Source organism: Pleurodeles waltl, chromosome 7 (assembly GCF_031143425.1).
Source record: "Pleurodeles waltl isolate 20211129_DDA chromosome 7, aPleWal1.hap1.20221129, whole genome shotgun sequence".
Taxonomy (NCBI): Eukaryota; Metazoa; Chordata; class Amphibia; order Caudata; family Salamandridae; genus Pleurodeles; species Pleurodeles waltl.
In genome coordinates, this window is record NC_090446.1 from 488,574,779 (window position 1) to 488,863,136 (window position 288,358).

The 288,358-nt window shown below is 44.9% G+C and overlaps 2 protein-coding genes across 4 annotated transcripts; both read left to right on the forward strand.

Moving 5' to 3' along the window:
* Positions 1 to 962: 962 nt before the first annotated feature.
* LOC138304239 (selection and upkeep of intraepithelial T-cells protein 2-like) lies at positions 963 to 186,724 on the forward strand. Of its 3 annotated transcripts, none has more exons than XM_069244131.1 (9): positions 963 to 1,098; positions 39,762 to 39,815; positions 39,946 to 40,314; positions 43,365 to 43,646; positions 80,848 to 80,958; positions 119,469 to 119,564; positions 120,045 to 120,336; positions 148,171 to 148,244; positions 184,504 to 186,724. In XM_069244131.1, exons 2-9 carry the CDS (start codon positions 39,770 to 39,772, stop codon positions 184,731 to 184,733), a joined length of 1,500 nt encoding a protein of 499 aa, XP_069100232.1. In that variant the 5' UTR covers positions 963 to 1,098; positions 39,762 to 39,769; the 3' UTR covers positions 184,734 to 186,724. The 3 variants fall into 3 exon arrangements, with proteins under 3 accessions (XP_069100232.1, XP_069100234.1, XP_069100233.1); XM_069244133.1 differs by having other exon boundaries at positions 184,493 to 184,658; XM_069244132.1 differs by lacking the exon at positions 963 to 1,098 and having other exon boundaries at positions 39,762 to 39,840.
* A 71,607-nt stretch (positions 186,725 to 258,331) lies between these two features.
* On the forward strand, positions 258,332 to 269,114 carry C7H16orf54 (chromosome 7 C16orf54 homolog). The gene is made up of 2 exons (XM_069244134.1): positions 258,332 to 258,522; positions 267,849 to 269,114. The coding sequence occupies exon 2, from the start codon at positions 267,880 to 267,882 to the stop codon at positions 268,927 to 268,929; it is 1,050 nt and encodes a 349-aa protein (XP_069100235.1). The 5' UTR covers positions 258,332 to 258,522; positions 267,849 to 267,879; the 3' UTR covers positions 268,930 to 269,114.
* Positions 269,115 to 288,358: the final 19,244 nt, after the last annotated feature.

The window sequence follows — 288,358 nt, forward strand, 5'->3', positions numbered from 1 at the left end:
AAATGTGATGTTATTATTTGCAATCCTGTCCTAATAAATGGCTTTTTAGTCTATTCAGGAGTGTGTTCATAATTGTGTCTCGGTGAAGGGCCAAGTGGTGAGCAGAGACACAGTATAGTCTCTCCACGGGATCCTTTGTAACGAAGAAGGCCTCACAGGACAGGAATTGGAGGGAGGGAAGCAAGGGAGGGCTTTAGGGGTGGGTACATATAGTTAGGTTGGGGAGGTGTCAGTCTCTTCTGTGCAAAAGCTGAATGCGCTGTCGGACGTTTGGCCACCAACCCACCCTACATAGGTTGAGCACTTAGACAGAGGTTAAGGTTGGGGGGGGAGATTTTGGGTTCGGGTTCTAGTTGCCAGTGAGTGGACAGTAGCTGGGGGAGGGTTGAGAGTCAGATGCAGGCATGGACACCCTTCCAGGAGGGGGAAGAAGAAGCAGGTGAAGGATGACAGTGTGGGGAATGCCCTAATGAGGCAGGGTATGAAAGGAGAGTATGGATGGTAGGTGAATAGAGGTGGAGGCTGGGTGAACTGAGGCAAAAGTGGGGGAAAGAAATGGAAAGTGAAAGGTGGGGTGTTTCAAAAAGGAGCAGTACGGAAAGTAAGCTGGAAAGTTGGAATATTCAAAGTTAATCAAATGTTTTGTTATTAATTGCAATTCTGTCCTAATAAATGGCCTTTTACACTATTTGAGAGTGTGGTGGTGATTGTGTCCTGCATGGCTCTGACTTGTTTATCTGCATGCAATCAGTGTTAGGGGAACATTCAGGTGAGAGGAAGTCAATGTAATTCATAATAATGTTTCAGTCATCTGAAGCAGTGCACGCGTGCACATACAGTATTCAACACAGGCAGAAAGCTGCCTTTTCCTAGTGGTGCAGCATTGGAGGGGCCCCGCCTATTTCCTGACTATTCACTTCATGAACTGGGCCTGGGCTTCAGGCTATAGGTGTGAATGAAAAAGAGCGAGACTGCAGAGAAGACGTCTTTCGAATCAGACGCTGTTCACTCACCCTACTTTGTCCTCAAGAGACTGTCGCGAATATAAAAGAGTTCTGTCTGACAGCCACATCTGGAGACCTCTGGGAGAGACATCCAAGTTAAGTCTGTGAAGGGTTCTTGGGCTTTTAATGTTTGTTACGATTTAAGTGTCTTTAGGTTTTTACGCGCTTTTCCCGCACCATTCCTTAAAAACTCATCTCATCACTTGATGCCCCATTGACAGCGACTGTAGAGAGTCCAGAGACTGTATGGTCACGGAGTTTGAACTATCTGCTTGAGCTAGTCTGATGTGCCCTGGATGGTAGTGGGAGAACCAGGCATTGGGGGGCTGTGTGAAAAGGTTTGATCGATGGATAGTGGAAGACTGACACTGGTGGGCAGTGAGAGGCACTGGAAGGTAATGTGAGGAGTTTGCTGAGGAAGCGGAGAGGGGGTTATTGGTTTGTACTGGGGCGCGTGAGAGGTGCTACTGGTAAGTAGTGTGAGGGAGGGACATGGGGATGGAGGTGAGCAGCATGAGAGGCTGGCTGTGGCGGGCAGTGTGAGGTGCAAGTATTTGGCAGTGTAACGAAAGCCGGCTCGGGTGAGCTGTATGGGGAGCAGTGTTGTAAATGGGCCGGTTCTGTCCGTACTGAGTATACTTTTAATTGGAGAGTACCGCCACTTCTCAGAAACAAGCAGGTACTCTGCCACAGAGTACCTGCACTTACATTTTTCCATTTCAAGCACTGGCGGGGAGCAAGCGTCAGTGGTATAACAGAAGCCCCCTAGACCCCCGCGGTGGGAGCTGAACTCCAGGGGGCCCTGGAGGACAAGTGGCAGGGGATGGGCCGGGCGGGGACCCCCTCCCCTTACTTTACTGGGCCCCCTCAAGTTTCGCTACGCCATATATACCAATTAACCCGCTTCAGGCGGAGCACCCCGTTTTTTTTAGGCCAAAATAGGCTTCGTTTTGGTTGTCTCCCGCTTGAAACTCCCTCTGCTACAATAGACTTCAAATGGGGAAATACAGTCTATCGATCTTTTTTTTTTAACACCCCCACAAACTTTCCTGAGATAAAATGTTGCCATGTATGCGCAAGTATTAGGCAGTGGCGATCTGTGAAGCTGGGGTTGGTGGAGACAGGGTCGAAAAACCCACATTTGGGTGAAACCAGTGGCGTAGCGTGGGTTGTCAGCACCCGGGGCAAGGCAAGTAATTTGCGCCCCCTAACCCGTGGATTTTAGCACTCGAGTCTCTTCCAAGATGTTGCGCCCGGTGCGGCCGGCCCCCCCTGCACCCCCCACGCTACGCCACTGGGTGAAACGACAAGTATACTTGCTGCTTTTTATCACATATGTAATCCGAGCTTTGTTTTTTTTTAATGGAATTCCTGGTATGAGCTTCAAACTAGTTTTACTGGATATGAGCTTTGTTACAGAAGCGTACTTCTTGAAGCAGACCATGCTTGAGAGAAGGGGTGCGTAGTAGCCGGTTTGCGAGAGCCCGTACCTACCTTCCTTTGGGCAACTTTTCATTAAATTGTACCACAATGCACAGATATTAATAGTCCTTGGGCTGAGTAGGGTCCCCAGAAGGGTTTGGGGGTGGGTGCGAGCGTTGAGGGAGGGCTGCATGGGCTTGCGTAGCGCTCCCACCAGAGCTACCAGGGCCGGGTCTCGGACTTTTGTGACTCCTGCCAGAAAGGGAATGTGTCATGCCAGTCTAATTTGCACCCAGGGTGGAATGACAGGGAATGGCGTCAGAGGACATGCCATTTATTGAGTATTGGTGAAGTGACTTTGCAAGAAGCAACTTTCTTTCTTGGTGCGGATATCTGTAAAACAATTAAAAGATAAATATTAACGCTAATAAAGTAGGTACATATATTTAACATTTATATTGAATGGAAATTAGTTACATTAGTCACACTGGATGGAAAGGTTTGGCCTAGTCTCTCCAAATCGTTTATCTTAATCAAATGTTAGCAATTTATTTCGAGATTACAGCATTAGGCATTTATATATGTGTGAGATATTAATATGGGGTAAACCTAGCAGAAACGTTGCAAAGCACTGTGAAAACGCTGCAAAGTGCTGTAAAAACGCCGAAAGCGCCATAAAGTGCCAAAGACACAATCATCATGTGATAGGTGGAGTATATGGTTTGTGGACTATAAAGACATCATGATGTGGTTTTTTCTTTAAAGAGTATTCAGCTGTTTGCTAAATTGCAGCTAGGTTCAGACTATCCAGGTGGATATGGGGATATCGTTCCAGATCCTTGGTGCATAGATGGGAAAGGCCTTTTGTGTTTTTGTGTTTTCAGCACTTCTTCTATCGGAAGGTTTCCTTGCTGTGGGTATGTGGTGAGCCACTGGAAATCACAAGCTTGTCACCCAACAAGGCAGGGGTGTCAGTTGTGTGTATGTGGTATTTCTATAGTGCAAACCTAGCCAAAAGGCAGCTGAGCCCTGAACAGGGTAAATGATAGCACAAAGTCAAGGAGTGATCAGAAAGGTAGCTGGGCTGTGGACTGTTAATGGGCTGATACCTGGGAGGAGAGAGGTGCCCAGCCACATGGTATAGTCACCTAAATAGAGGACAGTGGTAAATAACCTTTGCATCAAATAGCATTGCGCTGTAGTTCTGGGTGTATTAATCTGTTTGATCCCAGGCAAATAGTCTCCATGCGCCTTATCCACTGATCTGACAATATGGTACCACTCTGAAACAGGTTTAATATAAGAAATAGACACCAAAGGCGTACTCCTTAGGCAGGTCCTGGTCATGGAAAGAAGAGGGGAGAGGATGTGGCTTTACAGCAATAGCTGCTGACCTTGAAACAGGGGGACAAGGCTGTGTCTCATTGTCAGATCAACCTCCTGTGATTCAGGGCTAATCACTTAATCTCTCCATGCTGAAGAAGGGAATGAGTCCTTGTGTAAGGTAACTGGTGCTCAAGTAAGTGCTCCAATTCCTTTGGGTTGTGTTCTTGATATGTAAACCTGCAAAACAAAAATGGCTTTTACTCACTTATTCAAGGTTGTCTGTATCATAATACCTGAAGGTGCTCTTGAACCTGTATGGTGCAGGACCCCTTCTGTGCTAAAATATCCCCCTACCAGTACCTGATAAGCAGCTCTTTCATGGCTTATAAAGGGCTGAAAGAGAGTTGCTTGTCCTCTGAAATGGTTAAAAGTGCCTTGGAAGGGAGGAGGGGCGAGGCACCAAAATGCAAGACTATGGGTGTAAGGTAGCACCTTTGAGTGGGCAGCAGGGTAGGTTCCCCAATCACAGGCCCCACCTGCCAAAGGCTGATGGGCCTCACAGCTATGGTGTCGGGTTGCACGGCCAAGCGTAGGAGGGGTCCTTTTCTGGGCCTCGCAGCTATTGTCCAGTACTACAAGGCCTAACAGAGGTTGGCCCCATTCCCTAATTCTCACACTACACATGCCTGTGAGGCCCCAAAGAGAGAGGGCCATCCCCTAGCCCTCGCAGTGCTGCACCACAAGAACACTCGTGCGAAGCCCTATGTTGGTGGGCTGAGAGTGGGGCCCAGAAGAGCTGCCCGTGGCTTCCAAGCAAGTAAAGAAGCATAAGGTCTAGAATAAAAACACAACCTTGTTTTTTACAAGGAATTAAGGGGATCGTGTATTTATTGCAACATGATAATTACAACAAAGTATCTGTTGTCAATATATCTTAGGGAAAGTATGTTTCCGTACGGACTGTCAATACCACAGGCACAGGCGAAGGTCTATTTACTTTTTACTGGGGGCCAAAATAAGTCCTGCTTGCTGATACAATGATGCACTTCCCCCCCTCTCTCATCTGCTGAGTGTCCTGATGCATTCATCCCCCAACCTGTGACTAGTTCTGGTGTCTCCTATTAAATGCTGAGCTCCCTAAGTCCATTCTTAATATGTAAACAAACAAACTAATTACATAAATAAAATAAATGGCGGGGCACACAGATTTTTTTACTAGCCTGCCACAATGCTGCCCAATGCTGACTTGCTAAATACAAAGACTGCCTTGTCTTACTTCCATCTTATGCCACTTCTTGACCCTGCCTCCCTCTTGCAGGTTCTCTTTTATTCCTTCTTTCTCCCTTTGTCACATTTTTTTTCTCTTCCTCCATCTTGCTCCTGGTTACCCCCTTCTCTCTCTTTCTTCGGGCAAAGCCCTTGTCCCCAAAAATGAGTGTTTTGTAGTGGGATTGCCAGAAGGACCACCAGGGTGATGTCCACTGAGTTCAAGATCTTTTTATGTACAAATAAGTATGTCCTAAAAAAAGGAGCTACAAAGGCCATCATCCCATTAGGTTCCGTGCACTCACTCCTTCCATTCTAACATTTCACATTGGAAAAACCTGAGTGCTTACCAGACATTTTCCCCTCCTAATTTCACTGAAAAGAAATTAACAGCCCACAAGTAAAAAAACAGAAAAGGCAACTGCCTTGAGACATTAACACAATGTCCTTAAACTTCTTTGGTATCCTGAGTTTATAATTAGATCCATAACATTCTTGTCACTGGTTGCATAGGACACCAACCTTTGATCTATCCTTCTGCCTCCCTCCACATGAAAATATACAATTCTCTCCTCTTCCTGGCTCATCAGCCTCTGATTAACACCCACTGAATCACACCCATCAAGAACTAACTCAACTGTAGTCCTCTTATGGCAAAAGGACTCAATTCTCTATTCGTCCATCTTTTGAAAATGTATATCACTCTTATACGATTGAACCAACACACCCTTATTAACCAACTCTGATTTCTAAATCCTCTACCTTTGTCCCAATCGAACCACATGCTATATTGAGCAAATATTACCCACTGATTACTGACATACTTCATCCTTTCATCTTGCTATATACATTTTCACTCTTTTTTCATGTCTTCATTGTCACCTTCCTTGTCTAACTTCTTAGGTCTCTTTATATTCATCAAACAACTAGTCTAGTGAGACTGGTTTCCTTCTCCACAGCAACTCGAACAATGATTTCCCAGAAAGGTGCTGCGTTACTCTATAATCCTATAATCTATCCTACAATGCCTTTGTCTAACTAATTTTGGACTGGATAGACTCCTTCATTAATGTTTTGAAATGTCACACCTGGCCATTGCAATCAGAAACTACAGCGCTACACAAGAAATGCCACAACTCATCAGAAAGGCCTGTGTCTAGGTCAGTGTGAAATATGTTACATTGTCAATCACAGTATCCTTAGGAATACTTTCTCACAGCATGCATCCTTGAGAAAAGTGATTATGTCGTCTCTGATAATGCTCTGTACCATACATATGTTGGGCCATTTAGAAAAACACTCAATTAATACAATAGCATATTATTCTTTTGTAGAAACACCCCAAAAATTCCCAGGATATCTATTTGCTAATTTCTTCCAAGGAGCATTGAGGAGGTCAACTGTGGACATGGGGCATTTAATGACTTGGCTATATTGTCAATCCTGCTGCATGTAACAGAATCTCTCACCCATCAGTCCAATACAGCATTGATCCAAGACCACTAATATTATTCCTTAGCCCTCATTTTCAGACATCTCACGATTATCTTTATGTCATAAAGCCAAAATCTCTTTCTGCAACCCTTCCAGAGTTATGATCTTTTCCCCTCTCACCACAATACCATTATTCCACATTAACGCATCTTTAGATTTCAGAGAAGCTTGGCCCTCACTGACAAGATACCTCTCTTCTGACCTCCCTTTAACCAAACATTTATTCACAACTCCAAGTGACATATCCTTCTTCAGTTCCTGGAAACTCTTATTTTCTATCAAAGCAGCAGGTTTCACTATTCTTTTAAGAACATCTTCATAAGGAATAGGTCCCTTACACTCATATTCACCCGAATCTTCTTCAGCCTCTTCTATCCCGAAGGGTTACCTAGGTAATTCGTTTGATTGTTCATTCAGACTTCCCATCTTATAGTCAATAGTGTGGTAAAAAGCTTGCAATTTAGATGTCAACCTGCCTAACCTATATGTTAAAGTACAACTTTGCCAAGGCACCCACATAATAACTAGTGATTTGTGATCTATTTCTATGGTAAATCCAGTGCTCTACAGATATGTGCCAAAATTCTCAATTGACCATGTACATGCCATTCACCAAATGTTTGGCCTCAGAGTTTGAGACCCATACAAGTCTATTCTTTCATCATCTGTATCTTTTAGCACCAAAACTTCTCCTAGACTATAACCACTAGTATTCACCATGCCCACATCTCTTATCCCCAACAGAAAGGGTTTCAATCACATTGCAAAACATTTTAATTTTTAATCATTTCAAACAACTGTCTTGTTACTGTCCCCAAAATACTGTAAATTTTTAACATCAACTGGTAAAGTTGTTTGAACTGCGATGTATATTTTGCAAGTAACCATGGGTAAAATTTCGCAAGCACCATTAATTGTTATTTTGTCTATGGGCTGCGTGCATTTACACTTACTTTTGCATGGTACTCTTCAGGTTGCAACCCACACTTAGAAATATTGTTCCTTACATATTCCACATCATCTCTAAGAGTGCTTGCATTGATGTCACCTCAATGAAAAGCTCACCTTCTGTGATGCTGTCAATACTTGCCTTAGATTGATGGCATGTTCCTCCTTATCTTGACTAAAAACCAAAATACCAGCATGGAAGGCTTTGGCAGCTTTCAACTCCTCCAAGACTCAACTCATCAACCATTGGAATACAGCAGCTGCACTGGCCAACCCAAACATCATCCTTTTTAATTGATAAGACCTCTTGCATGTATTAAACCCAGTATTAAACGCAGTACAGTCTTTGGACTCATCTGCCAGTTTGACCTGATGGTAAAGACTAGTGGGATAAATTGTGGAATTTACTGTAGTTCCTGAAACAGTAGAGTAGCAAGCATTTCCTTTAGATTCAGTAATGAAAAACTGTTAATCTAAATGTATTTGTTCAGGCACCATAAATCACAACAAAGTCTCAGTTCACCAAAACCTTTTATAACTATTCTACTTCCAAAACAAATTAAGATAGCTTTAGCACACAACTTGCATAACATATCTTTGAGTTTCACCCTATATGCCAAGGAAACATTTATCATGTATTGCCTTTCATGAATAAGATATTTAAAATAGATTTATATTTGAACCCTTGGAATTTCCTCATACTCTAACACTTCCTGGAACTCACTCTTCGAAGTGCACCAAGAGAGTCTCAGAGATACAGCGTGCTTTACAAGACAGTATACCTTAACATTATGGACCACAGTCTCTCCAAGTTACTTCTAATGCCCTAGCTTATGCTTTTAAGAAAACTCTCCACAGGAGGCAGCTATTTAGTGTCCTGGTCTGCTTTCCATCATATACATACACTATACCTTCCACCCCAGTGAAAGACAAACAAACCTGCCAGGGGCAAATAACTTGCTATCACAAAATCCCCAAGTAGATATGGATGAGTGGAAAACTTGCCTTGGGTCTAAAATGTGGCAGTGGCTTATCTGAATTGGCCCCCATTTCATAAGTATTACAACATTGGCATGCTGCGAGCTCCATTGGAGACAACAGAGTGCTCCGGGCTTTTATTGGCTGGTAAAAGCCCGGAGCTTCATCATTCCAATGTTCTATGTTCGTAGGAACAGCTGTGAACAATGGGCTCACGGAGCTCGAGTGGATTTCAGTCCCCTCGGGCTCTGTGAGGACTTTGTTTTATTTATTAGAACATGGTGCCCTCTAGTGACGGAATGTTCTAATAGGCTTATAGCCCTTCGTAGTAGGGCTATACCAGCAATTAAAGTCCTGCTCTCTTGTTAAAGGCCCTCTCCTTCGGTTCGGGCATTTAATGACAGAGCAGGCCTTTAATGGCTGGTATTGCCCGCTACAGTGGGCTCGAAGGCTATATTAGAATGTTTGAATGTTGAGTACTCCATTAAAGACAGTGGTGTAGCTCTGGACTTCTAATGGCTGGTAAAAGCCTGGAGCTTCAACATTCCAATGTTTGTCTTTCACAGCTGTTGCTGTGAACAAAGGCCTCATGGAGCCAGAGGGGATTTCAACCCCCTTCGGTTCTGTTAGGCCTCTGTTTTACTAATTAGAGCACTCATCTATCTAGGGGCAGAGTGTTCTACTAGCCTTCTAGGCTGCCGTAGCTGGGCTATACCCGCCATTAAAGGCCCACTTCCTTGTTAAAGTCACTTGCCTTTGGCCTAGGTCCTTAACGCTGAAGTGGGCCTTTAATGACCGGTTTAGCCCGCTACGATGGGTTATACGGATATAACAGTCCTTGGGGATCCCTCTAGAAACAACTATATATTACAGGGTCTCTTGTTCCAGCACCTTGATGTATTCTAATTTCTGCTGGCGTTAATTACTCTTTACACTATAGTTCTGGGAAACCAAGGTGCTGGAATCGAATCTGCAACCGCTAGGCTGCATTGTAGGCAGCCTAAACAATGTGCACTCTAAAGGCAGTCCACAGATACGTGCCAACCACAAACACATATTGCCAATGAGTACAACTGTCCTGCAGTCTCCTGCTTCTCTTCAAGGTTCTGTAGTCTCCTTTTTCTTAGTTTAGGATTCCCTTTGCTAGTTGGGCACAGTACTTGAATCACCACGATCTCCAGCTTAAGATCTTCAGGAACACCTTCTAGGACTATTCTGTAGCAGCTGTAGTGGATGCTGTCTCACTTCTTAAAGAGTGAGGAGAATATTGCCTGGACTGAGTTCATGCAGTGCCATCTCATTACTTCATTATGCCGCTAAACTGAAAGGCATCATGGACCCCATTTTGTGTTCCAGGATTCTAAATTTGTATGTAACCTTCACCTTCAAGGAGGACATGGCTGCCCCCCTGGGCTGTGTGTGTCCTCTTGGTGTTTGATGTTAGGACTACCAATCCAGTTCTCCTTTATCAGACTGTTTAGACTTGGATATCCTAACACTGATTGTAGAATCATCTTTTTTATTTCATGTTGGAAAATGGGTTATTGGTAAGGGCAGGTAGGTACCTACACCTATCAACAAGCCACTAACCTCCACTTAGGTCCAGTTAGGTCTCAGTAAATTAACCCCAGCTCAACCCTTGGTAGCTTGGCAACGAGCGTCAAGGCTTAACTTAGGAGACAGTGTGTAAAGCATTAAAATATCACAAAACAGTAATCAAATAAAACACAGGAAACAGTTTAAAAATCCAAAACCAATTTATAAAAATAGTTTATATTTTTATCTTTAAAATGACACAAAAACGAATAAAATCGGATAAGGGGAACCGGAGATATGAATTTTTAAAGAATTATTATTTTTCTAGCGCTTAGAAACAAAAAGCGCCAATCGGGTCATCTGGTTGCACCTCGACCGGGGCAAAGTCAAAGTTTCAGGCCGACCGCGATGGAGCCCTGCTCGGCTACAAGTCGCGGGAGGCCTCGGTTAAAAAGTTACCTTCTGACTTAGTCTTTATTTTGAAGATTTTCTTCAGCGGGACGAACCTGCCAGTCGAATCCGACCTCCTGGAGCCCTTGTCCGGATACGCGATGCTGGATTCCTCGGTGGAGATTTTTACCTTCGGACTTAGTCGTTTTTTCGAGGTGAAAATCCTTTGACCGGGGTAAACCTGGATCTTGATCCGACGTCCGTGGAGCCCTTCTCGGATACGATGGCTGGGAGGTCCCGGTCAACTTTTTACCTTCGGACTTAGGGGGTCATTCTGACCCCGGCGGTCTCTGACCGCCGGGGCCAGGGTCGGCGGGAGCACCGCCGACAGACCGGCGGTGCCCCACAGGGCATTCTGACCGCGGTGGTTCGGCCGCGGTCAGATGCGGGAAACCGGCGGTCTCCCACCGGTTTCCCGCTGCCCTGCAGAATCCTCCATGGCGGCGGAGCGCGCTCCACCGCCATGGGGATTCTGACACCCCCTACCGCCATCCTGTTCCTGGCGGGTCTCCCGCCAGGAACAGGATGGCGGTAGGGGGTGCCGCGGGGCCCCTGGGGGCCCCTGCAATGCCCATGCCAATGGCATTGGCACTGCAGGGGCCCCCGTAAGAGGGCCCCACAAAGTATTTCAGTGTCTGCTATGCAGACACTGAAATACGCGACGGGTGCCACTGCACCCGTCGCACCCCTGCAACTCCGCCGGCTCCATTCGGAGCCGGCATCCTCGTTGCAGGGGCATTTCCGCTGGGCCGGCGGGCGCTCTTTTGGAGAGCGCCCGCCGGCCCAGCGGAAATGTATGAATGGCCGCCGCGGTCTTTTGACCGCGGTGCGGTCACGAGGCCGCCCGCCAAGGTCTGAATCAGGCCCTGAGTCTCTTTTTCTGAGATTTTTCTTTACCGGGACGAACCACCAAGTCAGGCCGGGTCGCGGTTGAGGCAAGCCGGCTAGAATTTCCGCGGCGGGTCGGTCCCTCTCTGGAGCTTTTTTACAAAAATTCTCAAATCTTCTCCAAACTTCTGGGGCTTCACCCAGATGTTCTTTTAAGGTTCTTTTGGGGTCCACAGCTCACCCCAAGGGTCCAGAAGTTCTCAGATGGTCCTTGGGGGGTGCGGACTTCAACTCCCAGAATGCACCTGGCGCAAACTCCTTTTTGGCCACTGGACAGTGGTCACTTTCCTCAGGAGTTGGTGCAGGGGACTCTGGATAGCAATTTTTCACCTGTAGCAAACAGGGAGTCCCTCCTTGAACCAGTTGAAGCCAGGCAAAGTCCTTCTTGTGGTGAAGCCCAATTGTGCAGCTGGTGCAGTCCTTCTGAGTGCAGGTTCCAGGTGCAGGCCAGGGGTCCAGCAGGTCAGTCCTTCTTCTCCTTTAGTTCTTTTCTTGTTGAAATCTGGTGGGGATCTGAGGTGTGGGTGCAGGTCTGCCAGTTTTATCCTTGCTCCTGGGTGAAAAGCAGGGGGGTCCTGGTTCTCCAATCAGGTACAGGGTCGTCCCCCTGTGATGACCACTTCCTGGGAAGTGTGGCAAAAATCCATCCCAGAGGGCAACATTCTCTAAAAATCCAACATGGCTGAATCTGATTTTTGGAGGTTACATCTGGCTGAGCCCACCCACTGGTGTGGCTAAAAATCATAAACACACCCCTCTCCTGCCCTCTCCTAATCTAATCAAGGGGGCACCTAGTTGTCTGGGGTTGCAGGATGTGGGGGTGTTGCTGGGTGCTCCAAATGTCCTTCTCTGCCTTTGAAGACCAGTTTGGCAGCCCTCCCCCTTCCTGCCTCACCATCTGCTGAGGGGAGATTCTCTCCCACAAGCACATTCCTTTGTGTGAAGCCAGGCCACTTCACACCTCATCAAGGCAGCTTGGCTAAGCTGCTGCAGGCTGGCGAACACCACCGCATCCCTCTACCTCCTCACCGCCGCTGGGGAAAAATCACCCAAGACCAACTAACCAGCACCCTCGTCAAAAACCCACCACCCGACTCAACCGACCCGAGCACTGCCGCCATCAACCTCCATCAATGAATCCTCGACTGCGCCAACACCTTAGCCCCACTCAAGAAACCCACCGCCAACCCAGGAAAGAAAAAACCAGCCTGGTTCACAGATGAACTGACCGCCTCCAAAAGCCTCTTCCAGAAGCTCAAGAAGAAGTGGATCTTAGAGCGCACACCCGACAACCTCGCCTCCCTCAAAGACGCCAACCGTGAACACCACCAATGGATCCGAGTCGCCAAGCGCGCCCACTTCACTGAACGCATCAACAACAACGCCCACGACTGCAAAGAACTCTTCGACATCGTGAAGGAACTCTCAAACCCCAACGCCAACTCCAACGACATCCCGCCCTCCCAGAAACTCTGCGACGACCTCTCCACCTTCTTCCACCAGAAAATCACAACCATCCACGACAGCTTCAACGCCACTCCGCCGCCAGACCCCACCCCTGACATCTCCACAGACGCCTGCCGCCTCACCGCCTGGACCCACGTGGACGACACCGAAACAATAACAACCATGAACACCATCCACTCAGGCTCCCCCACGGACCCATGCCCACATCACGTGTTCAACAAAGCCAACGCCATCATCGCCCCCAAACTCCCAAGATCATCAACCTCTCCTTCGACTCCGCCACCTTCCCAGACAGCTGGAAACACGCAGAAATCCAACCCCTCCTCAAGAAACCCAAGGCTGACCCCAACGACCTCAAAAACTTCCGACCGATCTCTCTCCTCCCTTTTCCAGCAAAAGTAATTGAGAAGATCGTCAACACCCAGCTCGCCCACTTCCTCGAAGACAACTCCATCCTAGACCCCTCTCAATCCGGTTTCAGACGAAACCACAGCACCGAGACTGCACTCCTCGCCGCCACATATGACATCAGAACTCAAATGGACAACGGCGAAACCTCGGCCCTCATCCTCCTCGTCCTATCAGCCGCTTTTGACACAGTCTGCCACTGCACCCTACTGACCCGCCTCCATGAAGCCGGCATCCAAGATAAAGCCCTCAACTGGATCTCATCCTTCCTCTCCGACAGAACCCAGAGAGTCCGACTCTCCCCTTTCCGCTCCAAAGCCACCAACCTCATCTGCGGTGTCCCCCAAGGCTCCTCCCTCAGCCCTACGTTGTTCAACGTCTACATGGCCCCCCTCGCTAAACTGGCCCGCCAACATCACCTCAGCATCATCTCCTACGCCGACGACACCCAGCTCGTCCTCTCCCTGACCAAAGACCCACTCACCGCCAAAACCAACCTCCACGAGGGACTAAAAGCCATCGCCGAGTGGATGAACGACAGCCGCCTGAAGCTCAACTCCGACAAGACGGAAGTCCTCATCCTCGGGCGCACCCCTTGGGCCTGGAACGACTCCTGGTGGCCCACCGACTTCGGACCCCCACCCACCCCAGCCAGCCACGCAAGAAACCTCGGTTTCATCCTGGACTCCGCCCTCACCATGTCCAAACAGGTCAGCGCCATCCCCTCTTCCTGCTTCAACACCCTTCGAATGCTCCGCAGAATTTTCAAGTGGATCCCAACAGGAACCAGAAAGACGGTAACCCAAGCCCTCGTCAGTAGCAGACTTGACTACGGCAACGCACTCTACACAGGCATCCCAACAAAAGACATCAAACGACTCCAGCGTATCCAAAATGCATCCGCCCGCCTGATCCTCGACATACCCCGCCGATGTCACATCTCCCCTCACCTGAAGGACCTCCACTGGCTCCCCGTGGACAAGAGGATCACCTTTAAACTCCTCACCCACGCTCACAAGGCTCTACACAACACCGGACCTACCTACCTCAACTCCAGACTCAACTTTTACGCCCCCACTCGTCAACTCCGCTCTGCCAATCTCGCCCTCGCCATCGTCCCCAGGATCCAGCGCAAGACCTCCGGCGGCAGATCCTTCTCCTTCCTCGCCGCCAAGACCTGGAACTCTCTCCCCACCTCACTACGCCAGACCCAGGACCTCCTCACCTTCAGGAGACTCCTCAAGACCTGGCTCTTCGACCGCTAACAGCTCACACCCCCCCCCCGCGCCACGAAACCCTGACGGGTACATAGTGCGCTTTACAAATGAAATGATTGATTGATTGATTGGCCAATCAGAGCACAGCAGCAAAAACAATGCAGGGCTGAAATTGGCAACTTTTTAGGTAAAGTCTAAAACCTTTTACCTGAACAAGTTATATTAAATCCCACAACTGGAAGTTGTGGGATTTATTACAACAATTAATTTGATACCAAATTCTTGGTATGCAACATTTAAGGAGACTTTAAAATTTTAAATAAAGTCTCCCCATTCTAGCCTATGAAGGCCATTTACTTCAATGAGGGAAAAACAAATTTGGCTGTTTTTACCTCACCAGGGTTTATAAATCTATTTTTATAAAGTCCCTGCTTATAGTTACATGTCACCCAGCCCTAGGGGCACATAGGGCACACCTTAGGGGTGACTTATATGTAAAAATAAGGTTGTTTAATACTTTGGAACTACTTTTAATTCCAAAGTCGAATTTGCATATAACTTTAATTTAAAAGCAGCCAGCAAGGCTGGCCTGCCTTTAAAATGACACTGGGCACCTCAGCAGTGCACCTAGGTGTGCACCACCTATGCTGTGGTCCCTAAACCTACATGCCCTACCATATACTAGGGACTTATAGGTAGGTTAACTTAGCCAATTATAATTAGCCTAATTTGCATATCCATTTTACACAGAGCACTGGCCCTGGGACTGGTAAGCAGTACCCAGGGCACAGCCAAGAGTCAGTAACCACCAGTACCTGTCCAAAAAGTGTGGGAGTGATCAGGGCAAAAAAGGAGGACTTTCCTACATTTCAGCCTTACGTTTAAATTAAAAACCCGTACAAGGATACTTACATAAACTAATTAACTAATTTGATTCCATCTGGCAGCACTAAAAACAGATCACTCTGCTTTCAATCCTTTTCTTTGTATAGCACGTGTCAGTTTACGGGCACTTAACACTTAATGCCCGATGGAAGAGCAAACAATATGCAGATGAACAAAGCCTCTGCTGATAAGTAGAACAATGCTCCTCCTTTTACCTCTCTACAGTGACACCTAGTTAGATTCTCTCAGGAATTCATTTTACACCTGAAGGTACAAATGAGTTCATGAAAACGATAGTGAATTTCAAATCCCTGTAACTTTGGTTGAAGACCTACAAAAGGAGCCTGTGAGGAAGTTGACAAATTCAACTCAGCCTTTATGGATTGCAGCTGTTTCAAAGTCACTTTCTTCAACTGAAGGAAACATCTAACTGCCATTTGGAAAGCTGTTACATTTTGAGCCAACAACCTTGTCTCTTTCCTCATCATGTCAATCTCCGTCCTAAGCAAAGAAAGTTGTATCTTAAGCCCAACCTTCTTCTCAAAACCAAAAGCACTTACCATCTCTCTGTTCTATCAATCTCTTTCCTATCATAACCGTGACACTGTCTCATTTCCTTGTCCACACCCACCTCGTCTTCTGTCCTGATTTAATTCTTATTTGGCCTCTACAGGGAAGTCCTGAAACATTCAATGAGCATAAACTATGCAGAAGAACTCGAACAAAGGCACTTGCTATAGCAGAATGTATCTTCAGCATCAAAATCAAGCAGGGGGATTACCACAGGGTACTGGTAGGCTGTAGAAGGCCAACCTAATGTGTGCATTTGCCATATAAAGTATTTGACATGCGTCTTCCATCTAGATTATTAATTAGAGAATTGTCTTCAGGGATGTGTTAATAGATGCACCCTCCACACCCTCTCGTACAAAGCTCTGTTTCTCTCAGCAAACAAGAGCGCCCTCTAAAAATTATTGACCATTGTGTACAAAGTGGTCCATGGTTCAACTTCACAGTATCTAACGAGAACACTGAACTCAATATGTGTTGTGCACCAGACCCAAGGGTGCCAATTTAAAATGCAGGTAAACCTTCAAGTTAAACGAGCATGAGATTCTTCACAAACTCGTTTCCATTTCAGTCTTTTCTACCAATAATTGAGGCTGCTCACTCTCTGATTTCAAACTCACAGCAAGAATGTTTTCAAATGAAAACAGAGGCCATCATTATTTATGTTGACATAATAACATATTTAACATTATTAGCCAAGTTTATGACCCTGTTGATTTTATGACCTGCTTACAGATTGCAGATTAAGCAATCTTTATCTCGGTTTAATAATTTGAATAGAATACGTGCAATTTGTTTGCCTCGTTCCTAGAAATATCTTCAGTTGTCCTTAAATAGAGCTTCAGGCATTCGGAAGCTTGATTAAGCAGGTGCCTGCCAGTGTTTTTTATAAAACTATCATTACTTTTATCAAGGGTGAAGAGATTTTGACTCACTCTTGAAGTGAATAGACAGTTTACCAACGGAACAGCCAATTATTTTGAAACATCTTATGGGATCGAGCAGACGAACATTCATGGCTGGTGTAGGAGGCTGGCCTGGTTTGTAGTGTGTCCCGAAGGTACTTGCACCATATACCAGGTCCAGTTATCCCTAATTAGTGAAATGTAGACAGTGTCTAGAAGCAAGGCTCTCTAGGGGTAGTGTGGAGAAGCAGCCAAGGCCAAACTAAGAGACATGCAAAGCTCATGCAATACCACTGTAATCACACAGTACTCATACATATGAAAGAAAATACTCAGTGTTTCAAAAATAAAGGTACTTTGTTTTGGTTACACAAATGTCAAAAATAGCGTAGAGACTATACTCCCTTAGGAGATAAGTAATACACAAATTATATACACTAGTATGCAGAAATAGCTGTGAAAACAGTGCAAATAGTGAAAATCACAATAGTTAGAAATGGGCCTGAGGGGACACAAACCATATACTAAGAAAGTGGAATAAGAAAGTCGGTTTCCCACCTAGGCAAGTGTATTGTGTAGAGGGGCGCTGGGAGTATTAGAAAACACCAAAGGTAAGTAATAGAACCCATCCCAGAGCCCAGGAAGGCAGGAGTAAATCACAATAACTTTCCTAGAACACACAAGAACATGAGAAAGAAGATATTGCAAGAACCAGAAGAGACTGTAAGAGACCAAAGATGGATTCCTGGACCGGAAGACCTGTGAAAGAAGGGGACCAAGTCCAAGAAGCACTGAGAACAGGCGCCCCTGCTAACCCGGATGAAGGTGCAAAAGAAGAACCACCGTTGAAGAACAACAGTCAGTACTGCACCCAAGAAGACAGATGCGGGTTCTTGGTTGGTGAAGAAGATGTCCTACGCCGGGTGGATGATTGTAATCTGGTTTGTGTTGCTGTATTCCCCCAACAAGCCTTGGCACACGCATAGCTTGCTGTTAGTGGAAAATGGCGCTGCGGGGACTAGGAGGGACCTGATGGACTCTACCCAAAGGGGGAGTAGGAGGGGACTCTCAGCAACTCAGGGAGCCCTCAGAAGACCAGGCAGCATGCACAAAAGTCCCACAGCCCGGTGACAAAGAAGGTGCAAAAGGAAGCCCATGCAGCAGTACACAAAGGGATCCCACGCTGCCAGAGTACCACTCAGGAAGCTGCGCGTCGGAGGGAGGAGTGTTGGGGGCCGGAGCTGCATGGTGCAGGAAAAGCTTCATGGAAGAATGCCAACAAGCCTTGACAAATGCAAAACACGTGTTGCATAGGGTACTGTCTTGTGTGGAAAGGCAAGCTCTTACCTCCAGGACGTCAGGACCGTCGGGACCACTTCAGTCTACCACTCGTGTTGCTGGATCCATGCACTTCATCAGGATAGGGGACCCACGCCCCTGGTCGTCACTCCTGAGGGGCGCCTGCTTGAGCAGGGGAGTGACTCCTTCACTCCAAGGAAGATTCCTTCATTCTGGTGCAGGTTGAAGACAGGCTGTCCTTGAAGGATGCACGACCTGTAAACAGTTGCAGTTTCTGGCAGGAGCTGAAGATGCAATGTTGCAGAAGTGGTCTTTGCTTCTTTGTCGCAGTTTGTAGAGTTCCTGGAGGGTCCAGATGCAGTTTCTTCAGTGTAGAAGGTGAAGTAAAGGATGCATAGGATTCCTGCTGGAGACTTGCAATCTGAATCTGAAGGACCACCCAAGAGAGAGACCCTAAAAAGCCCTGAAAGCTAAACAGATAAGCACCTATCAGGAGAGGGCTCTGACTTCACCTGCTCACTCTGGCCACTCAGATGCTCCCAGAGAACCCTGCCAACTTGGAATCCAAGATGGCAAAACCTAGGGGCTCTGAGCACCACTCCTGGGGTGGTGATGGAAAGGGGAGTGGTCACTCCCCTTTCCTTTGTCCTGATTCTCGCCAGAGCAGGGACTAGGGGGTCCCTAAACTGGTTTAGACTGGATTATGCAAGGAGGGCACCATCTGTGCCCTTCAAAGCATTTCCAGAGGCCAGGGGAGGCTACCCCTCCAAAGCCTGCAACATCTATTTACAAAGGGAGAGGGTGTAAGACCCCTCTCCCAAAGGAAATCCTTTGTTCTGCCTTTCTGGGCTTGAGCTGCTCAAGCAACAGGAGGGAAGAAACCTGCCTGAGAGGTGGCAGCAGTTGGGGCTGCCTGGAAAACCTCAGAAGGCTGCATTGGCTATACTAGGGGTCCTCTAAGGATCCCCCAGAGTGCATGGAATCATACAACCAATGCTTTCAAAAGCAATGGGGTAGGATTCCAACATGTTTGATACCAAACATGCCTATGTTCGGAGTTACCATTATGTAGCTGGACATAGGTAGTTACCTATGTCCAGTACACACGTAAAATGGCATCCCCTCACTCACAAAGTCCGTGAAAATGGTCCTGGAGGTCATGGGGCACCTCTGGTATTGCAGGGGTGTCCTCACACACAGGTACTCTGCACCCTTCCCCCACAGCTAAAGGGCCTGCTCTAGGGGTGATTTATAAGTGACGATGCAGTGTAAATGGAAGTGAAAGGGTGCATGCACTATTTCACACAGGCTGCAATGGCAGTCCTACAGAAGCCTTTGCATGGTATTCCTATGGGTGGCAAAAGAAATGCCGCAGCCCATAGGGATCCCCTGGAACCCCAATGTCCTTGGTACCTAAGTACCATATACACTGGACTTATAAGGGAGCACCAGTATGCCAATTGTGGGTGAAATACTGGGTTACCAGTATGAATGACAAAATGTAGAGGAGAGAGTGCATAATCACCGGGGTCCTGGTTAGCTGGATCCCAGTGAACACCGTCAAACACACTGACATCAGGCAGAAAATGGGAAACCATGCCAAAAAGAGGGTACTTTACTACAGCTGGGAGCTATGATGTTATTAAAATATTGAATAGTGAGCTCAACTTCATCAAATGGGATAAGCTTTTTAGCAAACATTTACATCTACAGATAGTTATGGAACACAATTTGTATCTACGTAGTCCTTCGCTTTAGTTTCTATATCATCTCCAAAGAATGCAATTTATCATAATTTACCACATTGATCAAGATTATTTCAGCCATGTGAACCTTTATATTGTTTAGTGTGGTTTTGTCTCTCATTATTATCACAAGTGTGAGTGCAGGCATCAGTTGATTTTGTGACAGTATAGCCTGGAGCACCACATTTACGAGAAGGAGAATGAGTGTCTAAGAAAAAACAGTTTTCATGTTTCGGTTGAGTCTGCAAATGTATTTATTAAAACTAAAATGTGAATCAGTGGGTGAAGGATCCCCCAACATTTACTTAGGAGTTGAACTCCCAGGGGTGAGAAGAAGCACACATTTATACTCCAACACCGAAGTTTCCGCATTCAGTTGCATGTCTAAAAGGTTTTACTGCTAAAGTGCACAGTTGTAGATATAAGCTCATTAGAGGAGCATGTGACCTTCCAAGTATCAACAATAAAGCACTGTGTCTAGAGAGCACCATTTTGAAAATATCCCCTTAGTTGCCCGGGACTCCCCGTGTCTCAGCTCAGAAATGGGCACCACTATGCAACAGAGTTTAGGATCGAGAAGGAAACTTGGCAGTTACAGTTTACTTCAGTCAAGAAGTTACATAAGGGAACACATTTAATGTGACAATACACCCTTATGCGCTCCTTTACAGTGTAACCCAAAACATCAGCACACAATTGAGTACTCGGTAAATGGAAAACATCTTGTCTCTCCCCTTCTTGTGTAAGTGATTTCCACCAAAATCATCATCAGAAAGCATAAAGGTGTAAATAGAAGAGGTTTCACTGCCCCGAGTGAAACTATTGAGGCTGTGCAACTTTGAAAATATACATAAATGAAAAGAAATATGAAAAAAATGATGAGAATTACTTTTAAAATTGTCATGCCCCATCCCCAAACATGCATTTCAGTCAAGACCAGGAGCTCTGATTTACAGTTCGATGGAAGGGTTACGCCGCCGTCACAAACATGACAGATTTCCCGCCCTCCGTATTACAAGTGCCATTCAAATCAAATCAAATCAAATCATTAGCATTTGTAAAGCGCGCTACTCACCCGTGCGGGTCTCAAGGCGCTAGGGGGGAAAGGGGGGGTTATCGCTGCTCGAACAGCCAAGTCTTTAGGAGTCTCCGGAAAGCGGAGTGGTCCTGGGTGGTCCTGAGGCTGGTGGGGAGGGAGTTCCAGGTCTTGGCCGCCAGGAAGGAGAAAGATCTCCCACCCGCCGTGGAGCGGCGGGTGCGAGGGACGGCAGCAAGTGCGAGGCCAGCGGAGCGGAGGGGGCGGGTGGGGACGTAGAAGCTGAGGCGTCTGTTGAGGTATTCCGGTCCCTTGTTGTGGAGGGCTTTGTGTGCGTGGGTGAGAAGACGGAAGGTGATCCTTTTGCTGACTGGGAGCCAATGCAGGTGTCTCAGGTGTGCGGAGATGTGGCTGTTGCGGGGTACGTCGAGGATGAGGCGGGCCGAGGCGTTTTGGATGCGTTGCAGGCGGTTTTGGAGTTTGGCGGTGGTCCCGGCGTAGAGGGTGTTGCCGTAGTCCAGGCGACTCGTGACAAGGGCGTGGGTCACGGTTTTTCTGGTGTCGGCGGGGATCCAGCGGAAGATCTTGCGGAGCATGCGGAGAGTGAGGAAGCAGGCGGAGGACACGGCGTTGACTTGCTTGGTCATGGTGAGAAGAGGGTCCAAGATGAAGCCGAGGTTGCGGGCGTGGTCTGCGGGGGTCGGTGCGGTGCCGAGGGCCGTGGGCCACCAGGAGTCGTCCCAGGTGGACGGGGTGTTGCCGAGGATGAGGACTTCCGTTTTTTCAGAGTTCAGCTTTAGGCGGCTGAGCCTCATCCAATCTGCGACGTCCTTCATACCCTCTTGTAGGTTGGTCTTGGCGCTGGCGGGGTCCTTGGTGAGGGAGAGTACAAGTTGGGTGTCGTCGGCGTAGGAGGTGATGATGATGTCGTGCTTGCGTACGATGTCGGCGAGGGGGCTCATGTAGACATTGAAGAGTGTCGGGCTGAGCGATGAGCCTTGAGGTACGCCGCAGATGATCTTGGTGGGTTCTGAGCGAAACGGAGGGAGGTAAACTCTTTGGGAGCGGTTAGCGAGGAAGGAGGCGATCCAGTCCAGGGCCTGGCCTTGGATCCCGGTGGAGCGTAGGCGGGTGATTAGGGTGCGGTGACAGACGGTGTCAAAGGCAGCCGAGAGGTCGAGGAGAATGAGGGCGACTGTTTCACCGTTGTCCATCAGGGTTCTGATGTCGTCTGTGACTGAGATGAGGGCGGTTTCCGTGCTGTGGTTGGTTCGGAATCCGGTTTGTGAAGGGTCGAGCAGGTTGTTGTCTTCCAGGAAGGTGGTCAGCTGTTTGTTGACGGTCTTTTCTATTACCTTGGCTGGGAAAGGTAGAAGAGAGATGGGGCGGAAGTTTTTCAGGTCGCTTGGGTCAGCCGTAGGTTTCTTTAGTAGGGCGTTGACTTCAGCGTGCTTCCAGCATTCGGGGAAGGTAGCAGAAGAAAAAGAAGAGTTGATGACGGTCTGGAGGTGCGGGGCGATGATGTCGTCGGCTTTGTTAAAGATGAAGTGCGGGCAGGGGTCCGAAGGGGCGCCGGAGTGGATAGAGTTCATGATGGATTTGGTTTCTTCCGTGTTGATGTGGGTCCAGTTGTTGAGGGTGATGTCCGGGGAAGCGGGTTCAGTGGTGTATGGTTGGGTCTGGTGTCCGAAGCTGTCGTGGAGGTCGCTGATCTTGCGATGGAAGAAAGTGGCGAGGGATTCGCACAAATCCTGTGAGGGCGTGACGGCGTTGGCGCTGGCGCTGGGGTTGGAGAACTCTTTGACGATGCTGAAGAGTTCTCTGCTGTTGTGGCTGTTTTTGTCTAGTCTGTCGGTGAAAAAGTTCCTTTTGGCAGTGCGGATCAGGTGGTGGTGTTCGCGTGTAGCGTTCTTGAGGGCGGTCATGTTGGCAGCGGTGTGGTCCTTGCGCCAGGCCTTCTCAAGGGCACGACAAGTTTTCTTTGATTCTTTGAGGGTGTCAGAGAACCAGAGAGGTTTTTTGGTGTTGGTCTGTCGATGCGTGCGTTTGAGGGGAGCAAGGTTGTCAGCGCAGTTGGAGATCCAGTTTGTGAGGTTGAGAGCTGCGTCGTTGGGGTCGGTGGTGAGGGTGGGTTGGTTGGCGGCGAGAGCGGAGAAGAGTTGCTCTTCAGGGATCTTGTTCCACTGTCGACGAGGGATGGGTTGAGTGCGGAGGTGGGAGGTCTCGCGTCGGAATGTGAAGTGGACGCAGCTGTGGTCGGTCCAGTGCAGGGCAGAGGTGTGGCTGAAGAAGACGTGTTTGCTGGCGGAGAAGATAGGGTCGAGCGTGTGTCCGGCGATGTGGGTGGCGGTGTTCACCAGTTGTTTGAGGCCGAGGTTGGCGAGGTTGTCGAGCAGGGTGGTGGTGTTGGGGTCGTTGTTTTGTTCCAGATGGAAGTTGAGGTCGCCTAGGAGGATGTAGTCCGGTGAGGCGAGGGCGTGCGGGGAGATGAAGTCGGCGATGGCGTCGCTGAAAGAGGCGCGAGGTCCGGGAGGACGGTAGACGAGGGATCCTCTGAGGGTGGTCCTTGGGTCGGTGCGAATCTGAAAATGCAGGTGTTCAGCGGCGAGGGGGGGGTCTTCGGTGGAGGTGGTGACGCTGATGGAGTCTTTGAAGATGATGGCGACACCTCCTCCTACTTGGTTGGTGCGGTCTTTTCTGGAGATCTTGTAGCCTTCGGGGATGGCGGTAGCGATGTCTGGAGCAGAGGAGGCGTTCATCCATGTCTCCGTGATGAAGGCGACGTCCGGGGCTGTGGAGTCCAGGAGGTCCCAAAGTTCAACGGCGTGCTTGTGGACGGAACGAGCGTTGACCAGGATGCACTTGAGGTGGTTGATGGCGCGTGGGCTTGTGGTCGTGGTAGTTGCGTGGAAGATGCGTTTGCAGGAGTTGCAGGCGAAGGGTCCATGGGTGCGTTTGGGGTGAGCTAGGAAGCAGGTTTTGGAGCGCCCTGGGTTGAGGGCGTGGAGGGTGGTGGGGTCGTAGCGGATCAGCGGGGCTTGGGGGAGCTGGGGACCAGGGGTCGTGGCGCTGGGCGCGGGCCAGGCGCGGACGGGCGCAATAAGAGGTAGGAGGGGGGGGGGAGGGGTCAGCTGGGGGCGAATGGGAGCTGGGGGGCGGGGGCGTGCAGGAGGTCGCGGCGGGAAAGCGCGAGGGAGGGGGGGGGACAGGTAGAGTGAGAGGAGCTGGGGGAGGGGGTTTAGGGTGGAGGAGGGTGAGTGTTAGGAGGTTTGGAGATTAGGGAGAGAGATAGGAGTAGGGTTGTGAAGATAGGGGAGGGGGGGTTGTAGAGGTGGGTGAGGGAGAGAGGTAGAGTGAGAGGATAGGGAGATAGGTAGTAGAGGGGGTGGCGGGAGGGGGGGAGAGATAGAGAAATAGATAGAGAAAATAGATAGAGAAGTCGATAGATAGGGAAATAGATAGATAGACAGATAGGTAGGTAGGAGGAGGTGGAGAGTGGGGGAGTTAGATAGTGAGATAGGGAGCTAGAGAGATAGGAAGATAGGAGGAGTGAGGGAGGTAGATAGCGAACGGGTTAGCTAGGGGTGAGAGAGGGGGAGGCGAGTGAGGGAGGGGGATGAGGAAGGAGCAGGAGGGCAGGCTCGGGGGAAGAAGACGGAGGATGTAGAAGAGCCGAAGACAGGAGAACAGAAGACAGGAGAACAGAAGACAGGAGAACAGAAGACAGAAGAACAGAAGACCGGAAGAGCAGAAGACAGAAGAACAGAAGACAGAAGAACAGAAGATCGGAAGAGCAGAAGAACAGAGAAGAACAGAGAAGAACAGAGAAGAACACAGAAGAACACAGAAGAACACAGAAGAACACAGAAGAACCGAGAAGAAGAACACAGAAGCACAGAGAAGAACAGAGAAGAAGAACACAGAAGACCGGAAGAACACAGACGAACAGAAGGGAAGAACAGAAGAACAGAAGGGAAGAACAGAAGAACACAGAAGAAGATTGCAGAGGGGGAGCGAGGAGGAAGAGACAGAGAGGAGGAAAAGAAGCAGGAGCAGAAGAGAAGGTGAGTGGCGCGGGGCAGGGCGAGGGGCTGGGAGGAGGGGGGTACTTACAGTTAGGTGGGTCTCAGGAACACAGGAACTCGGGAACTTGGAGGAGCTGCAGCGGCAGGGGGAGCGACCTACCCTTGGGTCAAGGGTCGCTACCACTGTCGCGCAGCGGCCGCCATAAGAGGTAGGAGGGGGGGGGAGGGGTCAGCTGGGGGCGAATGGGAGCTGGGGGGCGGGGGCGTGCAGGAGGTCGCGGCGGGAAAGCGCGAGGGAGGGGGGGGGACAGGTAGAGTGGGAGGAGCTGGGGGAGGGGGTTTAGGGTGGAGGAGGGTGAGTGTTAGGAGGTTTGGAGATTAGGGAGAGAGATAGGAGTAGGGTTGTGAAGATAGGGGAGGGGGGGTTGTAGAGGTGGGTGAGGGAGAGAGGTAGAGTGAGAGGATAGGGAGATAGGTAGTAGAGGGGGTGGCGGGAGGGGGGGAGAGATAGAGAAATAGATAGAGAAAATAGATAGAGAAGTCGATAGATAGGGAAATAGATAGATAGACAGATAGGTAGGTAGGAGGAGGTGGAGAGTGGGGGAGTTAGATAGTGAGATAGGGAGCTAGAGAGATAGGAAGATAGGAGGAGTGAGGGAGGTAGATAGCGAACGGGTTAGCTAGGGGTGAGAGAGGGGGAGGCGAGTGAGGGAGGGGGATGAGGAAGGAGCAGGAGGGCAGGCTCGGGGGAAGAAGACGGAGGATGTAGAAGAGCCGAAGACAGGAGAACAGAAGACAGAAGAACAGAAGACAGAAGAACAGAAGACCGGAAGAGCAGAAGACAGAAGAACAGAAGACAGAAGAACAGAAGACAGAAGAACAGAAGACAGAAGATCGGAAGACAGAAGATCGGAAGAGCAGAAGAGCAGAGAAGAACACAGAAGAACACAGAAGAACACAGAAGAACACAGAAGAACACAGAAGAACACAGAAGAACACAGAAGAACACAGAGGAACCGAGAAGAAGAACACAGAAGCACAGAGAAGAACAGAGAAGAAGAACACAGAAGACCGGAAGAACACAGAAGAACAGAAGGGAAGAACAGAAGAACAGAAGGGAAGAACAGAAGAACAGAAGGGAAGAACAGAAGAACACAGAAGAAGATTGCAGAGGGGGAGCGAGGAGGAAGAGACAGAGAGGAGGAAAAGAAGCAGGAGCAGAAGAGAAGGTGAGTGGCGCGGGGCAGGGCGAGGGGCTGGGAGGAGGGGGGTACTTACAGTTAGGTGGGTCTCAGGAACACAGGAACTCGGGAACTTGGAGGAGCTGCAGCGGCAGGGGGAGCGACCTACCCTTGGGTCAAGGGTCGCTACCCTTTGGCTGTAGTGCACTTTTAATACAGCAGAGAGAATATCCGTCATGCTTCTGACGGAGTAATTAATCCACCAAACTGTAAATAAGGCTGCTAGTGTCCATCTACCAGCACTCTTGTAATCCTTCAATTTTCTTTGTTAGACAGAGCCATCCCGTAGTTGGAAACATGATAGAAAATTAGTGTGCAGTTGCTAAAATTGTGATTTTCTTTGTCCTGTGTAAAGTAGGAAGAGGTATGGATAAGTGTGTATTAACTGGTGAGTTGTAATTGAGGATTCCTTCTTGGTAAATAGGTGTCAGGGAGAAGGTACACATAGAATAGAGGTTGTAGATTTATTTAAAAGATTAGAGGATAAGTTACAAGTTACTTAATGAGGCAACCCCACCAGGAGTAGCATCCTCTCCAGTGCTTAATTTGTAAATAAAAACGTGCCGGTGCCCAAAGCACTCCTCTTAAAGTCGCGGCTGCTGCATTTAAATGTGCCAGCACGGAATACCGAGGCAGCGTAATTCTGAAGTTATCTCGGGCCTCTTCAATCCATTTAAAGCCACTCCCTGACCCTTCAGCTCACTCTGGCAGCTTTCTGCTTTCTACCTTTGTGACGCTTTTTCGTGTTTCTTTCCCTGCGTCTTTCCCATATGTGTTTTTTGCTCTTAACAAATGTTTGAGGTAGAAGAATAAGCGCCGGCCCTCAAAAATAAGTCCCGGTGCTCAGCACCGGAAACACTAAGCACAAATTAAGCACTGATCCTCTCTGATCAGCTCGCTCTCTCTGACTGTCACACTCCTCCAGTCACTCACCAGCATTCCTTGACATCACACATTGGCTAAGCAGAGCAGAGAACAATGGAGTTGTGCACAGAATGCATTACAGTCTTAGCAGATTATAACTTGTTGCTATCAAGAAAGCAGGAACCTGACCAGTGTTTTGTAGTGTTGGCGTGCCTAACCTTGGTAAGTAAACTTACAAGGGGACACAAATAGGTCGATGAATCTTTTGACTCGTAATTAATATGTTCCTCGGTAAATGGAAAACATCTTGTCCCTCGCCTTCTTGACACAATTTTCGACTCCAGCAACCACGTCACCTTTACCCACACCACTGGACTGCACTGGACTGACCACCACTGCATCCACTTCTCCTTCATGAACACCCCACCCACCACGGCAACACACCAGACCCTAACGAATGTGGGACAAGGTCCCCACAGAACAGCTGAACACCAAACTCACAAAAGCTCCACCGTCCATCCCCAACGACCCCAACACTGATGCCCACAACCACACTCAATGGTTAACAACTTGCACAGACTCGTACGCTGACAACACCTAGCTCATCATCTCCCTCACCAGGAACCCTTCCACCGCCAAGACAAACCTCCATGCCGGACTCCTCGAAATCGCCAAATGGATGACAGCAAGCCACCTCAAACTCAACTCCAACAAAACAGAAATCATCCGCCGGCCCCAACAAGACAGTATGGGACGACTCCTGCTGGCCCACCACCCTAGGACCTCCCCCAACACCCTCCACCCACGCACGCAACCTCGGCATCATGTTAGACTCATCTCTCACCATGGCCCAGCAAATCAACAGCATCTCGTCTTCCTGTGTCAACACCCTTCGCATGCTACGGAAGACCTTCAAATGAATTCCCTCACAAACCAGAAAAACAGTCAACCATGCACTCATCATCAGCAGACTGGACTACGGCAACGCCCTCTACGCCGGTACCACCGCCAAAATTCTGCAAAAACTCCAGCAAATCCAGAACGCAGCCACATGTCTCATCCTCAACCTCCCCTGCCACGAGCACCTCTCCACTCACCTCAGATCCCTTCACTGGCTGCTCATCGGCAAAAGGATCATCTTCAAAGTCCTGATCCATGCTCACAAACCCTCCACAACACGGGGCCAGCCTACCTCAATGAACGAGTAAACTTCCACGCACCTATTGGACCTCTCCGCTCCGGGAACCTCACCCTCGCCACAGTCCCCTACATCCAACGCACCACCTCCGGCAGCAGATCCTTCTCCCACCTCGCATCCAAGACGTGGAACTCCCTCCCCACCAACCTACGCCAGACCCAGGACCTCCTAACCTTCAGGAAGCACCTCAAGACATGGCTTTTTGAGCAGTAATCGGCACCCCTTACTCCCCCCTCCACCCCCCCCCCCCACAGCACCTTGAGACCCTAACGGGTGAGTAGTGAGCTTAATACTTTTTTTTGATTGATTGATTCCCACCATAGGACCGGTATGGGCAGTTCAATAATCAATGACAATCAATAACATTAATAATCAATAATTAATAAGAAGTCAGTAATTGTCACACAACATGACCTCTCAGTAACAAATAACCACACCTTTATGTAAAAGTTCAAATATTTATTTCCCTGTATCAACAATGCTAAGGTCACGTAAATCAATCTCAATATCAAATGATAAACATACAAGAACAGCACTATCAGTTCGAACCTGTGAAAGAAACGCAATCTAATCAAAGCTTGTATTATTACACATTATAGAGTTACGGTGCAAATCAACAGCAAGAACAGTTGTTCAAATGTTATCACATACATTGAGCAAAATAAAGCATGAAAAATTATTCAAAAGGATGATTTTATGAGTGAAGTTTCTATCTAACCCCAGATTAGAATTGGCATGTTGGGCTTCATGCTAAAAAATTTAGACACACAAATTTGGAAAACATCTAGCTATGGCTCTACAAAAATAATGCGGTTGGTACCTAGAAAGAAAATCAAGCATTAATCGGAAACAGTCACAGTAACAGTCTTCGTGTTCAGGACATCAGTTAGTCACCTGGCCATCTGGTCTCAGCATCAAGCTTAAGAATATGACAAAGTCTTTAGCATTTTGCTTAAGTATCTCAAAACTCTCAATAAGTCAACGATCTTTCAGTCAAGAAGTAAATGGGCAAAATCGCTGTCATCCTTTGGTGCAGTCCGGTTAAGTTAGATCTCTAGAATTTACTTCCCAATTCCTCATTGGTTGTGGGATTGTACATTTTTTACTTTATCCAATAAAATGATTAGTTCAGATCAGCAGTTTCTACAAGATCAGGGTGTGTGTGTTTATGATTGGTTCTTCATTTAATGTCCTCATCCATCTGGATCGTCAGGTAACAGCATTGTTGCAGCTTATACTCCAGTCCAGTCAGTATCTTCATTGATTTGAGCCTGAGAAAGTCAGTCTATCATATGTTACGATTACATTGTTACACCTAGCAGGAACAGCATCATCTAGTAAGCGGTTCTCACGGAAAAAGACTTCAGTTATGAATGCATTAGGTCAGCACAATGGAAATTCACAATTCAGCTCTTTACAGACATTTTATTAAATGTTTAGAAATACAGCTTGACATGAGGCTGTGCAACTAGGCCAAGACCTCCGGTAAGTTAAGGCTTTTAATTAATAAAACTAATACATAATGCATAACCCTAATTATGGTGTATTACTACATTTTCAAACATAAGCTCGTCATTTTCATTTAATAAAGCATTAATAAGTATAGTTTGTGAACATTGGCAGCCACTTCACATGGGTAAATTTTCAAATGCGTGCATTATTTTTCTCTAGATTACTACATTTGCTACTCAAATCCATTACTCAAATACATGTATGTTCATTAATACGTTTATGAAACTCCTGTGCTATACAAGCTCTGTTGCCACAAATATTTGAACATGACAATACTTTTGGCAGCCAAATATAAGCACTGTTGCTACAAATATCGTATGTCTTGCAGGGGCAGCTTCCCCATAAGGGGGAAGTAGTGTCGCCCCCCCCCGCCAGCAGCAGAAACTGCAACACTTTCACCACAAAGGAATAATAAACCTTTGTGGTGAAAGGGCAGGGCATAGGGGATGACAGCTTTAGAGGGGAGTGCACAGCGCACTCCCCTCAGAGCTCATGTGTGTTTGGCCAGCTGTCTCGGGCACGCCAAACACACATGCGCAGTAGGCTCTCTCCACTCCAGCAACACAGGTTTTGCGATGACTTATATTCACATTACACTCCTGGTGCCCCATATATATGCTGCCATTTTCATGACAAGGGCAACTAGTAGACTGCCAGGAGTAGTATTTCCTTATCACCTGTGGCCACAATTATATCATCAAGCATCACTCGTGTTTTGTATTTTTCACATTCAGGAATGAAGGGTCTGCCATTTTGTGTTTTTAAAGCCTGCATATTACAAAATCAGAAGTTCTATGACTGCAGTATGGCTTTTTGGTATGCATCTAACCTGTCAGAAAAGCATTTCCAACCCACAAAGCGGATAGGAAGGGCACTCTTTCCTAATTGTAATTTGGTATTGTACATCTAAAGGGCTTTTGACAGCAGTTACAGTAAATGGAATCAGCAGGACTCAACGGAATTGTGCAGATGAATGTAGCTGGGGCGGTCGCACATTGTTTTCATATGTATCATTCCATGCAGTGGTGAGGTAGACCGAATTCTTTGCAGTTGATGTTATTGTGGTTGAACTCCGTTGAAAGTTTCAGGAAGACATAATTAAAGTTATATTTAGCACAATTTAAATTAGCAATGTACACGTAATGAGGTGATAAGGTTGCACATAAAGCTATTAAGATAGCCATAGTTTGTGGTATTGAATAGATTTGAGGACTGTAAATGTGCTTGCATGCACTCACCATAAGGGTGACTGTGTATACTCAGTTGTGCATGCTCACAGTTACTGCACCATGCATATGCTCACATGTAATGCCGTTGCCTGCTGTCACATTTAACACAGGTGCACCTGGTTGCAGTTAATGTAGGTGCACACATGTGAAACGCACCCCCTGGGGTACAGTGTTCACAGCCGAAGTGAGTTCTATGCAGGTTTACGTGTACTCCATTAACAGAGGAGCACGCAGCTCCAGTTCACGTGCTTGCACATTCTTACCATGAATGTAGTTGTAGGTTATTACAGTAAACGCAACTGGATGTGCACACTCTTCTGCATGCAGCAGAAGCGAATGTAATTAAGTATGACTGCTGGTAATTGTAGTCTGGGGCCCAGCTGAGTAGGTGAGATTCAGAGTGTGATTCTGAAATTTTCCAAATAAAAAGTGGCGGACTGTAGTGTCACTCCAGTGACGGTACTGGGCCGCGAGCACTACCATGTATTGGGAGGAGGTTTCAGTCTGACGCCCCTCCGTGCAAGGTTGTAATAAAAATGACCTCGTTGCTACGTGAGTCGTGGGTAATTAATAATGGGGGTTGGCAGGCTTAGTGAGACACGGCGAGGAACCCACCCTCCCAGCCTGCCGGTGCAAAATCACATTTTGGTGTCCTTCTCAGTCATTGCTGCAGTATGCATAGGCCAGCAACATTGTTATCCTTAACAACATAACAGTGGGCCACAGGGTGGAGGGGTGAGATGACCAAGGGACTGGATGAATGGGATAAGGAGAAGCAGGGTCAGTACTGACTTACATCAGGTGGGCCTCTGTCTACAGTGGCACAGTGGGCAAAAAACGATGGGTTGGAATGCTGTGCATAACGACTAGATCGACTACTTGCAAGTATTCATCCCATCACCTTTTGAGTGCTCAGTTGCTATTTGTTTGCCTGGAAACATAAGACTGGTTCAGCTTTCCAAGTCTATTACTGCAATGCTTATGAATTCCAAAACGTAGTAAATTTGCACCCATTTAAGCAGTACTTTGATTAGTGCAGCTGTGCTACTTTTTTGGCAAACAAGTTAAGATTTGTAAATGAACAGGTTAATAGCTCTGGAATGAGAATGATGAGAAAAACAACAGTTATAGCAGCCCTGAGTCAGGGCCCCCACACCCAACTATCGAGCCAAGAATGCTTGTGGGAGGGGGATGTCACACCCCAAACACCACCCTGAAGTCACAACCCTGCATGTCCTACCTGGGCCTGGTAGTTCTTTGTAGGACTTCATGACTATGGTCACATACAACACAATGGCCTGGAGTTCCTGCCCTGGGATTAAATGTTTTCACTGCATGTACCCTTTGTCATCTCTTCTAAAAGATTACTTTATGGCAGAGCTGTCAATTCGGTGCATGTAGGCAGAGCTCAATGTTTCCAATCCACGCCTTTTACACATCATTTTACCAGATCATTTAACAGACCTATGTACCAAGTCTGTATTGTAAATAGAGGTGGATGTGCCAGCTAATTAATAGGGCAAGCCGAGCCAAGAGTCTCGCTTTGACTCCGAGTCTATCCATGATCCACGCTATCAAACAAATTACCATACATATCCTGCAACAAACATAATGTAAAAATCTGATACAGTCTCTTCAAAAGTAAAAAAAGTGTATTCCTTTAACATGCCGAAGAGTTTCACCTTAGTACATCCGGATGCATAACTGCATAGACAGACAATTAATTAAAAGTGATAGTTTTTAAACATCAGCTCTTTCCTGTCTTACAACAAAGATCTCTGTTTGGGCCTTTATACTTGGACTATGACAGTAAAAACTGAAGAGGCATAGCAGACCTGACTCAGGGCCCCCAGACCCAACTACCAAGCCAAGTATGCATTTATTTGGGGGGTGTCCTACACCAAATACCCCCTAGAAGCTACAACCATTTTTAGTTGTATGTGTTTGCCGTTAATGCAATTGCACTTACTTTCAATCAGCTGTTGCATATGCACCGTTCATTGCTTTCTTATTAAAATGAGTTGGCTACACAAACATCAATTGAACATACATGATTTTACCTAGGATCACCATGCTGACTTCCTTATTTTAATGGACACATAGTTGAATCAATACTCTGGTCTGAACATTCTTATTGCAATCCTGCAAGGTTATTTACACTTTAGAGAATATTGCATGACTAGACCAGGAGACGCAGGATTGCTCCTATTAGAATGGGCACAGAATCGCCTTCCGCTACTAGTTTTCTATCCTCCTGTATATGACAGTTAAGAAAAAAGGTAAGCCACTTGAAAGAGTGTAGAGAAACAAATATTGCCTGAAAGGAAAAACCATCTATAAGAAAACATTAAAAGATTATCACAAATTCCATTAGCATTCTGCACTTCAAATTTGGCTCTAAAATTGAACAGGCTAACAGTTCTTGGAAGGATTTTTTTTGGGTTGCCAAACACATTTTGTTTCACTTGGCCCTTTCTGCAGCGTTATCCCCAAACTTTTTGCCATAAAACTCCTGTTTTCAGAACCCATTTTTGTTGGCCTTTAGTACTCTGTATTTTACTATTGCTAACCAGTGCTAAAGTGCTTGCGCTCACTCCTCCAAACATGGTAAAATCGGCTTGGTACTACAGATACGCAGGCTGGTAATTAAATGCTACTAGTGGGCCTGTAGCACGTATTGTGCCACCCACAAAAATAGTAGCCCTTTAAACATGCCCCAGGCCTGCCATCGCAGCCTGTGTGTGAAATTTCAAACTGACATCTTGGCCTGGCAAAATAAACCATTTGGTTATTGAGAATATGGATCCATCTGATCAGTGAGACCACTGTATCTGGCGACCATCTTAATTATGATTAGATAATTTGGTTGGCTCCAGCTCTTTAGCAAGCCCTGTTTTAATTGAGGGTTATGTTCCAAATTGGAGCCTACGACAGGCTATGTGTATTTTTGAATACATGTTTGTGACATTGAGTCGGGCTATTTTCACTATGGTTGAATTTTGAACTTATTTCATCACAAATAATTCAATATGCAAATGATTTTTTATCACAGCATTGATGTGGGTCAACAAGACCACTCCAATATGGTGACCACTTCAACGTTGTGATTATGTTTTCTGATCCATTCGTACCCCCCAGCGAGCTTTGTCTCCATTGGGTGTGTTTTCTGTTCCATAGTGAGGTCTACAAAAGGTTGCCTAAAGTTGAACATATGTCATGAACACTGCGTCGGGCGAAGTTTAAACGTTGATTGAGAACAGCAAAGTTAACATGTTTGTGGACTTAGGTACCAAGCTTTGTAGAGGTACTCGTTGTGTTACTTTAATAGTTTACCTAATAGCTACCAATAAGTGGCTATAGCCATGGCGTTAATACTGTTTCAGATTGCTTGGCAAAGGTTCAGAACAAGTATATATTATATAAAGGTAACATAGGTACACAAACCCATTATAAAATGGCGACTGATTTTGATGTCTGGTCACCTATTTCGTTATGATTCTAAATTTTTAAGAGAACCTGGATGTAATTGGCTATTCCGTTCCTTAAATTGTGATTGATGGAGACGTTTCTTGTTTGCCAGCAAACAGAATAGATGCCAATATGGTATTTCTTTTCTTGTGTTGCTGAAAAACTGCAGGTAAGATTATCTCTACGAAGGGCTATAAGCCACTTTTCCAACAGTATGATCTTTAGTATAGAGCGTGGAAGTACGGGACCGACTGTAAAATGCTTTTTGTTACAACACATTTTCCACCTTCCTAAACGATACAGAAGGGTTGCCGTCATTCATTGTGGATGCTGCTTCGGTCCGATGCCACATGTCGGTAAAACAAGGATGAACATAAGTTTAATGGGGGCGTATGTCCCCTTTTACTTGAGGAGAGTACTTGCGTTGCCGCATTATTAAATGCAGAAGACTTCTATATTACCACGTTGATGTGTCTGAAAATATACGTGCAACATTTTATGACTGTGGGCAACCAGGCACTAAAATAGATACGATCTTAGACATGGAGGTGTGGACACGCAATAGTCTTTATCTCAATCGAACAATGGTACATAATACATTTGGCATGTTGCTATCAAATTTACGTGGATTTTGTAGTATGAATTTGGAGCCTTTTCTATATACTTTGGAGAAATCAGTTGAATAATGAGTCGAGAATGGCTAAATGGAGAGATTGGATGAAAGTAGAATAGCTATTTTCCTTTTTATGTGGATATGTAGGGGGAGCTAGTGGCCGGTCGAAATTTTGGGACGATATCAATCAGGTGTTACTAGAAGCACTGACAATGAAGAGCGGTTTTTCACCTCTGGCAGAGGAACTCATAGATCTGTAAGAGACCTATCATGTTCTGGAAAAGTATGGAGATGTTAAAGTTCGTGAATTAAAATTAATGTATAACATGTGTAGGTTGGATAGTGTTCTATTATATAAGTTATGGGGCATCTATGGAGGTTAGGTATAATGTATTTTCCAACTTTCACACTATTATGGATATGGATTCTTATACACATTCAATTTGTTGGGCATAAATGAAGTTGGAAAATAGGTCAGATTACATGTGGTACCTAGGTTCTTGTTAGCTGTAGAAACAGTTTTAAATGTAGAGTCTTTATTTGGTGTTTTTTTCTTCTTAAGTGGTTGTTTTCTCCACTAAGAAGTAGTTAATACCAGGAGCAAGGTAAAAAAGTAATACAATCAACTGTGCCTTTAAACCGTTCTTACACAGCCAGATAACCGCGAGCAGCACTTTGTGTTTTTAAGTGGTATACTTACCTGAAATCTTTGAAATTTCATATCTCTGGTTCTCCTGATAGTATTTTTGTCATATTGGTGTCAAATAATTCTTTAAAATTCACGCTTTTTTCTACATTAGTGTGATATTTTTCTTGTGTTTTGTTTTCACTTTATTACTGCTTAAGTGCTCTATAAATACTTGACGCATTGCCTCTAGGGTAAGCCTGACTGCTTTCACACCAAGCTATCGGAGGGCTAAGCCCAGGTTAATTTAGTGACTTTTGTGGTTCATCCTGACAATCTATCGCTTGATAAAGGCTTTACTCCCCACCCAGCAGCCCATTTCTTGGACATGTTATATCCAGAGTTGCGTCTCATGGGTCTTCTCATATTCTTTGAAATTATATTTTTTCATGCCAAGGTAAGAAATCCACAACCTAACTTTGACACCCAGCCTTCTTTGGACTTTCTTAACACACAATTGCTTTCATCCAGAGAGACTATCTCCGATTTACAGACCTTTGCGTCCTTTACACTTGGCAATTTCTTCATCTCTCTCTACTATCAAATCTGGGTCACCCCTTGACCTCTCACTGCCTCATATTCTCACACTAGGCTCAGAAGTAGTTACACCTGCATTTTGTGATTTGGTTACTATGCTTCTTTCTTCTGCTACTGTTCTATTGAACTGAAAACATGCTGGAGTTTTCCCTCAGCTGAAAAAAACAGACGCAGATACAAAAGTTCTGAGCAACTACAGCCCCATCTCTGTGTTTTCTATGTCAGTTAAGATCTTGGAGAAGGTGGTTAACATCCAGCTGTCTTCATTTCTGTAAACTTATTTCTTGCTGAATGCTTCTCAGTCATGTTTTAGACTCTTACAAAGTGCAGAGTATGTGACTTGCTTTGGAGGATGTCCTTTGTATCATCTTAGATCAGAGGAAATCTGCCATCATGCTTGCTTGATTTCCCAACAGCATTTGATATTGTTGTGTTAATAGAGTCCCTGACGCAGCTCTACAAGGTTTGCTTTTCCACACACATGTGCCACGAATGAACTTGGTTCAATGCACCAATACTGAATGTGAAAGAGAGGTGTTTGTAACCCGGCTGAACATGACACAACACATAGTTGAAGTGGGGTCAATAGTTTTTGGTTACTGAAAGTCACTAAACATGCATCAGGGACATTGTGGTAATCAGAAACAACACTTATTGGTTATTCTGGATCTTATACACAGAAGATGTGCTAAGGAAAAGACACTTTAGCTAAAAAGTGTATTTATTTCAACAGATGAGCCCTGTTGATCAACACATCTAAAATAACAACATCGAATATGATTAAAACAGCACAAATGCACATTGCAAGCAACAAGAATAAAACAAACATCTCTAACATGGTTACAATGTCATTCAAAAACCTAACACCCTAAAACCTACTTCTGTGCGCTACGTTAGGAGAGCATGGAGAGTGGAATAACTCACATCTAGATTTTCATAGGGAGTACTGCATTAGTTATTTACAGCAAAACTTTGTAAATATCAGCTGTTGAGGCGGCTGTGTTCTTTGTGAAAGGCAAACATGTTCCTCATCAGCATCAACTCCTCCCGGGTTCAGGCTCCATATCAGCTTTCAGTAGAAAGTGTGATACAGCAGCAGCAACTCTGGCAGGCAGGATCGTCTTCTTGTATGACTGTATCATGTTTGCTGTAAAATGGGATGAAGGCCCTCTTATTGGAGGTGATCAAGTGGCAGTCCTTGCATACTGTATTTTGTCTGATAGAAAATTTGGAATATCGCCTTTGGATATAAGGTGAAGAAAAAACAATTTAAATTGCACTGTTATGGCTATTGTTTTTTGTTTGACCTTGAAATTGAGAGAACAAGACACTTACTCAAGACTTATGTTGCAATAGATGTTTTGTTTTTGTCTGTATCAAAATGACTTGACACCTTCACAGTTCTTGGAAAGCTGAGGACAGACAATACTTGCATCAACAGCAGGATTGTTGATTTTGAAGAAATACAGAAAATGGAATGGAGCCTTAAATCTTTAAATCAATATGATCTTTATCTCTAGCCTAAATAACCGTCTGCTTGAAAATGGAATTTGTGGACCAAGGTGGGATCAGTTGAAATCTTGTCATACCACGCTTTCATTCATGATGTCTCCTGATTGCTCATACAGAGGTTAATAAAATGTGTGGAGTTCCCCCGGGCTCTTTGTTCAGGCCTAATTTTTTCAATCTTTGTTTCCTGTTTAGCCTCGCTAATTAGAATGCTCGTGTCTAAGGTAATGTCGTATGCAAATGACACTCAAATTGTGGTGTTTTCAGATTTCTTTGCACTACAGGGGAATGCTTTACTTCTTGTATCTCCACTGTTGCAAGATGGATGCATAATAATTGGTTATAGAGGACAAAACCGAGGTACGTCTTTTCTACCTGTCTGGTAAAGGGGCTCCACCAGAATCATCTTAAGGATTTTGGGGACCCCAGGCAAGACATATTTGGGGGTCATGAAGGGTACAAACCTAAATGGTATTACCATTTTTTCTGCTCATTTAAGCCTGCATGATGCCAAAGAATACTAAGTCATGTGTTCAACTTTAAGAGGGTCAACTTAAAAAAAAAAAAAAATGTCTTGCCCAGGACCACAGCCACTGGTAGAGGTAGAGGTAAGCGGAGAGTTGTTTAGACAGAGCAATAGAATACAAAGAGGTCAGATCAAATGAAAGTGTACTTTCCAAGTAGGCCCCTTGGAGAGTGGGGACCCACATTGCTCATGCCATAAAACATCTCTGGGCTTTACCCTGTTATGTTCTACTCAATCTGGCAATCTTAGAATCTTTCTTTATCACATACCGTCCTTCTCTACTGAGGTATGTCAGGTAGTAGCTACCTTTTTTTAAATGCTTAGACATAAGGACATGTGTCTTTGCTCTTACTGGCTCTGTTTGAATACTGGCCATTCAATCATTATTGCTTTACACACAGACCAGGGAAACTCAGTTAACTTAGGGTTACCTGAATTTCTTATTAAGCATCTCTAGGTCATCCACAAAGCAGTCACTCGCACCGTAGTAAGACTTTCTTCTCGCCAATCATAGGTTCCTTTTCTCAGAGATCTGCATTGACTCCCACTTTGTAAACAAATGTTCAGGACTTTGTTTATGACTTTTCACACACTCAGAAAATTTGGTCCTCTCTGTTTGAGATGCAAATTAATTTCAGTTTAAATTCATCATTGGAAAAGAAAGTGCTAATCTGCTGGTCTTGCCGCAGATTCAAATGTGTACGATGTTCTCTCTCCTACGTGCGGTGAAGTGGTGGAATTCCCTTCCAATTGACCTGAGATTCATTGAATCTTTAACCATTATTAGGAAGTGAATAAAAAACCTGGCTTTTCTAGTTTCCCTGAATTTCAGGCTCAACATTACTATAATCCTTGTGCAGCATCAGGAAAACATTTTGGGTAGCAGGGTGCTTTAAGCACTTAATAATGTAATGTTTGCCATTGAGACAGTTGCACTATAATTGCTGCTCGGACAGTTAGACACCCTTGTCATTGAAGCAGAACTAAACACCAATCTGTGGTGCAGTTCCACCTGCTTCCAGCTCGATACACTTGGTATTGAAGCAGCCCCATGTACTCACCGTTGACACAGTTACATGCGTTAGCTATTGCTGTAGGTCTAAGTGCTAGACATTGATGTAGTGTCATGGATCTGCCATTAATACAGTTTTAAAGGCACATAACACTATTGCTTGCAGTCATATACAACTTAGTTGTAAATGCTTAAATTCAGCTTTACTGTAGGTTCTCTTACTTAATGTACTTACACCTAATTGCATTTATGCAGCTGGAAGCATTTACAAGTATTTACTTTGCATGCATTATTAAGTCACCTGCGGTATTGTTAACTCAACTGAAGCTAAAGCACTTTCTCATGATCTTTGCACAAAGATTGTCCGTCTGCATTTGATCACAGTTAATACAGTAGGGTGTTGTCTTTATTCACATAGTTGTACTTATAGTTGTACATGCATGGCTGAAGGATTTTTTTTGGTTGCTTTAGAAGATTTATTTTATTTTTCTTTCTTCTAGGTGGAGATGCTCTTTTGGGCTCTTATCTTCCATGGTGGACATCTTCTAGCAGGTGTGAAAAGCTCCTTTTATAAATGGCAAGGATTTTCCTCTTTCCTTCTCCCCTTCTTTGGTCCCAATCCTTCTCGTACTGTGTTCTTCACTCTGCATACTCACATCTCGGTTTTCTTTTTCTCTTTTAGCAACCCCCTTGGTATCCGTCTCAGCCCCCATCTTTCGTGCCCGGCTTGAGGGTGATGTCCTACTCGGCTGCACTTTCATGCCCAGGTCTCCAGTCCAAACCTCCAGGCTGAACATCCTCTGGTACCACTACAGTGACGATGAGACACATGTTGTTCACCATTACAGTGCCAGCGAGGAGGGCAATGTTTCAGTTGAACCGCAGCACCCTTTGTACCATGGACGAGCCTTGATGCAACTCAGCCAGATCCACCATGGCAATGTCTCACTAGAGCTCACCAAAGTAACGGTGCAAGATGCCGGGCTGTACCGCTGCATTGTCAATGAGGCCAGCGGCATGGCTTATGCTGAGACTGTCTTGGAAGTGTACGGTACGTCTTGCCAACAGCAGAGCTTTTTAATGCTCTGCTTTTTTTTTTGTTCTGGCCTAGGTATAGTTGTATAACTGTTCCACCACCCTTGTGGTTTCCATAAAGAAAAAAATCCTAATGGAAAAATATGCTTGTGTGCCTCCACCAACCCAGCAAACCAGATCCACACTGGCTTCCAGCCACCAACATTTACCCACTCTAGACAGTGGTAATGACCCTCTAAATCCTCCTTCTAAAACTACAGGCGTACACCTAACCAGTGGACTACTGCAGGGCCTGTTCTGGGCTGGGATTTTAGACTTATAACTTTAAATGCAAAACTACAAGTCCGAGAACCCAACATACATTTGATTTAAGAGCCACATTACACTAAAGTATGACATATAGTATGGAGGCACATTGCACTTCTGCCAAAAGCTCTGCATGCCTGCATCTTGAAAGGACTGCCTGCACTTCATACTATCCACAACATCCTTTGCTAGCACCAATAATAGACATAGGACTCATAGGAATGCACTTGACAAGTCTTCCCGGTAGGGCCATTCACAATCGCTTTCTCACCTACACAGAGCTGCCAAAATGATTGTCATCATACTTATTGCTCTTTAAGGATATGCATACCAAAACCGAGGAAAATGACAAATTATGTCAACGGTAGTCCAACAACAATAAGATAGATTCATATGTCAACCACTTCCTGTGCTAGGAAACTCTATCCCTCAACCTCCTTCACAGGAACCGCCCACCTCCAACCCAACACTCATGTTGCTATTAGAGAAAAAAAGACCAGAAAACAAGCTCCCCTTAAAGTTCGATGCAAGCCTCTTGCTTTGAGTGGTCTTTTCACCTGACATGCCAGCTGCTCGTCCACTGACAATTTCCTTCTCTTACCCATCTTCTCTCTACTGCCTTCTGGAGTTGACCACACTGCACCATTCTCACTTCTACTTTTCCCTGGATATTAGAATCATTCTCTGCCTACCCTTTCCATATACCCTCTCTAGTGAATATCCAATCAGAAGCCATCTCATCTTCCACCAACTCTGTACTACCAACCTCTCCTAATTGCCATACTGTCACCCCTTCTTCCACATCTCTGGCCTTACCTCCTCTGTCCTACCATCCAAAACTCTTCAACATTCACAGCCTACCTCCTTTTTTCTCATTTTTTGATTCTTTCTGAACCCCTTCTAGCTCTCTTCTTCTTTCTAGTACCTATCTACCACTGATACTATTACCTCTTTTCCTCAACCCCCTCTCTGTTGCTCTTATTTTCCTTCTCTCATTGTCCTTACATTCCTAAAGCTCACTCCCTCCACCTCCACCACCTTCGCCCCCGCTCTCTCTCTCGTTATCTGTCTCCCTCCCCCCACAAATTCTTTCTACTCTCATCTCGACTGACACCAGATCCCTCACATGGGTAATCTCTGCCCACATGTGAAATCCTACTACAGACATACACTTGCCCGCCAGCAAGAACAGAAACACACATCAGCTCAGACTCCACTGAATCACACATCCCCTTAACAAAAACCAATAGAAAATACATAGGCACACACCACTCCATGCTATAAGCCTCTAATAACACCTCTTCACTATAACATACCCATCCAGAACAGAAATCTTCGCATGTTTTCAGTCTGTAATAAAGTACTCTGGGTCATATTTGCACGCCCCTTGCACCACCTTGCATTGCCTTAGCATTATATTTTCTTATGCTAAGACAGCACTAAGGTGACCTTTTCCACTCGCCGTAATTACAAAGTGGTGCAATGCCTGCATCGTGCCACTTTGTAAACCCTTGTGCCACATTATGCCAGTACCAGGCATAATGTATGGAAGGGAGTGTTCACGTGCAGGGAGGCCTGATTTCATTGAGCCATTTTTTCTGTCATTTTTAACGCCTGCCCAAGCAGGTGTTAAAATTATGCTCCCATAATAACCTATGGGCCTTCCTGTACTTTGCTTCATTAGCGTCAAAAGTTTTGATGCTAGTGCAGCAAAGCACCACAATAGCGTTGAAAATGTTAATGCTATTGTGCTAATAACCGCCATGGTGCGCCACATTATAAATACGGCGCTACCATGATGTCGCTAGTGGTAGTATTGGGATGCAAGAAAAGTGGAGCATTGGGAGCGATGTGCCACTTTCTTGTAAATCTGTTCCTTTGTGAGGGTGTTCTGCACTGAAAAAGTATATGTTGCATATAAAGAACCTCTATTTGACAGCCTGATTTAGGGTCCTGTAAAATGTCAAAAATAATGTATGATTCCAACATTGTACTCAGTTTATCAGCTAAGTACGCCTTCAACATACAGAATTTTCATATGCTGATAAAGGGACACAAATCTGTTTTATGTGTGTACCAGGAAACATATTTATTCCTGTTAGTGTTCTAATCCACAATTATTAAAACTCTAAACAAATTAAAAGGACAGCCTTGTTCATGAAACAAAAACTCCTAAATAAATGTGATCATTCCAGTTTACAATTAAACTAAGATTAAATCACAATATTAAAATTACATTGCAACAAACCATCCCAAAATAAGAGAAACAAAATTAAGAAAAAAGATTTCAGTTTGCATTTTAAGAAACAACAGATTTGTTTCACTAAACCCCAAGCAAAGGCAATTGGTTTGAAAATCCTGGCCTTTAGAACCTCTCAAAAAGAGAAAATATCCTTTGTTTTTAAGAGAAGTGAAGTATGCCCTAAAATAAATTGACCCCAGCTCTCCCACCCCTGATATTACCTCAAATAAAGCTTTTTAAGATCTTGGAGGTGAAAACCGGTTCATATTTAGTGACATGACTTTCATGCACCCCTTTTTACCTTAGTTTTGCAGCAGGTGGAAACCAAGAAAGACATTGATTGGAATATACTAGATAACAGCAAGTGGCACTACATTTACTGAAGCCAGATACTTCATTTCATTCATGTCCTATATGTCACCCTCTTATCTCTCTCTTGCTGTTTTAATTTAGCACATCCTTCATCTAGCTTGTTCAGCCATTCTGTGTTGTTTTCTCCCCCCATCCTCCACCATCAGCTCCATACCAGATTGGAAGGCTCTTGCTTTCTCGCCGGAAGGAGACCATTTATGGTGCCTGTGAGTTCTCTCAGGGTTACCCACAAGCCGAACTGGAGTGGCACTATAATGACGGAAGCCCTATTGATGGTGACAGCACACAGGAGGTGGCCAAGGGCTCAGAGGGGCTATTTCGTATTACCGGAACAGTGCAGCTTTTCCATAGAAGCCGGGCTACTCTCTGCTGCTCCTGGAAAAACAGCTTCACGTGGCACAATAACACGCTTTGCCAGTCCATAGAAGGTAGGACTTTTTTTTACATTGTGTTTGAGATGCAGTGCAGGTTGTGATTGCAAGTTGTTCAGTTAATTGTTGTAACAGTCAATTGGTCATAGTTATGTAAGCTCATTTTCTGTTTATTAATCAAAGGAGCTGAATTAAATGCAGGCACATATTAAAAAACAAGCATTTGCACTTACAATAGTTTGGGATTGTAAATGAAAAATCCACATCTGCTACTGAGGGTGTTAGACACTGAATAAGTCATCCTAAATGCACTATTTCACTCATCCTTGCTTTCATGCTTCCTTTCATCCACCCACTGATTTTTCCTCGCATGGTGAACCATAAAACATCACTAAATTAACCTGTGCGTGACCCAGGGTAGCTAAGTACAAAAAGCAATCAGGCTTAACGTAAAGTCCTTTCTGGAGTCCTGAGTGTAGATGGTGATGCACGGCTGGTTTCTGAAGGTCCCAAGCAGGCTCCAGGCAGCAAAGTAGTCCTTCCATGTACAGCAGCAATCTGCAGGGTGCACAGCCATTCACAGCAGCAGGCAGTCCTCTGAGAGTCCTTCCACAGGTCCAGTAGTGAACTGAGAAGCAGGTCTCAAAGCGTTCTTTTTGTACCCTTGTGCCCTGCTCCTAGAAGCTGGGAGAAGTTTCCAGAAGGGTTCTCTGAAGCTGCAGGAATTTCCTGCCTCCCCTGCCCTGGCTCCTAGCTGGCTGCACTGACAATACAGGGTTGTTAAGCCTATTGTGTGGTGGATGAGCCCAGCCTATTCAGTTGCAAGTGGGGCTGTGCTTAGCTCCGCCCCACCATCAAGTCAATTAATTGACCATTTAGGTTCTGTCAATCCCCCTATTGTGTTTCTGTCTGGGGTGAATTCACAAAGTCCCAACTGTCAGTTGCACCCAGTCATGTGACCTAAGGTAGGTTACAGGCACAGAGGGCTAAATACATGAAAATGCCAACTTTTTAAAAGTGGCATTTTCAGAATTGTGATGGTAATTCCTAGCATACCATTAAAGAGTGTTTATCACCACCTCTGGTTTAGCAATTAGAACTATTTAATGTTAATAAGGAAGCCCCAGTGTCACCCTATGGGAGGGGTAGGCCTCAGTAGTGAGAAAACAGATTTAGGATTTTTTCACTACTATAACATGTAAATCTAAAAAGTACTTGTCCTACCTTTTAAATGCACAGCACCCTTACCTATTTGCTACTTCAAGCCTGCCTTAGGTGTGACTTATATGTAACAAAAGGAGAGTTTAAGGCTTGGAAAGAGGTTGTAAATGACAAGTTGATATGGCAATGGGACACTGTCTTCAGGCTGCAATGGCAGACCTGGGACACGTTTTAAGGTCCCTCATACATGGGTGGCACAATAGGCCCACTGGTAATTATTAATTTACAGGCCTTGGGTATATGGTATACCACTCTACAAGGGTCCACACTTTCCTCCAATAGTTACAAGAAGAAGCAGCACTCCAGAGCGAGTATTCATCAATTTAATGTACGATCCCAACAGGAACGTGTTTCGGCACAACTGCCTTCATCGGCCTGTTGGCCGCCATCTTAAATTTCTATTTATACACATTAGATCGTCTTTCTTCACTTTACAACAGCGTCATGATCAAATCTTAAAGATGCTTAAATTATAACTATTAAATTGATTATTACACATGAATGTCAATACGTTATTTAACTAACAAAATTATACTCAAATAGCCATACCTTGCACATAATGCCGTACATTCGCCCAAAGTGATCAACATAACGATGCTGAGAGTTCTACAATAATCTAATTGGTTTGTTGCACTATTGGGTTTCCTATGATAATTTAACACACTTAAATAGCGTATAATTCTTGCTGCTGTATAATATATAATGTTAAATACATTTGCACTACCTGTTGTCCCTGACAATCTGTACAATCTTAAAAATAGGACCATCCCCATTAATGCTGGTTCAATGCAATGGAATCGTCACTCCGTAATATCCAGATTATAAAGGCTTATGTGCGAAAAGTGTATGAAAAAATATATAAAATCTATATTTTTACTAATATTACTCTGCACCATTAATTAATCTTGACCATGACCTAGACCACCTTTCCACGATTTCCATGAGAGCAGAAAAATAAAAGTTAAAATGTAACCTTACCACATTAACCATTACTGCGTCATTATTACACAATCTATTACCTTTACATGTCATTACAGTACAATATGTGCAGAATTATTTTCCCATTGTGATAAAAAACAACTGCGGAGACTACAAAACTGTTGCTCTATAATTACAATCCCTAATTTAAGTCTTCAAATGCATGTGTAAATCTTCACTTTTATTCAATCCATTAGGTTCTTTAGTATCAAACATCAAAATATATCTAGACTCCAGTGTTCCCTAGCTTTTTTCTCTATCACCCCCTCTGGGATCCATAGGTATCCCATCTATCACACTATATTTTAAATTAGTGATATCTCCTCCATGAACTTCCCGGATGTGTCTAGCTACCGGGTATGAATCGTCCTGATTTTGCACCGCTCTAAGATGTTGTAAAATACGTTTATGTGCCTGTAATTTTGTGCTGCCTATATACATCTTAAGACAGCTACATTTAAGTACATAGATGACAAATTCACTTTTGCATGTATACAATCCCTTAATTTTATGTATGATTTTGGCATTAATTACTACCGATTTAATACTCTCTCCATTTTTACAGGCCTTGCATTTAGTACATCTAACAAAGCCATCAATTGGTGTTAACCACATTGATTTGTTCCCACCTTGTCTGATATCACTTCTCACTAGTGCATCTCGCATAGATTTCCCTCGTCTGAATGTTATCTGAGGATTTTTCCTGATGTCCTTACCTATAACAGGATCACTTCTTAATAAATGCCAGTGTTTCTGTAAAATCATTCGAATTCTTGAATGAGCCTCATTATATGTAGTTATAAATCTCACCACACCTTGCTTCTCACACTGCGTACTATTGTTGTTATTCTTATTTTTAGATATATCAAATAGAATGCTGTCTCTAGTACGCTTATCCACTTTCTTCTTAGCCTTAGTAATAGTATTGATGGAGTACCCCCTTTCTCTAAACCGTGATACCATTTCCTTTTCAATTTCATCAAATTTGTTCTCAGTACTGCAAATCCGTTTTGCTCGTAACAGTTCTCCATAGGGAATGCTCTCTTTTAAAGGTATAAGATGATGACTTCTTGCATGCAGTAAACTATTGCCTGCCGTTGGTTTCCTAAATAGTGTAGTTTGCAACCTAGCATTTTTTATAGAAATCTTCACACCTAAAAATTCTATTTCTCTAGTGTTTATATTTGCTGTGAATCTAAGGTACAAATCATTATCATTGATTTCTTTTGCAAACCTTTCCACACTTGAGACATCACCTTTCCATATTACGAATATGTCATCAATAAACCGTAACCATAGAATAATATGGTCATTCCATCTATCCAAGGGTGTATTGTTAAGAACCTGTTCTTCCCACCAACCCATATATAAGTTGGCATAACTGGGGGCAAAATATATACCCATCGCCGTACCGCGTATCTGTTCAAAGATTTCATTATTAAAGAAAAAGATGTTCTGTTTGAGGCACCATTCCATCATACTAACTAACATTACACTATGTTTATAGAATCTAATTGGTCTTACACGTAAAAAATTTCTGTTGATCTAATCCATCCTCATGTGGGATGCAAGTATATAATGAGGAAACATCCAACGTAATAAGGAGCATGTCTGAATCCCAACTTACATCAAACACTCTCTTCAAAATATCCATAGTGTCTTTAAGATAAGATGGTAAATTACACACTAAAGGTTTTAAAAAATGATCTATATATTGTGATACAAATTCAAACAAACTGCCTTGCACAGCTATTATCGGTCTGCCAGGTGGTTTGGTAACATCTTTATGAATTTTGGGAATAAGATAAAACACAGGTAGCTTAGGATAATCAACTTGCATGTATCTATATTCCTGATCACTTATCAATTTTTGTTCTTTCCATGACATCAATTCCTTTGCAAACTCTCTTTCAATATTATGTACATATTCCATATCTACTCTTTTATAACAGCTTTCATCATTTAATTGTTTATATGCTTCCTCCATATATTCGTCAATTCAATATTATGTACATATTTCATATCTACTCTTTTATAACAGCTTTCATCATTTAATTGTTTATATGCTTCCTCCATATATTCGTCAATCAGCCAAATTACTATATTACCACCTTTATCTGAACTTCTGATCACTAATTCTGCATCTGTTGAAAGTTTTTTAATCATTTGACGAAAGCTTTTCATTTGTTTGTAATCTCTACCCCATTTGCTATCTCTTACATTCATCTCTCTTAAATTTTTCAAATCTGGAATAACTGTCTCAGCAAACTGATCTATCAAATCTCAACAATATGGCCGTGAGACCATAGAATTTGGTTTGAATTTAGAACCTCCTTCTTCCCTCATTAGTACTCCTTCCGCTTCTAATCTACCATCCACCTCTGCTTCATCTAAGGGTTGCATCGCATCCTCTTGCAACTCCCATAGTTCTTTCATCAAAAAAACAAATTAAAAGATTGCCATATTCCTTAGTTTTCTCCACAATTGGCTTTTCAGTCCCATAATTGCTTTTAATCTTGTGTATCTTCATCAGTTTTAACAAGTCAATCCTCACTTGTGCATAATCAAAATTACTGGCTTCACAATACGAGAGACCTAGTTGGAAGTTTTTCATGTCCTCCTCATTCAACTCAACTTTGGACAAATCACAAATCGTCTTGCAGTCATTTAATATCGCCTCTTGCTGCGTGTCATTTTCTCCTGTGTTTCTCTTCAATCTTCTTGCTCACTTGCCCCCTCATCTCTTCTTCCTCTGCCTCTTCCTCTTAGCCTGTTCCCCCCTTGCCAAGGCCTGTGATTCGTTTGTCGATCCCTCTGTAAAAAATCAAATTCATCTTGTAACAATGTGTGTGCGACCACACGTGAAAGGGTGTGCACTTAAATTAAATATGCCAATCAAACCATGTTGAGGGGAGTTAGCACATGCACTTTAGCACTGGTTAGCAGTGGTAAAGAGCACAGGGTCCTAAGGCCAACAGAGCAAAAATCCAGACAAATTGGAGGCAAGCAGGCAAAAGGTTTGGGGGAAAACCACCCTAAGGCTGACAGGTCTAACACTCCTCCAAAGGCTTCACTTGTACATTTCTGTCTTGCTTACGATAAAAAATATTGCAGACCTACTCTCTAACTGTTGGCCATCTTAATCTCCCCTATCTCACAATCAAGTCAAGCAAATGAAGGAGATGATATGATTGCCAAAGAGATTGTACTCATTTTCAATTATTCCTTGGAAAATTAGCTGGCTCCCCAAGTTTGGAAGGAAGCTGTGGTAATGCCAATTCTAAAAAACTATAATTGGATCCTTCCGTTCTAAGTAGCTTTAAATCCATTTCTCTTCTTTCTTACTTGTCAAAGATCCTGGAAATTGTTTTTTCAACAGTTATTGAACATTTTTTAATCCAGTGATCTCGTGGACACCTACTAAACTGGCTTTCATTAAAGCATGACCACCGATGGTGGTGAAAGTGCTTTCTAACCTGAACAGACTAAAGAATGCTGAGGGTCCAGGTGCCTTAGTGCTCCTTGTTAAGTGGCTATTTAAATAGGTAAATTCTCTAATATTGCCTTGCTACACACGCAATAACCTAGAGGTTTTTATAAAGTTGTGAAAACTAGCTTTTGAAATCTTCATAAAAACAAATTGCGTTAATACAGTATAGGCCATAAACATTTTCATTTACCCTGTTTAAAGTTTTCTCACCATAAACCCAAATCACGTCAATTTCTTCAACTCTTTATTGAACTCCACTGAAAAAACTATGGCTGCATTTATGAGCTTCATAGTGCTATGATCTGGTATGGAACTGTGCCTTTCCGGCATATTCAGCATCTCCTTTGTGCTCTAATGGCTCTGCAACAAAAGTTGCAAATATTTTGCCAATTAATTTTGGAAGATCTTAAAGATGTTTTTATCGTTTTTTGTTTTTAAGAAAAAAAGATGAAGGACTATTCCCTCCCTCAGAAATCTTTTGTTGTGCCAGAGTCCATATTTATTGTAATACTTTCTATACATTTAAAAAAAAATTACAGCCATGCACCCGATTTATAACCAGAATGGAAATGGATGGCACCTGCTTTTTTAACATGCTTACTGAATTGAAATTGATGTAGGTAAAGGTGAATTTGTGTAGTAGTCATGAATGTAAACAAATACTACTCTACAAATGTTGCATACTAGGGACAGTCTAATGTAACTGGTGCGTGAACCTAATAATTGATCAGCAGTATTTTGGTTCTTGAATTTACATACATTTATAGAGACCGATGTATCAATGAAAATCGTTTTAATACATATATTGATTTTGGAATTAAGAATAGTGAGTTAACTTTTGTAATTATCTGTCACCTATACATATACCCAGCGCTTATGTTATTACTGTAGCTTTGAAGCACTTTGAAATGTTTGGAGGGTGCATTTCTGAGAGGTTGTGAGTTTACTAATAACGTAAGTCTGATTTATGAAGTAGATCCTCTTTCATCATTGTCATCTTCTAGCTGTCCTGTGGCTGTGCGTTCCTGTTCCTGAGTCTGTGCATCCCTGTCCCAGGACTAATGTTCCCCTGTCTCAGTATCTGTGTCTCTGTGCCCTAGTGTCCTTGCATCCCTGCCCCATATTATGGTTGTCCCCTCTCTCTTTCAGTGTTTATGCCTTCCTCTCTGCCCGGACCCCATGACCTGCTGCTGTTTCCCAGAGTGTGTTCCTCCCTGTCCCCATGTCCCTACCTCGATATTCATGTCTCCGTTGTCCTACATGTCTGGCTTCCTATCCCAGTGCCCGTACCTTCCTGACCAGTGCTTTGTGTCCCCCCACCAATCTTGTATTGAGGAAACCAATTCTGATATTGTGATTTGGAGAACTTGTAAGCCAGTAAAACAATTCACCTTTTATGTGGCAAAAGGTCCAAGTTTTACAAACTTGCATCCTTGGAGGGGAGTTAAGGGCCTAGTAGGATCACACCTGTCGAATTCCTGTAGTCCCTATAGGATTCTTACCTTGAAGCAGTGGTGCATGCTGTGTTGTTATACTTGCTAGCTATCTGTGGGCACAGTGTGCAAAGGTAATGGTGTCCTATGATGGAAACCATGAGTGATCCTCACTACTTAAAATGGTGTGTAGTATGTACCACACAAAGTGATAATTCTCCTTCAGTTTGTGAATATAGTTTTGATTCTTTGTGGACATGACCACCTAATTTTCCTGTCCCAGGGCATCAGTGCTGGATGCCCCATAGATGTTGATCTGGCTAGGGGAATATAGATCCAATCCTTGCCACATGCCTAGTAACAGTTGCTGTGCTCCTATTTCCTTTGTTCTGTACTTGACATTTCCAAGCAATCTAAGGGCCTTGGATGAGAGCGTTTGAATGTAAACCATAATCCATTACCATTGATGCCCTTCCCTTCCCACTGGTCTTCAAAACCCCAAAGAAGGCAGAAAATCCCTGGGACAATGCACTTTGTTTACTTCGGAACTGTAGTTGAATTTGGAAGAACATGAACTTTGGTTCCCTGCTGCATCCTGCCTGTGACCTCAAATAAAGATAAATAATGTCCTTCATGAGCAGTAGCTATTTATTTAGACTATGTAGAGCAGCCTGGAGAGACCCTGTATGTCACTGTTCACTGCCCACCCCTAATGTAAGAAATGAATCTTGTAACTGAAGAGGCCTTGCTGCTGTGACTTGCCGTAGAAGAGAAGTATGTAGTCTACAGTTTTAGAGCAAATAGACTCAGACTACGAGAAAAAAGACCCAGGTCCAGCTCATTAAATTATTTGCTCCAGGATTGTAAGTGTGGTGAGGCAGCATCATCACTGACCAACTATCCTTGACTTTGTGAATGTTTGCATGTACCCCTTTCTAGTCATAGTGTTTTTTTGCTTTAACCTACATCTAAGCTACTATCCTGTTGGCTAGGACCAATCTCCGGGTTATCAAACTATTGGAATTGTCACGCTAGCCTTTATGGTTCCACATTTCTCTTTTTTTGTAGTTGTGGTAGACCCCATCCCTGTGTACAAATCCTATAAGATGAAAATGTGCATTTCATTGCATTGATGCCCCAACGTCTGAACAACTTGACCACAACCAAACCTTTTTTAGATGTGGTCCAGAGATGTCTGGTACCTATGGAATGTGTGATAGGTGCTAGCGCAGCTCTAGCACCTTTAGAACTCTGTATTGAACTGTGACTTTGCACCCACTTTGGACCCCAGGTACCCCCTCAATTCTGCCCTGTTCTTTTGCCCTGGTGTCTGGATGCCTGATATCTTAACTAAGTAGACACCAAGTCTATATGATCTAGACCTTTTGAACCCTAAAATTTCTAAACATAAATATTGTTTTGGAGGGGGCACATGTTACTCTTGAGTAGTGGAGTTTGGGATACATTGATTTTTTAAGTATATATAGTGGATTCCCACCACCAGGCTCAAACTCACTCATTTATCTTGCCTCACACGCAAGGTCAAACTTTTTTAAACAGATTTTCAAAAAATAAAACTACAGTCTCCTCATAGCAACTAAATCACATGAGTTGATAAAGATGAGGGCAGTATAAGTAATGCCCTGTGTGTAATTCACAGAGGCTCGAAGTGCATGGAGGAGTGGCCACAGAACTCCACAGACAAGGGACACTGCAGATAACAAAAATAATGGGTATGCTCCACTGGCCCTACCTGCCTTCAGGAAGCTGCAGTAAATACTTCAGTTGGACCCATACACAAAGTGTGCGTCCTATGGTGTGGTGGGACAGAGATAAAATGAAATGTGAACTTGGAGGTATCCTAGAGGGAACACATAGCTCCACTCCTCAATTATCTAAGCTTCTCAGAAAATATTTTGCAGCATTAGGCTGGCTAAACATATACCTCTTGACACTATGGTGAACTATCAGTCAGACAGGTAAGCCCACAGAAGCCTGAAAGCTTTCAAACATAAAGGAGATCTGACTTTCAGCACTTCTTTCTTCCATGCTAGGGTTGCAGAACACAGTTCTGGAAAGAAGAGCAGACGACCACCCATCCTTTTGACTCTTGCCTTTTTGTCCAGTGTTTGCAGTACTACATATCTTTGGTCAGCAGAATTTAACACAATCATAATGGTCCTACCTCCTGTCTCTCCTCTTCTGCTCCCACCTGTAGGCAGTATATAGGCTTAAGTGAGTGTTGATATGACTGTTCCATGCCATTGTTGGCTAGTGTGTCTCGAGGATGTTCTGGTGTGGCTGCCTGGATTGAATGAACAACCAAAACTACAGGGCAAAGAGGGTTTAGCTGGTGCTGGACTTGACTAAAGTTACTAGGTCAGTTATTGGCCATGACTGAGGGCTGAGCTGTTGCTTGAACCTGAGCAAGGGAAGCCTGCCTTGGGCTAAGTCCAATTTGCTGTTTGCCTTGAAATTTCTTTTAGATGTTATAAGGAGGCGCCTTGCTCTGGTCCTTTAAGTTTGAGTCATTGGGTGCTAAGGGTGCTGTGCCTGCTGGCCAGGCTACGCTGTCTGGGGATGCTTGAACAGTATCTCTCTTTTCCAATTGAGTAGGCTCTGGTGATATTGACTCTTTAGATTGTAAGAGTTGGTGTGGTTCTTTTTGTTGGAAGAGTGGTACAGTGGCTGTAACCTCTACTAATCTTTGTCCTCCTTTGAGAGTTGCAAACATCCTGGAGGCATTAGTTTTGAGTCTGTTTATTCAGGTAGTTGTTCCTGGCCTTCCTAAGATGTTTACACCCTCTTTTAGTCATGGGTGCTTTGCTTTTTGAAGAACTCCATACTGAGACCTCATGGAAGAGCTCTGTGGTGGACTACGGTCCAGGTGCTCCAGTGGAACCTCAGTATTTCTTCTCTCGTGGGTCACCTTCATGTCTTTTCAGTATCTGACAGAGCACCATGATTGGGCTCGGGTACTGGTTTCTTGTCGAGGACGTCCTTCACCCTCCTGGGCTGGCTTACTTCGTGGGTAGCCTGCTGAGAGTTTTCGCTATTAAATTTTGGAGCAGCTTTGGGTGCCAGGGAAGATTTTGAAAGCTTGACAACTGCCAAAATATCTGCGAGAATAGACAGCATTGTTTTTAAATGATCCATAAATGAAGAGCATTGACACGAAGATACACTGTATCACGATCTTTCTGCATTCGCTTGATAAGAGTGTTTAGATCTTTACTTAAGGTCAATGCCAACAACTGGACTGGAAGAGAGTTTAGAAGGTCGACTTGAAGGTAGAGATTTTTGGAGTGAAAAGAAAGAGCCGAGGCAATCACTTCCATTGTGTTTAAGAGCGAGGCCTACAGAGGCAGCGGCACACGTGCACTGTGGGCCATGTCGTTTGTGGGTCCCTGATCATAGGCCTTCATCCCTGCGTGCTTATAAAAATCCTGCTTAGGGAATGAGGCTTGGCATTGTTCCCTAGCTTATTACTAAGCTCAAAGAGGATTGCCTCATTGCTGTGGCCCTTGGAGTGAGGTGAATCTGTGTCATACTCTAAGCTGTCCCCAAGGTTTGCTCTCACTGGCAGGCAAGAATCCATTTGAGCTGGTTCCTTAGACCATTGGATCTTTATTGGGGAAAGCAGGATGTTGTTATCATTTTTGGGGCCTGAAATTGTGGTTGCGTCCTGCTGCTCAATAAGGCTGCCTTGGATGATGAATTTATGTGGCCTGGCACAAGTAGTGGTGAATTAACAATGAATTTTTGTGGTCTGACGCATGGGGTCTTGATATTTCACTGGTGGGCTGGTCGCGGGTGACTGGATAAGTGATGTATCGTGGCTCTCTGACCACTCAAACGTGCAATAGATAAGCCAGTCAGAAGTAATTGAGTGATTAATGTAACTTGGCTCTCCAGCCACTCTGATTGTTGCTAGCAGCCGATGAAGGCACCGCCACACCCCACCTGACACCTTTAGTTGGGGGCACGAGTGCGTCTCAAATATTGTTACAAGTGCCGCCACACCTCACCTTTCATCTAAGATTGTGGGCACCAGCACACTCCGAGAGATGTTGCAGGTGCCGCCACATCCCACCTTTCACCTAGGATGAACGGCATGCCCCAGAAAACGTGCAGGTGACACCTGGGTGGTGGTTAAACTGGAGGAAAATAGCAAGCGGGGCACAACAGACCACCCACAAGCTGCACCCGAACTAAGCGGGCCACTTCTGCAGGAGCCCTGAGTACGCACTCTGCAGAGTCAGCTGCGACCTCTGCACTCCTTCCTCAACAATGGCTTTGGAGCTCACAATGGGCAGCAGGCAGGAGAAACAGAAGGGAACCCAGAAACTCAGTAAACTGGCCTCCAAACTGCGCCATGCTGCAGGTGCAGGTGGCAGACAACAAAAACGAGGCAGCCTGGGGGCGGGTTATGGGGTCGACTGCTGGGCCACGGCGTGATCGACTGGCTCTGCTCTGACTCCGCTTCAGGCCAATTGGATGTTGAGTCGCGGTTAGGAGCAGGAGTACGCCGGACTCAAGGCTTGGACTAAAGGCTTGGCAGGCAATGCCACAGTGAAAGCATCGGCCCGGGAGAGGAACAAACCCTCCCCGGTCTGGCAGCCACTCGAGAGTCTCTTTACCCCTGCTGCTGTTTGCACTTGCACTGCACCCCTGCTGCTCAGCTACTCAGCTGCGGTCGCTTGCAGTCGTGAACTCGAGGCTGCTCAGCATTTTCCCGGCATCCTCTGATCTATTTTCCTGATCTAATCTGAGGACAATGGAGATGGAGCTCCAGCTGGTATTTGGCACTAGGAAGCAACCTGCTGGACCTCCACAGACAGGTGCTCACAGACCCCTCCCCTCCCTCGGGGACGGTGAAGATGATAATCTGAGGCCCGAGGTGATGTCTGGGATCAGAAGATGAAGGTCACTGCACAGACAGGATCCTTCCACCCCTTCAGCTGCTGTCAGTTAGGTAGTTCTATATTTTTCCATTTCTCAGGCAGTCCAGTCCTTTGTTTTGATCAAAATGGTCCCTGTAATTTGTTAAAGGATTCTACAATGGATCATGGTGAGACTCGCATGCAACGGAGACTCAGTAAATATCCCCACACTATAAGTGTGGTACATGTCCAGCCTCTATAATAAGATAGGTGATGGAGCCCAAACAGATCTTTCACAGTATCAGTCTGGCATGGATAATGATATTATTTTTTCCACTCAATTCATAATCAAACATGGGGCTGTTGTACAGGATGGAGAAGCATCGCCCGGGTCTTTGACTTACTGAAATTTCAAGCACTGGATGGGAGACAGGTCTGCATTTGATGCTCTTGGTAGCAGGAGACAGGTACTTTTTCTTAAAAGTCTCTGTACCATTACTCATGAATGTAGGCCGTAGCTGCCTAAGCGTAGGTCTCCAAACTGCAGTGTCTCTTTCCAAGGGCTATGTCTAACAGCAAGTCGGGACGTGGGCTGCTGCTTTATTGCAGACACAGGAATCATGGTTTGCTTGACTCCAGACAGCGGCCTTTTTCGTGAACTTGGATTAGCCGACTGCAACAGTTAATGGCAGGAAAGCAGTTGCACGACTGCACAGTTAATAAGGCTCCAAAGAGGAGGGGCTTTGCTGACCATTGATTGAGGTTCCTTACCAGCCAGGCTTGATCTCTTGGGTTAAAGCTGGGGCACCCAGGACCCACATGGCAATAAGCTTCTGGCTTTCAAGTGCCTCCACCATGGTGTCCAACCCAGTGGTGTAACACAAAATGATGTCCTCCCTGTAGAAGGTGATGAGAGGCCCCCAAGTCTCCTGTAGCTCACAGATATTTAATTAGCCGTGTGCTGAATGGGGCCCACCTTACAAGGTTGGGGGCACCCCTGTACTGCAGGGGCCTGTGTTACACCTCTGGTCCTACCTCAAAACAATGCAAACCTTAAAATCCATAAACAACATGGATTTTTCAAGGGAGTTCTTCTAATCTCAGATACAGCACCAGAGCATGGATCTTAGTTCTTGTATCTGACACCTTGCATTTAATTTAAACTACGATATTCAGCAACTTGGTATTCCACCGTCTTCATAGCACCATCAATGGTAAACAATGGATGCATCAGCCCCTCACACGGCATTCATGGACCTCAGCAATATTCTCTCATCTTTACTCAGTTCTGCATCATCAGTAAGGTCACTATTCAATCAATACTTTATGATACCTCTTCGAGCCTGAGGCTTGCTTCTTAAAAACAAATTCCTCCTTTAGTTTGTTCCTTTTCAAGCAAAAATGCCAGCTGCTACTACATAATCCAACCAGATACATCGTCTAGATGGTAGTGGGGGGGGCGGACAGGACCCTTTTTCTCAGTGCTTGCTTCATGCCTCACTATCTGCAAGCCTTTGAACGTACAGCATTTTGATTAGGGTTTGGTAGTAACAGCATCCTGATGTACCCTATGGCAGCCCACTTAACCTTACGGCTGGCGCTTCTCCACTGATGTTTCTCCTAGAACCTGCCAGAAAAACAGTACCAACTAATGACAAGCTCTAGTACAGGGTCAGCTGCAGCTCCTCTTCTAGATTTGGTCTCCTCCACTTACCCACATCCCAGAAGTTGGGCTCCACCCTCAGCTGCAGCTGTGGCAGACCTCAGGCACTTGGACAGGAAACCACAAGAAACCTTTGACATGTGTATTGCGACGTACACAGAACTCCTTCAGGTGGATGAAGGGGAAGTCATGCAAGACAGAGGGTCTGCCTATTGGATTTGGTGCATGCTCAGAACCCTAACAGGGTCAGAGAAGTGGAGACCAGGGCTGGAGGACTATGTTTTTGCAGCTATTAGTACCAGCAGCCGACCACGTCCTCTTGATAAATTGTGGCACTCTGTTTGGCATCTCTGCACCTTTCACTGAAACTGTAAAAATACCTTTCCAAATTAAAGACTAATGGAATTATATTTCACAAATTCTTCTGTAGATTTCAATGTTTTTTTTTCAGAGAAAAGCACTGGCTTGAGTGTGAAGCCTTGGTAAAAAACACAAGAGAAAAGAAACAAAAATATAAATTAATTCCTGTTTCTTGCATACCGCATACTTAGACTGAGATGCTCATGATTTTTCCAGATAGACGTAAATCTAGCTTTGGGGGAGCAGGGAGGGAACGCATCCCGTGATCAAGGACACACTGCATAGATTACAAGAAAAATAAAGAGTGATGACACATTGATGAGTTTGAATTTGAGATTATTCCAAGCACGTGGACTTTCGGTCTTAGATATTTGTAGCAAAGAGATGGTCAATTTAGAAGGGAAGAAATCCAGTGCAGGAATCATACATTGTGTCACTTACATGCTTATTGCAATTGGGATAATAATCCCAACTTGCATGCAAACGAGATGTTAGTGCCCACTTTGGATATCCAGCTGTGCACAAGTCTGGGAATGAGCCCTAATCGGGAACATCAACAGATCAGCATCAACCACTGGGGGGCGCTCTAGTGAGAGACAGAGAGCCAGTGCATGTTCAAACGAGCACCAAAGGCACCGAAACACGGGTTGCACACAATCCAAAACCGGTCGGAATGACAGAGACCAGTCACACTCCAAATGTCCCAGGAGTGTTGCTCCAAAATGTTGCATCATGTGTTCACGACACAGCTGCGCTGACGGGAGCGCCAATATTGGATCTCATTGCGGTGGGACAGCCATTGCGGAAGAACAACAGCAACAGCAAAACACCAGCCAACAAAGCCAAAGTAATCGGGAATCCCCCAAAAATGCTTCAGAAAATAGAATGAATAGCCGAAGGTATCAAACCGAATATAGAAGTGAAGGTATGAGCAAAACCAACACCAACGGCTTTGAAAAAATTTGCAATTCCAGCAGTGCTGGACGCATTAAATATACGTCCCACGAGTTCACCAAAGTGGCTCGGAAAGTTAGTATTTAATAGGGACTGTATTTCTGATGATGACCTCGCCACCTGAAGTGCGTAGGTCTCACTTGCAGATGTAAGGGCCACATGCTTTTGAAACAATAGAGCCTTCAGTCGACTCAACCTGTCAAAATTCACCTTGGAAGTAGCAATGTGAGGCCAGATGTCCGCTACCTCCCTAAATTGAGTGGGGGGAAACAACACATTCCCGCAGCACGTAACGGCCTTGGTGACAACGACCAAGTAAACTATTCCGGCACGCATGCCACAACAGGCTTCACTGTTAAGAAGGACGTAGCTGCCGTTTGAAAGCACCTGGAAAGTGTTTTTAATCACGGGGACTGGAACTCCCTTTAGATAGCAAGCCAAGTTCGCAACCGAGGCATTACACGCCCCATGCAAAGACAGCTGCTTACAAACCATCGAATGGCTGACAGAAGTTTTGCATTCACTACCGCTAAGAAAAACCTCCCTCATACCATTAAGACATCTGTATAAAAAGGGAAGCTCCCACACCTCATGTATGTAACTGTCTCCCAATTTCTCATATCTGCCCACCGGAATATGCTTCAAACAAGAAGTGAATTGCAGAGTGGAAATAGGCAACTTTATAACCCTGTGTATCAACCACTCAGCTGACGGAATCTCAGCCACAATAAAAGGCAACTTCTCCAACTTTTCAATATGTAACATAACATATGTCGCTTCCTTTTTAGCCATTAGCTGTTCTTGACGAGTCAAATTAAAGGAAAAAAATATCTCCCTGGCTCGGATGTGCTGCCACGGAACGCGACCAGCCTTCAATGTCTGTAAAGTCCAACCCAACTGCATAACGGACCGCGTTTGACTCTGCCCATGATATAAAGAAGACATATCTGATCTAATAATGTCTATAGCAGAGGAAACAATGTTATCAATCGTATATACACGGTCAGACAGGGTATGCATTCCATTATCTACCACAGACAATGCTTTTTTCAAATTCTCTTGATCTATCTGCCTCAACCTGGCCGCTGCCTCCTGTTGTGAAAGTTTCCATATCTCATTGTAGTCTTCATACTAAAAGCTTTTCTTCCGCGGCACTCTAGGACCTGACAAAAAATCTTGCAAGTCAGTATTATTAGACAGTAACGTGAGATGTGTCTTCACTGCATCCAGCATGGGTGACTTCAACCATTGTTGACAATGTTTCCCCACGCTATATGTAGTAATGATATCAGCATGTTCTGGTGATATGTAGCGAGGGTCTGTCCTACTAGTCCTGAACCCCCCCGAAGAGGTGACAAAACGCTGATGACACCCATTAGTGTCTATGGGCCACAATAACCACCCGCCTGGACATGTCGATGAAGTATTAAGCGTACCATTCTGGACCCAGTCTGTAAGCTCACTAAACGTGGCATTAATATATTGCTGCCAATTTTTCATTTTGGAAGGGACAGGTATACTAGGCAAATTCAAATCTCTAATTGTCGCTAAGCCCAAACAGCTAGTCTGTTGTACAGTGTCATTTAAGAAAATCATTTGGACAGGAATAATACATGCCCTAAACAATGTGTCCCTACCCCGCATTTGCCAATTTTTCGTTCCCCAAGCACTTTTCAAATCAACAGTTTTGGACCAGTATTCATATCCCTCAACCGATAGTTTGGAGACAAACAAATTTGAATACAGTAATTTAGTATCAGTCAATAACATTTGCTTACTAGCATGCGGAGTAACCTTAAAATAGTAAGACTTAGCACTCTGTTGATGATGCCCAGAAAAATATGCAAATTTATCAGAATAAGATTTAGAACTCCCCCGTGGAGGAGTCGGGCAATGTTCCCATTGCATATACTCAAATATCGATTTAGGGCTACTAGCTTTATGAATAAAGTGGTGTCCATAATAATTATAACAAAACATGTCACCATAATTATCTCTAAACTGGTAAGCATCTTCATTTTCAAAGACAGTATAATACTGCAATTCTGTCAACATAGAATCGACTGTCTTCACATCCCAATCATCAGATACAATCCTGGTATTACGATATCATTCATTGATAATTTGAGAACATACGGTAGTTGAATTATTTCTGTTGGACCATATATATCAAACATTACTCTATCCCACACAATCCCATCCGGAATTGTTACAGCAGAAATTTTCACAAAGGACAAGTCTCTTCGAACCATATGTGATGAAAAATGCGGTTTCAACACCTTCTCCACGTGCTCAATCTCAGATCTTTCAGGAAGAAAATGACCATGTATTACTAAAAAAAAGGTAACAACAAACCCCAACCATAGGAAAAAAGTCATCACAGTCATAAAAAGCCACAGATAGTTCCAAGGAACAACAAAATATGTGTTTTTGAGCCAACACAGCATCTTACGTGAACCCAGGGCTGATGCTGAAGAGGACGAGGAGTCCGACACGGTATCATCAGTGGTGTTGAAGCAACCGGAGGCAGTTCTCACAAAAGGTGCAACCGTAAACAAAGGAGCAGATTGTGGCTCCCGCCTTGGTACGCTGTAGACTATACTTTCAGTAACATCAGTAGTACTCACAGCAACTTGATCAAAAGATTCCAAATTATTTGCCGTTAGTGGAACAATCGCAAGATCAGATTCCACGCTCCCCAAGCTTGGAGAGGAATTAGCATCAGCGCAAATCACCTGCAGCGGAACTTCGGCCCCAGTAGTGAGAGGGATTCTGGAACTACTGGGCGTCCCTCTTGGTCTGCTGTGCAGAATCGGCCACATGTTGTAACTTGACATTGTCAATGGAAACAAAGCGATTACCTTTGGCCCCTTGCAGCGGTGGCAAAATCATAGTTCTTGTGCCGTGGATCCCTAGCACAGGGACTGGCACTCGATATGAAGGGCCAAATTCTTTTTTCACTGCGACCTTTTCACGCACAAGATCCCCAATTCTGGGAATCCAACCAGTAGGCGTTACTGGCTCATCCTTAATTCCTGTGGAGGTAGCACTGGCAGAAGAGTTATCTTCACGGAATTGTTGTAAACCCTGTAAAACAGTGACACGATCATTTATGTCAAAGGGCGTATCTGCCGTCTCCACACCAGGACCATCTAGATCAGGAACATACATTTGTGTTCCAAACAGGCACTCATATGAAGTACGACCCCCCAGGGACCTTCTAGGCAAGTTATTAAGTGCTCTCTGTTCTCCATACAGGTGGGCTAGCCAACCACGACCCGTACCTATAACTCTGGCTGTTAAGGATTGCTTTAAATCGCGATTTAAACGCTCCACAACAGAATTTCCCTCGGGATGAAATGGAGACGAGAACTGGAGCTGGACCGCCAACGAAACCATGGTGTCCCTGAATGCCTTAGAGGCAAAAGCAGGGCCCTTGTCCGAATGAAAAGCCGCAACCGCATATGTATCGACAAAGATGCGCAAATCTTTAATAACAGTTCGAGCGTCAGCCGAGCGCTGTGGCCAGACCCACACAAATCTGGAGCACGAATCTACAGCAACCAATATATATTTGTATGCACTATCTGGTGTCAGCGGACCACAATGATCCAAGTACACACACTGTAAAGGCTTATTAGATATCAGAAGGGGCGTCTGCTGCGGGCGTCTAGCCGTGGAAACTTTAATTTGTTGGCAGACATCACAACAAAGGACATACTGCTTAGTCTCCTTGTAAAGACCAGGCCACCAATAACGAGCCTGTAAGAGTGAAATAGTGGCAGCCACGCCTGCATGTGCAGATGCCGCCCCCTCATGTGCTGCAGTAATTAATCGAGGTCGCTCAATTTTATTGGGCATTTCACGTACACCAACACCCGGAATTTTAACTACAGCGTTTAGCATACCACCCATGCAGTAACTATATTTAGAAGGGAATCCTTTAGGAAATGGCGTGCCATCAGCCGTAGCCTTTATGGCAGCCAAAATCTCTGTGTCTGGTTTGGAACTCGAACGAGTTACTGCGGCCACAGTGGCAACAGCCACTGCCGATTTTGCGGCTTCATCAGCCAAAGTATTCCCAGCAACATGTATTCCAACGCGCTGGTGTCCAAGTGTATGCACAACATGGACTTTAGGAAGCGTTTCCTTCAGATCCGCAACCTTCCCCCACAGCAATTTGTGTTTAATGGTGTTACCTTTGGAATCTCTGTACCCATTCAACCTCCAGTAGTGTAAATATTCATTGAAAGACTGAACACAGTAATAGGAATCACAAACCAGCAGTGTTACTATTGCCGGATCCGCATGTTCCAAGGCTAACAACAGAGCTTTCAGCTCAGCCAACTGTGCCGTACAGTCTCCCAAGGTCTGTGTATAAGTATGTTGGGGCAGAATTTTTCCCCCTCCATATAGCCACTCACCACCGCACATGCAGCAGAATACTGTTGTTTAGTCCCAACCGCTGGTTGAGCAGAGCCATTGGTGTACATGACCACCTGATATTGATCAATAGGCAATGTGCCAGCGGGAACTGGGTACTCCATTTCATATTGAAGAAATTCTTGAGTCTGCAGTTTAGGGTCAAATATGTAATCTACATCAGTGGCTGTCAAAGACGTTGCCCATTGTATCCATCGCGGGTGTAGAGCTTTTGAATTATGAACACTCGCTTTTGTAACAGCCTCTAAGGCTGGAACCGGGGAAACGACAACGATGCATTGGCCCTGGGCAAAAGGTCGTTCTTTAATCACAGCCATCTGTACAGCAGTGAGAATTTTCTCAGTCTGTGCAAAACGTTGTTCTGCAGCAGAGTACAAGTGGGACTTGTATGCTATCGGGACTGTCTCACCCTCATTAAAGGTGACATACGTAAACCCAACGGCCCCAGGTATAACCCTGATGACCAGACGCGTTTTATTGTCCCGAGTGTGTAAATGCTTTACTGCTAATAGATCAGTTTGCAAATCGCGAAGAATATCTGTATGTTCAGTCGTCCAAAATCTAGTCGAAAAATTTGGCCGAATCAACCCGTATAATGGTTTTATACATGTAGCGTAATCAGGAATGTAAGTTCTGCCAAAATTTAGAAACCCCAATAACGACTGGAGTTTCCGAATCGTATTAGGAGGTTGCAACTGTGCACATTTTTCCAAAAAGTGTGGCGCTAAGCTCTTGCCCTCATTCAACAACTCATATCCCAGGAAAATGACGCTGAGGAAGGCAATTTTTGATTTTGTAAAATTTAATTTATAGCCTATTTCGGCAAATCCCACAACAATGCGGGCTACCCGCCTTAAATGTTGTAGTAACTCATCATCTGTCAGATATATATCATCAACATATGACAAAGCTTCAGGGTCCAACTTGTGCAGAATTTCAGTCACACAAGCCATAAACAGTCCTGGGCTATTCTTATACCCCTGAGGCAAACAACAAAACTTTTTCTGAGAGCCAAACGCACTAAAGCTCGTATAGTTCTTACTTTCGGGCGCCATATTTTGGCAGAAGAATCCATTCGAGATATCTAATGTTGTTTTGTATTTCTTACGCACAATATTATTCATGAGCGCTGCGCTGTGTGAATTTTGTATTGCATATGTGCGTGTATATCCATTTAAATGTCTGTAATACACCACTATCCTATAAGAATGGTCCAGTTTAGCTACAGGAAATAAGGGATTATTCATCGGCGAGACACAGGGTCCAATTACTCCCTGGTACTCCAATTGTGTAAGTATTTTCCTTACCAATGCCCTTGCTTCTAATTTTATAGGATATTGCGGTTGCGGCTGTGGTTCGCCCTTAATCGGAATTACTTGATAAGGTGAATCCCTATCCCACCCCTCATGATTTCTATATAAGGCGGGTGCCTGTGCAAGAGCCCATGTATTACTATAGGACTCTGCTAGTTCTCCCGGAACAAGTGGTGAGAATGAAGGTATAATAACCTCCTCCCCAACTGGACAGTCGCGAACAAAGTCTGGGGGCCAATCCTGTTCGGCCAGCAGAATATCATACAATTTGACCACACGATCCCAAAAGATGGCGTTTATAGTGCGCTCAATGTCCCCTTCTAATTGCAAAGTTACTGTATAGACTCTATCGGGATCAGAGACACGCATATCTGCTGTTTCGACTTGTATGAAGTCATCAGTTGCTTTCACCTCCAGATGCTCTAGAAGTTTTCGGCGAACTATTGTGACCTCTGCCGTGCTGTCTAACAGTGCTAACGCCCACGTCTTGTTCTTCAAGAGAACTCTCTTCTTGTGTGGCATGTCTTACTGAGACTGCCGCCACCCCCTTCTTTTTAAATTGTTGCTTTTGTTGGATCGGTTTCTTTTCTTTCTTGACAGAAACCACAGTTGAGTGTTGTGATTCCTGTCTCGGTTTCACGTACTCTGTTCGCCGCTCTGACCGCCCACCTCTCTCATTTCTCTTTTCCGATGAGTCCTGAAAGGAACGAGATTGGCGTGTATCAGTATATTGATATCTATCAGGCGTCTTCAGATTAGCCCTATTCCTGAGATTATACCTATTCTGTGGGGTCTCCGGTTGCGGAGATTGCCCCTGTCTTTTTTAGGTGTTTGTTGTTTTTTCTCCCAGCGCTTTTTAGTACCTTCAGGTTGCTGTTGTTTAGTAGTATCTTTACTATTCTTAACCTGTAACTGTGGTTTTTGCGGTCTAGCCCCTAGGCTATCACGACCGATACTAGAATATGTTTCCGCTATTATTCGCGGCAGCTCCCACTCCTGATTTAGCTGCGGGACGTCTCGAAGACGCATACGCACCGCTAGTGCTACTGCCTCCCCTTTGAGATTACTCAATATAATAGAAGAAACTGCGGCAAAATTGCCCATCAGCTGCATCCCCAAGTCTAAGGCCGGGGCAGCCACATATTCATCTTGAATTTGTTTTAACACTTCCGGTAGATTAGCCAATGTCGGTGTACCGTGTGCTGTACTGTAGAGCGCGGCAAACACCGTGCCCCAAGTATTACAATGGTCCACAGTAGGAACCATTCCATACGGTAAACACATTATCAATATTCTATGTTTATCCTGAGGTCCCGTATGGGGAAATACTGCTTCCAGCGTATTAATTTTTTGCGCCAGCCAAAATGGAGTTTCCTCTCGTTTAGCCGGTACTTTACCCATAACTGAGTGCACAGTGGCCGGATTGATACCCGGAACCACCGCATGTGGTTGCGCCGGAGCAGCACGCGCTGCGTTTGTATTCAGTGTCTGCATTACAAACTGAACTAATCTTCTATATGTAGTTGCTAAGTCTATATATAAACGACGAACTTCAGCCACCGCCAAGTTAGCAACTGCAGGATATGGTGTGTATGTAGCCAATAAAGGCCAGGTTGGACCATCATTACTCAGTGGACCTAACCTAACTTGTGCTACTGTGTGTGGGAGGGAGCCATCAAGCCAATTATGGTGTTCTTGATAAGATAAAGGTATCTCTAAGTATGCATATGCCCTGTATTGTCCAGGGACATTCGCAATAGTGTATTCATGAAAAGTGTGTGTACCCCCATCAACTGCTGGAAATACGACCCAAGAATAAAAAAGCTCTGTTCTATAGGCTGCATGGGCGTCCACCACAAACGTGACCGGACCCCCCTGGTTCGTCAGACCATGTGCCATCAGTTGGCCTGTGAGCGGTTGTCGCATATTAAGCGCGATGTTCACTACTTGGGGATTCGCCATTATAAAAACAGCACTAGGTCAGAGAAGGCACACCAATATCGGGGTTTTCCTTTCAAAGTTCAAGCTTGAACAACCAACCACAAATTAATAGGATCTACCTATAATGCGGTGGCGGAAATCCTCAGTACCACGGACGTCTCCGTTAACAGAACCGAGGAGTCAATATATATATGAGACCAAGAGAGTCAGCCGGACCCGAAAATTAGAGCCAGACCAATCGTTGGCAGCGCCATGTCGCGTGGGCTCTCATTATCCTAAATGAGACTACTGGATTTCTAGGTAGCAGGATCGTTCACGGTGTGGGGGACTGAGTCTGACCCACTTGGAAGAACCTCTGTCACCCTAAATCCGGTTTTGCTCCGGCTAACTAGCAGTGCCTCATCTCTCCCAAGGGGAAGGGATGATTGGGCAGCCGAGCGCATGACATCTTTGGAACTTCTCAGGGAAGTTGTGGTCACTCAGATCCAAACCAGCTCTCTCATTTACAGTATGATCTCATATACAAATGACAAAGGCAGTTTAAGTTTTATATATTGTTTTAATAAAACGACTGCATTTTAGATATTAAGGCATGAGCCGCAATAACCAGAACCATACAACACAGTAGGATTGAAATAGTCACGAGGAGAGTAAAACATAAGAATAACGCTATCATGGTGTTAATAAATCCTACTCTCCCTCAGTTAGTTCTATCTCGAGCACAGCATGTTAAGCTTCTAACTTGCCTTTTAGATTCCCTGGGAAGCCATTAACCCTCATACCTGAGCAAAGGCCTGTGATCTGGTTCAGCATCTGCAACAAGGCAGTCCGCGTCTAGTTGTGGTTCCCTGGTCGGAATCTCCCTCTCACTTGTATTAGGACAAGGAAGTGTTTTTATAACTAACATGTCAGTGTGATCACAACATGTCCCTACACAGACTAAACTCCTACCACGTCTATCGGCAATGTACCAGACTGTATTCTTGACTGAAGCACAGAGTGAACAAGAATGTGTTATTGAAAACTTCAGTGCTGAAGTAGGCTTAACAGTGTGATATAAAAAATAAAACAAGACTGTAGAACTGGCTATTTGAAAAATAACAGTACGAAGCTGAATAACAAGCATGTAGAGCAAAGTGCACAGCAGCTCTATGCTGCAAGCAAAGGAATAAAAGAAATCCAGGGCAAAGTGCACAAAGGCCTAACGCATGAAGCTACCGTGCAAAGGATACATAAAACTGACCACACTACACTACGATATTCAGCAACTTGGTGTTCCACCGTCTTCATAGCACCATCAGTGGTAAACAATGGATGCATCAGCCCCTCACACGGCATTCATGGACCTCAGCTATATTCTCTCATCTTTACTCAGTTCTGCATCATCAGTAAGGTCACTATTCAATCAATACTTTATGATACCTCTTCGAGCCTGAGGCTTGCTTCTTAAAAAAATTCCTCCTTTAGTTTGTTCCTTTTCATCATGGCCGGTTTCAAGCAAAAATGCCAGCTGGGACTACATAATCCAACCAGATACATCCTCTAGATGGTAGTGGGGGAGGGCGGACAAGACCCTTTTTCTCAGTGCTTGCTTCATGCCTCACTATCTGCAAGCCTGTGAACGTACACCATTTTGATTAGGGTTTGGTAGTAACAGCATCCTGATGTACCCTATGGCAGCCCACTTAACCTTACGGTTGGCGCTTCTCCACTGATGTTTCTCCTAGAACCTGCCAGAAAAACAGTACCAACTAATGACAAGCTCTAGTACAGGGTCAGCTGCAGCTCCTCTTCTAGATTTGGTCTCCTCCACTTACCCACATCCCAGAATGGGCTCCACCCTCAGCTGCAGCTGTGGCAGACCTCAGGCACTTGGACAGGAAACCACAAGAACCCTTTGACATGTGTATTGTGACGTACACAGAACTCCTTCAGGTGGATGAAGGGGAAGTCATGCAAGACAGTGGGTCTGCCTATTGGATTTGGTGCATGCTCAGAACCCTAACAGGGTCAGAGAAGTGGAGACCAGGGCTGGAGGACTATGTTTTTGCAGCTATTAGTACCAGCAGCCGACCACGTCCTCTTGATAAATTGTGGCACTCTGTTTGGCATCTCTGCACCTTTCACTGAAACTGTAAAAATACCTTTCCAAATTAAAGACTAATGGTATTATATTTCACAAATTCTGCTGTAGATTTCAATGTTTTTTTTTCAGAGGAAAGCACTGGCTTGAGTGTGAAGCCTTGGTAAAAAACACAAGAGAAAAGAAACAAAAATATAAATTAATTCCTGTTTCTTGCATACCGCATACTTAGATTGAGATGCTCATGATTTTCCAGATAGACGTAAATCTAGCTTTGGGGGAGCAGGGAGGGAACGCATCCCGTGATCAAGGACACACTGCATAGATTACAAGAAAAATAAAGAGTGATAACACATTGATGAGTTTGAATTTGAGATTATTCCAAGCACGTGGACTTTCGGTCTTAGATATTTATAGCAAAGAGATGGTCAATTTAGAAGGGAAGAAATCCAGTGCAGGAATCATACATTGTGTGACTTACATGCTTATTGCAATTGGGATAATAATCCCAACTTGCATGCAAACGAGATGTTAGTGCCCCCTTTGGATATCCAGCTGTGCACAATTTTCAAAAAGTCTTGACGTTTTTTCTCTACACAAAGTTTGTCAAGTAAAGCCTTGCAAACTCTGCATTCTCTCAGGAGGACTGTATTAATGTTCTTCCTCAATAGTATCTGCCATCTTCTGATTTATGCCTATTCATGTAAGACCCTATAAAAACTCACCTTCGTGATACTTCCCTTTAGACCTTCATCCTAAAGGAGTAGGATGCTGAACTATACATCAACTGTAAATTCATGTGAAATACTTTTCTCCCATCTACCGCAGAGTCTAAGCTGCGGCATTGGATAACCTTGGTGTTAGAAACTGGGTTTCTAGTTGGCAGAGGTATGTAACCTGTCCAAGCAGGAACTGCAATCCTAGTTGGAGAAGTCACACACACACACCCTAAATTAACCTGTGCTCACCTGCTGGTAGCTTGGCACAGAGCGGTCACGCTTAACTTAAGAGGCAATGTGCTAAGTATTTATGCAGTAAAAACACCACATAAAAAAATATCACACCTGGTTAGAAAAATAGACGTTAATTTAATGAATACTACAAGACCAAATGATAAAAATCCAATAAGTAGAAGTAGAATTAGAGTCATGATTTTTTTTAAAGAATAAACATAAAAGCATAAAGCACCAACTTGGGCTAGCTGGTCATGCTAGACTGGGTCAGACCTCAAAGTTCATTGATGTCGAGGGAGATGTTAGGAGCAGAGGAGGCGATGCCCATTGTCAATCCTTAGTATGGAGGTGATGCGTTGGTTCTGAGCTGCATAGAGTCGGAGATGCATCAGAGATTAAGGCAATTCGCAGTGCCATTGGGAACGCAATGCACTCAATCCCTGCAGCAGCAGCGATGCGTCTGTCTCGATGGAGATATGACAGTTCTGAGCGATGCAGTAGCATTGAACCAGGGATTCTTGCTGGAGGAGTACTTTATACCCAGTTCAAAGGGCCCATGAGTGGATTGGCACCACTTGGCAGGGCAAGACTCACAGATGGCAGAGTCCAGGTGTTGTAGCAGGTGAGGTGGAAGTATTTTATGTCGATTAGACTTCAGAAAACAGGAGACAAGTCAGCTGCCCCTTGGAGTCACTCTGGGTGTTGGGTTAAAGTGATGTAGGTGAAGCGGGGGCAGCAGGTCAGCACAGCAAGAAAGCAGTTCTTCCATAGCAGCAGATTGGTAGTCCTTCAACAGCACAACAGCCCTCTTCCTGGCAGAGTATCCACAAGTCCCCAAGTGTACTTAGTTTGTAGGGGACAATTTCCAGTGCACAGGGGTTCTCCCTTCCTGCCCTTACTCCAGACTCACTATAGGGGGTTAAGCAATCCTTTTTATGGGCACAGGAACCAGCCTATTCAGTTGTAAGTGTGAGGCTGTGTCCAACTCCTCCCTCCCATCCTGCCCAGGATTTCCCTTCAATCACACCTAAGCACCCTTTTTGTGTGGCTGTTTAAAGGGAATGCACAAAGCCCAGCTGTCACCAACCCCAGATGTGTATTGAAGGCAGGCTGCAGGCACACAGGGCTAACAGCAGGACAATGCCAACTTTCTAAAAATGCCATTTTTAAAATTGTAACAATAAATCCAACTTTTCCATTAAAGGGGATTTAACATTACACTTCCATAGGTACTAAACATGCTAGATCTACCTCATCTCAGTCAGAAATTGTGGTTTAATAAATTTAACAAGGAATCCACATTGCTATCCTATAAGAGGGGTAGACCTTACAGCAGTGAAAACATGAATTTGAGAGTTTTTCACTACCAGGACATGTACAAATGAAAAGTATATGTCCTGCCTTTTATTTGCACAGCACCCTGCCCTATGGGCTACCTGCGGCCTTCCTTAGGGGTGACCTACATGTAATAAAAGGGGAATTTAAGACTTGGCAAGGGATTTTAAATGGCAAGTCGACATGGAAGTGTACAACTGCATCCAGGCTGCAATGACAGGCCTGGGGCATGTTTTAAAGTGCTTCTTAAGTGGGTGTCACAAGCAGTGTTGCAGGCCTTTTAGCAGCAGTTAATTTACAGGCCCTAAGTACATGTAGTGCACTTTACTAGGGAATTATAAGTAAATTAAATATGTCAATTAGGTATACACCAGCACAAGTACTTTAGGATTTGTTAGGAGTGGTAAAGCACACAGAGTCCTAAGGCCAACAGAAACATGTTCAGCAAAAGGTGGAGGGAAAAGGCAAAATGTTTGGAGAGGGCCATTTCTAACATTTGATCTTATAATTTTAGTGATCATAACAAAGGATCACCAAAGTAAAAAAAAAAACGACTGTACACAAGACTATTTAGCAAACTGACCCTCCGTCAATTCAAGAGGTTTTCCTCAGATTTGAGGAACTCTCCTTCTTGAAGGTATATAAGATGTTGACACTAGTACAGAATCAGCTTTTCATAATATTTTATCGCTGATAGTGGCAACTAAGACGACTGTTGCAACTCAGGGTCTTTCTGAAGTACAATCATGTTCTCTGAAGTTGGTAAAACTATATCACCAACTAACAACCATGAATGTGTTTGCTGCAGTCAGAATTGTAAAAGAAGCTTAAAGATCTCTTACTCCATATATTTCTACAGGATCAACACAATGCTATGGAGATTGCTGAAATTCAGGAGTACTGACAAAGTGAAAATATTATTTTTCCCTAAAAAGAGCGAGAAATCAAAATTATGCTTGTGTTGTTGTTCTATTTCAGTTTTAAATGTAACTGAAAAATCTGTGTAAGACTTCAGGCTAATAGAATTAATTCCATCCTTCCGCCCTAGCCTAAAAAAGCAACATGGTTTTGTCCTGGTCCAAAGCATATTAAACCATGCAAACATATTCACAATATTGCACAAGACAATAATATTCATTCGGCACTATATACCTTGATAGCTAAATGGCTCACTTTAATCCCTCAACCTTTGTAATGCACTCATCTATGCAGTCATGTCTCTGTACCTGTACCTGGCCACTGCCTGCTGCATTATCAGAATTGTTTGCCTGTTTTTGATGTTCAGCGTGGCACATCACAGGGCTACCCCTTATTTCCGTTGGCTTTGTTTTATATAATGACTTTGTGATCACAATCATGACCTCTCCAGTTACCCCGCCATTTCCAAATATACAATTTAAACAGAAATGTATTAATTGCCATCATTATCCCAACTCTAAAAACTGCATTTCCTCCTGTTAAAGCATTTACTGAAGAACTCCTGTAGTGTTTGGGCGATAGATAAAAAAAATAGTTATCATCATCATCATTAGTTTATTTTGGATACAAAATCCATATAACCACATTAAAACAATCTGTACATTTCCAACGCATGTAAGCACAACAGTAAAACACACAGACAAAGAGTAATAACAGTATATAAAATATAAAGATAAAAACAGACCGTCATCAAATTGCATGTGCAATGCTGGAGATTGATTAGCAGCCTTGGTAAAGAAATAGCCAGTCTGTTTAAAGAAATATCACATTTGCCATCGTTGATTATCAGAAAGTGCCAGTGCTAAGTGCAGATTGGGTTATATCCTCTTGCAAAAACGTCCAAATATACAACAATGGTCAACAACCCACAAGATGGTAAAGCTCTAATCACAGGAGCATACCAGCAACCGGGTGCTCACTTCTTCCGTGTCCCCTTCGAAACCTTGTGAGCCATGCTGCAAGGAATATATTTAGATACAGCAATGAAAGCTGCTTCACTGGTGCCTGTGCGAAAGACTCTGAGTGTAGTGTTATACTGTCTGAAGCCCAAGAGCTTTCATAATGGCTTAAGCCATTGTCTACGCCGGCAGGCATAAGCATTGCAGAAAAAGGGAAAATGATGAAGAGTTTGCACAAAGGGCACTTGCTAGTGGGAGATTTGTTAACAGACCAGTTTGCGATGACGTTTTTAACGGGGACGTCAAACTTCAAAAGAATTTTGCTTTGGAAGGCACCATTGGATGATGTTAAGAAATGATTCATATGCAGGGGCAGTCTTAAAATCCAAAAATGCATCAGCCAGGCTACCTGGCTCAATTCCCCTCATCCCTCGCTCCCAGAGAAATTCCTTAGTAGATAGAGATCACCTGACACTGAATCAAGACCTGCCGCTTTATTAGGGCGAAAAGCCTTGATTGCTTCCATTATATTGTGTAAAATCTAGCTGGTCAGCTGACTAGATCAGAGGGACAAGCCCAACTGAGGTAGTGTTTGAGGCGGTAGCACCCCTGGCTACATAGATCTTCTTAAAATGGTGCATGCAAGTCTGTGGCAGAAGATGAAAATCAGTGCAGGCCACATCACGTCGACTAACGTGTGCCTTAGAAATGTTTATTGCCACCCATCCTGGCTGCTTCTACCAGAGCCTCCTTCACCCCCAGTTCCCGTGATGTTTTAGCTCTGGGTAGGGTATCTTTACGATCCTTCCTAGTGGCAGAAATGTCCACTCTATTGCCAGTCTTTAGTGCCCTATTCAAGTTGAGCCTGTATGCCCTACATTAGCTAATAAAGAAACATCTATATGCATCTCAGAACAGCTGGGATGCCAGAATACACTATTGCATTTAGACATTTGTGCATGGCCCATCCTAACCAAGTCCAACAAGCACTGAACTAATGCACATTGCATATGACATTCTAACACTCTTCAATGCCTCACACACAAGCCAACATACCATTCAGTGTTAATCAGTTACACACAGACAAATAAATAGGTGACATTCAATTAGAAGGGAATGCCGTGTAAATCGAACATTATCCGCCATTCAGTGAATGAACATGATTTGTAAGGGATTTTGGCACTCATGACCACTCTCCCCACCGTTCCACACACGAGCCAGCTGCTTAGCCAGTGTGTCATGGGCCCTAGTGCAAAGAAGGAAACTGTCTTTGTGGCTGCTGTTTGAATTGCAAAATAGATCAATAATCAGGATTCAGGGGACCCTTCAGGCTTCTAGACCTTGGTGCCACTGCACCTGGTGCACCAGTGGAAGCTACAGTGCCTGATGTGACATTTTCCTCCCACCTAGCTGAAATGGTATTTATGACATTGAATCACATTTTGCTTCCCATGGAGGAGGAAACAAATGAAGGTTAATAAGAGGAAACTTCATAGCAGGAACTCGCTTTGCATGAGCTCCAGTTATGTTACACAAAGTCTGATTCATTTTTTAGGCACAGAGAAATTAAGTGATTTACCCAGAACCACAGGATGTTGAGCTGGAGCGGAAAGTTGAACCTGGTTCCCAAGTTCCAGAGTTGGCAGTGTAGTGTCAGGTGAGAAGTTATGACAGGACCCTTCTGGTTCCTGACGGACTCCATAGAACTGTGATGTAAGTGTTTTGGTTTGATGATTGGATTTCAGGTTTAAAATGTTGAGTTTGGGCTAAGACCAAGCTTTGTGTGTGGCCTGTTATTTTAAGAGTACCCGTGCTGGGAAAGGACATCACAGCTGGATACAAGGATGGATACGTAGCTCAAAGAACCAACAGTGCTTTCCCAGAGAGTTTGCCGTGGTCTAGCAAACTGCTTGTGTGTGCTACAAGCTCCTTTGTTGAAGTGAAGATCAACATTTGGTGTATGTGTCAAGCTTCTGAAGAAGAAGATGAAGGCCTTACTGACAAATTTGTGTATTGCTGGCCAAGAACCTACTGATGAGTCCACGAAAGAGGTACTGCGCCATAACACAACACTGAGCTGTAAGATATATACGGAAAGATAACGCTAAAGGCAGTGAAAACCAGGCACATTACATACAATGCAATGAGCCGAGAAGGTTGAACCCATGCAAGAAGCTAAGCCGCTACTTACAAATAAAGAAGAGGACACCGCCTCACAGACAGAGAGCAGGCACAACAATCCTGATTTCAGCATGCTACAGGGCCTTGGCGATGGTATGAATAGAACAGGTCCCCATAGACAGCAGGTGATACTGGAAAGAACTGCACTATCAATGTCATAAGTCCCACAAATAGTTATAATGCTGCTTCCTTCATAAAACCACCTTTCATTCGATACTGCCAAAAAGCAAAGTATTGGTGATAGATGGACTGCCTGGATAGAGACATTTAATGACTTCATTGATGCACTGGAAGATGTGGATGACACAAAGATTATCAAATATCTGAAGAGTTTTGCAGGTGTCAGAGTAAAAGAAGTAATAAAGAAAATACCATATGCTGATGAAGTTTCATACTGTCTAATCAAAGAAGTGCTGAGTATCAAATTTGATCCATTGCCAAATGTTGTTTACGGAAGATATACTTTCAGGTAGCAAAGACAAAGAGCTGGTGAAACAATAGACAAATTTGTTGAGAGACTTGATACACTTATTAAACATTTTAAGTTCAATTAATTCATTGATTAAGAAGCCATAAGTCTTAGAGTTATAGATGGTTGTTTTTCAGATTCATTGACATGACGAATGCTGAGAGAAACACTTTGGGCATGATTTGGAATCAGTGGACGGGTTACTCCATCACAGCGGTGAAGGATATCCCGTCCGCCAAAATCTAAATCCCATTGGATACAATAGAATTTAGATTTCGGCAGACAGAATAACCCATGCTCTGAGTTCTAAATCAGGCACTGAGTCTGGAGTGAGTACTTTTGGTTGCCAGAGCTGAGGAACATGCAGAACCACAAGCTGCTGATATGGAGGCCGGAGGTGCCCAAAGTGAGATAGTCATGAACATGAAAAGTAAACAGAAACACAAGGCTGAAGGACACAAAATGATGTCTCCAAAGAAGAAGAAACTGTGCTTCAGATGTATATTTCCCTCCATATGAAGGCAAATGTTCTGCCATTGGACAACTGTGCAAGGGCTGCAGGAAAGAGAACCATTTTGTAATAGTTTGCAAGGCAAACAAAATAAGTGCGTCACGCTGAGAAAACAAAATCGATGCCCGCACATAGAAGCAATGTTCTACGTGAACCCACAAGGCTAAGCAGCAATATCAATTAAGGCAAATCAACACTAAATGAAGTTGATTGTCATCTAAATCTTCGTCCAAGAGTTCTTACTTCAGAAAAATGTGCCCATGTCCGACTGGCTGCATGTAAACGAAAACATCAAAGACAAGTTGACAAGAAAATTCACAAAAGCCTTTAAACATTGTCTGAAATCACTCTAAAGATAAATGGTTGTGCCATACCCTTTATTATTGACAGTGGTGCATCGATAAACATTATTCCTGATGAGAAATACAATAAACTGCACCATTGTTTCGTCTCAAACTGTCGAAAACTGAAGTTTATACATGGACTGCATCAACACCATTAAAGAATGAAGGTTCATTCATAGCAACCCTGAAACATAAAAAAGACAAAGGTATAAGCACCCATTCATGTACTTCGAAGTACTACGTTAAGTACCTGTTTACTCAGTTCCAGTACAGTTGCTGCAGAGGGACTGAGATCAGTGAACTACAACACAAATGCTCATCACAAAATAGTAAGTTAGTCATGGAAGTGAAACTTCATATCAATGAGGACATTCACTCTGCTGCGCAAACACAGAGACAAATTGCATTTATTTAGAAGAAGCTGTTGAGAAAGAGCTTGAGACATTTCTAAAGTACTCTATCATTGAGTGATCTACTGGTCCATGGTGGTAGTACCCAAAAAGGACAGTAAAAGACCTTTACGGTCTGCGTTGATATGCATTAAGCTAACAAGCCAATTGAAGGAGAACAACATCCTGGTCCGCACATTGCCGATATGATCACACAGTTAGATGGTGCCCAAGTCTTCTCTTGCATTGATTGGAAGAAAGGTTATCATCAGTTGGAGCTTGCAGACCATTGCAGGTACATTACAACCCTTTCTACTCACATTGTTTGTTCAGATATAAAAGATTACGTTTTGGTGTGTCATCAGCTGCAGAGCTGTTTCAAGATGTCATTCAACATATAATTCAGCCTGTCACAAACACTTTCAGTTAGAAAAATGACATATTGGTTAGAACACGATAAAGCTCTTACACACGTTTGTCAACCACTTGCTGATTCAGGTTTAACCTTGAATGCAGAGAAGTGTGAGTTAAACAAAACAAAACTCATTCTTTCGTGAAATCTTTTCTTATTGGGGTATGACGCCGGATCCAGCTAAAGTACAAGCCTTGTCAGCCACCAGTCCCCCAAAAGATGTTACCATGTTATCTTAATTCCTTGGCTTTGCCTCTTACTGTTCTAGATATATACATGACTTTGACATTGTAAGTGCTCTCTTAACAGTCTTAACAAAAAAGAATGTTCCATTTTACTGGTTGCACAAATGTGAACAAAGCTTTAAGAAAATCAAGCATGCAATTAAGAATTCCACTGAAATGGCCTACTTTGATCCAAAGATGTAAAAGGAGGTAGTTGACGCAAGCCCGGTCGGGTTGGGCGTGATCCTTGCCCAACACAATAAACACCCAAATGCACAAAGACATATTGTGATATATGCAAGCAGAAGTTTGATACTATGCTAATTCACAACCTGAAAAAAAAGGTTTAGCAGTATTATGGGCTTGTGACCATTTCCTTGTATTCTTATATAGAAATTCTTTCTCTTTTGTAACTGATCATTAAGCATTGCTTAACATCTTTGGCAATCCAAAAGCCAAGATGCCTTCCAGAATTAAATGCTGGGATTTGGGACTACAGGAATATGACTACACTGTCATGCATCAACCAGGGAAAGATCAAAACCCTGCTGACTGCTTTTGATGAGTGCCAGTACAATGTCATGGTACTCCTTCCAAGGCGGCTGAATCCTATAGTAACTTCATTGTAAAGTCAAATACCCTTGACACTATTTCCCTGGAACAAATTATTAATGCAAAGAGAGTGACATGTTGAAATTAAAAGATATCATTACACATCAGTCCTGGAAACAGCACACTCAACCTCTCAAATAGCTAATATCAGAAGTTCACGACTGTAAAGGATGAACTGTCAGTTACTCAAGAAGGTATTGTTTTACAGGGTTCAAGAATTGTCATACGAGAGAGTCTGAAAGAACAAGTAATTGAAGTGGCCCATGAAGGATCTCGTGAAATTGCTGCTACTAAATGAGTTCTTTGAAACTGAGTTTGGTTTCCTCATCTTGATGAGAGAGTTGTGAAAGAGTTGAAGGCCTAACAGTTGTGCAATTGCTTATCTCCCAAAGTCAGTCCACATCCCTTGAATATTTCAGACTTTCCAAACATGTATGGGAGAGAATTGCTGTGGACGTCTTTGGTCATCTTGATAATGGACATCACCTGATGGTATTTATCAGTGAATATTAGTTTTCCACTCATCGATCACTCAAGAAAAAGTCATTGAAAGATCCAATGGCATCTTTGCATTATGGAATATTCCCTCAATTCTGAAGTCTGACCACTGTCCACCTTTTAACAGTTGAGAATTCAGAGACTTTCTCATTCAACTCAATGTAAAGCATCAGAAAATCACACCTCTTTCGCCACAAGCAAATGGCATTGCAGAGCGCTTCCTGAGTACACTTAAAAAGACGGTACAACGTGCTAAATTGGAGTAGCCAAATTTAAAGTCAGCTCTCCATGCTACTCTTTCAGCTTGCCAATCGACTCCTCATTCAACAACAGGGGAAAGTCCTGCCATCTGATTTTTGGGAGTGCCATGATGACCAAGTTACCACAATGGACCAACAGACTTGCCACTGATGGTGAACTTTGTGAGAATGACTTGTGCCATAAACAAAAGAGGAAAGTGTATGCTGACAAGCGTTGATGTGCAAAGAACATCACTTTCTTTGTTTTTAAGAAGCCTCATTTTGAATGTGGGGCAGGAGGGCTGCCGGCCCCCCTGCAGCATCAGGGACCGCCACCTCCTTGGGGCACAAATTGTCATCAAATGTGTGGGGCCGGCTAGGACCGCAGGGGTCTTGAGGCTCCCCCGCGGTCCTGTCACACACACACATACTCTCTCTCTTTCTCTTTCTTTCTATCTCTCTCTTTCTTTCATCCCATAATGGGATGGAAAAGAGGGAGAAAGAGATCGTTATTATAATAGTCTCTCCATAGAATGACTTCAAAGAGTCAGACTATCAATATTGTTTGTTCCAATGTTATAGTTACGTTTGGATGCAGAGCAGAACACAGTAACTTCTTCCCTAATGGTCAAGGTCTTGCGCTGTCACTCAGTAGGCTGAAGGTTCAAATCCTAGTATTGTTTGCCACTGTGTAATAATTTTCTGGTTTTTTCACTGTTAAACATGTCTTGTGGTGGAACACTGAAGTTTTTTTAACCTCAAAATTTGTGGGTTGAATGTCATAGCTAAATCTGAATACTGCCCTGTAAGGAGGCACCTCTGGCCTAGTGGATAAGGTCTCAGACATGCACACTAAAGGCTAAGGGCCAGATGTAGCAAAGGGTTTTTCCCATTCTGTGTCAATGGGAAAATGTGTTCGTACATGTGGCACTAAGGGTTCTATCTAGGTGAGCCTGTGGTCATTTCCTGCGTTAGTTTTTTCCCCACTATAAATATTTGAGTTACATACTAAAAGGCAATCTCACTCTTTTTAATTGACAAACATAGTTTTTCTTTTCAATTTGTCCAGAAATATCTCATTCTAAGTATATAATTAATCAAAGCCTAAAGTGTTCTCTCTCTCTCTGTGTCTCAATCTCTCACTTTCTTTCTCACTCATGGCTGGGTCGTTGGGGGGCAAGCCCTGCTGCCTATCCCACTGCACACGGCCTAAGGCATGCGCACCTCAAGGTTGGGTGGTTATACGGGGTAGGCCACAGGGCCTAGCCGCAAGCTGTGGGTGGCGGTGGTTGGATTAACCTATAGTAATGAAAATTGCTATACATTTAAAAATCCATTGAAATTCACTGAAAAAAACAAAGGTTACAGGGACGTTATAGCTAGGAAATAAAATTTAAAAAAACATAGAAATTCACTTAAAAATAAAAGGTTACAGGGATGTTTAAGTTAGGCTCACATTTTAAACATACAAAACCATAGAAAGTCACCTGCTCGGGTTATCTCAAGTAACTATAATTTGTGCACTGATATAACTATAACTCTTGCTGTCCCCCTCGCCATGCACTGCTAATTACCCCACAAATTATGCACTCATGACATCTTTGATAACATCATTGATAATTTCAATGTAATATTTGCAGTAACATTTTTTATGAAAAAATTGTGCATGGCAGCGCACAAGTTATAGTTACCTTAGGGCATGAGTTATAGTTACTTGGTTACTTGAGATGACTCTCTCTCTCTCTAAATATATATATATATATATATATATATATATATATATATATATATATATATATATATATTGATTATAATATTGCAACTTGAAGTAAAAAGTCACCTAATGTGTTTCATTTGGTAGAAACGTACAGCCAGATTTACTTTTACTAACATTTGGCGAAACTCAGCAAGACAACTTGCTGTACTGCGTCAAATGGAGAAAGGAGGAATGTGCCATATTTACTAATATATGCCACATTCCTGCTTTCAACACTGGCACACTGCGTGTTGCCTAGGGCCAACACAAGCACCCTTGCGCCATGATGCATTACAGCCAGGATTGTTTTTGTGCAGGAAGGGGCAAATTCCTGAACAAAAACAATCCTCTGAGGCATTTTCCTCTTTCTGTGTGTGCTTCAGAATTCAGCTCCCCAGACGTTCTACCCTTAGTAAATTGGTGATTGAGCCAAAACCAATGGGTGAATGCATGGGAATGCCCATGTGTTCCCATCACAGAGTTACCGAGGCAGAGATTTGCGCTGCCTTGTGTTACTCTGGATTTTCTAAGCCACGCAGAGCCATGCAAGGTGGATCTGTGTCATAATCTTAATTCTCCTCCACTAATGCAGTTGCCTGTGACCTCACAGATTACAATGTGTATGTCACATCACTATTTACGCCCTTTTCGTGAACTGTGCTATCAATCTCCTCACACTTTCTTTACTCCCCGCAGATGTCTGGATGTCTCAGAAGCGGTACACGGGCACCTGGGCCATTCTATTCTTAATGTTCTTCCTGGCTTTCTGTGTCACTTGCCACAATTGCTGCAACAATGGACCAGCAGGTAGGTGCAACCACACTAGCGTCATGCTGGCTGAGACAATTGTCAATTTACTTTACAAGCCCCCACTACAGGCAGTATGATCATATCTTAGCCATCATAGTAAAACATTAAATACAAAATATTGTAACCATAATAGTGCCACATTCACCCTTCCCAGTTGAAGCTTTTGATGAGAGGATGAAGCCACTTGCAGCCTCAGCGGTGCAGTTGCACTGTGGGGGGTTTGCTGATGCCACATTTTACTGTCCTTCAAGGTCTTGCGGTGCAGCGGAGGTCTGTGGAGACAATGGGAAAGGACACTACTGTGTGTTTGTTTTCTGGTGCACAGTGCAGCAGAGTGATCTAGGATAGCGTGGTGACCAGATTATAAAAATCACAAAAGCAGGACACTCTACAAACAGAGAAATAGGCCGCCACATTTTCCATGACTGAGGACAAATAATGTATTATTTGACAGAGCTCGCCAACATAGAAAACACGGACGTTGGGGCACCAAAGGGAATTAAATGCAACTTTTACATCCAGTAACATCAGTGGTAACTAAATTGATTTCTGCTTGGTGGCTGCAAACTGATTCTGCGCTTCTTATCTCCCTGTGTGTTTATTCCCCCCATCCGGGTGCCTGATCACCCTAATTTGTGCACAATGGCAACTAACAAGGCAGTGTGCCCAGTGCTTAGTTTGTGAAAGAAAGAGTGCCAGGGCCCAAAGCTGCCATCTTGCTCTTCACCCATCTCTCCGATCTGTGTGTTTTTTCCTCTCTAATACTCAGTAAACATCTGACGCAAAACAAAAGTGCTGGTCAACAAAAATAAGTGTTGGTGGCCTCTATAGGCAACCACCAGATCACATTAAGCACTGAGCGTGCTTCTTCCGAGGCATGCTGCCCCTTGTTGATTGCATCTTCTACTAACCAATGCCTGCAGAGCAAAGAGGAGAGGTGTAGGAGGCTGGACTGGCTTGTAGTGAGTACCAAGGGGTACTTGCACCTTGCACCAGGCCCAGTTATCCCTTATTAGTGTATAGGGTGTCTAGCAGCTTAGGCTGATAGATAATGGTAGCTTAGCAGAGCAGCTTAGGCTGAACTAGGAGACGTGTGAAGCTACTACAGTACCACTTAGTGTCATATGCACAATATCATAAGAAAACACAATACACAGTTATACTAAAAATAAAGGTACTTTATTTTTTATGACAATATGCCAAAGTATCTTAGAGTGTACCCTCAGTGAGAGGATAGGAAATATACACAAGATATATATACACAATAGCAAAAATATGCAGTATAGTCTTAGAAAACAGTGCAAACAATGTATAGTTACAATAGGATGCAATGGGGACACATAGGGATAGGGGCAACACAAACCATATACTCCAAAAGTGGAATGCGAACCACGAATGGACCCCAAACCTATGTGACCTTGTAGAGGGTCGCTGGGACTATTAGAAAATAGTGAGAGTTAGAAAAATAACCCTCCCCAAGACCCTGAAAAGTGAGTGCAAAGTGCCCTAAAGTTCCCCTAAGGACAAGGAAGTCGGGTTAGAGGAATAATGCAGGAAAGACACAAACCAACAATGCAACAACGATGGATTTCCAATCTAGGGTACCTGTTGAACAAGGGGACCAAGTCCAAAAGTCACAAGCAAGTCGGAGATGGGCATATGCCCAGGAAATGCCAGCTGTGGGTGCAAAGAAGCTTCTACTGGACAGAAGAAGCAGAGGTTTCTGCAGGAACGAAAAGGGCTAGAGACTTCCACTTTGGTGGACGGATCCCTCTCGCCGTGGAAAGTTGTGCAGAAGTGTTTTCCCGCCGAAAGAACGCCAACAAGCCTTGCTAGCTGCAAATCGTGCAGTTAGCGTTTTTGGATGCTGCTGTGGCCCAGGAGGGACCAGGAGGTCGCAAATTGGACCAGGAGGTAGAGGGGACGTCGAGCAAGACAAGGAGCCCTCTTATCAGCAGGTAGCACCCGGAGAAGTGCCAGAAACAGGCACTACAAGGATGCGTGAAACGGTGCTCACCCGAAGTTACACAAAGGAGTCCCACGTCGCCGGAGACCAACTTAGAAAGTCGTGCAATGCAGGTTAGAGTGCCGTGGACCCAGGCTTGGCTGTGCACAAAGGATTTCCGCCGGAAGTGCACAGGGGCCGGAGTAGCTGCAAAAGTCGCGGTTCCCAGCAATGCAGTCTAGCGAGGTGAGGCAAGGACTTACCTCCACCAAACTTGGACTGAAGAGTCACTGGACTGTGGGGGTCACTTGGACAGAGTTGCTGGATTCGAGGGACCTCGCTCGTTGCGCTGAGAGGAGACCCAAGGGACCGGTAATGCAGCTTTTTGGTGCCTGCGGTTGCAGGGGGAAGATTCCGTCGACCCACGGGAGATTTCTTCGGAGCTTCTAGTGCAGAGAGGAGGCAGGCTACCCCCACAGCATGCACCACCAGGAAAACAGTCGAGAAGGCGGCAGGATCAGCGTTACAGAGTTGCAGTAGTCGTCTTTGCTACTATGTTGCAGTTTTGCAGGCTTCCAGCGGGGTCAGCAGTCGATTCCTTGGCAGAAGGTGAAGAGAGAGATGCAGAGGAACTCGGCTGAGCTCTTGCATTCGTTATCTAAAGTTTCCCCAGAGACAGAGACCCTAAATAGCCAGAAAAGAGGGTTTGGCTACTTAGGAGAGAGGATAGGCTAGCAACACCTGAAGGAGCCTACCAGAAGGAGTCTCTGACGTCACCTGGTGGCACTGGCCACTCAGAGCAGTCCAGTGTGCCAGCAGCACCTCTGTTTCCAAGATGGCAGAGGTCTGGAGCACACTGGAGGAGCTCTGGACACCTCCCAGGGGAGGTGCAGGTCAGGGGAGTGGTCACTCCCCTTTCCTTTGTCCAGTTTCGCGCCAGAGCAGGGCTAAGGGGTCCCCTGAACCGGTGTAGACTGGCTTATGCAGAATTGGGCACATCTGTGCCCAAGAAAGCATTTCCAGAGGCTGGGGGAGGCTACTCCTCCCCTGCCTTCACACCATTTTCCAAAGGGAGAGGGTGTAACACCCTCTCTCAGAGGAAGTCCTTTGTTCGGCCATCCTGGGACAAGCCTGGCTTGACCCCAGGGGGGCAGAAACCTGTCTGAGGGGTTGGCAGCAGCAGCAGCTGCAGTGAAACCCCTGGAAAGGCAGTTTGGCAGTACCAGGGTCTGTGCTACAGACCACTGGGATCATGGGATTGTGCCAATTATGCCAGGATTGCATAGAGGGGGCAATTCCATGATCATAGACATGTTACATGGCCATATTCGGAGTTACCATTGTGAAGCTACATATAGGTAGTGACCTATATGTAGTGCACGCGTGTAATGGTGTCCCCGCACTCACAAAGTCTGGCGAATTGGCCCTGAACAATGTGGGGGCACCTTGGCTAGTGCCAGGGTGCCCACACACTAAGTAACTTAGCACACAACCTTTACCAGGTAAAGGTTAGACATATAGGTGACTTATAAGTTACTTAAGTGCAGTGTAAAATGGCTGTGAAATAACGTGGACGTTATTTCACTCAGGCTGCAGTGGCAGGCCTGTGTAAGAATTGTCAGAGCTCCCTATGGGTGGCAAAAGAAATGCTGCAGCCCATAGCGATCTCCTGGAACCCCAATACCCTGGGTACCTCAGTACCATATACTAGGGAATTATAAGGGTGTTCCAGTAAGCCAATGTAAATTGGTAAAATTGGTCACTAGCCTGTTAGTGACAATTTTGAAAGAAATGAGAGAGCATAACCACTGAGGTTCTGATTAGCAGAGCCTCAGTGAGACAGTTAGGCACTACACAGGGAACACATACATATAGGCCACAAACTTATGAGAACTGGGGTCCTGACTAGCAGGGTCCCAGTGACACATAACAAACATACTGAAAACATAGGGTTTTCACTATGAGCACTGGGCCCTGGCTAGCAGGATGCCAGTGAGACACTAAAAACACCCTGACATACACTCACAAACAGGCCAAAAGTGGGGGTAACAAGGCTAGAAAGAGGCTACTTTCTCACAAGAGGTTTCTTGCAAGGCGCAGCACAGAGCTACTTTCAAGCTGCAGCAGTGCAGGAAAGCAGCCTCTACTCGTAATGGTGTTAGCTCGCCTGACCTTAATAATTAAACTTACAAGGGAACGCGAATAGGTCGATGAACCTTCTGATTCGCAAATAAGATGTTCATACTTCAGATCCAGTACATAATCAATAATGAATACACAATATCAATAACCAAAGACAATCAATAACATAAATAATCAATGGGGACAGTAATTGTCACACACCATGACCTTTCAGTCATGAATAACCAAACCTTTTAGTAAAAGTTAGAATACTTATTTCCCTATAATAACAATGCTAAAGTCATGTAGATTAATCTCAGAATCAAATGAATCACATACAGAAACAATACTGGCTGTCCAAATCGGTGGAAGAAACTTAATCTAATCAAAGTTTGAACTACAACACATTCTAAGGTTACGGTGCACATTAATAACAAAATCAGGTGTGCCAAAGTGATTACATACATTCGAATTCAGCAGAGAAATTCATCAAGCATTTTTCCCTATTAGCAAAATTTCATTAGTGAGGATCCTTAACTAACACCAGATTAGCATCAGCATGTTGGGCTTCATGCAAAACAATTTAGCAACACCAATTTGGAAAAACATCTAAATATGGCTCTATCAAAACAGTGCAGTTGGCACCTAGAAAGGAAAAGCAAATAGACATAATAATCAACAGTCTAAGTCATAATACCTATCCTCAGTGTGGATCAGCAAGCAGAGTCAGTCTTCATCCTCAGGACATCAGTCGATCAGCAAGGCAATTAGAATTCGACATAAAAGGTCAGAAAACGCAGAGTCTTTAAAGTTAAGCACGTCTCTTGTCACGACGCACAAGAACATTTTTACCTTTCGGCCAGCAAGAAAATGGGCAATGAATCCTTCTTCTCTACGTGAGCTGTCATTAAATCGAAAACTAGTAAAACTACTTCTCAAATCCCTATTGGTCAATTCATCGCATGTTCAAACTTTGTCCAATAAAACTAAAACTCCAAATCAATGAATTCTACCATTACTCCATTCACATGTCGTTGATTGGTTTGTCCTGCAATGTCCTCATCACCCGGCTTGTCAGGTAACAATATTGTTGTAGCTTCCACTCCAGTCAGTATCACCATTGTTCTTCACCTGAGAAAGTCAGTCTCACACACATTACACACACAATGTTACATTAGCAAGAACAGCATCTTCTAGCATTCAGTTCTCATGAGAACCTTCCGTTGTGAGCACATTTAAACAATGCAAAAGGGAAAATCACAGTTTAACTCTCTAGGACAGCCTTTTATTAAACGTTAAGAAATACAGTTTTGACATGAGGCAAACGTTATTATATTTTCTATACAAATCTCTTATTCAGAATACATGAGCACTCATTAATAATTTTTATTTAGTACACCTGCGCTAGCAATGGTATAGGTTCAGGACTGATGACGGTCCTGTATTTGCATGGGATTTTTGTGTTGTACTAAAATATCACCTTGATGTTAAGGTCTTGCCAAGTTTTCTGGTAGCTTTCCAGGGCAGAAGACGCTGCTTCATGAAGAAATGTAGTTCGGACTGCTCCTTTAACTCACTGTTAAGGCCTTTAACGCATACCAGGAACTGCTGTGCTGCTTTCCCCTCACTGTGCAGCACTGACAATCTTGATATCTATGTGAATCTGAGGTCAAGTAAAAAGGAAATCCTCACATGTGAGACCACATTGCAAAACAACATTCCACACTTTGCCAAGTACAATGACATTTCTGAGCAGAAGAAAAAAGTGAAGGGTGAAATGCTTGATTTAATCTCAGCCGTTGGTAACTACTTGGGATCCATACCAATCTGTAGTTGCACTGAAATGCAGCCCCAAGTGATCACCAGAGGCTGAGATTATTTGAAGATTCATACCATCACTTTATTGTTTACTGCAGTAGGTGCCTTAAGTGTGATGGGTGTTCTTGGATGTGGTCCTGTGTTCAGTGTGCCACAGGCACCAAGCTATATCTCACTGACGAGGCCTAAGCAACCCAAGCCATTCCAGAGTTGCTTGTGATCTCAGCTTGGGAGGACCTGGTCTGGCAGTTTGTTTGGACCTATCATAATGCCACAGGACCTAGGCTGATTTGCATAAGGCAGTTCTCTGTTTTGAGTGGCATAGTGGGTAAAAAACAGTCGACTGGAATGTAGCCCAAGTGATAATCAGTGACGGGAAATAATTCAAGCTTTCCTTCTGTAACATTGTTATTTTTTCCAATTCTGAACACCATACCATCACACCAAGGTGATCGACCTGCTTCCTTCTGTTTGATGGTTCACGAGAACGGATCCTAAATATTGTTCTATCAACTGATATACAACTTTTGATTGGCCATCTGTCTAGGGTGGTAACTGGTTGACTTGAAGTAAATCGTGCCAATACATTTCATATGTTTGGACCCAAAACCTTGCAGAAATATGTGAGCCACTGTCTTTAAATATAGTCTCAGGTGTGTCACATAATCTGACTATACCTGCTAAAAGATGTCTTTAATTTTGCAGCTTCAAGTATTGAACATCTGCTTTTAGAGGGTCATAAACATTTATGCAGACTTCCCAAGAATGGAGTACTTAACTAGGTTACTAAACATAATAAAACAGATGTCAGCCTGTCCCTGAAGGGGTCCACAGAGGGCAATTTATAGGTGCTGGAGAATTGAACATCAAAATGGGCTTTCTGGTGGTTGGGGTGAGGGTTGGGAAGACCAAGATCATATGAAGATATAAATGTCAGTAGGAGCACCAATTCTCAGTCACCCCACAGATAACCTAAATGGAAGAACGAAAGCTCTTGAAAATGTTTGCACCAGAATGAATATGGTTTTGATCATTCATAGCATGCTGCGGGACTTACTGTCAGCTCCTCCCTGTTGCAATGGCCAAGCATCCTCACTGATTGAATATATACCACTATTGGCACTAATTCAGTTTAAAAGAGCACATATATATATCTATCTATATATATATATATATATATATATATATATATATGCAATGGCCAAGCATCCTCACTGATTGAATATATACCACTAATGGCACTAATTTAGTTTAAAAGAGCACATATATATATATATGGCACTAATGGCACTAATTCAGTTTAAAAGAGCACATATATATATATATATATATATATACTCACTGGTTGAATATATACCACTAATGGCACTAATTTAGTTTAAAAGAGCACATATATATATATATAATCTTAAATGTGAAAAGGGTGGGTTGGCTTGGCCACATGATTAAAGATATCCCAGGTGATCTGGTAATAGTTAATTTCAGGAGTATTAATGTGGTCCCATTTTTGAGAGGCTGGTGTCCGCAACTTGCAGATGGACCAATAGTCACGTGGGAACTACTAGATTTTTATCCTACGGTGTATCCCTAGGTGAAGGTGCTTTCCCAGATTCACAAAAATGTCATTAACCCTCCCAGTGGATGGTTCGCACCAGAAAGCATTGAACCCTTGATTACTGTCGGGAGATATGGGCCGTTATCCTGCCTAGATGAGAATGATTGACTCATCGGGAGAGAAGAAATAGTTAATTTAACTTTATTGAAATCCCCCCACATAGAAGATATAAGTTGGAAGGCTATTGCCACAGATCAAAGTAATAATCCTGACACTACCCCTGTTGGTACATTGTCTGCATTACCCAATTTTAGTACGGACTCACCCTCTGCTTTAGCTGAGCCTGTTGATATGTTATCAAGGTATATATCCTGGAATATAGCCGGTCTGGAGTCCAGCCAGTGTATTCCTGATTGGAGGGACTTCATAGATCAGGGCGATATAATTGCATTCCAGGAAACATGGGCTATCAGACCGATATTTCGGGTGGGGTATCTGAATTTTAGCAAGCCAGCTATTAGAGGCCAGAAAGGGCGTCCTGTTGGAGGTCTTACAATTTGGGTCCGCCAAAGTGCTGGTGTAAGAGTTGAAGAAGTGACAATTGATAGTCCAGACATAATTGCTTTAAAGATAAAGTCCAACCAAGGTACAAACATCCTGTTGGTTAATATTTATGTCAGGGGTCTCCAGGGAGGAAGGGTTTCTCCGACCCTCCTCCTGTTGGATGACATTTTATCAGGAACAACGACCGATGGCCACAAGATTGTGATGGGGGATTTTAATACTTGTTTTGAGCCTTTGGGTATTGAGGATGGCCCGCTTACCGAGGATGAGGATCTATCCTGGGGTATTCCCCAACTCGAGATACCTCCGATTGCTAAGTGGTCGAGCTCAGCCACCTATATCAAGGGGCTATGCCTGGACATGGGTTTAAGAGCTGTTAATGGAAGGGTCAAGTCAGATAGGAAGGGCAGGCATACGTTCAACAACGGCAGACACAGTAGTCGTATCGACTATATTTTGGTCGATGTGAGGCAGTGGTTTGCAGTTGTTGATATGCTAGTTACGGAACGCCCAGAGAGCGACCATGACCCGCTGGTTTTGACCTTAAGGGATTCCAGCTTTCAGAGGTCTGAGGGCAGTGGTCCTTATATAACAGAAAAAGAGGTCATTGTGAGCAATGATACGCGCAGGGTACGCTGGCCTAAAATAGCTGTGGACGCTGGGGCCCGCAGGGCGATAAGAACCTTAGTGTCTAGTTCTGTGGAGCTTTTAAACAATTGTGGCTCACAGGACGAGATTAACAGCGAACTTATACGTACCCATTCTGACTTGTTTCAGGAACTTAAAAAGTTGTTCATCAAATTTAGCCCTAAACAACCTAGGACCAAGAAATACTCATCCACTACCTGGTTTGATAAAGAGTGTAGCAAGATAAAAAGAGTTCTCTTTGAGGCTATTAAAAACAAAAATCATAGCCAGATTAGATCTTGTAGAAAACTCTATAATGAGGCAAAACGCAAAGCAAAACATAAGTGGGATGAGGAACGCTGGCTTATGCTGTCAGAAGCCTGTGGTAAACGCAATATGCAACAGTTTTGGTACCTCATAAAATGAGGTATCTCGCAAGACGCGCACTATAGTCCAGCAACTGTCTCTAATCATCAGTGGGTAAAAAAAATTGAGGATCAGTTTAAGTGTCATACAGTAGAAGTGACTATACCCTACTGTCTTGAGCCTGTCGAGCCGTTAATATTCTCAGTTACTGAAGTTATCAATTGCCTGCAAAACATCCCCAAAGGGAGGGCCCCTGGCCCAGATGGTATTCCAGCTGACATTTTTTTGGAAGACCAGGTCCTGTGGGTACCTTATATACTCCACCTGGTGAATGCAGTTGCAGCAGGCGCTAAAATTCCTGACTCATGGTATGGGGCAGAAATCCTTCCTATATACAAGAAAGGCGATCGCTCAGTACCCTCAAATTACCGGCCTATCAGCCTTATTGATGCGATCCAAAAAATCATAGCGCGCCTCATTTTAGGGAGGATACAGGAATGGATAACAGACTCAGATATTTTGACTCCGTTGCAGGCGGGTTTTAGACCTCATGTAAGCACCCTTGATCAAGCCTTTCGTTTTGCCCTTTTATATTGGAAAACAGTTTTTTTGGGTAAGGGCAAGTTGTATGCAGCTTTTGTGGATTTAAGATCTGCATTCGACTTGGTCCCTAGGACTAAGTTATGGGATTGCATACTGGAACAGGGAATGCCCAGGGCTCTAGTGCGACTCTTAATGAATCTTCATGCATACACTTATGCCCAAGTCCGCTGGGGTAAGCCTGGCGAGGTTACGGACAGGTTTCATGTTTTGAAAGGTGTTAGACAAGGATGTGTCCTGGCTCCCACTTTGTTTTCCCTGTTTATTAATGGGGTTACCAAATATTTTGCAACACATCCCACGGATGCTCCCCAGATAGCGGGAATGAAAGTACCATTGCTCATGTTCGCGGATGATACCTTGTTATTATCAAAGACAAGGCAAGGGCTCCAGCAGGCCCTACTCAGATTTGAGTTATTTTGTGACGAGCATGAGCTAGAAGTAAATGTTTCTAAAACAAAATTCATGGTACTAAGAGGTCAAACACAAACTGTGGCAAGGGTTAAAATGGGTGGTGCTATTCTTGAGCAAACTAAAGAATGTACATATCTGGGTGTGCATTTTAGTGATAATTTTAGTTGGAAACCCCAGATTGATATCAAAGCACTTAAACATGTTCAATTAGGCGGTGCCCTTCTTAAGGAATATAAAAGATCATTTACCCGCCCGATGTCCCCACTTATGGAAATCTATGGGTCAAAAATTCTTCCCTCAGTCTTGTATGGGGCAGAGCTTTGGGGTTATAGCAATCTGGACCGACTGATGCTGGCCCAAAATAGATTTACAAGAGGGGCGGTTGGTCTTCCGAGGTCATCCCCACGCATCCCGCTCCTTTATGATCTTGGGCTCCAACCGGTGGAAGATCAAGCCAGATTTCGGCCCTTGGCCTTCTGGCGGAGGTTGTGGTCTACCCCAGAGCTGTTATTAAATGCGAAAGCATGCCTCGAGGTAAGGGACACCCTAGGATCCGATAAGATTGGTTGGTTTAAGGGTGTTAGAACCACCCTTTCTGCCATGGGTTTAGGTGCCCTTTGGCACACCCCAGACTCAGCTACTTTTCCTTCAAAAAAAGAGCTGAAACAACTATATTGGGAATGGGTGGTAGGCATAAGATACTCATCCCTTATAGGTAGTTCCCTTACAACAACATTTGTACACGTGAAAGATGTCTCTGCAATTGAAAAGTACTGGGATGTTATTACGAAACCTATGGACCGCAAATTATATCACCAAGTTAGAGTGGGCTCAATACCATTAAGGTGTTTAACTTCAACCTGGGGCACTGGAGGCCCAGATAATTGCCCATTGTGTACTGAAATGCGGGAAAATGTGAGCCATTTGTTTTTTGTCTGTCCATTATATGCTGCCCCAAGGAAGAAGTGGTTGGTACCCCTATGCAAAAGTCTGGGCACACAATCGGCCGAGACTGCTTGTAGGATCCTTAAAACTGATCTTTCACCTACTATAGCAATAGGGGTGGCCAAATTCCTGGGGTGGGCATGGATAATTCGTTCTGAACTACTAAAACAGCTACATGTTTTAGATAAGTAAATTATCTTGAATTTTAGAACTGAGTTTTTAAAGTAATGTACTTCTTTTTTTTAATATGTTAAAATATTTAAAAAATGAAGCATTAGATAGATTTAATACGTTCTTAGTAGCTTTTATGAAATATTGTATTTATTGTTTTAATCGTTAGTACTGATAATTTTGTAAGTATTATGACGTGTAGCATGTCTTTTATGATGAAATATTGAATAAAGACTTCATTGACTTGACTTGACTTGACAAGAGGCAACTATCATGGTCATACCTGCAGAGAATTCATTTTACATACCAATGCAGGGCACTGGTGGAAATATATCTGAATCAGGAAACTACTATACATTTAAATAGGACAAAATAATGAAAGAGGAGATGGGAGAATGGCCGTATTTACAAGAGACTCTGAAAAAGACTGATACTATAAATGTGGCTATTGGTATGATCCTCAGTACTATTAATCCAATCCAAAGGCACTAGTTGAACTTATGATGCTGTACACTTGTTTCTACATGGCTATCAAGAGCAGTGAAAAGCACACAGTCTGGAAACAGCTGAAGACAATAACACTGAAAATCAAGAATCATATGGTTCGATGAAGAGTTTACAGCAAAAACCATCTTCTAAGGAATGATATGTCCAAAGAGGACATCAAGAAGTGTAGTTGAGAATTCACTGGTAGAATCACCTGAAAGGAAGAAGAGTTCTTGAATACAAAATGGTAAGAAACTGGCCATACTGATGCCCCATTGATAGCAAACAGAAAATTCACACTCCTGTTGTACAAAGACAGCTCACTGTTCCTGGCACGCATGCCAAATGATTTGCAAATGCTAGTAGAAGTCAAAACGTAATAGTGCGAGAAAATGACATCAAGATAAATATGTCAAAAATAATAAAAACATTGGGAAATCTGTCCCTTAAGTCTAGGGAAAAGAACATTTGAACGTCAGAAAAGGAAGTCAGCTACGTAATGCTCATGACAATCTTCAGTTGGAACACAGGTATCCAAGGAGCAGTAAAGATAGGAGAGACAGCATTACAAGGCATTACAACATTTGCCACATTATTTGGCAGTAGATTGTTGGCATATATCTCACAGAGATGCAGAACACAAGTAGAAAGCTCCCTATTTTATGGGGTGGAAATAAACTATGAGCGCCAAGAAAACTCTGGAAATCCATACTTCATATTCCATAGGCAATACAAAATGCTCTCCTGTATGCTGTGTTATAATACCAACAGCCCTGATCATTAAGGCAGTAGAAATGTGGTATGGAGCCAAAAGGAGTGCAGCCACAATACGCCCTCTAGTGGATGACTGCGGAAAATAATTTGGGGCCAAATTTATCAACATTTGGCTGAAGGCAGAAAGAAAACTTGCTGCACTGCATCAAATGTAGAGAGCAAGAATGTGTCATAATTACTAATATATGACACATTCCTGCTCTCTCTCAGCGCTGGCACACTTGTGGCTGCCAAGCGCCAACCCTGGCATCCTTGCACCATGGTGTAAGTGTACCTGCATTACAGGCAGCATTCTTTTTGTGCAGAAAAGGGCATCTTCTTGTACAATAACAATATCCAGAGGCATGTTCATCTTTCTGTATGTGCTGCAGAATGCACTGCAGGTAGAAAGAGGAAAAAACAAGAAGAAAAACATATTTTTTCTTCGTTATGCCTCACCTAGGAAATCTTAGCATTTTAATACATTCCCAGGTTCCCTAGTCTTAGTAAATCTGGTAATGGACCATAATCCAGTGGTGGATGTGTGGAATGCCCATGCTTCACCCATGGAACGCCTTCTCCATGCAGAGTAGCCTAAGGTAATGACTTGCGGTGCCTTGCAGTACTCCAGAGGTGGCTCTGCATTGCATAGTAAAAATGACTTAAGGGCTTGGGTTGCCTTGTGTCACCTTGCATGATGCAAGGGCAACCTAAGCACTTGATAATTCTGGATCTTAATTTGTACCAAACTTTTATCATCACAAGAATAGGATATTGATCTTGATGTGTGGATTGGCCCACTGACAGAGCTATGGTGGTCACAGATAACGGCAAAAGCATGCATCAAATTAAGGAGCAACTCAAGTAAATCAACAGCGCCAATAAACAAGCAACCAAAGTAAATCCACGATTTAAAACAGGAATGTACTTAGGAATGCAAAACTGATAAATAGAAACATCTATCCTGGAGGCAAATATTTAATCAAACAAATCATGACCAATGAAATATGACTGAGCTCTCGAATCAGGACGACAAATGACTGTTCTGTATCGCACATTTTAACACACTCGACCTTCCAGTTGGTAGAAGTGGTTTGAACAGGGGGATTGCAATTTATGTGGGTGCAACTGTGGGCAAGTGGAAACATCTTTTCCATGTCCTCTTCTTCTTCAAATGAAATGGGATCACGAGGAAAAGGGAAGTCTGCAAGGATTCACTTATCAGGAATTATAAAGAGAGGACTCTGTTCCTTTAAGGTGATATGTCGATTAGCACACTGGCCAGCGTATGGAAACAAATAACAGATATTTTGGAATAAGCCAAACAAAACGAAATGGATGAAGGACAATGAAGCAATATTAAAACGGACAAACAAACCTAATCCTTCTGGGCTCTTTGTCCTCCTGTTTTCTTTTCCCTTTTTTCAACTGGTGTAGTTGGGTAAGATATTTTGGAGGGAAGGCATCTAAGGGCTATAGTTTTCATAGACCGTCGGTAGTCGTGCCTCACGTCCGTTGTCCATGTTGATCTCTTTAATAATTTAACGGACGCCTTTTGTCCGTAATTCTTAGGATTGCAGCGAGCTGTGCTGCATCCCTGCAGAAATCTTGAGTTCTGCAGGACTCCCCGTGGGACCGGCCCACACTCCTCCGCTCAGTACAAGAGCAGCCCCTCCCGAACAACTGACGACCAACCCGCCAATTGCCATTCTGTCTGCCGCTGACTATCACACCCTGAATGACAGTGGGCTAGTCTGAGCATGAGGGGCCTCCTCCGCCCCGGCCTAGGGTAAGGCATTCTGTTTTTCTCCAGGGGCTTGAGCCACCATGCCAGGGGCCAAGTGGGGAGGGGGCTGGGATGTAGGGTCACATTTTAAAATATCTTCCACGAGTTCATTGTGTCCCCGCAAATTTTAGGAGTTAATAAAAATGTCAGTAACTCCCAATGAAAATAATGTTTCTGTTAGGGAGATCTGAATTTTTCCTAGTTTCTGTTTTGACTGGTAAAGTAGTGCCGTGGGATAATGTGCCTCCTGCAAAGCACAAGGTGTAACATGCAGATCAAATATTTTTTTATTCATTTATAAAGCTCATTGGGTTAGTGCTGTTGTCACAGAGTTCCTTTTGTTACTTACAGTTGCTCTTCCCCAATCTTTCATTATTCTAAATTTGCTAAGTAGGATTCCTTAGGATTTTAATAAATACTTATTAGTAAAAACAACCCTAACCACTAAGTTATGTTCTAAATCATGAGTTTGTATTTTTCCAGACCAGGCACCGTTAATATTTAATGTCTACCAGTAGGGACAACATGTGATCCTACACCTTCCAGCCCTCACTGTCCTAAGTAATATTTCCTACACATTGACCTACACATTCATATGAGTCATTGTCTCTGCATAATATGTGTGTGATGTAATGCACTTCAAAACCCTGCCCTACATACTTGGGATGAGTACCACTAAAAATGAAATTAAATACACATGGAAGGGTCTTTGTAGAGATGAGGGACACCATTGATGGTGGTGGCAAAGAAAGATGTGGAGAAGGTGGTCCCTTGGCGGAGGGGTGCAACAAAGACTGTCATGCCGGCTGCGATCAGCTAGAGGTGGGCGACCCAATAGTATCTTGAGCCAGCCTCAAGCCAGGAGTCTGGATGTGGCTGAACTCGAGGCCGAATGGAACCTCAAGCCCATAACAAGCCAAGCTTTCATATGACTTCATGCACAAAGAGGTAAAAACGAACAATTAACATCTGAGGTGAAAAGGAGAGGCAAATGGATATCCATTTAGTGGTTAATTTGTACAAACTGATAGAGCAGAACCTTGATTAATCACGGCTTCCCCTTAACCAAATTATGTGATTTCACACAAATATTTTATTTAACTAATCCTCTTTTTTCCCAATCGCATATGGAGGCACCTTCAAATATGTGAGTTCAGAATACCAGCTGTACAAAGACCTAATGTGTTTAATAGCCTATAATCAGGACCACTGGAATTATGCAGCAGGGGAGGACCATATTATGCAGCAGGGTTTGCTCAATTCTGTAGCAAGAAAAGGCAAATTATGCAGTATAAGGTGGCACATTTTATGACACTTTGAATTCATTATTTTGTGAGTTTTACATTTGCTAGCAATCTCTGGGAATGGGTTGCACCTCATTTGTAGCAGTTTAACACTCAAATGTACCAGTAAGCAACAGAAGGGCCACCAGTCAACGTTTGCAAAGGACCTTCCACCTGCGTGGCAACAAGTGCCATGCATTTTTAGTAACTGATGAACCTTTTGAGTTGGAAACATGACTTTGTTAACATCTGGAAATTATGCAACAAATGATGGATTATGTGAAAATGCATCAAATCCATAAATATGTGCATGCGACTGCCGCACAATCGCATAATTTTAGTGGCACTAACTATGTTATTTCCATACCAATCTGAGCCACATACGGGGTTCACAGGATAACTGCCTTGACTCTTAGTTCACTAATAGCACTGTCACAAGAGTGGGGGCAGGAGCAGGAGTGGTTCTAAGTTAATGTTTAAAGACTATCACTTTTAATAAGCACTTCTAAGTGTAGTGCTATAATGTGATGTATTTATTTGAAAGCTTCCACATGTTAACAAATACACTTTTTTGAAATATGAAGAGCCTTTATCTTATTTCTTGTGATGTTTGTTGTATGATTTACATAGCAAAGATTTCCAGAGCTTGGCATGTGCACGGGCACTAAGAGCCTGGCCAGGTCCTTAGCTTGGAAATGTCTTGATTCACCCCGTTAATTTGTTACCAATACTGTAGCTATAATTCCTGCAGCTTCTGCAGTGTGCCTGGGTCTGAGACAAAACCACTACAAGCGCATGATTGTGGGACAAACTGGTAGGAAGGCATAGCCCAGGAATTGAGGGATTTAAGTTTCTTGTAATCGCTGTTTTTGTAATTTTTTTATTTCAGCATTTGCAGTTAATTGAGAATAAAGAACATAATTAGAAATGCCTAAAATAACATGACCAGTGTGCACTAATCCCCAAATCTTCTAGTGCCACACTATGACCTGCCAGACAAATGTTCCACATTGAAACGTTGGATGGATTTCCCCATCTTTCTTTGAAAAATAACCTTTTCTTAACAGAAAGTGATTTTGAGTCTGTATGTATATGTTATTTCAGTAGCAGGACCGTAGCCAAAAGGCAGCAAATTCACAACAAAATGTATATCCAGACACCTATGCTAAATCATTGAGAGGCATATTAACAAAAATTTCACACAACATAGTGCAGTAAGTGAAGTAGCTACACTGTGTTGCATGAAAAAGAAAGAGCAGAATAACACCCGATTTTCAAAAGTATGACACGTTGGAATTGAGATTGAAAGGTCTGACATACAAGTTACAAAGTGAATCCTCACATCACATCTCTTCTCTGTTCAATCTCTATTCAACCTCTTCCTCTCTGTTACATTTTCTTTATTTGTTCCCTCCTCTCTCCTGCCTTGCAATTCTTCTCTGCCTCTCTCTCTCCCCCACATGCTTTCTCTCAGTTCTCTAAAACTCACCTTTTACAAGCCCCCCTACCTTTGTTCTTTTTTCAACATTTTCTCTGTCACCTTCAGCACATTCTTGTCTCTGTTTTTGCTGTTTTCTCTGCCCCACTTTTTCTGTGATCCATTTTTTTCTTTTCTCCGTCTGTTGTTTTTCTCTCTCAGTTGGCATATCCTCGATTGTTTTCCCGTTTTCTCACTGTCTTCTGTGTCGCTCTCTCTGTATATATCCCATTCTCCTCCTTTCTCACCATCATATTTCTGTGTTTCACACCCTCTAGTAGTGCTACTGCTTGTGAACTCAGAGTCTACTTTCAGCAACAGACCGCTGCTTCTGACACTATCATTCATGGTACAGGGTAGAACTGTTAAAAATGCTCCTTATGATGGCTTTCAGATTTTGCTTGGAGTGTATTTTCGAGGCATGTGTGGCTGTACATGCACATGTTTTGCATATTCCTGCCATCTAGAGTTGGGTCCAGATGTGTACAAGTTGTTTTTCTTCGAAGAAGTCTTTCGAGTCACAAGTACAAGTGACTCCTCCTTTTGGTAATTGTGCGCATGGGTATCGACTTCATTGTTAGATTGTTTTCTTTCCGCCATTGGGTTTGAATGTCACAGTTTGCTTCGGTTTGCAAATCCCATCCTTTTGTTGGTATTGTTTTCGATCGTGTTTCCCATCGGCATATCTAGCCTCATCTACATCACTTCAGTTCCTTTCGACTGCGGCCCTCCTAGGGTCTTACCCTTCGGGACCTCCTTTGAATGCCTTCCCACCCTTTCAAGAATGCCTGATGGGTGATGGAACGGACACCTTTCCGTTACTGCCTGCGTTGCCATGCAAAGTATCCCGTACTGACCAACATCTGGTCTGAAACCTGTGTTTGTCGCCTGAGCACAGGGAGGTGGATTACGATTCCTGTAAATCTTTCTGCTCGAAAAAGACTCTTCAAGACCATTGAGCATGTCGAACCTATGATGACACTCCAGATTGTGAAGAACACACCAAAGAGAAAGAAAGCCACCCCCAACGGTTGGCTGTGGAAAAAGGCATTTTCTGTTGAGGCCAGTTCCAATATTGAAGTCGACCTGGAAATGGAGGATGTGATGCCGGCTCAGCAAGCTGTGAGTACGATCTCCCCTGCCCCCATACATTACCTAGATCCCACCAAGAGACACTCGGCTTCTCCGGATCCACACTCAGAGACCCTCGCTCCACCACTGCCATCCGGCCATGACCTGCACCAACAAACTGGTTCAGACGCCTCTGGCTCAGTCCCGAAACCTCCATCAAAGAAAAATGCCTTCGCCATCAAGTACTTCAGCCCCGGACCTTCAGCTTGCACCTACCTGTTAATCGATGCCGAGCCAACCATTGCTATCGATGTCCACCACCTTCACGCCAAGCTTCGATGCCGAAGGCAAAATCTAGTCAGAGCTGAAATGTTCATAGCTGTGATCTTCAAAGCCGACCAACACATCTGGTTCCAAAACATCGGTGGACCCGATCCTGTACATACTTCTGGGACAGCTGGTAGTGAGGCAAAGTTTCCACCACCTAAAAGGAAGCTGATTTTTCATGAGGCTTTGGACATGCCAGTTCCTCCCAAGCAGAACAGAAGAGTGGACAAGGCTACCAGCCCTTTGCCTCTTCCGTCTGCCTCACCACCTTCACCACCCCCTCCACCTCATCCACCACCAGCCTCACCCTATGGAGAAGATCCACTGGACATATCACCACAAGGGTCTCCTAAATCAGACACTGTTGGGTATGGTTTGCCACAGGACACATTTGCGTCACCACCACAAGATGACCCATGGAACACATACAATGCTGATTCTCCTGCAGATCCAGGTCTCTCCCCTACACCCCCTTTCCCTCCTGATGATGTCACCTCCTGCCACGAGGTTACAGCCAGGGCCTCTCCATTCTACAACATGGAATTGCATGAAGAGCCTTTAGAGGAAGACTTCCTCTTTGACACACTTTCCAGTACCCATAGGGTACACAGTATCTCCCTATGTTGAAAGGCATGTTAAGACACACAGCAGATATATAAAAAAAAAACTATTGGGGCTAGGGTCATAACACCCAGGGTTGACAAGAAGTGCAAGCCCTTACCATCAGACCCTATATACATTAGGGGCCAGTTGCCACCAGATTCCCTTGTCACCACCACTGCCTGCAAATGTGCCAACTCGCAGGCAAGAGGGCATACCCCACCGCCTGATAAGAAGAGTAAAATAATTGATGCTGCAGGGAAGAGAGTTGCAGCTCAGGCTGCCAATCACTGCCAAACACTGGTGCATTGTTAACTCTCAGGGCCTTCTGGTGTGCTACAACCCACACCCACTGGAATAAGATGGTGGATCATCTCAGATATCTCCCATATGAGTACAAAAAGTGTGGCCAAGCAACTCTGTCTCTCTCTCTGTCTCTTTCTGTATGTATCCCATTTTCTTCCTTTCTCACCGTCATATTTTTTTAAGTGTTTCACACTCTGTACTACTGCTTGTGAACTCAAAGTCAATGTTCAGCAACAGACTGGTGCTTCTAACACTGTCATTTATGGTACTATGTACAACACCTCTATGCAATGTGTACCGCAGCTAGAGGGATTAACACCAGCATATTACTTAGGCACCATGCATGGCTTAGAGTTTCTGGTTTCAAACCAGAGGTACAACAGAGTGTACTGAATATGCCCTTTGATAAGGAGCATCTCTTTGGGCCTCAAATAGACACCACACTATAGAAAAGCTAAAAAACACAGAGATGGCAAAAGAAGTGGGGGCCCATCAGACACCTGTTTCACTTGGCGCCTTTTGTCATTCCCGTTATCGTCAGACCTAAAAAAAACACCTCCTTAGATGCCTCAATTTTTTATCAAAAAACAGCAAGGCCAAGGCACGTCCACGAGGGCCTACTATTGTGGCTCCTACAGAGGCAACAATAGTACAGGAAGAGGTAGGGGTGCCTCTCCAAGTGGAGCAAAACCCTCCACTAAACAGACTTCCCTCTCCTGCCCCCGATCACATAACACCTTTCGGGGGTCGACTGCAATATTTTCTACCCACATGGCAAGAAATGACATAAGACCAGTGAGAGTTAGCTATTATCCAACATGTTTATTGTCTGGAGCTCACTACCCCACCTCCTAACATTCCACTTCACACTCATAGGCTATCACTGGAACATCAAACATTACTTACAGAACCCCTCCCTCTTCAACACCAGCGTTCAGGAATATACTCTTACACTTACTAATCCCCCCAAAAGATGGGTCTCTATGACCAAGCCTACATCTCAGACCACTAAATAAGTACATCTTATCAGGAAGCTTCCACATAGTCACCTTGCAAGATGATTTACCAGTTCTTCAACAGGGCTACATTATGGCTACACTAGACCTAAAGGACGTCTGCTTTCACATACCAATACACCTGCTTATTGCAAATATCTCAGGTTTGTGGTGAGCGGCAAACATTATCAGTTCAAAGTCCTTTGTTTTGGGGTGACTACTTCACCTCAAGTGTTCAACAAGCATGTAGCAGTAGTAGCAGCCCATCTAAGCAGACACAAAGTCCAAAGTCTACATGTTTCCATATTTGGATGATTGGCTTGTCAAAGCCAACATGCACCAATGGCGTCAACAACACACTAATTACAATAGATCTGCTATACCATTTGGGATTCACCATCAACGTTCTCAAGTCTCACCTACATCCTCTGTAGGTTCAGGTATATCTAGGGGCTATTCAAAACACAAAAATTGTATTTCTCCATCCTGAATCTGCAAGAGTCCAAAATTTGTAGACACTGTTACCTCAATTGCAGGCAAATTAACAACTCACAATGAGGAATGTCATACGCCTTTTATTGAAAATGGCCTCCTGCATTGCCTTAGAACCACATGCCTGGTTGCACCCATTACAAGAGAGTTTAGCCGAACAGTGGTCTCAGTCTGAGGGTCCATTAGAGGATCTAATGGTGATAGACGCCAAACGCATCACTCTCTGCAATGTTGGAATACCAACAATCTCTTGAAAGGGCAACCTTTTCTCGAACCTGTCACAACAGACACATCACTCGATGGGATAGGGTGTACATCAAAAGGATCACACAATGAAGGTTAAGTTGGACAAAAAACACTGGGGTCTCCATATCAATTACCTAGAGCTTCAAGATGTCCACCTAGCCTTGAAGGCATTCCTACCTCACCTCATTCACAAGATTTTCTTAGTCTGGACGGACAACATGACAGCCATGTAGTACATACAAAAGCAGAGGGCAACACGATCTCCTCAATTCTCCCATCTATCACAGGCTATTTGGAGATGGGCACTACATCACAACATTCACCTGTTGGCAGAATATCTCCCAGGCATGGACATGACTTTGCAGACCTCCTCAGCAGGATGCAGCAACAAGTCACAAATGGGAACACCACCCACAAGTCCTCCTCCCATACTTCCACAGATGGGGGTTCTCTCAGATAGACCTTTTAAAAACTGCAGAAAACACGAAATGCCCAAACTTTATCTCCAGGTTCCCACACCCACTATCCAAGGGCAATGCACTACGGATTAGTTGGTCAGAAATATTGGCCTATGCTTTTCCTCCTTACATTTCTGGTTCGGAAGCTCAGGCAAACATCTATCACAATGATTCCAGTGGCTTCCACCTGGGATCGTCAACTCAACCCTGGTTCACAATACTACTAGACCTCTTTGTAGTTCCCCATGCGAAGCCACCCAGCAGACCGGACCTTCTGACTCAGAATCATGGAAAAATCAGGCATCCAGATCCCAAAGCACTCAACTTAGTGATTTGGCTCTTAAGGTCATAGAGGTTGGTTACCTAAACTCCCCACCTGAATGAATAACCTTTCTTAAAGAAACCCGAAGACCTACCATTAGAGCTTGGTACGCAGAAAAGTGGGAAAGATTTGTCAGCTACTGTCATTCAAAACACTTTGATCCTTTCAAAGCCATTGTACAATACATTTTCTGCTACTTGCTTCATCTATTCAAAGCTGGGTTAGCATTCACATCTATAAGATTACATCTTGCAGCAATGGCTGCCTATCTTCAGAATAGGCAACATGTCTTTTTATTCAAAATACCAGTCATTAAAGCCTTCATGGAAGGGGTCAAAAGAGCTATTCCACCACTGGTTCCACCTGCACCCTTATGGAATCTTAATGTTGTGCTCACATGCCTTTTGGGCCCTGCATTTGGACCACTGCATACATGCCTCCTTCAGTTCCTTTCTTTAAAAGTGGTGTTTTTAGTCGCTATCATCTCACTTAGATGTGTTAGTGAGCTTCAAGGGTTTAACCTTGGAAGAACCTTCCTTCCAGCTACACAGAGACAGGCTGGTCCTACGCACAGACCCTATATTTCTCCCTAAAGTTGTCTCCCATTTTCACCTCAATCAAGTTACAAGTTTCCTTTCCCACAACTACATTCAGTTGGGGAGAGGGCTGTCCATAAATTAGATGTTAAAAGTGCCCTTATGCTCTACATTGATAGAATTAAAACTTTTAGAAAAACTAAGCAGTTTTTTGTTGCTTATTCACCTCCCCATAAAGGTAACCCTATATCCAAATCAAGCATAGAAAGATGGATAGTTAAGTGCATTCAATCATGTTATGCTAAAGCCAAAAGAACTTTAGCTATACCACCTAGAGCACACTCTACTAGGAAGAAAGGAGCATTCATGGCTTTCCTAGGAAACATTCCACTAGCTGACATATGTAAGGCAGCTACATTGTCCACAGCACAGACCTTCACAAAATATCATTGTGTGGATATTATAGCACACCAACAAGCCAATGTAGGTCAGGCAGTGCTATGTGCACTTTTTCAAACAACTGCAACCCCCACAGGTTAGCCACTGCTTCTGACTGATATTATTCATTATATTTACATGGACATCTCATTAATTACACTTGTAGCCTCCATTCTCACCCTCTTGGGGGAAACTAGTCTAACAATGGAATTTATGCCTATGCGCACTATCACCAAGAGGAGTCACTCGACCTCATGACTCGAAATACGCATTCGAAGAAAAACTTATACACGTCTGGACCCAACACTAGAGGGCAGAAGTATGCAAAACATGTGAATCTACAGCACTGCATGCCACAAACAAATGCTTAAAGGGTAAATTATTCGATCTTTTCTAGTTTTTTCATCTGCCAATACATCCCGTTATGTGTGAATGTAGGCTCAATATTCCAATGTGTAATATAAACTAAAGAACATTAAACTAATTTAGCTTATTCTTTTGCCAGCTGCCTATTTTATAATTGTGCATTGTGCATCCTTCTCAGATGAGTCCGTAGAAATGGCCTTTTGTCCTGAATTTGTACCCTGAATTTTTACTGTCACAGTCCAGAATTTGCCTTCTTATCAGGTGGTCACCCATACAACATAAAAAAAAAAATAAGACTACATAGCAAGTAGCTGCATGTTTCCCAGCATTCTTGTCTTTACACTGAATATTCATTTTTGGTCAATAAAAGAGTGACAAATTACGCCAGGAGAATGACCAACAAAGCAGCCAAGAATCCGCAGTATGGCTGGAAAATGAAAGATCATGTTTAAAAAGACATGAAAAAACAGAAAGAGTGCCCTGCATAGGCGGTCATAAATTGAGTGAGCACCTGAAGTTGTGTTGCCTTGCTAATTCATCTAACTCAAATTCCGAGTGTGACTAGATTAAGCACCTTGATAATTATCACTCTTATGAACTAAACTTTGTTTTCACTTATTTTTGTTTTGGTCACTTTTGTGAGCGCGTGTGGCCTTATTTTGTCTGTGAGAATTTATTATAAGAGGATGCGTTACAGGTTCGATAGACCTTTTTACTCCGCTTAGAGTATTCCAGCATGGACACAAATTTTACTCATGACCTAACCAACAACAATACAACTTATTTAACAAATCATTATCATAAAACTTTGAGTCAGTAAAGCTTTACAAGCCAGGACCCATGTAGCCATGAATAACCACATCTTTTGGTTAAGTTAGAAAGTATATTTCCCTAGATTAACAATGCTAACATCACATAAAATAATCTTAGAACCAAATGATAAATATATACAAACAAGACAGGCTGACCAAAGCGGCGGGAAAAATCATAATCTTGTCAAAGCATTTATCATTAAACATTCCAGAGTCGCAGTACAGATTAATAACAACAATAACTAAGCAGTTGGAAAGGCATACATCTAAGCTCGAACGGTGAACAAAACCAATCCTTTGTTATTAATATTTGTTGAACATGGGAAATCTAACTAACCCTCTAATTCGAATAGCATGTATGGACTCCATGCAAAAAGAATAATTAGACAAAAGTTAATTTGGAAACATTTACTAGGGCTCTAACAAAATAGCGGCTAGTACGTACAAGAAAAGAATAAAATCTGCAACAAAGACAATTGCATTTTGTTATACCTCTCCTGAATGGATCAGCAAGCTATGATTTATTCGTGAGTTGGACATCCGTCTGCTCAGCATTGGCAGGGGAAAGTGAAGGGGATTGACTCAGCCTCGATTGGGCTCTGAATTACCTGAACCAAGTTAGAAAGAGCATCATACTAAGGAAACAGCATCAATAGCACTAACAAAACTAAGTTAAAACCACACAGGCAGTTTCTTGAGTCATCATTGATCAGAGCATTGGCTGTTCACAGTAGAACCAAGAAACATTAATTCCCAATCGTATGATGTATTTAGACAGTCTTTCACACGTTGATGATTGGCTCTTATTCTCTCGTTCCCATCACCAGTTTTGTCAGGTAAATTTGTAGTTGCAATCATAACTCCAGTCATTGAAGCCAAGGCCACATCTTGAGAACTTCAGCTTCTCACACACCAAAGATACAAACGTAACCATAGCTAATACATCGCATTACAGCAGACAGTTCTCACAAGAAAGTTTAAAACATCAACTAGTTTAACATTGCAACATTACAAATATATTTGATCAGCTCTGTGTGTGTACAATGAAGAAGTGATTTCTAAAGAGACAGAAAACATTTATGAACATTTATTTATTCCATGAAGCTTAACATGAGGCCTTGTTGACTAGGCCCATAATATCACAATTACTCTAGGCCTAGTATGTTTAAGCAGATACATTTCATTAATACATTAATATGGTCCACTAACAAATGTAATTCTGTATGTGCGTATTAATTCTTTATTAATGCAGTACATGTTATGGTTGCCACCTATGTGGGCACATTTTCCAAACACTCGATTTCTCTTTATTAGCATAATTCATGTAAATTCTTAATTATTTATCAATGCAGATTTGTTATTAATAAATTCAGCTTTCGCAATTTCTCCTGCACACTTTCCGTCAATTAACCTACCCAGTTTATTTGTTTAGAAAAGTTGGCAACGTTTGTAAGCAGCGGTCTCTTTAGACTGAATGCAAGTAAATAAAAGAAATGAAAATAAACAGATTTAACACTTTGTCACATAGACCTGAATGTAAGGATTTCCAGCAGTTGTAGGATTTGAGGAATATAACAAATATTTCAAGATTTTGTCCTTCGCATATATAAAATATTTACATGTGAAGACCTCTCTTTCTTCACATTAGAATGTTCCGCACTTTAGACCACTTTTCTGCAATAGTAAATGTAGACATGGAGTATACCAGGATCCTAACACAGTAAAGCAAAATAGGCCCCACCTACTCCCCAGCTAAGTATTAAAATACAGCCATAATTGGGGTGCAGAGGACCCCTTATACTCCTGACACTGACGCCATCACACCTGCTGCACTAGGTGTACATGGTGCCATAAGTGCAAAACTCTCCACTTTCATGGTGGATGTCTTTAAGACTTTTGCTATAAAGTAATTTCACATAAAGCGAAATAAATAAAAAATATATTTGTCGCCCAGTCAAACTAATGTTTATTTGAGCGACAAGCTCGTAAAACATAAAAATGCGATGCATTATCCCAGTTACAAAACAAATAAAATCAATATGTATTATACATTCACACAACATCTAAAATAGAATGTATGCAAATGATAAGAATATAGACTCTTTAAAAAGATATTAAACGTTATAACCGCATGTGCCCAATCAATAGACAATCAAGGTGTGAAATATTTTAAAACCTTTAGAAATATCACTAAGGCATAAGATACCTCCAAGGATTACATCTGACATAAAAACAACTCATGCAGCCAATCTTGATCTCATATTATACTTAAAAAATTGTTCTGAAAAAATATTGACAAGCCCACATAAAATACTGGCAATGCAGTAAAATATGTTTGCTTGTACAATCCATCTGTGGCCCACTGCCACAATCCCTTCCACATGCTTGGAGGACGATATCCCTAATTTATGTGCAGAAACTGGATGGAGGTCTATTTTGAATAAAAAATTTACAGGGCGCATTTCTACGTTTGCAAGTCCATGCAGATAAGGGAATTCATCGATTAGTTCCTCGCACTCACATAAATCAGAAGCAGAGGACTTTTAACTTAAATAAAGTAGATATTTTAAAATGTAACTGATTGGCACAAGGGGTAGTTTGTAAAGTGAAGTCTTCCGTCCAGGCTTAATTTGTGCCTTTAGTTGTAGGTAGTGGGCACCGGCACTCGTTAGGGTCGAGCCTGCGAGTGCATGCGCTAGCGTATGTGTCTCGCTTGCGAGACTGTTGTTTATTCTAAAGATCTTGGAACCAGACTGTCGCTTACCATTTATTGGCTTGTGTGGCACTCAGCTCTACAGCCTTGTAATTTGTCACTGCAGGCCTGGCATAATTTCCGTTCCTCTGTGTGGAGCAGGGACAAAGAACTGATTGATTTAACTTAGTCAGTGCCCATCCACTGCTCCCGACGTGGTTGAGGTACTATTTTGTTTTTCTCAACTTCCAGTGCCCTGCAAACAGAAGGCATGTGACTGTCACAAACATGCCCAGAAGAACAAACAAAATTGCAATGCTTTTTTTATTATAGCTAACTTTTCTTTCATTTTGCCAAGTCACCTTTTCTCACTTTGCAATCATGTTTTCTTCTGTTTTTGCTTTAGGGTGCTGTTGTCAAAAGATGACGATTATCCAGTTCTAAATATTGCAAAGCAACATTGATTTTTTTACGTGTGGTTTCTTAAATGATGCTTTAACACATATACAGGGAGTGCAGAATTATTAGGCAAATGAGTATTTTGACCACATCATCCTCTTTATGCATGTTGTCTTACTCCAAGCTGTATAGGCTCGAAAGCCTACTACCAATTAAGCATATTAGGTGATGTGCATCTCTGTAATGAGAAGGGGTGTGGTCTAATGACATCAACACCCTATATCAGGTGTGCATAATTATTAGGCAACTTCCTTTCCTTTGGCAAAATGGGTCAAAAGAAGGACTTGACAGGCTCAGAAAAGTCAAAAATAGTGAGATATCTTGCAGAGGGATGCAGCACTCTTAAAATTGCAAAGCTTCTGAAGCGTGATCATCGAACAATCAAGCGTTTCATTCAAAATAGTCAACAGGGTCGCAAGAAGCGTGTGGAAAAACCAAGGCGCAAAATAACTGCCCATGAACTTAGAAAAGTCAAGCGTGCAGCTGCCACGATGCCACTTGCCACCAGTTTGGCCATATTTCAGAGCTGCAACATCACTGGAGTGCCCAAAAGCACAAGGTGTGCAATACTCAGAGACATGGCCAAGGTAAGAAAGGCTGAAAGACGACCACCACTGAACAAGACACACAAGCTGAAACGTCAAGACTGGGCCAAGAAATATCCCAAGACTGATTTTTCTAAGGTTTTATGGACTGATGAAATGAGAGTGAGTCTTGATGGGCCAGATGGATGGGCCCGTGGCTGGATTGGTAAAGGGCAGAGAGCTCCAGTCCGACTCAGACGCCAGCAAGGTGGAGGTGGAGTACTGGTTTGGGCTGGTATCATCAAAGATGAGCTTGTGGGGCCTTTTCGGGTTGAGGATGGAGTCAAGCTCAACTCCCAGTCCTACTGCCAGTTCCTGGAAGACACCTTCTTCAAGCAGTGGTACAGGAAGAAGTCTGCATCCTTCAAGAAAAACATGATTCTCATGCAGGACAATGCTCCATCACACGCGTCCAAGTACTCCACAGCGTGGCTGGCAAGAAAGGGTATAAAAGAAGGAAATCTAATGACATGGCCTCCTTGTTCACCTGATCTGAACCCCATTGAGAACCTGTGGTCCATCATCAAATGTGAGATTTACAAGGAGGGAAAACAGTACACCTCTCTGAACAGTGTCTGGGAGGCTGTGGTTGCTGCTGCACGCAATGTTGATGGTGAACAGATCAAAACACTGACAGAATCCATGGATGGCAGGCTTTTGAGTGTCCTTGCAAAGAAAGGTGGCTATATTGGTCACTGATTTGTTTTTGTTTTGTTTTTGAATGTCAGAAATGTATATTTGTGAATGTTGAGATGTTATATTGGTTTCACTGGTAATAATAAATAATTGAAATGGGTATATATTTTTTTTTGTTAAGTTACCTAATAATTATGCACAGTAATAGTCACCTGCACACACAGATATCCCCCTAAAATAGCTAAAACTAAAAACAAACTAAAAACTACTTCCAAAAATATTCAGCTTTGATATTAATGAGTTTTTTGGGTTCATTGAGAACATGGTTGTTGTTCAATAATAAAATTAATCCTCAAAAATACAACTTGCCTAATAATTCTGCACTCCCTGTATACGTGCAGTACACCCCAACCTACCCCTACTCCAATCCACTCCAACCCACCCCACTCCAAAAAATCCCAACCCACCCCAATCTAATCTGATCCAACCTAAAACAGTCTGCCCCACTCTAATCTGCCCCACTCCAATCCAAAACAACATTCCCCACTCCAATCCAAAACAATATGCCCCACCCCAATCCAAAACAATATGCCCCACCCCAATCCAAAACAATATGCCCCACCCCCATGTACCCCACTCCAATCAAAAAAATATCTGCCCCACTCCAATCCAGAACAATCTGCCCCTGTCCTGTCTGCCCAGTCCAAAACAGTTTGCCCCACGCAGTCTGCTGCCCTCCCATCCAAAACAATCTGCATCACTGCAATCCAAAACAATCTGCTCCACTCCAATCCAATACAATCAGGAACACTCCGATCCACCCCACTTTAATCCATAAAATGTTCCCCACTCCAATGGACCCCTCTCCAATCTGCAATGCTCCAATCTAAAACAATCTGTCCCACTCCAGCCTGCCTTGCTACAATCTGCCCCACTGTATTCCAAAACAATACGTCCCATTCCAATCCAATGTACATCACCCCAATTCACACCACTCCCATCCAATCCTCCTCACACCAACCCAGTCCAATCCGCTCCACTCCCGTCCAATCCACCCCTCTCCAATCCACCCTAATACAATCTGCCCCACTCCAATCTATCGCACATCAATCTGCCCCAATCCAATCCAAGATAATCTGCTTCACTCTAGCCTGCCCCACACCAACCCAAACAATGTGACACTCCAAACCACCCCACACCAATCTTCCCCACTCCAATTAATTTCAATCTGCCCCACTTTAATCCATTTAATCTGCCCCAATCTAACCTGCTCCACTTCTCCCTGCCCCACTCCAAACCCAAACAACCCACTCCAATCCAAACAATCCACCCCACTCCATCCTAAATCATCCCACTTCAATCCACCATAATCCACCCCACCCCAATCCACTCCAATCGAACCCCACCCCACACCAATCCACCCCACAGCATTACAATCCACCATTACAATCCAGCACAGTCCAATGTACCCCATTCCCAATCCAATACACCTCATTCCAATCCAGTCAACCCTACCCCAATCCACTCCACTCTAGTCCAATCCACCCCACTACAGTCCGATCCACCGCACTCCACTCCAATCCAACCCACTCCAGTCCAGTTTAACCCCCCACTCCAATCCATCTCACCCCACTCCAAACAAACCCAATACAACCCACACCATTCCAATCCAATCAATCAACCCCCTCCAACCCACCCCACTCCAGTCAAGTCCACTGCTACCCAATCAACCTCACTCCAGTCCACCCACACCATAACAACCCATCCCACTCAAATCCACTTTAATCCACCCCACGTCAGTCCCATCCAGTTGACATTAATTCATCCTACTCCAGCCCAATCCATCCCACTCCAAACCACCTTAATCGACCCCACTGTAATCCAGTCTACCTCTCTCCAACTAATCCACCCACCCACCCCAATCCAATCCAATTCACCCCTCTCAAATCCAAACCACCCCACTCCAATCCAACCCACTCCAATCCAGTCCACTCATTGCAATCCATTCTGTGCAACCTACTCCACTCTAACCCACCCCACTCCAGTTCACTCCACCCCACCCACTTCAGTTCACCCATCCCTCATCCAATTCACCCTACCCCAGTGCAATCCGGCACACTCCAATCCAATCCACTCACCCCAATCCAATCCACCACATTAAATCCAATCTACTCCACTCAATCCAATCCACCCCACTCCAACCACCATAATCCACCCTACCCTAATCCACCACACCCGAATCCACCCCACCCTAATCCACTCTACCCTAATCCACCTCACCCAAATCCATTCCACCCTAATCTACCCCACCCTACTCCACCACACCTTATTACATCACACTCAAATCACCTCACTCCAAACCATCCCACCCCAATATGGACCACCCAATCTGATCCACCCCACTCTAATCAAATTCACCTCCTCTAGTCCACCCCACCCCAATCCACCCCACTCAGTTCAGTCCACCACACTCCAATCCAGTCCATCCAGCCTATCCCACTCCAATCAAATCCACGAAGTCCACCTCAAACCAGTACACACCCCACTCCAATCCATTCCACCCCACCCCAGTTCATGACTCCCCACTCAAGTCCAATCCATCCACCTCACTCCAATCCATCCACCCCACTCCAGTCCACACCACCTCAGTGCAATCCACCCCACTCCACTTCACCCCACCCCACCCCAATCCACCCACCCCACCATTCTTTATCCTAATCCACCCCACGCCACGCCACCCCATCCCAGTTCAGTCCACCCACTCTAATCCAATCCATCAAGCCCACCCCACTCCAATCCACCCTACTCCAGTCCAATCCACCTCACTCCATTCTATTGAATTTAATCCATCCCACTTCACTCCATTCCACCCCACTCCAGTCCATTCTTATTGACTGCACACCAATCCACTCCAATTCAGTCCACCCCAGCCCTATCACTCCAATCCAAACCAACCACCCCAAGCCAATCTAATCCACCCCACTCTAATCCACCTCACCCATTTCAGCTCTCCCCACCTCAAATCCAATCAATCCCACAACAATCTATCCTACTGTACTTAATCTACCCGCTCCACCTCAATACAATCCATCCCACTCCACCCTATTCCACCCCACTTCACTCTACTGAATTCTCTGCCACTGAACCATTGAACTCTACTCCCCTCTACTCAACTCTACAATAGTCTACTCCCCCTACTCCCATCTATGACACTCCAAAAAATCCAGGCTATGACACTCTACTCCCCCACTCCACACCACTATCTTTTAGCAACAGTGTTGCTGGGCTGGAGAGAGCCCTGTGCGCATGTGTGTTTGGCCAGCCCGAGTCGGCTGGCCATACAAACATGCGCTCTGAGGGGAAGTGCTGGGGGAGAGCTGAGCACTCCCCCTCAGAGCACGTCACCCCTGTGGCCCAGCCCCTTTACAAGGAAATGGAGGAGCCACCCCTGTTAGACACATAAAAAAATGCCACCTGCAAATAAAAACAGCTCGTCATGCGTTTGTTTTAAAATGCACACGACCTTATATTAAGATTTAAAAGTGCTGTCCTTGCTTCAATTTGCTATAATGTGACCACTTTTTGTCCACTCTGCAATAGCATTTCACAATAAAATCATAAATATCATGCCATTTTATTCTGACATCCGGTCCTTAACTTATTAGGTAAAAAAAAGAAATCCTGAATGCAGGGCAGCTATGCAAATCTCAGTGTGGCTTCATTTCAGTCTTTCGCAGCATTTAAAATGTCCAATTCTAAATCATTAGCCAATGCTATCTCCATCTTTTACAAAGAAATTGGTGAAAACATTAAACAAAAAGGCAACTCTGAAGGAGTCTTTTTCACAGATAGGTTGTCTATAATTATGGCAGACAGGCAGAATGAGCACATGTGTTATAATTAATGGCATCCACCACCACCCAAATCAGATCTTGGTAACTTAAAAAAGAAGCACTTGCAATGCAATGGGTCTCTCGTTTGCTCGAGTTAGAGCGATTAGCATTGTAAATTCCTAACTGGGCTTTTCCTGCTAGACAAACTGAAAATAAATAGTAAAACAGTTGACATAAGCGAGCGGATTCAAAGTGTCACAGCCCCCATGAGTGTGAGCGCAAAGGAGAAACACAAAAGAAAAAGAAGTTTGCTTGCAGTCAAAGTTATCAGCAAAAGTGCAGTAGTCCATGTAACAAGCTCATGGCCAAGGTGGTAACAAAACTGCCCCAAGGATGGACAAACGTAAAGCATTTACAAATGATAACAAAGGATTTTTGAAAGGCAAGTCCATGAACGAGTGGTAGTAATGGGCATGCGGAGGGTGTGGTTAAAAGCCCAGATGCATAACCAACAAGTCCGAAAAGCAGTGCTTGTGCACGGTTATGCTCAACCTAAAAATGAAACCTGCTGTGTCCTCCTTTGTTACTGCAGCTGCAGGGGCCTTTCTTTTTTCAACATTTGCTTCCTGTGATGTCATTTTAGGAGCGGCTCGATGGTGTCCATCCTGAGCAATAAAAAGTCAACATATGCACTACAGCACATCTCCTGCATTCTGATTATCCTGGAAATAGGACCTGCCAAACAAATTGTTGCCACCCACTGCACTGTGTTGCTATCGGCCAGGCCTGCCACTCCCCCTTTATTTGAATGTAGCTCTGCTGACCGCTCCCTGGGCCACTTAACAAGCACTCCATTTGAAATCTAAGCACTGCTGCTTTGTGCAGCCACCCCCATTCGGTTGATGTCAGTGTCCTGGCTTGTTCTTCGAGGGTGAGGAATAGCCCTTACCCATGCCAGCACATGCGCAGGAGAGCTCCGACCTCACAAAAAAAGTTTTAAATTGTTTCAAGGGGGAGCACCAAACAGTGACCACATCTTTTAAAGTTGCTCCATGATGTTCATTCTCTTCCTTTTGTCTCCTCTCCGGTGCTGGGAGGGCAACGCCCTCTTCACCCATCTAATTCTGGCATAGTACCCAGAATACAACTCTTTGATAAGATTTAACTAAGGGCCTGGCACTCCAGCTTTATTCATAACTTCCCAGAGTTTTCTACGTGGGACTAGATCAAAGGCAGACCTAAGATCAACAAATGCAACATAAACTTTCTTATCCTCCAGGTCCACCAATTTCCATTTGATTGTGTGGAAGCGAAAAGCCTGATCAACCGTGCTAATCTTCTGCCTAAAGCCTGCCTGTAAATGGCTTAGTGCTTGGTTATCTGTCATCCATTCCTTGAGCCTGCTCAATACCTGATAGCAAAATATTTTTTGTAAATTGTCCAAGAGGCTAATTGGTCGATAATTTCCCGGTACGCCCCTCTCGCATTTTTTTTATAAATAGGAACAATAAGTGCTCCCTAGGATGGATGCCACTTGCCAAAACGGCATTTGACACCTTATTAATATAGGAACCCCAGTAGAGAAGATCAGATTTAAACATGTCCCCGGGTATACCATCCAACCCAAGGGCTTTGCCAGATTTTTTAGCCTTAATAGCAATCACAGTTTTCTTAAGAGAAACAGGGTGAAACTAGATGTCGGTGGCAGCTCTTCGCTGGGTTCGTTATCAAAGACGTCAAGAGAGGTAGGCTCACAACTATACAACTCAGAGAAATGGATTATCCATTGATCAGGGGGATGTGACAATCAGGTCTAGAATTTTCGCTACGCCCCTTTCTGGCGACGAGGGTCCAAAAACGATAAAAATCTGCATCCTTTGCCGCCATCAATAGCTCCGGCCAAGATGTTCCTTCCCATTTTTGTTTACTGATCTTAATTGCAGATGTGTATTCATGCCTAGCATAGCTTATCTCAGTTCTATCTTTTACTTTTATTGCTATTAAAAGGTTAGTCTTAGCGTGCTTACTTATCTTACCAAACCACCTATTATGCGGATTTACTCCCACACGTTTATTCGGACCACAAGGTCTAACAAATAGCTCTCTCATAGCAAGGAAAAAACCCTCATGCAAGTCCATTACTTCATTCGGGGAGCATGAGGCGGAACTAGGGGGAATTTGATGAATTGAAATTAAATTGCAGAATTTTTCCCATAGTTTATTCGAATTTCTAAATGAAATCCATTTCAAGGTACGCTTCTTAGAGGATACCTCTAGAGAAGAAGAAACTTCATAACGTAATTGCACCTCTTTATTTTTGAAGAGCTGCCTGTCATATATTACCAAAATGGGGGCATATTCACTATTATATTGATCCCCACCTTGAGATCTTTAATGCTATGCCATAGTCTTACATCAATAAGTACAAGATGTCAATAAGTGCTGCTCTACGACCCTCTAAAAAAAGTGGGTTTGGCAGGGACATCTGATGGAAATTGACCATTCCCTGGACAAAGACCATGGGTTCGTATATGATCTATGATCTGCAGGGCCCTGACATTGGATTCTGGCTGCCTTCGCTGGGATGTATATGGGGGAATATTCCATAGCAGATCCTCTAGCTGTGTGATTTCTGATAATGCGGAGTTAGGTTCCAGCCACACATTAAAGTCGCCAGCTATGATGATATAGTGGGTCATGCGATAATCCAGGACAAGGGCATTCAAAATCTGGATGTTTTGGGGCATTTTGTTTGACTGGTCAGGCCTATTGTAAACATTGACACAGAGTAGCGGTAAAACTTGCTTTGTCTGAATAGACAAAGGCAATATATCAGGCGATTCCACACGCACTTCTTTGACTTTCCCCACCTCTGATATTCTTATCCAAGTAATAAGCCCTCCAGCTGCTCTGCCAGCAGAGGACCGCCAAGCTACCTTACAAAAGGAACAAAACCCCTGTCTATATATATTTGATCTAGCCCAAGTTTCCTGAAACAGACATATACTAAATTCATCTATGTACATCCCCCAATCAACATCATCTATTTTGTTTCTAATTCCTGCCGCGTTCCATGTTAAACGTTTTGATGTTAATGTCTCATGGGCCCTGGATCTCTTTGAAGGGAGACTCTGTATAAATTGTGATTTAACTGTGTTATCTTTGGCTGACAAAGCCAAACACTTCTGGGAGAAAGGGTCTAAATTCACGTCACTGGCTACATTTATATTGATTTCAGAAATGGATAAATTACTATCTTTGGAAAATGGCAGTCAATCTGTATCTGAAGCGGCACCTGTTAGACCTGGAACACATAGACTGGACCTCCTTTCCATACAAACAGATTATAATTTGTAATTCATCTGATAGGCGCCCTCCCATAGACTCATATCTTTGATTTTGGAACTTTACTGGTGAGCCACCTCCCACTGTATGAGAGCTAGTGTTTGCGCATAAAGGCTCAGGGTTCCGCAGAACGTTATTCTCAGGACAGGTGCTATGAAGGCAAATACTTGCCCCGTTTTGCATAGGATGGCGAGCTTCCATAGATAGCAATCCCGTTACCAGGCGTGGAGTGGCTAACGTTAGCTTAACATAGTCCCATTGGTCTGCCTTTTCAATAAAATGTTTAGCCGATATTTTGTCTGAATAAATAATAGAGCCACATTGTCTAGTATGTCTTAACCAATGTACAACTTTATTTATCAGGGATGAATTATCTTCGCGCGACTTTGGGTGTAAGGGGGGTACCTTACACATGTAGAGTGAATGATTCTCATTAGGATGGATACAAGATGTTTGAGTAACCATAGAGTCCCACATCATTTTTACGTGTGATTGTTGCCTAGGTAAAGCTTTGAAACGGTCCTTAGAACGCCGTGGGCCAAAGGGCTAGTCCGGGGAGACTCTTGTGTCATATACTGACCAAGAAGTGGCTCTAAGGATAGGTGCAGTCACACCTGATCCTGGTTGCAGAAAGGCAGGGATATTTGTAGTCGGAGGTTCTTCTTTTTGTGCGAATACAATGGCCCCTGTTGGACTAGTTGGGCGCAAGATGTTTAGTACTGCTATTAGTGCTTGCTTTAGTTCCCTCACCTCTTCTTGTAAGCCCAGTATGAGAGACACCACCTCTACCTGAGAGGGAGCCATAGGAGATAGATGTTCTTGGGATCGAGAGTTTGAATGAAGACGCCCTTGCTCACATGTTTGGGCCTGCAAGTCCAATGGCAGGAAGCGATTTGAACATGGGATGTTATGTAAAGTCACATTGTCTGGCAAAAGGTCACCTGAAGTCAAGTGTACCGTGCCCCGTCCCATAGGTTCTGTATTTAAGCCATCAGGTTGAGATATGGGGATGAGCAAAAGGTCTTCATTGGAAGGGACGTTTCCTGTGGAAGGGGGATTTGTGGTCAAGAAGGGGATAAGAGTACCAGTTTTCAACCCTTTCGGTGGAAGCTTCTCTTTTTTATTCAATATAGATTCTATCTCCTCTATCAGGGTATCAATTTTGTTGGATACACAATTTGAGAAGGCATATGATGATTAATGAAGCTTTGGAAGTTTGTGTTGCACTAGGCCCACCACAGGACTTCCTTTCGCCTTGCGCTTCCCCATTCCAAAGTAATGTCACCTTACACCCACTGAATATCAAACAGGAACCCCCCAACAATCCTACCTTAAAGCCAGGGGGGTGGCCTAGCCCAGCCTCACATGGGCTCAGACGGGCGTGGACGGGCCCACGCGGCCTGTGCTGCAGGATGCTGTAGCGCATTATGAGTGCTTGTCTCGTGGCTCTGCCCCCTCCAACCACACGGGGCGCTTGGGACAGGAAGTCCCCTTCTGGTCTCTGCCGTGTGGGTGAACCCACGCTGTGGGATGCTGTAGTGCGTTATGAGCGCTCATCTCGTGGCTCCGACCCCTCCAACCACACGGGGCACTTGGGACAGGAAGGACTGAGGAAGAGGGCAAGGGATAGGTTTCGGCTAGGAATAGAATGAGTATACCACAATATTGGGGTCAATTCACAAGCTGTCAGCAGAGCACTTTACTCCTTGGAAGGCCAGAAACCTATCTGCAGAGTGTCTCAAGGTTCATCCCTTAACCCCACCTTCTTGACCGAATAGATGATCTCTCTGGCCAGCGTCACCCATGACCACAACATCAACATCCTCTCCTATGCCGACGACATACAATTTATACTCTCCCTCTCCAACAACACCCTGAACACAAGAAACAAGTTCACTGCCTGAACGACCAAAGTCATTAACTGTATGAAAGCCAGCTGTCACAAGCTCAACACAGGCAGGATAGAAGTAGTGCATTTTGGTAAGAACACCTCACTATGTGACTCCACCTGGTGTTTGCGAAACTCAGATGCAACCCCACACCAAGAACCCACGCCCGCTACCTTTTAATAACCATCAGCAGCAAACTGGGAATGAACACACAACTCAATGCCATGACTGCATCCTGCTTCCAAGACTTATGTTACTGTATTTAGGCAATTGCTAAAGCTAGAAAGAAATTATGGGTTAAAGTACGTATAAAAAAGGGTTGGATAAAAAAAGTTAAGAGATAGTTCTGGGATATCTACTGGGGTTTTCCACATTTAAAAATGGTAAAAAAAAGGTAACTTAGAATTTCTGAAAAAATGCCTTCTGGAAGAACAGTATACTAGGTGCCATGCTAATGTTTTCAGGTTAGTGAATCAAAGCTCTCTGTGGCAGTCAGGAAAGGGTGCAATTTCGTGCTTTTGGAATTTCAAGTAATGGATGAGTCTTACTTCTGGTGTTAATTGATCCTCCTACAATGAAGAGTACTACATGCAGGTAGGACAGTATTTGTGGGCGGATGTATTTGTACGTAAATGAGGCTCTGCTTTCAACAGGACCAATGCAAGGATTTTTTCTGCCCCCAGAGAAGTGCATTTTTGCCCTTCCAATGGAACATCACCTATAGCCACCCTCCTTCAATTTGACAAAACTGAATATATTTAACAAACTCAGTTGCAAAGCTTGTTTTTTTGGATTAGCTCCATCAAAGCAAGGAATTTCACAACTGCAGAGCCAAATAGAGTGCACACACAAGGTACAGTTTAGAAGAATGGCAGTGAGGTGGGCCAGACTGTGCTGATTCTGCTACATCCACAGAAGAGTCTGGAATTACCCTCCTCACCCGACTCTCACCACAGCCAAAGACAGACATTTCCACTCCTTCTTTAATTGCCATGACCACCCAAACACTTTCCTTTACTGACACATTTTGAATTGACATACTACACTTTCTGCTTCCACGAAGTTGCTGCACTTCTTTCCAGCAAGCATACCAACTGCCATGGACTGCCTAAGGACATGGTGAACTCCAGGTAGTACCTGTTGGGTATGTGTCAATCACCATGACCTAAGCTTTTATTATATGTTTTAGAGAAAAAGCGCAGCTCCCCCCTCGGCTGGAGATGCTTGGACCCAAAGACAGACCAGGAGGAGCAGAGTTGCAGGTTGCTGTTGTGTCACTCGAATGGTAAGGGGCTCAGGAAGACCACTTCAGAGGGTGAGCAGAGGGGCAAAACACTGAGCATGAGAGGTGTGCATCTGTATCCTAGAACTGGAACAGCATGTGATGCACTAGATCAGAACTGAGGTCAATCGGCACTGCAGTGGGTGTATTGCTGCACTACCAGAGTCAGCTGCATAATCAGGATTGATGTTTGTTACCAGAATTATGTGTGGGCTTCAGGATTGGAATATCAGGGATGGGGGCATAACTAGAGGAGGGGGCACTTACTCCTTCTAAGGGCTCTTAGGGGAACCTACGCAATTCAGGACCCTTTGAACACAATTTTCAAGGGAAGTGGGGACAGTCTTTTTGTCTTAATCCATGACTGAGAGGAGCGACTGAGAATAGAAGTGCTTTGACAGAAGTGCGCATGGGACCATGTTGTTTGGTTGCTGCCATCTTGTGTTAGTATTCTCAGCTGTACCTCCTATTTTTCCCTTTCAGACTGGAAGATTGTGGAGAATAGCCTTGGCGCTGGAGTGGAAATTGTTTTGCTGGGGTTGCCTCTCCACACAGAGGAGCTACTTCTCAAATTCCAAAACCATAAAAGTCCTGATTGCCTCTTTGGAGATGCTGAACCTCTGCAGAGGCCTCTTCACACCATGGAAATGCGTAGTGGCCTTTCAATCTCTGTGGAGTTGGACTTTGAGTTCATACAAAGCTACCTTACACGGCTGGAGACGAGATATAGTGATTTTGAGAGGACCAAGAAGAAGAGATTTGCATTTGTATACAGGTAAAACATTATATGCTCCCATTTTAAAGGAGCATTCCATTTGTTTGGGATTGCTCAAGGCCTTTTGATTTCAGTAAATAACATGAATAATATACTTAAAGGAGCTTTAAGCCACCTCTCTTCACCCATTGGTCTGTTGTTGTGTTATTCCCGTTTTTGCTTCTGCCCACTACAGCATACAACATGGGGCAAAGGGTATCCCTACGCAAGCCTTTGGCTAACATCACTTTGAGTGACTACATTTTGCTCTTTTAGAGAGTGCCATCCACACATAGGGAGTTACATTTTGTGCCAGTGTTGCCTGATATGATAGTATGATTCAATTGAAGTGACTACAGAGCACATTCAAGCTTTATCAGTTTCTGTCTCCTTTCAATGCTTTTCTAATTGTATTTTGAAGTGGACTGCTGCTATTTACCATATTGTGTTTCTGTTCTTGGTTTCACCAATAGTTCTTTGAGAAACTTTGTCCTGGAAGAAAACAAACTTTATAGTGTTTAGTTTGCAGCATGTTTGTAGCAGTTTTACCTAAACATTGGTGGGGTGTAATTTGAATTTTGGTGTCCAATATTTTATACTGTGAACCCTTTTTTCTTCCTTCTTTCCATTATCTTTCTTTTTATTTTTCCTTTTTTCATTCTTTCCTTTTTTCCAACTTTCCTTCTTTCTTTTCATTCCTTTTACCTTCTTTCACTCTTGTTCTTTCTTTCTTTTTGTCTTCTTTCCCATTTTGTCCTTCTTTACTTTTTTCTTTGCTTCTTTACTTTTTTCCTCATTTTCATTCATTCTTTCTTTTTTCTTCTTTCTTTCTCCTTTGCCTTCTTTCTTTCCTTTATTCTTTTTTTGCTACTTCCCATTCCTTTTCCGTCTCCTCTTTCTTTCCTTTCCCTCTCTTTCTTATTGCCTCCTTTCCTTATTTCTTTCCTTTTGGTTTCTTGTTTGCTTTTATTCCTTTTTCTTTCTTTCCTTCCTTCCTTTCTCGCGTCTTTATTTCTTGCCTTCTTTACTTCAAGTTCTGCTCATTATTTTTTCTTTATTGCCTGCTTTCCTTCTTTCTTTTTGCCTTCTTTTGTTGATAATTTATTTTGTTTTTACCATATTTCCTTTTTTCTTCGATTATTTCTTTATTTTCCTTCTTTCTTTCTTTCGCTCTTTTTGCCTACTTTCCTTTAATCTTTCTTTCTTTCTTTTTTGCCCTATTTTCACCTTACTTTTCTGCCTTCTTCATTTCTTTCTTTCCTGCTTTCTTCCTTGTCTTCCCCCTTTAGTTTTCTTTACTTCCCTTCTTTTCTTCTTGCCTTTTTTCTTCCTTACCTTTTCCCCTTTTCTTTCCTTCTTCCTGCCTTCTTTCCTCCTTTCTTACTTTTTACCTTCCTTCGTTCTGTTTTTGCCTCCCTCACTCGCTTCCTTCTTTTTAGCTACCTATTTTCTTTCCTTTATTGCCCTTTTATCTTTTTTCTGCCTTCCTTCCTGTTTTCCTTCCTTTTTTCCTTTCTTCCCATCTTTCTCAAAGGTAAAGCTAACAGCCACTGCCAATGCCAGATCAATGGCTTTTTTAGGTCTGTGCTAGCTAAAACCTTTTGATTTCACTAATAGTATGTATAACATAGTTACTTATAGGAGCATTCAATGTTTCTTCCACATGCATCAAGGGGCAATGTTATTCCACTTCAGCCACTGACTGACTTCTCAATGAGTTACTGAATGCTGTCTTTTCACATGGAGCACATCCACACACAAGTTAGTTCTCTTCAGAGCTAGGTGTACCATGGTAATGTGTACTTTTTTGAGACCAGAAAAACACTTCTGCCTTTAGGCTTTTTTGTTTTTTTAGCTTTACTGAGGGCCCAGCAGCCATCTGAACAATAAAGGTTTGAAAAAATGATGAAAAAAAAACAAGAATTGCCAAACGGCAGACCTATTAGCTTTGTCAATGCTTGTTTTTATTGTACACTCAAACACACAGAATTATATTGAGCAAAATAAGTTTGCATTTCGTTTTTTTCTCTATGTAAATTTTGGAACAGCGCATCTTACAAACAGATGTGTGTAATTCTGCTTTCTGACATTTATTTATTATGTGTCATTTTGCAATTTTGAAACACATGCAATAGTGCATGTGTGTCTGAGTCTAACAGGATATTCGGTAGGGCCAATTTTGGATGGAGGTCCACCTGCCGTGCCCATCCCCTTGCCAAAAGGTCTGTATCACTAGGCAAAACTATGTTGTGAATAAAATTGCCCTCCAGGTCTCCACATCTTAGGCGCATAGTGGGGACGCCCAATTTGAAGCTCTGTTTCTTCTGTGCAAATTAGACATGGTGTAAGTACTTAAATGAGATCAGTCTGAATTACAATGATATTCCTGCCTCTTTCTGGGACATCAGGGCCTTCAGCCTAAGTCTTCTTCAAGCCAGCCCAAATCCGATTTTCTTGCCTCACTTAGGCTGAAGGAAAGAGTCAGGAGTATTAACTACAAGTTACAAGCTACGAGATAAACAATATAGTATTGAAATGCTATGTCTTCACCCATCTATAGTTTAAAGTGAGTGGGTTAAATTGGGGTATAGTGTTAAGAGTCTTAGGCATGAGGAGAGGGTATGTACGAGATGTAGGTATCTAAGAAATCTAATGTAGACTGAATTCTGAGTTGGTGGTCTGTGAATGAACTTACATTGGCTTGGGTTACTGTGTCTCCCAACTTTGAGATGCCAATGGCATCCCACCCTCTGAGACCCAACTTCAAAGATGTGCCCATCCACAGGGGGGCCTCCATTGTGAGGGTCGCAGACCAGCCAGTGGTCCTCAACGCAACTTTCCTTTTACAGATCATTGTAGTGGCAGCCCGTGGTAGGCCAAGGGTGCAAGTCCCCATCTGTAGGAAGTGTATTTGGAGTCTACACTTCCCCCCCAGTGGTCCAGTACTAAGCTGCATAAGCAGTGTGTGAGCCAGAGATGAACATCCAGTCATTACTTAATAAAACTATTATGTGAGAACCTTGATAATAGGCTTGCACATCGGTCATGGCTGTCTTCAAACAAGGATTTGATGCACTTGTTCTTTGCCACCCTGAGTGTACCACTGTTCCATACAAAAGAACATCATTTTAGAAGCAAGTCAAATGAAGTTGAGGGATGTAAATGGAGTAGTTCTGGAGTTTATTTATGAGCCGATGGAAAGCTATCATGGGAATTATAGTGACTCGCCCTAACATTGATGAGCTCCCTGTAGGCCATAAAGTAATAGTGTCAAGTTTCCCTGCCAGCTTCTAGGTTCATCTCTTAACACATATATTCCAAAGTAAGAGAAGCTTTCAGTCAATATTATAAGACCCAAACCCAATTACATCACAATTGCATTTCTCTTACTGAGGTATCCCACTGACTTGAACCTGCTGACTTTGAGGCCTAATAATTTGCTACAAGTACACCATGTTCGAATCATGTATGAATCAGACCAGGCTGGATTCTGAAGATAGATAAGATCATCTGCATGTAGAGGCACTTTGTCAGTTCTCTCTGCCCACTCACATCCCTGGACTTGGGTGCCTTGGTGCACCCATTCTGCTAGCTGCCTTATAGCCAGAGCTAAAATGAGTGGTGATAGGTGATACGGTTCCTTTTTCGCTGTGTAAGGGTTCAGGGAGTATTTCAGTATTCTGGATCCTTGAAGTGAGTTGCATGTAAAGCCTTCCGGCATAGTGAGTGAAATAAGGGCCAAAGTTCATCTTGACAAAAATGGAGAAGAAGAAATTCCAGTCAACTGAATTGGACTTGTTATTATCCAACATGAGCAGAGCATCTGGTCTGTTAAGGTGGTGTGGTAGGTGTAATGCATTGTGAAGTGTACAGATGCTTCATGGGTCTATTTTGCATGAAGCCACTTTGGTCTGGATGTGTTAGAGAGCCAACCATATGGAGCGAGTGGTTTGCAAGGATCTTCACTAGAATTTTAACTGCTGCTCTAGGGGCCTGCCAGATTTGTGGGTTACCATAATAGCTTCATCCCAGAAGTCGGGTGGGAGTAGTTCCTCATTTATAGAGCCTTCAGATATTGCACAAAGGTGTGGAAGGATTCTACCGATAAGGCATTTAAAGATTTCTCCTGTGAATTCATGTGACCAGGGGCTGTCCTGGTCTGGAACTGAGAGATTACTTCTCCCAGTTCCTTAATGCTGATCGATTCCTGTAGCAAATCCCTGTCGGAGCTGACAAGTGCTACATAGGCAGGTCTAGGACAAAGCGAGACAGGACCCTGGCAGTCCAATGTACAGGGAGAAAAAAGAAGTAGGACTGGGAAGAATGTGTTATTACACTGTCAAAAATTAAGTTAATCCTGAATTTTTCATTATGAGAAATTCCCGAATTTAATGAATATTTTGCAGTATGCATTTCATGTACTTTTTGCACATAAGGGACTTATTAGCAAAGAACATTTCTTTCCAGGAGACATTTCATGCTCAAACCAGTCTCCTGCTTGTATCTTACTAGACCTTTGTTTCACCTTTCATGCTTGATGCTTGAATTTTGTGGTACTTCATGGAATCTCCTTAAGAAAAATTATGCAGTTTTTCCCATTCAGAGGACAAAGTCGAGAAGGCCTGGGAAAGCATCTGGTACTCAGTTCCGGCGCTACTATAGGAGTCAGAGCTTTCTCCAGTGACAAAGCTGGGGTCCTTTGCCTAGTTAAAGTAACAAAATGTGCTAATTTTGCTGCACCGTTGGTCGGCATGGCAATGCATCACCATCCAGGACATCTGTGATTTATTTAGGAGAGCCAGTCATAGCAGAGTTATGTTATGGCCTATTAGTACAAGTAGTCCTGGTTCACCTCAAATTAGACACTGTCATTTGATGTCAAGAGGCAGAGACTCCAACTGTCCAGCCATCTCAAGTTTGGGCCTGTTATGTTTAGCAATGCAAATTATTACGTCACTACGGATTGTGGCCTTAAGCACCTCCCAGACCATCTAGGGGATGCGACTGACCCCATTTAGGATTAGTAGTAGTTCTCAACATCAAGTTGATAGCTGTGCCCCAATCTCAGCATTAGCACATTAATCAGTGACCAGGTGCTAAATCTTCAGCCCATTTGCCGCCTTCCACCACCCAGATCCCAGCTCATTATGAGAGAGTGGTCAGGCAGGCCACTAGCCAGGATGTCTGGGTTAGTAAGCTGCGCAAGTTTAGAGAGTGACATCAGGAAGTTGTTTATCTTGGAAAAGGATTTGTGGGTATCAGAAAGGAAAATGAAATGCAGTTCATATGTGTGACAGGTGCCAGACCTCTCCTAGGCCCAGTGATCTTGTGACTTTCACCAGGAGGGTACTGTTCTTATGTGGGTGTATGGGAGTGTGTCATTGTCAAGCGAATTACAACACCCGGGGTTCTCAGGAAGAATGGGCCCAAGTTTAATAAGAAATATCTAATTCGCCTGAGATTCATACAGATATTTAGAGAAGGATAGTGCTGTCAACAAGGCTTTCCTTTCAACAATGCTGGAATGACTATTCACACCTTTCAGTTGTTCATAGAATGCCTTAAAAGTACACCTTATAGATTCTTCTTCCAGTGACACCCGGTGACTATCTGCAGCTTTTAGTTTATCAGTCCTGCTTTCTGTCCTGGGTTATTTGTAAGATTTATGATTAATGGTTCCAGAGGCGATCTTCAGAATATCAAGCACTTGCTGATCAGTTTTATTGTAATACTTGTTTGTTCTTGAAGGGTGTAAAACTATCAAAACATTTATTTCTTACAGTCTCTTGTTGAGCCACTACCAGTCCACATAAAACTGTTCAAAACTTCCAAGTTGAATGGATGAGGTAAGGTTTTTATTAATAAAGATAGCATAGAATTAATCCCACAACTACATTGAAACAATATAGTGATATCTAATCTACATTCCACTCTAGGATTAACTAGGAATCCGACTTTCTAAAGTAACTGTATTAAGATCAGAAAAGTCTATAGGGCTAACTTCTACGGAAACAAATTGAACGTACATTGAAGTCAAAGATTAATGGTGATTTGACCTGCTGCAAAAACTATGAGTGTAAATAGTATACGTCAGTGTGGCTGTGTTTATGCTTCGTCAGATTTCTTCCTGTTGAAAACGTCTTGTGACTTTAACAATTTTGAGACAATTGTTAAGTTTGGCATCATCTATATTCCCATGTGAATAATGCTCCTTTGGCTATCCATTTTAGCAATGGTCTTACTAAAATTCCAGCCAATCACCAATCAAGCATGGGGTAGAATGTCATGTGCTCTCCTGAATGTCTCAAGATTTGTTCAGGAACCAACTCCCAGACATGTTTCTACTAACACCTATATTTCAATTTCTTCTTTTTGTAAATAGCAGGTCGTGTAATTCATATGGTCGAAGTTGTTTAAACCGTGTTAGTGCGTCAGACCTTATTAAGTAAACTTACAAGGGAGACACGTATAGGCCGATGGACCTTTTGACTGCGCTTCGAGTAGTTCCCACCATGTTACCCTGTACCAATACAAATCAATAGCAGTAACAATCAATGACACCAATAATTAATAGGAGTCAGTAATTTCCAAACACCATGACCTTGCAGTCATAAATAACCACACCTTTATGTAAAAGTTAGAATGTTTATTTCCCTATATTAACAATGTTAATGTCACATAACTTAATCTCAAAATCAAATGATAAACATACAGGAACAATACTGGCTGACCAAAGCTGCAAAAGAATTGCAATCTAATCAAAGCTTGAGCCACTACACATTCTAAGGTTACAGTACAAATTAATAGCAAGAATAACTGCGCAAACAAAATGACATACATTTAGATCCAGCAAAGAAAATACATCAACTTTTATTACATGTAGCAAACATCAGCAGTGAGAATCCTAACTAACATCAGATTAAAATAGCAGGTTTGGACGTTATTGAAAAACAGTTTAGTCAACACAAATTTGAAAAAACATCTAACCATGGCTCTATCAAAATAGCGGTTGGTACCTAGAAACAAAAGCAAATAGACATAACCATCAGTAGTATTGCCATATACCTGTCCTCAATATGGTTCAGCAAGCTATGATAGTCTTCGTCAAAGAGGACATCAGTTCGGTCAGCAAGACATCAGGATTCAGCATTAAAGTTCAGAAAAACAAAGTCTCTCCATGCGGTTTGGAAAGGATAGCTAAACTCTCAAGAAGAAATAGGGAGAAAATGGTGCATCTCCTCCCGGTGCAGTCCGGCTAAGTTAGATTTCTTAAAACTATTTCCCAAGACCTTGTTGGTTGAAGAATCTCATGTTTGCATTTAGTGCAATTAAAATAAAACCTTAAATCTAAAGTTTTACTACTACACAGTTCACATGTCTATGATTGGCTCCTCTTCTCCTGTTCCTATTGTTTGGTTTGTCAGGTATCAATATTGTTGCAACATACACTCCAGTCAGTGCATCCATTGTCTTCTCCTGGGAAGGTCACTCTTACACAGACTACCATATACAATGTTTCCCTAGCTAGTACAGCATCTTCTAGCAAGCAGTTTCTCATGAGAACTAACGTCAGCTACGTGTACGTGGTCAGTACAGTAGAACATCACAATTTAATTCTCTAAGCTACCATTTTATAAAACGCCAGAAAATGCAGCTTGACCTGAGGCCGTGCAACTAGGCTCAAGACTATGCGAAGTTAAGGCCTACAATTAATAAAGCTAATACATAACACATAACCCTTAGTATGGCATATTACTACATTGATCAAACATAAGCTCAACATGTCACATTCATAAGCCATGAATAAGTACATTTTGTGAACATTGGCAGCCACTCACTTGGGCAAACCTTTAAATGCATGCATTATTTTCTCTGCATTAATTAATTTTTCATGCAACTTCATCACTCAAATTACATGAATATTCATTAGAAACATTCAGCGCTAACAGCTGTTAACATAAATATGTGCATCAGTAATGCACATAATGGGCCTGAAGCCACTCAGAACTATCTGACAGATCATCAACTTATATTTCTGCCTCACTCCTGTGTCACACGCACTTTGGGACACTCGCCTACGTTCTTCAAAGTTGCTTGAATTCACAGATGTTGACCAAGGTTCAACACCTCTAGCCACCCCCACACCATATCGACAATATTTTGCAGAATACATGTGATTGGTGGGATTCCTATGGTTCATAATACAGTGCATCAAATGGCAAAAAAAAATTCAAAATGCAATTCCTTCATCAGTCAGTCCCTTCAAAGTGAATGTTGCTTCTCTTCCCCCAGCCCACCATTCTTCCTAGTCAGTCAATGACAGTATTATACATGAAGGTAAATTTAAGTCAACTCATCATTTTTAAGCACTGAAACCACTCACCCTGTTTCCCTCAATTTTAAATAAGCCTTTAAATTACTTTTCAGATTAGAAAAAACATGAGTGAGGCAGAAATGTTTAAATTCAGGAAGGAGCAATGGTATCTCCCTTTTATGTCTGGCTATGTCAAAGGCCAAGTCAAAATAAACAGAGTAGCGGAATCATAATGTGTCAGTGATTTGTAGTTTTACCCAGGTGTTGGCCAAAATGTTCTATTTATTTACAATTCCTTGTAAAAATGAGTCTGCTATATTGATGTGTCCGCTATTCATATGTTGAGGGAAAGGAAAATAGTGGCCACTGGCGATGGTTATCCTTTCTGCTTCAATTTGTGTGCTTGCACCCAGTGTTCATATTGAGAGAAGCTTTATAAACCTATTAATCGTATCGTTATTGGCTACGAGCCTGGTTCTATCCCTCCATTCCTCTGGTACGCCAATGTCCCTAACGTGATCTTCGTGATATAATTTACTTAACATGTACTTAAATAGGTCTTCACTTTTTTTTAACCCTGCTTGTCCTTCAGGGCACAAGGGTGGAATCACAAGTCTATATGTGACTACGGATTTCAGTGAAGCCAGCAATGTTCTCATCTAATAAACAAACTTTGGATTCAAAAATGTAAATATAGGTACAGACTCCACTCACATAGCTTTCATCTCCTCCGTCAGGATGACTTTCTATATTGACTTTACGGAAGTAAATTATTATATTGTTTATTTTGTCCTAAGCCCTGCTTATCTACACTGCCAACATCACTTTGTTGTTTATTGAGTTTAAAAATTGCAGGCAGTCAGTTCCTGGCTCTCCAGATGTTCTTTGTATGGAAACTGGACTATTGTGGGTTACTCATATCAACAGATTCAAATGATTAGCACAATGGATGATATCATGAGTCGTGTGACAAGGCATGCATGGTCTGGTGTGGCATGGCCTGGTGTGGCATGGTATGGTATGGTGTGGTCTGGTATGGTAAAGTGGTCTGCTGTCCTTGTTGGGCAGATAAGCTGTTTGGATACAGAAGGCAGCTCATACTGCTGATCCTTGAATAAGTGTGGTCACACATTCTGCAAACTGTAGTGAAACACCCAGCCTTCAGACCTATTTTGTGAATTACTTTTCTACTTGACCATCATTTTCTTTTGTGGTAGTATCAGAGAAATACGCATGGTACGGGAGAAGAGGTACATTGTAGCAGAAGTCTATAAATCAACTTCAAAATGTCCCTGGGCTACTCACATGATCAGCTTAGTTTGTCCCCATCAATTCTCTTACTTATAAGTGATGTAAACCTAGACAGGATGCATTGACCTTTACTGACAAGTGCTCTTAACATGGAGAACAGGTTTCTTGTAATGGTCTGATGTAGGCACTACAGTTTGAATCTTGGCATTACCAAAGTGCAGTGAAACTGAAGAAGCTTTTTCTGCCAAATTGTCAGCTGAGCTCTCAGCCACAACTACTAGCTGACCATTTAATTGTGCTGCTGAATCCAAGAGGCCAGTTGCCTAATAGACACCTCAGCCGTTAGATTCTGCCAGTGAGTTTAAGTTCCAGAGGCTGGCTCATCAGTAGCTGTCTCCATTCAGCCTTGCAAGCGACACAGTTGAGACAACTGCTACCTGGTCATACAGAAGCTATCTATGTGATATTTATCAGTGTGTACAATTCTTAAGGTACTTATCAGACTGACACTGGGCAGCGCCTGACTGGTATCACTCTGTTCTGAATCTCAGCACACTATTTATTCAAGTCATTCTTCAGGCCACTTACTCCTAGCGCTGTCGGCGACATTGCAGGTGGCACCGGAGGATCCATCTTGTTCATATCTGCAGCCAAAGAGGGACTGCCCATGGTGCCACCATCAACAGCAGTGCCATCATAATTTCTGTTATCCATCTCATTTGACATTAGTAGAAAACCTGACAATGCTGACAGTTTGTCGTGACAACCACTACCCCTTTTGCTCCACCTTAAATTGATTGCTGAATGCCAGTAGGGACCATTGGTCTCTTTAAATGCTGGTACTCAAAATAATGGGCACTCCAGTAATTTGCATTGCAAGACCGGGAGACTGCGAGATGATGCATTTATATGTCGCCTGGCATGCAGCGAGTCAGAGGCAACGACCCTGAGCTGAGACATGGCAGTGATAGTTGCATTGAACACCGTAGGCTGCTTGATGTGTATGGGCTCTTTCTCTTGTATTGCTTGATTTAATTCAAGGACCCAAGACATTTTGTCGGCCGCTCAAGAGACTCTGTAGTGCTGGATCCACCACGGGCTGTAAGTGACTTCAGGAGAGAGCAGAATTAAGGCTCCTTAGTGGGATTATAAAGTGTCAGTAACAAGTGGCTAAGCTGACTAAAAGAGACTGGACCACCCTGCGCGATTGAACGCGGTTGGGCTATCTGTCTGTCTGGAGGAGACAGCGTTGGGCTCCTGCGGAGCTGGAAGCAGAGTGGAGTCTGGTTTTACGATGTCCTCCCCTGTGGCTGAGTTCTGCACTAGTGATGAAAGTGCCCTTATCTAAGCATTTCAGTGAGCTATTTTTCCAGTTTGAAATTTGAATGGCCTAAGTATGTTTTAGTCATGCCTCAACAGAAATCTAATGCTAATTTATCAGGCCCAGTGGGGAAAACCTTAGAAAGCTACACCAAAGATCGATGCAGGGGGGTAACAACAAAAAGCAGTGCACCTTGTTTTTCTGCTAAATCCAAGCCTCATTTTGCAGTTCTTAGGGCAAAGGCGGAAAGAGGTTTTGTGGCTATTCTACCACCAGCACTATGGATATCCCAAAGTCTTATGATAACATGGTGCTAAAGCTCCCTGTTCTCATAGCAGATCAAGGAAGAAATCTAGTAGTGATACTCAAGAGACGAGCTCCCTAAAGGGCTGTAATGTAGAAAATATTGGGGATTTGTATCTTGAAACCAGAGCCTTGAACAGTGGCATGGCTATGAAGCAACATGACAGCAAGGGAGGAGCCGCAGTGAATTTAGATATGGACAAGCCAGATGGTCCCAGGCTTGCCGCAGCAGTACCCAGCTTGATTACTTTGATAAATTGGAAGGTGGATACAGGGTCCTCTCCGGTAACTGCCACAAACTAGATCTCTAGTCAGTCAAACCCACCTTTTGCAGAGAGACTGTTTCCACTGCTTAGCATGATAAATCGAGCTGCCATGAATGAAAAGTCAGCTACAGACCTAAACAGGCAGAAAGAGGGATAGGTGAGGTTGAGCGGTCTCCTTCCAACCCCTCGCAAAGCAGTCTAAAAGTGGCCTCTAATTTTGCTGAGTTGGGTAGTATGGACTATGAGAAGTTTGGGGCTGATACAAATATTGAATCTTCGCTGTTAACAATTCTGGCTGAAAGACAAGCAGTTAAGACATAATAAAAATCACTTTCTCAAAAACTAGTTACTAGGATAGCAGAAATGGAGAAGGCTTTTGAGACATTTGTGAGACAAATGTAGTATATGTCAAAAAGGATTTCAGATCTTGAAGATACTCAAATGAATTGCTGAAAACAACTACATTCCTAAAAAGAACTTTGCTCTGTGAAACAACAGCTGGAGGATCATTAAAACTGAGTAAGAATGACTAATCCTAGATTTGTGGGGAGACCAGAGCGGAAGTAAGGAAAGGCTGCTACTGCTATTGAAATTGTAGAATCTGATTTATACTCACATGCTGCAAGGATTTACAGATGATCGGACAGTAACCTGTGCCCATCAAACACTTTTTTTGGAATATGTGGCCAGTACACGTCCCCGTAAAATGCAGGTGAATTTCAGCGATTATAGAATCCGCGAGAAAGTGTGTAATAGTGTGCTTATGAAAAGAGGGGCTCAAACAAGAGATGGGCTAAATGTGCAGGTCTTTCCAGATCATTTAATGTTTTCAACAGCATTGAGATGGCACAAAAGTATTTGTCTGAAATGCAGTCATAGAAACTGCTAAGGGTGAACAGAAGGGCCCTCGGGAATTGGCTTTATGAAATTAATTAATGCCCATGAATTTAACTGAAGAAGTGAATGTATTGTAGTAGGGTGAGGAGTTTATCAGTGTATGTTTTTGCAATATGAAAAGGCTGTAATTATGTTGTGTTTTCAAATTGTTCAAAATGTTTTCTTAGAAGAAAAACATCAAATGAACAGTATGTAAGTCTACTATTTTGCAGCCCCTATGATTAGATAAAGGGGGTGGCCCAGGCTGATTGGGGCCTTAGAAAGGTGCATGCACCACATCGGAATTTGGAGAGTAGGGGCACTGTGACCGAGCAACTTAGTCACTGCAGGTGGGTGGGATGTTTGTGGGGAAGGGGTTGAGGTTTTCTGGATTGCAGGTGGGATGGTTGTGGGGCTGGGTTTGAGTTTGGGGCTGAGGGCTAGACTAACAGCTCCCAAGTGGGGCTGTGGCAAGTATGTTGGGGGGAGAAAAGGGTTTCCCGCTGGAGCTTATCATGGCCATTCAACCAAGTAGACACCATGAATGGTGAGGAAGTAGCGAAGTGTTTTAGATGTAGTGTGAGATCATAACTATTCTCACATTTGGTGTGAATTGTAGGGTTGTTTCTGTAAATTGTAATGGGTTGAAGAACCCACACAAGCGCAGGGCAGTTATCCATTGGCTTATTAAGCAGAAAACGACTCTTGGTTTGTTGTAGGAGACTCATATTGAAATATCTAAGATACTAATAAATTGGAGGCCTTTCCAACTTCTCATTCTTCTGCATCTGCTTCTCTAAAGGGTGTTGCGCTTCTCATGAGTAGGAAGTTAATGCCTACAGAAGGGCAGTGGATTTCTAATTCATTGGTGAATGGGCAGTAGCAAAAATTCTAATTAATGGCGAGAAGGTGTTGTTTTATGGCCTGACCTCTGATGATGCACAGCCAACATATTACTTGTTGCTTCAGTTGGTGAGATTTCCTAATAAAATAATTATTAGTGGGTATTGTAATTCTGCACAAAAGATAGAGGTAGATATAAACAGACGGGTTTCCCACCAACCTAAACTTGATTGCTGGGGCGATGCAGAGGCTTAAGTAAGAACATCGCCCTCATTATGATTTTGGCGGTCTTTTCAGAAGACCGTTGAAGCCACGGGCACCAGACGACCGCCAGGGCTGGTGGTCTTCTGACCACCATATCATGAGTACTGAAGAATTTCCAGCACAATTTGGTTGGAAATCCTCCAGTAGTCGTTCAGGCAGTCGGAGGTGCAGGGGCGGTTCCACCACTGGCCCCAACCCACCAAAAGGACTCCACCAGCCGTATTACGACCTGTAATATGGCCTGGCGGTGTTCCGATGGCAGGGTGCTGCCGGCGGTGGAAGCGCCTATTCCCGTTCCCTGCCAGTCGACCTCCTCGACGCACAAGATAAGTCGCCCGTCTGGCAGGGGAGAGTTGGGGAGAGTGGTGGGTGTTGTGTGTTCCCGGCCCAACCGCTGTCCAACTCCCCTGGCGGTTCTAGTGGGGATGTGGCGGGTTGGGCTCATAATTTGGCAGTCTTCACCCCCAGCCCGTCGGTGGTGAGGCCCCACCATGGCCCTGGCGGTCCAAAGAGGGCCATAGTTTGTTAGATTCTTGGCAAGTCCTTAATCCATCATGTAAGTGTTATTTTTTTTTATTGTTTCTGCTCTACCTTTAGGATAGATTATCTTTTACTTCTTAAGAATCTGTTGATCACTTCTCCCTCAAATATTTCAAAATATTTATCAGATCGTGCTGCTGTTAGTCTTAATGGGACCCTGTTCTGAGAAACCGGTCTTCCCCAATCGTTGGTCCTTAAGCAGAGCCTTTTTAGTGGGAAAAATTAATGCCCGACTAGTTTGTTGTCTGAGGAGAATAAACACTTCTCTTCCATTGAAAATGTAAGGGAGGCATTCAAAGCGACTATGCTGAGGGAGAGTATTGATTATGGGGACAATCTTTAGAAATTAAGAAACAAGATAAGTAGGGAACTCTTGTAGGCCTTTTCTTTTGCAGAGCTCAAGCACATGCAAGTAGTTAATCCCAATACCTCAAGGGAAGAGAGCTAGCAAAGATTATGCTACAAAACCTTTTTTTGGCGAGGCAAATTATAAACAGTAGAACATTTGGTCAGCAACTATATGAGGAGGGAGAAGTAAGTGGAATGCTGTGAGACCTTTTAGCCTTAGGGTGGTCTTACTCCAAACATTTTGTCGACTTACCCCCAATGTTCGCTGGGTGTTTGCTTCTGTTTGTCCTGGGACTCTGTGCATTGTACCACTGCTAACAATACTAAAGTGCTACAGTGCTTGTGCTTACTCCCCTAAGCATGGTTTGATTGGCGTATACCTAGTTGTTATATTTCGTTTACTATTAAGTCCCTTGTTACCAGATACCCAAGGCCTGCAAATTAAATGTTAACAATATGCCAGCAGCACTTATTGTGCCACCCACCTGACTAGCACTCTAAAACGTGTCGCAGGCCTGCCATCTCAGCCTGAATGCAGTGTCACACTACTATGTCGACTTATCATTTAAACCCACTTGGCAAGCATTAAACCCCTCTTTTATCACGTATAGCTCACCCCTAAGGCAGACTATACATAACCCATAGGGCAGGGTGCTGTGTAATTAAAAGGTAAGACATGTGCGTTTAAGTTTTACATGTCCTGGAGGTGAAAAACAACCAAATTAGTTGTTCACTACAGTGAGCCTTACCCCTGCCATAGGATAACACTGGGGATTACTTATTACCTTTAATAAGCTGTAGTTCCTATTTGAGAGGCGGTATATATATGATTTATGGAATTGTACTGATGAACACTCTTTGATGGTAAGGTCAGATTTTTCATTACAATTTTCAAAATGCCCTTAAACCTTTGTGCCTGCAGCTTGTCTTGAGTCACATGACTGGGTGTAGCTGACAGTTAGACTTTATGAATTCCTCCCAGACACTCACTCAATAGAGGGATCAGGTGTGGGGATGGAACTGAGCACAGCCCCGCTTGCACCTCATTAGGATGTTTCCTGTCTTCAGACGAAAGGCCTATCAACCCTGTATTGTCACTGCAGCCAGCTTGGAGTCAGGAAATGTCATGCACTTCAAAACACCTTTCCAGAAGCTTCTCCCACCTTCCAGGAGAAGAGTGCCAAGGTATAAAAATAAGATATTCAGACCCACTCTTCAGTTTGGTACTGGACCTGTGGAAGGACTGTCTTAAGATTGCCTGCTGCTGTGACCTGCTGTACATTCTGCCAGACTGCTGCTGTTCCTTGAAGGACTGCTTTTCTGCCTGGAGCCTTCCTTGAACCCTCAGAGGCCAGCCCTTCTGTTGAGCTCTTCATCTACACCTGCACCCAGGACCACCAGAAGTGGCTCCAAGGGCTAGTTGTCACCATCTTGAACCCGCACCTGGAAGGAAGGAGACTGGGACTAACCTGCTTTTCTATGTGCCCGAGGACCATTGCTGGTCAGATTGACTTTGCAGTTTCTGCCACCACGTTCTTCCCCGCAGTAAATCCATTTCAGTGGTCCTTGACCAAAAGGGGTATCCAACCTTGTGGAACTGTCTTCGGCTACAGCTCTCTGCCTCACCTTACTTGGAGATGTCCAACTTTCATTTTGGCGACTAAGTATGAAGGTAAAAGTTTTTACTGCGGCTTCATTCCGCGGCCATCAGAAGAAGACACTTCTTCCTTGGACAAACCTGTAGCCCTGCTCTGCTAATCTTCTACCTTCTCAGACATTTTTCTTCAGAAATGTTCCTGAGTTTGAAGGTAAGCACCAACTGGACCCAATCCATGTCTTGTATTTGTACCGCGCTCAATTGCAGTTGGCCTTTACTTTCGACTTTGACCCAGTCTCACACGACCAGATATCAGCGGTTGGCGCTGTGATCTTTAAGGTGCTAGAAAGAATTCACAAAAAAAAAAAAAACATAACTGTGGTTCTACTGATTGGAATTTCATCATTTTGGTGTCAAATACGTTATTAAAATGTACTGTATTTGTCAAAATTGGTTTGGTATTTTCTTGTGTTGTTCTCACTTAATCACTGTTTGTGTGCCGCATCAATACTTTATACATTGCCTCTAACTTAGCCTGGCTACTTTTTGTGCCAAGCTACCCAGGTTTAAGCACAGGTTAATTTAGTGGCTTTCTGTGGTTCACACTGCAATGGATTTGTGGCTGTTGCTTGACTAGAGTTCACACCCCAGTGAACCAACCACCCAATTTCTCATGGAGGCTATTGGTCTGGCGGGCTAGAGATTGACAATTAAAAAATGCTATTTATAAAATTCAGGATCCTACCCTTCAAAGGGTATTCTGATGTACAAACCCCTTCAAATAGAGGGAATGTTCAAACACCATTTTGCCAGCATTTATGCTGCAGATTAATATTCCTGTGATGATGATATAACTGGCTTTGCGGCCAGTATTTGCCTGTAAATTTTGACAAGTGAAGTAGCACAAAATCTTTCCCATTCAATATCTTTATTGGAGGTTGACGGGGTGGTTAAAGCTCTCCATAGAGGGAAGCTGTTGGAGAAAATGGGCATCCCTTAGTTGTAACAGATGCTACTTTTGGAAATTCGAACATCTATGTTGAATTTGTTTAATAATATTTTGAAGGGGTGCCCACCTCCTCCTTTTCATAAATGTTTCCTCACTTGTGTCCCCAAGAAAGACAAAAATCCCAAGGATATAAATAGTAGATGATAGGATTTATAGGAAAATGCATGATGTAAGGGTAGCAGAGGTCGATAGGGTATATGATTGGGTATGAATAAAATGGGTTAATTCCAATGCACCAATTGTATTAAAACTCCCATTGCTTAATGGAAGTGATTGAATTTTTTTTTCAGAGTAGAGTAATAATCTGGCCACATTTTTCTTTATTAACTGAGAAACAGCTTTTGGTCTTGTGAGCTGAGAGTACACATTCAAGGTGATGGAGGTTATGGAATTTTGACCACAACACACAAGGTCAATTGTGTCAATTTATGAGGGTTCATCTGCCAGCAAGATTTTGGATCCCTTTAAGATTGCCAGGAGCTCTAGGGAGGGCTGTCCACTTTCTCCATCTCTTTTTTTCCCTTTTAAGGGAACCCCTGGTCTTTTTTTCTGTGACAGAATTCTGGCAGGAGAGCTTCAGTCCCTAGTAGGTCTAAGCTTAAGTTATATCTGGATGACTTGCTGTTATATTTGGCTCCTGAGAAGTAGTGTTTCAAGAGCTGTTCTGTATTTTTAATACGTTTTGTAAGCTAGCTATCTATCGGGTAAATATTTTTAAAACAGAGAATGTGCTTTTTAATACAAATGAATGCACTTTACCCCAAGCTTTGTGGACAGCTGGTCAGCAGAAATCAATTCGGTATTTGGGGATTAAGGTTTCAGAGAACTATAAGGATGTATATGAATTAAATTATTCTTCCCTCCATGTCTCCTGATTGTTAATATTCAGTATATGATGGGTGGGTGAGGAAAGATACAGATTTCAATAATCAGGAAAGCAGTGCTAGTCAAAATGCATATCATGTCTATGGTTATTTTTTTCCACTTCAATTCTCTGTGTATTGTTTACTACGGGCCTTATTACAAGTTTGGCGATCCTGCGACTGCCAAACTCGCGGTGGAAGTCAGACCGCTGCAGTTTTGGCGGCCCAACCACCAAACTACGATTTTGGCAGTTGGACGGCTAAATAACCACTGACCCCACCGGGAACATGGTTCCCGACGGCCTCACGGCGGTCGAGCTTGCAAGCCGCCATGGTAGCATTGAACTCAGCGCTGCCTGGCTGATTACAACCCCTTTTTCTTCCAGCGTTTTCATGGAAGGGAGCTCGCCATGAAAAGACTGGCAGAAAGGAAGTGCTCGTGCCTAAGGGGGGCCCCTGCACTGCCCACAACCATGTCGTGGGCAGTGCAGGGGCCCCCTGGCCCAGCACCCTTGGAATGTGCTCTATCTGCTTTGCAGACAGTGTGCATTCCGAGGGTGCTGGGGTGTTCGGGAGCCGAGGCCAGTATCCTAACACTGTTCCCGCTGGTCAGCCCAGCGAGAATGCTTATTACAATGTTCCAGCCGGTCAGCCCGGCAGGAACATTGTAATGTGTTTCGGAGAGAACATCACTGCTATGGTGTCCTCCCCATGAGTCTGGCGGTCCTGTGGTGGGACCACCAAACTTGTAATGAGGCCCTAGATTTTTTCAGAGGCTCAATGCCCTGATCAGCAATGTATATGGAATAAGAGCAACCGAAGGATTAATATTAAGAAACTGTATTTGTCACTTGATGTAGGAGGTTTATCTCTTCCTAAGAGTAGACTCTATTAATTATGCTTCTCATTTAATAATTTGTGAGAGGTACATCAAATTTGACAAATGTAGGGCCTATGATAATTCCTACAAAGTTAATTTTCGCCTGGACAATACCCTTCTCCAAGTGAAGAATCCAGAAAAGATAAGATATGCTCCCTTTTGCCCTTCAAATTTAAGCTGGATCGAATTTTCCAATTGTTACAGATTCCTAAAATGCATGCTGAAACTTCTGTTTAGAGTTTTTGCTCTGGTGAACTGGTAAAAGTGTCTCTGCGAAATGATAGAAGTGCAACTCAGGTAAAGTTGGTGACTGTCTGAGAAATAAAGCATTGATCCCTTGGGAGGCGCTGCAGCCTAGTCATCCTGTAGGTTGGTCTCGAAATAAATTGGCATATATACAAATGTCCTCTAGATTGCAGGAATACCAACCACTTCAAATCGAACCAACCAGGGAATTAGTTCAAGGGTTATTTACATTTTCTTTGGAGCCAAGAAAACTGAGATATTGAGTAGGCTCGCTGCACTCTGTAGGGAGTGATTTTTAGGATTTGTTCCATACTATTAAGAGTAAAAGGGTGAAAGAAAACAAGGGAAATCTACATAGGGAGCAGTGGTTAGAGGACTCGAATCTCAGTTCCAAAGCATTGCGAGGTCCTAATTTTTGGAAGATCCAACTCTATGCTCAATGGATTATGTGCTATACCCCTTCACTGTTACACTGTTGGAATTTAAATATCTCAGAGCAGTGCCCCAGGTACACAGAATCCGGTAGCTAGATTCATATTATCTGGGAAGTGATAATGTTAAAGCATTTTAGAAAGGGGTTCGGAGGTGAGTATGGGTTTCCCTTGGGATTGAGTATATGGTATATGTGAACACAATTTTTCTTGTAGTAAGTAGGAATTAAACTGGCACACAGTTGGTGGTTAGTTACAATGCTATTTGCACGGTCTAATATAATTGCTTTTTGGAAATCTCATTAACCTCCTAAACTGCTATCCTGGGTTGACAAAGTAAAGATTGTATATGCTAAAAAGCTCTTGTATGCGAAAAGGATAGGGAAAAAAATAAGGTTTAGTAAGGTTTGGAGGTATGTTGAGGTGTTTATCAATAAATGAAATATAGTTTTATTGACTTTATTAAGTCAAGATATTCCAGAAGCTAGTATTGTATGTTTATTCACAGCTAAAGCAAGAGCGGAGTGAAGGGAGAAGAGTTTGTTATACATATTCAGAAAAATTGGCTTCTTTAACTGTTGTATTGCACTTTATTCTGTTTAACAAATTATAGTGACACTTTAGAATACACTTCCACGAACTTGCCCCTCCAAAGAACTTTTTATCACTGCAAGTTTTATTAGTGGCTGTAAATCTAGTATTAGTTATTATTTGATGAATTTTATTTTATGCCATGTTTCTCTTACATATTATGAAGCTTATTTAAATTTTTAGGCGAGACATGGTTTTCTTATGAGGCGTAAATTATGCTTTGCACTAAAATGTATTTTCTTATGCCACTTAATTTATGACTTGAACTTTATGATATAAGAAGAACACTGCTAGCACTTTATTCCGGCCTTGAATTAAATGAGCTCCGATGGTGAAGTATTTTGATGAATTGATCTTTCTGCTGCATGAAATCGGAATAAATAACAATTATATATACAAAAAGTAAGACTAGAGCTTGAGATCTCAGACAACGGCTACCACTTAGACCCAAAGAATGAAACAAAGTCTGAATTTGAGTTGCTTTAGTGATAATCATTCTTAGTGAAGTCCTTGTCAAGATATAACATAGAAACAGAGCTCTTCCCTAGCCAGCTTTAGTAAAAGTACGGCATGCGAGCCCCAACTCCTCCTCCTACAGTGACAACTGGCGTCTCAGCCCAGACCCTTGTTAATCTGATATGTGCAGAATGATGTAAGAGCAAAACTGAGGAAAATAAGGGAGTGGAATAGCAAAGGTGTTGGGGATCAAAATCATAGCACGCTGATTGTACTGCACAGCCAGGCACGTTGTCATATGTAGCATGCAGGCATATTGACCACTTTACATCTCTCTTGGCTGCCATATTGCTTAAATCAGCAATTGAATCCAAAGCTGGTGATCTCATCATTATGAAGAAGCATGCTGGTAAGGGCCTCAGCATTACGATGAAGTGCAAGAAGAGAGCTTTTTACACACTCACTTCTCGGCGACCATGTTGTGTGAATAAGTAGTATTGTTAATTAAAAGTGAAGAAACGTTTTTGTGTTAAGCATCTTCTGGTTTCAGAACTTTTCTTTTGGTTACATCACAGATAGAATAACTGGAAAATGTGTGGGTCCTCCTGATTGGGCATTATAAGTGGTGTTCCATGGTTTCTGCATTGCCTACCCTTGTAATTACCCTTGCTTCTGCATCTGATTACCAAATATTTGATAATGTCCCAACAATGACACTGATTTGCACATCTTTGATGATATCAGTGACACTCAATATTTGGAGCTGGTGGACTCTCTGAAAGATCTTGGACAAAAGTAACTGGCATTAATACCATTAAATCAAAATTCGTCCAGTTTTCTTAAAGAAAATCCATTAGTAATGGGAACTTACCTGTTCCCTTGCTGTCCTTCTTTTGGAACCAACAACATTGGTCCAGAATATGTTTTTCTACTGGGGCAAGGTCTAACCCTAAGAACACAAATTAGTCCTATTACAATAATCTGCCTTGTCTCATGTGCACAGGCTTTGCCCCATACATAATTATGAGCTATATAATTCTGCATACTCAGTTTCGCCTACAGCCTATACTTCCACCCATACAAAGCTATTTTCATAATTTTCTGGTATATGCCTATCAAGGAGGGACAACTGAATAACCACTGTATTACAATTTAAATCCAACTTGCCATCCAAAACCTGAACTTCATTTAGACTGGGTAAACTTAGGCCCATATATATACTTTTTTGGCGCCGCATTTGCATAATTTTTTTACGCAAAAGCAGCGCAAACTTACAAAATACAATTGTATTTTGTAAGTTTGCGCCTATTTTGTGTCAAAAAACGACACAAATATGGTGCTAAAAAAGAATAAATATGGGCCTTTATGTGTCCTGACTGCAGTTTTGATGCAGACATATTCAGAGCCACATGTAATGATAACTTGCTGTTTTGAAACTTCCTCTTCCCCGAGCAACAGACCCTACTTTCTGCATTTTGTTCCAATCTCGTGTCTACTTGTGTTACTGCCCTAAGAAGGATCCCTCCAATCATCTTAATATAATGCTAGCACCTCAAGATAAAAAGGCTCAGGTGATACTACGAATCAACCTCCAGCTTTGACTTGTTTAACAAGCAAGCATTTTTTTCCATTCAACCAAATACTAGTATTTTTTGTCCACATTGATGAACACCCATCTGGACCTCTGATTTAAAGAGAGGGCACGAAATTCTAGTTCATAACTTTGACGTCTCTTCAGAGATGGCATTTGAGATGTTATTTTACACTGTGGAACAGCTATCTTGAGAGAACACCTCTAGAGAAATAAAATCAATGGACTCTTGTAAACATTTAAAGGGATACAGTGTAATAGGGAAATAGACATAGGGCAGATGAACAAAGCCTTTTAAGCATCACCAGTGCTCTGATTTGGAATTCGCAAACATTAAATTGCTTAAATTGCTAATCCCATTTTAGGAGTCTGAAACGTTTTTCCCACTCCTAAAGTGAGATTCCAAACAGAGGCTGATTCGGTATCTGGAAGGGGTTTGCTCCATGCTTCCCTTCCAAATGCAAAAGCAGTATCTAGTGTATCAATGTTTTTCAACTGAAATCCAGTGGCAAAACTTGAATTTTCACGGACACCTCAAAAGAAGTGATAACTCGTTTTTAAAAGAGAAAGCAAAGCATCCCTTCTGCTTTGTTAATGTAAAATAAAAGGTTAGACCACTGCCTGATCTTATTATTCTTTTTTTTAAAGTTTAAAGAAACTTTTCTTTTTAAATGCACTCCCTTTTCTTTTAAAAAAAATGGACTACATTTAAAAAAGGTTTGGTTTATTAAATAGTAATCACAGACATGGTGGCCTGCTGACCCCAGAAGTACCTCCAATCATATTGAGATATATTTTGTGACTTGCCTTCCTAAAATGCATGCGGTACGATTTAGAACCTTAAGAATCAACTAATTAGTACATAGGTTGTTTCTTGAAATTCTTTACTGGATGTAAACAATACTGGTTGCAAAGTGTGAACACTGGAGTGCATACTTTAGTGACCCACACACAGGAGGAGTGGTTGTGCCTCTCTTACTTTTGTATGATTATAGTTATCTTAAATAAACCTGCATTAAGTCTACTTACCGGCGACTGTTTGTCGCCCTCTTTACAACGCATTTCCTTTTCAAGAGGAAATATGTATAAGCACTAGCCCCAAATCACAACACAAGGAAACAGGAGCTTTTATTAGCCATCACTACTTTTGGCACCTTATGGTCCAGGACTTCCCCGAAGAGCAGGCAAGTTTTGCTGATTTGTGGAAAGTCACTTAGAAGTCACTTGTATTTCAAATGCTGTAATTACACTCTGTCATCAGGTGATGCTTTCTGGGAAGGCTGGCAGAGATGATCAATGATGTTCATACACATTATGTGCCGGGGACGAGGTCCAAGCTGTACAGGCCCTTTGCTAGGTCCTTCACCCACAGTTCACAAGATCTTTCCTTTTTCAACACCTCAGGGAAACTTCACTAACACCCTAAAGTCTCGTTCCCCATCTGTTTCTTCACAGGTCCTCATAGGCTTTCTAGCTAACGCCTCATGGATCCTTGCCCCATGAGCCATCTCCAGCAACTTACAGGCTTCTTCACTTGCAGCCCACATGATCCATCAATGACAAGTCACAATTTCCTTCTGAGGCACCTTCCAAGATCCTTCCATGTCACCTAATCAGCTCCTTCCCTACAGTTCACAGGCCTAGTCAGCTGCATGTTATAGGTACCTTCTAATGCACCACTGAGCGTCCCTTTCCAGGCCACAGGCTCCCTCAGTGGCACCTCACAGGTTCCTTGTACAACAGCTGCTCATAGGCTTATCAAGTGTGTATTATCCAAAGTTTGACTTGTATTCCACTGTAGAAATAGTGTAAATGCAAAGACAAAAAGAAGGAAAAAGGGCACTGATCCCTATAAAGTTACAAAACAATGAGTCAATAATGCTCCAGATGAAACATCAAAAAACAAGGATAACGAGGGCTGTGCTGCTAATAATGAGCAATGTTGTGTGCCTATTGTATGTGATCTGTTGCTTTTACAGTTGGCGGGGGGAGTGTGCTTCTTTGAGAGTTGAGGGAGGGTGTTAAGAGTGGAGAGAGAACCACTATTTAAATTATTAATTGGTGGCTAATAGGTCAATATGGTTCTGTCACTGCTATATGAAAATACAATAACAATTAGTTATAAAAAAGGGTAACAAGTAAGGGACAGCTACAAATGAATTTGGGGTACATATCACAGTAGATTCCACAAGAAAAGGGCTTGAAATGTCAAAAATAATCCATGTGCTCCAAAACATAACCCCCATAAGTGTATCATAGCTGCCTGTGGTCTAAACATTTTCTACTCCATGGAGAACACTCAGGTAAATAATAATAATGGTGATAGTGATGTAGTAAAGGAAAAGCAAAGGAGTAATACAAAATATAAATTTGGTTAGAAAACCATGGACTTCTTTTTTAAGTTAGAGGGAAGTATAAACTGAAGAGTTTATTGTAAACCAATCCTACCCCTGAATAATCTTACCTGTAGAGAAAATCAAAGGATTACATCTATAGGAACATCAACAATAGTCTCAGGTTTTACTGCTGACTTAGATAGCCTAGATATTAGGAAGTCTTCTTATGGAACTCTTAAGAATATGACTGTAGACTCAATCAAGAGCTAGAAGAGCTAGAATATTACACTAGGAAAGGAATGGCTGTATTTCAAAGTTCATGAATAAAACAATAGCTTATTTGTCTTAATTGAATATAACTGTACCAATTAGTATTTCGGTAAATGGTAATCATAAATATGATATGGATATTATGACAGTTAAAGAGCATGTAGACATAAAACAGCTGGGATTCGTTGCAACATTAGAAGAAAAGGAGTGTGGCAACTGCCTAATTGAATACGTCAAGAGACAGTAAGGGACACAATAGATGGAGAGAGGTTTATGCAATTACTAGGAACTAGAGAAAAAGACCCCAAGGATGGTCAAAATGATGACTGGTCGAGGATAGTGACCAGATGAAAAAAGGTGACATAGATTCGTACTCTTAGTAACAGATTTCTGAATGTTGCTAACTGGAATGTGGCAGGGATTGTGAAACAAATGGCTAAAATATGAACATGGGAAACATGAAATACCTAGTTAGTGTATTACAAGATACTTAGCACAAGTCTGGGATTGACTTTTTCAACTATATGGTAATTAGCTAGAAGGCAGAGAAAATGCCTCATGGTAGAGGTTTATTTGTTTTATATAAATATAACACTTCATCTAGATGTGGTTCAGGTACGTCATAAGGGCTTGGATTTTGTTTTTGGAATTTTTGTATGTTTTCTAAAAGGTAACAGCAAGTGCTCTACACAAATGTTACTGATTAGTACTTATATCCCACTGAGTAGAGAAAATGATAAGTCTTTATCCATCCTCCCGGATAAGTTTATTGGATGATGAAGAACAAAGTTGCAGTAATGCAAAAATACATCAGATCTCAGCTCAGAATGGGTTGAAGATGATGAGATCGATGAAAGCCTAAATATATCAGCTCAGAGCTTCCAGGCAACCAAGAAAGGTAAAAGAGTAAAAACATTGTGGGATATTGTAAAAGCAATACATTAAGATAGGTAACAAAGGCTCTGTGTCGCACATCCCTACAAATGTCAGAAATATATTATAGCTGTGCTCAAACGCTATTTACATACTTGTTGCCATTGTGTGAATGTGCCAGAACAATAGAATGGGCTCTGATTAATGCAAGATAAATTTGTATTGTGGAGCACTAAATAATGTCAAGTGAAGCAATAATGCCAATAGCTTTCTACTTTCAGCATAGCCATCGAGAGCCAATACAAATATGTTCTAAGTCCGTAGGAGAATGAGTTAAAAAAACTCATGTATAATATCAAGTACTGGGCATGATATTTTACTTCAAAAAGATGGTACATCAAAGTCCTCAGCCCATATTTTAGAGGAAACTAATTGTCCCAAAACCTTATAACATTATGGTGGTCATTCTAACCCTGGCGGTAAAAACCGCCAGGGCGAATGACCGCGGTAGCACCGCCAACAGGCTGGCGGTGCACCGCTGGGCATTCTGACCGCGGCGGTTCAGCCGTGGCCAGAAACGGAAAGTCGGCGGTGTACCGCCGACTTCCCGCTTCCCTTGAGAATCCTCCATGGCGGCGGAGCGCGCTCCGCCGCCATGGGGATTCTGACACCCCCTACCGCCATCCTGTTCCTGGCGGGTCTCCCGCCAGGAACAGGATGGCGGTAGGGGGTGCCGTGGGGCCCCTGGGGGCCCCAAAAAGAATTTCAGTGTCTGCCTAGCAGACACTGAAATTCGCGACGGGTGCTAATGCACCCGTCGCACTCCATCAACTCCGCCGGCTCCATTCGGAGCCGGCTTCATCGTTGCTGGGTCTTTCCTGCTGTGCTGGCGGGCGGCCTTTTGGCGGTCACCCGCCAGCACAGCGGGAAAGCCAGAATGGCCGCTGCGGTCTTGTGACCGCGGTGCGGTCATTTGGCGGTAACCGCCGCGGTTAGAATCACCGCCTATATCTTTCCTTTGTAAGCATGTTGTACTATGTTCTTTGCAATTAAAATCGTCAGACACGTATTTCATCCCCTTCCCAGGACTTCCTCAAGGCTTATAAAAGTATAGGTCATAGAAGGCTTTCAACAATCTAAAATGAGCTGACATCCGAAAAAAAAACTGTATGGTCTTTGCCCATAAAAGGCAAGTAAGCTGGGCTAGATCATTTTCATTCTACAGTCCCCAGTTTAGACTGGTGCCACGTAGTCATTAAAGGTTTATTTAAGTTAGTTCAGGTTCTAGTACAAGTCTTGTTCTTTCTCAGAGCTAACACCTCCCATTGGACACGCACACATGTGATCCATTTTAGGACATATCATAATATGAAGACAGACGTGATATATTTGCACTTCAACCTTGAATTGGCTATGGATGACTATACTGGAAGTAGGAAACTATTAGTATTATTGTTTGATTTGACATTGATTTTGATTTGACATTACTTGGTGTTATGCTATACAAATTTAGCTTGGTTATTGTAAAAGCATTTAACCGAGGTGCAATTAATAGATCTAGGGGTGATCAACTTGCTTTGATAACATTTGACAACGGAGAACCACCTTCCTACTCCAGTATGTAATCTTAACATCTCATTATTTCTCATTATTTCTTATGTGTACAATGAGAGTGAACTTCGTGGCAGTGACCATCGTCCACTTCGGGTGAAGCCACAAAATTAAGATCGTCGCCTGGATGGCGATCACTTGTGGATGATAAAGGCTAAATCACGGTATTTAGGACACAATTTTAGAAACAATTAGGCCATATACGTAGAAAGGAAAGGAACATCAATTGACGATAGTAATCTTGGCACTCAAAAGGAAAAATGCCAAACATTTTGAGACTGTGTTGGAACAATCATAGGTACAAAAAATAGTGAATGATCACAGTTCCTAAAACAGAAAAAGTACAGATATAATATATCAATGAGCTATGCAACTTTAAGAACAATATATTAGAAACAGACTGAAAGAATGAGACAGAAATTGAAGCAGATCCAAAGATTCTTAGTAACGACAGGTGGTAGAAAATTTAGATGATTCTATGTTTTCTTCAAATAAGTGTAGATTATAAAATCAATAAAAGACCTCACGGCTGGGATGGAATACTGGCCTTAATTATAAAGCAGAACTCTGCACAATAGACCAAGCTGTTGGAAGGCAGAAATATGGGGGTAGAGACATTTTATGGTGCCCCTAGTGTAATGGATTAAGCAGTGATAGTTTTTTTTTTCGGCCATTTAGCTGTCATTTACAGTTCTTGTTTCATGTACTGCAGTGCCTGTTTTTGAAAAAATATTCTGATCTCTAGAAGAGTAATGTGGTTCCTTTCCCCTCTTAGTTGTGCGGACAACCTGGATGGCAGAATGAAGATGCATATCAGCAGCGTCTTTGGCATCTTGCGATCACGTACAGGTAACATTTTTTATCCTTCCCAATGTACTGATGCTGCTAAGTTCTCTCCCTGTCTCATGCTTTGGACTCCCAGTTGCTGTCACTCGACCTCTGTCACCGACTTTCTCTAGCACCACCTTTTTCAACTCCCTTTTATTAAAGTAGTACGAGCTTTTATAATAATTTTTATATGGTGCTTCATACCACATTTGAACCCTTTCTCAGCTCTGTACATAACAGGTGTTCCTTAATTTTATCACCTCATAAGGATGGAAGTCTGAGTCCGCTTTGCTGGGATTTAAATTTAAACTTGTGGCCATCAGATGACATCACGTGCAAATCACTGTGCCATATACTGCTGTTACTTGTAGACCACGTGACTTCCACTGTCGTCTTTTTTTAGTATGATTTAATTTTTTTCCATTTTGGCCACTGTTCAATATTGTCTGAGATTTTGTCCATTCTGGACACTTTTCAATATTGTCTGAGATAGGCATTGGCACGTGCCTCAAACCAGAAAAAAAGCAATTCATATGTACAGACGAGCCTATGGGACCTGCTGTCATGTTTGAGCATGCAGAGTATGAAGTCCTAAGTCAGATAAGATTATGGGAAATGTGATGAGCTCAAAACATTGCAATTTGTCCTTAGCCTCCATGGTCATTGCGAGCATGCAGTGGGGTCTTCTGTGAGCTGGGAATTGTTAGACCAGAGAAGTTATAGAGCTGAGAGTGAGGTGGTGAGGTTGATTTTAGTGTTGTGCTGAGAGTGACATGATGCCAGTTGGTTGACCTCCGATGCTCTGGTGCATGAGGAGTCTCCTGGCACCAGTGTTGGGAGCATGATTGTGCTACTGGTCAGTGGTTGAATAAACTGCTCTTGCTGTGGTGGAGAGGTGCTGGGCTGGGGTTTAGCAAGCTGGGTGCAGCGATTAAGAGCTGGGTCTAGTGGGCTGCTGTTGCTTCACTTGCTGAAGTGCCAGAATGTCTTGTGAGTCAGCATGTTGATTGTGCTTATGCCTTTAGGCTGTTTGGAATGTGCTGGTGGTGGGTGCTCAGGAACGTGGCAAGGGGAAAAGTGGGTTTGTTGGCCTTCTGGAAGGCTGGGTGTCCATGTATGGATTTCCATGGCATCTTCCCCTTAATGAGGGGTTTGCTAACCACTGCTGCATCTGTTTCCTTAGAAAGTGAGTGCCCAAACAGGGCAGAAGTGTGCATACACAATCAAGGGGAGAGGGAGGACTGGAGGACGAAAATACACCCTTCCTACAACTAGTGTCCAAAATCAGATATCCAGCCCCTAACATAATTTTAAAACGAGATATATTCTCAGGTGTAGGCTGTTGTGCTCTGGGATTTTCTCTAAAAATGATACATCATTTGGCCCCTTCTCGCTGCAATCCCCATGATTGGGGAGTGCAGTGCGTTATTATTTAATAGCTACCTGGACTCACTTTTTTCTTTATAAATATGGTCCGAGACCACATGACTAATTGGAAGGTGCCAATCACAAAAATCATTAAAAAAACAAAAAAACTTAACCTTTTAAAGAGCTCCGGGTAGAGCTCACAACACACACACTGAGCATGGGGCTGGCGGGTAAGGCCTTTTTCCTTTCTAGGAAAAATCCCTGAGCACAATATCCTTGACATTTGAACTTCTTCAAACAGATCTTGTTTTAAAATTACATTAGGGACCGGATACCTATTTACGGACAGAGGTGCGCAAATGCCACTTATTATAAAATATACCTGCTCAAATTTATTTTTTTAGCTTGGGCACTCAAAAGGTGCAAAGTGGCACAACCCAACACAATAAGGTGCAAATGGTAGCGCTGATCAGTTTCCCTGCTGAACGTTGATGTCAGGATTGCGCTATATGCCAATGGCAGGCATGTCTTGAATGTGAAACTCATGCAAGACATCCCTTACTCGCTTTTGCTTTGTGGCACAATGCTAAATAGTTTAGCATTACAGTTGTTTTTAGCAGAAAAATGGCCGGTGGCATTATGGGTGTGTGACTCTCAATACATATGGTGCTTTGCAATTTTTCATGACCTCACAAAGTAATGCTGTAGATTTTCACGCAGCTCTGCACTGCATGCTTTTTAGTAAATATGTTTTTTCTTTTGTAGTCATTTTATTAACCAATCCAAAGTTTCTGATTCAAGACCTTTGCAAGGAGAGTCTGTATGAAAAGGGGTTTCGTTCAAGGTTGAACATCTGATCTCCATTCTTAGTTCAGTAACACAACGTGATTGGACCCCTCTGTAAAACTTGATGAGAGCACCTACAATTTCAAGTAGACTTGCTGCCATAATGATATGGAACAACTAGGCCCTGAACTAGGGGTATGTCTCTCCCTGAACATGATGGGCTGCAAGAGCTTGTGTGATGCATCGTTCTCCATTGGTAAAGCAATTGTCTCCCATCCCACCACGAATACAATTTAACTGAAAGGTTTCTGCATGTATGTATGTATGTATGTGTGCGGTATTTTTATAGCAAAAATCTATCCACATTGAGCACTGTATGTGCAAGGCAAGCTTAAAGTCAGTGAGTGATAGGGGTGGAAATTGAGGTTTAGATGGTTAATGCACTGTGATATAGGGGGTCATTCTGACCCTGGCGGTCATCGACCGCCAGGGTCGACGACCACGGAAACACCGCCAACAGGCTGGCGGTGCTTCCTTTGCTATTCCGCGGTCGCCCAGCCGGGTCCGGCGGTTTCCCGCCGGATTTCCCCTGGCTGGGAGAATCCTACATGGCGGCGCTGCTTGCAGCGCCACCATGGGGATTCCGATCCCCTTCCCGCCAGCCTGTTTCTGGTGGTTTTCACCGCCAGACACAGGATGGCGGGAACGGGTGTCATGGGGCCCCTGGGGGCCCCTGCACTGCCCATGCCATGGCATGGGCAGTGCAGGGGCCCCCTAACAGGGCCCCAGCAGGATTTTCACTGTCTGCATAGCAGACAGTGAAAATCGCGACGGGTGCAACTGCACCCATCGCACCCCTGCAACACCGCCAGCTCCATTCGGAGCCAGCTTCAATGTTGCAGGGCCTTTCCCGCTGGGCCGGTGGGCGCTCTTTTGGCGGTCGCCCGCCGGCCCAGCAGGAAAGTCGAAATGGCCCCCGCGGTCTTTCGACGGGGGAAGTTTGGCGGGCGGCAACCGCCGCCCGCCAAACTCAGAATAACCCCCATAATGTTCTTTAAAGAGGTGCATCTTCAACTCTTTCCTAAATTGAAACAGCATTGACGCATTCTAATAGATACAGGGATGTTCTTTGATATCCTTCATTCTTTTGTCTTTTCTCCTTGATTTCAAGGACGTAAACAGCAAATTAACTTAATCTACTAGTTTTACTAAGCAAGAGCTCCCTTTTACAGTCTGCTACCTCTTTGGTGTAAGTCTCAAACAGACATGACTTTTCAATATCTTGCATGGAATATGTTTATACTATATATTTACCTTAACATCTGTTCTGTACTCTGAAACCATCCAGGCTTATTCTGTTCTTCATGAAAATTCCAAATTAAATAAAAAGACCCCCACCAGGAGCCACTACATTCAAAAGCATGTACCAACAAATGTGCCAGTAAAGGAATTTGGCATTAACCAAGGAAGACCGTGAAAACAAATCCTCGGTGTGAGACTACTGGTCAGGAGAGTTATTTTTAGGCCGGCAGCAAACAGTTAATGCGAGACCTATCTCACTCTTCTTAAATTTTTTACACATGCCAGAATCACTTGTTTTTAGGTATTAACACTTGTTTCTAGATATTATGAAATGTACTGAAATTAACGAGAAATCAGGGTATTTGTCACCTAGTGGCATGGACTGTTAGATGGCTCTTTATTAATGAATACGGCAGGCTTGCTTTCATTTAAAAATCTATATATAACTTTTGATGGAATGTGTAGAGCCTAGGGCATAATGTCCTCACTTTCCCTCCTCCAGCTCTGATCAGGAAGGAATCCTGCTACATGTTTCGTGAAATAGACTACACTTGGAAGCAGTTGCAATGGTTTTGAAAAGGTGGTCTTGCTTTCCTTTCGGAGACTGACTTTAAGGATTGGTTGTAACTTCATAATTATAATTTAGAAATCTAATGTTAGGTTTGAATGGCATATCAGATGCATAGCTGGTGACTGCACAGGGCTCCTATGACCAACAAACAGGGAAAAGGTCAGTCATACATCATAAATATGAGGTCATCATTGCATAGAAAGGAAATAGTTGCCCATCTATATGCTAGGGTACCTTTGTTTGTATCTAGACGAGAGGAGTAAAAACATTCAATCTAACTAGCAACGCTCACTCATTGGTACATGGGAGGTTAAAATAGACTGATTATCCGTTAACTTGACCTGCATCAAGTTGAAGAGTAAATAACATTGCTTGGAAGCTGCACACTTCTGGTTGTAAGTGCAATGTAAACGATATATGATCAATGCTTAATATTATTTATATTACTTAATCAAAGAAGATAGGGCCAGATGTATCAAGCTCCCGGTTTGCATTTCTTAAAGAGCTAATTTTAAGAAATCGCTATTTAAGAAATGCAAAATGGGATGTATGAAATTTGCGATTCAGTAATTGTGATTTCTTAAAATTCGCAATCGCTATTACCGAATCGCAATTAGGGAATGGGACTCCATTCATCCCTATGGGCCTGTAGGCCCATAGGTGCGCATGGTTTTGCATTTGCCAATTTGCGAATTCCAGTTAGGATTTCGCAAATTAGGTAAATCAAACCCCATGGTGCCGAGGGCCTAAGTTCCCCTCTGATGCACCCCAAAAAAATATTGGCGGGCATGTGTGTGCTACATGTCATTTTAAAAAATGCATTTATAATGCATTTTTTACAATTTGCACATGCTTACTTACCACCAGTTTGGATTTGGTGGTAATTGCATTTCCTAAATGCTCAATTCGCATTTAGGAAATGCTTGATACATGCGATTTGGAAATCGCAAATAGGAATCCCCTATTTGCGATTTCCTATTTAGAGAATCGCAATTTGCGATTCTCTAAATGGGGTCGCATTTTTAAGGAATCACTATTTTTGCGATTCCTTAAAATTGCACAGCAAATGCCTTTTATACATCTTGAAAGGCATTTTTGCATTCGCAAACGGTCTAATTTTGCGATTCGCACCGTTTACTAATGCAAAATGGCTTGATACATCTGGCCCGTAGTGATGCTACGAAAATTCCACTGCAACATGTTCCAGAGAAAGGGTCTAGATGAGGAGCTCGGGGACAGGGGTCGCTCTCCCTATTTCTCCCGTCTGCTTCAACCTGTAGCTCTAGCTCGTTTTCGCTTTCTTTCTCTGGCTCTCTGTTTAGCTGTCTAGCATTCTTATTTCTGCCTCTCTCACATACCCTCTACCACTTTACTACTTTCTATTTGTCTCCTCATTATGTACCTCTCGCTCTGCTCTTAACTATTTCCCTTAATATATGTGTCTCAACTTGTTATGTTATGTTATTGAGACTTACATAGCGCCAGCTACCCGGAGGCCTCGTAGTGCTGATCAGTTTGAAAAGTTTAGAACATACTGGAGGAATCTCAAACTTCACTGTAGAGGGGGAACTTAAAAGAATTTAGAATAGCCAGGTTTTAATGGCTTTCCTAAATTCAGTCTCCTGATTCATCATGCAAATATTTGTGGGTAGAGAGTTCCAAAGTCTGGCTCCCTGGTACTTCAGGGATCTTCCTCCCCATGATGTTCTCTTTACTTTGGGTACCACTACCAGGGCTTTAGAGGCTGATCTCAAAACTCTTGTGGGTGTGTATAGTGAAATTAATGACTTTAGATAATGAGGATCCTTTTTATATAAAGCTCTGTGGAAGAAGCAAAGAGCCTTAAACTTTATCCTTTTTGCCACTGGAAGCCAGTGCAGTTCAATCAGAGCTTTTTTAGCTGATGTGGTCCTAGGCAGATTAAAGAGCAAACGTGCTGCAGCATTTTGTACCACCTGTAGTTTGTTAACCACATAACCTGGAGATCCCAAAAAGAGGCTGTTTCCATAATCTAATCTGGATAAAATTAGGGCTTGTACGGCCAATCTTTTGTACAATGGCGGAAGCAGACCAATAATCTTCCTTAGTAGCTTAAGAATCCCAGAACAGGTGGCTGACGTTCTCTTGGCTTGATGTTCCATGGTGACTTTGGGATCCAACCAAACTCCCAAGGCTTTAATCTGAGCTTTGGGGTGGGGGGGGGGGGAGGGGGTAAGTAATCTAAATGTATTACTGGTCCTATATTTTTAGCAGGGTTGGCCAGTTTTCCTAAAAACATAATTTCTGTCTTTTCTTCGTTGAGTTGCAGCCTGCTTTCTGTCATCCAGACAGCAATCGCTTGGAGACAGGCAGGCAAGGCCAAGTAGTCCGCCTCCTTATTGTGGGAGAAGGAAACCACCAGCTGTGTGTCGTCCGCATATGACACCAGGGATACCCCAAAGGGTTCTATGACTTCTGCTAGGGGGGACATGTAAATGTTGAACAGAGTGGGACTCAAAGATGAGCCCTGCGGAACTCCGCATAAACGTTTCAACTGGGCTGAGAAAAAAGAACGATCCAAGACTTGAAAGGTTCTATTTTGTAAGAACGAGCTTAACCATTTAAGCGCCCTTCCTTTAATCCCACTATTTTCCATTCTTTGAATGAGTAGATCATGATTGACCGTATCAAATGCCGCGCTCAAATCTAGCATTATTATTACAGTTGCCTGGCCTTGGTCCATTCGTTTTCTCGCTTCTTCCGTAACCGCAATCATGGCAGATTCAATGCTGTGGCCTGGTCTAAAGCCCATTTGAGTTATATGCAAAATCTTATGCTCCTCCAAAAAGCCCGATAGTTGTATATTTACGTGCTTATCAATAAGTTTTGCCATCATGGGAAGGAGCGAGATAGGCCTGTAGTTTTTAAAGACCGCTCCATTTAGATTAGGCTTCTTTAGAAGGGGCTTGATCACTGCATGCTTCCAGGAGTCCGACACCATCCCACTTTGTAGCGAACTTCTTTCCCTTGCCTTTTCTTTCGCCCTGTATCCCATACATTTTCATACATTTTCCCGATCATTTTTTACATTTCTCACTCTCCACTTTTTAAATATTATCATGTGTGCAAAAGGGGTTCACTGGGCTTTGGGTTCTTGCTTGCTTGTAGAGCTGAAAAGCAGACATGAAGAAATGGTCTACTATCCAAGTTAGTCCAGTGTTGTCGACTTAATTGACAAGGGCTGACAAGCAGTCTCATAAGGGTAGTCAAAGCAGATTGAAGATTAAAGATAAAGATAAAGATTCCTTTAGCTATCCCTAAATGAAGTCCACGTACGTAATCAAACTTAAAACTTGCCAGCTATGTAAATCATACATACCAATAGACTCGACTCAGGCGGGAGACTCACGATTTTTAAAGCGAAAAGTGGTTTTATTTTGGCTGTCTTTGGTGTGAAATTGCCCCTCCTTCAATAGAAGAAAATGGGAGAAATTCATTATCCCGATTTTTTTTTTTAATCTCTGTCTTGCCTTTCTAAAATGTTGGCATGTATGGAAGAGGTTCAGAAGCAAAGAGTGCTGGCTGCTTCCTTCCTTAAAGAAAAATACCAGCTTTTTGCTCATGGTTGAAGTTATAAATGAGTCGGGGACAGGTCCATGAATATCCATTTCTGTAAAAGTCAAGTAAACAGCAGCAAAATACTTTTTAGAGTGTTTCTTCTTTCGTTTGTTGGGTTAGATTCATATGGGAAAAGAAGAAAAATACCAACTTTAGCAGATTTTTTCATTGTTGTTATTGTCATTAGAATTCTGGCCGTGCTGGTAATGTTGGGTTGGTAGGCCAGCTGCTGCTGGCCCAAATAAACAGATGGACCCTCTAGCACAGGAAGGCCTGGTCGGACTACTTCCACATGTCTTTGTAGTTCCTTTCCCATTTTCTGATGCAGTTCAATCCAGTGATTTTACAGCAAAGCCTGCAGGCCAAGCAAAGTTGTGTTGGGTGGAACTTGGACCTAGGAGTATTGCTTGCCAACGCCTCACTTCCACAAGAACATTTAAAATAGTTTCAAGTGTACAGTCCCAGTTAAATGCAGCCTGCTGTCTTTTTTTCATAGAGCACATTTAATTCTAGCATGAAACTAATGCCGCCTTTAAAAACAGGGACTATGAATCGTAAACACTGCACCAAGGGCAGCAAGGGGCAAGCCAGACTTATGGCAACCAGTCCTGTCAAGTACTACACATCAGGATTCAGACTAACGCGTTTTAGCGCATCAACACACTAAACTGCATTATTCACGGATTTCTACAGCAGGGGCTTGATAGCATGCAGAATAAACTAACACAGCCAGCAAGTTCCTATCCCAGCAATAGAGAGCTTTCAGTGTAGTTAAGCCATAGTAGTGGTTTTCTCCAGAGGCAATCACAAGCAAATCTGAGGCCAGGCCCTGCTTCTTAGGCCACGTGCAAATTGGAGCATCACAAAACAAACATAAACACCACAGGCAGGCAGTGGACTCTGTCTCACATGGTGGCTTCTTAGTTTTCCAGGCCTGTAGTTGTTGATTGGGCCAGGTCGGCAGCCAATTGTTTTTTTCTCGTGCTTCACCCACTGAAACAGTTATGAGTAGCGCCGCACAACACTCCTAGTGTTTACTGACTGTGTGGCAGCCGACTGCAACAATAGGTACAAGATGTTTTCGCCACTGAGGAATTGGTTTCTGCTCTAGACTACCAACCGCAAGCCCACTGGGCACTTTGGGAGATGCAGAGTCACTCTTGACTCAAGAGAGTCATCTTGTTAAAGTGCCCTATCTGCCCTCCAGTTAATAGAGCCACACCTATGAGGAAAGGAAGCTCTCATTTTGTGTGGCAGATGTCACAGCCGCACACATAAAAGAGCAGCCAGCCTATGTCTCCCCGGACACCTCTGTCTGCCACCCTGCCTGATCGAACAGCAACACAGAGGCATGCTACCTACTGAGCACCAGAGGGCCGCTTTAACTTAGGGCACAGATAACAATTGTCAAAGTACTGAAAGGAAGAATGTGAGAAGAGGAAGGAGTCAATGATGTGTGTGCTATGCAAATGGGAGATTTCAGAAAGATGTGAGAAGAAAGAGCGCTTAAATGGCAATCATTGAGAGACTGCAAAGTAAATGGAGGAGAACTTGACTAATTGAGGCACTCAAAGAACCCTTTCCACACACTTCAGTAACGACAAGTACTTGCACACTAGTAATTGCTTTTTTATTCTCGTAAGAAATTGTAACTCTAAGTATCAAACATTTGGTGGTAGAATGTGTTATAACTTACTGTTAGTTGCAATGTATTCTCTCTATATATTCTCTGTTCCCTGCTGCTCAGCCAGAGCGCAATGTCATGGAATGTTGATAAGTGTCTGTAAGAGTGTCAGTTAGAGGGAGTGGGCTGAGCAGTAAAGATGCTACTCCTGGTGGTGTATTTACTATGCAACTTGAAACCTGTAACCTAACCTATAACTTCTTCACTAAACCTACAACCTGTTGTTCTAGGTGAACTGGCTACCTGACTCCTACTTACCAAGAATGAATCATAATCACAACAGAATGTCATTCATCCATATAGGGATGTCACTCATATGCATAGAAATGTCACACATAATCTGAAAACATGGCAGCCATGGGCAAATCCTAATGACGTCCATGCTCTCCCCTCAACCTTTCTCTTTCCATCACTATTCTTCAGCCCTTCCTCTTCAGCTTCCCCTCATTATCCTGCCAACAGTCCTTGTCACCCACCTTCACTCATTTAACCTCGCTCCTGTCAAGTGGGTTTTACCTGCAACTCGTCCTTTCAAATCTCTCCATGGCTAACTCGGCCCCTCATGCTTCAGATGTTGATATATTGTTCCCCATTAAAGTTGGTAGTAGTAACATCTCTTACTTACAGTGCTTTGAAACTGTGGTAGTATGCATTAGATTAAAGATAAGTGTGTTTTATTACCCATTATTGTCTCCTCAGGTTGTTTTCCTTTCTTTTCCCTCTGGACTTAATGGTTTGTATCGCTGAAGCCCTTCTTCCTGTCAGCCATACCCCTCCGTTCTCCTTCTTCCCTTCATTTTTCCTCCTTGTGGTCCTTCTCCTTCCATCTGCTCTTCTTCTTTTACCTCCTCTCAGCCCATCTCTCCCCGTTTTCTCCACTTAGCTGTTCTCCCTCCTTTTCTCATTGCCCAGTCCTTGTGTCTGTTTTAGGTACCCTCTGCCTTTCTCCCTCCTTTTTTCTTTCCTTTTGCAGTTTTTCCTCTTTTCCTCCTCAAAGCTCCTCTCCCAAGATATACAGCCTTCTTTTCCTTTCAGACATTCATTCGACCACCTCTTCTCTCCTTTTACTCCCAACCCCCCACCCACTCCAATACATTGCTCTTCCGGAGATGGAGGCTCACCTGACACTTACGTTGCTCCTCCTCTCGTAACCACCCACACGATCACACCCAGGCTCTTTGCGTGACGCAGCTTGGTTTGCTCTGTCCAGGCCTACCATGTAGTATCACAGCCTGCCCTGCTACACTGTTGCAGATATAACCATAGGTGAAAAGGGATCTCAGGAAATGAATTTGAAGTAAATTTTACATTTGTTGCTTATGCACCCTTGGTAGGGGCTGTTGAGAACACAGCAAATAGCACGTAGCAAGGGTGCAAAGGGCTGTAATGCAATCAGAGAGACCAAGCCCACATTCCCATGTTTGGTGTGAAGAGGCCCCAACACATCCCTGGGCGACGGTGAGACTGTATCTGCTGTACTGTTAGTAGCTATGCCACTGCGCATAGGGTTGTTTGTTCATTTTAAATGTATTGTTTAGTTCATTAAAACCATTACAATCAAGTTAAAACAACTGTCTGATTAAAATCTTCTAAGTAGTTTTGTGCAAAAAAGGAGGGTGAGAGCAGTCAATGCATATTTGTAATGTGCTTTGCGGAATGGTTGCACAATTGCCTTAAAGCAGCAATATTAGCAACTAAACAGAGTCAGTGCATAAACATTGTTAAAATAATCTAAAAAGTTCTGTAAAAAATTATGTGAGTTGTAAGAGATGAGCAGTCAGTGCATTACAGAACTGTTGCAGGATTGCATAATAGCATGAGTGACAGCCAATCAGGACTCAATTGCCTCAGTACAGCTTCTCGAGTTAGAGCTCGGCCTTCACTACTCGAGCTGCGTGTGTTGTTGTTTGTTTTTGTCCTTTGAATAGACAGTCAGAGTGGGCGAAGAAATCCTCTGCCTGAGTATGTTAAGAAATGTTGCACATCTTGCCAGCACCTAGAGAGCTGAGTGCTTAAAACAGATAAAAGATGCTTCCAGGCATGTTCGTGATACCTAATGCCAGACATGCTGGTCTGATCAATGATCTTCTCTGATGGACTAGAGCAGGGTAGCACCATAGCAAGTGCAACCATGATTCGTGGGAGTAGGAACATAACCAACAATCCCTTTTGTCTCTGTAATCGGCCCAGGCAGGATTAAGGTCTTTTATCAGTGGAGCTAGTAGTCGCATATCTGCTGCAGTGTTTCTGCATTTATAGCTTCCAGAAAGTACGATTGTGGTCTCCCGACAATATAGGAAGCATTTAAGAGCTGAGTCAGTGGCGACTTAGCCAGAGTTATTAGGTTCTGGTCCCATGAGATCGCTTTTAATTACTGACAGATGACCTTTTTCCAGATGTTAAATGGAATGTCCTTTGCTTGAAGGGCTGTTTCTTTGATCTGAAAAGACTTAATAGCATTTCTTACTTGGACATGCCAAGGATTGCCCAGCGTTTCGAATATAAACTTTAAGTGCTCTTTTAGTGATTATGTGTGGGCCATCCTGGTCATGAATGTAATATTTCAGCTTGGTGGCTTGGCAGTCTAGTGTTGGAATCACAAGGCCCAATTCCAGCCTTAGCCTGGAGCACCAAACATATCAGGTAGGCTGCGTGGCCATACTGTAAAGCTTTGAGAAAGGTTGCCTTCATTATCCTTAGTATTGGGGCCGCCAATGAACCACTTAGTCGCCGGTTCAGTTGACCAATCCCGTATGCGATTTTAGCACCTTTTTTCTTTATTCCATTTACCTGTGGCACTGTTGTACTATTTTCACTGAACCAGACGCAGAGGTAGTTGTACTCTGTTGTTCTGCTGATGATGTTACTTTCTTGACATCAGGAGTTGTTCTTATTCCTGAATCATTCAAATATGAGGTATTTTGTTTTTTTCTGGATTACCTGGAGATAGTTCACCTGATTAAATGTGTTCAGGGCATTCAGCGCCTTTTGTAGACTGGTTTTGGAACGATCTATTTTTACTATGTCATCCGCATACTAGATTATTTGTAGTTTGATGTTTTCTAGCTTTGGCGGGGCTAGGTAGCCAGGCTCCAGGGTTTCCCCTAAATCAACTGTGTACATGTTAAATAGCAGGGGGCCGGGGCACACTCCTGCTTTAGTCCGCAGTTTGTTCTGATTTTTCAGGTGACTGACCAAGGCCTGAGTTAGAAATGAGGTCTCAAGTTGGCAGTGGTTTGCATACTGCCCAAATATGGACCCTCACTCTAGTCAAGGTAAGGGAGTTCCACAGCTAAGAAAACCCCCACTCACCCCCTTGGTGGCTTGGCTCAAGCAGTCAGGCTCATCTCAGAGGCAATGTGTAAAGTATGTGTACATACACACACAGTAACACAGGGAAAACACCACGAAAGTACTCCACACCAGTTTAGGAAAATAGCCAATATTTATCTGAGTAAAAGAAGACCAAAATGACAAAAATCCAAAATACACAATTAAAGATACGAATTTTCAAAGATTAAATCCTAGTAAAGCACTTAGAAACACAATAGCTCCAACCGGGGCTATCACAGTGTCTAAATGAAGTAGTTCCTAACAGTCTGACGCCACTCACGAGGGAGTGCGGGCCGGTCATGGAGTCGCACGGACCCCAGGTACAGTACCTTGGAAAACAAAGAGGGAGCATAATCCTTGCATGGAGTTGGGGAGGTGAGGTGTAGCTGGAGCCGGTGCGGCGTTGGTTCCTTACTGCTACTGGGAAGGTGAGGCGTGGGTTCCTTACTGCTAGGCAGGGGAGGTGATGCGTCGGTTCCTCACGGTTGCAGGGGAGGTGATGCAGTGTCAGTCACGAGGAGTCAGTTCCCTACAGCAAGTTGGGGTCGATGAATCCACCGGCTCAAGACCCGAGGTGTGGACTTTGCGGTGTCCCGATCACACCACGAGGCCACAGCTGCTGTGTGGCGTCAGAGCTGGGTGCCACGGCTGTCGGTGACACAGTGCAAAGGAATTCAAGCTGTAGTGGGACTTCAGAGGCGATGCGGTTGCGTTGTTTGCTGCACTCAGAGGGGACCACGGCTCTGGTCCAAGCAGCGGTGTGGAGTTTGACCGCTGCGCTGGTCACGTATTCGCTCTGGAGTTGATGTGCTGGGTTTCTTCTTGGTTGCACCAGAACTCACTCCCAAGGGCCAAGGAACAAGATTTGCACCACTTGGCAAGTGAGGACTCTCAGCAAGAGAGCCCAGGTGCTGGCAGATGAAGTCTTTGATGTACCTGAGACTTCTTAACAAGAGCCAAGCTCAATCCAGGCCCTTGGAAAACCTTTGGAAGCAGGATGTAGAAAGCAAAGTTCAGTCCTTTCACTCCCAGGACAGGTGCAGCAAGCAACAGGCCAGCACAACAAAGCAACAGGCAGAGTGGCAGTCCCTCCTACAGCATCCAGCTCTTCTTTCTGGCACAATGTTCTCAGTCCAGAAGGATTCTAACTGTGTGAAGTCAGAGGTCCAGTACTTATACCCATTTCTGTCTTTGCAGTAGTCAAACTTCAAAAAGAAGTATTTGCAGTGCACAATACCCTGCATTTCCTGCCCTGGCCCTAGACACACTCTATTGGGCTGGGGACTGCTTTGTGTGAGGACAGGCACAGCCCTATTCAGGTGCAGGTGTCAGCTTTTCCCACCTCTCTAGCTCAGGAAGAACCATCAGCCTGGTGATGGACCATCAGGATATGCAGGGCACACCTCAGCTCCCTTTGTGTGACTGTCTAGAGTGAATACACAAACAGCCCAAATGTTACCCTGACCCAGACGTGTATTCAGCAGACAGGAGGAGGCACAAATGGTTAAGGAAGAAATTCCCCACTTTCTAAAAGTGACATTTTCAAAATTAAAATTCCAAAACCAACTCCTCCAAAAGTTGTATTTTTAAATTGTGAGTTCAGAGACTGCAAACTCCATATATCTACCTGTTCCCTATGGGAAATTACTATTAAAAGATATTTCAAAGCAATCTCCAAGTTACCCTATGGGAGAGATAGGCCTTGCAATAGTGGTAACGGAAAGTAGCAGCATTTCACTATAAAAATTTCACTATGTGTAAAACACACCACTACATGTCCTACCTTTTCAATACAATGTACCCTGCCCATGGGGCTCCCTTAGGGCTAACTTACAGGTATTAAAAGGGAAGGTTTCGGCCTCATAAGTGTTTGCACTAGTCAGGTCGAAATGGCAGTTTAAAACTGTCCACACAAACACTGCAGTGGCAGGTCTGAGGCATGTTTACAGGGCTACTCATGTGGTTGGCACAATCAGTGCTGCAGATCCATTAGTAGCGTTTGATTTACAGGCCCTGGGCACATATTGTGCACTTTATTAGCAACTTATTAGTAAATGAAATATGCCAATCATGGAGAAACCAATACAGTTTAGACAGAGAGCATATGCATTTTAGTACTAGTTAGCAGTGATAAAGTGCCCAGAATTCTAAAGCCAACACGAACAGGTCAGAAAAAAATAGGGAGAAGAAGGCAAAAATGTTGGGGATAACCCTGAAAACAGCGCCATGTCCATCAGCCCAGTTTTCACTCAGACCCATGTCCCTGAATACAGTGAAATTAAGGCTCTTAAGAGCATAGGAGGTACACCCAATGCATCTAGCTCCCTCCAAAGAGTTGGCCTGGCTACCCTATTGAATGCCACACTGTAATCATTGAAGAAGCGTAAAGGCGCAATTAGTAAAATAACTTTAAAGCCTGATATAAACTTTATAGAATTGAGTATTTAGTTGTTAGGCAGTAGACTGCTGTCAGTTTCGACTGGTTACCACCAAATCTTTGAGAGACTGCCTTGACATGTTCTAGAAAATCAAGTTTGCAGCTGTCATTCTTCTCCTGCAGTGGTCTATCCTCCATTTCTCTCTCATCTATCCCTTTCATACCTCATACCATCATCATTTGTTTGAAGTTTTAAACTGACTAGGACCTATTCATGCTCCTATCTAGGGTTGTGCATCATGAGTGAATGGTTCTGGTTGTGTCACCAAGGCTTGCCCAGACACGCTTCTTCGCTGCCAAAAAGCTAGGGCATAGAATTGATTTTCAAATTCATGTCATCAGGAATATGAGCTTTGTGGTATCATCAATGACTATGATCCTTTATTCCAAGGAATTGGGGGCCAGATGTTTGACGGTTTGTTTTGTAACTCTCAATTTGCGATTCATTTGTGAGTCGCAAAAACAAAAGTACATCAGTATCAATGACACTGTTTGTGATTCCCAATGGGGTCGCAAATGACCTACCTCATCAATATTCATGAGGTAGGTCGCAATTTGTGACCCCATTGGGAATGGCCACACTCACAGGGATGGTGGCCTGCTGGGGTCAGCAGACCACCATGTCTGTGATTGCTTTTTAAATAAAGCAGTTTTTAAAAAATGCATCCAGTTTTCCTTAAAGGGAAACGGGAACCATTTCAAACAAAAAAATAAAAGATTTATTTTCATTGTTTTCAGAATAGGCATTGGTCCTTGAGACCACTACCTGCTCTGAAATTTTTTTTTTTCTTCCATTCACAAAGGGGAAGGGGTCCTCTGGGGACCCCTTCCCATGTGCGAATGGGTTACCACCAATTTGAAACTAGTGGTAACTGCAGTTGTTTTGCGATCGTGATTACGATCACAAAACAATCATATGTGCCACTGCGACTCGCAATTAGGAAGGGACACTCTAGGAATGCCCCTTCCTAATTGAGAGACGCAATCCCTATTTTGCAAGTTGGTATTTGCATGCCGGCTCGCAAAATAGGGTTGGTACATTTGAGTAGGCCATTTTGAGGATGCAAAAAGGTGACATTTGCTGTTTGCGACCACAAAATTACGTGGCACATTGGACCCTGGTTGTCCTTAATGGCAACTAGTCTTGATTGAAATTGACAAATATGCCCCTTCTCCAAAGAACAGTGAATTACTGTTTCAAATGAGCACACAGGTAATAGCAAAACTGCACACTCTTGTGAGCATTTGTTGGGTAGTTGAATTACTAACTCTGTTTTTTTTCCTGTTGTCTTCAAGCGGAGATAACAGTTTGGGTTTCTGGGCACCAACATGTGCATGCCCAAAAGAGAGAGAAAAGAGAACCATAAACATGCACACGTTTCAAACAAGAAGGATATACTCACTGCCCACACTTTTTGGGGATGAAAAATACAACACAAGTTGTGACTGCAAGGCCATTTGCCCTGAAGGCAACTCTAATGGACAGTGGCCAAGAAATACAATGTTCTTCAGTTATATATGCCTATAGAGCCACCACAGTGGAGAGGTAGAGGCCTCCTAAAAAGAACTCAAGGGTTCACTATCTTGCTGGGGTGTTGTCATTTTTTCCTGTCTTTGTATGGCCATCCATCTATAGTGCTTTCAGATTTTCGTCACAACATCCATTTTTATAGGTTCTGCTCTGCTCCACCAGCTCCTGTTGAGAAATAGAAGCTACAACTGCAATATATGATTTTGAAATAATGTACACCCTAGCATTCAGAAACCTTGCTGGTGTCCTATCATGCCCCCACAGTGAAACTGCACCCACCGAGATTAGCGAGGCTATTGTTACTCATTTTCAGATATGTTTGTCCAAGAACGGGCAATGCAGTTGGCTGCTGCCCTTGGAAACTGAGGTAATTGTTTGAGGTAGGATTTCCGAGTCCTTTGGCAGAAGGAATGGAACATGCTGCACACTAACCATCAACACTCGCTCAGCGGATTTGATACCCCAAGTGCATTCAAAAATATTGGCATGAACTGTGCAGGTCAGAAGAGAATCGGTGGTAGGACCTCTCTAGAAGGATGGTGGCAGTCACTAATGTGTCAATAGGAAGCAGGAAAAACAATGGTTCGACTGAATGAGTGAGTGAATATAATTGTAAGTGAGAATGGTCTCCCCCAGGCATCATGATGCTTCGACTGGTACTGCACAAGGGAAGAAGACTCTCAAATAAATAGAACAAATGTGGTTGGAGACTTGTTGTGGGGTAAAAGTTATTTCACAGCTGGGAAAGAGGGGAAGCAAAGAAAAGGTTCTCTCATCAGTTCTGGATTGCATCAAATATACAATGACAGAGGAAAATAGATCCAGGGTTGATGAGGAGAAATGCAGTGGAACAACCTGCTTCCCAAACATTTGAGTTCTACAGCATGACAATTCAGTAGGTCAGAAACATGGGGCATCATTTAGAGATTGGGGGGATTTAAAATGCCTCAGTGTTTGGAGGAAACTCTAAATATGTCATAGAATCCACTGGCTGAATTTCCACTACAGAATTCTCTCTATAGCAGAGGTAATTCAGACAGTGTATTGTACACCTTGTTTAACATTTTCAACATAAATTGGGGCTTTTCAGTTCCTTCCAACATCCAAACGCGGCCGGTTGTCTTGAAGGCAATTTTTTGTGCCATCGAGAGTCAATGGAGAGAGTGATGGGCGCTAGTCACATGGTCACATTACAAGAGATTAAAACCCATTCTGACTGCCATTGTTTGGACTAGCTGCAGCCTGTACAGAGTCTAAAACGGAGAACCAAAGTAGCATTCATTAGCATAGTCTAACCTAGAAAGTATGGCAGCTCCAACCACTTGGCCCACAGATAAGAGGATATAAAGCACAAGGCGGATTCTCTTGAATGGACAATCCTTTAGAGGAATTAGTCACTTTATGCATACTTGCCGAGCTGCATGTCAGCAGACATACTATATTTGCATATGTAACTGAGGATCAAAACCTCCCAGGACTCTCAACAATGGTCCTGGAGAACGTAGATCAAGCACCCAGTGATGAGCTGAGATGTTTCTGTATCTTTCAAGAGCTTAGAGAAACCATTTCATTCTCAGCTAGAACTTAAACTTTGAAACATGGAGCATGGTCATCAAAAGAGATCCCTGGTCATTTTTGCCAGAGAAAACCTAGTTTGAATTCAAGACTCTTAATTTCTGAAGCAAGCATCAGCATTACCCATTGCTTTTTATAATGTTCTTGAAATATGTTTGACAGCCTAGATGCTTGCACTTGCAGGCCTCCATCATTCTTTGAACCCAATAATTCTGATATTGACAGTAGTCTGACTTGTAGCTCAGAGTGTTCCTCCCCAGAAAGCAGCAGCTCATTTGTTCAATGAAAACTTGTGTGAAACATTGGCCCTTCTACCCATTCAACAAGACAGCTTACCCTCCCCCCACACTACCCCACTTTGGAGTTGCCTGATATCAGGGATTGACCACCAGCAGCACACACACAGACCTATAGCGTCCTCCCCAGCCTGGTTAACCACCAATGAATATGCCACTCGCGGACTATATATTACATGTCTTTATTCGTCTGCGTGTAACCACGCACTAAACATTCTAAACCTGCATTCACTTCACCACGTTCTAACACTTTTATCATAGCTCTACAGAGTCCTTCAGCAGCCAAAAGGGTTCTGTCATTCATACTCACATGACATTATACCCCCCCTCTACAATGTTTTACAAACATAACATAATCATAGCTTTCAATAAGCCTTCTTGGTGGTTTGATTACTCATCCTGATGTGTCTTCGGAAACTTGGAATCAGCAATAGGAGTGTTCATGATCTGCATAGGCCTTCTTTTTCTTTTCATGCTCCAAGCATTTTATACAGATTTCTTCTTCAGTTCTCAATCTTGTGTTGGACCATTAAGGCACCTTGGTCGTCATTGCTCTCCCAAATATCAACATTGCAGGGCGTTCACCTGTGGTTGAGTGAGGAGTCAAACAGTAAGCTCATATTTTAGAGTTCAAGAAAGCCTTAGGGTGAGCTTTTCTAATGCAGCACACCAAACAGCTTTTTTTAAGGTACTAATGAAAAGTTTAACTAAGCCATTTGCCGGTGGTCAGAAGTGTGCTCTTCTGATGCTACACATTAAACAGATTGAGAAAGCCTCCGACTTCTTGAAGTTTTAAAGGTGGGTCATTGTCAGATTTTAAAATCTCAGAAATACCCCACGTTGCAAAGATCTCTTAATGACTCTTTCTTGAGTGATAGACAAGAGATCTTCTATTAATGGATAATGGGAGTATTCATCCACAATCACCATCAGGTGATGTCCATTGTGAAGTGAACTGAAAAAGTCAACACCAATTCTTTCCCATGCATGCTTTGGCAACTCAGTTGCATAGATGACAGACCTTCAATGCCTCTCTCAACTCTTTCATTGAGATGAGGAAACCAAACTCGACTCGGAGAGCTCGTCTTGTGGCAACAATTCCACAATTACATTTATAGGCAACTTCAATTATCTGTAGTTGCAGACTCTCCGGAATGACAATTCTCAATCTGCCCAGGATAATGCTTTCTTGTGTCACAGACAGTTCATCTTTGACATTTTTAAACTTCTGGGATTTACTGTCATTGGCAAGAGGTCGAGTATCTTGGTTCCATGAATGATGTGTAATAATGTCTTTCACTTTTAACATGTTGCTATCTTGACTCATGGCAGTGACAATTTGTTCCAACGAAATGGATACAGGCATGCTTGATTTCCAATTTAAATTTATGTAGGCTTCAGCTGACTTAGAAGGGTTACCTTACAGTGTATGGGCACTCTGAAGAAGTAGTCGACTGGGTTTAGATCCTTCCATGGATGATGCACAAATGTGTAGTTGTACTCTTGCAATCATAGACTCTAACATTCAATATGTGGAAGCATCTTGGCCTTTGGATTGTCAAAGATGGACAGCAATGCATGATGATCTGTCACAAGCGTAAAAGGCTTTCCATATAGGAACAGTGAAAATGTTCATAAGGCAACTCTACTGCCAAAATCTCTTTTCCAGGTGGTGAAAAAGCACGTTCAGCGTGGGACAAACGTTTGCTTGCATGTGCCACAATATGTCTTCAAGCATTTGAGTGCCTTTGTGCAAAGGATTGCACCTAACCTGACCAGGCTAGCTTCAACAACTTCTGTATGTGGCTTTGGATCAAACTATACAATTTCAGTAGCATTTTCAATCAGTTGATTGATTCTCTTAAGTCATTGCTCATGTTCATGTGACCAGCGCTTGCGCTTTGACTGGATCTGGTGTTATGCGCTCATCATAAAAGATGGCCAAATAATTTTAGCTTTGTCTTATAGAACTCACATTTCTCAGCATTCAGCTTTAAACCTGAATCAACAAGTAAATGACACATGTGCCTGAGAGCTTTATTGTATTCCTTCTGTGTAGCTCTGAAAACTAATGTAATTGCTGTAGTTGAAAGCATTCATGACAGGTTGTATGATATGCCTAATGACATCTTGAAAAATCTCTGCAGTTGATGATACACCAAAACAGTCTTTTTTTATTGAAACAGACCAATATGTGTAGAACAGGTTGAAATGTACCGGCAATTCTCCTTGAGTTCTAATTGATGACATCCTTTATTTAAATCATGCAGAGAGAAGAATTTGCAGCATTCAATTGTGTTATCATGTCAGCAATGTGTGGACCTGGTTGTCGTGCTCTTTCAATTGTCTTGTTTGCTTGACGCATATCCACACATATGTATACTGCTCCTTCACTGTCCTTTTTAGGGAATACCACAATGGGAGAAACCAATGGTGTCGGACCAGTAGAAGGCCAAATAATATCATGCTTAAGTATAATCCAAGTTCCTATTCAAAAGCTTCTTGTAAAAGAAATGCAGTTCTTCTGTGTCCTTGGACAGACATCCTCATTAACATAAATTGTACTTTGATAGTCTTAATTTTTCTTAACCCACAAAACAAGGAAAGGAACTGACTTACTATTTCATGATGAGCATTCATGTTGTAGTTCACTGAGATCAGTCCCCTATCACTAGCTCTGCTGAAACTGAGTAAGTAGACACTTGATGCCATACCTTGAAGCACGTGGATGGGCGAATGCACTTTTGTTTTCTTGTGTTTCAAAGTTGCTATGATCGAACCTTTACTTTTCAAGGGTGTTGATGCAGCACATATGTACACTTTAGTTTTCTATGGCATCAGTCGTAGCAATGGAGATAGTTCATTATATTTCTCCTCAGACATAATTTTTGGAAAAAATGTTTATTTTCAGTGCAATCTTCAGACAACATTTGAACGACCTTGGTGCTTTTTCATGTCGACTTTTCTTTTATTGTTATTTTGCTTCACTTGCAGCCAGTCCAACATGTGCACATTTCTCTTAGGTAAACATTGACTTTGCACAATCATCTTCTCTTGATATTGATACTGACAAATTGTTTGATGATGATTTAGATGACGATTGATTTTGTTTGGTGTTGATTTGTCTCAACTGATGTCGCTTGGCCATGTGGGCGTGCGTCCAATGTCACTGCAGGAATGTTCGGTCGGCCATTTTGTCATTTCACCGTGGCACACTTACTTTTTCCTTCACCTTGCAAACCATTACAAAATGGTTCTCCTAACCACAGCCTTTGCATAAATTTCCAATGGCAGGATATTTACCTTTGTGTGGAAACGACAATCTGTACCTGAAATACAGCTTATTTTCCTGTGGAGACATCACCTTGTGTCCTTGAGCTTTGTGTTTCTGCTTGCTTTTTATGTTTATGACTAACTCACTTCTAGCCCCTCTGGCCTCCATGTCAGAAGCTTGTCGATCAGCACTCCCTTCAGCTCGGGCAGCCATAAGAACTAATTCCAGACTAAAAGTTTCTCTCAGCATTCGTCGTCTGAATAACTCTGAAATGCATCCATAAATAATTCTGAGATGTATTGCCTCTTCATCATTAAAAACATTGAATCTAAAGGTGTTTGATGAGTGCATCCAGTCTCTCAACAAATTTGTCTATGGTTTCACTGACTCTTTGTCGGTCTTAAATGAAAATGTACCTTTTGTAATCTACATTAGGCCATTGGATTGAACTTGAGATTCAAAGCTTCTATAATTTAACAATACATAGCTTCATCAGCTCGCAGCATTTTCTCCATGACTTCTTTTATTCCATCACTAGCAAGATTATTCGGTACTTGATAAACTTGTTATCTGTTCCTTCTAGCATATCAATGAAATCATCACATATTTATCGAAGTAGTCCATCTATCACCAATGTCTTGCTTTTTGGCTGTGTCAAACGGTGGTGCTGGTATCCGAAATGCAGCAGCAGTGTAACTTTTCACTGGGTTGCCTGACACTGCAACTGGAGTTCTCTGCAACTCCACCTAGTGGTCTTGGTGACACACCATCTCTGAGGTCTTGTGATGTCCTGGCCTCTGGGTCACCTTGGACAGTCTGTGGAACAGTGACCTTTTTCTTGGTCTCCATTATAGCCATTCACTTTCTGGGGACTTCTGGAGTTGTGCTGAGCAGCCAACTCCAGCAACTTTGGTGGTATGCCTCTTCAGGTATTGGACAGATCAGTAAGCACAACCCTTATGCTTCTTCATGGATCTCCTTCGCCGCTGAGGTTGTAGAGCTCTTCTGCTTGAGCCTCCATTAAGTGTAACAACAATATGCTTTGTTATCAGTTGTTCTACCAGCCAGCACACTTTTCTGTTTGTCTGTGACTGCCTTTAGCGCTATCACGCTGTTTACTGTATAAGTTTATATTGCGTAGTAGTGTGGTACCTCTCTATATGGCCTTGCTGGTAGGTTTTTGACCAAAAATGCGAAGACTTCTCAGTGAAGCTTTCTTTAGCTTCAAATGCTTTATACTGGCTGGAGTTGCGCTTTGACTCCACATACATCAAACATTGATTCCGCACGTCAAAGAAGGCACAGCTGGCACCCACAAACAGTTTGCTTGGACCACGGCAACTCTCTTGGAGAGGACTGTTCCTCTTTGCGTAACTTATTCCCTATTTTGTCACCAGGTGTAGCATCCTCCCTAGCCTGGATATCCTTCAATGGATACGCCACACATGGAGCTATATATTACACATCTTTATTTGTTTGCGTGTAACTGCAAACTCAACATTCTAAACCTGCATTCACTTCACTATGTTCTAACGCTTTGTCATAGCTCTACCGAGTCCTTCAGGAGTCAAAAGGGTTCCATCATTCATACTCATACAACACTACAAGACCCACCAACTACAAGATTCAACAATCCAAGCTGCTACCCCTCACTGTGTATTGTTTGTTTGCATCGTTTTCTTTTTATTAGCATTAATTTTGTGCTAAGAGGAATGTTATGCACTTGCACACACCATTGTTTGTTAAGTGAATGTGGAGGGTCTCATTTAGAAATCTCACTTGTTGAAACTATCCTGGAATCACCAAAATAATGTGTTTGTGCCTTACCTACGGCTCTCAGTATCTCAATCACTCACTTATGCACTGCTAACTTAGGAGACAGGACATTGTCCTTTTTTTCCTCCTTATTCCATCCCACATTTTCTCTGCACCATGCTCTCAGCCCCTTACTCTTCAATTTGACCATCTACATTCTCTCTTATTTGTTCCCCTTGTGTTCCTCCCTAATTGCACCGCTCAACACTCAGGCCCTCATTACAACCCTGGTGGTTGGTGTTAAAGTGGCGGTAATACCGCCAACAGGCTGGCGGTAAGTACCGCCAAATTGTGACCTTGGCAGAAAGATCTCCGATAGACAGCCAATATACCACACTGACCGCCAGGGTGGAAACCACAGCCACCACAGAGGTAGCCGTCTACAGCCAGGCGGAAGTCAATGTTCCGCCCACATTATTAAGACACTGCAATCCGCCACCTTTTCCTGGGTGGTACCATCGACATCAAAAGCCTGGCGGAAACTGAGCTCAGAAGGGAAAGGACTCACCATTGGAGACACAGGGAACAACCACGCCGCCATTGAGCCCGAACTACATGTCTTCTCCATGATCTTCTATGTGCTGCTCCACCATGAACACAAACTCCGGCGAAGACGATGATGGTGAGTACAGATGCCTAGCACACAAGGGAGGGAGGGAGGAAAAAGAGAGTGACACACACACCACACACCCCCAACACTATATACACAATCAGCTGCATTACTAAAACAACTTCACCCTGTAACTCAGATGAATAATGCAAGGACAAAATGATTTTGAAAAAGTGAATGTAATGAGAACAATGCATCAAGAAAAATAAGCTGGCAAGATAATAGATATATACATATGTACAGAAAAAGGGACACAACTCAGTCCACAATGTTCGTAGGCCACATGGCCACAGGCCAAAGTCCACGGCCACATATGTCACTTGCATCAACACAGAGAGAACACTGCAGGGGCATCAGTTGGTAAATAGGCGGGCACCTCAGGGGTACGGAGCCACCTCAGCCAGGAGATGGAACAAGACCACTGGTTCTGGAGGGGGCAACATGCCCTGTGCTCTTGATCCTGGGGAATGCAAGGTAACAGTGTCTCAGGTGGGTGTCATACCTACTGGATTTGCAGGGGGCAGGCCGCACAGTAGCCCATGGAGGCAGGATTACATACCGTCCGCCGGTGGTGATGGCTGCTCAGTGGTGTTGGGGCTCGTGGTGGGGGGAGGCTTCTGCCCATCCCCACGCAACCTCGGACGACTGCTCCCTGGAGGTGGTGGTGCTGCTGGGGAGAGGGCTCCTGCCCATCCCCTGCAACCTCGGACGGCTGCTCCCTGGAGGTGGTGGTGGTGCTGGGGGGAGGGCTCCTGCCCATCCCCTGCAACCTCAGACAGCTGCACAACCACGGTTGGTGGTGGGGGCTCTGACACAGTTTCTTCCCCAGGACCCTTGCTCTTCCTGCCTGCTGGTGCAGGCTCCTTGCTCTTCCTGGCAGCTGGGGCAGGCTCCTTTCCCTTCTTAGAAGCTGCGGCAGGCTCCTTTGTCTTCCTGGCAGCTGGGGCAGGCTCCTTTCCCTTCTTAGCAGCTGCTGCAGGCTCCTTGGTCTTTCTGGCAGCTGGGGCAGGCTCCTTTCCCTTGAGGCTGCCTGGTGCAGGCTCCATCACCTTCAGGACATGTGGCCTGGATCCTTTTCCACCACAAGTGGGTGTGGTGACGACTGGGCCCATGGACTGGGTGGCTGAGGTGCTTGGCTGGGTTCTTCCCACCCTGGCCATACATGCAGGACGGGGTGGGGGGAGGGGTAAAGAAGAGGTCAATGGTGGATAGGAACAGTTTTTTAGGGACATTGGGACGGGAAGAGGGAGAAGGAATGGGAGTGGAGGAAGAGGGAGTGGTTGTTGGAGGTGTCTGTCTACTGATTTTGGGTGCAGGTGCATGGGCTGGATGCTGTTGTGAGGTGGATGGCTGTTGGGTGTCTGAGTGCTGCGGTTGGGTACCTTAGGAGGGGGGACAGACACAGTGGGAGGGGACACAGGGGACGTGTGCATGGCTGTTGTGGAGGTGTCTGCCAGTGAGTTGTGTGTTCTGCTTGGTGTGGTGATGCTGGTAGTTGATGATGATGTAGTGCATGCAGGTGTGAGTGTAGACGGAACTGGGAGGGAGGTGGAGGTGGAGGAGGAGGGGGAGACAGTGGAAATAGTGGATGTTGGTGTGTTTGCATCTGGATGGTGTTTGTGTGAGTGCCTTTGGGATGAAGTGCAGTGCTTGTGTTTGCCTGTACCACTCTTGTGTATTGTCTTGTGTGCATGCTCGTCTGCCTGTGTGCCGAGGATGGGTTGGGGTTGGTGAGAATGGGACTGGGAAGAGGAAGTTGGAGGGGGGAGGGTGGAAACAGGGACAATGGCTGCCATCAGAGAGGAAGCCAGAGCCAGGATCAATCTCTGTTGGGCCGCCAAGCCAGTGTGAATGCTCTTGAGGAACACATTAGTCTGTTGCAGCCCCTGGATGGCATTCACAATGGTTGACTGCCCTACAGAGATGGATCTCAGGAGGTCAATAAACTCCTCACTCAGGGCAGCAGGGCTCACTGGGGCAGGGGCTGAGGTCCCTGGGACGAAGGAGATGCCCACCCTCCTGGGTGAGTGGGCACGGGTAACTCGATGAGGAGCTGCTGGGAGGGCGGTGCTGGTACGGGGGTGGCGGATGCCCCTGTAGCTGGGATAGTCACAGAGGTGTCCATCACCACCAGGGAGCTTCCATAAGAGGAGGTATCTGTGTCAGAACTGTCCCCTCCAGTCTCTGCCGTGATGCTCCCCTTGCCCCCTGTCCCACTGGTGCCCTCACCGTCGGTGAACTCTGCCTCCTGGGTCCTGTGGGATGCAGCTCCCTCCGTTGCTGGTGACTCTGCTCCTCCGGACAGATTATGCTAATGCACATAAGGACATGGTGACAAAAAAGTGAGGGGGGGAAGAGACAAAGGTTACACTTGGTCAATGGCTGCACCAACACCACCGTTGGCATACACAGCACCCACACACACAGGGAACAGCCCTACGTAATATGCCATAGCACTACCAGAGAAACAGCAGCCAAGGCATAGGGAGGGCCACACACCGCCAAATGCAGCACACCTAGGACCCATGCAGCCCTGACCAGTAGTGGATGCATACGAGCAAGGTTGCAAGATTTTCCCTTCTGAACCCTAGCAACCAGGGGACCTGAGCTGCAATGTCAGGCCTGGCCAAGGGGCACCCACTGACACTCATCCCCCACCCGGATACCACCCTGCCATACGTAAGTTGTAATGATGGGCACTGTACTCACCCCATTGTGGCTGCTGTGATGCCCTCAAGCGTCCATCCAGCTCAGGATAGGCCACCGCCAGTATGCGGGCCATCAGGGGGGTCAGGGTTCGACGGGCACCCCTTCCTCATTGGGAGGCCATCCCCAGCTGGGCCTCCGCTGTCTTCCATGCCCAGAGTCTCAGGTCCTCCCACCGTTTGCGACTGTGGGTGCTCTCCCTGCCGTAGACCTCCAAGGTCCGCACGTCCTTGGTGATGGCACGCCATATACCCTTCTTTTGATGGGCGCTGACCTGCAGAGGCAATACACACAGGAAAATGGAATTAGTCAAACAGTCCTGCCTGCAACACTTATGGCCCACCATACCCCTTCACATCACCATTTACACACACGTGGCCCAGCACACAACGAATACGCCTCCCAGAGGACATCCACCCACCCCCCTTATACGAGGCCTTCACACACACCACTCCATGCATTCATGCCAAATGCATCGTGCCCACAGTATACTCACCTGTTGGTCTGGAGGCCCATACAGCAGTCCGTACTGGGGTAGGACCTCATCCACTTGTCTCTCCAACTCCACCAAAGTGAAGGCTGGGGCCCTTTCCCCAGTCACACGGGCCATAGTAGGCTCCAGACACAGGTCACAGTAGAACATGCAATGTAGGTCCTCTCCTGTTGAAGATCAGATAGCAAGTGAGGGCTGAGATAGAAAATGGCGGTCACATCCGCGGCGCTGCATACCGTCACCGCTGGTGTAGATCACCATTGGCCGCTGTAACCCATGGGGCCCAATGTTAACCAATGAGGAGTCGCACAGCGGTTCCCGACCTCCTCCCGCAGCGGCGCACAACGTCAGCGGAATTACCTCACTTCCACCTGTCCCTCCACACAGGATAGGCAGACGCCATTTCAGGGGGGGGCAGGTACTGGAAATTTGCTGTGTCACTTGTGACATTAGGACATACTGGACAAATCACACTTACCCATTACAAATTAACAGCATGCAAAGTTCTGTTGTATCTCCATTGTTCAGTTTGTGACCAGATCCTCACTCTTTTGCCCCATAGATTGCTACCGCTGCGGAGGAATAGGCGATGGAGACATACCCCCGTGTACAGACCCCTGGTGGACTTGGCAACAATAGAGGACAGGCACATTATCCTCACCTATGGACTTGACAGGGCCACAATCACAGAGCTGTGTGCCCAATTGGAGCCTGATCTGAAATCTGCTATCCGTCACCCCACTGTGGCCCCCCCTCTTGTGCAAGTTCTATCAGTGCTCCCTTTCCTGGCAACTGGTTATTTTCAAGTGACAGTGGGCTTGGCAGCAGTAATGTCACAGCCAATGTTCTCAATAGTGCTAACAAGAGTGTTGTCCGCCCTGATTAAACACATGTGCAGCTACATTGTATTTCCCCAGGCTGAAGATTTGGTCACAGTGAAGGGCGAGTTCTATGCAATGGGACATATCCCCAACATAATAAGGGCGATTGATGGAACACATATTGCATTGGTCCCCCCACGTCAGAATGAATAGGTGTTCAGAAATCGTAAGAGTTTCCACTCTATGAATGTACAGATGGTGTGCTTGGCGGACCAGTACATCTCCCAAGTCAATGCTAAGTATCCTGGCTCAGTGCATGATGCCTTTGTCCTGAGTGATAGCAGCATCCCAAATGTGATGGCTTAATTACATAGGCACAGGGTGTGACTAATAGGTGAGCCCTAGTTCCCACCAAGTATATGTTGGTGTATGGGTATGGTGTGGGCCACATGGGATAGTGTGTAACTAAATGTTGTCCCCCAACATTTTCAGGTGACTCTGGTTACCCCACCCTATCATGACTGCTGACCCCTGAGAGGAAGGCCAGGTCAAGGGCAGAAGAACGTTATAATGAGGCACATGGGCGAACAAGAAGTATAATAGAAAGGACCTTTGGCCTCCTGAAGGCCAAGTTACGGTGCCTCCATCTAACAGGTGGATCCTTGTGCTACTCACCCAAGAAGGTCTGCCAGACAGAAGTGACATGCTGCATGTTGCACAACCTTGCCCTGAGACACCATGTGCCTTTTCTGCAGGAGGAGGAGGCTGGAGATGCCCGTGTGGCAGCAGTGGACCCTCTGGACAGTGAGGATGAGGAGGCAGAGGATGAGAATGAGGACAACAGAACATGCTTCCAATGACAGTGTTACTTCACATTTCAATTACATTTGTTTGAATTTCTGTGGCACTGGCATGCTGTTATTCCCCACTTCTATGCCCACTTACTGTACCCTCTGGCAATTAATTTTGCAGATGTTGGTGACCTCACATATGCTCCTGGTGTGAGAACTGCAGCCGGCTACAGGTCATTAATCTATGCTCATTTGCTGTACAGTTGAATTGCAATGTTTGTACCTGTTTAAATGAATACATACTTGAAAAATATGACATACTCCAAACTTCTTTTTTTTCCAAGGGTGTTTATTGAAGTGCTAAAATATTGAGGGGCAAGTGCAACGGGATGGGGTGATGATGGAGGAAAGTCCAGGGTATTGTTCCAGTCTGTTTGTAGCACAGGTGCATTGTCCAAGGGGACATAGGAAGGGGAGCAATGGCAGTTCAAGGTGGACAGGGTGACAGAGTGGGACACAAGGGTGACAATCAGGAGAGTCTCATTTCCTAGTGGGGGTCTTGGCAAGTGTCTATGGCTTCTGTCTGGATCGCAGGGAACATTTGCGGGATGGTTCACCTTCTGCAGGGGGAGAGGTGCTGGTGGCCTGTGAGTCCTGTGGCGGGGCTTTCTGGCCACTAGCGGCAGCGTGGTGGAAGGCTGTTCAGATGTCCTGCTAGTGGCAGGGGCCTGCTGTTGTGTGACTGCCTCCCTCATAATATTGGCCATGTCTGCCAGCACCCCTGCAATGGAGATCAGGGTGTTGTTGATGGCCTGCAAGTCCTCCCTAATCCCCTGGTACTGTCCCTCCTGCAGCCGCCTGTTCTCCTGCACGTTGTTCAGGATCTGGCCCATCGTGTCCTGGGAATGTTTATAGGCTCCCAGGATCACAGTGAGTGCCTCCTGGACAGTCGGTTCCCTGGGCCTGTCCCCCCCGGCACACAGCAGTCCTCCCAGTGTCCCTGGTGGCCTGTGCCTCCGTCCCCTGAACCGTGTGCCCACTGCCACTGACCCCAGGGCCCTGATTGTTTGGGGGGGCGAGGTGTGCCCTGGGGTCCATGTAGCGGTGGACACACTGCCGATTGACGTGTCCTGGGGACAGAGGTATGGGTATGCTGGGTGGGTGCTGTGGTGGTGTTTCCTGATGGGGAGGCTCTGTGGTAGTGTGTGACTGGGCCTGGGCAACCAGCTGTCCAGAGGTCCCTGATGGGCCAGGTTGGTCATCCAGATGCTGTCATCACTTTGGGCCTCTTCAGTTGGGGGACTGGATATTGATGGCACCTCCTCTCCGCTGACATTGGCTGGGGTACCTGTGGGGATGTAAATGATGTGCTATGGTTTCTGTGTCTGACATATTGTGGATCCGTGGCTTCCCTTCTTTGGTTGTATCTGCCCTGGCAGCTTTCACTTGTGTATGTTGGTGTATGGTGGGATTGTTAGTTTGCTATGCTGTGCATGCTTTAGTGATGAGTGTCCATGCAGGTCTGTGAGTGGTGTCCATGCATTGTTAGAGCATACAGGGCTTGGCATTGGGATGAGTGATATGTGATGGTGGGGTGTGTGGGATGGAGTGGAGTGATGAGAGTGAGCGTGAGAGTATGTGATGGCATGCAGGTAGGGGGGTAGTAGTAGTAGTAGTACAGAGTTGACTTACCAGAGTCCAGTCCTCTTCCTACTCCAGCCAGGCCCTCAGGATGCAGGTTTGCCAAGACATGCTCCTCCCATGCTGTTAGTTTTTGGGGAGGAGTCCACCACCAGTCCTCTGTGCAATGAGCTGGTGTCTTGCTGCAATGGAATGTACCTTCTCCCGTAGGTCGTTCCACCTCTTCTTGATGTCATCCCTAGTTCTTGGGTGCTGTCCCACGGGGTTGACCATGTCCACGATTCTCCACCATAGCTCCATCTTCCTAGCTATCGATATCTTCTGCACCTGTGCTCCAAATAGCTGTGGCTCTACCCTGATGATTTCCTTCACCATGACCTGCAGCTCCTCCTCTGTGAAGCGGGGGTGTCTTTGTGGTGCCATGGGTGTTGTGTGAGGTGTGTAGGTGAGGGTGTGTTGGGTAATGTGTTGGGGTGTGTGATGTGGGGTGCTTGAGTGGTGTATAGGTGTGAGTAGTGTGTGGCTCTGGTTGTGTCTGGTCTTGATTTTTCTTTGGTGGCAATGGTTTGGAATGGTAAAGGGTTGTGGGTAATGTGGGTGTGTGTTTTATAGTGGTGTGGGTGTGGTGTCAGGTGTGTGTTGTTTGAATTGTCCAATGTGGTGTTGTTTTGTTTGTGGGTGTCCATTTTGAGTGCTGTGGTATGTAGCGCCAATGGTTTACCGCAGTTGAATGTCCGCCGTGGGTCATAATGTGATGGGCGTAGTTCTGTTGGCGTAACGGTGTTGGTTTTGATACCGCCACTTTATCACTGACCTTTGGGCTGGTGGATTTATGTATGCGGCTGAATACTGACGGATTGGTGTGTGTGTGTCATAATATGGTGAATGGATATCCGCCACAGCAGCAGTAAGTTGGCCTGCAGTCAGCGTTGCTGTAAGTGGGATTTACCGCCAATGTCATAATGAAGGCCTAACTGTCCTCTCTCTCTCCCCACCCACTCAACGCAAGTCTCATCCTACTCTTTTGTCCTGTCTTTCTGGTCTCTTTTCTCCTGCTTTCACCTCCATCTTTGTCACTCTAGCCATCACCTTTCCAAACGCCCTTTGTTTCTCCTGTTCTCCCCATCATCCAGGGGTGGTGCCATGAATAATGCAGCAAGTGCAGTGGCACCAGCCTGTGAGTCTTAGGGGCCCACTGCACAGATGTTATGGATGTATTTTGCAATCAGTGTTGTGGTGTTCAGGCTGTCTTCCATGCTTACATGAGGCATGTGGGCCATTTGCATTTTTGCTCCTCTAATTAACCCTTTCATTCGGCCTTCGGATATCTATCAGCCCCTGATGACACCATCCATTACCTCTCATCTCTGTTGATCTCTCACAAGGAGCATTTCAATGAGAGAAGGTGTCAAATGATGTCTGGTCAATTTGCTTTCATTCAAAAGAAAGGCCCTTAAGTTCACAACAAAGACTAATCCAGTCAAACTTAGAATGCAGGGCACGTTGGATGTAGGTGCTACCCCCAATCCTGTACCATTTCTTCCATAGATTGTCACACGTGCTTCATGGACAGTACTCCGTCACCAAAAGGAGTTGCCCAACTATGGGGCTTTATTCCTTCCATTCAATGCAAATCTTATTTTATCTTGTCATAGCAGTCATGGTCACTCACAAATACTTTAGTGACATTCCACTTTTTACTTTTGAACTCAGCATGGAGATTCAAAAGTGGCACTACACATAAACTCCACTTTCCGGTGCTCTTTTTGTTATTAACAAGAAGCTCCAACCTAGTGTAGAGGAGAACACGTTTAAGCATGCAGCTTGATTTAAAGTGATTAGCCTTTGCAACAGATAGTTTTTTTTCAAATGATTATGAGGGTCATTCTGACCCCCGCCGGCGGCGGATGCCACCGGCCTGACGGGAACCGCCAGAAGACCGTACCGCGGTCAAAAGACCGCGGCGGTCATTCTGAGTTTCCCGCTGGGCTGGCGGGCGACCGCCAGAAGGCCGCCCGCCCGCCCAGCGGGAAACCCTCTTCCACGAGGATGCCGGCTCCGAATGGAGCCAGCGGAGTGGAAGGGGTGCGACAGGTGCAGTTGCACCTGTCGCGATTTTCAGTGTCTGCCACGCAGACACTGAAAATCTATGTGGGGCCCTGTTAGGGGGCCCCTGCACTGCCCATGCCAGTGGCATGGGCAGTGCAGGGGCCCCCAGGGATCCCACGACACCCGTTCCCGCCAGCCAGACCAGGCTGGCGGGAAGGGGGTCGGAATCCCCATGGCCGTGGAGGATTCCCTGGGGCAGCGGGAAGCCAGCGGGAAGCCAGCGGGAAACCGCCGGCTTCCCTTTTCTGACCGCGGCTTTACCACCGCGGTCAGAATGCCCCCGGAAGCACCGCCAGCCTGTTGGCGGTGCTTCCGCGGTCGTTGGCCCTGGCGGTCCATGACCGCCAGGGTCAGAATGACCCCCTATGTATCTTTTGCAGTTAGGTCATAACTGATGTAAATTGAGGTTAGCAAATATATCTAAGCATGAGAGATGTCCATTTTGTCTGAAAGTGCCAACAGTCTGAGTTGTTTCCAGCTAACAAAGATGTTCTAGATCCTTCACATTTCTCTCTCTACCCATATATATATTCTTTTCAATTTCTCAGCTTTTCCCTCTCTCTCTCACTCAGTTTTTTTCTTGCTGGGATCCCTGTTTCACAATGGTCCCCTCTGAAACACCTACAATAGGACCCCCATCTCTCTGCGCCTTGCTTCGGCTAGCAGAAACTTGTTTTGTGAGACCTCCAGCTACACTTGAGTGTTCTGGAAATGAGGCCCTGTCACTTCCTTGATGTTTCAATGCACTCCATACTTGACAAGGTTTTGTTGGCTGCAGCAGGAAATGTTTGGGTTAAATACCTGGAACCCCCATGCATTCTATTAGAAAAGCCCTACAATAAATGGAAGCCATCATGGTACCATTTGCCACCCATGTTGTTTTTGGAAAACATTTATGATCAAAGTGTTACTAGATGCAAAATATACAAAAACATAAGTGAAAGAGTAAGTAAACTAAAAATACATATGAGGCATATGGCAGACTTTTAAAGGAAGCCTGGTTTTTATTCTAGCCCACATATTACTTACCATTTGTTGACATCATTATCACTCTCGTTTGCCTTCTAATTCAGCAGCGCATGCCAGCCATCACTTTCTGTGTCACTTCCTTTCTTTGTGTGGAGCATGGCCCAAGCACAGATTGATTTATCTTTCTTATTGTCCATCTGCTGCTTGCACTGTGATTGAGCTACTATTTCTTACACTGCTGCCTCTAGCTCCATCTCCTTTTCCCCCTTTTCCTGTATGACATATGTTGCTCTGTCACCCACTAGCCCCTCCCAGTCTAAAATACATTAATATGTAAACAGCAACGCTGCACCATTGTGTGCATTTTACCACAATCTTCAATATTTAATAAAATGATGCGCTACAGAGCAAATCCAGGATTCTTCACGTGCAAAACATTGGAGTGCTTCCAAATCTGAAAAATTAGGCACCATTACTGATTGCTCCATCTTCGAAAAAACACAATCTTCACCATCTAATAAGAGACATTAGTTGTTTACATAGATTGTAGGTCGATATAATTGGTAACATATTGGATCATAATTGTGTTGACGTAGCAGAAGGCTTTGAAGAGCTATTGGGCAATTCAGTGGAATCTCAGGCAACCTTCCACACCACAAAATGCCACTCCTCCCCACTCCACTCAGTGCCACACTACGCAATGCCACTCCACTCAATGCTACTTCACTCCACCCATTGCCATTCCATTGTACTCCACTCAATACCACTCCACTCAGTACCACTCGATGCCACACCAATCCACTCCACTCAGTCACCACACTCAACCCCACTCCACACCGCTTCACTCAATGTCACTCCACTCATTGCCACTCCACTGTGTGCTATTGTACCTAATGCCACACTACTACAATCAAGGCAACTCCACTCCACTGTACTCAGTGTCACACCACTACACTACACTCAAACCCACTCCACTCAACGCCACTCTACTCAGTGCCACTTCACCGTACTCCACTAAATGTCACTCCACTCTATTCCACTCAGTGTCACTCCTCTCCACTCTACTGAAAGCCTCTCCACTCCACTCAGTGTCACTCCACTCCAAGCCACGCCACTCAATGCCACTTCACATAATGACACTCCACTTAATGCCTTTCCACTTAATGCTACTCCACTCCTCTCAGTGCTACTCCACTCAATGCCACTGCAGTCCAATCACTCTACTCAATGCCACTCCACTCAGTGCCACTCAATGTCACTCAACTTAATGCCACTGCACTCCATCACGCAACTTCATTGATGTTGTTTGGATTAAAACAATGATTGTTTTTTTCAATACGTATAGTAGTGATCAATGACTCATATTTCTATTTGAATAGGAGCGATATAAGTATTTTTCTTTGTTTAGAGTTTCATTCTGTGGGTTTCTCTCCTCATTGTGTCAGGGCCCCCTTCTTTTCTTGATTCTGGTGAAGGCCTTTCACATAAAGAAGTACATTGTTTTGTTAGTGTGAATTACCAGCAGCAAAAAGAAGAAAGGGAGACATAAGGTTAATTTCCATGGTTTAAACATTTAAAATACATTTTCCCTTTTTTGTTTCTGCTTAATATTATTCTCATCAGGAATGAGAATGTATTTTTAAAGCACTAATAAACCACTTTGTTAGTAACATTTAAAAGTAGGCACTAAGATACGCTTGTTTCAAAACTTTAAATCAAGTCCTGAAGAGATCTTTTACCTTGTCAGTGGTGTTTCTGGAGATCTGGTGTTAGACTGGCTCTCGTATATTAATAGTGGACATACATTTTCTAGGTGCACACATTTTCACAGAGCTCCTTCCCAAGTTAACCCTATCTGCAAAAGGTAATTTATTGAGCCCATCGTCACTCCCGGGGCTGCCTACATAACTTGTCATGGCATCCTCTAATTTATACTATTGCATCACTGATTGCTAAACAATGACCATCATCCTTCAAAACAAATTATGAAGAAAGTGCGCATAAAATGTCATATTGTTTGATTAAATGTTATTTGACCACTCTTGTTGTCTCTCTTATCTCTTGCTGCTCTGTTGTTCTTGTCTATGAGTTTACCTTTCTTCCATCGGTGCGTGACATCAGGAGTCCGTGGTTCTATTTCTGGCATTCATCTGACATTGTGATGATTTTGGGAGTGTCTAATGTGTTTAATAACATTGATTTTATTTTTAACAGAGAAGCCTAAGACTGGAATCATGGGGCTTGATTTAGATCTTGGCAGACTGTGTTACTGTGTCACAAACGTGACGCATATCCCGTCAGCTGTATTACGATTCCATTATATCCTATGGAAATTGTAACATGGCGAATGGAATAACCATCACATTTGTGACAGTGTAACACGTCCCACAAGATCTAAATCAGGCCCATGGTATCCTATCATCATGATACGAAGTAGTAACCTCAGCCTAACCCTAGTTCTGACTCTTTCCTCTCATAACCCACCTCATTCTCTCTACTCCCTCTTCTCCTCATCCTTGCAGCCTTCTGCATGACTGCTGTGACCATTTGTTAACATTAGTTTTTCTCCAGGCAGTTACCCGGCAGTGGTGCTGATCGATGCCACGATGGACACAGCATCTGACGTGGTGCTATTCTTCCGCTCCTTCGATGCCCACCGCCTTCTGATTGTCAAAGAGCAGAAGAAAGGAGCAGATAAAAGAGAGATCTTTCAACGCTTTCTAGATGTGTGCCTTAGCGAGACGACCTTGTCCAGTAACAGAGCTAATGGCTGGCAGACCCAGAATGAGTCCATGCTCTGAGCCACCAGACACCTTGGAGAAATTTCTAATAGCCGACCAATAGAATGGACAACAATTCACACTTTCCAAAAAAGAGTGCACTAAGTGGAAAGAGTTCAGTGGCTCGCATTAAAGAACTTACACTCCTTTGAGGGTGGCAGCGCCATCAGCTTGAAGACCTAATTACATACAAATCTGTGTTTCAAGTGGACCATTGAGATCCACTCTCATTGCCTTTGCACCATCAAACATATTGTGGCTTGTAAAGATCATGGCCCATGCCCTTTTTAGGGAAGCTATCTTTTTTGTGCACTGCTATTTATGGACAAGAGACAAAGTGGTTCACTTTAGTTTAAATATTAACTGCAAGGCTTTCCTGGCCTCTGTGCAGTTCTATGCTTTGATTGGTCCCTGGATGTCATCGTTGTATTGCAACCTGTGTGCATCCTCAGTGACTTCAGTCAATGTTATTTGCTGACTAGTCACTGGGTGTCACAGCTGCTTGAATCTTTGGATGATGTAAGATCCCCACAGACAGTGCCACTCGGTGGCTCTCAGGGGGTGAGGGAAAGCAAGGCCACAGCACATCAGGGGCCCAGCCCCTTTGCTCCTTTGTTTTGCATCGTCCTGCATAACAATGGATAGCTACTGTTACAGTATGAATTTGAATCGCCTATGTAATAAATGTGCATGTTTATGCTTTCACCAAGTTTCCAGTTTAAAGCAGAACAGAAAGAAGCACAAATATGTACCAGAAAGCAACCAGTTGAAACTTGCATTTCCAGCCTGAAACATGACATTCTTCTTCAAGCCATGATCTTCGACAATAATTTCTTGTAAATCTGTTTTACTGTCCCTATTAATGATTGCAGCTTCTTCTCAAAAAGCTGTGTGTGTTACGTTTGGTGAGACCACTGGTATTAACACATCAATGGGGTGCTTCTCTTTTCTTATATTTAATTTTGTTTTGTGATGAACATGTATTTTTTTCATTTAGGTAGTTTACTGGAGTGCCCTACACTTATAATTTTGTGTATGATATTTCGTGATTGAATTACACCTGGTTTACCCACCTTGTTTCTAGAAATATTTTTTGTCAGTGCCAAGTAACTTTAGTATGTTATTTGTATACTTTGCAAAACAGTTTCTTTCAGCATACTGAACAAAGGCTAGATGTACTAACAGATTTGCAAAACGTGATCACAAAATGTATGCCAACGTTTTTAACAAAGGTCAGATGTAATAACATTAGATTTCCACAGCGTGATCGCAAATTGCTTGCCAACTTTTTGTGTATCCAAAAAGATTTGGCAAACTATTGTACTATTATGTTGATTTGCGCAATCACCATTGTCGATTGGTCGCAATGTGACCTTTCTAATGAATATTAATTAGATATGGTGCAAATAGCACTTCCTCTCATGCAATTCCATCAGAGATACATACGGTGGCTTACTGGGCTCAACAGACTTCCATGTTTGTGCTGATCATATTTACATAAAGGGTTTTAACATGCAGCCCATTTTCCATAAAGGAAACAAGGCTGCATTTAAAGAAAAATGTTTACTTTTTTAAAAGTTTAAGACAAATATTTGTTAACATTCACAAAGGGTGATGGGTCACAAGGTGAACATTTCCACTTTCCAAATGGGTTACCGCCTCTTTTGTGGAGTTTGTGCCTTTGAAAGCACCTGTCTGAAACCACCTTACTCATACATTTTTAGTACACATCACCCCTGTGTCAGTGTTTTTTCTAATGTTCTAGCTCTTAAACCAATGTAATACTTTAAATGACCAATAAATATCACGGTTGTAACAACCAGCCATTGTAATGCCCTTTTACTGTTATATTGCCCCTATACTGTCTTTCTGTCCTTCTCTAACCCTATTCTGCTCCCCTTTTGTTCCAATTGGTACATTCCATGTAGTGAAGTGGATTTACAATGTTGGGGTTTGGACAGTTGGCCCTGCAACGTGAGACTGAGGACACTACTAGAGCATAATAAACAATATTTGCATTATTTAATCACCTTAGTATCTTTTCCTCACTGGCAACGAGAATGGGATACTGTAGATGGGGCAGTTAGGTGTCCTCACCCCTGTAGAATTCATATCTCACTGTTCCTGTTCACTGAGGAAACTTTGGCCCTCATTACAACCTTGGTGGGTGGTGGATGCCGCCCAACAAGGTTGGACCGCCGAGCGGCCGCCTATGCAGCCGCAATCCCACCGGCCGCATTACAGCATCCCTGCTGGGCTGTCGGGGATGTCGGCCGTAACATTGGAACCATATCCTAAAGGAGCCGACGGTCTTACGGCCGTGCGATGGGTGCAGCTGCACCCGTCGCGCTTTTTCACTGTCTGCTGTCGCGACTCCCCTTCCCACCAGCCTTTCCATGGCGGTCTCTACTGCCATGGACAGGCTGGCGGGAAGGGGAGTCATAATCCCCAGGCCAGCGTTGCCCTGGCGGATTATAACCGCCGGGACAACGATGGCGGGAAACCGCAGGTCCCGGTGGTACGACCGCGGCGCTACAGCCGTGGTCATAATATGCCAAATTGTACCTGTTGGTGGTACAATCTCCAAAACAACCCTGGCTGTCTTTGACCACCAGGGTTGTAATGAGGCCCTCTGATCTTTGAAGATCCACCAGCAAGTAGCGGAGGATTCCTGCTGAACGTTGTTTAAAGCAAACTTTTTTTAACATTCACAAAGGGTGATGGGTCACAAGGTGAACATTTCCACTTTCCAAATGGGTTACTGCCTCTTTTGTGGAGTCTGTTTCAGTGGTTTGTGACCGAGACTGCAGTAGCAAACAAAGGATATGTTGCATGTGAATAACAATTTCGAAGGGGTAATCTAAGCACACCCCTTCGATATTGTGATTTGTTATGTATTTGTGAACCCATTTTCTGATTTATTAACAATTTATGGAACTGCAAAATGGGTTTAGGAGACAGTAAAAAACTATTCAGCAGATATAAATCCTATGATTCAATGAATCTCAGTGTTTGTGAATGCTAAATGGCTTAGTACATCTGGCCCAAAGTGTGCTAACTTAGCCCTCATAATATAACTGTACACAGACCATTGTAAATTCTTGTAGAACTAGAGAAAGAAGGTAACTCCTGTTCCCCCACAGATATTGGCTGTCTTTCCTGTCTTGCCAAAAGCCCGCAGTATCAGCGATAATCTGCCCAGCCAAACATGACACACAAAAACAAAATCGCCAGAATCCAGCCACAAATCTGACACCGCTAGGCTGAACGACGGTGGCAGAGAGGCGGTCCCACCACCCACACTGCCACTGCAGAAAAAAGACTGTGCTCCCTAATATGACCCACAAATCAGCACAGCTGTCTTAGCACGGCAGTAATCCAGTGGCGGTACGGACCGCGGCAGCCGAAATGGAACCTCCACTACAACCCAACACCACATTGGCCAATTCAAATATACACCACATCCCCCCCCACACCACTATAAAATCAACACACACTCAACTCACAATCCTTTGCTACAACACACAACTACCATGCATTGCACGACCACTCTGAAGATCGCACTGCACACAGACATCACAGACACCTGCACACCTCTCACGCATCACACTTCACTTAAAATAAATTTCACTGACACACACATCACACTCATCATGTCCCGACAAAAGCACCCCTGTTTCACCAATGATGAATTAAGGACCATGGTGGATGAAATCATCAGGGTAGAGCCACAGGTATTCGGGGCACAAATCGAGCAAACGTCCATGGCAAAGAAGATGGAGGTATGGCGGAGGATCATTGACAAGCTGAACTCAGTGGAAAAACACCCACGCACAAAGGAGGACATACAGAAGAGGTGGAATGCCCTCAGGGGGAAGGTCCAGTTCATGGTATCCAGACATTAAATGGTCCCCATGAAGACTGGCAGTGGGCCCCCACCTCTTCCCCTAGAGATCACATCATGGGAGGAGAAGGTCTTGGCGATCCTCCAATCTAAGGGTCTCAGTGAAATCCTCGGAGGACTGGAAACTGGTAAGTCACCTGTAATCCCCTTGTATTAAATATACCTGTAATGCATGCATCCCCATCTCCTGCATGCCCACCCTACCCCACTAACACCAATCCCAAAGTCTACACACTCAAATGCACCCAATGCCTTTACAGCTTGAAGCACTACAACTCCCACAATGCATCCCCCTTTAGCCACCTAACAATGCACATTCCCCTCTTATAACTACACCTGAGTACTGAACCATGACCTATAGCACTCTCCTTGCAGCCCCTGTAAAGTAGATCAAGTAGATGTGAATAACAGTTCCTATTATCCACAGGTGCCATTGAGAATGATTGGTGGGTCAGTTAACCAGTGCCGCGTAGAGCCAGTCCTCCACCAGATGAAGACCCCAGAGATGACTTTGATACAGGATGTCTGGAACTGGAAGGCCTACCTGGCACATCCGGTCACTCTGGGCAGTCCACTGCCACCAGCCTCACCCAGCTCCCCACAACCTCAGCCACCACACCATCTGTCACCCAAAGCCCCCAGACGAATGTCACCAGGCCACGTCAATCCATCGTGTGCCCATCTGTACAGGGACTTGAGTCAGCACCCACCAAACAAGACGATGAAGGTCCTGGTGTAAGTGAGAGTGGACACACTGTGCCGGAGACACAGGTACAGGGGGCTAGGGCCACTGGGAGGGCACCTAGGGGCCACAGGGTGGGGCACGCCAGAGAGCCACCTGCCCATGAAGCAATAGCACAAGTCCTGGGAGCCTACAACCTATCCCAGGACAAGATGGGCCAGATCTTAGACATGTTGGGGGGAAACCTGAGGCTGCAGAGGGAGTACCACCAGGAGGCCATGCAGGAGTGGCATGCACTCAATGGCACCATGGCCTCCATGAAATGGTTGATGCAGGAGCTCATCACTGTCCTGCATGAGTCCTCCACCCACCACAAGGCCCCTTCCACTAGCCACACTACTGACTAGCCACCTACATCTGCTGCAGCTAGTGGGATGGTGGCCATGCCTGAGGATACACAAGCCACAACTGACCCATCCCGTAGCTGATAAAGCCCCAAGCAAACGTGGTTGTAGAGACAGACATCCTGCAGGGACTGAAGCCAAGACCAACCCCACTGCCAGGAAATTAGCCTCTACAGAACTGTCTCCCTTGTGTGCCATTGAGACACCTTGTTGACTTTCTACTGCCATAGCCCCATTATCAAATGTCACATGGATACTGGACCTGTGCTACCAACTGCTTGGCCTAACAGACTGATGTTTTTGAAAACCATGGTCCTACTTCTTTGCACCCTACCCACCCTTTGGTATTCACAATAAATACACTTACAGACAAGTCATGGTGTTTTGTGTTTGCTCATTGTTGTGCAACAAAAGTGTGACATGTTACAGAAATTGAGTATTACTACACAGTGAAGATGTGAATGTATCATCCTGACATCCGGTTCCCTGCTGCAAAGTCAGTGTCCACACATCCCTGGGTCTGCAGGTAGCAGAGAGGGAAGAGTACTTAAATATCATCCACAGCACTTCTGCAATTGATAGCATAGAAGGGACCTCACATATTAATTTCACAGTTGGAAATAGTATGTACCTGCACATCATGATGGTTAAATGAATTACAATGTAGGTTTACACATTGTTCGGCAATCCAGTGCTATTGCACACATGACATCAATCCTGTGCAGGTAATATGAGACAAGACAATCTAACAGTAATGAACTGAGTAATACACCCTCATTGTAGTTGTACAACACAGCTCACATCTTGGGAAGTATTTACATCAATTGAAGTTACAATAAGCAGCAACCTATACATATGATCATATGATATCAGAATGTAGTACAGTACAGTCACAAATGTGTAAATAAGTAGATAGGATGTCTGAAGTCTATACAACACAGATAGATGAACTAGATAACATCACAGTGGGACTGTTGACCTACTTGACAGAGCTTTCTTGTATACACCCATCTGATACCCAAATGAGATCAAAACCTTCTCATATCAGAAATGGATAACAAAGTACACCCAACCTTTACTCCAACATGAGACATGGTAAATGTACAGATGTACTTACCAAAATGTTACCTGAAGTACTGCTGTATATGTTGTGTCCTTGTGCCTACATCTTCCTCATTCATATTTCCTCCCACCTCTGCCACCCGATTGTCCCTTCATCCTTCCTCCTCCAGCAATGGGATATTCCTCCTTAGTGCCAGATTGTGGAGCATGCAGCAAGACAACACAATCTGGCACACCTTCTGTGGTGAGTACTGCAGGTAACCCCCAGAGATGTGCAGACCACTGAACCTTGCCTTCAACAAACCAAATGTCCTTTCGATCACCCTTCTTGTCCTCTAATGAGCCTCATTGTACTGTTCTTCAGCCCTGGTCCTTGGATTCCTCACCGGTGTCAGAAGCCAGGAGAGATTGGGATAACTTGAATCATCTGTGGATAGGGTAAACTAACATTTACGATCCACTATGTTACATACAGACTGAGTACGAAGGCTGGGGTAACGGTCATTCCACATACACTCATCATACTCACTGTGAGGTAGGGCCTTTGTAGAAGTGCCATCTACTGTGGGACACTGCTATTCCTTAGGATGTACAAATCATGTACAGACCCAGGAAACTTTGCGGTCACCTGGGAGATGTACTGGTCTGCTAAGCAGACCATCTGCACATTAATAGAGTGAAAGCTTTTACAGTTTCTGTACACTTGCTCTTCAGCCCTGGGTGGTATTGATACAAATGTGGGTGCCATCTATTGCCCCAATCACATGAGGGATATGTCTCGTTGCATAGAATCCAGCCTTCACACTGGCCAAAGTTACAGTATGGGAAAAATTGGCTTTCCATATGATTTACTAAGGCAGACAAGACATTCCTCAACACATTGCTGAACATTGGTTGAGACATGCCTGTTGCCTTTCCCCCATCCCCTGGAATGAGCCAGTGGCCAATACGTGGAGGATGGATAGCACCTGCACAGTTGGAGGAATGGCTATAGGTTGTCGAATGACTGGCAGCAGATCACACTCCAACTGGGTACACAGCTCGATGATGCTAGCACGGTTCAGTTGATAGAAATGACGCGGTATTCTCCCATCATTGCTAAGTCTACCAGAGGCCGGTACACAGGTGCAACCCTCACCCTCCACAGTGGTCGATATCTGCACATGGCATACAACACAAAAGTATCAACGATTACACTTCATGCATCGTACTACATGGTCACAAATGGAGGATAACATCACATCTGCTACCACTTTTTGCATACAAAGCAGACTTGAAAGTACAGAGCTGTTGTTAAACGTATGTTATTTGCACATAGATCTGGGTTCTACAAAGGATTACATCAGAAAGTTGGTTGTCTGTCACTGCTAGTGTACAGTCACCATTAATATGTTTGTTTTTTTCCAATCTGCCATGATGTCATTTTCTGATTCTTTGTACACTCAAAGTTTATACTGCCTGATTGTATTGTACACAGTCCTGGACTCATCACATGTCCATGATGGAAATGTTTAGTGATGCTTTCATATTATGTTTCTGTAACAGTAACAGTGCAAAATGGCTGCTGCCTGTCCTGCATGCAAGAGACAGATGTCAGTGAGTTCATTCTGACGGAGTATGCTGTTATGGCGGTAGGCGGTCGAAACCGCTGTGCAACTCCTCATTGGTTAATATTGATGTCTGTGGCATACAGGGGCCAATGATGATTACCGCAGGCAGTGACGGTGCAGACCACTGCAGCTTTGACCGCCATTTCCTACAGTGTATCTCCCTTGAATCCTGACTCTCGAGCCATCAAGACCTCCACTGAGTGTGCTGCTGTGTGGTGTTCCTGGGAGCCACGATGATGCTTGTTACAGGGGATCGGGTCCCTGCCTTCACTATGGAAGAACTCGAGAAACTTGTGGATGGGGTCCTACCCCTGTACACAAAGCTGTATGGGGCTCCAGAACAGCAGGTGGGTCGCATTATGCTATTTTTGTTGATACATGGGTATGTAAGTGTGTTAGTATGTGTATGCAGGACATTCCAGTGGAGGGTGTAGCTTCGGATATGACTGCTAGGTATGTTGTGCAAGTGTGAAGTCATATACGATGCTGATATGTGTACTGTTTGTAGGCCTATGAATGTAGTAGGTTGTTTTGGCTACATTAATGTGCCTTTCCTTCTGTGTCTCCCATGAAGGTCAGCTCCCATCAAAAGAAAGGATTGTGGGCAGCCATTGCCAAGGAAGAGCGGACCCTGGGGGTCGATATCTGGCAGAGCACTCACAGCAGGAGGTGGGGGGGAGGACCTGAGGCGCTGGGCCCGGACGATCACAGAGGACCAGTTGGGAACGGCCTCCCAATGAGGAGGGGGTGCCCGTCGGATCCTGAACCATCTAATGTCCCGCATACTGGTGGTGGCCTACCCGGAGTTGGATGGGCACTTGAGGGCAACACAGCAGCCAAAAGGGGGTGAGTTACAGAGTTCATTTCCTGTACTGTTTGCTTTAGAATAGAAAGGGTGTGTTAGCCATAGAATAAAGGATGTCTAGTGTAGCTATGACAGTTAATGTAGGTAGGATACAGTAGTGCTGTGAATATTAGTTGCTGTGATAGGTAAGTATCTGTGCAACATGTTGCTATGGCATTTGTAATGTGCCTAATTGTAGGATATGATAGGGATATACAGGATCTTAAGTTGGTTCCAGTACCTATCTATTCATATCCATTTTGGGTGACACAGGTAGGTATGACAATGTACAAATGTCACTTATGGACTGGCTTCTCACAGTAATAATCCAGTCTACAAGAGCCATGACAGTGTAGAATAGTACCTGAGTGTTATTGTTGTGGTTTCAGATTGAGTATACACATCAGAGTGTATGCACAGTTGGTGTGCATATATGTCTATTGACATTGTAGTGGGTGCATTCAGGAATTTCAAAAGAGCCATGTTGTTTAATTGTACAAATGTGCAAAGGGTATTTGTATTGACCATATGCTCTCATCTTTTTCACCCCCTCCCCTCCTTTTTGTGCTATCCTATCTTTGTGTGTATTAGCATCAGCAGGTGAAGGAGTAGGGGCACTGGTGAGTGGGAAGTCTGCAGCCCATGGGACCCAGGAGGAAGAGACCACCGAAACTGAGGGGACCAGGGGGTTGGAGGGCGAGGGGAGCACCACAGGTGAGACTGGAGCAGATACAACAGATACAGTTTCCTCCTCCGATGGAAGCTCCTGAGCTGTGGTGGAAGCTTCTGGGACCATCCCAGTACCATCCTCGTTAACCACCTTCCTTACCAGCACGCCCTCCCAGTAGCTCCCCACCCAGTTGCCGGTGCCTGCTCACCCAGGAGGGTGGGCGTCTCCTTCACTGCAGGCACCTCTGCCCTGCTGCCCTCAGTGCTGAGGCTATTGACCTCCTGAGGTCCATCTCTGTAGGGCAGTCAACCATTGTGAATGCCATGCAGGGCCTGGCATCCCAGATGCCGAAGATTAATGCCTACCTGGAGGGCATTCACTGTGCCTTGGCTGGCCTACAGAGATCATTTCAGGCTCTGGCCTCTTCATTGATGGCAGCCAGTGTCCCTAGTACTTGCGTCCTCCCTCCTGCTGCCTGCGCCCCAACCCAGACCCCTTTCCCCTCTACCAGCCAAGCCACACATACAGACAAGCACTCACCCAAATCAACAGACAAGGTACGCAAAGACAAACACAGGCACCACAAATCACATCACAAGCATGCACACACTCAACACACAAAAGCAGACACAACATCAGCCACTACCTCCCCAGGCACCTCCTTCCTTACAGTCACATCACAACTCATACCTGCCAGCACTGCATCCTCAAGCCCAGTTAATGTCACCACTTCTGTGTTGCCCTCAGTCACCACAACAGCAGACACTCATACATGCACCACATCCACACTCACCACAACCACAATCACTGACACATTCAGCACACCCACCTTACATGCAGACACCACCCCAACATACATCCACACCACCTGACTGTCCTCTCCCAGCCCCTCTTCCCCCTTCTCCCAGAACACATAAACGCCCACACTCAGACACTCAACATTCCTCCATCTCACACAAAAATACTCTGCATACCTTTGCACCCATATCCAGCACATCTACGTGTCCTTCAATCACTCCCTCTACCTCCACTCCCACACCTTTTCCAAATCCATCATCCATGTTTCTAAGAAGCTTTTCCTTGCCCACCTTGACCTGTTCCCTGCACCTGTGCTACCCCGTGTTGCCCCTCACCATCATGGTTCCCTCCCCAGGCCAAGTCCCTCCACCCCCAGGTCCTCCCATGACCCTCCTTCAACCTCTGCTGTCCACACACCTGCCAAAAAGCCTCCCCATGTCGCCAAAAAATCACCTGCCCCAAAACATAGGTCCAAAGCCCTTGCCTCTCCTTCCAAAGCAAGGATGAAACCTCCACCCCCTTCCAGAACAAAGCGAAAGGACCCTTCTCCCAAGCCAAGGCCTAAGGACGCCCCTCACAAATCCCCACCACCACCACCCCCACCCCCACCCACAGACCCTTAAGGTGCCTGCCTGCCCCATTGATGCACCTACCTTGTGGAGGCCATTAGGCTGTCCAGAGTCAAGTTGGGGCGTTTGCCAGGCACACTAAAGACTTTTGGACATTGGACTGGCCTAATGGCCGTGGTGTTTTTGTTGCACATTTGCATTCGATCTGAATTAATATAAATTTGGACAATGAGATTATTGTTGGTTCACTTACCATACATTTGGCGAGAGTTTTTGTTTAAAGGTAAGTTTCCATACATCTATCATGTGCTGTACAATGTGCATTTCTAGGCATTTTTTATTCAAGTTCACTGTCATTTCTTGTATTTGGCCATTGTATGTATTGTTGTGTATTTGTATTGGTTTGTGTGTCTCTGCTTATTAGTGATATTGGTGTGGTTCTGTAGTTTTGATCCAGGGTGTGTGTATGTGACTTGTGTGTTCGGCGCAGCTGTGTTTTGTGTGTGTATCTTGATGCGGGTGTTGTGTGGCTGTGTGTGAGCGTGTGTGCGCATTGAAGCCGTGCATGGTGTGTATGTTGTGTGTGGGTATGTAACTGTCCCCTTCCCACCCTTGTCTGCTCTGCAAGTGTACTCACCGATGGCGTCTTCATCGGCATTGGTGGTCATAGAAGAGGAAGGCGAGGAAGAACGCTGTAAAGACGTCAAGGTGGCTTTCCATGGCTTCCGCTGAGTCGTCTGTGTCTCTGGAGGTGAGTGGGTCCTTTTATACTTGCTGTTTCTGCCAGAATTTGGGTGGTGGTTGTACGGCCCCAGAAATCGTGGTGGTCTGCAGTGTCGTAATAGGGTGGGTGGTGCAGTGGCTACGCAGGGCTGGAGATGGCCGTCACCGTCAGCGCCAGTCAGACCGCACTGGCGGTACTGTTGGCAAACTGCCTATGTTTCAGTGAGTAGACCGCCATGGTCGTCATATGGTGGTGTGCAGCGCCGGCCTGGCGGCTCTCATATTTCTACATTTCAACTCTTGAGTGATTTACTCAATGAGTCTTTCAATGACCGTGGCTCTAAGGGCAATGACAGAGCCCTGGCCATCTCCAGCTTGGCACTCCTTAAGAACTAAGTAGGTTGCCCTAATGTGACTAGCCTTTGAAAGCACTTGTCTGAAACCACCTTGCTCATAAATGTTCAGTAGATGTCACCACTGTGCCAGTGTTTTTCTAATGTTCTAGCTCTTAAATCAATGTAATAGTGTAAATGGCCAATAAATATCACGGTTGCAACAACCAGCAGTTGTAATACCCTTTTACTCTTTATCTATATTTTTCTCTGTCTTTCTTTATGGGAAAGATTTGTTATATTTCCCCTATACTCTCTTTCTGTCCTTCTCTAACCCTATCCTGCTCCCCTTTTCTTCCAAATGGTAGATTTCATGTAGTGAAGTGGATTTAGAATGTTGGGGTTTGGACAGTTGGCCCTGCAAGACTAAGGACACTGTGTAGGAAAGTACCATCTTGCCTGGCATGTTACCCCCATATTTCACTGTATATATGTTGTTTTAGTCTATGTGTCACTGGGACCCTGCCAGGCAGGGTCCCAGTGCTCATAGGTATGTGCCCTGTATGTGTTCCCTGTGTGATGCCTAACTGTCTCACTGAGGCTCAGCTAACCAGAACCTCAGTGGTTATGCTCTTTCTGCTTTCCAAATTTGTCACTAACAGGCTAGTGACTAAATTTACCAATTCACTTTGGCATACTGGTACACCCATATAATTCCCTAGTATATGGTACTGAGGAACCCAGGGTATTGGGGTTCCAGGAGATCCCTATGGGCTGCAGCATTTCTTTTGCCACCCATAGGGAGCTCTGACAATTCTTACACAGGCCTGCCTGTGCAGCCTGAGTGAAATAACGTCCACGTTATTTCACAGCCATTTACCACTGCATTTAAGTAACTTATAAGTCACCTACATGTCTAACCTTCACCTGGTGAAGGTTGGGTGCAAAGTTACTTAGTGTGAGGGCACCCTGGCACTAGCCAAGGTGCCTCCACATCGTTTAGGGCAAATTCCCCAGACTTTGTGAGTGTGGGGACACCATTACACGTGTGCACTGCACATAGGTCACTACCTATGTACAGCGTCACAATGGTAACTCCGAACATGGCCATGTAACATGTCTAAGATCATGGAATTGTCACCCCAATGCCATTCTGGCATTGGGGGGACAATTCCATGATCCCCCGGGTCTCTAGCACAGAACCCGGGTACTGCCAAACTGCCTTTCCGGGGTCTCCACTGCAGCTGCTGCCAACCCCTCAGAAAGGTTTCTGCCCTCCTGGGGTCCAGGCAGCCCTGGCCCAGGAAGGCAGAACAAAGGACTTCCTCTGAGAGAGGGTGTAACACCCTCTCCCTTTGGAAATAGGTGAGAAGGCTGGGGAGGAGTAGCCTCCCCCAGCCTCTGGAAATGCTTTGATGGGCACAGATGGTGCCTGTCTCTGCATAAGCCAGTCTACACTGGTTCAGGGATCCCCCAGCCCTGCTCTGGCGCGAAACTGGACAAAGGAAAGGGGGTGTCCAGAGCTCCTCCAGTGTGTCCCAGACCTCTGCCATCTTGGAAACAGAAGTGTTTGTGGCACACTGGACTGCTCTGAGTGGCCAGTGCCAGCAGGTGACGTCAGAGGCTCCTTCTGATAGGCTCTTACCTCTCTTGGTAGCCAATCCTCCATCCTATGTAGCCAAACCTCCTTTTCTGGCTATTTAGGGTCTCTGCTTTGGGGATCTCACCAGATAACGAATGCAAGAGCTCATCTGAGTTCCTCTGCATCTCCCTCTTCACTTTCTGCCAAAGGATCGACCGCTGACTGCTCAGGACGCCTGCAAAAACCGCTACAAAGTAGCAAGACGACTACTAGCAACCTTGTATCGCTTCATCCTGCCGGCTTTCTCGACTGTTTCCAGGTGGTGCATGCTCTCGGGGTAGCCTGCCTCCTTTCTGCACCAGGAGCTCGGAAGAAATCTCCCGTGGGTCGACGGAATCTTCCCCCTGCAACCGCAGGCAACAAAAGACTGAATCACTGGTCCTCTGGGTCCCCTCTCAGCACGACGAGCGTGGTCCCTGGAACTCAGCAACTCTGTCCAAGTGACTCCCACAGTCCAGTGACTCTTCAGTCCAAGTTTGGTGGAGATAAGTCCTTGCCTCCCCACGCTAGACTGCATTGCTGGGTACCGTGTGATTTGCAGCTGCTCCGGGTCCTGTGCACTCTTCCAGGATTTCCTTTGTGCACAGCCAAGCCTGTGTCCCCGAAACTCTAACCTGCAGTGCACAACCTTCTGAGTTGTCCTCCGGCGTCGTGGGACTCCCTTTTGTGTTTTCGGGTGGACTCCGGTTCACTTTTCTTCTAAGTGCCTGTTCAGGTACTTCTGTGGGTGCTGCCTGCTTCTGTGAGGGCTCCCTACGTTGTTGGGTGCCCCCTCTGTCTCCTCATCCAAGTGGCGACATCCTGGTCCCTCCTGGGCCACAGCAGCATCCAAAAACCGTAACTGCAACCCTTGCAGCTAGCAAGGCTTGTTTGCGGTCTTTCTGCGAGGGAACACCTCTGCAAGCTTCTTCACGACGTGGGACATCTATCCTCCAAAGGGGAAGTTCCTAGTCCTCTTCGTTCTAGCAGAACACCAAGCTTCTTCCAACAGGTAGCAGCTTCCTTGCACCCTCAGCTGGCATTTCTTGGGCTCCTGCCCTCTCTCGACACTGTCGCGACTTTTGGACTTGGTCCCCTTGTCTTACAGGCACTCAGGTCCGGAAATCCACTGTTGTTGCATTGCTGGTGTTTGTTCTTCCTGCAGAATCCCCCTATCACGACTTCTGTGCTCTCTGGGGGTAGTAGGTGCACTTTACACCTACCTTTCAGGGTCTTGGGGTGGGCTATTTTCTAACCCTCACTGTTTTCTTACAGTCCCAGCGACCCTCTACAAGCTCACATAGGTTTAGGGTCCATTTGTGGTTCGCATTCCACTTTTGGAGTATATGGTTTGTGTTGCCCCTCTACCTATGTGCTCCTATTGCAATCTACTGTAACTTTACATTGCTTGCATTACTTCCTTTTGCTATTATCTACATAATTTTGGTTTGTGTGCATATATCTTGTGTATGTATCTTCTCCTCATACTAAGGGTATTCACTGAGATACTTTTGGCATATTGTCATAAAAATAAAGTACCTTTATTTTGAGTACTTCTGTGTATTGTGTTTTCTTATGATATTGTGCATATGACACCAGTGGTATAGTAGGAGCTTTACATGTCTCCTAGTTCAGCCTAAGCTGCTCTGCCATAGCTACCTTCTATCAGCCTAAGCTGCTAGAAACACCTCTTCTACACTAATAAGGTATAACTGGACCTGGCACAAGGTGTAAGTACCTCTGGTACCCACTACAAGCCAGACCAGCCTCCTACACACTGCTAGATAATAATAAACAATATTTGCATTAATTACTTACCTTAGTATCTTTTCCTCACTGGCGGCGAGGATTGGATACTGTACAGGGGGCAGTTAAGTGTCCTCACCCCTGTAGAATTAACATCTCGCTGTTCCTGTTCACTGAGGAGACCTATATCTTTGAAGATCCACCGGCAAGGAATTGAGCAATAGTGGAGGATTCCTGTCTGAACGTTACTAGACTGTGCGCCCTGGTTTGTGTTTGGAGGAATTGATGGGAACATTTTTGCTCATCATACAATACTGGCTGCATATATTGTGTGGCTCATGAAGTCTGCATCTTTTACTGCCTCAACTTCATGGGAAGTTTGGTGCATTATTGCCAGTGCTGAGATTGTTGAGGTGTGTTATGGATTTACTTGGGTGCTAAAGAACTATTGTGCACAGTGATTTTCTGCCTTTGTTCTAGTGATAAAAAGTACTGTCAAGTTTGTCTGTCTCTGGAATGTTTAGTTGCAGCGCAGTGAACTCCTCAAATAGAACAATGTAATTATCAGGATTCCTGTCAGCTGCAATTTAATACCTGTTTGCATCCAGTGCAAGATTGAGCTGAGGCAGGTGTCTTAGTTGCTTAAGCCCTGGGGCTCATAATTCTGTCAGCAACCATTATTTAATGTGCTGCAGGGCTAATTTGAAGCAGCTAGTTTCTTTTTTTTAGTCCTGGCCCTTTGATATACCTCCATGTAAAATTGTTGGCCAAAGATTTTCCCTTTTGATTTGTATTTTTGTATCATTAGAGAAGTAATTTAGCTTGCGTAGACATTGCTAATTCTGGTCGATTATTCTAGGTGACATTTTAAAAAATGGTGGATGTGTTGCAGTGATGATGTAATATTTCAGGAACCATGAGACCTATATACTTCATTTTGGTGTCAACACATAGGTTTTGGGGGTCAAGTAGTCTTATAAGGATTGAGAATAACTCCTCAGAGCAACCCTTCTGCCACTTTCAATAATGGGGACTCTATAATGATGTGTTCTAGCCATCATATTGGTAATTTATTTTACTTATTTTAGTATTGTTTTTGTTTCAGACCAGGAGTGGTAGGGGGGTCGTGGGTGTTGGGGTTGGACTCAGGGGAGGTGGGGGAGGGGGGGAGACCCCAATCAGTGCCAGGGCACGAATTCCCTGGCACTGATGGTGCATACCACCGTGGATTTCGTGGCGGTTGAAAACCCCACAAAATCCATGGCGGTATGCGGGGTCCTGATACTACCGGCTGACTAGTGACGGCCGGCGGACTGGAGACCGTTGTCTCCAGCCTGGCAGTCGTTACTGCCATGGCGGACGGTGCGGGACATTGGCGGTTTGGCATATGCCAAACTGCCAATGTCATAATGGGGCGGTAATGAACGCCGGCCTGTTTGTGGTCTTACCGCCCTTTTTGCACAGTCCGCCTGGGATGTAATGAGGGCCCAAATATTTTATCATTGTAACAACAAGTGCTCCAAGTATTATACAGTGGAAAAACGGCTGGAAAAAATGTGTAAAAAAAAATAGCAGAAACCAATGAATCACAACAAGAATCTGAGGCCCATAGTTATCCTTTTTGAGCGCCGCATTTGCGCCGCTTTTTGATGTAAAAACGGCGCAAACTTACAAAATACAATGGTATTTTGCAAGTTTGCGCCGTTTTTGCATTAAGAAAATGACGCAAATGCGGCGCTAAAAAGTATAAATATGGGCCTGAGTCTTCTGAGAAAGCAATGACATCCAAACCCAGTGTCCATCCTCTTAGAAGATCAATGACTACCCCTCGTCCACCTGAAACAACTAATCAGAAAGCAGAGGATCTTCAATATGTTATGTGGTTTAGCCAGATCAAGTGCCAGAGCGATTGAGGAAATAACAAAGTACAGAATATGTGAGTCACAAAGGGTAAACATGTTTTTATCTGCAGCTTATTTCTTCCAAGATGAAGTTTTCAGCAGAGTAGCTGATCTAAACAGTGGGGTGAATGTATTAGCATCAGATTTGCATGCCCACCTGTACTGCATGCATGCAAACATTTGAAAATACAATTGTAAAATGAGCTCCCAGCAGCAACGTAACCACCAGCCTTCAGTTAAGCTTCCAGTCTTTTTAAAAGCAAATTAAGTTTTAAAGCCACTCGAGTGCTGGCTACGGGTTCACACTCAGTGAGATCAGAGAAATAATGGTCAACGTTGATGAAACTGTTTTGATGCATTATAATGAAATTAAGATTTTTCTGGTGAGAATGTACAATGACAGAGTTCATTTTTGCCAGTCTAACAAAAAGAATGAATCACTTATGGTGTTCTCAGTTGATTTGACTCCTGAAAGTTCTTCCTGCCAAAATAAGATCACAGGATGCAGTCAAATCAGGAGGAACCATTTCAAGAAACTGTCAGAGTCACCAGATCCTCGGGGTCTGTGCATGTTCCCAACACTTCCACCACAAGACAGCTCCAATACTCTGATTAGATTTATCACAGAGTCTAAGAGAGTCCAAGTGGGGAAAAGGGGATTAGGACGGGAACAGCTGGGAAGGAGACCTGTAGGAAGCAAAAGGTTAAAACACAACATCAAAATTACATCTCATGAAATCAGTACCATGCTACAACTCTAAGCTTCGTCTTTTCTGAAAAAACATGAACAACCCTAAAATAGTCCTAAAACTGACTAGGCTTTAAATGACCGAATGCCTGAGGAGGAAACAGGAAAAGTTAAATAGGACTTTCAGATTTGAGTACTTTCTTTAGCATGAGAATCAGGAAACACTCTGAGCAATTTCTAAACAACCATATGAATCTCCTTTTAAGAATATATATCAGGAACACACAGCATTACATCTAGAACTCTGGTATTGTTGTGTTCATCTCAGAAAAAACATTGGGAAGTGAATTGCGCACATTGCAGATTTCTATATGAGTATTAAACACCATAAAGGATTGTGCACCATGAAATCACACAACGTAGATTCAAGGAATAAATCACGCAACGTGTCAACTTGAAATGCTACCAAGAAAATGTCTTAGAATAGTAGCGCACAGTAATTTACATTATTCATACACGAGGAAAGAATTGCGCGTCTTTCCGATTCAAATGCCACCATACAAATGCCAAGAAATGGTAGCGCACAATGAACAACATGAAAAGCACTCAGGGAAAGAATTGCGCGTCTTGTTGATTCAAATGCCACCATGCAAATGACAAGAAATGGTAGCGCACAATGAATAACATGAAAAAACACTCAAAGAAAGAATTGCGCGTGTTGCCGATTCGAATGCCACCATGTAAATGCCAGAAAATGGTAGCGCACAATGAACAGCATGAATTACACACAAGAAGTGAATTGCGCGTTTCGCCGATTCGAATGCCACCATGTAAATGTCAAGAAAAGGTAGCGCGCAATGAACAACAAAGTTAAATGCTCATGAAACGAGTTGCACGTCTTGCCAACTCGTAAAACATCATGTAAATGTCAAGAAATATCAGCGCGCTATGAACAACAATGTAATAACGAAGTCAAATCTTTATGGAATAAATTGCGCGTCCTCTCTATTTGCAAACCACCATACAAATGTCAAAAAATGGCAGCACACAAGTAATCTGTTATTCATTTAAGAATTAAAATCAAGAATATGAAAATTCTCAATTACGGTGTTGGGAAATGTCCAAACACCGTCTTACCGCCTGGAAACAGTGATCACCAATGAGAGAAGACTGGAAAATCCAAATAGGCCGCCGGGACAGGAGCTCAGGAAGAAGCTGCTGCTCTGCACCGGGACCTTTGAATAGTGAGCACTGGAAGTTGGGCTGACTCTCTTTTATAGAGTCTTGGCCCAGCCTAGAACCACGCCCAGGCATGTTGCAGGGAAAGTCTCTAAAAGGCCCTGGAAAGGGACCACACCCTAACACAATCTGAATGTCTGCAGCAATACATTGCAAATGTACAGTATTTGTAAGCACCTTAAAAATGAATCTTTTGGATGGAATTCTGCAATGCAAAAGGTTAAACAATAACATATCATCACAATGCATAAATTACATTATCTTGCAAGTGTTGGGTTTTTGCATTCTAGATGCCCGTAGAGCGCGCACTGTCCTGGTGTTGACAGAAACATCCAGAAAGATTTAGATTTTGGACTTAAAGACAAATTTTGTGATTCCTCAAAGCTCCGCAAATCATGGGAGTCAACAATAATGCCTGATGTGGTCTTTAGATGTTTTACATCATTGTTTAATATCAGTGAAGCAAAACTGTTACAAACTAAAGTTCTTGAGTTTGGAACAGAACCCAACAACATTGATGATAGCTTTGAAGATATAAGCGAAGAAGTGGAAGACAATCCCATGAACCGAAAGGCTTATGCTGTGCAAATGTACTGTCTTTTCCAAATCATGTTTTATGAATTACATCACGGCTAAAAAGAAAAAATCCTCTGCTACACATGATGACAGCCCACACAATAAATGACAAGTGCAAAAGTAGAGAGCTTATCATTTCAATGAGTAGGATTGGTGTATCAATTAGTTATAATGACAAAGTACGGAGCAGGAACTTGTTAGCAGCTCATGCTGTAAAATCTTGTGAATCCGACAGCACACCACTTCCAAATCACTTGACCAGGAAAGGATTTACAATTGCTACTCTTAATAATTTAGATTTTGAAGACAGCTCTTCTTTGTCTGGAACATCTAGCACACATGATACTGTTATAGTGCTTTTTCAAGACTGTACCAATAAAGTAGCTGCTGGAAACAAACTGTGACAGCTGTAGGCATAAACAAACAAAGCTGCACACTTACAACCCAGCTGTCTTGCCAACGTGTGCAAAATCACTACAAGCCATCAACATGTGTAATCTACCAGAAAGTTTCAAAGTGGCTGAGGACATGGGTCTTCTTCTACCTGATGCCGCAGTCCGCAAAGCTGATTTAACTGAATTTATCAAATTGCTAATTTGGTGCAGAGTGAAGGATGGAGAAAAGCCAGTTCCTCCGTGGGCTGAAAGTCATGCTGTAATTTCCCAGAATACCATCCCACTGAAGAAGGTTGGGTTTTTGCCAGTAGTACCATCTCCAGTGACAGACTACGCAACAGTAAACACAGCTCTAAAATGTGCATGATCAGGTTGAAGACCAGCCTATCCTGCCAATTTTCTGTGATGTAGGTAGTTACAGTATTGTAGCTGACATTTTTATGAACTATCCAGCAGAATTTAATGATCTTCATCCAGTGATAGGAGTTCTCCACGTGACTAAAGTTGGGGCGCGGTGCACAGTAAGTTATCTCAGTGGATGTGACATAGACTTTGCACTTATCAAGGCTGAAATCTTTGGAAGCAAAACTGTAGAGTCAGTGTTAAATGGAACTCATGTTTGTTTGTTACAAGGTATGCTTATCATATCTGAGGCTACAGAAACATTGGTGTCATTACAACCCTGGCGGACAGTGTTAAAGCGGCGGTAAGACCGCCAACAGGCCAGCGGTAAAAAAATTGGAATTATGACCGTGGCGGAAACCGCCAACAAAGACAGCCACTTTAACACTCCGACCGCCACAGCGGTACAGACAAACAGCGCGGCGGTCACCGCCAACAGACAGGCGGGAGACAATGTACCGCCCACAGTATCACAACCTACCAATCCACTACCTTTTCCAGGGCGGATTCCCTGCGGATAAAAACACGGCGGAAACAGGAATTTCAAAGGGAAAATACTCACCTCTACACACTCCACGAGGAACGACGACACCATGGAGCCGGAACTCCATATTCTTCCTGCACTAGTCTTCCTGCTCCTATACGACGATCATCAACACTGGCGGCGAAGATAACGGTGAGTACTGCACCTACGACATAGGTGAGGGGGGAGAGAAAAAACATGGACCCACACACGCAACACCCCCACCCCCACCCGACCCTCACCCACTACAACACACACACCAATGCATATCCAAACATTACAGTAACAACCCCCAACCACCCCGGAAGAATACAAAGACAAAAGGAAATGAGTGGAACCACTGTAATATATCAAAATACAGTAACCAATTATATACAGATATACATATACACATTAAACAAAATATACATCAAGATTAGTAGTGCAGGTAATGCACCATTCGTTGTCCGTGGACCACTGGGCCCAAAATGCATGGGTGAGGCCCACACCAGATACCTGATCAAAACAGAGAGAACACTGCTGGGGCATCAGATAGAAATACAACAGGCACCTCAGGGGGAAGGGAAGGGGGGGCACCTCAGCCGGATGAGTGCACCACGCCAGATCCACGAGGGGGCTCCATGCCCATTGAAGTATCCTGGGGAGTGCAAAGCCACAGTCTCTCAAGTCTCTACAGTGGGTGGTTTGCCCACTGTACCATCCTGAGGAGTGCAAAGCCACAGTCTCTCAAGTCTCTACAGTGGGTGGTTTGCCCACTGTACCATCCTGGGGAGTGCAAAGCCACAGTCTCTCAAGTGGACAACAGTCTCCACTGGTTCTGGAGGGGGACTGGTGCCCAGAGTGCTTCATCCTGTGAAGGACAGATGGAGTGGATGCATGTCTCTACTGGTTCTGGATGGGGACTGGTGCCCAGAGTGCTTCATCCTGTGAAGGACAGATGGAGTGGATGTATGTCTCCACTGGTTCTGGAGGGGGACTGGTGCCCAGAGTGCATCACTCACCCCGTGACGGTCCCAGTTGCGTCACTGCCCCTGCCGCCCATGGGCTAGCCGTGCTTGCGTTGGCGGTCTTTGCCCTGTTCAGCGGTGCTTGCCATGGCGGTCTTTGCCCTGTTCAGCGGTGCTTGAGTTTGCAGTTTATGACCTGTTCAGCGGTGCTTGCCCTGTTCAGTGGTGCTTGCCATGGCGGTCTTTGCCCTGTTCAGCAGTGCTTGAGTTTGCAGTTTCTGACCTGTTCAGCGGTGCTTGCCCTGTTCAGCGGTGCTTGCCATGGCAGTCCTTCATTGCCCAGCTGGGCTGGGGCTGGCGGTCCTTCATTGGGCAACTGGGCTGTGGCTGGCGGTGGCCTCCTGGCCACTGACTCTGGCGGTTGCCTCCTGGCCAGTGACGATCGGACTGCCCTCCTGGGCACTGACTCTGGCGGTGGCCTCCTGGCCAGTGACGATTGAGCTGCCCTCCTGGGCACTGACTCTGGCGGTGGCCTCCTGGCCAGTGACGATCGGGGTGGCGGCGGCCTCCTGGGCAGCGGGATGATGGCGGTCTTCTCCGCCGTGCTGCTCCTCCCAGACTTTGGAGATTTCTTCTGCCTCTTCCCCACCTTGGGAGGAGTCACAGCTGAGTCGACACTCCCCCCGGGACCCTTTGTGAGCGGCTTTCCTGGCTGGAGTCTTCCCTCTGTCCCGCCGGGCACTGTCCAACTTCTGGTGCTTCACAGGGGGGTACTGGCTTTGCTGTGGCTCCATGTCACACTGGCTGTCCTGGTGGCCGGTACACTCCACATACCTGTAACAACAGGCACCACTGGTCCCGGAGATTTTTTTTGTCAGGAAAAGTTTCTTAGGAACACTGGGACGGGTAGCTGGAGGGGGTTTGGGAGTGGAGGAAGAGGTAGTGGTTGTAGGAGGTGTACATTTGGTGACTTTGGATGAAGGTGCATGCTGGAGGCTGTCGTGAGGTGGATGGCTGTTGGGTGGGTGTGTGCCTGCGTTTGTGTATCTTGGGAGGGAGCGTCACAAACACACTGGGAGAGGACGCAGGGGACATGTAAATGGTAGTGGGGGTGGTGAGTGCACGTGAGTGTGGTGTGGTGGTGGGTGTGCTGGTGCGGGACGTAGTGGCTGTAGTGCATGCAGGTGAGAGTGTAGATGACACTGGGAGGGAGGAGGGAGACGATGAGGAGGGGGACACAGTGGAGGCAGTGGATGTTGCTGTGTCTGTATGTGTGTGATGCTGGCGTGAGTGCCTGTGGGATGTGTGGTGCTTTATGTTTGCCTGAGCTTCCTTTGTGTGTTGACATGTGTGCATGCTGGTCTGAGGGTGTGCTTGGGATAGGCTGGGGTACAGGGGATTGGGTCTTGGTGGAGGAAGTTGGAGGGGGGAGGCTAGAGACAGGGAAAATGGCTGCCATCAGTGCTGAGGCCAGAGTTTGCAGGGTTCGATGAAGGGCAGCCTGACCAGAATGAATGCCCTCCAGGAATGCATTTGTGTGTTGCAATTCCCTTTCTACACCCTGGATGGCATTCAAAATGGTAGACTGCCCAACAGTGAGGGACGTGAGGCGGTCAATGGCCTCCTCACTGAGGGCAGCAGAGGTGACAGGGGCAGGGGCTGAGGTGCCTGGGGCGAAGGTGATGCCCACCCTCCTGGGTGAGTGGGCACGGGCGAAGGCTGAGGGGCTGCTGGGAGGGCGGTGCTGGTAGGGGGGGGTGGCGGCTGTACCTGTAGAAGTGGGGGGCACAGATTTTGCCGCCATCACAAGGGAGCTTCCATTGGAGGATGAGTCCGTGTTGCTGGTTGCTGATCCAGTGACCGCCGTGAAGCTCCCCTCGCCCTCCGTCCCACTGGTGTATTCCGAGTCCGTGGTGTGGCCCTCCATGGCCATGTGGGATGCAGCTCCCTCGTGACCCGGTGCCACTGTACCTCCGCCTGATGATGCTGAGGCACACAAGAACAGGGAGACCACAAAAAGGGGGGGGGACGACAGAAGAAAGACAGGTTGAGTGCATGGCTTACCGCTACCGTTGGCGGACAATGCAGACACAGAAGCCCCCTGCACTACGCCGTGCTGTTGGGCTCTGCAGATGCAATTTCTGGGATATATCCTACATGGCTATGGTCGACATTTGCACACATAGATGACACAGGGGCTTGTATACCTGTACTTGGCACTCTACAGAGGTGGGGTGCCACATGGCCTGCATTACGGAGGGGCCTAGCCTACGGAACTCCCCCACCCAGACACCTTCACTGCGCGCAAAGTCCGCTGAATGATGTTGTACTCACCCCCTTGTGTCTGCTGTGATGCCCTCAAGCGCCCATCCAACTCAGGGTAGGCCACCGGCAGGATCCGGAACATCAGGGTGGTCATGGTTCGACGGGCACCCCTCCCATGTTGGGAGGCCATCCCCAGCTGAGTCTCCGCCGTCTTCTTGCTCCAGCGGCGAATGTCCTCCCAACTTTTCCGGCAGTGGGTGCTCTGTCTGTGATGGACCCCCCAGGGTCCGGACGTCCTTGGCGATGGCACGCCAAATATCCTTCTTCTGGTGGGCGCTGACCTAAAAGAAATGTACATGGGAAGAAGAGAAGTCATTACCAACTGCACTGTCGAAGTGAGTGCCCACATCCCTAGCCTTGCCATGTGGCACATGCATTCACAGTCCTTCATGCACGCAGAACTGTGCCCCCTTCCTTCTTACAACCAGCCCTCTCCACACAGGCATAGCCCATACAACGTGCTCCCTGTGTACTTACCTGTTGGTCTGGAGGACCGTAGAGTAGCATGTACTGGGGGAGGACCCCGTCCACGAGTTTATCCAACTCCTCTGCAGTGAAGGCAGGGGCCCTTTCCCCAGACGCACGAGCCATTGTCTCTTCCAGACCGAGGTCACAGCAGCACTTGCATTGTAGGTCCTCTCCTGTCGAAGATCAGGTATTGAGTGATTGAACAGATAGAAAATGGCGGTCACGTCCGCGGCGGTCACGTCCGCGGCGGTGCGTACCATCACCGCCGGCGTACATCGTCATTGGCTCCTGGGACCCATAGGGTCCAATGTTAACCAATGCAGCATTGTGCCGCGGTCTCCGACCGCCTACCGCGACGGTGTACAAAGCCAGCTCAGGTACCTCACATCCCATTGTCCCACTTTAGAGGTCAGGCAGCCGCCATTTCAGGGGCCCACATGGCCTGATTCACAACTGCGTCACACAGACCTAGGCCTTGCCACACAACACAAATACAGGCCAGATTCTGGGGGTCATTACAACATTGGCGGTATAAGGCGCTTACCGCCGTGCAGAAGACCGCCAATACACCGCTGCGGCCGCGGTAGACCGCCACAGCTATTATGACACACATCACAGAATCCGCCGAAATTCAGACACCCACACAACACCGCCACACCAAAGGTCAGCGATAAACATGCGGAAACAAATCCTCCACCTCCACGCCAACAGAAACACGCCCATGCTATTACGACCCACGAATCCACGCGGTGGTCTTTCAACCACGGTATTCCATTGGCGGTACGCACCGCCGCGCTCAAAATACACACACAGCTCCAAAACACCACCACATTGGACAATTCCAAATACACACACCTGAGACACATACACACACCACTCCCACACACCCAACACAATATAAAATACACACCCTCATCACCCACAAACCCCTACAACCAAAAATTCTGAGAGAAGGCGAGAGATAGAGCACAGCTATTGACAACCCCATCACACTGAGACACACAACACCATCACCCACACAACATCCACGCACAAAACACCACATACCACTACACTCACCACACTCATAAACACATACACCACCCCAGACATCACACACACCACCCCATGTCACGCCAAAGACACCCCCGCTTCTCCGGGGAGGAGCTCAGGGTCATGGTGGAGGAAATCCTACGGGTAGAGCCACAGCTATTTGGCTCACAGGTACAGCACACATCAATAGCCAGGAAGATGGAGCTATGGCGAAGAATATTGGACAGGGTGAACGCGGTGGGACAGCACCCAAGAAATAGGGAGGACATCAGGAAGAGGTGGAACGACCTACGGGGGAAGGTGCGTTCCACGATATCCAGGCACAACATCGCGGTACAGCGGACTGGCGGCGGACCCCCACCTCCTCTCCCACAACTAACAATATGGGAGGAGCAAGTCTTGACCATCATGCATCCTGAGGGCCTCGGAGGAGTCGGTGGAGGATGGGACACTGGTAAGTCAAATCTTAACTATTACATCCCCCACCCTACCTGCATGCTATCACACACACCCACCCTCACACCCTCCCCTATCACCCCAAATCCTAACTAATGTACTAATAACACAAACCACACATCCCAACACCAAGCCCTGCATGACACAACTAAGCATGCTCACCCCTCACCAAAGCATGCTCACTGCACATACCCAGAACACCCCCGCAACCATCATCACACAAGCCCCCACACAGGAATGCCTGCACTGGGGTTCACACACACCCACCCATTGCTCACCATGAAACACACACATGCAATAATCATGTCCTTATACCCCTGCAGGAACCCGAAGGAACGTCACCACACCAGAGGGTCCAGACAACACCACTCCACCCCCAGAAGAGGCCCACAGTGACGACAGCAGCTCTGCCCCACTGGATCTTGATGACCAGCCCGGACCATCGTGGGCCTCAGGACAGTCGGTTCCCCTTGGCCAGCCACAGCCCAACACCGACCTTCCACCCTCTGGTAACACCAGCACAGCACCCACCAAGCGGGCTCAAACCTCCCTACCCAGGACAGGTCAATCAGCGGTGTGTCCACCACTACAGGGCACCCAGGGTAACCCACCACCCCAACAACAACAGGGACCTGGGGGCAGTGGTAGTGGGCACACGGTCCAGGGGACGGAGGCACAGGAACATAGGGGAACTGGGAGAGCTGCTGTGCGACAGAGGGAGGACAGGCCAAGGGAACCCACACTCCACGAGGCCCTATCCTCCATCATGGGAATATACCACCACTCCCAGGAGACGATGGCAACGGTCCTGGACAAGTTGCAGGAGACCCTGCGTCTGCAGGAGGAGCAGTATTTGGAGTTCAGGGAGGAGCTTAGGACCATCGGCTCCGCCCTGGGCACCATCGTAGGGGTGCTGACGGACATTCAAAAGACCTTGAGGGACACCGTGGCACTCCAAGGGGCCCCTGACACTAGCCACGACGATGAACTGCCCACCACCTCCGCCGGCGCTAGTGGACAGGACGCCCCGCCACAGGACCACCACACCAGCACCCCATCCCCTGCAGACGGACAACCACCACGCAAGCGGTCTCTGAGATCCAGGAACAGGACAGAGTAAGATGGCAAGACCCCCGCCAGGAAATGAGACCACCCTGATTGTCCTCCCACTGTCCCACTTTGTCACCCTGTCCATACTTGAACTTCCCCAGCTCCACTTCCAATGCCCAGATGGCCAGTGCACCTGTGAGCTGCATCCCACATGGCCATGGAGGGCCAGACCACAGACTCTAAATGCACCAGTGGGGCGGAGGGCGAGGGGAGCGTCACGTCGGCCACCGGATCACCAACCAGCGACACTGACTCGTCCACCGATGGGAGCTCCCCTGTGGTGGCGGCACCATCTGTGCGCCCCACTTCTACAGGTACAGCCGCCACCTCCCCTACCAGCACCGCCCTCCCAGCAGCCCCTCAGCCTTCGCCCCGTGCCCGCTCACCCAGGAGGGTGGGCATCACCTTCGCCCCAGGCACCTCAGGCCCTGTCCCTGTCACCCCTGCTGCCCTCAGTGAGGAGGCCATTGACCTCCTCAGGTCACTCACTGTTGGGCAGTCTACCATTGTGAATGCCATCCAGGGTGTAGAACGAGAGTTGCAACACAGTAATGCATTCTTGGATGGCATTCATTCTGGTCAGGCTGCCCTTCAGCGAACCCTGCAATCTCTGGCCTCAGCACTGATGGCAGCCATTGTCCCTGTATCCAGCCTCCCCTCTCCAACTTCCTCCACCCAGACCCGATCCCCTGTACCCCAGCCTATCCCAAGCACACCTACAGACCAGCATGCACACAAGTCAACACACACAAGTAGCTCAAGCAAACATCAGGGATCAGGGATGTCCCAGCCTATGTTTTTCAACGTGTTGTCCAGAGTGTTGTCTGCCCTTCTGAAACACATGCGTAACTACATCATTTTCCCTCAGGTGGAGGATTTGCCTACAGTTAAAGGTGACGTCTATGCCCTTGGACATATCCCCGACATCATAGGTGCCATTGATGGGACCCATGTAGCTCTGGTCCCCCCCCACAGGAGTGAACAGGTGTACAGGAACCGGAAGAGTTATCATTCCATGAATGTACAGATGGTATGTTTGGCAGACCAGTACATCTCCCAGGTAAATGCTATGTTCCCTGGCTCTGTGCATGACGCCTACATCCTGCGGAATAGCAGCATCCCTTATGTGATGGGTCAACTCCAGAGGCACCGAGTGTGGCTATTAGGGGACTCTGGTTACCCTAACCTGTCATGGCTACTGACCCCAGTGAGGAATCCCAGGACCAGGGCAGAGGAACGCTACAATGAGGCCCATGGGCAGACTAGGAGGGTGATCGGACGCACCTTCGGCCTCCTGAAGGCCAGGTTCAGGTGCCTCCATATGACAGGTGGTTCCCTATTCTACTCACCAAGGAAGGTGTGCCAGATCATCGTGGCCTGCTGTATGCTTCACAATCTGGCTTTGCGACGACAGGTGCCTTTTCTGCAGGAGGATGGTCCAGATGACGGTGTTGTGGCAGCTGTGGAGCCTGTGGACAGTGATGAGGAGGAAGCAGAGGAAGAAGACTTTGACAACAGGGTCTCAGTTATCCAGCAATATTTCCATTGACACACAGGTGAGAACACATTCCTGCCTACTACAAGTACTTTCACACTTCTACCTCTATCCTGTCTGTCGATTTCAACCAGTATATGGTAACTGAGTTGTACATTTCCATTACGGTTTCACAGGTGTGGTTACCAACGTGTGTCATCTGCTTAGATTCCTCATGGACTTGAGATGTGTGACATAGGTATGTTGACATTACATTTGAGAACGGATTTTGTCACTGTCATTGCTAATACACATTTTCGAAATCACAGACTGACTCCTGGTTGTTTTGTGCTTCAAGGGTGTTTATTGCAGTGCTAAATATTGGAGGGGGTTGTAAAATGGTGAGGGGTGATGGTGGAGGAATGTCCATGGCAGAGTCCAGTCTATTAGTCTCACAGGTGCATTGCCCATATGGGCATAGGAAGTGGAGCTGGTGCAGTTCCAATATGGACAGGGTTACAAAGTGGGACAGTAGGATGACAATCAGGGTGGTGTCATTTCTTGGCAGGGGTCTTGACATCGTGCTCTGTCTTGTTCCTGGATCTCAGGGACCGTTTGCAGGGTGGTTCTCCATCTGCAGGGGGTGGGCTGCTGGTGTGGTGGTCCTGTGGCGGGGCGTCCTGTCCACTAGCGCCGGCGGAGGTGGTGGGCAGTTCTTCGTCCAAGCTCGTGTCAGGGGCCCCTTGGAGTGCCACAGTGTCCCTCCTGGTGTTAAGTATCTCCTTCAGCACCCCTACAATGGTGCCCAGGGCGGTGCTGATGGTTCTGAGTTCCTCCCTGAACCCCAAATACTGTTTCTCCTGCATGCGCTGGGTCTCCTGAAACTTGGCCAGGACCGTTGCCATCGTCTCCTGGGAGTGGTGGTATGCTCTCATGATGGAGGAGAGGGCCTAGGCCTGTCCGCCCCCTGTCGCACAGCAGCCCTCCCAGTTCCCCTGTGTTCCTGGGCCTCCGTCCCCTGGACCGTGTGCCCACTACCACTGCCCCCAGGTCCCTGTTGTTGTAGGGGTGGTGGGTTATCCTGGGTTCCATGGAATGGTGGACACACAGCTGATTGACGTGTCCTGGGTACAGAGGTATGGGCCCGCTGGGTGGGTGCTGTGCTGGTGTTACCAGAGGGTGGAAGGTCTGTGGTGGCCTGTGACCAGGTGTGGGGAACCAACTGTCCCGAGGCCCACGATGGTCCGGGCTGGTCATCTAGATCCAGTTGGACAGAGCTGCTGTAATCACTGTGAGCCTCTTCTGTGGGTGGGGTGGAGATGTCTGGACTCTCCTGTCTGGTGACGTTGGGTAGTGGTCCTGCAGGGGTGTAAAAGCATGATTATTGCATCTGTGTGTGTCATGGTGTGCAATGGGTGGGTGACTGTGTACCCCAGTGCTTGCACTCCTGTGTGGGGGCTTGTGTGATGATGGTTGAGGGGGGTGTTATGGGTATGTGCAGTGGGCATGCTTTAGTGATGGTGTCCATGCTTTGTTGTGTCATGCAGGGCTTGGTGTTGGGATGGGTGGTTTGTGTTAGTAGTACATATGTGAGGAGTTGGAGTGATAGGGGCGGGTGAGGGTGGGGGTCTGTGATAGAATGCAGGTAGGGTGGGGGATATGATAGTTAAGATTTGATTTACCAGTGTCCATTCCTCCACCAACTCCTGCGAGGCCCTCAGGATGCATAATTGTCAAGACCTGCTCCACCCATGTTGTTAGTTGTGGGGGAGGAGGTGGGGGTCTACCGCCAGTCCGCTGTACCGCAATGTTGTGCCTGGAGACCACGGAACGCACCTTCCCCAGTAGGTCGTTCCACCTCTTCCTGATGTCGTCCCGATTTCTTGGGTGCTGTCCCACTGCGTTGACCCTGTCGACTATTCTTCGCCATAGCTCCATCTTCCTAGCTATGGAGGTGTGCTGCACCTGTGATCCAAATAGCTGTGGCTCTACCCGTATGATTTCCTCCACCATGACCCTGAGCTCCTCCTCCGAGAACCTGGGGTGTCTTTGCCGTGCCATGGGGTGGTGTAGATGATGTGTGGGGTGGTGTATGTGGTGATAAGTGTGGTGATATGTAGTGGTGTGTGGTGTTTTGTGGGTGGAAGTAGTGTGGGTGATGGTGTTGAGTGCCTGTGGCTGCTAGTTTGTGGATGGTGGTGTCTCTCTCTGTGCTTCTTTCTGATTTTTTGGTCGTAGGGGTTTGTGGGTGATGTGGGTGTGTGTTTTATATAGTATTGAGTGTGTGGAAGTGGTGTGTGTATGTGTATCAGGTGTGTGTATTTCGATTTGTCCAATGTGCTGGTGTTTCGGAGATGTGTGTGTATTTTGAGCGCGGCGGTGTGTACCGCCAATGGAATACAGCGTTTGAAAGACCGCCGCGTGGATGCGTGGGTCGTGATAGCATGGGCGTATTTCTGTTGGCGTGACGGTGGAGGTTGTGTTTTCGCCAGTTTATCACGGACCTTTGGTGTGGCGGACTTGTGTGGGTGTCTGAATTTTGTCGGATTTCGGGATGTGGGTCGTAATAGCTGTGGCAGAATTCCACGGCCGCGGCGGTGTGTTGGCAGTCTTCTGCACGGCGGTAAGCGGCTTTTACCGCCAATGTTGTAATGACCCCCATTGTGTTGGAATGCTTTCTGGAACAAGAGTGACAAATTAGGTTTTGCATATCTTATCTCAGAAATTAACAAGGCACAGTGTGTGCTTCATTCAAAAGACATAATGCAAAGCCCGACAATGTTCAATACACTCAGTTCAAAATCAGAAAACCAAGTTTGTAGAGTTTGTCAAAGAATGTAAAGAAAAATCCGAACTTTGCAAGTACTGCGCAAATGTTTTACACATGATAGCTTTAGTGAAAAACTTGATAGATGCTGATCGGGAAGGTGATTGGGAGCTCCACATGAAGACTATAGAGTCACTGATTACTGTGTTTCGCAAATTTGATTGCATAAACTACCTGAGCTATGGGTTCTGGTATTTGCAAAGAGTGAAGAAGGTAGAGGGGAAAAACAATACCTCTACAGAAAATTAATCGAACGGCATTTTGTGGTGAAAGACAGAGAGATAAGGTTCAATGCAATGGCTTCAAGTATGAAACTGAAACAGACGATCCAGAGATCACAGAAAAGCTCCAAAGGAATTTTTAGTTAGACACGTAAAAGTGAATATGTAGTTCAGTGGCAGCTAGTTTACCATGAAGTCCTTTCTATTTGCAATTTTTTCAGTGAGATGACAAATTCAAAATTAATGGACCATTGTGAAAATGTTCCTCACCATAAACATGTTTACAGCCTTCTTCATTTCATGCAGCAGCAAGGAAACCCCTGACTGAGCCTGTGCAACCACACAACTTCATAACCAAACAATATGTGGAGAACAATATAAAGACACATCTACTTGATGTACTGAAACATGGATCGAAACAGAACTGTAGCAGGATAAGTTTTTATTGAAGGAGAAAAAGCTGTTTGACATAATCACTAAAGCTAAACTTCCATGCTTTAATTACCATAGTAAGCCACTACAAAACTGGTTACAAAAAAGCATCTTTTGCAAGTTCATAGAGATATGGATGTAGCAAAAGAAAGGGTTTAAGTTATCAAGGACATTCTTTTGCATGATCTTCTTCCAACAAACGCATTATTTGATGGAGATGGTGCAACCAAACCAGTGAAGCACAAACTAGTACAATTTGAAAAAGTGTCCTCATTGAAAACAGCTGTTGTTGCGGACTATGGCCCTCATCACAGCATTGGCGGTAACTACCGCCTACTGCCACGGCAACGGCTGCCAACATACCGCCGACGTGGCTACCAGCCGTCTACGCATATCAGGACTGCAGACGATATTCCGCCAGAATGCCGGTGGAACACTGCTGACGGTCATGGTGGCGGATGGCGGTGCTGCTGACAGCAGCACCGCCACTCCAACAAAACACCCCCAACCGTTTCATGACCAATGATATGGCCTGGTGGATGCTGCTGCTGACAGCAGCGCCGCGGACCGTCTCCAACCGGAGGACCCCCTGCAAGCAGGTAAGTCGGGTTCTCCGACTGGAGAAAGGGGGTGGTGTGTGTATGTGGGGGGGTGTGTATGTTTTGGAATGCATGCATGCGGGTGTGAGTCACGTTTAATGCGTGCATGAATGAGTGATTGTGAGTGTTGTGTGTTGTGGATGCATGTGTGTGACACAATATGTTGGTGTGTTGCGGTGTGTGGGTATGTATGTGTGCATGCGTGGGTGGTGGTGAGTATGCGCGTGCATGTGTGTATATGGGTGCGCATGTGTGTGTGTATATGTGCTGGGGCATGAGAGGGCAGGTGAGGGTGTGGGAGGGATCTGGGGAGGGGGTGGGGGGCAGGGGAGACCCCCTATCAGTGCCAGGGAAGGGATTCCCTGGCACTGATAGTGCCTACCACCATGGTTTTTGTGGCACTACGTTTGGCCCGAAAACCATGGCGGTAGGCCGGGTCCTAATCCCGAGGGTGGGATTGTGACGATCACCGTGCTGGAGACCAAAGTCTCCAGCCCAGCAGCCTTTACCACCCTGTCGGTCGTTGTGTTAAAGTGGCAGACTTTGATGGCGGTTACTGCCAGGGTCAAAATCCCATTTTTTTACCGCTGGCCTGTTAGGGGTATTAACGTCGCTTTAACACCGACAGCCAGGGTTGTAATGAGGGCCTATATGTCACAATTACGAATGGCCAAGATTTTATTCATGCAAAACTTCGGAAAGGTCTTTCAGACTGTTCTACAGATAGTCAGTGTGCATCTTGCAAGAACTGCACATCGTCTTTGACAATTATCTTGAACTTTCTGTCAATTAATCTGGGAAAATCAGACGAATGTCTGCAAGTGAAACAATTGACCTTGCCCGCTTAAAAAATGAGACACCTATACCTGTTCAACCTGATAAATTCTGGTCATCACCATCAACCAAATGAACTTGGAGAAATTAACTCGCCAAAACATTGCTGATGCTTGAGTGAACACTGAATTTCCAATTATTGCAAGTGGAATTATTGTCAATGAGGAATTGGTGCCTGAAGAGACATATTCAAAAGGTACAGACCATATTGTACAAGATCTTAACAGAAAATTAGAGGTAACTGACCTTTGTGTTTTGCCAACCATCCACATCCCCGCCTGTACCGCCAGGGTATTTGGACAGCTGGGCCGGTGGTCCAATGAAGACCGCCGGCGGCATCAAGAGTTGGCTTTCCACCATGGTTACCGCCATGGTAGCACCGCCACGAAAACCCTGGCGGTACAGACCCAGAGATGCCCAGAGTTCCTATCAACACACATATTCTCATGTGTGATGATGGTATCAGCAAAATTGGAACAAGGCTTGGAGCTTTAACTGCTGAACCTGTGAAGTTTCTTAAAGGATTTGCTGAGACAGAAGAAGAATGTGGCTTTAAAGACATAGAAAAATACCTTATGTGGAAAATGAGTTCTGTCACACGTTTCACTATCTTCGGTACAGTGAGTTCAAGAGATCAGCCCTGCCATGTGACCTTCCACAGATGTCATATTCTGTGTGTGGCGGATTAAGAGCATTCTACTTGATTGGAAGATGTGTAAATGTAGAGAAAGAGCAGTGTGAATTTGGTTGGGAAGATATTGATGGGGTGCAAAATCCTACAAAATTTCTAAAGCCTCTACCCATACAACTTACACATATATGTTCTTCCAAAACCTGTACTACAAAAAAGATGTCCTTGTCGCTGTACTCTTCTCAAATATTCAACATTCTGCAAATGTACCACAAGCGATTGCCAAAACAAACAAAGTAAACTATGAAAATGCAACCTAAAACAGGAGTGATAAACATATTTTTTTTCATATTCAGATCATAAAAATTGTTTCGTAACAATTATTATTATTTGTTTCATTTTCTTACTCTATTATAGACACCGTTTTGGAAAATGACAGAAGGGTTGCTCTGAGGAATTATTTTCTGCGTCTATAAGACTATTTGACCTCCAAAACCTATGTTTTGACACAAAAATGAAGTATATAGGCCTCATGGTTCCTGAAATATTACATCATCACTGCACCATATTCGCCATTTTTAAAAATGTCATCCAGAAAAAATCACCCCGGATCAGCAATGTTTACCCAAGCTAAATTAATTCTCTAATGATCCAAAAACACAAGTCGAAAATGAAGATCTCTGGGCAACAATTGTCTTACAGAGGTATATCAGGGCTCTGGGATTATTTCCTTTAACTTTGGAGACTCTTGCTCTGTCGGCAAGCAGCTGATGTAGTGCAATGCAAAAATTCAATCACAAGTAACTTCTGTCACTGCTGTGGAAGTATGGACCTGTCAGGGAATGGTTATTTCAGTGTGCAGCTGGATTTCTGTCTGTAGAAACATGTGTGTAAGGAAATGCCTCCTTGGCATGGTTGCCCCCTGACTTTTTGCCTTTGCTGATGCTATGTTTACAATTGAAAGTGTGCTGAGGCCTGCTAACCAGGCCCCAGCACCAGTGTTCTTTCCCTAACCTGTACTTTTGTATCCACAATTGGCAGACCCTGGCATCCAGATAAGTCCCTTGTAACTGGTACTTCTAGTACCAAGGGCCCTGATGCCAAGGAAGGTCTCTAAGGGCTGCAGCATGTCTTATGCCACCCTGGAGACCTCTCACTCAGCACAGACACACTGCTTACCAGCTTGTGTGTGCTAGTGAGGACAAAACGAGTAAGTCGACATGGCACTCCCCTCAGGGTGCCATGCCAGCCTCTCACTGCCTATGCAGTATAGGTAAGACACCCCTCTAGCAGGCCTTACAGCCCTAAGGCAGGGTGCACTATACCATAGGTGAGGGTACCAGTGCATGAGCATGGTACCCCTACAGTGTCTAAACAAAACCCTAGACATTGTAAGTGCAGGGTAGCCATAAGAGTATATGGTCTGGGAGTCTGTCAAACACGAACTCCACAGCACCATAATGGCTACACTGAAAACTGGGAAGTTTGGTATCAAACTTCTCAGCACAATAAATGCACACTGATGCCAGTGTACCTTTTATTGTAAAATACACCACAGAGGGCACCTTAGAGGTGCCCCCTGAAACTTAACCGACTGTCTGTGTAGGCTGACTAGTTTTAGCAGCCTGCCACAAACCGAGACATGTTGCTGGCCCCATGGGGAGAGTGCCTTTGTCACTCTGAGGCCAGTAACAAAGCCTGCACTGGGTGGAGATGCTAACACCTCCCCCAGGCAGGAATTGTCACACCTGGCGGTGAGCCTCAAAGGCTCACCTCCTTTGTGCCAACCCAGCAGGACACTCCAGCTAGTGGAGTTGCCCGCCCCCTCCGGCCAGGCCCCACTTTTGGCGGCAAGGCCGGAGAAAATAATGAGAAAAACAAGGAGGAGTCACTGGCCAGTCAGGACAGCCCCTAAGGTGTCCTGAGCTGAGGTGACTCTAACTTTTAGAAATCCTCCATCTTGCAGATGGAGGATTCCCCCAATAGGGTTAGGATTGTGACCCCCTCCCCTTGGGAGGAGGCACAAAGAGGGTGTACCCACCCTCAGGGCTAGTAGCCATTGGCTACTAACCCCCCAGACCTAAACACGCCCTTAAATTTAGTATTTAAGGGCTACCCTGAACCCTAGAAAATTAGATTCCTGCAACTACAAGAAGAAGGACTGCCTAGCTGAAAACCCCTGCAGAGGAAGACCAGAAGACGACAACTGCCTTGGCTCCAGAAACTCACCGGCCTGTCTCCTGCCTTCCAAAGATCCTGCTCCAGCGACGCCTTCCGAAGGGACCAGCGACCTCGACATCCTCTGAGGACTGCCCCTGCTTCGAAAAGACAAGAAACTCCCGAGGACAGCGGACCTGCTCCAAGAAAAGCTGCAACTTTGTTTCCAGCAGCTTTAAAGAACCCTGCAAGCTCCCCGCAAGAAGCGTGAGACTTGCAACACTGCACCCGGCGACCCCGACTCGACTGGTGGCGATCCGACACCTCAGGAGGGACCCCAGGACTACTCTGATACTGTGAGTACCAAAACCTGTCCCCCCTGAGCCCCCACAGCGCCGCCTGCAGAGGGAATCCCGAGGCTTCCCCTGACCGCGACTCTTTGAATCCAAAGTCCCGACGCCTGGGAGAGACCCTGCACCCGCAGCCCCCAGGACCTGAAGGACCGGACTTTCACTGGAGAAGTGACCCCCAGGAGTCCCTCTCCCTTGCCCAAGTGGAGGTTTCCCCGAGGAATCCCCCCCTTGCCTGCCTGCAGCGCTGAAGCGATCCCGAGATCTCTCATAGACTAACATTGAAAACCCGACGCTGGTTTCTACACTGCACCCGGCCGCCCCCGCGCTGCTGAGGGTGAAATTTCTGTGTGGACTGGTGTCCCCCCCGGTGCCCTACAAAACCCCCCTGGTCTGCCCTCCGAAGACGCGGGTACTTACCTGCAAGCAGACCGGAACCGGGGCACCCCCTTCTCTCCATTCTAGCCTATGTGTTTTGGGCACCACTTTGAACTCTGCACCTGACCGGCCCTGAGCTGCTGGTGTGGTGACTTTGGGATTGCTCTGAACCCCCAACGGTGGGCTACCTTGGACCAAGAACTAAGCCCTGTAAGTGCCTTACTTACCTGGTTAACCTAACAAATACTTACCTCCCCTAGGAACTGTGAAAATTGCACTAAGTGTCCACTTTTAAAACAGCTATTTGTGAATAACTTGAAAAGTATACATGCAATTTTGATGATTTGAAGTTCCTAAAGTACTTACCTGCAATACCTTTCGAATGAGATATTACATGTAGAATTTGAACCTGTGGTTCTTAGAATAAACTAAGAAAAGATATTTTTCTATACAAAACCTATTGGCTGGATTTGTCTCTGAGTGTGTGTACCTCATTTATTGTCTATGTGTATGTACAACAAATGCTTAACACTACTCCTTGGATAAGCCTACTGCTCGACCACACTACCACAAAATAGAGCATTAGTATTATCTATTTTTACCACTATTTTACCTCTAAGGGGAACCCTTGGACTCTGTGCATGCTATTCCTTACTTTGAAATAGCACATACAGAGCCAACTTCCTACATTGGTGGATCAGCGGTGGGGTACAAGACTTTGCATTTGCTGGACTACTCAGCCAATACCTGATCACACGACAAATTCCAAAATTGTCATTAGAAATTGATTTTTGCAATTTGAAAAGTTTTCTAAATTCTTAAAAGTCCTGCTAGGGCCTTGTGTGTTAAGTCCCTGTTTAGCATTTCTTTTTAGAGTTTAAAAGTTGTAAAAGTTTGAAATTAGATTCTAGAAACAGTTGTAGATTCTTAAAAAGTATTCCAACTTTTAGAAGCAAAATGTCTAGCACAGATGTGACTGTGGTGGAACTCGACACCACACCTTACCTCCATCTTAAGATGAGGGAGCTAAGGTCACTCTGTAAAATAAAGAAAATAACAATGGGCCCCAAACCTACCAAAATACAGCTCCAGGAGCTTTTGGCAGAGTTTGAAAAGGCCAACCCCTCTGAGGGTGGCAACTCAGAGGAAGAGGATAGTGACTTGGAGGACAATTCCCCCTTACCAGTCCTATCCAGGGAGAACAGGGTCCCTCAAACCCTGACTCCAAAAATAATAGTCAGAGATGCTGGTTCCCTCACAGGAGAGACCAACACCTCTGAAATCACTGAGGATAGCCCCAGTGAAGAGGACATCCAGTTAGCCAGGATGACCAAAAGATTGGCTTTGGAAAGACAGATCCTAGCCATAGAGAGGGAAAGACAAGAGATGGGCCTAGGACCCATCAATGGTGGCAGCAACATAAATAGGGTCAGAGATTCTCCTGACATGTTGAAAATCCCTAAAGGGATTGTAACTAAATATGAAGATGGTGATGACATCACCAAATGGTTCACAGCTTTTGAGAGGGCTTGTGTAACCAGAAAAGTGAACAGATCTCACTGGGGTGCTCTCCTTTGGGAAATGTTCACAGGAAAGTGTAGGGATAGACTCCTCACACTCTCTGGACAAGATGCAGAATCTTATGACCTCATGAAGGGTACCCTGATTGAGGGCTTTGGATTCTCCACTGAGGAGTACAGGATTAGGTTCAGGGGGGCTCAAAAATCCTCGAGCCAGACCTGGGTTGACTTTGTTGACTACTCAGTGAAAACACTAGATGGTTGGATTCAAGGCAGTGGTGTAAGTAATTATGATGGGCTGTACAATTTATTTGTGAAAGAACACCTGTTAAGTAATTGTTTCAATGATAAACTGCATCAGCATCTGGTAGACCTAGGACCAATTTCTCCCCAAGAATTGGGAAAGAAGGCGGACCATTGGGTCAAGACAAGGGTGTCCAAGACTTCAACAGGGGGTGACCAAAAGAAAGGGGTCACAAAGACTCCCCAGCAGAAGGGTGATGAGACAACCAAAACTAAAAATAGTAAAGAGTCTTCTACAGGCCCCCAAAAACCTGCACAGGAGGGTGGGCCCAGAGCCTCTTCACAAAACAATGGGTACAAGGGTAAAAACTTTGATCCCAAAAAGGCCTGGTGTCATAGCTGTAAACAGCATGGACACCAAACTGGAGACAAGGCCTGTCCCAAGAAAGGTTCCACTCCAAACCCCCATCCAGGTAACACTGGTATGGCTAGTCTCCAAGTGGGATCAACAGTGTGCCCAGAGCAAATCAGGGTCCACACTGAAGCTACTCTAGTTTCTGAGGGTGGGGTGGATTTAGCCACACTAGCTGTCTGGCCGCCTAACATGCAAAAATACAGACAGCAACTCTTAATTAATGGGACTAGAATAGAGGGCCTGAGGGATACAGGTGCCAGTGTCACCATGGTGACAGAGAAACTGGTTTCCCCTGGCCAATACCTGACTGGAAAAACTTACACAGTCACCAACGCTGACAATCAGAGAAAAGTACATCCCATGGCAATGGTTACTTTAGAATGGGGAGGGGTCAATGGCCTGAAACAGGTGGTGGTCTCCTCAAATATCCCAGTGGACTGTCTGCTTGGAAATGACCTGGAGTCCTCAGCATGGGCTGAGGTAGAACTAAAAACCCATGCAGCAATGCTGGGTATCCCTGAACTGGTGTGTGTGAAAACAAGAGCACAGTGCAAGGCACAGGGTGAACAAGTAGAGCTGGAGTCTGGAAGAATGGCCCAGCCTACCAAGAGAAAAGGAAAGTCAGTTGGGAAACCAACCGCAACACAGCAAAAGAAAGGGAACCTCTCTTCTCAGGAAGAAGTTCTGCCCTCTGAGGGAACTGAGCCTTTGGAGCTTGAACCTTATCAGGTTGAGCTCTTGGGCCCAGGGGGACCCTCAAGGGAAGAGCTGTGTAAGGGACAAGAAACCTGTCCCTCTCTTGAAGGCCTTAGGCAGCAAGCTGCTGAAGAGTCCAAAGGCAAGAAAAATGGAACACATAGGGTCTATTGGGAAGATGGGCTCCTGTACACTGAGGCCAGAGACCCCAAACCTGGTGCCACTAGGAGAGTGGTAGTGCCTCAGCTGTTCAGAGAGTTCATCCTAACATTGGCCCATGACATTCCCCTTGCTGGACATTTGGGACAAACCAAGACGTGGGAGAGGTTAGTCAACCACTTCTACTGGCCCAATATGTCCAACATGGTTAAGGAGTTTTGCCTCTCCTGCCCCACCTGTCAAGCCAGTGGTAAGACAGGTGGGCATCCAAAGGCCCCCCTCATTCCACTTCCTGTGGTGGGGGTGCCCTTTGAAAGAGTGGGTGTGGACATAGTTGGTCCACTAGAACCTCCCACAGCCTCAGGAAATATGTATATCCTGGTAGTAGTGGATCATGCTACCAGGTATCCTGAAGCTATTCCCCTTAGGTCGACTACTGCCCCTGCAGTAGCCAAGGCCCTCATTGGTATCTTTACCAGAGTGGGTTTCCCTAAGGAGGTGGTGTCTGACAGAGGTACCAACTTCATGTCAGCATACCTAAAGCACATGTGGAATGAGTGTGGAGTGACTTATAAATTCACTACACCATACCATCCACAAACTAATGGCTTGGTTGAGAGATTCAACAAGACATTAAAAGGCATGATCATGGGGCTCCCAGAAAAACTCAAAAGGAGATGGGATGTCCTCCTGCCATGTCTGCTTTTCGCTTACAGGGAGGTACCACAGAAGGGAGTAGGATTCTCACCCTTTGAACTTCTGTTTGGTCATCCTGTAAGGGGACCACTTGCCCTTGTTAAAGAAGGCTGGGAGAGACCTCTCCATGAGCCTAAACAGGACATAGTGGACTATGTACTTGGCCTTCGCTCTAGAATGGCAGAGTACATGGAAAAGGCAACCAAAAACCTTGAGGCCAGCCAACAACTCCAGAAGTTTTGGTATGACCAAAAGGCTGCACTGGTTGAGTTCCAACCAGGGCAGAAAGTCTGGGTTCTGGAGCCTGTGGCTCCCAGGGCACTCCAGGACAAATGGAGTGGCCCTTACCCAGTGCTAGAGAGGAAGAGTCAGGTCACCTACCTGGTGGACCTGGGCACAAGCAGGAGCCCCAAGAGGGTGATCCATGTGAACCGCCTTAAGCTCTTCCATGACAGGGCTGATGTGAATCTGTTAATGGTAACAGATGAGGATCAGGAGGCAGAGAGTGAACCTCTCCCTGATCTTCTGTCATCAGACCCAAAAGATGGCACAGTAGATGGAGTGATCTACTCAGACACCCTCTCTGGCCAACAGCAGGCTGATTGTAGGAGAGTCCTACAACAGTTTCCTGAGCTTTTCTCCCTAACCCCTGGTCAGACACACCTGTGTACCCATGATGTGGACACAGGAGACAGCATGCCTGTCAAGAACAAAATCTTCAGACAGTCTGACCATGTTAAGGAAAGCATCAAGGTGGAAGTCCACAAGATGCTGGAATTGGGAGTAATTGAGCGCTCTGACAGCCCCTGGGCTAGCCCAGTGGTCTTAGTCCCCAAACCTCACACCACAGATGGAAAGAAAGAGATGAGGTTTTGTGTGGACTACAGAGGGCTCAATTCTGTCACCAAGACAGATGCCCATCCAATTCCAAGAGCTGATGAGCTCATTGATAAATTAGGTGCTGCCAAATTTCTAAGTACCTTTGACTTGACAGCAGGGTACTGGCAAATAAAAATGGCACCTGGAGCAAAAGAAAAGACAGCATTCTCCACACCTGATGGGCATTACCAGTTTACTGTTATGCCCTTTGGTTTAAAGAATGCCCCTGCCACCTTCCAAAGGTTGGTGAATCAAGTCCTTGCTGGCTTGGAGTCCTTTAGCACAGCTTATCTTGATGATATTGCTGTCTTTAGCTCCACCTGGCAGGATCACCTGATCCACCTGAGGAAGGTTTTGAAGGCTCTGCAATCTGCAGGCCTCTCTATCAAGGCATCCAAATGCCAGATAGGGCAGGGAACTGTGGTTTACTTGGGCCACCTTGTAGGTGGAGGCCAAGTTCAGCCACTCCAACCCAAGATCCAGACTATTCTGGACTGGGTAGCTCCAAAAACCCAGACTCAAGTCAGGGCATTCCTTGGCTTGACTGGGTACTACAGGAGGTTTGTGAAGGGATATGGATCCATTGTGACAGCCCTCACTGAGCTCACCTCCAAGAAAATGCCCAAGAAAGTGAACTGGACTGTGGACTGCCAACAGGCCTTTGACACCCTGAAACAGGCAATGTGCTCAGCACCAGTTCTAAAAGCTCCAGATTATTCTAAGCAGTTCATTGTGCAGACAGATGCCTCTGAACATGGGATAGGGGCAGTTTTGTCCCAAACAAATGATGATGGCCTTGACCAGCCTGTTGCTTTCATTAGCAGGAGGTTACTCCCCAGGGAGCAGCGTTGGAGTGCCATTGAGAGGGAGGCCTTTGCTGTGGTTTGGTCCCTGAAGAAGCTGAGACCATACCTCTTTGGGACTCACTTCCTAGTTCAAACTGACCACAGACCTCTCAAATGGCTGATGCAAATGAAAGGTGAAAATCCTAAACTGTTGAGGTGGTCCATCTCCCTACAGGGAATGGACTTTATAGTGGAACACAGACCTGGGACTGCCCATGCCAATGCAGATGGCCTTTCCAGGTTCTTCCACTTAGAAAATGAAGACTCTCTTGGGAAAGGTTAGTCTCATCCTCTTTCGTTTGGGGGGGGGTTGTGTAAGGAAATGCCTCCTTGGCATGGTTGCCCCCTGACTTTTTGCCTTTGCTGATGCTATGTTTACAATTGAAAGTGTGCTGAGGCCTGCTAACCAGGCCCCAGCACCAGTGTTCTTTCCCTAACCTGTACTTTTGTATCCACAATTGGCAGACCCTGGCATCCAGATAAGTCCCTTGTAACTGGTACTTCTAGTACCAAGGGCCCTGATGCCAAGGAAGGTCTCTAAGGGCTGCAGCATGTCTTATGCCACCCTGGAGACCTCTCACTCAGCACAGACACACTGCTTACCAGCTTGTGTGTGCTAGTGAGGACAAAACGAGTAAGTCGACATGGCACTCCCCTCAGGGTGCCATGCCAGCCTCTCACTGCCTATGCAGTATAGGTAAGACACCCCTCTAGCAGGCCTTACAGCCCTAAGGCAGGGTGCACTATACCATAGGTGAGGGTACCAGTGCATGAGCATGGTACCCCTACAGTGTCTAAACAAAACCCTAGACATTGTAAGTGCAGGGTAGCCATAAGAGTATATGGTCTGGGAGTCTGTCAAACACGAACTCCACAGCACCATAATGGCTACACTGAAAACTGGGAAGTTTGGTATCAAACTTCTCAGCACAATAAATGCACACTGATGCCAGTGTACCTTTTATTGTAAAATACACCACAGAGGGCACCTTAGAGGTGCCCCCTGAAACTTAACCGACTGTCTGTGTAGGCTCACTAGTTTTAGCAGCCTGCCACAAACCGAGACATGTTGCTGGCCCCATGGGGAGAGTGCCTTTGTCACTCTGAGGCCAGTAACAAAGCCTGCACTGGGTGGAGATGCTAACACCTCCCCCAGGCAGGAATTGTCACACCTGGCGGTGAGCCTCAAAGGCTCACCTCCTTTGTGCCAACCCAGCAGGACACTCCAGCTAGTGGAGTTGCCCGCCCCCTCCGGCCAGGCCCCACTTTTGGCGGCAAGGCCGGAGAAAATAATGAGAAAAACAAGGAGGAGTCACTGGCCAGTCAGGACAGCCCCTAAGGTGTCCTGAGCTGAGGTGACTCTAACTTTTAGAAATCCTCCATCTTGCAGATGGAGGATTCCCCCAATAGGGTTAGGATTGTGACCCCCTCCCCTTGGGAGGAGGCACAAAGAGGGTGTACCCACCCTCAGGGCTAGTAGCCATTGGCTACTAACCCCCCAGACCTAAACACGCCCTTAAATTTAGTATTTAAGGGCTACCCTGAACCCTAGAAAATTAGATTCCTGCAACTACAAGAAGAAGGACTGCCTAGCTGAAAACCCCTGCAGAGGAAGACCAGAAGACGACAACTGCCTTGGCTCCAGAAACTCACCGGCCTGTCTCCTGCCTTCCAAAGATCCTGCTCCAGCGACGCCTTCCGAAGGGACCAGCGACCTCGACATCCTCTGAGGACTGCCCCTGCTTCGAAAAGACAAGAAACTCCCGAGGACAGCGGACCTGCTCCAAGAAAAGCTGCAACTTTGTTTCCAGCAGCTTTAAAGAACCCTGCAAGCTCCCCGCAAGAAGCGTGAGACTTGCAACACTGCACCCGGCGACCCCGACTCGACTGGTGGCGATCCGACACCTCAGGAGGGACCCCAGGACTACTCTGATACTGTGAGTACCAAAACCTGTCCCCCCTGAGCCCCCACAGCGCCGCCTGCAGAGGGAATCCCGAGGCTTCCCCTGACCGCGACTCTTTGAATCCAAAGTCCCGACGCCTGGGAGAGACCCTGCACCCGCAGCCCCCAGGACCTGAAGGACCGGACTTTCACTGGAGAAGTGACCCCCAGGAGTCCCTCTCCCTTGCCCAAGTGGAGGTTTCCCCGAGGAATCCCCCCCTTGCCTGCCTGCAGCGCTGAAGCGATCCCGAGATCTCTCATAGACTAACATTGAAAACCCGACGCTGGTTTCTACACTGCACCCGGCCGCCCCCGCGCTGCTGAGGGTGAAATTTCTGTGTGGACTGGTGTCCCCCCCGGTGCCCTACAAAACCCCCCTGGTCTGCCCTCCGAAGACGCGGGTACTTACCTGCAAGCAGACCGGAACCGGGGCACCCCCTTCTCTCCATTCTAGCCTATGTGTTTTGGGCACCACTTTGAACTCTGCACCTGACCGGCCCTGAGCTGCTGGTGTGGTGACTTTGGGATTGCTCTGAACCCCCAACGGTGGGCTACCTTGGACCAAGAACTAAGCCCTGTAAGTGCCTTACTTACCTGGTTAACCTAACAAATACTTACCTCCCCTAGGAACTGTGAAAATTGCACTGTGTCCACTTTTAAAACAGCTATTTGTGAATAACTTGAAAAGTATACATGCAATTTTGATGATTTGAAGTTCCTAAAGTACTTACCTGCAATACCTTTCGAATGAGATATTACATGTAGAATTTGAACCTGTGGTTCTTAGAATAAACTAAGAAAAGATATTTTTCTATACAAAACCTATTGGCTGGATTTGTCTCTGAGTGTGTGTACCTCATTTATTGTCTATGTGTATGTACAACAAATGCTTAACACTACTCCTTGGATAAGCCTACTGCTCGACCACACTACCACAAAATAGAGCATTAGTATTATCTATTTTTACCACTATTTTACCTCTAAGGGGAACCCTTGGACTCTGTGCATGCTATTCCTTACTTTGAAATAGCACATACAGAGCCAACTTCCTACAATGTGTCACACTGATAAGCGAGGAGCCTCGGATTTCTTCAAAGGCAGCCAATTTCACTGTAGCAGGGGCTTGAATTATGACAAATGGTGCTCTTTATGACTCTGGGTAACTATCCCTCAGGCACTAATTTAATTAAAGAGTGCCTCCCTTCCATTTCAGCTGTAGACTGTTTGTTTGAAGAACAGTGACTCTGCCTGACACTGTACCGTGTGACTGCATTTGCGTATGAAATAGAATGGAGTACAAAGTAATATAGAAAAGGGACATCAGAATTATAAAGATAAACTAAACCTTGCATTTCATTAGTGGTGTTTATTAGAAGTTTTGTTCTCTGCTACATTAGTTTCATATTGTAAGCATACATTTTAAAGTTATAATTATTAATATTTTAGTTTTAATTACAGTTGTGTTTATAATATAGAAGCATGGCTGCTGCTAGTATGAATTGGCCTCCACCATTTGTAAATCACATAGGTGAACCTGAATAAGAGAAATTGATTAAGGTATTTGAAACCTATTTAATTGCAATAGGCAGTGAGAAATTTAGCCCAGTGAGCAAACAGAATAGTCTGCTTCATAACTTGGGCATACAAGGAAGGAACATTTTTGTAGATTTACTCAAACCGACATGGACTCAAGATGAAGAAGCAGGAGAACCTCAACTGAATATTTATCAATTAACATTGAACAAATTAGAGGTTTATTTCAAGGAAAAATAAATGTAGTTTAAGAGAGACATACATTTTTAGTAGGGGTCAGGGCAGAAATGAAAACGTGTCATATTATATTGCTATACTGAGAGTATTATAATTCACTTGCGAGTTTGGCTTATTAGCTGACGCACTCATATGTGATCACTTAGTAAGATGCACTAATGATTCCAAAATCCAAGAATGTTTATTGGCAGTAAATCCAAGTTTACAATGAAGTATACCCTTAGCAACAAGTATAGAGCATACAGCAATATGTATTAAAGAAATGAAACTGATGTTTCATGATGATAAAAATAATGTTATTGTCAACAGCCTTACAGAAGGTAACAGTAAAGAAAGTCAAGGTTACATCCTCACAAAAAAAAAAAGTTAAGACTGATAAATTAAAATGCTTCAGATGTGGTAATGCAAATCACTTAGCCAATAACCTCAAGTGCCATGCTAAAGGCCTAATCTGTAGAAAATGCAATAAGCAGGGACATTTTACTAGGCATATAAGAACACAGATAATAAAAGCATAAATATGGTTAATCCAGTTTTGCAAGAGAATGAAGAGGATAACAGAATAATCCTCCAGGTCAAAACCATAGAAAAATAAAAAACAATTGCCTATACTACTTGTGATGTAGCTTTAGATGGTATTCTCTTCAAAGTCTTTGCTGATTCCTACTACCCCTAAATGCTTGTTGATTATGAAAACATTATTAAAAATGTTGAAGCAAAAGAATACAAATTGAATCTCCAGACATAAGACCAGGAGGTACATTCCCTTAGTGGGTATGTTAACAATGCAAATCTCTTTTAAGTACAGGAGTGCTGTTGGTAAAGTATACACATGCAAACGTGGATCAAATCTTTAAGAATTGAAACATCAAAAAGATTTAGGATTAAAACTAGATCCTAAAAATGATTAGAAAGCAAGTTTTGACAATAGACAGGTCAGGAAATTCATTGCCTGCTGTATTTTATGAAGGTTGGATTTACTTAATGATTTTTTGCTCAAAATTAAACTTAAACACAATGCCATTCCCACTGCTTATAAAACACATCCTGTTCCACTTCTTATGAGAGATCCTCTTAAGAAAGAATTGGATAAATTAGAAGAGCAAGGCATAATTGAAAAAGATGAAAGTTCAGAATGGTTATCCGCAATTATCATAGCTATCATAGCTACAAAAAACAATTCTGATAATATACGCATATGTGTTGACTTGAAAGATCTAAATCAAAACTTTTGAGTAGAAGTGCATCCATTACCTACGATTAATGAAATACTGAGTATCATAAATAATGCTAAAGTTTTCAGTATCTTGGATTTATCCTCCGCATATCATCAAGCTGCACTTCATCAGGAAATCAATGTCTCTCATCTCCTTTACCACAGCGTTTGGAACAATTGGATACTGTAGAATGCCGTTCGACTTACCGTTTGCCTCAGCAATTTCTCAAAGAATAATACATCATATGATTAGAGATTCACATAGAGCTTTATACTTTCAAGATGACATCCTATTGTATGGCGAATCTGAAGAATAACATAACAAATCCTTGAGAGCTGTCCTTTTCAAACTGAAAGATGTTGCACTTTCCATAAAGAAAGAAAAATGTAAAATTGGTGTCATTTTTACAGATTATCTGGGACATACTATTTCCAGTGAAGGTATTTACTTACTGATTGATTCTGTTAAATGTTCCCCTGCAACTACAAATAAAGATGAACCTAAATCTTTCTTAAGCGTAACTGATTACATGTCTAAAAATGTGAAAGGTTTTGCTGTACTAAGTCCACTAAGAGCACTACTAAAGAAAGGTAATCACTTTCAATGGAATGATGTACACATCAACCACTTTAATGATTTGAAGAGGCCATTGTTAATGCTCCTAACATCAGCAAGTTTGACACCAAACGCAAAACAATATTAACCATTGATGCTAGTAACAATGGCTTGGGTGCAACCGTGTCCCTGCATGTTGATGGCACTGAGAAAAATGTAGCCTTTGCTTCCAGAACACTGAAAGGAGCGGAATTGAATTATTCAACAATTGAAAAAGGAAGCACTTGCTTGTTTCTGGGGTATCAACCATTTCAAGTTCTGTCTATGGAGCTTGCCATGCACAGAAGTAATATCATGCAGGGAGATTTGCCATATTCTGAGCCATTTCATAGCCTTTTGTGGCCCCTTTTATAACTACACCAAATACAACTTAAAATAATTTCTGACAGACATGGGGTCAAAATTAAAATTATTAGGCCCCATGTGAATCAGAGAAACTACACCTAACCACTTTGCACAAATTCATGAGGACTAGAGGTTGTGGTCAATAGTCGTCGATGGAGGGGGTGTGAGAACATTAGCACTCAGATTATCAATTGTTCCAAATTATAATTAGCTGCATGACTCTAAACCACATTTTTTATGGATCGTTCGATTTATATAAATGACCAGTTCCAATTTCTATTTCTCTCTCGGTTTTTAGATTCAGCTACCCCTTTGCCTTTTTGTGGAAAAATGTGGAATTAAGCTCCCATCTTAAATAGGAGAACAGTTTTAAATTTAAGGCACTAGTCTAAGTGAATACATTTTGATGGGTGAGAGACAGGTAAGAAAAAGATCCAATTTGACATCAGTAACTCACAACAGTTTTCAGTGGGTCTTAAACTGGGGTCCAAGGACCTGATGTCTACTCAGGTGGTGGGCAACCATCTAAAAACTTACATTGTATCAGAAAATTAATAAAGTATATATACATAAAAAAGAAGAATTAAAAAATTAACATTTAGAACACTGTATAAATTTGAAGGAATTTGAAACTGCAGGCTAAAGATTAAGTAGGTATATATCCTTACCATGATTCGTGGGAGCACTGCAAGTACAATAAATTGAAACTAGTATGGATGGTTGGCAGCCTCAATTGAAGGAACTGGTACACGCAGATGAAAAGAGAAAATATATTAGGAGCAAAAAAGACATGGGCCCTCATTATGACATTGGCGGTAAATCCTGCTTACCTCCAGGCTGACAGCCGGCAACTTACAGCCGCAGTGGCAGATATCAGTTCACCATATTATGACACACACACACACACACCAATCCAACAGAATACAGCCACATACACAAATCTGCCAGACCAAAGGTCAGTGATAAGGTGGCGGTACCAAAACCCATACCGTTATGCAAACAAAACAACGCCCACGAATCACCACGACAGACATTCAACGGCGGTAAACCATTGGTGGTACATACCGCCGCGCTCATAATGGACACCCACATACAAAACAACACTAGATTGGCCAATTCCAGAAACACACACCTGACACTCATACACACACCACACCCACACACCAATATAAAACACACACCCACATTACCCACAACCCTTTAAAAATAACAATTGCCACCAGGAGACTGAGTAAAAGAGCACAGAGACAACTAGACACACACACCACTTACAACCAGACAACCTTCAAGCACTCCACATCACACACCCAACCACACTACCCAACACACCCTCACCAACACACATCACACAACACCCATGGCACCACCGAGGCATCCCAGTTTCACTGAGGATGAGATGAGGGCCATGGTGGAGGAAATTGTCAGGGTAGAGCCACAGCTCTTTGGACCACAGGTTCAGCTGATATCCATTGCAAGGAAGATGCAGCTATGGTGGAGAATCGTGGACAGGACCCAAGAACAAGGTAGGACATTAGGAAGAGGTGGAACGACCTATAGGGTAAGGTACGTTCCATTACAGCTCACAGCATGGGGGGGGCAGGTACTGGCAATACTGCATCCTGAGGGACTTGTTGGAGTTGCCGGAGGACTGGATACTGGTGAGTCAATATTTACTACCTATCACCCCCCCAGTACCTGCATGCCATCTCACACCCACACCCTCACCCCCATCACTCCACTCCATCCCACACACTGCACCCTCACTTCTGACTAACCCCAATGCCAAGCCCTGCATGCCATACCAATGCATGTACACCCCTCCCATCCCTGCATGGACACCCATCAGTAAAGCATGTAGAGCATGGGGAAACTAACATACCCACAATACATCACCAAACACAAGCAAAAGCTGGCAGGGTAACACCAACCATAGAGGGGAAGCTAGGGGAGTACAAATGCCAGACACATGAAGCATAATACATCATTTACATCCCCACAGGTACCCCAGCCAATGTCAGTGGAGAGGAGGTGCCATGACTATCCAGTCCCCCAACAGAAGACTCCTCAGTAATGACAGCAACTCTGGAGCTCAGGATCTGGAGGACCTACATGGTCACCCAAGCCTATTCACAGACCACCACAGAGCTTCCCCCATCAGGATCCAACACCACAGCACCCACAGAGCGTACCCACACCTCTGTCCCCAGGACACGTCATTTAGCAGTGTGCCTAACTGTACAGGGATCCCAGGCCATACCTCATACCAAAGACAATCAGGGACCTGGGGTCAGTGGCAGTGGGCACACCATTCAGGTGACGGGGCATAGGCCAACAGGGACACTGGGAGGACTGTGGTGCACCAGGGGGAGGTCAGGACCAGGGAACCGACTCTCCAGGAGGCACTCTCTGAGATCCTGGGAGCCTACCAACATTTCCAGGACACGATGGGCCAGATCCTTGACAACATGCAGGAGAGGCAGGCTTCAAGAGGGACAGTATTAGGGGATCAGGGAGGACTTGCAGGCCCTTAACACCACCCTGATCTCCATAGCAGGGGTGCTGGCAGACACGCCCAACATCATGAGGGAGGCGACAGAACACCAGCGGACCCCTACCACTAGCCAGTCCATCGACCAGCCCTCCACTTCTGCTGCCGCTAGTGGGCAGGAGGCTCTGCCACAAGACCCAGAGGCCACCAGCACCCCTCCCCCCTGCAGAAGGTGAACTACCCCACAAACGTTCCCAGCAAACCAGACAGAAGCCAGAGACACTTGCCAAGACCTTTTTTGGTCTTCTAACCCCACATTAGTGTAAAAAAATGATACTAATGTGGAGTTAGAATGGCACTAGGGGCTCTTAAATATGCCCCTATGGCAGTGCTTAATTTGTGCTTGTTGTTTCCGGTGCGGAGCACCAGCACTTATTTTTGTGGGCCAGCACTTATTTTTCTGCCTCAAGCATTTACTGCGAGAAAAAGACACCTATGGGAAAGACGGAGGAAGAGAAAAATGAAAAAGCGTCACAATGGGAAAAAGCAGAAAGCTGCAAGAGTGAGCTGAAGGGGCAGGGAGTGCCTATAAATCCATTGAAGAGGCCTGAGATGGCTTCAGGATTACGCTGCCTCTGTATTCTGTGTTCCCACATTTAATTGCAGCAGCCGTATTTTTAAGAGGAGGGCTTTGGGCACCAGCACCTTTTTATTTACAAATTGAGCACTGCCCAATGGAGCATATTTGAAAAAAGTGGCGCTGCACACAGTGTTGTGCCAATTTTCTTGCGCCCCTTAGCGCCCCCTGTAACGCCACCATATGTGCGTCATATTTCAAAGACGGCGCACCATGGCGGTATTTAGGGGACTAGCTTCAGAATTTTTTATGCTAGTCCGGTGCTTTGCAGGATTAGCATAAAAAATGTTGACGCTAATCTTGCAAAACACCCGGAGGCCCATTGTAACCAATGAAAGCCTCCTTTTAATGCCTGCCCTAAGCAGGCGTTAAACGTGCCGGAAGAAAATGACACAAAGAAATCTGACAGATTTCTTTGCGTCATTTTTTTGGCCCCCCTAATGGCGGGATGCCCACTTTGCATACACTATGCCTGGCACAGGCATAATGAAGCGCAAAGGGTTACAAAAAATATGGCCTTCTAATGCCACATTAGTGTAGAAAAATGACACTAATGAGGCATTAGAATGGCACTAAGGGCTCTTAAATATGTCCCTATGGCCGTGCTTAATTTATGCTTGTTGTTTCCAGGTGCACCCGCCCTTATTTTTGAAGGCCGGCACTTGTTCTTCTGCCTCAAGCATTTACTGCGAGAAAAAGACACATATGGGAAAGACGGAGGAAGAGAAAAATGAAAAAGCATCACAATGGGAAAAAGCAGAAGTCCGCAAGAGTGAGCTGAAGGGGCAGGGAGTGCCTGTAAATGGATTGAAGAGGCCCGAGATGGCTTCAGGATTACGCTGCCTCTATGTTCCGTGTTCACACACTTAATTGCAGCAGCTGCGTGTTTAAGAGGAAGACTTTGGGCACCGGCACCTTTTTATTTACAAATTGAGCACTGCCCTATGGGGCATATTTGAAAAAAGTGGCGCTGCACAATTCCCCCAATGCCACCATGTGTGCGTCATATTTAAAATACAGCACACCATGGCAGTAGTTAGGGGACTAGCGTCAGAATTGTTTATGCTAGTCCGGTGCTTTGCAGGATTACCATAAAAAATGTTGACGCTAATCCTGCAAAGCACCCAGAGGCCCATTGTAACCAGTGGAAGCCTCTTTTTAATGCATGCTGTGAGCAGGCATTAAAAGTGCCAGAAAAAAATGACACAAAGAAATCTGTCAGATTTCTTTGCGCCATTGTTTTGGCCCTCCTAACGGGGGGGATGCCCCCTTTGCATACATTATGCCTGGCGCAGGCATAATGTAGCGTAAATGGTTACAAAGTGGCGCAATGCATGCATTGCATCACTTTGTAAACATGGCGCAGCGTTTTTGGCCTTCTAACACCACATTAGCTTAAAAAAAATGTACACTAATGTGGTGTTAGAATGGCACTAGGGGCTCTCAAATATGGCCCTCTGGGGTATGTTTGAAAAAAGTGGCGCTGCACACATTGCTTCTCCAATTTTCTTGCACCCCTTAGTGCTCCTCTAATGCCACCGTGTGTGCACTGTATTTAAAATATGGCGCAACACGACAGTAGTTAGGGGACTAGTATCGGAATTCTTGACTCTAGTCCTGCACTTTGCAGGATTAGCGTAAACATTTTTGATGCTAATCCTGCAAAGCACTCACAGGCCCATTGTAACCAACAGATGCCTCCTTATAACGCCTGCTCCGAGCAGGCGTTAAAAGTGCAAGAGCAAAATGCCGCAAAGAAATCTGTCAGATTTCTTTGCGTCATTGTTTTGGTCCTCCCTAACGGGGAAATGCCATCTTTGCATACATTATGCCTGGTGCAGGCATAATGTAGCGCAAAGGGATACACAGTGGTGCAATGCATGCATTGCGCCTCTTTGTAAATATGGCACTGCATTTTTGGCCTTCTAACACCACATTAGTGTAAAAAACATTATGTTAATGTGGCGTTAGAATGGCGCTAGGGGCTCTTAAATATGCCCCTATATTTTATGTGGCTAGCTGAGTGGATTAGTAAAGCCAGCCTTTACAAGTGCTTTAAAACACATGAATGTATGTGAAAGGGGAGCAATGGAGAGATGAGGGGCACATTTGCTGGGTGGTACTGAGTGAAACCGAGAAGGAGGCCATGGTGCGGGAGGCTCCACAATAAACTGTCGCACAGGTCGCCACCAGTACTAAAGCCGTCCCTGACTGTACCTGTACTACAAACAGACTGGAAAAATTTCCTGACACCATGTAGTCAACCTTCCAGGGGCTACTGTGCGGGCTGCCCCCTCCAGAACCAATGGGGAAGACACCCACTCCAGAGACTATGGCCTTGCACTCCCCAGGACAAAGCACTGGGCATGTTGCCCCCTCCAGATCCAGTGGGGAAGACACCCACTCGAGAGACTGTGGCCGTGCACTCCCCAGGACAAAGCACTGGGCATGTTGCCCCCTCCAGAACCGGTGGGCTTGTTCCTGCATCCAGCTGGGGTGCCCCCCCTTGAGGTGCCTGCCTGTTTGCAAACTGACGCCCCTGCAGTGTTCCATCTGGATGAGCTCAGGATTTGAGTTGGGCCTTAGACTGTGCCCTGTGGCCATGTGGGCCCTTTGAACTTTGGACAGGGCAGTGTCCCTTTTTATACATGTGTACATATATGTTTCATTACCAAATTGAATTATTAATTTTGTTGTTGATCTGATTACAATCACTTTAGTCAATTCCTGTTGTCCTTGCATTATTCTGCTGATTTTCAGGGACAAATTGTTTTTCTTGTGCAGCTGGTTGTGTGTATGGTGTGTGTGTGTCGGGTGTGTGTCGTGCATGTGTGTGTCACTCTCATTTTCCTCCCTCCCTCCCTTGTGTGCTAGTCGTCTGTACTCACTGTCGTTGTTGGCGTTGGTGTTCCAGGTGGAGCATAACGTAGAAGATCATTGGGAAGACTTGCAGTTCGGGTTCCATGGCAGCGTGGTTCTTCCCTGTGTCTCCAATGGTGAGTCCTTTCACTTTTGATCTCTGTTTCCACCAGGCTTTTGTTGGTGTTGATACCGCCCCGGAAAAGGTGGCGGTTTCCTGTGTCTTAATATAGTGGGCGGTCTTCCACCTGGCTTTTGACGGCTATCGCTGTGGTGGTTGTTGTTTCTGCCCTGGCGGTTGGTGTGGTACATTGGCTGTCTATTGGGGTATCACCGCCATGGTCATAATTTGGCGATGATTACCGCCAGTCTGTTGTACTTTATCACCCACCGCCAGGGTCATAATGAGGGCCATAGTGATACAAAGCAGGTTTCTCCAATGAGTAGCCCGTGAACTACTATTAGCTCTCCAGGTAAGTAACTCTCCTATGTACATTCCAGCTTAATAAATTAGAAGCTTTTGATTGACTGAATGAATGTACGTATACAAATTTTTAAATGTGTGCATTCCAGACGAAAAAGTGTGTATTTTTAGAATCTATAACCTGATGTCTGACCAAAAAAGGCTGAATTTCCACAGTATATTTGAACCTGATATTTGAGATACAATACATGGAGCATTGGGTAGACTAATACCAACATTGTTACCTTGTTGCCAGGGACATTGCAGCTATGGCTTTTATGTACCACCCAAGCAAAAGCATTTAAAGTGGCATAGCCTTTTTGGCTCTGCTGCTGAGCACCCTGCCTGATGCACTGACACAATTCCTACTGGTAAATGTGCACAGGCTGGCCACTAATGTAATCTTGTCTAATGTGGTCACCATTACAACATTAATAATATTAGTAGCTTCAGAAGATTTTCACTGAACCAGAGTCTAGCATATTGCTTTGTCTTTTAGAAATAATACTGCATTTTGAAAAGTTCCAAGATTGATATAGAATTTTCTATTTTTGCATATTTTTTGTTAATGAATTAAATAGAATATTTCGAAGTGTGTGTATGTATTTAATGAGTACTTGTTTTTGTAGTTTTGGGTAATATTTTGATATTCAAATTGTAGTGCTTTCCTAGGTTGGGCTCCCAAATGTGAATTGGTAGGGGTCCACAGAAGTCATGGTTTAAGAACTGCTGGTTTAGATGGTTGTCATTAAGTTCCATGTGCACATTGTGAAACTGTTGCAAAACACACACTGCTAATACTATATGATGTACCTCCAGAAGGATTAAGATATGGTCATGTATAGCTTTTAATACCAGTGCCAGTAAATGTAAATGTTTAGGTTTTTATGAAGTCTTAAAGCCTGGGATTTTCCTTATTCACGTTCCTGGGAGATGAAGGAGCCAAGGAAGGCACAATTATGGAGTAGCACAATTTAACTCCATCCTTTAAACGTTATCATAGTGCAATTACTCATTTATTTCTGACATTGTATTTACTGTTTGCCTTAAAAATATGAACGTATATGAAACATATAATCGCATTAATGAAATGTAACTACTGAAAGCTTTATGAACATGTGCACAAATTTTCATTTAAATTGCTTTCACGGTTTCATTATTCACATTTTATATGTACACTTCAAGTTGTATTTGCAGAAGTAAAATGCATTTTCTTATTCTTTTTATGCATTTATTTTGAAAGTTACACATGTGCATGTATAACCAAGTATTCAGAATGCACATTAGGGCCTCACTACGAATTTGGCGGTCTTTTCGGAAGACCGCCATGGTGATGGCCGCCAAAAGACCGCCATGTTGGCAGTCATTTGACCGCCATATTAAGAGTCACACAGTGAAGACAACCAAAATACAATCAAAAGGCTGAGACTGCCAGGACACTGGAGGGCAGGAAAGAGGCAGTTCCACCACCAGTGACGCCAGCCCGACAACTTTCCACCCACCACATTACAAGTCACAAATCACCAAAAAGGTCCTTACATGGCGGAAACCCATTGGTAGAGCGAACCGCCTCGTCCAAACACTCACTTCAGACAGAACACCACCCCACATTGGACAGTTCGAATACCCCACATGGACACTCAAGCACACACCAGACACACCTTCTCACTACACTATATAATCCCCCCCCACACAACCCACAATGCTTTGCACCCAAAACGACATTCACATACACCAATGAGCCAAAACCTAACAAATAAGCACTTGTACACGATAGGCACATATACTTTTCACACTCAGCACACACCACCCACCACCCACCACAGAACTGCATGAATAACACAATACACACATCACGACTACACACAAACAACACAAACAACCATGACACACAACCAACCATCACACACAACTAAATACCCCTATCCCACCAAGTACCCTACATTGTACCCTTACACACACAACACCCACCCACAACACAACTACCATCATGTCCTGTCAAAAGCACCCACACTTCACAGATGATGAGTTGAGGGTCACGGTTGATGAAATTGTCAGGGTAGAGCAACAACTGGTTCACAGGTCCAGCAAACATCCATTGCAGGAAAATGACGTTATGATAGAAAATTGTTGAAAGGGTGACCTCAGTATGGACTAGGAGGGGAGGCCCTTTAACTCCACTGAATCAGGTACACAAACACAAATTAAATACAAATAAACAGTGGGGATAAATACAAAACAAAACAAAATACCAAAGTGAAAACATGAATTAATCACTGGAAGATCATTTCTTTAATCAAATTTAAATCTATTAAATCGCTTAGTGTCTCCAAGTCTCAATCTCATGACTGTGTACCAAACTAACAAAAAACAATATCACCAAGTGTATTATACAAACATACAACAAGAAACCTCTTACCAAATGATAAAATACAAGACAGGAACAATATTGAAAAACATATATGTTACGTAGTTCCTTTTTACATTGTTGTATTTTAAGCGATAAGCTGCCTAACCATTCATTGGCGAGCAGTATTTCATAGAGGTAATGTAAGTAGTGTATCATCCATCAGCAAACCCTCTATCGCTGATGTAAACATCCAGTACAGTCCGATACATTCCTCTGCAGATATAGTCGACGCGTTTCGGCCTTTATAAATCTGGCCTCCTCAGGACATCAGGAACAGTGCCTATATATACAATACATACAAATTATTACAACACTAATAATAATTATCTTATAATCACAGACCGCCAGGAGTGGACAACACCCCTGTTCACCCATAAAAAAACAGTGCGCATAAATTTAAATACATAGTAGTGACTGACCTTAAAAGAGACCACACTAGATATTCATATCAAGTCTAAAAGTTCATTGTTAGACAGTGTTATAGAGCTCAAATGAAACAACCTGAGGAAAACACCCAGAAAGGTGGTTTTATTTCACCTCTGAAAACCGGTGTTTCGATTGAATTAGTGACCATGCAACGCTGCCAGAAAAACTAACCTTCTAAGGTCTATTTTATAATTTGTAAATCCCCACTTTGATTTTGGAAAAAAGACCTCTTGCAAATCGCCGGTAAACACAATCTATAATCGAAAAACAGATTAAAGATTTCTCATTATCCAGCTGGAAAGGGCTCAAAAACAAGCCCGATGCTACTTCTAACCACTTACCCGATTGGGAAGCCTGGAGAAATGCTTGCGCGCGTATCAGCCTTTCAGCATAACTAAAGAGCGTGCGCAGCGGTACAACAAATTTTAATACCAGAGCGCTGTTTGCAGAGCAGTGTCTGACCAATCTGGCAGCGAACAAGGGCCACAAATGTAAAAGAAGGTCTACCGGCCCTGAATAGAAACAAAGGCCACAAGAAATTAACGTGGCAGCCGTCTTGAAATTTACGATCCACGTTCTATCGCCAGTTGGACCCAGATATTGATAGAAATAGCATAACCAGTTCAATACACAGAAAATAGGCAATCAATGAAATAAATCAAATCTTCTATTCTTATGAAAAAAGATCAGCAATATAAAGAAACATAAGTGTTTTAAACCTTGATTAAAGACCACATTTCTGTCAGGTAATTTAACCCCTTCCTAGCAGTTCCAAATTTTTCAATCGAACGTGCTTCCATTCTGTCCAGTATTGAAGCTAACTCTCTTCCTGCTTTTGTTTTATCGGCCCCATAAAGTATAGACCAACTCATGTCTTCAGGTCTATGATCTTTTTCAATAAAGTGATCAACCAAAGGAGCACCATGCACTGCACACCTAATTCTAGACATATGTTGTAGGATCCGTGTTTTAACTGGTTGTATAGTCTGACCTATATATGTAAAGGAACATGGACATGTAATGCAGTAAATAACATTTTCTGCATTGCAGTTTGAAGATCATAGTTGGTGATGAATTTTTCCATTCACTTCAATATACTTGCTCTTCTTCGTATATTTACATGCCAAACAATTTTTACATTGGAAATGGCCAGTAATTGGTGATAATTCTAACAAACCTCTCAAGTCCAGTGGTTTCTTTACATTCGTGGCAAAAGGAGCGTGTACCAAAGCGTCATGGATATTACAATCTCTTTTAAATGTGAAAACGTTTGTTTTTTATCCCTAATGGATAGAGGAGTTCCAATTTTGTTCAATAATCGCTCTAACTTGATTAGCCTTTGGATTATAAGTAAGTACACAGGTCAAAGGACATTCCTTGTTTTTTTGCTTTGGAGTTAACAGATGTTTTCCAGGAGTATACCATGCCCGCTTGCGGCTCCTTTGACAATTTTCTTCGGATAACCTCTCTCAATCAACCTTGATGTCAAAGCCTCAGAATTTTCAAACAAATCTTCTTTTTTAGAACAATTCCTGCGAATGCATAGGAATTGGCCATAAGGCAAGTTCTCTTTAAGGGTACGTGGGTGATTGCTCGAAAAATGCAATAGGGTATTTCTGTCGGTAGGTTTTTTATACAAGCCAACAGAAATACGCCCATCATTTGACTGGATCCATAAATCCAAGAAATTAATGCGTCTGCAATCAGACGCCGACGTAATTTTTAAATCTGGTGTCAGATGATAATCCAACTATGGAAGGTGGAAAGTAGTTCCGAATTGCCTTCCCAAATCATAAAGATATCGTCAATATATCGTAACCACACTTTAATATGTTAATGGAAGGGATTATTTATATCATAAATCCATTTCTCTTCAAAGTAGGCCATCACTAGGTTCGCAATTTCGGGAGCAAAATAACACCCCATTGCTACTCCTTTAACCTGTAAGTATATATCATTGTCAAAGGTGAAAACATTGTTTTTTAAACACAGCTTGGCCAAATTTAATATAAAGGATGTTGGAACTTTGTGGTGATACAGTTCTCTTATCCAAATAGATCTTCATTATTTCTAATGCCTCATTTTGTGGGATGTTTGTATATAACGCTTCTATATCTAAAGTGACTAGTAGTTGTGTTCCTTCATCAAAGGGACTGCCTTCAAGCTTGTTGATCATATGCATGGAGTCCCGTACGTATGCTTTAGTATTAAATACTAGTGGCTTTAGAAAGAAGTCTACATATTTTGACAGAGGCTCTAGAATGGAACCGCATGCTGCAATAATTGGTCTCCCTGGTGGGTTATTTATATCTTTATGGATCTTGGGAAGGATATGTAGAAGAGGAGTTTTTAACTGGCTCTGATTCAACAAATCATACTCTCCTTTACATATCCATCCTTCTCTTAATGCCTCATCTGTAATTGCTGTAATGGTAGTTTGCAGTCTGGGTATGGGGTCCTCAGTGATCAGACGATAATGATCTATATTGCCTAGTTGGCGTCGTACTTCTATACTGTATTTATCCTTGTCCAATATAACAATACCCCCACCTTTGTCTGCTGGCTTAATGATGATACTATCATTCTGTGATAAAGATTCAATAGCTCTCTTTTCTTCCTCAGTACAATTAGGTTTAAAGGAAATTTGTATGCTATTCAGTTCATAAATTTCCTGTAAAAATGCATCTTCAAAGATCTGAATTTCACGTGGCATACTAGTGGTATCAGGACAAAATGTAGATTTTGGATGTAAACCGCTTACATTATCGTCATTGGAGGATATAGACTCAGGTTGGTCTCGAAAAAAAGCTTGCAGTCTCACTTTACGCAAGAACTTTAGAACTTCAGTTTTTGTAACAACAGGATCTTGTAATTTAGTGGGCACGAAAGAAAGTCCCTTATTTAATACATCATATTCCACTTCTGATAGATTATATTTGGACAGATTATAAACCGGTATCCTATCTTCCCTACAGGCCTGTATCTTCTGTATGTTCTCTTCCTGGTACGGAATTCGCCTTGTTGCATGTTTCTATCTCTGTTCTGGTCTTGGTATTGAAATCTGCCTTGTAAACCTCCCCCTCTGTGTGCACCTCTGCCAAAAAAAGGTTGAACTGTGAGACGTTGGGGTGCGGGGTAGGTGTCTGATAAATTCTCTATATCTGAATCAGAAGATGTATTGGAGAAAGTAATGAATCTCCTACGTTATCTGGTCTGGAACTGTAAATTCAAGTTACTAGGATTGTTATACTTGTAAAAATCTTCTTTCAAAAAAGGATATACATCCTCTATATTGAAATTCTTGATATCTCTAGCCACTTTTGATGTTTTCTGATTTATGGTACAGGTTTTAAATTCAGAAATTATCTTATTTGCTGATTCTAGTAGTTGTTTAACATCTTGAATTGTATGATCTTGTAAAATTTAAAGTTCCAACAATTCAATTTCTTTAAGTTCAGACTCACTTATCCGCAAGGCAGTTTCAATAGAAAGGGCCAACCAATCACGAGAGCATTTAGTGCCTACACCGCTAAATTGCAATAAATAAGATTTATCTAGCACAAAAGTCACTAGGATGTTTCTCACTTGTAATCCTGCAGGAATGCAGGTTATTTTTCAAAGCACTTGTGTATGAAGTTGAGTTCTGACATTTTTCTTCTTAAGTTGCTTTAATCTTTAAATTTTATCAACTTTAGTGGGAGCTAATGTTAATTGTTCACCACTTAGCAGAGAAGGATTACCTAACAGCGTATTTATTTGAGCCTCCGTGTAGCTAACCATATAAGGTTCAGTCATATTAATTGGGTAATTGGAGAGGAGGACCAGGGGAAACCAAGCAACAAAATAATCACAATTTATAGACTAGGCAATAGCCTATGAGTACTAAAATGTACATTAACCCCTGCATCAACTGATGCAAACTAGAATGTATGGACTAGGAGGGAAGGCCCTTTAACCCCACTTAATCAGGGCCAAGAACACAAATTAAATACAAATAAACAGTTGGGACAAATACAAAACAAAATACCAAAGTGAAAACATGAATGAATCACTGGAAAATCATTTCTTTAATCATAATTAAATCTATTAAATCGTCTAGTGTCTCCAAGTCCCAATCTCAGGACTGTGTACCAAACTAACAAAAAACAATATCACCAAGTGTGTTATACAAACATACAACAAGAAAACTCTTAGCAAATGATAAAATACAAGACAGGAACAATATTGAAAAAGTATATATATTACATAGTTCCTTTTTACACTGTTGTATTTTAAGTGATAAGCTGCTTAACCATTCATTGGCGAGACACTAAGTAATTTAATAGATTTAATTATGATTAAAGAAATGATTTTCCAGTGAATAATTCATGTTTTCACTTTGGTATTTTGTTTTGTATTTATCCCCACTGTTTACTTGTATTTAATTTAGAATGACCTCAGTAGGCAACCATCCACACACAAGGGAGGGCATCCGGAAGAAGTGAAATGACCTTTGGTGGAAGGTGCGTTCCATGACATTGAGACACCAAAATGCCGTGCAGAAGACTGGCGGTGGGCCCCCAGCTCCACCCCCAGAGTTTGTGAGAGGAGAAGGTCTTGGACATACTGCATCCAGAGGGCCTGACTGGGATACCTGGGGGACTGTATTCTGGTAAGTAATTACCACTTCCCTGGCACAATTTACTTCTGTCTAGCATGCTTCCTCACCACCCAAACACTTCCCAATTCACTCTATCTCACACTACACATCTCACCTAATCACATAGTGCCCCTCTCCTGCATGCCACACCACCACCCAGCCCCAAAGCCCACATAGTCCCTGGCATGTGCATGAATAACAGTGCCAAGAACAATCACTACGACTCCACTTCACAGCACAACTCCTGCATGTATGACTAGTGCACTAGCTACACCAACTGGATGCTTTGACTGAGGACCACTACGTGGCAATGACAATAATGCAATGGCACTACACAATGGCAATCAATGCCAAACACAGCTAAATTGCCACTTATCCTGATTTACAACCCTGAAATGGACTGAGCATGGGCTAGAAAGTAAGAAGGTAAACCCCATGCACCAAATGCACGCACAGGACAAGTTACCATGCATACACTCATACCCTCCTCCCACTTGGATTCCATGCTGCAATGTACAGCTATCCCCACTCACATCTAGCAAGCCTGATTTACCACGAGCAAACAAGGCACACCTGCCATGTAATCCATCACACAGGACCTGAACCCACCCACCAAAAGTTACCAACCCAAATTGACTCCCATTCTCAATGGAGCATGGTACACATGTCACAATCCATTATCCACAAACAATGTATGCAATGCTGCATCTGTCATTTCAATTGCTGGGAATCATGAAAAGCCATCGTATGTATCAGACAAAGAAATCACACGTCCACCATTTAACTCTCTCTCTCACTCCATCCACAGGTACCCCTGCCACTGCCACCATGGAGAGGATGCCAGAGACAGCCAGCCCTCCTCAGGATGAAGATCCACTGAGGACAACTACTCTGGATGACTGGACATTGACGACTTACCTGCCCCATCTGGGACACCTGGTCAGTCCACCACTCCCTGCCTCACCCTGTCCACATCAAACACCCCCCACCCTATGGCATCAACAGCACAGTCAACCCTTGATCCCCAAACCTGTGTCCCAAGGACAATTCAATCAATAGCGTGGCCCACAGTACAGGGACCTGAGTCGACCCCTCACACCCAAGACAATGAAGTGACACTGGGAGTGGGCACAGCGTGCCAAAGGCACAGGCACAGGGGACAGGGGGTGTGGGGAGATACCTGTGGGCCAGAGGATGGGGTCCCCAAGGGACTCAACTGACCGGGAAACCATCTCCCAAGTCCTGGGAGTATACCAACAATCCCAAAACAGGATGTGCCAGATTGTCACATGTTGGGGGAAAACCAAAGGCTGCCTAGGGAATACCACCAGGAGGTCATGCAGCAGTGGCAGGGCCCACAATGCCACCATGACCTCCATTGCAGGGGTGCTCAGGAACCTCAACACCACCCTGCGTGCTTCCTCCATCCTCTAGCAGGCCCCTTCCACTAGCCACATGACAACTGAGCCATCCACATCTGCTGCAGCTAGTTGAATGGAGGTCCTGCCAGGGGAACCACAGGCCTCTGGCACCCCTCCCTCTGAAGCTGATGAACCCTCATGCAAAAGTGGACGTCCATCCAGACATCTGGCAGGAGCAGATGCCAAGACAAAACCCACTGCCAGGAAGTGAAACGCTTCTGATTTCTCTCCCTTGTGTGCCACTGAGACACCCTGTTGACTGTTCAATTACATTTCTCCATTGTCCCATGGCCCTTGGACACTGGACCTGTGCCACCTACTCTAAAGATTACAACTCCCATGACCCCACTTGTCACCTGTTTGTCACTATATGCACCATAGGTTGTTTGTTCACATATTCCCTGTTTGCCCATTAAACACTAGTGATCACTGCAACTGGATACGTGTCATGAACATGTACAATTGTTTTGTCAGCAAAATGTGATATGGATATGCCCACCTAAACCAACAGACAGTGTAATGGACAGCGGAAGGAGGCATCCTCTGCAGCAGGCAGAGTACAACAGATATGTCCCAGGGCAGATTTAAGGAATGTGCTAGTCCAGGCACACAGTGCAGTGAAATCACTCATCCAACCTGCAAAAACGACCGTGACACAAAGTTACATCAGGATTTAAGGCATGGTGCCACACAAAGCATGTAGGCAGTACACAGTTGTTCAGCCCAGTGTAGGTAGCCACCAAAGCAGGGCAGAACAAATGACATTTCTACATCCCCAGTCACAGGCAATACCTGACGATACACTGTAACTGCCACCCGTTTTGTGCAAAACTCCATTCTGTATACAGTTACCAATGGCTTATGAGCATGAATGCCTCAAGCCATAGGTAGCAGAGGCATTGATTTACAGAACACAGTCAGTAGGGGGAATAACATGATGAATGGAGAATGCAGGACACATAGCGGAACACAGGTCTGTCCATAGGAGATGAGAAACTAGCAGCATGCAGTGAGTGCACATGTTAGATAAGATACATGTCAACACATCACCTTACATTCAAGCACTCAGCTCCACCAACACACACATAGGGATAGGAACACATTACAACACCACTGATGAAACTAATCAGAGAGACCACTGTCAGCAATCAATGTGGATACACAGCATTTGCAAATACACAGTCAGCATACCTGTTTGTCACTGGAAGAACTGATTGATGAGCTCAGTCCTAGAGTCAGCTGCACCATTCTCATCTGCCTCCTCATCACTATCCATGTTTGCATCATCAGCCACTGGTCCAGTTGCCTCCTCATCATCAGCTAGCAATGGTATTTGACATCTCAGGACAAGACTGTGGAGCATGCAGCAGGCAACTATGATCTGGCACACCTTGGGGGGAGTGTAGAGGAGGGTACCTCCAGAAACGTCCAGGCACCTGAACCTGGCTTTCAGAAGGCCAAATATCCTTTCAATTACATGCCTCATCCTGCTGTGGGGCTCATTGAAACAGAGTTCCCCTTCCGTGGCAGTGTACCTCACTGGTGTCAACAGCCAGGAAAAGGTAATATAGCCAGAATTACCTGTGGGCATAAAGGTAGGACCTGTTACAATGGCAGTACAGTAACAGGAAGAATCTGATGACAGGTGCCATAACAGAGTCAAACATTCAAATGCATACATACCAATGAGCCAAGCCCTCTCTCTGTGTAGTCATGCCATCATGTGTAGGACATTGCTGTTCCTCAGAATGTAGGAGTCATGCACAGATCCTGGAAACTTGGCTGTCACCTGTGAGATGTACTGGTCTGCCAGACACACCACCTGGACATTGATTAAGTGGTATTTTTCCTGTTCCTGTACACCTGCTCATTGGCACTGGGAGGGACCAAGTCTATATGAGTGCCATCTATGGCCCCTATCACATGAGGAATGTGTCCCACATCATAGAAGTCTGCCTTCACATAGGCCAAATCTCCACATTGGGGGAACCTGATGTAGCTGTCCAGGTGTTCCAATAAAGTACACCCTACATCCTTCAACAGAAGACTGAACACAGGATGTGACATCCCTGCTGCCAAGCCCACTGTATTTTGAAATTACTCAGTGACAAAAGAGTGTAGCACTGAAGGGACTTGTACTGTGGGAGGGATGTCAAAGGGGTTGAGGGTCAGGTAAGAGATCAGGCTCCAAATGGCCACATAGATCCATGATGGTCTGACAATTCAGAGAATAGGTCTAGACGATATGCCTGTCCTCCACGGTTGCGAAGTCAATTAGGGGTCGCTACACAGGTGCATGTCTCAATCTCCTTATGGCAGGGTATTTAGAATATAGAGTAGAAAATGTACTGAGTATGAGTACTTCACACATGTAAGCAGTACATGTTATCATCGCACACATCAAACACTGTAGAAATGCCTCACACTGCTGACACATACCATTATGGGCAAGCTGAAGTGTCACAGTGACATGCATGTCACATTTATTGTCTAAACTATGATGGCACCACCCAGGCCTACTCACACTTTGAACATAAATTACACACTTATTTAGGGACTGCAAGGCATGATATGTGCACAAAATACCATCCACCTTGCCTGTTGCCTAGGACAGTTGAAAATGACCTAAGTCCGCCGGCGTATGTTGACATGGTGGTAGGCGGTCGTAACCGCCGTGCAACTTCTCATTGGATAACATTGCTCCCTATGTGAGATTGGGGCCAACGACGATCACTGCTGGCGGTGACGGTCCTGTACGCGACTGCCGTGACAGCCATTTTCTGCTGCCTTGCTCACTTGACTCCTGACACTCTTGCAAGCAGGATCTCCATGAGCTGAGCTGCTGTGTTTTGTCTCTGGGAACCATAATGCCAGGTCCTGCTGGTGATAGGGCCCCAGCCTTTCCCACAGAAGAGCTGGTGAAGCTTGTGGACGAGATCCTACCCCTGTGTGGACAGCTGTACGGAGCGCCAAAGGAGCAGGTGAACCCAGTACCATTGTCATGTGTGATAGGGGTGTGTGTCTGATGGTGTAAGGGGTAAGTGTACTGGGGAGTACATGCATGCAGGAGGCACGGAGTAGAGGTATGTGAGCCTAGAAAGAAGGTATGTGTGGGCACTTGCTGAGTCAGATGTGTATTGTCCACTGATGTTGGTATGGGACATGTGTACCTGACTTTCTCCTTCTGTCTTTGTCATCCGTGCAGGTAAACACCCATCAGAAAAAAGGGATCTGGCATGCCATCGCCAAGCAAGTGCAGACTCCGGGGGTCCACAGCTGGCAGAGCACCGACTGCAGAATGTGGTGGGAGGACCTGAGATGCTGGGCTTAAAGGAATGGGAAGGCCCAGCTGGGGATGTCCTCCCAACGAGGGAGGGGTGCCCGTTGGACCCTGACCACCCTCATGGCCTGCACATTGGTGGTAGCCTACCCTGAGGTGGATAAGCATTTGAGGGCAGCACAACAGCCACAAGGGGGTGAGTACAGATTGAAACCTATCACTTGGCTGGGCGTAATAAGGATATTGTGCCTCACTGCAGGCAAAGTGACATTGTTGTAATGACAGCTTGTGTGTTGTCTATTGGAAATGGGTATTATACACCCTGCCTGAGTATAGATAGTAGATGTGTTGGCATGCTTTACTGTAAGTGGATGTACATCTTCCATTAAAATACCTCTCCAAGTCTGGAATGTGGAGATGCTCATATGACATTGCCACATGTGTGAGACCATCCTGCCTATGCAATGGATGTCTGCATTAGTTTAATCTTAAGCACTGAGTATCACCTGCTCCATCCATCTGCATTAGTGGCTCTGAGGTGTCAGTCCACCCCCATCTGTGTAGCATACCTGTACATGCTAACTGTATGACTCTAGTTTTATCACATGGACTGAATACATCATGTACTGGGAATGTTTTTGACTAATTGTGGGGCTGCCACCTAAGTTCCACTACATATAAAGCCTTCATGGGGCAGGATCATTGATTGAAAGTTGTATTGTCATATACAGGTGAACTGCTGACTGTAGGGTATGTGAAGTTAGGCTAACTGGGAAACTGAAACATGTACAATTGATGAGGTCTGGTTGCAGACATTATGCTTTCCTAGGTGCAATACTTGTGGGGAAGTTACTGTTAAACCAATGGAATGGTATTAGAGGTGGTAGGTGCCTTGACAAGTCTCGTATATGTCAGCATGGTATGTATATGGGATGAATGTCAGTGGCCTAGCAATTTGTGTGCTACACTGCAGAGTTACTGCCTACATCATGTCCTAATGGTAAGTTGGGGGCACATCTGATGGGCTGGGACTTTTCTGCTTGCCTTGGCCAAGCTGAAGTGGCAAATTAGGAGAGGCTGGCTTATTGCCTATCACCTGGCATGTAGATGTGATTCTGATATTGCATTTAATCTCCCTTAGCTGGCTCAAGTAGTAGTGGGATGTGTAAGTGGTGTACAGACAGTGGTGTTGGTCCGTTTGTGCCTAATGCATCCTGACATTTACTCTCTGAGATATAAGTTGTCTGACCTTTGTGACAGGTATTTCATTTCTGGAATGGTGTTTGAGGGTCGAGTTGCATTTCGCTCAGTCTGACTGGTGTGACTGCATCTGTGATTGTGTTGTCAGTGGACCATGATATAATATGTGTGTTCCTGACTTACATCTTGTGTGGCACTGCACTTAGTAATTGAGTATGGATGTGTCATATGTCCTATATGGAACTTTTTTAATGCACTTAGCAGTGTGATCAGTTGTGATATATATGTGTTTGGTGTCTCCTGATCTGGCTGTATGATTGGGTCAGACTATTCCAATGGCTACACCACAGACTCTCATTTTACACATCAGATGTCAACTGTTTGGGTGTCTGACTTGTAATGGCCAAATCAGTGTTGATTTCCACATTGGCATCACTGTACAGAGTGTTTGGTCTGGCATGTAATGTGACAGGCAGGTGCAGTGTGGTCTGTGAGTGGAATTGTCTCCAATGTTATGGATATGTTACAGAGGGCATGGTCTGACCATATGTCGTTACAGTAGTGCTTCGTTCAGTCAGCTGGACATCCAATGGCTGATAGGGGCATGGAGAGGTCTGATGTGTATTTAGGCATTCTATTGATAGTGCATCCAGGGCATGCGGTGCCAGCAGAAATGGCTTTGGTAGTCATCATGTGGATGAATCCAGTTGTGCTGTCCTACTTAGGTATTGATGTACGATTGAAGATTGCAATTCAGGTGTGGGTGATAGGAACATGCTGTGACATGATGTAGGTAATGTATAATGGCACCTGCGATGGCCTAGCCAGGATAAGTACTGTCACAGAAGTACTTGTTAACGAGTGTGTATAAGACTTATATATCAACCCATTTTCCACTGATCTATCTCCCTGTCTCTCCCTCCCTCTCTCTCTGTTTGTGTGCATCGACATCATCAGGCGAAGAAGACAGGGCACAGGCGAGTGTGGAAGCAGCAGCCCACGGGACCCAGGAAGCTGGAACCAATGAGGCCGAGGGACCCAGTGGGACAGAGGGTGAGGGGAGTACGACAGAGGAGACTGGATCTATCACCTCTTCTTCAGAATCCTCATCCAGTAGACACTTCCTGGCGGTGGCAGACCCACCGCCATCATTGTCTGCCACCCTCCTTACAGGCACCACCCTCCCTGTAGCTGCCCATCCAGTTGCCCGTGCCTGCTCACCCAGGAGGATGGGCATCTTCTTTGCTGCAGGCACCTCTGCCCCTGCTCCAGTCAGCCCTGCTGCCCTCAGTGAGAAAGCTATTGACCTCCTGAGGTCCATCTCTGTGGGTCAGTCCATCATTGTGAATTCCATCCAGGGACTGGCAGCTCAAGTCCAACAGAGCAATGCGTTCCTGAAATACATTCATGGTGCCCTTGCTGGCCTCCAGAGAGCCTTTCAGGCTCTGGCCTCCTCATTGACGGCTGCCAGTGTTCCTTTGTCTACCATCCCCCCTCCACCTACCACCTCCCAATCCCAAACCCCTCTCTCCAAACCCATCCAAAGCACACATAAACACAGGCATGCATCCACCTCAACAGACAAGGTTACCACTGACAAGCACAAGCACCACAAGACCCACCACCGGCATGCACACAAACAACACCCACCAGCAGACACAACAACATCCAATTCCTCCTTCACAGATACTGCACCTGACACACCTGCAGCCACCACACCATCATTCGCAGATCCCGCCACAACACCTGTCTTACCCACAGTCACCATAGTATCAGACACACAGACATCCACCCCAGTCACCACAGCCACAGCCACCACTACCACAACACCCCACATGCAGCATATGTACCATACATGCAGACACCACCCCAACAGACAGTCACCCATCCAGCATGGCATCTCCCTCCACCTCCTCCCTCCCTCCTCCCAGGACACCTAAATGCCGCATTCACCCACCCAACAGACACCCAGCACTCAGAAGCATTCCACACACACAGTTGCACCTAAAACATCCAAACCAACACATCTTACTACCATTCCCTCTCCCTCCGGTCCAAAACCCTTTTGCCATGACTGCCCCATGTGTCCAATAAGTATTTCCTCATGGATTTTTCCTTGTTCCCCCTTCTCTCCCACCCCGTGACACCCCCAAGCATTCTTCCTCTGTCCCCAAGTCTGGCTCTTCCTCCTCCAAGTCCTCCCCTGCCCCCGCTAGTGTTCATGCCCCCGATACCAAGAAGTCTACCCCTCCCATGCCCAGGTCCAAGGTCCCCCATCCCAAATTCAAGCCCACCCCCCAACCTCCACCTAATCCCTGAGGTGCCTGCCTGCCCACTTGATGGTGCTACCATGTGGAGGTCATTTTGCAGTCAGGAGTCAAGTTGGGGCTGTATTAGGTGCCATTTGTGCCTGTGGCACTTCAGACTGCCATTGGCCTTTTACTTGTACATAGTTTCTTTGAAAATGTCTTATTTGTTAATACATCTGGACCAACATGTTCTTGGATTCGATGTTTACATACTTGTCCTGCCTCTCTTTCTACATGGCAGTTTGGTGTTTGTGGACTTTGATTTGTGTGTGTGTGTAACATGTGTGTGTTGGTTGTGCTAGCAGGGCTGCATGTGTGGGTGTGGCCCTGCCATTTGTCCTGCTGTCATTGCTGTGTGATCTGTGTAAGATATGATTGTGTTGTTACTTGCAAGTATATAGCTGAATTGTGTATTGTTTGTGTAGAGATGTGTAATGGTGGTGTTGTTTACCCTTGTGTCGTTGTTGTGTGTGCATCTGTGTGTGTGGTGATAGCTATGTCATATGTGTTGTGTGTGGTGTTAGTGTGTTGTGACATCTGCTTCATTGTATGCCAGTGTGAATGTGTTACTTGGTTGTCTGGTGTTATTACATGTTGTTGTCAGTATGTGTAGTCATGTGAAGGTGTGCAATGACATTGCTTGGTGTAGCGTGTATGTAGTTGCAGTTGTGTTGTCGTTGTGTGCATTGGTGCTGTTGTGGATGGTTGTGTGGGACAGTGGCGGTGCTGTGTTTGCGGGTAGGTGTGTGTATGTCATGTGTGTATTGGCCGTGGTGTGTATAGTACGAATGTGCATGTATATAGTACGAGTGTACGTGTGTGTATATGTGCATATGGATGTGTGGTTACGTGATTGTTTCACCATCACCTGCTGTCCTGGATGTGTATGTTGGGTGTGCATGTGTAGTTTGGGTTTACCCTCTAGTGTGAGGTAGGTGTGTATACTCACAGTTGTTGTCTTTGTCGCTGGTTCCGGAGTCGTTGTATGAGCAGAAGAAGTAGGAGGACTTCCAGTTCAGGTTTAATGGCGGCTCCAGTCAGGTATGTGTTCCTAAAGGTGAGTGTCTCCTTTTATAGTTTGTTTCTGCCAGGGTTTTTGTGGTGGTGCGACCGCGGCGGAAATCTTGGCGGTGTGCAGCCTCGTAATATGTCTGGTGGAAACATAGTCCCCATCTCGCTGAAGGTGCCTACGGCCATCCAGGGCGGCATGTCCGCACTGGCGGTACTGGGGGTTGGTTGGCTGTGTTCTGTTGGGAAGACTGCCATGCTCATAATTTGGCGGTCCTCACCACCAAGCTGTTGGTGGTAGGACCACCACCGCAAACATAGCAGTCCTGGGACCGCCAAACTTGTAATGACCTCCCTAATGTTTAATTAAAGTCTAGGCTGACTAAAGGCCTTAATTTTTAAATGTACTTTTGCTTGGTCAGTGTGTTCTTTGTGTTGCAGGTGTGTTTTCATGGTTTGATTAGCTAGAGAAAAGGACTATTGTATGTATTATTTTTTTGATAGTAAGCCTGAGAAGAGAAATCCTGACAAGAAACGTGTAGACCTAATGAGCAGCTGAAGCCTACTATTCATCACATATCAGGAACATGAGATGCTCAATAATGCAGTAACTGGCCACATTTTGTGGAATGAGAAATTCAAGATTTGTTGCAAGTACACATCCCAGGAGGAGATACACACAGGTGGAAAGAGATACGATTGTTGCTGAAGGTTCTGTTGTTTAAATCAATGTTCACTCTGTTAGGAGTTACTGCAGATTCCCTTGGCTTTTAGAGGGTACAGTACTGTCCTCTTTTTTTATTCCTGCAAGTGTGAAGCTTTATGCTGAACACTTATTCTTTTCTTGGAAGACTTCTACTGAAGCCTCCACTGTGCTGACACCTTCTCGCATTTCCAATTTTCCCTAAGACTTTATTCAAACCATCCTCATTCTTTTCTTAGGATGCTGGTTATTTGAATTTAGAATCATTTCATGTTTAGGAGAGAGCGCAGGAGTTTCTTTATGGAACACTTGTACCTAATTCTCAGTTTCTGTATAGCAGAAGCTATTATTGTTTTGTTTCTTAATCTATTGAGTTTGAACCAATTGATATTTCAGTTTGCCAGCTGTAATCTTGTATTTTTTAAATAGTTTACTGACGACATGCCTATTTATTGGATTGATTGGAAAAAAATTACTGAACTTCAATCACTGACACCTGGTCCTTGTTGTGGTGGAATGGGCTCCACAAAAATTGAATTGTTTATTAACTTTGTTTGCATCTCAGTCAACTTAAAAAGATCCATCAGATGGAACATTGTAAATCACGCTCCTATGTGCTCTCAGTGACATAATATTATGTGACAGTCCGAGCATAACTGGTCAAGCAAGGGATAGATTTGTGATCTCCTTGTTCTACAAGCAACAATGTGACTAGAAGACCAACCACATCTTCTCCCAGGCCAAGTCATCAATATAGAGTAAGAGATCTGAGCAAATTTCCAGAGTTTTTGCATAATGGGAAGAATGTATGTTGTAAACCTTTTAAAATAATGGAATAGCCAATTGTTGCTTACAGCGCAAACTGCTGCACTGTTTTGCACTATCCTGGTTTCTGTCTCCAGAGTTAAGGAATTATTTGTCTAGGAACCAAGAACCCAGATCGTGTGATGTAGGGATCACCTAAAACGCAGCACCCTCTCTGCACCTCTTAATAACTGGAGCAAGAAGCATCGTATTGAAAAGTTCAGTTGACTTTCACAGTTCATGGTCTAAATCTGCTGAAATCCCTAGGCTCCTTCCTTATGTGCTTTTTAAAATTTGAAGGCTCACCTAAAATGGTTTTGTGAATCTATTTTTAGTTATTTCTCACTTTTTTTGGCTTTCTATATTTTTTCTGTTTCTGTGTTGAAATGGCTGTTGAAGTATCTTCAAAAGTTGCTTATAAAACCGGGCTTCTAAAAAAAGGCAGTAGAACTGAGTTAAAGTCGTTCCTTCTTGTTTTTTGGTTGACTTAGAACTGAGTTAAAGTTGCTTCTTTGTTTTTTTTTTTGGTTGACTGACAGCACTAAAAGAGATTTTGATGATTGTGAAACCACTGGGCCAACCCACTGACCACATCCTTACTTTGGCGTGGCTCTTCCTTCGCAGCCTAGGAGGAGCCTCTGTAACTCATGGCAACGCGCTACCATCTCACATTTATTTGTCATCTGAGCTGAGGGTGGGGCGGGGGGGCACACAGGAAAGTCATTACCCAGCCTGCCTGTGGCTTTGTCACCAAGCACAGATGTTAAGATAGATAGGATTTTTAAGTTGTACCAGGCTCAATCAGGGTGGCTTGAACAAAGAATGTATTCCGCCGGCTTTTTATTTCGATCCATGTAAGGTTCTCAGATCTGGAGGAGTTCAGACTGGACGGTAAGATTTGTTTATTAGTTTTGCTTTTTGCTGTTGATTAAATGGAAGCCACACATTTTTTGTTAGTGTTCTCTGAGCGACGAAAAGAGGAAGTAGCAAGCCAAGTTGCTTTGTTGAGAGCTGTCTTTCCCTATTTTTGAATTACATTTCCACCCTATGTGTCTTTTAAGAGAAGATTTCCACTGTATGCACTCCAAATGCTGTATCTCTTTTTGTGACCATTGCTCTTATTATTTCTCCCTTTTTTACTACAGTCCTCTTTGTGGCTTGTGTCTATCACAGTAATTGGGGCACTTCCTGTCCCTTCCGCTCCACAATACACTGCATCACATGATTTCCTCCTCATTTTCTGAACTAGAATGTAACATTGTTGCATTTGCATACCCTGGTTTTCTCCTGTAGTGTGTTGCTTTTTAATCTGGAAAGACAGTTCTGCTATCTGAACCTGCAAGGTCTGTGTACAGGAGGGATAATTGCCATCTGAGGGCTGAGCCTATATGATCTGATGAACGTGAAGGATAAGTCTTCGGTCTGAGACTGCAAGATCTGTGCAACATAGCATATGACTCAACACTTTGAGTTCAGGGATTTTTAAGATCTGTTCCATTTGTGGGGCAGCTGAGCTATCTGTTGTCTGATTGCTATAGTTCATTCCCATAGCCGCCATACTATGTACCCTCCCTCTACCTCTGGATGTATGTTGCCTCTCCCTAATCACTGTGTACTTCCCATCACATCCTACGTCTGGCTATGTCACCGTTACAATATCATGCTTCACTGCACATCCCATCTCTGCCCTGCTCCGAAAAGCCCGTTTCTGGGTCCACATTCCTGCCCCCATCACCCAGTCTCTTCCAGTCTCTGGAAAGCCTCCTCTTCTTTACTGCCCCTCTTGTTACTTTGTGTACCACCCCTTTTCTGCTATTGCCCTTCCCAACTTTGCTGTGTCCTGCTCCTCCATATCACTGTGCCCTACCGTCTGCATAACCCTAGCCTCCTGTATTCCGAGCGGTGTCAGAATGAGGTGTGCACATGGTTGTGAGCCTTGATGACTTATTAGACATGTAATTTGAGTGAGGTCTTGAATATCACCGAGCTCCCCCACTCAAAGGACATGGTACCCTTTATTGAAGCTTTCTGTCTGAAAGTCACATTTTGTACTAAAAAATGAATTTTTGTTCGAACTCTCTTGAATCTCACACCCTTAGTTTACTTTTTTCAGGTTAAGAATTTTTCATTTTCGTGCTGCTCTGGGCACATTGTCTTATCCTTACCATTAGGAAGCATGTGCAGTATGAACAATTTAGACCAATCAGGTCATACTGACTTCCAGTGAGAAGCTCATGCTACTCTGACTCTATTATTATTGGGCAGAAACACTCTCACACGGTCTAGCACGATTTTGAACAATCCTATCTTTTAATGTTAAAGGTAGTGCCGTAATTCACTTGTTAGAAATTAAACCTGCCCTTAGTTGAACCTAGCTAATGCCCTCCCTCATTTTTAGATCTAGGTTTTGATAGCACATCTGCCACATACTTATTACTTACAGATTGGGCTTTGGATTCACTACTTTAACCAATAGTTTTCCACACACAAGCCTCTTTCAGATATTGACTTGAGACTTTTTTAAATCACATCTTTTTCCAGACAAGCATTCCTACTTCACCTAAAGCTATTGGCTGTTGGGTTTATTATTTCGCCTTCATACGAGTCCATGTATTGAACTGCATGCAGGGCTACTTTAGAAGTATAGACCTGTCTACTCTGGTCTCTCTCCGATGTGCGTCGTTCTGATATTGGAATGCTGCATGCATTAGGGTATTACAATTACACTTATTGGCTTTGCTAACCATAATTCCTTAAAACCTACAAACCCATAATCAAAAGTGAGACACAATTTTACCGCCCCAGATACTGCTCGCCTGCACATGCTCAACAGGAGAAACAAATACATCAATTAGGCCCCTTTTGTACATTCCTAAGTCCAGAAAACATTACAAAATATTCTGTTTGCATTGGAAGTTGAGGATCTTAGATTTCAAATTTAGTTGTCTGATTGTGAAAGACCGTTTGTGGGCTATTCCAAGAATTTACAGTCGGTTCAGAGCCCACCCACTGCATCAGTTGGGTAGCTTTGTTCTCTCTTTAAGTTGCTTGCTTCTTATTTGATGACTTTCCTTCCTCTTCTTGTGTTTCTCACACCCTTGGGTTAAAGCTTCTTTATCATCTTTTTGATTGGATGCCTTGAATTGTTCCTCTGCTCAGTTTTTTGGTGGGTACAGCAACTGTCATAAGCTGCCAATAGCTCTGCTATAAGAGTAAACACTGTGTGCCCTTAGAATGTTATTATTCTTATTGACTGATCTAAATGGCATCTGCTGTCTTAAATTGGTTAGTTAAAACAGTATATGGCATTCGTGTTATTCTGTAGGCATTCCTACACAATGAGGCAGCTAACAACTGCGCCAGCGTCATTGCACCTATTTTTTCTGCTGATGCTGTGCGAAAAGTATTGGTAAAGTGAATAGGTCTACAGTGTGCGAGTTATTGTCTTTACCAGTTCTTGTTTCCTATTTCAATTTTAAATAAAAGACAGCGGCCATTTAAATATTGACCTAGATTTTCTTTGACATGGACGCCATTGGTTCCCAGAACTATATGCATGAAAATATTCCTTACAAAAAACCTAAAGCAGTTCCCAAATTCCAAGTAAAGAGTTTTACAGCTTACATTCCAAAAAGGCAAATAAAGGTTCCAAAAAGATTCTACTCTCATGTATATGCTCAATAATACTTCCCTTTCAGCACCTTCATCCTAAAAGTATACTTAGCAGCAAGATATCAATCCAACACACACACACACACACACACACAACTGCACATGTTCAGAAAATACATTTATCTTACACGTGCTCAGTGACTAAAATGGAGTGTCAAGTGCATCAGCATGCAGTTATAGCATTCAGCATGGTGTGCCTCGAAAAGCGGTGAATTAGTAATTTTAGAGCCCACAAGGAGTTCTTGAAAAAGCTGGAGCCGGGTGATGGCCAAGGGCAATGTGAGTGATAGGCTTTGACGGGTAAGCAACTTGGCACACTCTCCTTTGCTTCAGAGGTGTTTCATTGAGGTTTTATGAGTGAGGCCACTTGCTTTGCTTTCCCTGCCCAGTCTCATGGGTACAAATTTACCACCTCGTCTACCAGAAGATAAATCTTGCTATGACGGTTTCACAGTAGGTGAAGCAAAGCTCTGATGTGAGCAACCAGCAGAGGAGATTTCATGTGGCGAGCAGTGTTTTCTTGATGGTGGAGGATATCACATGGGTTTGCTTTATTATGATATGGCCTTGATCTTACTGGCCAGTATAAAAGGGCTGGAGTTTTGCTGAGTATCCAGAGCTTGGGACTGTGGCTCTGTTGGCAGTAGGTGGGTAGTATTTTGTAAACTCTTAGCTGAGGTACAAGAATGAGCATGTTGCGTCAGTAGCTGAACTAGAGATTGGGCTGTGTGAGCGCTGTTACCTCTTCTGAACTACCAGAGTCAGAGTCAAGAGGCCTGGATTGTAGGTCATCTTCCCAAGGTATTCCGTGGAGGGAGACAGTGCTTCATCTGGTGGTGTGGTGTGAGTGTCATGGTATCCCCATTGAATGAGATATCAATAGGTGCACTCTCACAACAGTCTATGGGCAATGAAGCAGTCTGGAGGACAGGGTATGAAGCGATCTCTAAGTGGGGGTACTGGAGGTTATAGCGATACAGGCATTCTATCACTCATTATCCCTGTGAGACGCCCAGGCATTAGCTGGATCTTCTAATTTTGTATTCACCTTAGACATTCCTATGCTTTTTGGGACCTATGCGAATCGCTCTTGTCAATACTGACAATTTGGTCGTAGAGAAGTCTCTCTTGGTTTTGGATACAACCATTGTTTTCTCTTGGCTTAGCTGAGAGATATAGCACTTCCTAGATGAATGCTTGATTGACAATGTTTTCCTAGGTCAAGGTCAAAATAGTATTGTATGGTTCCATTGATCACAAATTGTGCATGTTAAGATAATGCAAAGCAATACTACAGCCAACTATTTAGCAGATATTCATCCCTTGTCTGAAAAAAATGTTTGGTATTTTCGAACATGCAACCCCATTCCAGTGGTGCCACCTGCTTGAGTGCTTATGCCTCTCCACCGCCTAGCAGAATATTTTATTTACCGATTACCTGTCTCCAATCCCTTTCCCACTTGCCCACCTTTTAAGGACATGGGCTGGGACATGAAGTGCTGGAGCCAGAGGTGCTTGAAGGCAGGGTCTGGAGCATGAACACGTTGGTGCTGGTTCAAAGATTAATCAACACATAGATGTGGGCCAACACTGCAGAGCACCCCTCAGTCTTGAGCAAATGTGTTCATGAGACGATCACAGCTGTAGTTGTCCTGCTTTGCCAAAAGGTGCTGTCTCAGAAGATGCTAGTGGAGCCTTCCTTGGTGCATGTTAGGAGCCACACAGGATCAAGGTGGCACTTACACTGATCAGGAAGGCCTGCTACATCTCTGAAGTAAGTGGATGGGATGGAGTTCACAATAAGCACCCATTCAAGGAGGTCGAAGTGTGGTCAGCTAGGCTGAGCTCGGATCATAGATTCTTTGGGTATTGTTAGAAAATTAAGCTGCCAACTACAGTACTCTGAGTCTTGTTGTGAGTGCTGGTACATCAGAGGGGAGCAGCTAGTGCCTCACGGGAGATCAAATACAGACCTGCCTGTGGATCCTGCTTCCAGCAGCCTTCTTGCTCGCACACTTTGAAACACACGCAGTATGGACCCACAAGCACAACATGCCTCATACGTATGCTAGGTTGCTTTCACACTATCAGTGGAATCTACTTTCAGTTGGTTCCAGCCTCCATACCTTGCTAAGGCCCCAGTAGATAATAAGGGAACCACTATACTGAATACCCATTCACTACCCCCAAATATTTGCAGACTGTAAACTCTTAATTTATTGAGGATTTAGAAGAACAAATCTCCCCAGTCTCCACCTCAACAAATACCATACCTGAACGAAGTTAGAGCCATAAGAAATCATTCAAACCTAATAAGCATCGAGATTCACTGCCCTAACACAAAAGGTTCATACTATTGATGGGTGACTAACTTCTTTCCACAAAGCCTGCTCTGAGACAGAAACCATTGTACGATCAGTACTTGCCACCAAATGAAAATTCTCACATGTAAACATAAAGGCTTAGAAAATAGGTCTTGATTTGCAAATGTATAAAGTGTGGGAGTTCCCAATGGTGCAATGGGAATGGAAAGGATGTAAATTCCAATATTATTCTGTGGGTATTAGGCCTTCTCATTTATCACGTCTTTGACAAGGTCCAAGCACATGCATTCCAAGAAACCCAGAGTCTCTCTACAGCACACCACGTTCAATCTGGCAAGACTCAGCCCAGTAGCAGACCACACATTATCATAGTCTTCTTCCAACGTTTCAATAGCAAGAAGATTCTGGCTCTTGCTGGAAAAAGGCAATAGATTTCCACTCTGAAGTTTTCACTTTTTCTATATTTTTCCACCAGTTTTGAAGACCAGAACCCCCTGTGGTCTGTGAAATGGTCACAATAACTATACAGACCCATCACACCAGATCATTTCTCCCAGGCATATAACAAAGTGTTCATAGCATGGGTGGATTTAGATACATAGGCTCTTCTTACTCCTGTCATCTAGTGTGGGCCCAGACATTTGTTCAAAGAAGTCAGAGGTATGTGATCTGTTGTGACTCCTTCCATAGACTACATTGCAAGTGGACAATGATTTTAGCTGCCATTGGGTTCGGATGTTTTGTATACGAGCTCAGGGACCGATATGTTCTTGCTAACTATTTTGGGATGAGCTCTTCAAGATTTTGGACTCTGAAGGCAACTGGCAAACCTTCTCCCACTGCACACTCATTTCCCTGACATCTCAGCACCCTGTGATCAGATTTCTAGTTCAGGCCAGCATTCAACAACCTACAAGGGAATGCAGGTTTCATTTTCAGAGGATGCGTAGGGAAGGGTGCTATAGAATGTACATTATTCCGTTTCTGACAGTGCTGCAACAAGGTCATTCATGCATATACAACAGCTTCGGGTCCCAAGACCCTCCGAGCCCTCCAACAACCTCCAAGATCCGACCCATCGAACCACCACAGACCCTGCACTGCTGGACCACCCTCACCACAGACAAGACCTGCACCATCAAATTAAGCAGCATCCACTCTGGAGTACCTACGGACCCCTCTCCTCACCACATTTTCAACAAGGCCAACACATCAATCGCACTTGAGGTCTGACACACCCTCAACTGTTCCATAGAGACAGCCACCTTCCCAGAAGACTGGAAGCATGCCGAGATCCACCCGCTCTTGAAGAAACACACGGCCGATGCCCTGGACCTCAAGCATTACAGCCCAATCTCTCTGCTGCCTTTCCCAGCCAAGGTCATCGAAAAGGCCATCAACTCTCAGCTCTGCAAGCATATCGAGGACAACATCACCCTGGAACCTTCCAATCAGGCTTCAGGAGCAATCACAGCATGGAGACAGCCCTCCTCACCGCCACAGATGACATCCACTCACTACTCGACCACGGCCATACAGCAGCCCTCATCCTACTGGAACTATAGGCCACCTTTGACACGGTCTTACACCTCACCCTCTGCTCCAGGCTCCACACAGCTGGCATCCACGAAAAGGCCCTATAATGGATACGCTCCTTCCTGTCAGGCAGAACACAGAGAGTCAGATTCTCGCCTTACCTGTCAGAACCTACGGAGATCAGCTGCAGAGTTCCACTGGGCTCCTCCTTGAGCCCCAACATTCTTCAACATCTATATGGCCCGCTCGCATTCATCGTCAGAGACCATGGGCTGAACACCATCTCCTACGTCGACGATACCCAGCTGATCATCTCTTTTACCGAAAACCCCACTATTGCCAAGAAGAATTTCCTCACTGGAATGGAAGCCATCACAGCATGGGTGAAGGACAGCTGCATCAAGCTCAACTCTGACAAGACCGATATCCTCATCCTGGGACTATCTACATCAGCCTGGGATGATTCCTGGTGGCCATTGTCCCTCGGCACCTCTCTATCCCAACAAACCACGCACGGAACCTTGGCTTCATCCTGGACTCATCACTCACCATGACCTGCATTGACAACTCAGTTGCATCCTCCTGCTTTCACACACTCCAACTTCTCTGGAGGATCTACAAATGGATCCCAAAGGACTGCCTCAAAACCATAACCCATGCCCTGGTTACCAAAAGACTCGACTATGGCAACCCCCTTCCACCCCAGTACCACCCTCAAGAACCAGGAGAAACAACAGCACATCCAAAACGCCTCCGCCAGACTCATCCTGGACATCGCTGCCACAAACATATCTCCAGTCACCTAAGAGACGTCCACTGACTTCCTATTGAGAAAAGAATGAACTTCCAGCTCCTCGTCCACGGTTACATGGCCCTCCACAACCTAGGACCTGCCTACCTCAACCACTGCATCACCTTCTACTCCCCCACCAGACCTCTCTGCTCCGCTCAACAAGCACTAGTCACCATACCCTGCATACGGAGGACCTTGGGTGGTGGAAGATCCTTTGCGTACCTCATGGCAAAGAGCTGGAACAACCGGACCCTGCACCTCAGGCAGTCACCATCACTACCTCAATTCAGAAAGGACCTTAAAACCTGGCTCTTCAACAGAAGCTCAGAGGACAAACCCCCTTAGTACCTTGAGATCCTTATGGATGAGCAGTTGTGCTTTATAAACCCTGATTTGGTTTTGTTTTGAACACCAAGAACTCTTGGTTGGATCAACATTGTGTATGCAAACGTAGTCTCTCATCTGACCACAACAACTCCTTCTGCAGCTTTTGCCCCACTTTTGGGTGTAGATGTTCAAATACCATGCAGAGAGATGCTGGGCCCATCATAAAATACAGCAGCAACGTTCGCACCAAAACCTGTTACATCTTCGAGGAACAAGACCCACTCAACATCAAGTAACATGAAGCAGGTCCTTCTAGCCTACCAATGGTGCAGGGCACTCCAAGCCCGGAGGCTGTCTTCTCCACTGCCTCTGAGGAGGAGCACAATGAAGCTGAGATTCCATCTCCAAAACCTTCCTGCCTTCAGACGAAGACTGCACCTGTGTCTACAGGTCCTATGCCAGCACTCAAGAGCCACTTAACAAAACCTCAATCCCAAAGCGCACCCTGATTGAGGGGGAGCACTGCTTCTGAGGGAGTTCGGCATTGAGGCCAGAGTGGACCCTAAGTGGCAATGACCTTTTTGCCTGGTCCACCACCCAATACCGGTCAACACCACTAAAGATGAAAACAAGCCTTGAGAAAGTCCTGAGAGAAGACGAAACATGTGTCGGCTGAAGCTTCCATCTATTGGCTGGAAACTCTAAAAGTGTGATCATTAGAGATCTGACATCTCTTTGGAATCTAATTGGATATGAATTGTTATGTGGTTTTATGTATGTTTCTGTATATGTCTTAGAATATTTTTTCTGTGAATGTGTACATTTAATAAATAGATTTGTGATATATGTCTTAGTTGTAAATATCAACTAGTATTGATATTAATCATTTCCAAAATTCACACCCAGACGCCTACATTTTTTCTTCACATCGAAGCATTTCATGTAAGGATGCAACTGATCTTGTGTTTCATCTCTTATAATTAGAAGTTTTATATTTGAGATATGGTGTGCTCCACTGTTTTTGTTTTGTGATTAACTGGTGTTGTTTGTGACACCAGCATATACATGTTGGCAACGGATGTACTATAGTGTATGAGCACCTTCACATTTTCAATTTGACTCAAAACATATAGGAATGTGCAGCATAGATGTAGTCATCGTTGCCTTTTGTATTTTCAATAAATAGCACCATTCCACCGACCAATTCAGAACCAGGCCCATTGTGTTTTTTTATCCAAAGTTTGATTAACTTTACCCTTGCATTGATAGTGGCATACCTGTCACTATCAATGCAAAAGTGCAATTAATTTAACTTAGGCTATTGGCAAAATATGGGATCTCACGCAGATGTGAATGGTTTTAGCACTACTATGTGTTCTCCTATACCACGAGAACACTGTGTACTTAAGATAGCCACAAGATGAGTAAAAATGTGATAGGCTGCTGTGTGATGCTTCTTAAAAAGAGATATCTGCTGAAGCGAAGTTGTGAGTGGTTTCAGTAGTGATGGCATCAAGCATAAATTCTATGTCTCATTCTCTTCCTTTTTTTCCCCATTTCTTCAGACCTCCACCAGTGCTGCACACCATCTTCACTATGGCTGCTGCTTCTTCCATAAGCAGTGGTGATGTACATGGGGTGCTTGTCGTGATGGTTCTCTTTTTGTGCCTCACCTTCGTTCAATTGGAGTCCACCGAACTTAATGAGCATTCTAAACTGAAGACACCCACAATACCTTATGCAGTAGACAATGAGACTCTCAGCACCAATCATCGTGAGAATCAGACCATGCCAACACTGACCGAAACTATGACAACTCTTACCATGACCACAATGACTCCAAATGTGACCCGCACAACACAAAGCATTTCAACTTCCACAACCACAGCATCAGATAATCCACTCTGTCGCCGTTGCTTAATTGCCATGGCAGTTCTGGCAATAGTGGCTGCCATTTTTATGGTAACTACAATTGTGCTGTGCAGTAAAGTGCTGAACATGCCTAAGGAACCGTCCCACCAGCAACGTAGCACCAAGATGTCAGCAAGAAGTTCCCCCACTGGCAGCTCTACTCAGGGGTTCTGGATTGAGCCAGCTGCCACCATGAAGGAGAGATCAGAGTTCTGGTATAGAGGTTCTACCAAGAAACAGGAAAATGGACTATCAAACCATACCAGTGGTTTCACTGATGATGTCGACTCTTGGACTCAGCCACCTGTCCCAAAGGCACGAGCAGCCCATGGGGCACGCCAGAGCTCCATTTCGAGAGCTGGCACAGACCGACATCTTCTGGCCCCACCCGTGATAACGCTGCATAACATCAATGACTTCTGGCAGAGGGAAGGCAGGTCGGACAATAGCAGCTTTAAGGCGGTGCCCAGCTCACATGGCACTATCAGTGAAGCAGGTGCTGATTCCAACAGTACAGAGGAACATGGGTCAGAGTTCTTCCAAGTCAGTGCATCTGTTGGAGGCCGGCAGGAGCTGGGTGACACCGGAGGTGATGATGGCTGTGATGTGGAAGAGGAACTTGAAGCATTCCCAGTTGTGCAACCCAAGGTGACGCCAGAGCAGATCTCGGCTTTCTGGAACCGTGGTCGTGTTGCAGATTCAAGGTTTCGAAACGGGGAGGTTACTCTGCTATAAGGTTGTGCAGTGGGGCTACGAGTGGACAATTATAGAGATGTCATGCAGTAAGAGAAATGGTTCAGGCTGGCATACCCTGTGATTTTTTGCATTTGGGGGCCTTATAAAGGGCCCGGGACAAAAGCTAAAAATGTTATTTGTGTGATGAAGTGATACCACAACTATTAAAACATGTTGAGGCGATATTAATTGGGAAATCATTATAAACCAATCCATGGACGTATCAAGAAGCCTAAATATTTGTATGTTCTGTATTGCAAAATGTACTATATCTACATGTGCAGTCCCGCGCTCCACCTCTTTTGTAAATGGAGAGAGGTGCAGGGTGGTTGTAAATCAATGTACAGTATTTGATTCTGTGGTGGCACATAAGCAACAGTCGTGGTGGCAACGTCTTTCAAGGACTTAGTAACGTACGCAGCATTTTCTTTTGTTTCTGTACAGTTGAGTTAGTCATGATCCAGATAAGGGAAACAGGAATAGGAAGTGCTGAATCTCGGAGAGGGGGTCGGCTCTACACATGTTTAAGAGTCACAGTCATGAGCAGAAGGAGCTCTCATACATAATGTGAACAGAATTTCCCTCGGTGGGTCCTAGCTTAGTTTTGGTCATTTTGATTTGTAAAAATTTACACATTTTCTTCTGCGACTTTTCCAAAATATTAGTTTTTTTGGAATGCATTTCAGTGTAACATTAAAGCTTAACCCTCATTTCCGTCAAAAAAGTGAACGCATTAGATCTTTGGCTTTGTAGAACTGACATTAGAGGTACTCATAATTTGAGTGTCGAACCGGGTTAGCTTTGGGATCAGAAGTGTTCGATCTTTATTTTTAGAAGTAGGTTTCAGAATCATAGGGAAGAAAATAAAAAATATATATTTTTAGTTTATTGCAAATAAGGAGGTTGGCACTGTAAACTGCAGATATACTACCACTCGTTTAATGTTCCATGTTAAGGTTTTTGAACCTGAAATACACCATTGCAAATCTGGTCTGAAAACTCATCTTGGCCAAACTTGCACTGTGGCCAAGACACGATGGTGTGTCCCCTTTCCAGTCACAACACTGCCCCCTCCTGACCAACTATATCACCTCCTGCTCCAACAGTGTTTGTTTTTGCCACAACCTATCTATTGTGCTTAAAAAAATCCTCACCTGACCAAAATATGTCCCCAGATCTCCCCATGCCACATCCACCTCCAACTCTTTATTTCTGCTTCTTGGTGAACAGGCTGTAGCAAATATTTCAGTTGTCTGTCTATAAAAATTCAGCTTTATCACTGTCTTTGAAAATGTTGTTAGTCTCGCCCTCTCTGAACCAATGGAGGATTCTCACTCCCTTGGACGATGTAAAGTTTCTCAGTGTCTCTCCAGAATCAGTGGAGATCCACACATCCATCCTTAACCATTGGTGTCCCACCTCCTCAACTACTCCATCAATCTCCAGAATCATTGGAGGTTAATCCATGCCAGCTTGGAGACATAAGAGTTTCTGTTCTTTCTGAAACCTATGGAGGTCCTTTCTTCTTTGTAAACATTTGAGATCCCTCTATTTCTGTAATCATTCAACGTCCCCTCTTTCAGTGACGATTTCAAGGAGGGAAAACCATGTAGCTCTGTCTGTCAGGAGCCATTTGGTGCCCTCCCCACTTCTTATCCATTCAAGGTCCCACATATCTAGAGTACTAGGGCTTCCCCTTCCCTCTGTGAAACTGCCAGTCTCCAGCTCTTCAATTTGTGGTACTACCACCTCAAGGTACCTGGGGTTTCGACAGTATTGTCCTAATGCACACTGACCTGCATATCGTTAGGTGCTCAAGAGCAGTGACCCCTTGTACAAGTAATGGGGTTCCCATTGTCATATACATGGATCTTGCCAGATGGAATCCAAGGTTCCACTGTCTGATTTGCTGCTTGTAGGACACAACACACTCCACCAAATGAAATCCTTCAATGTAAATTGAGATGGACGTTGCCAGTGGTATAAAACAAAGTGTCATCAGGGGCTGAGTACTATTTCCTCCCTAATTCCAGTTACAAGCCCATTGGAATTAGAAAATCTGAGAGAACATTGGTGGTCTGCTTTGTTTCACACTGAGATTTCAGCTACTGAATACCAAAATCTCTAAATAAAACACCAGGGAACAATAAGGTACTACCAGAGGAATCAGACCTCGGATTGCCAATTTTCCATGTACTTCCTCATTTCTAAGGGAACTCGCAGGATTCACATTGTGATTTAGGCTAGCTACACACTCCATACCCAGAGTTACTGGTACTGCTGGTATCAGTAACTCCAGGGATAGAAACTTAACTTAAAAAATCAGAGACACTCATGTTATGGGCATCAGTTGCTGCATTTTGAGGTAATTCATAATGGGAAGGATTGGTGTCTGTTACGGAATGACCAGGAACTGTCCTTCATGTAATCTGTAGGATGCACCTAATTATCCTTGAGAAGAAATAAGTAAGACCATAGAGGTCCTCCACATCATGCTGTCACCAAATGCATAAACATCCGTATTCACTCCAACCATCCCTGAAATAGAATGAGATTTGAAGTGGTTGATGTATGAGGCATCCCTGTTATCTGTGGCATAATATATGTAGTTTCCTTTCAGCATCACACGGCTAAACACTTAACACGTGGACATTTTTCTTTTGCGTTTTTTCACCTACCCGCTCCCACAGACTGCTGCCCTTGCACAGCATTCCTCGGTTCATCTGATGCTCAGTTGCCTGAATCTTTGTCTAAACTGGTTTCTTTCTTAGCTCTCCCAACTCCTAAACTGCTTTTAACTTCCTACATTTGAACCCCTACTATGGAACAAATTGGTGGCAACCCTCTTTTTTGCACTCTAGTTTCCATCATTTCCCATTTGATACTGCCTCTGCCTTCTGTTGCATGTTCTACCCCCTAAGAGCTACAGATTGTCAAGACGCCGGAACCCCCCATTAACCACCTGTAGATCACTTCATGAAAATCATGTAATCCGCAAATTCTCACAACTCTAACTAACCAATCTCAGCAGCTTATTTCCAACAAGGTGGAACCCCTGGCTGGCGGAGACCGACCTTCTGATTTTTGCCTTCTTTGGTAAGCCGAGATGCATTGAATTGAATACTCCACATGTTCCCTCCCTACTCCTCTTCAACTCATATCTCCTTCTTTATAATTAAGAAACAATAAAAATTCTGTATTTGACCATTCCGTAGATGTTGAAATGACTGATAGTTTCACTCTGAAATGACTATAATGAACCTCATGAACAAAATCTTTTGTGTTGTTTCGTTTTTTAAATAAGTCGATTTGAATAATTAAAATAATTTTAAATAAGGGCTTAGAGAGAAAACATTTGGAATATTGGAAGGGTCCTAGAGGCGAGTGGAGCTTTTTCCAGTGCCCTTGGACGTAGATTCTGTGATTGCCTTCTCAAGGATGCAGTCCACCTCGGTGGACACTGAAGGTGCCAGGAACAGTCACTTCGTCTTTCAGGGTTCAACCTTGCATACTTGAGCCCTGCCCTTATCATGTGAAACAACACATACCTTTGTGGACCCCAGTGGGATCCAGAAAGGCGTGGAGAGATCATGCTAGAATGGCGCAAACATAGCACTTCTAAAACATTGAAATTTGACAAATTCAAATGGCTAAGACAATTGGTTGTTTCAGATTTTCTGCTTGATTTCTGTTTGATTGACTTTCTACCAATCAGAAGTAGTCCTTCGGTTTGCCTTGCGGGGTGGCCAGTTCCAGTGGCTGGAGCACCCTTCACCTTCCTAGATGATCTTTGAAGTCCTTGGCAAACCAGGGATTAATGGAGCACTGGGATGTGCCCCTTAACAAACAGAATGGTGGTGCAGAATTTAAACGTGGAAAGCACTTGAATCTGTAAGCCGTTGAATTGGTGAAATGGGTTTATTCCACCCCATTTGCATTGCAGCACATATTGTCACCCTGGCCTTGCAGTAACACCCTCACAGCAGACCTGTGTGCATTAGTTACTGTGTCATTCCAACCCACCTTCTTCTAGTGGTGATGCAGGATAGATTTATGTGCCCTAATGAGGTTTCCCATGTCACTGATACATTTAAACTGCAGAACAAACAGCAGTTTTAAAAGTAATTTTTAAATATATACTAAAGGCAACATATGCAGAAATGTGGCTATCACACACGCATCACATTTCCTCTCTGGCTGAAAGTTACAGTTTCATGTGAAAAGGTATTACAGCCTTGTCTGTCAAAGGTTTTCTGGTTAACTTTTAAAAGAGGAATATCTTAAACATGTCTATGGTTTCAATTTGCCATCACTTTGAAACTGGATATGTTAAGTAGCGTTTGAGCAATCTTATGTTTTGCACCAGAATTGTCCCACTTTTTGAGTGTTCTGATGTTAAATGCATGTGGCCGTTGAGGGCTTTTGTTAAATTGAACTCTCACACACAGAAGTGTTGCCCTGCTCGGACGGAGTGCTTGTTGTTTCAGTAGGTGACACATCCAAGACTGGTGCATCTTCAATCCAGGCCCGATGACGTAGAAAACAGACACCAATAGATTTTGGGAAATTAAGGGCCTCGTTTAGAGTGTGGCAGACGGGTTACTCCCAGGAGCAGCTTGCAGGGCTTTGTTGGGTCGGGGTGGCGCGAGATGTGCGTAGAGGGGTGTTGAAGGGGCCAATTAATAAAGCAAAATTTAAATAAAAACGCTTACCTGCTCTGCTCCCATGCTGCGCCACTCCTCTTTTGTTGCTGCAGGCAGGCACGGGCTCCCAGCCTGCCATGCGGCCAATCCTGACGCTGCTCAGAGCAGCGTCAGGATGCTCCCAGGCAGAGTGGGAGCCTGTGCAGGGGCCGGGCTGGAGAGAGCCTACTGCGCATGTATATTTAGCCAGCCAGCGACGGCCAGCCAGACACACATGCGCAGTGAGAGGAGTGCACAGTGCACTTCCCTTATCTCGTCATCCCCAATGCCCCGCCCCTTTCACAAACAAAAAGATAATAAACATGGTTTAACTTCCTTCTGAGGGTAAGAAGTGTAGTCCATTTAAATCAGATACTTTTACACCTTTTATTGAAAAACATACAGAGATATCTGCAGTACTAGATACTATAAAATAGGTTATTGTGTTTTTCATTATTCTGACCAGTATTGTCTCCAAATGCCTACGATACCCAAAAGACAGGGTTGTAGCAAAGAATGTAGGCATCCGTAAGGTTAATTGGTCTCATTGCAAACTGAGTCACAGTATGCCCTTCACCTTTGTAAGTGAAGGGGTACTGTGGAAAGAAACTAAACAAAAAGGGCAGGCATGCAGCACTGTCACTTATTTGGGGGTCAATGGTTTATGTGCTTAATGCACCTTGTCCGAATGACCCTTCATACATAAGAAAATTTACATTCAGCAGATTTCTTCTTATTCAGTTTACTACATCAGTTATAAAGTTCCCAGCATCCCAAAACGTGTGATGATTCTCATTGAAAAAAGAGGAATGGTGCCAGGAAGCATCCATGCTTTCATGAACAACGGCACTTTTGAAGCCAATACTGCTCCCACTTTTCATCCTTCCTCCTGTCTTTCTAACTGTGATAGGGTGAGATCCCTGACTAAGATGGACAGGACCAATCATAAAAAAAAATAACCTCTGATTGGCAGGCGAGGGCCCAGCCTCTTGAACATAGTTCAACTTTGAGGTGAATTCCGCTCTTTCTCTTTTAGTCACTACTTCCCCATTCCCACCCGTCCCTCTGACTATTCTTTTGGGCCTCTCCTTCAGAGAAGTGTAATCAGGTGATAATGCTGCAACGATCGCCTGCATGGCCTTTTGGTGGGTCAGATGAATTTAGGTTCCAGCTAAATTTATTGCACAGACAGTGATCATACTTATCTGGCACTTTGCAGAGTACTGTTTCCACAGCTTTCTCTAAACCAAGTAAGTAGTAACAAGAAACATCTGATGCAGTGCTGGATATGTTGTCAGCTCCAACGATTTCCCAGCCTACTGCTTGGGCATGCTCCTGTTTGGGTTAATCTTCCAATAAATCAACCCTCTAGGTGCAAAACTCTGTCTGTCCTACAAAAGTGGACAATGTACTCTGGGTTGCCTCCAGAACTGAACATAATGGTTGTGTTTCACAATATCAAACCCTGAAATTTTACCCTAAAGGTATATCATGACCATAAGATCGATACCTTAAAAGATGTTAAAATAAGTATCGATTTACTATTATTAGTCCGGTCAAGGTCTCAATATAGCTGTAGGTTGCTATTTCGACTGTGAGTTTGTGGTTAAATGCCTAAACAATACAGCGAAAAACTGTGTTGAAAAGTAGGAGCAATATTTTTGTTGAGGGTCTTGGTCTGGTGGACAATACTTCAAGTGTGGGATCAACAACAATTTTCAAGTGAGTTGTAAATTCTTTCCTTTTTCTGCTTGTTTGGCCTTTGCTCATGTAACAAACATCCTCTTCTCTCCTCTCATTACTTGAACACATTGTTCAAACAGGCTAAGGCCACCAGATAGAAATTGCTAGGCTGACACTCCTATGCAATGGCCTCTGGAAACCTCTTCCACATCTACACTTCAGTGCGTTGTATCTGACAGGGCACCTCTGAGTTAATGTTTTTAAAGACTTCCTCATTTTTAGACTTCTACTAGGGAACACCTACAAAGGTAAGGGCCATTCTCCGTGACCCAAGCCTGTGTAATGCAGAAGCAGAAACATTACCCTCAAGGAAGAAATGGGTGTAGAGGGACCTTCCTTTGAAAATGTCTTTCAAAGAAGCAATGTCACAGCCAAGCAGGTCCACTATACCGCTTAGTTCAAGTCACTTGACAGTTGGTCGATCCAAGCAGCAATATTGTGTTCATAGGTATTATTATGGTGGTTTTGAAGTTTGTTGGCCAAGCACCCTGCACCATACAAGTAATGCTTTTACATACTTACTCTTGTATTGTGTTCGTTTATAGAATAATATTAATTGAAGCTTACCCGCAGTGCCATGTTCTTGGCTGGCATTCTGTGACTGGTGGGTTCGGCTGTTCCACAATTAGAACTTGGTGTCCTCTGGGCCGCTGGCACTTTACGTGGGCTCATTTTGTACTACACTAAACTGGGGGTGCTAACAGACCTCCTGCCTCATCTTTTACTTTCACCACCCCCCAGTTCTTGATATCTTGAAACAAGACCCTTAATCTCTTCACATTCTCCTGCCCCTTGTAGAGTATCTCAATTTAGATGGATGAACTGGTACTCGGGCACAAATTCCTGCTATTGGTAAAGGCAAATGCTTTAAGTGGAATGAAACAGATAGGGGGCTCTAAAATAGGCGTGGCCTAAGAAGTATAATTAAGAACTATTTAAAAGAGGTGTAGGCTATGTAACCAAGTGTGTGCCTAATGCATGTGAAAAAGAATCTTGTTCTTGACAAATTCATAAATACAGTCATACCAGACAAATAATAACCAGAATCATCAGGATGGTCCATAAACAGTAAACACTTGACACAGAAAATATGAAAGTAAGCAACTCTTTTACTGCTTGCTGGCACTCCCCTCCGAGTGTCAAGTGTGTAAAAGAGATAATGTGGTTATTCTTTTGGAATGAAAGAGTGTGATAGACTCTGAGACGCCAATGATAAACAACAATATCTATCTACTATCATCAGGCCCATCACAATCCTGCTACATTTAGGCCCTCATTACAACCCTGGCGGTCGGTGTTAAAGCGGCGGTAATACCGCCAACAGGTCGGCGGTAAAAAAAATGGGATCACGACCACGGTGGAAACCGCCAACATAGACAGCCACTTTAACACTCAGACCGCCACGGTGGTAGCAACAAACACCACGTCGGTAACCGCCAACAGACAGGTGGAAGACAGTGTACTGCCCACCCTATCACAACCCGTCCAATCCACGCCAATCCACGCCATCAAAAGCTCAGCGGAAACAGGACTTGGAAGGGAAACCACTCACCTCTCGACAAGCAACAAAGAACCAGGACGCCATGGAGCCCAAGCTGCAGGTGTTCCTCATGCTGGTGTATCTTCTCATACACAACAGATATCAAAGGCGGCGACGACGACCATGGTGAGTACTGTACCTAGCACACAGGGGAAGGGGGGAGAAAAAAGAGAGTGACACACGCAACACCCCCACCCCCACCCTCACCCACAACACCATACACACAAAAACATACAGCAACATTACATTTACTCCCGTAACCCCCTGGAAGAATGCAAGGACAAAAGGAATAGAGTGCAAATAGTGATATTTTGAAATATGCAGATATAGTTAACGATTAGAAAAACAGTATATTCAAATATTTACAATATGTACAGAAGGCCGTACACTGTACTTTGCAAATGTCCATGGCCCACTGGGCCACAAAATCATGGTCGAAGCCCACACTTGACTCCTGCCTCAAAACGGAGAGAGCACTGCAAGGGCATCAGGTCAAAAATACACAGGCACCTCGGGGAAGGGGAGGGGGGGCACCTCAGCCAGAAGATGGTACTACGCCACTGGTCCTGGAGGGGGCAACATGCTCACAGTGATGTCCTGGGGAGTGCAAAGGCACAGTCTCTCTAGTGGGTGGTTTGCCCACTGCTTGGTCCTGGGGAGTTCAAAGCCACAGTCTCTCAAGTGGGTGGTTTGCCCACTGCTTGGTCCTGGGGAGTGCAAGGCCACAGTCTCTCTAGTGGGTGGTTTGCTCACTGCTTGGTCCTGGGGAGTGCAAAGCCACAGTCTCTCTAGTGGATGGCTTCTCCACTGGATCTGGAGGGGGCACTGTGCCCAGTCTGCTTCATCTAGCCAAGGATAGTGATAGTGGATGTATTTCTCCACTGGTTCTGGAGGGGGCCTTGTGCCCAGTCTTCTTCATCCTGCCAAGGATAGTGATAGTGGATGTATTTCTCCATTGGTTCTGGAGGGGGCCTTGTGCCCAGTCTGCTTCATCCTGCCAAGGATAGTGATAATGGATGCATATCTCCACTGGTTCTGGAGGGGGCATTGTGCCCAGTGATGCTGCACTTGGGGTGTGGCAGTTCACATTCCCACACCTGGGTGTCTGGGGCACGAGATTTGCAGGGAACAGGTAGCATGATACTCCATGGAGGCAGAACCAGACTCCATCCTGCGGTGACAAAGGCTGCAAACTGGTAGTAGTGCCGGTGCTGGTGGGGGTGCTTCAAGTGGTGGTGGGAGGGTCCAGGCCGTCTCCTGCATCCCCGGACGGCTGCCCACTGGGGATACTGTTGCTGACAGTTGTGGTGGTACCGGCTGGGCATGTGGAGGTGCTGATGGCGGTGCAGGTGGCGGTGCTTGCAGCGGGGATGCTGCCGGTGCTGGCCATGGTGCAGGTGCTGGTAGTGGTGGAGGGAGACACCAGGCCGTCTCCTGCGGCCTCGGACGGCTGCCCACTGGGGATGATGCTGCTGACAGTTGTTGTGGCAGTGGCGGGGCAGGTGGCGGTGAAGGGGGCAGTGCAGGTGGCGCGGCAGATGGTGGTGCAGGTGGCAGTGCCTGTAGCAGTGCTTTCCGCGGTGCAGGTTGCGGGGCTGTCGGTACTGATGATGGGCATCAGTCCCTCACCTGGAGCTTCCGAGGCCTGAAGTGCCTTGCCTTGGGTTTTCTTCCCCTTCCCCACCTTGGCCGATGCTGCTGGGACCTTGGCACTGGCAGCTTGAGTTTTGGAGGAGGCCTTGCTGGGTGGGTCGTGCTTCTTGGCCATGCTGCATGCTGGCCCTTTCTTCACCTTGGCAGGTGGCGGAATGGGTTGGTCCTTTGCAGGGGTCGGTGGCACACTGGCTGCCCTGAGGGGTGCCCCTTTTGATCCTCTGGGACTTGCAGGGACAGCAGACGCCGACTTGATGGCTGAGGTGGTGGCCTGGGATCTTGACACCCTGGCCTGAGGGGAAGGATGGTGGGAAGGAGGCGTAAGGAACAGGTAAATGTTTGCCAGGAAAAGTTTTTTAGACACACTGGGACGGGAAGATGGAGAGGGTTTGGGAGTGGAGGAAGAGGGAGTGGTTGTAGGAGCTGTACGTCTGCTGAGTTTGGGTGAAGGTGCATGGGCTGGATGCTGTTGTGAGGTGGATGGCTGTTGGGAGGGTGGGTGCTTACGTTTGTGTACTTTGGGAGGAGGGGTCACAGACACACTGGGAGAGGTCACAGGGGATGTGTGCATGTTTGTGGGGATGGTGAATGCCAGTGATGGGCGTGTAGTGATGGGCGTGTCGGTGATGGAGGTAGTGGAAGAAGATGTAGTGCGTGCAGGTGTGAGTGGAGACGCTACTGGGAGGGAGGTGGAGGAGGGGGAGAAGGGGGATACGGGGGAGGCAGTGGATGTTGGTGTGTTTGCATGGGCATGGTGCTTGTGTGAGTGCCTGTGAGATGAAGTGTGGTGCTTATGTTTGCCTGAGCTACTTTTGAGAGGTGATTTGGGTGCATGCTGGTCTGAAGGTGCGCTTAGGATAGGCTGAGGTAGAGGGCATTAGGTCTGGGTTGTGGAAGTTGGATGGGGGAGGCTGGACACAGGGACAATGGCTGCCATCAGTGCTGAGGCCAGAGCCTGAAATGCTCTCTGTTGTCTGTTGGGCCGCCACGCCAGAGTGAATGCCCTCCAGGTATGCATTTCTTTGTTGCAAATGCCCAGCTAGACCCTGGATGGCATTCAGTATGGTTGACTGCCCAACAGAGAGGGATCTCAGGAGGTCAAAAGCCTCCTCACTGATGGCAGCAGGGCTGACTGGGGCAGGGCCTGAGGTGCCTGGGGCGAAGGAGATGCCCATTCTCCTGGGTGAGCGGGCACGGGAAACACACTGAGGGGCTGCTGGGAGGGGGGTGCTGGTAGGGGGAGTGGCGGCTGTACCTGTTGTTGAGGTGGGCACAGAGGTGTCTGCCACCGCCAGGGATCTTCCATCGGAGGAGGAGTCACTGGTCTCTCCTCCTGTCCCCATCGTGGAGCTGCCCTCGTCCTCCATCCCACTGGTGCCTTCACCCTCGGTGGATTCAGCCTCCAGGCCCATGTGGGAAGCAGCTCCCTCCGTCACCGATGCCTCTGCTCGTCTGCCAGATTATGCTAATACACAAAAGGACAGGGCGACAAAACAAAAAGGGGGGGAGAGACAGAGGATACACTTGGTCAATGCCAGCAACAACAATACAGTTGGCGTACACAACACACAGGGAGCTGCCCTATGCACTAGGCCATGCCCAACCAGTCACTAAGATAGTCACCATGCCTAAAGCCAGCACCTGCACACTTGACACCCAGAGGACCCTGCCCAGTAGTAGATGGCCACTTATACAATTGGGATAGGAGTGCACCAGAGCCTGCACAAAAGGGACCTACCCTGATTGCCCTGGCCTAGGGGCACCCACAGCTCACATCCCCCACCCAGCTACCTCCTAAAGCATGCAAAGTCAGCTTTCTGATTCTGTCCTCACCCTCTTGTGGCTGCTGTGATGCCCTAAAGCACCCATCCAACTCTGGATAGGCCACCACCAGGATGCAGAACATCAGGGGGGCCATGGTGTGACGGGCACCCCTTCACGTTGGGAGGCCAGCCCCAGCTGGGCCTCTGCCGTTTTCTTGGTCCAGCGGTGCAGGTCCTCCCATCTCTTGCGGCAGTGGGTGCTCCACCTGTGACAGACCCCCAGGGTCCGCACCTCCTTGGCAATGGCACACCAAATACCCTTTTAATGGTGGGTGCAGACCTGGAGGGAAAAGACAGCAGCAGAAAAGGAAATCACTCACACGTCTGGACCGGCATACCCATTGCCCACCAGTTCTCACTCATGCCCTGACGCACATACACTGACCACCTCTCATGCAGCACTCAGGCCAGGACGCCTCAGCACCCCCCAACATGTGGCTTACATCTACACCACTCCAAACATGCTTTGCCCACACATCATGCTCACAGTGTACTCACCTGTTTGACTGGAGGACCGTAGAGTAATGTGTACTGGGGTAGGACCCCATCCACCAGTTTCTCCAACTCCTCCGCAGTGAAGGCAGGGGCCCTTTCCCCAGACACATGAGCCATTGTCGCTTCCAGACTCAGGTCACAGCAGCACTTGCAGTGTAGGTCCTCTCCTGTTGACGGTCAGACAGCAAATGAGTGAATAGTTAGAAAATGTCGGTGATGTCCACGGTGGTACATAACGCCACCGCTGGCATACATCGCCATTGGCTCCTGGAATCGGTAGGGCCCAATGATAACCAATGCGAAGTTGTGCGGCGGTCATCGACCACCTACCGCCACGGCGCACAACGCCTGCGCACTTATCTCATTTCCACTTGTCCCTCCTCACAGGTCAGGCAGCCGCCATTTCAGGGGGGCAAGTGGCATGGCACCTAACTGCGTCACAGCAGACATTGGCACATCAACTGACTCTCGGCTTCACATACTGCTTCTGTGACGTAAATTCAGCAACAGAAGTGTAATCTATGTGGAAATATGACCCTCTGCTCACCGTTCTCCCCATAGGCTACAACCGCTGAGGCAGATTATGAGATGGCGGCATCCTCCGGTGTACAGACCTTTGGTGGTCCTGTCGACAATGGAGGACAGACACATTATCATCACAAACAGACTTGATCGTGCCACAATCCAAGAACTGTGTGCCCAATTGGAGCCAGACCTGATGTCCGCCAGCCCACAGGAATCCCCCCTCTAGAGCAGGTCCTGTCAGTGCTCCATTTCCTGGCAAGTGGTTCCTTTCAAACTACAGTGGCCCTGGCATCAGGGATGTCTCAGCCAATGTTCTCCAACGTGTTGACCAGAGTGTTGTCTGCCCTACTGAAACACGTGCGCAGCTACATCGTGTTCCCCCAGGTGGATGACTTGGCCACGGTGAAAGCTGAATTTTATGCTCTGGGACATATCCCCAACATCATTGGTGCCATTGATGGTACACATGTGGCATTTGTCCCCCCCCCCCGGAGAAATGAACATGTTTACAGGAATAGAAAAGGCTATCACTCGATGAATGTGCAGATAGTATGTTTGGCGGGCCTGTACATCTCCCATGTGAATGCCAAATATCCTGGCTCTGTGCATGACGCCTATATGTGGAGGAATAGCAGCATCCCATATGTGATGGGCCAACTCCGGAGGCACAGAGTGTAGCTAATAGGTGAGCCCAAGGTCCCCACACAGTATTACTAGGTGTCCCTAAGGGTTAGTGTGTGTCTAACAGTTGTCCCTCGATATTTACAGGTGACTCTGGTTGCCCCAACCTAACCTCTCATGGCTACTGACCCCAGTGAGGAATGCCAGAACAAGGGCAGAGGAACGTTACAATGAGGCACATGGGCGTACAAGGAGGATATTTGAGAGAATCTTCGGCCTACTGAAGGCCAGGTTCAGGTGCCTCCATCTGACTGGTGGATCCCTGTACTACTCACCCAAGAAGGTTTGCCAGATCATCGTGCATGCTGTATGTTGCACAACCTGGCCTTGAGACGCCAGGTGCTTTTTCTGCAGGAGGATGAGCCTGGAGATGGTCTTGTGGCAGCGGTGGACCTGTGGACAGTGACGAAGAGGAGGCAGGGGAAGAAGATGTGGACAACAAAACAAACATAATACAGCAGTACTTCCAGTGACACACAGGTAAGAGACTGTAACTCCACTTAATATTTCAGTAATCTGTTGGACATTGTACATGGCAGCCTCTTACCCTATGTCTATGGGCACTGACTGTTCCCTTTGGAATCTCTATTTTCAGAGCTGTGGGTTATATGTTGAAACCACAAATGCTTCAAGCACCCATGGCTCAACAACGAGTTCGGAACAACTAACTTGTTGGTATCACTAATGCCTTTACCATGAATACCTTTACAACGATTTTTTGTTGTAAAGGCATTCCTGGTAAAGGCATTAGTGATCAGCATGCACGGTTCCAGCATGCTTCCCCCCTAGCCCCCACCCCTAAAAATTACCGTGACCCTCCCACCCCACAACCCCCACAACCCCACCCCCAAAATTATCACAACCCCAACCCCCTCCCCTAAAACCTAAAGAACCCCAACCCAACCCTTAAACCTAAACCCTAACTCCCTCCCCTAAACCCTAATCACCCAAAAAAAACACCCCACCCCCAAAAACTAAAAATATTCTGAGTCCCCACCCCCATCCCTAAAACCTAAAGCAACCCAACCCCCAACCCACCCCTAAAACCTAAACCCTGACCCCCCTCCCCCAAACCCTAATCAACCCAAGCCCCCACTCCACCCTACCCCCAAAAAAACAGTCCCAGTCCCAGCCCAACTTACCTCCGCCTTCAGCGCGTTGACTCCCTTCTTCTGTGCCTTAACCACGAATGTACGTGGTTCACACATGCGTGGTTAAGGCACGAAAACCAGGAAGTCGTGGAAAACTAAACCATTGTTTGGCTTTCGTTTTCCACAACTTAGTGGCTTAGGAGTCATTGTTCCGGGTATTTCCCTACATATACATTGCAATGCTTTGATAATGTTGTGCTAATACATTTGAGATTCATTACACTGACTCCAATATGGTATTTGTTTCAAGGGTGTATATTTTTGTGCCAATAAGTATAGGGGTATGTGCAAGGGGCTGTAATGATGGTGGAGGAATGTCCAGTTAGAGTCCAGTCTCTTGGTATCACAGGTGGATTGTCCAATGGGGCATAGGAAGGGAAGCAATGGCAGTCCAAGGTGAACTGGGTAACAGAGTGGGACAGAAGGGTGAAAATCAGGGGATTCCTATTTCCTGGCGGGGGTCTTGGCAATGTTCTTTGTCTTCTGCCTGGATCGCAGGGACCGTTTGCGGGGTGGTTCTCCTTCTGCAGGGGGTGGGGTGCTGGTGGCCTGTTGGTCCTGTGGCGGGGCCTCCTGTCCACTAGCGCCAGCAGAGGTGGAAGGCTGTTCCTCGGTTTGGCTAGTGTCAGGTGCCCTTTGTTGTGCCCCTGCCTCCATCATGGTCTTGCCCATTTCAGCCAGCAGCCCTGCAATGGTGACCAGGATGGTGTATACTTTTGTTAGGTCCTCCCTGATCCCCAGGTACTGTCCCTCCTGCAGCCGCTGGGTCCCCTGCAACTTGGCCAGTACCTGGCCCATGGTCTCCTGGGAATGGTGGTATGCTCCCAGGATATTGAAGAGTGCCTTGTGGAGAGTGGGTTCCCTGGGCCTGCCCTCCCCCTGTCGCACAGCAGTCCTCCCAGCTTCCCTGTTGTCCTGTGCCTCTGTCCCCTGAACCGTGTGCCCACTGCCACTGACCCCAGGTCCTTGATCGTCCTGGGTTGTGGGGTTGCCTGGGGTCCCTGTAGTGGTGGACACACTGCTGATTGACGTGTCCTGGGGATAGTGGCATGGGCCCGCTGGGTGGGTGCTGTGGTGGTGTTTCCTAAGGGGGGAGGCTCTGTGGTGGGTTGGGACTGTGGCAGGTAACCGACTGTCCAGAGGTTCCTGATCCAGGCGTGCAGAGCTGCTGTCATCTCTGTGTGGGCCTCTTCTGGGGGGGGGGACTGGATGTAGCTGGCACCTCCTCTCCGCTGACATTGGGTAGGGGTCCTGTTGGGATGCAAAAGCATTGTTAATGTATCTGTGTGTGCCATCTTGTGCATGGGTGTGTTTCCCTCTATGATTGTGATTTCCCTGTCGGCTTGGCCTTGTGTGAGTGGTGATTTTTTGGGCTGGGTGAGTCTCTCTATCGGGCATGCTTGGCTGATGGCTGTCCATGCAGGTCTGTGAGTGATGTCCATGCATTGGTGGTGTATGCAGGGCTTGGTATTGGGATGGGTGGGTTGTGCTAGTGGGGTATATGTGAGTTGGTGGAGTGATGGGGGTGAGGGTAGAAGTTTGTGATGGCATGCAGGTAGGGTGGGGGGATGAAGTAGTTAAGATTTGACTTACCAGAATCCAGTCCCCCTGCTACTTCTGCGAGTCCCTCAGGATGCTTGATCGCCAAGACTTGCTCCTCCCATGTTGTTAGTTGTGGGGGAGGAGGTGTGGGTCCAAACGCCAGTCCTCTGAACAGCAATGTGGTGTGTTGATACCACGGAGTGCACCTTCCCCCGCAGGTCGTTCCACCTCTTCCTGATGTCGTCCCTGGTTCTTGGGTGCTGTCCCACGGCATTTACCCTGTCCATGATCCTACGCCATAGCTCCATCTTCCTTGCAATGGACGTCTGATGCACCTGTGATCCAAATAGCTGTGGGTCTACCTGGATGATTTCCTCCACCATTACCCTTAGCTCCTCCTCAGAAAACCTGGGGTGTCTTTGGGGTGCCATGGATGTGGTGTGAGTGATATGTGTGAGGATGTGTGGGGTGATGTGTGGGGTGATGTGTTGTTGTGCATGCTGTGATGTGTGTGAATGGTGTATGGGTGATGGTGTTCTGTGCCTCTGATTGAGTGGGTGCTCCTGGCTTGTCTCTCTCACTTAGCTATATTTATTTTCATTGTAAGGGTATTGTGGGTATTGTGGGTGTGTGTTTTATATTAGATTGGGTGTGTAGATGTGATGTGTGTATGTGTGTCAGGTGTGTGTATTTTGAATTGTCCAATGTGGTGTAGTTTTGTAAGTGTGTGTATTTTGAACGCGGCGGTGTGTACCACCAATGGTTTACTGCGGTTGAAAGACCGCTGCGTTGATTCGTGGGTCGTGATACTGTGGGCGTATTCCTGTTGGTGTGAAGGTGTGGGTTTGCTATCGCCAGTTTATCACTGACCTTTGGTCTGGCGGACTTGTGTGGGTGTCTGTATTGTGGCGGTATTCTATGTGTGCGTCATAATACCTGTGGCGGATTACCACAGCGGTCACGGGATGTTGGCGGCCCTCAGCATGGCGGTAGGTGGCATTTACCACCAGGGTTGTAATGAGGGTCTTAGGGCCATATGTATGAACACATTTTCCCATTGACACAGAATGGGAAAAACCCTTTGCTACATCTGGCCTTTAGTCCCTTAGCTGCAGATATTGGAGGTGCTTGGGATCAGGGTCAATTCAGGTAGTGAGTGCCCTAAAAACTCTTGAGTGGACCCACAAAAAGGTGAGCAATTCACTATTGCGGGCTGACAGCACACACTCCACCAATGCATGTGGGCAACTACATTTGATATCACATCTTAGCCTATAGGGTGGAGATCTCCCTAAAGAATGTAATAGGGGATTTTTTGGAAAATTCATTTTAAACTAATATTTTTATATTAAAAGTAATTGACACATTTCACCAATTACTATAACTGCCACAGTAACAAACAGCAACACATCTGCACTAAAACGAAACATATTAATACATTTTAATTAATTTAATTATACATTTGTATATAAAAAGAATTTGTTACGTACCTAACCCATACAATATTATATGTGTGCTGTATGTGGCACAATCTGAGATGCAAGTTATGTACTAATCATTTTCCTTGATAATTATTGTTTTTAAAAAATAAAGTTTAATTTGCAATACATTGCATCAACCTTTTAATACTATGGCCATTTCAATTTGTTTAATTAAAAAATGCATATTAATAGACTTCAAATTAATTTAATTACTGTTCAATTTATATTCTGTTTTGTTATGTGTTAGTGTTATTCCCTACCTCAATTGATTCATATGGGAATGTACTGTAGTATGAGTGATTGGTCATGTGTGAAGCTTGATTTACTACCAGCGAGGGAGGGAGTATATTTGAGCCTATGTTGTCAGTTGAACTACTCAGTGTCATAGATTTAAGTGTGTATTTTGTGAATTGAAATTATCTTGCTCTTATGTCGTGAGTGTTTTTTGAGAACGATCTCAAGAAGGAGGAAGCAGAAGAAAATGATGGGAGAGGAAATCATAGAGATGCTATGGTTGGAAAAGGGAGGTGAGGGTTCATGAGAAAGAATTAAGAAGCATAAGGAGGAGGCATAAGGGAAACATGCGCAGAAGTGTGCTCTTTTTGTTCTCCCCTTCACTGGCTGTCATGATACATGGTAAGATCATCATTTACTTTATTTTAGGAGTTATGCCCTATCAGGATATTAGGACAATATGTTGTGCAATGCAACATTTTTTCACACTCTCCCTCAAAAAATTCCTGTGCCACAGAGTATGGAGGCTGGCATGGTATTTTTCAGGGCTACTTTTTCTTCCCAGTCTGACCCTGCATACCTGTTAAACAATTGTTCTATGAATGAGGGGCCTTTATTGTGCAGTGCTGTGGGAAAACTGGGCTGATTGCAGAGGCCCCCTAACTTTTTGCCCCCATTTTCCACTTTTTGCTGGTGTTTTCCTGACTCTGATGGTGCCCTGGGTACTGCTAACCAGTCCCAGGGCCTGTGCTCTGTGCAAAATGGATATGCAAATTAGGCTAATTATAATTGGCTAAGTTAACCTACCTATAAGTCCCTAGTGTATGGTAGGGCATGTAGGTTTAGGGACCACAGCATAGGTGGTGCACCCATAGGGGCACTGCTGAGGTGCCCAGTGTCATTTTTAAGGCAGGCCTGCCTTGCTGGCTGCTTTTAAATTAAAGTTATATGCAAATTCGACTTTGGAATTAAAAGTAGTTCCAAAGTCTTCAAGTACCTTATTTTTACATATAAGTCACCCCTAAGGTGTGCCCTATGTGCCCCTAGGGCTGGGTGCCATGTAACTATAAGCAGGGGCTTTATAAAAATAGTTTTATAAACCCTGGTGAGGTAAAAACAGCCAAATGTGTTTTTCCCTCATTGTAGTAAATGGCCTTCATAGGCTAGAATGGGGAGACTTTATTTTAATTTTTAAAGTCTCCTTAAATGATGCATACCAAGAGTTTGGTATCAAATTAATTGTTGTAATAAATCCCACAACTTCCAGTTGTGGGATTTAATATAACTTGTTCAGGTAAAGAGTTTTAAGCTGCTGTGCTCTGATTGGCCAGCCTCTAGCAGTCTGGCCAGGCTACCTTGATGAGGTGTGAAGTGGCCTGGCTTCACACAAAGGAATGTGCCTGTGGGAGGGAATCTCCACTCAGCAGATGGTGAGGCAGGAAGGGGGAGGGCTGCCAAACTGGTCTTCAAAGGCAGAGAAGGACATTTGGAGCAACCAGCAACACCCCCACATCCTGCAACCCCAGACAACTAGGTGCCCCCTTGATTCGATTAGGAGAGGGCAGGAGAGGGGTGTGTTTATGATTTGTAGCCACACCAGTGGGTGGGCTCAGCCAGATGTAACCTCAAAAAATCAGATTCAGCCATGATGGATTTTTGGAGAATGTTGCCTCCTGGGATTGATTTTTGCCACACTTCCCAGGAAGTGGTCATCACAGGGGGAAGGACCCGGCACCTGATTGGAGAACCGGGACCCCCCTGCTTTTCACCCAGGAGCAAGGATAAAACTGGCAGACCTGCACCCATACCTCAGTTCCCTACCACATCCAACAAGGAAGAACTACAGAAGAAAAGGACTTCCCTGCTGGACCCCTGGCCT

Bases quoted from the DNA above. Each gene is read 5' to 3' on its own strand.
- LOC138304239 (XM_069244131.1), top strand. From the start codon at position 39,770: ATGCTCTTTTGGGCTCTTATCTTCCATGGTGGACATCTTCTAGCAG. The intron at 43,647-80,847 runs GTAGGACTTTTT...TACTCCCCGCAG, and splicing joins GCTTTGCCAGTCCATAGAAG to ATGTCTGGATGTCTCAGAAG. The intron at 80,959-119,468 runs GTAGGTGCAACC...TATATGTTTTAG, and splicing joins CTGCAACAATGGACCAGCAG to AGAAAAAGCGCAGCTCCCCC.
- C7H16orf54 (XM_069244134.1), top strand. From the start codon at position 267,880: ATGGCTGCTGCTTCTTCCATAAGCAGTGGTGATGTACATGGGGTGCTT.